General features: G+C 32.4%; 2 protein-coding genes across 2 annotated transcripts; one reads left to right on the forward strand and one right to left on the reverse strand.

Moving 5' to 3' along the window:
• Positions 1-1,944: 1,944 nt before the first annotated feature.
• On the forward strand, positions 1,945-199,082 carry LOC129988983 (dynein axonemal heavy chain 7-like). The gene is made up of 70 exons (XM_056097281.1): positions 1,945-1,959; positions 7,378-7,567; positions 10,771-10,825; positions 13,160-13,240; positions 15,880-15,970; positions 18,104-18,247; positions 21,101-21,279; positions 22,964-23,099; positions 23,880-24,005; positions 25,699-25,905; positions 27,376-27,497; positions 28,793-29,003; positions 29,894-30,079; positions 31,964-32,164; positions 32,540-32,734; positions 36,464-36,585; positions 37,865-38,093; positions 40,044-40,097; positions 44,069-44,345; positions 45,067-45,208; positions 48,425-48,620; positions 49,539-49,631; positions 52,362-52,508; positions 53,380-53,625; positions 55,727-55,846; positions 63,516-63,625; positions 66,445-66,628; positions 69,490-69,630; positions 72,157-72,240; positions 72,656-72,841; positions 122,795-123,121; positions 127,543-127,688; positions 128,373-128,511; positions 131,064-131,230; positions 132,187-132,379; positions 132,548-132,753; positions 134,575-134,649; positions 137,256-137,340; positions 139,747-139,925; positions 143,741-143,933; positions 144,892-145,053; positions 145,561-145,752; positions 148,449-148,582; positions 149,140-149,383; positions 150,486-150,662; positions 152,303-152,431; positions 152,711-152,800; positions 154,962-155,102; positions 156,047-156,288; positions 161,908-162,055; positions 162,130-162,275; positions 164,470-164,681; positions 165,020-165,212; positions 166,374-166,569; positions 167,437-167,609; positions 168,702-168,842; positions 169,434-169,592; positions 170,215-170,359; positions 171,749-171,973; positions 173,480-173,659; positions 175,410-175,550; positions 178,057-178,358; positions 180,950-181,019; positions 181,779-181,964; positions 183,799-183,902; positions 185,409-185,613; positions 187,761-187,898; positions 191,333-191,424; positions 193,423-193,527; positions 198,778-199,082. Exons 1-70 carry the CDS (start codon positions 1,945-1,947, stop codon positions 198,929-198,931), a joined length of 11,106 nt encoding a protein of 3,701 aa, XP_055953256.1. The 3' UTR covers positions 198,932-199,082.
• Positions 199,083-199,673: 591 nt separating this feature from the next.
• LOC129989207 (transcription initiation factor TFIID subunit 12-like) lies at positions 199,674-210,610 on the reverse strand. The gene is made up of 7 exons (XM_056097585.1): positions 210,425-210,610; positions 209,957-210,040; positions 203,956-204,111; positions 202,705-202,782; positions 202,512-202,626; positions 200,370-200,458; positions 199,674-199,781 (listed from the first exon to the last, which is right to left on the reverse strand). Exons 2-7 carry the CDS (start codon positions 210,032-210,034, stop codon positions 199,746-199,748), a joined length of 552 nt encoding a protein of 183 aa, XP_055953560.1. The 5' UTR covers positions 210,035-210,040; positions 210,425-210,610; the 3' UTR covers positions 199,674-199,745.
• Positions 210,611-213,976: the final 3,366 nt, after the last annotated feature.

Here is a 213,976-nt window from a genome sequence, read left to right on the forward strand (position 1 = left end):
CATATCTAGTGGGGGAGCAAGGAGCTAAAATTTCTAAACCTGCATGGAGTGCTAAAGAATATAATGTGTTACCACGTGCATTATTATTTAGACAACCCCAACTGATATGATGGGCGTGAAAATCGCGACAAATAACTTGATTCGAACTGATTTGTAGCAAGTTTTCAATGTCAAAAGTAAAGAGAGCATTATCAGAACTGGTGGGGATGTAGATAGAAGTAAAATGATTGGATCATTTTTAATGTCTAGGGCAACCACCGTGGCTTCAACATAGTATAGCGTAGGAGGAGGAATCTCATGATGGGGTATACCATTTTTAATCGGAACTACAGTACCACCACGAGTATTATCAATCCTGTAACTATAGTATGAGTGGTAATTAGCCAGAAAAATCATTCTTTAAGGTCTAAGGTGAGTTTCTTGAATAAAAATTATATCGGGGTTATACTTATTTACAAAGGATCGAAAATCATTAATTTTGTTTGAAATGCCATTTGCTTTGCATTCCAGAAATTAATATGCAGGCTGTTACATTTGAATGTTATTTTTCAGAGGGATTGGCAAGACTAGCAAAAATTTCTGACATAATGAAAACTTTGTCAACTGATGTTTTAGAATTTTTAAGTTTTCTAATTTGTTTTAATAGGTTAGGAAATTCATTTAAAAGCTTTTTAATTTCCTTCATGCCCTCAATAAGTTCCTTAAAATCATAAAATTCATGAAATTGAGGGTAGAAGAATCATCCTTATCAACTTTTTGCGTTTTTCGTGGCGCCATCTGCCGTGCTTCAGCTGGTTTAAAAAGATCATCGAAAGTTGTATTTTCACGGATACTGGCCTGGTTATTATTGAAGGTAGCTCTGCGTTGATTAGTAATGTTAATGCGATTTTGTTGGGGTGGGGTGGGGGGTATTCGTCTTGGGGAACGCCTCGCATCCTCTGTATGAGGCAATATGTCCACTTTTGCCACAGTTGATATATTTTGGGATTTCCATACCTTCCTTAATTTCGCAAGCGTTGGCATCACCGCATATAAGGCCAACGTGGCTTGGTGTTGCAGCAGTCTGCACTATGGTGAAAATAATTAAATTTAAAACACTGCCTTGTCATGTTGCGAGCATGATATGGCTCAATGGAAACGCGAAGATAATTGATACCATTGTCGTTGTAAATATTTGTTTCATCATTGCGTTCTAGTTCAACTAGAATAAACGGCAGCGCCCTTTTGTGTAAGTTGAACTACTTTGAAGACTGGGAAACCAAGTTCGTTTTTAATGTATGCAAATATTTCTTCTGCTTCATGATCAATACGGAGACCTTTGATGACAACCTTGACTTGGCGTTTGTTCTTTGGTTTTATGATATAGTAATCATAGCCCTGAGATGTTGCATAAGATTGGATTTTTTTTGTGTTGTTCGACAGAATTCGGGAAAATTTTAATGAATCCATTATTAAATTTATTTTCTGTAGGGCCACAGACTTTTTGAATATTAGCAAACATAGTTTGATATTTGTTACCGTACCTAAGCATTATGGGTGGGACTTTAGTAGGCGAAGCTTCGGTTTCGCGCTCTTTTATATTTTTGATCGGTGAAAATCTATTTTTAGTGGTAATTTCTTGGTTGGAATTTTGAGGAGAGTTATTTCTAGATGTTTTACGCTTACTGGGGGATTGAAATTGTTCATTCACTTGCGCTTTAAGGAAGGTTGGGGGATTTAGTTCTAAATTACATTTTGCATCCTGACAGACAAAATGAGAAAGATTACCTTGAGCTTCCTCCAGTCTTGATATGGCGTCGGCTCGTTTGTCATCTATGTCCAGTAAAGTAGGGTGATCTTGGGGCAGGTTTGGGTTCTTTATCCAATTTTTCATCGCCTTGTTTAATCCGTCAACTTCCATTTGAATGCCAAAAATGGCCATTTCTTTGAAACTTCTCTGTGCACATGTCTGGCGGGCAGGTGCATACTGAGTATTTAGATCATTTTCCTTCCTCTAGTCTTGATACGGCGTCGGGTCGTTTGGCATCCATTCTAGCATTTTGGAGATGGAAGTTTTAGCTCTTAACAGTATTAAAAATCTGTTAATTTTGAAAGTGGTGCAAGTCCATCTTAGATTGAAATTATCTTTGACCGAATATATTGCGATAAAATTTAGCGCCGGTTGCTGTATAGGGAAACAAATGTGGCCGTTTGATATCATGTCTGAAATCTAAGGAGTTTCTATCTATCTATCTTTGACAATGAAAATCGGTGGTTGTACAGTATTTCATAAATAATAAAAAAATATATTGTAATTTTGTGTTTCGATAATAATATGTTTACTTCCAACACCAATTGTTTAGTCCAGTGACAATGAAATAAATATCATTGATCACAAATTTTTGTTGTCAGGACATTCAATTTTACCGACAGATCGTAATTTTTGTGCGACAGAACTGGTAATCTGAAAAAAACAGTTCCTTGTATATTCCCCAGGATTTCTATAAAGTAATTCGAAATTGTCGAAAACACAATAAATGTTTAATACATGAAATGAAATGCGGGTATTTATTTTCAACCCAACCTCTTGAGAAAGTGGTTTTAAAAAGGAATAAAAATACCGCTTGAGAAACCGTGAATTGTTTAAACTATATACTGGATCAGATTTACAAGGGATGCATCATACAAAATGTTCTACAAAACGTCGATAGAACGAGATGCTGTATTTATCTTTTATGTTAAAAAAAAAAAAAAAAGAGATCTATTACATCTGAAAAATGCAAGGACATGATGGATTTATTACCATATATACCTCCTGTTCATTATGAACATTTTAAAATGTTAAATCCTGAATAAAATTCAATTTAATTATACCTACTTATAATGTGAAAATGTATAATTTCTTAATAAAACCGAATTGTTTTTTGTTATGTTACATTTTTTACAAGAATAGTCTGTGTTTTGTATCACTTTTTATCAAATGAATAAATAATTTTAAATTTTTGAATAGTATTTTGTTTTTATTATTAAAAAAAGGCTGATGCAACTGAAATATTTCCCAATTAAAAGGACGTTTACAATAATTCATTAATTTTGAAAGTGAGGCAAGTTCATTTAGTTATAATAAAACTCTTATTTTTTTAGTCAGCACTGTAAACACTATTGGATTATAAACTTACATTATCTGGTACCACAAAATACAAAAAATATATCTATTAATACTTACTAATATTTTAAAATTTAGTAAAATGTAAACCTTTAAATATCTCACATTAAAAAAAAATGGACTTGTCCCATTTTCAAAATAAACGGCTCATATATTGTTAGAATTTTATTCTAATAATAAAATTTTTCTTTGAATTTTTTCAGTTATATGCATATGTGAATTTCTTTAATTAGTAGTTCGGATTTGTAATTGTTCTTTTCACTTTGTTTCGACGCAAAGTTTTAAAGTATGTTTGTTTAAATGAGAGCTCTTACTTGAAAATATTATTTTTAGAATCATATTAAAGAAGAAATATTTTAGAGAAATATTATTCGATATTCTTTTCTCCTACATGCACTTTAAATATATCTGGTTATTTAAGCATCGAATGCGGTTAAAAATTCTTAAACTTACTTTTATTTACCAAATGGAATAAATTAATACTTTTTGTATATTTCTGTGTAGGTTGTGTTATGCGTATAAAAATGTAATTTCATAAATGGTTTTTCACTTACTTCCTGCGATGTAAACATTTTGAAATTTGGTACACTTGTGTGTGTTCTCGATGGCAATATATACTAGTTTGGTAGTTTCATATTGGTACTTATAGTATACTAACCGTATGCTAACGATTAATCATAAAAGATTGCATACTAGTAGATTTTTCTGTAATTAAATTTTAAACTTTGTTCCCCAATAATACATCTTTATCTTCAGAACTAAATTATCAGGTGATTGATTAATTTCAAACAATTTTTTCTTCAAAAAGGGGGCATCACCCAATGGTGGATTTAAGAAAAGCTGATTTCAAGATTTCGTAATAATTACAACATTGGATTATAAATTAAAGGATGAAAAATAGGAACTAATTGAAACAAAGAACTGTCTTATATCACGTTTATGAAAGTTTGTTTTAACGTTTTTATTAAATTTATCTATGATCGATTTAAGCTATATTTTTTAAGCAGCGATTTACTGCTATTTTTTCAAATGCTCCATACTGTTTTGATACAGATTTGGATATTCAACCATGTAATTTCAAATCCCTTGATTTAGATTCCAACAAGTGCAAGATCTAAAAAAAGCTGTAAAGGAAAGAACTACTGATTATGAATTCAAAGGTGTGGAAAGGAAGCCTGAGGTACTCCCTTTTTATGTATTCACTCTGAAGGGAATTTCTTGACTAAAAGCGCGAATATTTTCATAGTTTAGAAAAAGGAAAAGTTTTTCTTGGACTCTAGTTTTTTGCCTGCAAAGTACAGTAAATTAAAAAAAAAAAGTTGGACAGCGGGCTTACACGATTTCATCGTTTAATAATTTTGCACAACATTATATTTTTTAAAATGAAACAAATTCAGAAAGAAGACAATTTCAAAAATAAATCAAACATGTGATTAGATTTCAATAACATATAAATATGAATTATAAATGTAAAGAACATTATGATGATATCACTTTCGATATAAAAAAACCCTTGGATATATATACAAGATCACAAAAATAAATTTTAAATTTAAAATATCCGACTAGGTTGAAAATATGAATTTGAATGAAAATTCTCCTTTTTATTTATTTATTTTTGCAGCTTCAAAAAATAAGTACAATTCTGTTTCCAGTGATACCATTATTTTGACTTAAAATTTACATCCAAATATGCTTTTTTAAAAAGCTACATATATCCTTAAATAATTTCACTCACATTTATCATTTTATCCTTATATTAATAAAAAAACATCATATAAACATTGAAATATTTGTTTTTTGGAAAAAGGTCTCTGAGCTTTGTCGGATACCTTAAGACTAAAAATTTACTAATTCGTGTGATGCCCTTTGACTGCTATAACAATTTTTACTTTTTATACATTGAAAGGACGAACTTTTCAGTTAAATCTGTTGGTACACAGTCTCATATATTCTGAAGAGCACCTTTAGTTCATTTTTATTTTTTATTTCCTTCTTTTAATTTTTTTGTCCATAAATGCCTACAGATACTCTACAGGATTTAAATCAGGATTTTGTGGAGGATGGGCAGTACTTTCTGTACGTTTTATAATAACCATTCTTTCATGATGCGAACGTTAGGCTTAGGATCGTTATCTTGAACCAAAGAATAGTTTCTATTAAAATTCAATTTTGCAGTCGTATCTGGCAAATTTTGTTTAAGAATATTCAGATATACATTCCGTCCATCGTACCTTCGATAAAAACAAAATTTGCACCTCCACTAACTCCCATTTCATCCTATACCATAACGCTACCACTATTATGTTTTTATATTTGCTGGTTTTAGGGCCATGCGTTCCCTTTTCCATAGAAAGCGGTGGCCATCGGATCCAGGCAAATAAAATTTTGACTCGTCAATAAAAATAACAGATTTCCAAAAGTCTTCGGATTTTTCAATATATTGTTTAGCATATTCAATATGTTTTTTTTCCTTCACATTTCTGGTAGACAAATATTCTCTTTCATAAATCTCAGTACCCTTCTTCTATTTCACTCAGTATCCGTCACTTCCATTAGGTCTTTGTAAAAATCCATACCTTTTATACGTGTTAATCATGTAATGCACTGTTGAATAAGGCCTTTTTTTTTCAATTCCTGTGATATCTCTCAAACTTTTCTTTTCACAGTTTCACAATTAAAATTTTCATATAGAAGTTTGCTTTTTCTCAGTTTTCAAAAATTTAAACCAAACAAAATAAACTAAAACAATGCCATCGCAAATTTTTGAAATTGCCAAAATTGCCATGAAATTGCCATCGCAAAAATTTGTAAAAAAAATACTCTGTGTGTCTTTAAACTTTGCATAAAAATTTGGATATAGCAAGGTACACTGTAGATAATACAAATAAATGTCCAAGTTTTTTTTTTCAGTGAAAACCTCAAAATTTCTTCTTTGCATTATTTTAAAATTAAATACAATATTTTATTGAATTACATTAAATTAGAAGAAATTTCCCTTTAAAAAAATATTTGTTTTTGAAAGCATAACTTGCTTAAAAATATTGAGAAACAAAAGATTCTTTTTGCTGTCCAATTGTTTTTTCAATTCATTGTACATCAAAGGACATTACTGTAATTGTCACCAAGTTCATCCTTTCTATTTCCATGATTATGATGGATCTACGAAGAGAACTCCATGAAGAATTTCCATGCTTCAGATCGGTCGGGGAAAAAAAATCATTTGTGAAATTGTATCCATCTATCTGTCTTTCTAGAAGGTAATTCAAATAGGGGGGAAAAACTAGAAAGAACAAAATTTGGCAAATGAACTTTACAATAAAATTGATGATTTCTATCAAATTTTATACGGAATCAGTCGTCTTCGTACACGTGAATAGGATTATTAAAAAAAAAGCAACGATTAAGATAGATGAAATATGGCTTATAATTTTATCTCTGTAACTGTAAAAGCGTATAAAATTTTGAAACAAATTCTCAAAAGTCTGTCGGTCTGTCTGTTTATTCGAAGGTATATAGACACGATAACTTAAAATGTTAAATAATAAAATTTAGTATGAAAATTTTGATATTAAAATCATAAAATACTGTGATTTTGTATGTTCGCTCTATCTGAAGAAAGAGGGATCTGCTTTCCTCGCAGCATTTAAACAAGAGTCGCCATATGATTTATATACAGGAGAGAACACTTCCTCTGCCGCCATGACAATCTGCAATAACCTAATGCGTGAATGAACTACATATATTTGGAAAATACATTTCAATAATATTATTTTTTGGAAGAGGCTTGTTTTTTAACGGAAGCATTTATCTCAAGTATAATATAATATTTTTAATGAACTTTGAAACATTTCCTGGTATATTATTTTTTTTATGCAATTTTGCTAATATTGACTTGTTGCAGGTTTATAATCTATTTTCACTTGCTTCCTTGCACACTAGAAATTCGAACTTTTATACGCCTCTGTGATCTCGATGAGAATATTCTATTTTAAAATTTTAAGTGCGAATTACCAGTCAATCAAAACATTTAGTTTAAATTTAATTTCATACGATTGAAAACAGTTGGTGGAAAGAAACTGATTTCATTATTTCATAATATTTATGATATGTATATATCGATCTACGACTAAAAATGGGAATACAGAATTAAAAAAATAATCTACTTTTAGTTCCCTAGTAAATATTTGTTTTTTAAAAAATGTTAATGTCAAATTCATTGCTTTTTCCAGTATTATTATCAACAATTGGAAGAAATGTTGCATTCTGCTGCAGTTGATCCATTACCAGAAAGGATTATCAACAAAATTATAATGATTCTGAAGAAGAGCAACACACTATTCGACGAAAAGGATCCCTTATTTTTGAAAGAACTTCAAGAATTGAAAGAGAGTTACGAGGAAGTTATGAGAACTACTAGAAGTAAGTTTTCATGTTTTTATGCACAATTAGGGGAGAGATAAATTGGATAGGCTTAAGAAAATGAAAATCGCCTAGAGTGAGGACTTTTCTGTCTAACAGTGTCCTAACTATGTTAAACACTTTCCGGCGCGGTGTTCACAGAAGGGGACACCGCGCTAAGAACAAAACTTTCCAGTATGAAATCCGAAAAATTATTGAAAAAATAGTATATCGTTTTTTTAGATGTATAGATGGCATCCTGGTGGATAATGGTTGCCTTTATGACATTAGTTTGTATTTAAAATACCAATATGAGATCTTTAATTTTTCATTTCTTAAAAGATTACAGTTCTAATTAAATCAGTCAATTATATTTTTCTAGTAGCCTTGAAATTTTAATTCATAATTTTATATTAAATACAAGTTCAATTCTTGACATATGAAAGGAACATTCTGGAGGTGTCTTCATATGGCCGCTTAGCAACAACTCTAATTTCTAAGCCTGAAAAGAACTTCGTGCAGAAGATGAGTAGTATCTTTTTATGTGTGATGCAAATACATACAGACACCTGCTGTGAGTAATTTCTTTCGAAATGATGAGACTTTTATATTCTTATTTGATATTTTACGTTTTTATAATTTAAATATAATATTTATTTTTTCATATTAATTGTTAGTTTTAGTTTTTATTTAATGCTAGAATTAAATTGAGATAATCTTTATTTTTCTTCATTTATATATCTTAATTTATATATTTTTATATCTTATCTCAAAACTATAATAAAATTGTATTTTTGATTAAATGAAGCAAATTTCTTACGATATCTATAAAAATGTTTATGAACCTAAGATATTCATAATGCGTATTGAAAGAAACATGTTTAATAAACTTATTTTAGGAAACGTGACTAAGAAAATAATCTCTTAGGGTAAAGAAACTCTCTACAAAATTTACCAATTTCCACATATCAAAGAATTAATAAATACTAAAATAAATTACCGATCAATTCTTTTTTTTAGTTCATTGCACATTCAAAAATAGCAGCAAATAGAAGAAAATAAAGTTCATGCAGATATGTTTGTTTTAAATTTAAATATTTAATAAGTTAATTATTTTATATAATATCCAAAAATCGACTCTAGAGTGCAAATATAAATTAATAAAAATGTGAAATATTCTGATTCTAAATTCTCATGACATTAAGTTAAAAAAAAAAAATTCAAAATATACATGAGTTAAGTAGGAACTTAGCAAAATTTATATTATTTAACTGCAAGAAAACAGATGAGTGAAGTAGGAGAGCAGGAACATTTATGATCGCATCTTACTATGGGTCCATCACTGGTTAGCTCATACGGACATAGGGTGGGTGATGTAGTCCTTTAGACAGTATTTTCCTCTTTTGAGTGGCACCATTTATCAGAACGGCCTCTTACTGGCTCACAGTATTTGGGTGATTTAGTGCTTCATCCAGGCGGCTCTTTTCTTTCATCAATGGGTTAGAAAGACATCATCACTATGGCTTAGGGAGCCAAGATCTCTACTGTCTTTTCACTGATTAGAGTACCGCAAGCAACACACGCACTGTCTTAGGGGGCACCACCCTTCTCAATCTCACCAGAAGTTATCATATCGAAGGAAATCCAGTTCAATGCACACCACGAGGGGGATGTTCTTGACATTTCTGCTTTCTTCAACACGATGTCACGATGTTTCGTGCTGAGGAATCACTGATGAGGATTCTAGAGTGGGGGTGGGGTCACATTGGGTGTTCGACGTGGGATGGCCAGACCTTCATCAGTAAAATCAGGAAACCAGGTATTAGTCCGCCTTTTCGATTTCCGTAACCTATCTCAATTATCAATTTCGTTTCCCCTCACCCTCTCCTCCTCTTTTTGTCTTGAGATTTCTTTTGTATATTCGCGCACTTGTTCTAGTACATACATGAAATATTGGAAATAAAATTGTTGACGTCAATTATGGTTGATGCCATTTTCAACGTCATCCCCACTTATTGAAGCAAATCAACTAAAGACACCAAGTTCAGTCTCCTTAACGGCACGACCTCATTTAGATACCCGAGGCTGAATAGTCTGGAATTCAAATTTAGGAGATTTCACAGACGATTCAATCAGTTCAACTTTCTGGAGTAAACTTGTCCATAGAGCTAAAGTAGAAACATGCGTTGGATAGGACGAATTAGAGTTCAAGACTGAGATTTTAATTTTACTGTTTTCATCAGTCCGCCCTTTCCTGGAATTAGTTTCATTATTAGAGCGAAAGTTAATGAAAACGCTTCTTTACATCTGCAGCGGCCAAACAGGCGATAAATGACTGTTTGTTTCGCCAACTGGCGATAAGCATCAATCATACCTTTGGAGATGAACTTTGCTCTCCAACGGATACGAGTGATTCACTTCCTGCCTCGTGCTGGTCGATGGAATTACGGCCAATGTATCATGATCTATATATATTTGTTAATTTAATTTGTAATTAAAATTTATTTTTGTTATTTATATGGCTGGCAGTTTTCATTAAGTAAAAATGTTTTAATACTTTAATTTAAAGGAAATTTGGCAATGCGTGTTAAACTACGCACCAAACATCTTCCCCATTAGGACGATATATTCTTCGCGAATATTTGATGGCTGAGAATTTTGTTTCTGTCGTTGAAATAGCTGATCCAGGGTTAGCTACTTCTTTCAAGTTGCAACCGAAGCAATTACTCAAATTTATTCATTTAATTTAAATGCATTTTGGAAATAATAAAGTTGTACTCTGAGCTGTCCTGCTTCCTATTGTCATAGATAGATACAAGAAAAAATTAAACCATGCAGGAGATATCTAATTATAATTAGACAATTGTTATTCCTGGGACTAAAGGCGAATAATATATATATTTTTTAAAAAAATTCTATCTTACCCTTTTATAATAACTTATAAGTTTTCCTAATAGTAACTATATCATCATATTTTAAATTATTTAACTTATTGAAAAAGATTTGTGTACTTCTTCTCAATTTTAATGTTGAAAGTTCTTTGAAAAAAAAAAACTATCTCCACATTACACTAATAATGTTTTTTCCATTCAAAATGAGAGGAGTTCTGATTTTGAATAAATAAATGTTGAAGATTTATATTAATATGTGATTCTCCTCATTATTACTTGCTTATCAATATAAAAATGTGACAACATTCCCAATTTATGAAATTTACTTTTCAGGAGATTTTGTTCTGGGAACGAAAAAAGATAATGGAGAATCTTCTACGAAATTTAGGTTTGTATTTTTAATTCCAAATAAATTAATCTATCTTTAATTGAAAATCTAAAATTTATGCAATTTCGTAAACTATGCACAATAATATATGATATTTTTGTATATGTGCCACTATTTAAAATATTGGAGAAAGAAAGAAAACTGCGAGATATTAAAAGAAAGAGTGAATGAGATTGATAATGCATGAGGCACGTTCAAATGAAAATGCGATATCTAAAAAATATTTTAACTCAAGTGGCATGCGCCTACTCATTGATCATTCTTCCTTCACTTTGATAGCTCTAATGTAAGAACTCTTGCGTTTCCTCGCCGCCTGTTTTGGCTGAGTATTATACTGCATTATTTTCGTAATTTGGGAGCCACCACCCACTTAGCCATAGTAAGCATCCCCTTTTCATTTCAGCAAGGTCGGATCAAGCTTTTCTAGACCCTCCAAACTTTTAAAGTTAAATACATTTTACTGATTTTAATTTAAACTTCATATAAATAGTTTCAAATAGCAAATTTTAGCAAATTGAAATAGCAAAAATACTTGGTTGTAGATCACCTTCTAAAACACAGATTTCAGGATATCGCTCATAAAAAATGTACAAATGAAATTTAAAAGTAAATTTAAAGAAAAGTGTAAAATAAAATGGCAAAACTTTTCTTAAAATAATCTAAATGATATTTAATAATAGAAACGAACATGCTTTTAAATTAGCTCTATTATCACAAAATGTCTATGAATATTGTTACCGTATCTTCATGGTACTGGCCGGCATTCAGAATAGCGAGCAGCACCGTAGAGATATCTTTCGCTAAGGAATAAAGCGCCACCTTGTTTTAGAATTATGAAATAATATGACGTACCATTTGTAAATAATAATTAATAATGAATGTTACTCAAATACTGTTCCAAAATTTATTTAAACAATACTTGATTTAAATTTAAATAAATTTTGATTGCATGTTTCTCATAATTATAATAAAAGCACACAATTAAATAACTTTCAAGATATCGTAAAAAATGAAAGGTCCCCTGCAGGTGTATGGCCCTTGATTTCGTGCTTTGGCTATTTAATAATCCTACTTTCCATTTCAGTTCTAACTATAGAATACAGAAATTGTAAATGTTTAATTTCACTAGGTTATTTTTTAAATAAAATGCAGTTTTTAGCTTAATAATACTTATCTTTTATCCAATTTTGTGATTCATCGCAACATTTCAATTTTTCAGATTTGTTTATCATGTTGATGGAGAATTGAAAGAAAGGATAGCTTCCTCCAGAAAATATTTATTTCATAACTTGTATACTATCCATCCATTAATACAAGAAGCCAACAATGTGTGCCTTTTCCATATAAAAGAAGTCATTATTTCTCGTGAAACATTTAAGTAAGGAAAAGTTACTTATTTGATTTTGGGCAAAATGTACTTCATTTTTATTTTGGGAAAAAGCATTATAATACGATTTTTATTATAGTGTAAACTGTTAGCATCTTAAATTATTGAAAAAAAAAACCCGAAAATATTTTTAATTTCGATAACTGATTTTTATTTAATTTTCTGTGATTCCAACAAAAAATTTTTAATATATCAATTCAATTTTTCCTTTGAAGATTTCTGACTAAAAGTTACGGCTATTATTTTTTCCGCCCTTTAATTTCATACCAAAATAAGCTAGATACACTTTTTTTGCAGAATCTGAAATAATGCTTCTTTGCTATATATATATATATATATATATATAGCAAAGAATATATATATATATAGCAAAATATATATATATAGCAAAAGAATATATATATATATATATATATATATATATATATATATTGTATCATAAGAGTTTTTTTTCTTTATAGTTACCACAAAGGTTTTGATTGTTATTATTATTATCATTCACTGTAGATAGTAGAAACAATCCAATAATTTAGAACATCATCTGGAAATTATTTCTTTCAATCATATCACCAATTTAAAAAAACAAAAACAAGCAAAAAAACACTTCCATTATTTGTCGTTTAGGGAAATCAAATGAATTATAAGTGCTTTTAGCTTTCTGTTTGTGAAGTCAAAGAGAAATTAGCCCTTTAGAAGCATAATTTGCCATTATAATTTAAAGACATACTAAAAATAAATTTATTCTTGTTGTTTTGATTTGTGGACTTTTATATTTTGCGATGTTTTTCCAAAGTCATTTACCATTTCAGTGAGAGAGAAATTAAACTACAAAACACCGGCTGTTTTAAAGTTTTACTTTTAAATTATTTTTCTTTATTCTTTAGATTTGACTCCCTCCTCTTTATCATTTCTTTTTACTTTTCAGTGATATTTGTATTTTTATGCAGGGTATCAGAACCACGAAGCATTAAGACATATTGCAAAGAAATTATTTCAAAATGTCTGTCTTATGAGGATGAAATGATGAGGTAAGATTCTGAATTGTGATTTGTAGTTCATCTGAATTTAAAAATTGTAAATTAGAAAAAAGTATGGTTTTATTAGGAATTAATGTAAAATTAATGCTTCTCTTTCCCCCTTCTTTTCTTTTTTGATATTGTTACGGCAATGTTAACTTGGCAGCATTATTGGCGACAGGATTTCGTGCTAAATTTTTATTTGTGAAACATAAGAATCATGATACTTGGCAGTGTTTGGATTTTTATGTTTGGTTTTGGAGGTACGAAGAATTGTCAGAAAATTCGAATTCTCAACACATCCAGAGGTAAAAAAATAGATAACTATTCTGTGTTCAGTTCCACAGTTGATCAAACTATTCAATGTAGTGAAGTTTATTGAGATCTGTCCCAATTGCGACTGAGTTATATAAACATACTTCTTCGCACATTTAAATTTTCTGATGTGAGTTTTTATTGTATACTAAATTGTTTTAATAAAGTTACCTGCAACAGCATTTGCGTCCTTCCTTCCCCGAATGAAAGACAGTACACAATGTAACACATGGTGTCAGACGTGGGACTGGATTTTTCTGTGAATACCTGTGACCAGAATTACGGAGTTTAAGTTTGAGAAAAAAAAGTTTTAATCGCAGAAATGAAAGTGTTGGACAAGAATCCCTAAAGAAGAAATGGAATCCAGGATAGAATACCAGGAATTCTTCTTTAAAAAAATTGAAACCCTTGATGGAGGGAAAAAAAAAACCCGGATGCGAACAATTGACGATTGAGATGAAAGCCTGGGAAGATGCATTTAAAACGGAACACCATAAAACAAGACATTTTTTTCCCAGGATATTCAGTAATAATTTTAAATTGAACAAGTAGAATCTAACACCGAAATAAAAAAGTAAAATACGCAACTCAAAAACCCAATTTAAGGCAAGTGCGGGGTATGCTAAAACAAATTTTTACAGTTGAAAAGAAAATTAAAAAATTGGAAGGCTATTCAAATATTTCTTCCTTGAATCTAGAAAACGAAAATTTTTGTCTTCATGTCAAATTACTAACTTACGATGATCAAACACAATGGAGTTTGCAAAAAAGTCAATTCGAGCGTCGTCTGTGATTAAATAAATGGGACAAGGGCCAGCCACCTGGTCGCATTTCTCTGTGGGCCAGCAGCAGAAGTTTAAATATCTACCACCGTATATCGTATTATAATTTTCTTACGATTGAATGAACCTTTGGATGCAGATTTGAAGACGGTTTGGTACTTGAGCAACTGAAAGAGTAGCATTAAAACATGGGATTTTACTTGCAACCAGTGTTATGCATTCAACTTTTTGCGAGCTGCTCTGACGGTGTTTCTGAAAGCATGGTCGAATAAAATTTTACAGATGAAATTCATGACGAGGATCCAAAATTAGTATGATTATTAACTTGAAATGCGAACCAGTTTCTAGACCAACTGAAAATAATTTCAGACTAATTCTGAAAGACAGAAAGTATGAAAACAAGCTACCGGTGGAAATTGATAATGTGAAAAAAGATAGTGAGACTTGAAAATTTCCATATAATAATTGCTAGATAAGAAACCAGAAATGACATATCTAAAGAGGCTATCCAACGAGTAACTTAGCTCAATAAGAAAATAAATCATGCTTTTGAAAAGTGGAATCGCGGCCATGCATATGTTCTGTGAAGGAAGTATTCTCCTGATATCTACAACAATGCGTAGAGAAAATGTCCATTAAAACCATAAGCTCCAATACGACAACTGCCACTTCTTAGTTTGAGAAATCTGGAACGCAGATACAGATACTAAACAAATTTTGGAAAAAAAAATATACTTGACCATGCTGGCAGGTCTTATGCTTAAACGGTATTCAACGTTATGGGAGATCTTTCATTTTAGAGGGGTTTTTTTAAAAATACGTTCTATCTCCTTAAAATTAAGTGAGATTCTGATGTTCTTCTCGCAATAATTTTTGCAAACTTTATGGCACAAAAATGATTATTAAATCATCTTTAAATCCTAAAAATTTTCTTTTTAATAATGCCAATCTTTTTGCCTGAACGATTTTTTTTCCTATTATTAATAAATTAAAAAAAATCTTTTCAACATAGTTTATACAATACAGTAAATAAAAATAGCTTCAGACAATATATTTTATTTTGACTTGTAATTCAAAACGTTTTCATTGTATTATCAAACATTTAACAATGGGATTTTGTTCCTTAGCTGAAAGCTGAGGAAGAAGTATTCTGCTTAATATCTGTGCAGTTTACAAGACGAATAATAAGTGAATTTGTAATACCCCGAGTGAGATGAATCGGACAATTGCGTTTTTAATAGCTCTAAGATGTCATGCTCATGGTATCCATTGGGAAATTTCATGCACACCATGAACAAAACTATTAAAATAGCATGATTTTAGTGTCTGACAATCATGGGCACGAATTTACCTTTAAGTGATTTAAATGAAAATAAATATAATCCATATTCCTGACGAATCAGCTGATCGTCAAAGGTAGCTAATTTGTAATAAAGTATGATAAATTATAAACCAAACTGTAGAAAATGTTAAAATAAAAATAAATTCTGTTTTCTAATACACTGAGATATACTTTTATCAAATTTACTTCATTGATTCTCGTTTTCCTCATAGCTTCTGGTGGCCTGAAATTAGCTTGATATTCTCCGAGAAGAAGAATCTTGCAGATTTCAGAGGCAGGCAACGCTGGTCAATTTTGAATTGTGTAAATACTTTAATCTCAATTAAAGTATGTATCCTCTTTTTATTTATTTTTAATGGATTAAGTTTTATTTTGATGGAATTCAACAATCATACTGATTTTATTAAAATAATGATTTAAATGAAAACTTAAATAAAATTTTATGAATAAATAACTTAATTAGTGTTCCATCCATTATAATTAACCTGCTAATCAAAATTTGTGTACATTTATTAAATTAGAAGTCGCCTTTTACAACTACCTGATTAGTTCATCGTATAAGCAGCAATTAAAATTTTCCAAATATCATATTAAAAATTTTTTTATTTCGAAATGCATGGAAACAGAGGAAGCACACTAAGTGATCAAATATACTTCTGGCTAGTTGAGATTGCTGAAGGGAATTGAAGAAAATTTCTACTCCAATAAGTCGCATATTTTATGTCAACGAAAGCGGAATGTGCAAAAGAGCTACACATTAGAATGGACCAAAAATATCAGTTTTTCTTTCCCCATATCTCGGACAAATTGAGAAGTGTATCGAGGAACAAGATTAATAAAATTGATCTATGTCTTCCTATCCTGCAACAATTTTAAAAATCATTAGAAAAATGACGAAAATCGACTATTTTTTATTTATTTTTAAAATTTTAATTTTTAAAAGTCTGTTTAACTGCTAAGTACTCATCTTTTTAAGATTAATAAAATTTATTTTTAAGACGAGCAGTGCGATTGTGCATTTTCTACTTGTAAGTTAAAAATCATAAGGCGTCTACTACTCCAGCATAAGGACGAGCCCAATATGTTGTTGCTGTACCTGAGAGTTTCATGAGGCAACAGATACAGGTTTGCCTAAAGATACTCCCCCCCCCACTTACACAGAATACTATCTCGGTATCTTCCGTCCTGCATACAAATATGGAAGATATCTAGTGTTTGTTTCTCTCCATTTGCAAATAATTCACGAATCAATTTCCAAAGCAAAATAGTACTTTTCAGTGGGTAGAACAGTTTCCCACGGATTTTCACTTTATCCTGAGGCTGATTTTCAGCTCCTCCTGTGTGTGTGTGTGTGGGGGGGGGGGTCAGAGGGATTCGCGATACCGTTTCTTAGCGTACAGTCTTTCTTCACGCATCCTTCAATGGTATCGTGGGTCAGGCTATCCTTTCTGAAGAAAAAAAATACGCACACACATATACACACAGAAAAGCACGAATTTAAGGTGAGACAGAGTTACAACCGTATTACTACACAAACTAAGTCTCAAGCCCCAATAATTTGATTAAGTAGTTACACTTGGCTACTTTGATTAAGTAGTTACACTATTACCATTTCGACAAATGAACTAATAGTTAGAGACTGGTGCTACCATCAACTGGTCAGATAGATATTATTTAGCCTCCCTAAAGTATTTAAATGGCCAACATCAAATCCGGCTGTAGTTCTATATCATAGTTTTCTGACAAATATCGCTTCAAATTCAGCTTTAGTCTATTTGGAAATCATTTAATGTACGCTCTTCAACAAGTGGCAGTTCCTTTTTTTTTTTTTTTTTTTTTTTTTAATATTTGGTTTTAAGATGTATCATATTTATGTATGGCACCTTCGCAGCTTTATGTACAACTTCCTTAAATATTTCTAAATTTTGAGAATTCATATCTACTTTTAAGTTAGTTAAGTGGTTTTTCAACTTAAAGCCCAAATTTTGGAAACTAGTGCAGTTTAAATTTTGTGACTAACTCGGATCAGAGACAAATTCTTAAAAAACGATACATAGAAAAACTTTGTAATAGTAAAGCCACAAGAAACCAAATGAGAAAAAAGTGACAGAATCAGAATGAAAACAATAAATATATTGCGATTTTGCCTAAAAATAAAAATATGTCACTCTTTCCTGATTTGAATATTAATATTTCCGATTTCATCTGTCTTGTGTTATCAAAATTGCTTATTTAAAATTCTATCTTATGTATAATAAAAATAAAACCATTTTAGAATAAATAAAGTCCGGGCCTTGTTTTTTTTCTCCTTATTTTATATTTTATCGAAAAGTACTTTTTCAATTTAGTCGGGTGATTCATATTGTGGCATCTTCATTATAAAAGATATTATCGAAGATGCATATCTATTAAACTGATTTTTATTTTATTTTTCAGGTGCACAATATAATTCTGCAGACATTATATTTCATACTGGATGCTTTCAAGTTGAAGTCCGAGCATTTAAAATCCGCACCGTTCTCTGTTCGTCTTAAAGTGCAGCCGACCGGTTCTCATGCAGTTATCCTTTGCGCCCCATCCGTAGAAGAATTTCAAGATGCATTTTTGAAAATATTTGATCAAGTAAAAATGCATTTTTTAAATTAGCGATACTCTTGACCTTGGCGAGCTTAATTTAAATGATTTTAAATTGCTGTTATTGTTTGTTTTCAGATCAATCAAGTTCTGTCAAATATACCAACAATGCAGTGTTGGATAGAAGAAGACAGTAGCGAATCAAAATTGAAAGTTGCTGTTACCGAATTTTGGATGAATACTCTTAAACATGAACTTAAGGATTATATTCAGAAATATTACGAGGAAATAACAAATCTCTGTGATACTTACAGTAAATTTTATTCTTTTTGTGCTGTTATTTATAAATTTTGCAAGATCATTAATTATTACAAAATGTGTCAACATGTATGAAGTATGTACGACTGTATGAAATATGTAATACATTCTGTCTGGTGATGAATGACGCATGAAAACCGCGGGTTCGCAGCTCATCTGATTAAAAATTTTATTCATCGAAGCACGACGAAGTGTGCATTTTGCATGGTTGGAAGCAAAATTTGATTTGGAACTGTAATTCGGGTTAAAAGCCCATATATCAAATTTCATTTATTTAATTCAATACGATGTTGAGCTATTTCGTTCATATGCCCGCAAATATACAAGCGGGAAATCGGTCTACTCTCTGAGGATTTGAACAGATCAGCAGTTCTGACTATAAAATTATTTGCCAAAATTTATTCCTTTACTTATTATGCCTTTGAATAGTTGCATTCACAAGGAATCGGACAGAAAAACATATTCAAATTTCTCCTGGATGCAATTTGTCCAAAATTTGATAGAAATTTAGAGAGCCGACATAAATATCGTATGTCGAATGAATCCGTCTATTGTTTGCTAATGGATTTCCAAAGCCTACCGCGTTTTTGCGCATGCGTTAGGATGGGTTTAATTCGTCAAAATAGGGAGGAGAGGAAAGATGAAAGGAGAAGATGTTTACATAACACGGATTACTCGCGGACTGAATTAAAATAAATTAATATATTCAGAAGCGACACGATAGTCGCATACAAGTGAAAAAAAAAAATGTACGAAAAAGTATTTAATAGGGCGGAAATCAAGGTCAAAGAATGACGAAGAATTCCAGATATGCGCTCATCCTTCCTCACTGCACCCCTTAGTGAGGTACAATCATCGGAAAGTGGTCGTCTCAGGATACTGAAACGAATAGTAGTTCCATGCGTTTTTGAGTTATTGTTTTCACAAACAGAGGAGGTAAAAGATAGGCAGACAAAATTACAAAATATGTTATTCTGTTTCGTGAGGTCAAAAATTCATCTGACATTAGGTCAGATTTATTTTTGGCGATTGCTATGTTTGCTCTCTGTATTCTTCGTACACATGAAAATAAAATTCATAACGAGGTATCAATTTTAACAAAGTCGCCATTCAGATTGAGATACATCTTGCAGCGTTTTATCGAGTTTGAGATTATTTCTTTTGAAATAAAGTTTGCTTCCATGGAAAAAACATGCGACATCATCATTTGGTGCTATGTCATTGCCGAAGTGACCAACTCCCCAATCTTGTAATTATAAAAAATAATTATAAATTACTCTTTGTTTTCGAAAGATGAGAATGCTGTTAAAATGAAATGAAATCCAAACGAATCATAGTTAGTAAAGTCTACAAGAAAAAAAGCTGCAATTTTGTAACATTTCACGAAAATTATTTTGACTTCTACTTAATATGTACAAAAATACTATAGTTAGTTTTAAAATAATCAGAGAATTTTCATTCATTAATCACCTAAAATCATTCATAAAAAATCTCATCATTCATAAAATTTTGGAAAATTATTTAAAAGAAAACCACACTAGCCAGAGTAAAAATGCTGAATTCTTTTCGATATATTCATTTTAAGAAATTTTTTTACAATATAAATTTATATAGATTTTTTTCCTACAAATTACAAATTATTTAAATGTTTTCAATTATGATTAAATGATACATATATTTTTCCAGTTCAAAGATTTGAATATATTTTATCTGAGAAAACTTTCTGTGAAATTCAGGATTTTCTTCGACAGGAACAAGACTTTTTCGATGTCTGCGAAGTAAGATTAAAATTTGAATCGGCTTCTACGTCTGCTTTTTGTTAATGCTTCAAATCTTATCTCTAATTTTGACACGCTTTTATTTAAATTTATTTTATTATGTTTTTACAAGATAGTATTCGAAAATTCACCTGGTTATCTCATGTAAAAGAGACTTTAGCACATTTATGCCTTCTCGATAACAATATATTATCTTGATATTTTTTGAATTTGAATATCAGTAAAATAATTCATTTCAATGAAATTTTCATTCTACATGAATGGTGTCACTTGAATTATATAAAAGTAGACTCCATTATATTTATGCGTTATGAATTTTATAAGACCTTTAAATGTAGGAGTAAATGAAAATAAAAAAAATATTTTCAAAATCGCTATTTTATTAATGTGTTGAAAAGTAGAAAATAATATATTTACTAAAACTCAGAATTTCGAAACAAAAACTATAAAAGCACGTATTTTAATGAAAGCATGATAAGGATATTTAACATATATTAAAAATTATATGTTAGTATATGTTAACGGATATATAACATATATATATTTAACATATATATAACATAATTAAGGATATTTAACATATATATCACCTATATTAAAAATTAATTATATTTGAATATTGTTACAGTTTCTCGAATTAGAATATTTATTGATGTGTTAAGTTCTCATGCCTAGATTTTTTCTTGGGGGGGGGTATTAAATTGCCCGCTTGTGTATTTAGTATTTTTAAAATTCATTTTATTAAATTGACTCTTTTCCACAGAAATTGAAGTTTTATTTGGAGAGGAAAGCTGAAGTGAACAATCTCAGCAATCAGAAAGAACTGCCTTTAATATGCATTGACTTGAGTTTCCTCAAAACGCAGCTGATTGCGCTCCACGACAATTTAATTGATCAGCTACGAGCTGCTGCTTGTGGAATGCTGAGGTCTCTAAAGGAAGGGTAGGTCATGACAGATTTTGCCTAATAATTTCAAAGTATAAATGTCTTTATATGAATAACTCAAATAGCATTTCCCCCCTTTCGATAAAAAAAAAATCCCTTTCCAGTTGCGAAGGGCTAACCATTGGGAATGCCAAAAATTCTACCATCCAACTTAATTTCTAAAAGCCCCCTCTTGGATGTGATTTCAAAAACACATCAGGCTACATTCGTGACACTGCAACTCTTAATTCGGATCAAATTTTGGATCAAGGTGGACATCGGGAGAAAGTAAAGCGGATGATCAGAATCAAATTGATTTTATGACCGTTGTTCACGCCTCGGTAGCGTACATTGGAGAATTAAAATGCCCAACATTTAAAACAAATCTGCACTGTTGATAATGTATCAAATTTCATTTACTTGAACCAAAATTCACAGATCAATAACGAATGTTAAAGAAATAAGTGAATCCATTGCTGTTCGGAATGGAAAGAAAAGCTAAGTTAGAATGACGCTTCGAAATGATCACTTGAAATTATTTCCTTATTTAGAAGTGATTTTTGGAGTGAGCAATTATTCTCACTTATCAAAGGAAATATTTCTCTAGACTGCCGTTGACAAGGAATCCCTCTAAATAGGGAAGATGACGCTTCATTTCTTCCTATATGCGGTTTTGCGTTCACATATATAAGCAGACTTACCACAGACTAATTTCGTTATTAATCTGGCAGATATCTGAACATTTCTTGAAAAGGACGCGGATCAAATTTCAAGTCTGGTGAACATTGCGTTTTCCAGTTGTTGTCTTTCAAAAGTTATAGATAGACTTCTGCATTCAGAATGTTCCATTTAAAATGCATCTATAGTAAATATCGCCTGAAAGTTTTCCCAAGCATTTTTATGACTTTTATAAACATCTGGCAATAGTCAGGGAATTATCTCCTTTTATCGTCTGAAAATAAATTTATTTTTAATGAGATAGGAATTTTCTCACTGTTGATTTTCCGAAATAACAAATTTAATTGTGTAGAGAATATTCTTTAAAGTTTCACCCCACTAAGCAATTTTTGGACAAAGATATTTGAAATGTTGTCAAAAGCTTTCTAAGTTAATTGCTGATAAGAAAACAAGAACGTTAGAGTGGAATAGAAGGTTTTAAGAAAATAGAGATCACTTCGTGTGATCCTCAAATGTCGGTCAGATTAGAGAATTAGCTCTTAGTGATAATTCGTTTAATAATTAGAGGCATTATGGAACAATTTCCAATATTGGAAAATCGAAAGCAGCAAAAAGAGGAATAACTAGAGACTTTGTACTACGATAATGCGTCTTTTCACAGTGACATTATCATTCGTGAATTTTCGACAAAGATTCATTAAACGCGGCTCCACAAACTCCCTATCAACCTTATGTGACATTATGCTAGTTTTTATTTCCCTGGTCACCACTTGGAGTCAATGACAAAAACGTTATCAGAAGTCCATTATGAAGGCGGTACAATAAATTTTTACAAATAAATTGATAACTTTTATTTCATCTCAGGTACTTTCTAATCCCAGAAATGATTCCAAAAATCTGTTTTTCGGGCTCGAAGAAGTTTGAACTGTGAAGATGCATAAAAATCTCGAAATCGCTTTGCAAACTTTGTGTACCAAAATATCTATATTTAAGTTATTTTTTAATCCAAATCTTTTACTTGCAGGCTATGTTCTGAGTTCAAGGCGCTGAAAAAAACGCTCTTAACTAATCCGGCATCTGCTAAAGAAATGGTCGTTTTAATTGATCTTTATGATAGACTTCTTGCAAACGAGTTTAAAGATTTATTGGATAAAGTCAAAGTAGGATTCTCTTCCATTATTCCATTTCTTATTGCTGTTATTTATTTTTGAAAACCAACTTGAAACAAAAATGCTTTGAATTTATTTTAACGTGTTAATATTTATCGGTTGCTTTTCGATCTGTAGATGTAAGGTGAAAAAAATTTCAAAACCCTACGTAGGGAATCTTGAGCTATCAAATTTGGCATGTAATTACCTACTGCGCAGTGAGTGCTGGACAAGAAACTTTTTTTTAAAAAAAATTAGATTTTTAGTTAATAATTAATATTTGACACAATAGCAATTTCAGAAATAAAATAACAAACCTAATTTCATTAATTAAAATCATTGCATTTATGAATTATTGTGTTTACATGCATGCGAATGTACAGATAGACAGATTGCCAATCCTTTGACAGATTTTGTTCAAAATTTAAAAAAGTATATATTTTAGTTGCTAAACCTTTATGCCAAAATTTTTCCATCTTATTCTTTGTGGATTTTTAATTATGGAATTCACTTGTAATCGAACAGCAAGACAGATGGATTTTTCTGATTGGATTTTGTTCATAGTTTGGGAGAAATCTACAAATTTGGTGTAAAGATCTCATGCCAAATTTCACCCGTCCACCTCAAAGCGAATTTTGAGTTATCGTATTAATAGATGGACAGAGATCTCAAAAGTAGTAAAAAGGTTAAAATGCTTTCTCTTTGTTTACGAGGAAGTAAAAGATAGACGAATCAAGCCTCAAACATTATCGTGCTTCGGATTTATATTCATTTTATTTATTTTTCTTTTAGGATGCCCTATCCAAGACAATTGTTTTAATGAACCTCACAACTTTAGGACCTGAAGAGCTGAAACTTAACTCGGAACTCCTTTTATGGCCTAAAAGAATGAAGCCCGTTTTCAAGCAGTGTTCTAAAGTGAGTATTTCTCTACACGTGCTTTTGCTAAATGAGTTTGGATAACAACAGTTTCATTATAAAATTTTTCGCAAAATGCTTCTCTTCAAATTGTTTAGGTTTTCTTTTCTATTTTAATTATGCATCTGTACTAAAAACAGTAATTGGGAAAAAATGTTGTAAGTTATTATGCACATACTTCAAGTTGCACATATATTTATGAGTGTGTATTTGCCACAACCTCCTTTCCGAAAGAGTCGGGGAATTTTATGAATTAACGAAAAAGCAATCCATAATTCAAAGAATTACTCCTTTAGTGATGTTAACCTAAACAAATAATTAATAATTTATGACCTTTGGAATGTAAGTTTAGCCACAATGTAAGTTGAGAAATCTTGCAGATTATGTTTCGAGAGATGCATTTTTAGAATTGTATCCACATTGATTATTGTATACACTAAAAAAGCGCATTCTAAATATATTTGCATATTAGAAGTGCATGCAACGTATATTTTTCTCCCTATAAATGCTTCGGATGAATGATTGTAGAGTTCACGTCTTGATTTTTGCAATAGTTTTAGCCTAGTAGTAGGAAATTTTAATTATAATTCTAAAACCAGGGGTTATTATAATGAAGAGGAATGTCTGATTGGATTTACTATCGCAAATGACCTTAATACGCGCTATAAAGAAATGCATTCCAAATCTTGTTCGGACTACAAATTAAGCATTCCTCTGCATACTACTAAAATTTTTATGATTATGTAATAACTTTTCCCGTTCATGTTAGTCTTACAGTTGTGCGAGAAATTTGGCGAGATTCTTAACAGATTCTCAACCAATGGCCTCCAATATTCGTAGTGAACTTGCAGACTATTTAACAAAACATTTAATAACAAAAAGACAGTTTTAAAAATGTAATAATTAGGGTCCTACTCCCTTAAGAACCTAGATCTGTAGATTCTTCTGGAAAATTCCATATCATGTCACTGGCTCTCACTCGAGTAATCAAGTGATAGAGAAGTTTAAAATTTCAACATTGCACATAAAAGGAGTAGCAATAAATTTCCTTATTTCAGAATTGTTTAAGATAATTTTGTACAAAAAATTTAACATCAATCGAAAAAAATTGCCCAGAAATGAAACTGATATTGTTGGGAAGATAAGATTTTGAATTTTAAGTTGGTGTAAAAATGTAATTTCTGGGATGAGTTTCTCCAAAATTTTTATAGAAATTCCGATCTCTTATTAAGGATGTTTTGCTCTCCTTAACTGCATCTCCTTATTCGTTCCTTGTTCTTTTTTCCCCGCAGAAAAGGACACCTCACTTTTCTTTATTCCTATTGGATGTGGTTTATAAATCTGTGCTTGTGCACATAATTTTTTTTATTACTTGTGTTTAGATATTTACATATAATTGTTCATAAGCTTCCGTCATTATTTCATTTATTTATTTGAGCGGTTATTTACTCATTGTTTCCTTATTATCTATGTTCTTTTCATGTTTTTCTGCAAATATATTTTGTAATTTAAAAACCAAACTTCCTCTCAAAATGGGTGAAATATGTGTCAACAAAATGTTTTCTTGAAACCGACGCGTGGCAAACTTTACATCCTTTGGGTGAGAATGGGAAATACAAACAGAAAAAAGAGCGTCTTAACTTATGATGAGGCCTCTTTAAGAATCTGGTTCTCACCATCCTTTCTTTGTTAGCTGATAGAAGACGCCAAAGTCCGTTTCGAGGAAAAATTGGCTGCCGTGATCCGCAAAGTACGCGTCGACTTGCTGAACCTGCTGGAGCACGCTGGCGACCTCGAAGCCCTGGGAGACATCTCCATGATCCAGGAGTATCGGAAGGAGGCCCTGCAGCTGAAGAAGAGGGTGAAAGCTGCCGAAACCGCCATAGCTTGGATAAACGAAGTAAAGCCTCGCTTTTTATTTTCTCCTATTGCAAAAAGAAAATATTGTACATTTTGATATTTGTTAAACATTCGAATTTTTTTCTGCCTTTTTAATTCAAAAGTTTTTCCTTAATGGAGTCAATTTTAGACCAATTTTTTTTTCTTGATTTGAATATTTGGATAAATCGAATTAATTAAATCCACTATACTAAAATTTATACATTATTTCTATTATCAACATTTCTTTTTCTCAATTCAGTGTCGGTTCGTAAATGTAAAAACGTGAGTAAAATATTTTATAGATTTCTGATATAGTACCCTCAATTTCAGTTAAAACCCATTGTTTTATTAAAGTTTAAGTTTAATAAAACAATAGGTTAACAAAATACTGTAGACATTGTGTAGCTAATTCACAGAACTTTTTTTTTCATTCCATTTCATGAAATAAATAATAAAACCAAAGTACTTACAACGAATAACTAAATCATTGTAGGGAGGAGAAATGTTGAATGTGTGATTGTTTCATATGTATTTAGTGATTTCAGTGCAATAAGTGAGTGTAGTTTCATTTGTGGGCATAACAGGTAAATTATTTGATAGTTCCAAAGAGCGGTTATTACGTAACCAATATCAAAAAGTCATAAATATCAGTGATCAATACTTTTCAAAGAGGGGTGTGATTCAAATCCTTGATACGATCTTACTGGTGATATTTCGATTACAGGCTTTGGATCACGATAGAAAGTAACAATCGATACTATATCGCTGAAATTTACCGGAGCGGTGACTTCACTGGAAAGTAACAATCGATACGATCTGTCCAATAGAAGCTCTCGCACGAAAGAGAAAAGCAGAAATCTGTGAATGGCTTGAAAAGTGAACGGACCGGTTATTCTTGAAATTATCGTATCATTGAATTGCATATCACTGAAATTTATCGGAGCGATGACTTTACAGGAAAGTGTGAAGTTGCCGCTCCACTTCATGAGAGTTATTTGACTTTCAGATATTCGCATTTGATGATGCACTATTCCATACAAATCCTTTTTAATTGCTTGTGACTTGACTTTGCATATATTCCGTTTACTGCTGGCGCCTGTTTAGCGCTGGCTGGTAGAATATAGAACTAAAGTAAACAATTTAAAGAAATGACATATATATATATATATATATATTTAATTCAAATTTTTGATTAAAATTGTTTACTCCAATAAAGAAATTAAATAAATAGTTTTGAAAAAAAATCAAATTTAAGAAGTAAGCTGAAACAGATAAATTAATTCAATCACACGTTACTTAAATTAGTAAATTAAGTATTAATTACAATTAATAAAGTTTATATTTAATATTAAGTAATAATTTTTAATTAATAATATGATTGAAATAACAGATATTTGGAACGCATATTTAAAAATAAAAATAGCGAAATTATTTGTTATTCAAAAAATCGTGGATTATGCATCTCTACTAAATATGTTTGCTTGTTTAGGAAGAAGCACTGGCAAAGCAGGCGCCGAGTGCATTCCCCGAGGTCGAGGCTATATTAAGCGCTATAGGACCATTCATACAACTCTATCAGCTGTTCATTGATTGGGATGAAGCTGAGAAAGAGTATGCATATTTTCATCTTTCTCATTCTTTCTTCAAAAATTTTATAAAAACAGTTTTTAAAACTATATGTTTGTTTTTATATTAAATATAAATTTAATTATTTTATATAAAATTTATGCTAACATTCTTTTGATGTCTTTAATTTGAAATTCTTTAGTATAAATATTATTAAATCGTGTAATTAATTTTTTTCTCCAAAATTATGACTAGATGTAATCTAGATGACTAGGTATGAAATCAAGATATAATTAAATTGGACTATTAACTGATACTGTATCTGAATATATCAGAATAGTAAGTACATTACATCTAGACTACATAAGTGCACAATAGCTTAAAACTGTAGTCCACACGGAAGGTAGTGAAAATACCCTTTTTATAAACATGAAACAATCAGTCAAATTTAATAAAACTAAAATATCTCATTATTATTAAACTGAGTTGCTTCAATAGACAGTTTGAACGTGTCATAATCTCTTCAGCCGATATCCCGATAGACCAAAATCCCTGTTGACAAGATTTGATAAGCTGAAAATTCAGTAATTAAGGTTAGTTATAAGTACTTAAGTAATAGTATATAATTAAATATCACTTTGATAGAAATTACATGTTATTAATTATTTGTTTTAAAACGAGGTTAGATTGCTAAAACAAAAAATTGAGATGATACTGAAAAAATAGAAAATAATTATTCTAATTCGATTTTGTGTAATTATTGTAGATTGCATTAGAAAAGAAAAGAAAAGAAAAAACGGAACGCTTTAACCCTCTGTACACACTTAAAGGGCTCGTTTACATTTACATTTTGTGAGTGAAATAGAGATAAATCTCATCATCGAGTATCAGAATAATTTTCTGGATTTCGTGATTAAAACTATTAATTAGTTATATATTATCTGAATATGAAATTTAATTTATCAAGAAACTAATCACCATTAAGCTCAATTATAGGCATGTGAGCACAATTGGCAAATCAAGTTCAGATTTATTGCGTCAGTTATAAGCGGAAAAATGACTTCATAATTTGCACTCTGTCCGTCAACACTTTCCGGCCACAGAAACCGTGTTTCTGAGCTCCAATTTTGCTTATACGGATACAAGGCACAAAAGAATTTGTTTTGTCGCTAACAAATTTCTCCTGACATGCGCAACCAACTACGGAAGAAATTTCAAATTTGTAGAACATGGAATAACGCTGATAAAATCCCGTTTTCTTTAATTTCATAATTTTTGAAAATGAATGCTTTCGATATTTCTTTTTAGCTTGTTAAATTAATCGTTGTGTTTTCATTTAGGTGGATGGATGGTGCATTTTATGAATTAGATGCTGCCACTATTGAAACTAAAGTTTCAGAATATAAAATCGAGGCCTTCAAGATAAAAAAGGACCTGCAAAGGATACTGAAAGAAAAACTGAAAGAATCGAAAAGAAATACAGTCAAAGAAGAAACTCTCCCACCTTTTGAAATCGTTGATAACATAATCAAGAGAATCACGAAGTTTGCCGTATGTCACTTCCAGTTGAATCTTTCCTGCATTCGCAATAAGTACGAGCGTGAAATATCTTCCTGTCCAACAGTTATGCTTCATGAACTAAAGTAAAAATATCGGAACCAAATGAACAACGTGTTCATTTGGTTGATGTCTACATCTTAATAATACACGCCCTCATGTTTCTATCATTTTTGCCACAACAGTTGGACTAATAAAATATTGAATGTTTGTTGCACATCCCTTCCAGTTCTAATGTAGAGTCTTGCAATTAATTATTGTACACTCGTTTGAATTCAAAACTAGAGAGAAAAACTAATAACTAAATCAGTGATTGTTTTGAATAATGTAGAGATAGAAGAAGATTAAAAAAAAAAAAAAAAGGATCTAACATGGGCTCTAGAAATGTCAAACAAATTGGATCAAGTCCAACGGACTACTTCAAACACACCATATCAAGAAAGTTAATGCTTAATGCATTTTTTATAAATGAATATGCCTCCTTCTAATCAAAAACATTATTTGAAAATCAGCGCATTCAGCGAGTCCTTGCTAGAACTCAATATTTATATTTAAAATTAATTTATACAACATAATTTTATTCTTAGAGCGAAAGTGGCTATTTTTTGAATAATTTAAGTTAATAATTTAATAATTAAGTTAGGTTAATAATTTAAGTTAAGTTTGTTACTAATAAAATTCTAATTACTACCGATAAATTATTATCTTAAAATGAGGGTGAGATTCTAAATTCAGCCAATGATTTTAAATAAAAATGGCCAGATGGATGAAATTTGACGCATCGTCTTGTTAAGCACCACATTCCTATGGGGTCTGTGAATGGTGAAAGTTTTGAAATAGATCCTAAATGCTTTTCTATTAATCGATTTTTCTTCCAATTCCAGCGTTTCGTTCCTGCTATGGTCGTTCTGTGCAATCCTGGAATGAAACTGCGCCACTGGAAAATGGTCTCCGAAATAGTTGGGAAGAAGGTGATTCCAGACACATCTACAACTTTCAAGGATCTCATTGAGATGAAAATCCACCAATTCACTGATGAAATTGCTCCCATCAGCTCCAAAGCAACCAGGGTAATTTTGATTCAGATTCATATTGCCGAAGATGGGACTTCTTAATTTATTTCACACACTTCCCGACGTTCTAGTTTGAAACACTTTTGCGTTTTCTTGGATAATTTACTGTACTAACATTTTCAGAACTTAATTTTTAGTTGACTAATTTTGGTAAGATCTGATTCGATATTAGTGGTGCAAAATAGTAGATGATTTGGAATAAACTAATTTCGAAATTCTTTAATATTTGGAATTGTGAAGTATAAACTAAAGATATAAAATAATTAAAGTAAAACGTTTTATGGATCACTAAAAAAGTGTGTTTTAAAAAGCTGTATTAATTAAATTACTTAAAAATTAATTGTTTATTATTCAATATTAAACAATATTGTGAATATTGATAACTAAATTTGGTAAGCTCTGATTCCGTATCAGTGGTGCAAAATAGTAGATGATTTGGAGTAAACTGATTTTGAAATTCTGCATTGTACCGTATTTTAGAATATTAAATAATATTATACAATATTGCGAATATTGTTTTATATCATAAAATATTGTACAATAGATGTGTGCTACTAGGGGTACGAAAATGGCATGGTCAGTCGCCTTTTTTCTTTTTCATAATCCCGCACTGAAAGAGAAGGAAAATCTGCGAGGAATCGACATTTAAAATATTAGATGTATGCAGATAATATTTCAGCATGTGGTAACGCATCACGTTGATAATTGTTATAATTTGTGTTAATGAATGGCTTGTTTCTCAAAAATATTTAGCAGTAGAGTTAGAGCTGTTGATAGTCTATTTACTTTTGCTTTAACGAGTAAACTAAGTTGATATGCCAAAATTAGAATTTCTAAATAAGAATTAATCTATACTGGTTTCCAAAAATTTACAGCAAATTGAAGTCTGCTGATAAAAATAATGCAAGTTAATTGTACGAAACTTCGCGATAATATTTATTAAACCACAATTAATTTAGAAGCATATAAAAATATATATAGTGTTTTCATTTTTTACATCAATATGAACATAAGATGCCCGAAATTCTGACATACAAGTAAAAAACAAAGGAATTTTTCAATGGTGAATATGATTACTCTGAACAACAATACTGCCCGACAGCAATATTTATTTTTAATGAGTTGCACGGATAGCAAAGCTCATTGATTTAAACAACTCTAATCACATGAAGTGTTTGTGGATGGGATTTTTATATCATCAAGATGCGTCTCGAGAACGTTATGGTTATTCCATTTGGGCTATAATTTATCAGTTGAGAAATTAGGGGCCAAAACTAGAAGTGCAATGACTGCATTATCTACTTGGAAGATAAAAATGACTCTTGAAAAAAGGATAAAAGCGAAAAAAAAAAAAACAACCCGAAGAAGTCTAACATATGCTTAATGACATTAACCCTTAGAGTGGCTAATTATTGCGATATGTAATAACTTTGTAAGGTATTAAATACAAGCTAAGCAAAATAAGTGTCAATTAGGAACTAAATATATTTTATTAATTGCGCACTTCACTGACTGTTGCCAGATAGACTTACTTAAATACACAAAAGCAGATAAATGTGTGACTGGGATCATAGATCATTATAAGCATTATTTCACGAACATGGCATTCATCAAAATTTATCTCTAGCTTCTTAGAGGTGTTTGAAAAAAAAAAAAAAAAAAAGAATCTCCCTTCTCTTTTATCATTCTCCAGTTAAGAGAGGTTTCCTATCATCAAGTGACTATCCCTTTCATTTCATTTCAAAAATCTCGGACGAAGAAACAAGAGCAAGGTCTAAAAAAATATTTATCACAAGTAGATTTAATTTTATAATTAAAAAAAATTCTGTGTTACCTGTTCTGCTCTGAGGAAATGCTAATGATATGAACTCACTCTAAAAGGAACTGGGTCTCGAGAGGGCCCTGAAGAAGATGAAGGAGGAATGGCAGGAGATTCAGTTTGTAACTCTCCCGCACCGCGACAGCAACACGCATGTCCTCTGCTCTCTTGACGACATCCAGACCTTGCTGGACGATAATATAGTGAAGACACAGGCCATGAGAGGATCGCCTTTCGCCAAACCATTTGAGGGGGAAATTAAAGTAAGATAACATGTTTTTGCAAAATTTCTTTTGTTATACAATAATTCGAAGTGATTGCAAAGTTTTTCCTGCATCTATTTTAACGATGCATATTTTAAGAGGTTTGAATACAAGGCACAGTTGTATAAAATGCGCCTCTTTTATCATATGACATACATCTTAATAAAGCAGTACAACTTATTTATATTTCCAAGAAAATTACCTTTTAACCGACAGTTCAAACACACATTTTAAACTGATTCTAAAAATCATCCACCCTTCTTTTTACATTCTGCCCCCATGTGAAAAGGAGGGTACCGACCGTGTGCAGAGTGACTGAGATTCGAAATCGGTGACTTCCGGATTATTACTAACAAACAAAATCTCTCTTTCTAGGAGTGGGAGGAAATCTTGAAACTGACCCAGGACACCATCGACGAGTGGCTGAAGGTGCAGATGCAGTGGCTCTACTTGGAGCCCATTTTCTCTTCGGCCGACATTCTGCAACAAATGCCGCGAGAGGGCGCTCTCTTTCAGGCAGTTGACGCCACCTGGAGGAAGATCATGAAGAAGACCAATGAGAAGCCGAACGTACGCATCTTTCTGTCATATTTTTGCTTGTATTGTCTTCTACACTGCAACGAGTTTCATAAATAGTTTCTTCAAAGTTATGTAGAATCACATCAGAGATAATATGAAGCATCAAAGCAAGATAACAAGCATTCAAAGCCTGTATTTAATTCTGGGAAAGATTTTCAAAGTTAAATTTTTCTTTAAATTAAAATTATTTTAAATGAAAAATATTTAATACGTTAGGAGAAAAATCCAATTAATAAAACCTATTTTTCTTTGTCACAGAATTTTGCCGATATAAATTAATACAGTTCAGTAATAACATAATAACCATATAATTAAATAATATAATCAAATAACATGATAACAATATAATTCAATGGTAATACAAAAACAATATCATTAAATTAAAAAAATCAATTTTTTTTCTTCTTTAAAGAAAATGTCTCCGAAGCAATTCAGTTAGGGCCTAAAGCTGATTCGAGTGCCAAAACTTAATATGGGTTTCTGTAAAAAAGTTTCCACCGTCAATTTAGAGCAGAAATTAAGCACACCAATAAAGTTCTATATTCCTCACACGTATTGGGATTTTTATTTTCGCGTATACGAATCAGTAAGGTAATTAAAATGAGGCAAAGGTAAACACCCTCGGCTCCTTAGGAATCACAAAATTTCGAAGAAAATTCTGCTTTCAGTTAACTCATCTTCCTCATATTTTTTATAATTATAATGGATCTAAACAAGTGCAAAATAATAAATAAACTAAAACTATATTTCTTAAAAATATATATATATATATAAATAATTTTATATTGCAAAAATGATTCATGGCTGCATCTGTGAAAGAGAGAATTCATTGCAACGATTTATTTATTATAGATTGTAGTCTCTATGAGGTAAGGGTTACTTGATCAGCTTCGGAACAGGGAAAAAATATATCGATTTGTGATATATTCATAGTGTGAGCAGAGAATGTCTCACACAATGCGTACAGATATTATTTTAATAATCGTCTCGCTATGTGTCATGATAGGATATTGACTTCGTCTTTTTTCAAAGAGTAGAGTAAAACAAGGAAGGACCTTGAGTTTGATAAAAGTAGTCCATATAATTCAAAATCTGGACAGCAATGCCTTGGCAAGGCATACGCCACCCGTTTAGTAAATTTCTTGATCACTATAAAAATTAGTTTCATGATAAGCATTCTCTTTGAAAAGCAAAATGTTAAATCTTTCCGATAATATATAATCATATTTAAAGAAATTTACTGTTCAGAGAATAAACACTTGCCGAATTCTAAGTATTTTAATATATATATATATATATATATATATATATATATATATATATATATATATATATATGAAGGAAATTGTCCCCAATTTTTATTCGGTATTAAGATTTTTTTTTTTTTTTTTGTCGAAGACGTAATAAACAAACTTGCAGTGAACCGATTAGAAATGCAGAAAGATGGAAATAGAAATCGAGAAAAAGTATTTTGAAATTATATAGACTCAGAAAGGAAATTAGCGAGAAACGTTTTGTTTCTGTGGGAAAATAATAGCCTATGCATCTCAAAAGTTATTGTCACAATGATTAGGCAATTACTTATGGAACGTTGTTTAATAAGAAATCTTTATACATACATGCAAAATTTTGAAAGGAGGGTGGTTCCTTAATAATCAATTTTTTTCCAAACTTTGTCTCTGTGACTTATTGATGGTCATTGTGAAAACTAGTTTCATTGGAAATTGCAATCTTTTAAATATAAATGGTGTATCTGCATAATTTTTCGAATAAGTAGTAATGTTGTTGTGACTTATGGCACTTTACAAGCCTGCTGACAGTTATCTGTCATCGATTTAAGCCGAGTGAGCGTCTCTTGTTTTTATCAGTAGTGTCAATTAGGGCCAAGAATATGACTTAGCTACTTCATGCTTCGCATTCCCTTGCACAACCCCGTTTTACAGTAGGGGGCACATTCACACACCTCACAGATAGAACACAGAAGAAGAACAACCATGCCCAGGATTTGAGCCCGGGACGCTCTGATCACGGGGAAGATGAGCTACCCCTATGCCAGTACGCCGGCTACGTGGTATATGAACAATTGAGCCTATGTTGTGACCCGTCAACACCCCAACGTGCAAAATGGAGCTCTCAGTCTTTCTGACCGTAAATTGAGAATCATTGCAAAGCCTACCATTCACGCACAAAATTCTTACAATGTAGCCTAGCTCGCAGGTGGAAAGTTCAAGGAGTTGAAGTGAATGATGGCAACACACATTTCCCAATCGGCCTACTTCCGATTCAAAACTCAAAGCTCCACAATTAGGAATATCTAAATATTGATTTTAATTTTTTTTTATATTTTACCACTAACGTAGCAATTTCATTATCAGCTCCCCCCCCCAATTCAAATTGGCAGATTCTTGCTTGGTTTATTCTTCGCGTTTTTTCTTCATCTGATATCACCGAACGTCCCGAAATTTCCGTTACTCGAAAAAGGTAAGAAAACCGGAAAGTCATTCATTAGAATCTCCACAAACATTGAGTCTAAAAGTAGAATTTTCAATAATATTTGCTGTTAATTTAAATTAAATTTTCAATTTTCCTCTTTTTGTCATCATTTCACCATCAAATGGGTTATAATGGTTATTACTACTTAATGATTATTACTACGACGTAATAATAATTCAAACAATACTGGCAAAACAAGCCTCAAATGTCTTGTATCTGATGACTCGCTATCTACCAATCTTCACAAAGCAATGTTTGCAAATGCAATCAGATGCAATGTTTACAGAAAAAAATATATAATAGAAAGAAAAGAAAGTAGATTTTTTTTCAATAGCTTTTATGTTACTGCAGAATATTTTTCACACGTTGTGTGAAATTTCTTAGCGGATTATTCAGTGTGAATTTTTCAGATTCCAAAAAAAGTCCATTGCACTGACGCAAATTCCAAGCTGTAAGAAGGATAATATATTTTTTGTGCATTCAACGGTATCAATTAAAACATCGCAGAGTTTAAAAATGGATGCACTTTTAAAAAAATTCAACATTGTCTACTTATAATGTTAAATCTTAAATATAAATACAAATTCAAAAAGTATATGAAAAGAATCCATAAACTATAAGAATAAAAACCATTTCATCATGAAAAAATAAGCCATACCTTCATCATTAACAAGGTAGAAGCAGCGAGAGGGATTTCCCCGAAAATTTCTGGAACGTTCTCCCCATCTCAAGTGCTCAGGTGCTCGATTTTTATCTAGCATCTCGAGTACTCGGATTTTTATTTTCAGAGTTCCTCACATGAGAGCTTTGTGCTTCATAGTATGGCAAAGGCAATCAGTCAATATATGCATATCAGAAAACCGAATAAATATTCTGAATGTTTTTTCCTCTAGCAGATGGAAACCAAAATTTGATATTGAACAACAAATGTAAATCACAGGAACATTTACAAAATTTCATTTATTTAAGTTTTATTCGGTTTTGAGTACAAACATATGTGAGTTCAGAGCGACACACGATAAACATTTTAATGAATTTGTTTTAAAATTTAATAAAAATGTGCACTTTAGAACTATGTACTAAATTTCATTTAACGACGGGGAATAATTTCCGCTGATTTATTTTTTTCGTTGTAATCAAAGTAATCATTTTAAATTACCTACATTGAGGGGTTGCTACAGTAAAACTTGTGAATTGCGTAGGTTTTTAAATTTTTTTCTTTTGCAGGTTTTGGAAAACACCTCCACACGAGAAGTGTACAATGATTTAGTGAATTGCAACGACATGCTCGACAAAATAAACAAAGGCTTGAATTCATACCTGGAAAAGAAAAGATTATATTTTCCGAGGTAACCTATTGCTTCTTAGGGAAAGAAATAGATTCCTTTAAAGACATTTTTAAAACAAAATGAATCTCTCTCGTCCATATTTAAAATAGTTAGAAAGAAAAAAAGACCTTCAAACCCAGCTACTGATTCAATTTCGTCTATTTTTAATTCTTATGAAAGCTCTGGGCTCCCAAATACATTTTTCGCCATCGTTTTCTGGAGAAAAACTGCTCAAAGTGCATTCTCCAAGGGGAGAGTCTTCCAACTGCAAGCTCTATGCCGATTTCATTAATTCTTATTTCTTATAAGTACTCATTATATCTAGAAACGTCATTGCTAGGTACCTACTCCCACTATCCTCAATTTTCTATCCAGTCATTAAATAGAACTTTGAAAAATCCACCAGTCTCAACAACATCGCCAATTAGCTTCATCACTTAGCAAGCATGGCTAAAAATTGGAATGATAAATGTTTATTATGCACATAAAATTTAAAATAATAACTTTGTTGTAGTAAAATGCAGCTCATCAAAATTGGTTGGTATGAATAAATAATGTGATTATTTAATTAAAATTTCAACTAAATTATTTAAATTCAAATTACACAATTAAAAACTAACTTGCAAATAATTGAGTCCACTAATCAAACATTCAAATCCTCACAACAAAAAGTAGTGACAAAGATTTAGATAGAGTCTTTGACCTATACAATGAAACCACTTACTTCTCCATCTAGTAGCTAAATTCGAAATAATTATAAAACGGTAAAAGATACAGAAATAAAATGAATTAGAAGGTTGTGATCATTAATTTAATATGATAAAACTATCTACTCCTATTAATGCTAAGGTGTCTGGTGGTCCATCTGTGTGTATACATGATAACTCTAAAACGCCAAAAACCGGACTAGCGAAATTTGATATGTGGTCAGTACACCAAAACTACAACTTTCTAATAAATTTTGAGTCGTATCTTTTTCGTCTGTATGCTTATGAACACTAAAACTCAACGAGTTATTTGGTCGAAATGTGTCGTACGACTTAATCACTCGATTCTAAATGTGTGAGGGAATGGATGCACTAGATCCGTGTAAAAGCGTCTCAAAAATAAAGCAATCTTGAAACATAATATTCAGTACTTTACCAGAAATGTAGATTTGCATTAGTTTTTTTCCTTTCTTTTAAGTTGGCGAATGATCATAGATACAAACTGCATCGTACGAAAATTAATATCAAGTGCATTATATTATGATGCAACATTTGCACAATATCACAAATTTCAACATTGCGTATTCGTTTAGATTTTTCTTCCTGTCCAATGACGAGATGCTGGAGATCTTGTCCGAGACCAAAGATCCCTTAAGGGTCCAACCTCATCTCAAGAAGTGTTTCGAGGGGATCGCAGCGCTCGATTTCGATGACGACCTGAGGATAAGGGGAATGCTGAGCAGCGAAGAGGAGAAAGTGTTCTTCTCGAAGATCATTTCCACGAAGGACGCCAGAGGTCAAGTCGAGAAGTGGCTGTTACAGGTTTGTCAAGTCCTATTTAAAATGTTTAAAAAAAAAAAAAAAAAAAAAATTGATCTTTGTAATTCTTTGTCTCTTTCCCTTTAAAATTATAATGCTTTAAGATCGTTTCAACGATGGATCATGCAGAGATTTCTTTCAGAAAGATAAGACATCTGTAAATTGCAATATGAATGATGAAAAAAATGTTCAAAAAGCTCTACCTAAAGCCTCTATACTTCACAAGTGATTACTTCTTATTTTATTACAACCTGAATTAAAAAAGGATTTATCGAACCTTAAAAAGTCAATCGAAAATTTTAATTTTCTCTCAATAACTTGAAGACATATTATTGCACAAAACCATTTTTACACCACTTTAATTTTTTTAAAGTAGCCTTTTAATGATATATATTCTATCTTAATACCATTTTAAGAATTTTTTTTATAAATTTTGAAAGTGTTTTTAATTTTATTTTTACAGCAATACGCTTCAATGTTTTTGAAGTTGAGATTTACAAACGCACGTTGCTGCGATATTAAACATATTCTTTCTGTGTGTAGTATCGCTGTTCTTAATTAAAATTAAATTTTGAAAAACCAGGGTATTCGCCTACATTGTAGCCTTTATAGGCTGTTAAATTATCAGCGTTTTTTTAAAGGTTAACCTTATTTTTTGATAAGAATGCAAAGTGTGAATTCAATTAAACCAGTGAACTAAAAATGCTTGTGCATGCAAATAATAATAATAATAAAAAGATGTAAATTACTGTTAAAAGAAAGGACAAAAATCCTACTTCTGAATTAATGTACACGTGATAGAATGTTTTGAATCATGAGTTTGAGTTTTTTTCACAAATCAAAAATTTTATTATAGATTATGTTTCAAATTAAATTTAAAAATAAAGAAAAAGTTGCACTGGAAAGGGTTTAATATCATTCGAAAGATAATTTTTTGAGTTTCAATGGCAATACAAAAATAATTTCTGTGGCATAACAATTTAGGAAGATATGAACATCAATTGCAATAGTAACAAATTGTAGAAATGACCTATTTGGCGATTGTTAAGTTTACTTCTATAATCTTTGTTTTCATTTATATCTTCTTTCTCTAAATGAATGAAAATTTTGGTGATACTTCAAGTCCCGAACATTTCTAAAAATAATTTGAAGTCCCATAAAATAGTTAAGAGAAGCGTTAAATTAAATGTATCTTCTTATAATCTGAATCGTTCGTACGGTGGTTTGTTTGCATTTTACTTTTACGATTCGATAACATATAATAAGAATGATTTCCGTTGCGCGTACATTAGCGTTATATATATATATAGAGAGAGAGAGAGAAAGAGAGAGGGAGAGGGAGGGGTGATTTAAAGACTAACATATGAACTTGAAACAGGCTCCTGCTACTATATTTTAAATTAAATATTAGAATTTTTTTTTTCACTAAGGACTAGATATGATTGGCACATCCAAGGCATGCTCAAGCCTAAAATCACTGAGACATCGAAAAAATCCTCTACATGAAGTACATTCTTTCATTTCCATTGTACTATTTTTTTTAATTGCAAATGTCGATATTGCTATCATTGTTTACCGACAAGATCATTTTGTTTCGAAGAATTAATGTCAGTGAATTACTTCATCTGCATTTCTACTGACTATTTATGAAATATAGTCATATCTCATAAAGTTGTATCCATAAAACCACTCTGCTACTTTATTTGGATCCGTCAAATAATTGACACGGAATTTTTCTGAGTCGCATGGAATTATGAAAGTGTAGAAAAATTGCCTTAAAATTATATAAATTCGAAACGAAAGATCTTATGGAAGGATTTTAAATTTTGTTGATGTTAAAAAAAACAAACAGGCTATAGTACCTTTTTGAAAAACATATTTTGATTCAGAAATATAGAATGCCAATATGACAAAAGCACAGAAATTTTATCTAAATAGTGACGATTTTTTCAGGTTCAAGACGTAATGCTGATATCTGTTAGAAACGTCATTCTTGATGCTCATAAGGTAATTACAAAATTTTGGAAATTATTATGAAATTTTATTCATCGTATAACTTTGTTGTATCTAAAAGCATTTTGATCAATCAAATTCATTTTTAATAATAGCAGTAAGTATGAATATATATATAAGAAATGATATTTAAAATCTAATTTAAATCTTAATTAATTTCTTACTTTTTATCGTAATTTAACCCATATTAACTTCATTCTAATTGGTTATCTTATTTCCTGATCCAATTCCCACTTTTTATTTAATTAATTCTACACGCGCTCTATAAAACTACGACTATAACCACGAGCTATTACTACCGTTCTCCAAAGCATTTTGAATGGCCAATTAGTCCTCTGGGAGAATGGCGGCCCAAACCATGATTTTTGATGGGTTCAGAGATAAAGGTAATGTTACATGCAGATTTTCTGTTCCCAAAATGCCCCAGACCCTTTATCTGCTTACCCCGCTATTTCCGCGGGTTGACAATCAGTTTTCTTTTCTATTGCATCCCTCGTTTTTCTCAGTTTAGAGTGTTCATTTTTAAGATTACAGATTTTTATTGCATCATATTATTATCGTGTGATATATAGTATCAGTTCACTTTAAAAATACTTGAGCTTATTTGCAAAGATCGCATCTAAATAGTGACTAAAAATTTCTGTAGTCAGAGGATTAACGAAGTCATCGAATCTTCGTTGGAGAATCAAATGTTTTTAACATCGATTCTGCAGGCGTTTACAAATTCATCGCGTTTACGAATGTCTCTCGTGTATTAACGTCATCAGCACTCAGAGACTGTCGAGTCTGTCTTGTAAGGAAACAAGTGAAGACTGAGACGCATGATTCGATGCGTAGTCATTCGTCGTCCAGTCTGACACGCAACACGACGAAGGGAAACTTGTGGTCGCTGGTGGATGAACTGCTGAACGACTGCAGCATTCGTCTCTGAAACTGCTGTGCTTGGGGGGCCGGAATTTTCAAAAGAGCTCGTATTGACGTTTTCAGTACGCTGAAATTTTTTGAACAGTACTGTTTACAAGATTGTTTCAGATAGTGAATTGCCTCTGTAAACCGAGCTTCGTTGAAACAAAACAGTGGTCTAGGTGATGGAACTCTAAAACAATAAAAATCCGGTGTTCTAGGGAATAAATCATTTTCGAACCATACGTAGGATGTAAAAATAATACCGATCATAATGGATGGAATGTGTACCGAATAGCAGCGCCATCTACACTGACCTTTTTTGAAAAGTGTCCGTATTGTGTTGTTTACAAAACCGTTTCTGACAGTGAATTTCCTTTGAAAACTGAGCATAGTTACAACAAAACTGTGTTCAAGGTGATGAAACTCCAAAACAATAAAAGTACGCTGTCCAGCGAATAAACAATTTTCGAATTATACGCTATGCATGGAATGCGTACCAAATACAGCGCCATCTGTGCTTAAATTTTTCGAAAAGTGCTTGTATTATGTTGTTTACAAGATAGTTTCTTACAGTGAATTTCCTTTGAAAACTGAGCCTAGTTGGAACAAAACTGTAGTCCAGGTGATGAACCTCCAATAAAAATACGCTGTCCAGCGAATAAACTTTTTCCGGTTTGGTTTGGTTATATTTAACGTCCCGTTTTGAAGCAACACTAGGGCTATTTTGGAGTGGACCTCGTAATTTTGAACCGCGGTCAGATGGCGAGGACGACACCAAACCTTTTCCGGAGCATACACTATGGACGGAATACGTAACGAATAGCAGCGCCATCTAAGCTGAAATTTTTTGATCAGTGCCTGTATTGTGCTGTTTGCAAGACTGTTTCTGACTATGAATTTCCTTTAAAAGACTAAGCCTCGCTGCCACAGAACTGTGGTCCAGGTGATGAAACTACAAAACAATAAAAATGCGGTGTTTTAGGGAATAAACCATTTTGGAAGCAGACGCTAGGATGTAGAAGTACCGATCTTAAAGGACGGAATGCGTACTGAATAGCAGTGTCATCTATTGCGGAACTTTTTAACTAATTTTGAAAATTGTTGGGAATAAATTCCCTGGTTTTTTAAGAAGAATGTAGCAAACCGTGCATTTCTATCTCCTTCCGTTTTTAAAATTGATTTTTCAAATCGTCAGACATTTTTACGACACCCAGTATACATATATATTTCGTAGTGGGAGTATGATTTTCAAACACTCGTTGAATGTAATCTGATGATGATTAGGTGAGGGCCAAAAGTAGCGTTACATTGGTAAAAAGCTTATAATTAAAATTTTTTAAAAAAGGGAATTTAAACAGCTATTAAAAAATAGCTATTCATAAAAAATCTTTCATGTGCATGAGTACTAGATGCAAAAGAAACTAAAGAAGTCAAATAAAATAAAAAAATAAGGTCGGAATAAAAAATAAACGAACAGGCATAAAAAGAAAAAAAAAAGAGAATATCTAAATGGCTCGAATTGAAGAGCCTACGTAATATTCGACAGTAACAGTATCATTGAAATATGATTAGTAAATAATATATCATTACATATATAAAAAAATTCCAAAGTTTAAAAAATTGTAATATCAATTAGAGCATTTGGCAAAACTAAGTTTCAATAAACAATTCGTCTATCACATAGTCGGCATAATAATGCAAGTTCTCATAATCATATCATTGTTGTACTTTGTTGGTCCGACAAAGTACTGAATGTGTACTACATTTTCCCTGCACTCTGGATCTAGCTCTGTGGAAAAAAAATTTGTGCCTTCTTTTGCAATTGAAAATGCAAGTCAGAGATTTGGCTTCTCATCATTCAGTGTTTATCACTTTGTCGAATACAGAAGCAGTTTTGAAGACGTTTAAGAAATGAGTTTCAACATATGCCTGTAGAAACGGTAGGTATGTTGGATTAAGAGCATGTTCTTTAAAAAAACCCAATCAAATTGAACTTTCTGAATCAAAAAAGTTTCTCAATCTTTTTTTGTATTGCCTTCGCAAATTATATTATACTTTTTGTTCTCTAAAACGGGGTTGAAATATATTATTAAAATTACAATATTCTTACAATTTCGATGTTCGTAATTGTTTTGGGCCATTAAATTTCAAATTAATCTCGGCAAAAAAAAAAAAAAAAAAAAAAGGACGATTTTTATTCTACTGTTTCAGGGTGGTGATATTATGAACTGTGGTAAATTGATAAATGTAGTTAAGTGTACATATAATATAAAATTAAAGAAGTAAAATTAAAATTATAAAACTGACTGAACTAAAAGGAATATCAAAATAAAGAAGTGATTTGATTATCATAATGTTCATGTTTATTGATTTTTTTATTGTAAAGATTTGTGAAATTAAGTGTGTTTTATTGATTTTGAATGGATATTGTTAGAAAATATGGAATGAAAAGCTAGCACATTTAAAAAGTTAGGGGCATTGTAAAATATTTAGGGACAAATTGCAATCAGAACCAATGTAGGATGGGCAATACAATCGTAATTGAAATAATTTAGAGGGCATTTGTTAGGGCGGAAATTCAGTAATTAAATAGGAGGAGATAGGAGTTTCGTAAATGCGGCGCTAGTAGCTGCTGATTTTAAGGGATGAGTGGATCACAATGCATTGATTTTAAAATCTCGGCGTCGAGGCAGGAAGATTCAAGAATTGAAACCCACTTCCGGCAACAATCTGTCTTGAAAACGGGCTTGATGCTGAAGCGGTATGGGATGTGCTAGGATAGAACCTGGGATCTTGCGGTTAGCAGTCCAGTAACTTAACCTTTTACCAAAACGATCGTTCGGGTAGAAGAGTTATATGCTATTCACCACAGTGCTGTTTAAATCGGACTTGCAGGGGCAAATGGTGTGTTATGGAATTGTTTGTAATAACAGTTCCTGGGAAAGTACTATCCTCGGCGACTCTGCTGACAATGAAATTTTTCAAACTGAAACCTTTAAATTATTCATCTTTTTTCAGTAGCCATTTCAATTCAGTCCGTTTTGTTTCTCTAATTTCAGTCCTATGCCATCATTGCTAGAATAAACTGGATCGTCCAGTGGCCTGGCCAAGTAGTTCTCTGTGTGTCTCAAATTTACTGGACAGCAGAAGTTCACGAGGCCATCGCTAGGGGCGTTTCAGCCATTAAGCGATATTACGAGAAGCTGAACAAGCAACTGGCTGAAATCGTGGACCTGGTGCGCGGAAAGCTGAGCAAGCAGGCTCGCGTGACCTTAGGTGCGCTCGTCGTCATCGACGTTCACGCCCGGGATGTGGTGCAGGAATTAATCAACAACGGTAAGGTTGAGTTATTTCCCCATCCACTTTTAAGGAAAGGACAAATATAGTAGCGATGAAAAAATTGGCAGTTCTCACAAACCCAGTTAAATAGGGATTTTTTTGATGTGCGCTAAATAACATTCATGTTTTACATTTCTTGTTTAGAAAAGAAATGTATAAAATTATCTATTCTTTGTATAAATGAGGCTGAAAATTTAATAAAGTAGTATTTCCCATTCACTTCATCCGATAGTGTGATTTCTGAAGTATGGAAAACGTAACTTACTATTATTCTGTATTATTACCTGTAGTTTTGGATGAAAACATTTTTCATTAAAAAAAATTGACCTTCATTAAAATCTCCTGTGCGCTCCAGTATTTGTGAGTACATTACAAATGCTTATATTATAACGAGAGTTACTCAAATGTTTGCTACTGTCGGTTCTGTGGTACAAATGCCACAAAATAAGCATAGAGTCTTTTCTTGTTCACAAAAATTTGCTGTGTTATAACTATTTGTTTGCTAAAACTTTTAATATATAAATTTTGCTTAATATATAAATTTTTTATAAATTTATATGCTATAACTTTTACATTACAAATTATTAAATTTGTAATATAAATTTTATGTTTAATATATGAAATTTTTATAAATTTGTTGTGCTATAACTTTCTGAATTTCCGTAGCTAGTTTTCATGGTTTGACCGAATAAGCACTTTTTTTTTCTCCAATTTGCAGACATTGAGAGTGAATACGATTTTCAGTGGCTGGCCCAGCTGCGGTATTACATTGAGATGCTTGAAGAGGAGGAACAGGTTCGGGTGCGGATCACTAATGCTGATGTCAAATATGCGTACGAATACCTTGGAAACACACCGAGGTATTGAGCGTCTCCTTCGTCCATTTCCAACACCTTATTGACTCCTTTTGTTGTATTCACTCTCCTCAGGATCCAACTCATCCAAATAAAAATCAATTATTCGATTCGAAATCGGGTGGAATATTTTGCACAGATTTGCATCTAATTCTGGCGATTCTTCCTGCCACGTATGTAGTTCTAGTGCAGGTTAAATGTAATGTCCTCCAGCTGTTGCGGCGTTTAAGATGTGAGAAACATCTAAGTGCCGACTGATGAGTCTTCTAAGCAGGGCTCAAAACCTCAAATATTTCTTGTGTTGTTTCAAAACGGAATTTTATCAAATCTAAGGACACTAAATCAACATATAACACCAAATATGGTGAAAATGAATGGAATCAAAATACCGTGTAACACTTCTTGTGAAGATACAAATTATTGATAGTGTTTAGAGTACTTTAAGTAACCACCAAACAGACAATGCGCTTCTCGATTTTAATTTAGTTTTAAGAACAGTATATTATTTATTATGCAAATAAAAGTAAATGACTTTTTTTATTTTATTTTCTCATCCACGAAGTATAGAGTAAGTATTGTAAACGTCGAAAAATTAGAACTCCAAATTTTGATGAGTCTCCAGATTTTAGAATTTCCTGAATTCGAAATTGTTTTCTTGAATTTGGAAAATGTTTGTCCATTTGCCTGTGACAAAGATAATTCATAAACGTTTCGAAATAGATGATTGAAATTTGCTATACCTTCTTTATATCAAATTTGTAGATTTCTATCCAATTTTGAACAAACTCCGTTGAGAAAAATCTATTTGTCCAACTGTCCAAATATACGTTAACACGTTTGCTGTAAAGTAAAGAGAGATAGATAGATTGAATTTGGTTCAAGGATTTAACATCAGTAGTGTAGATACCTATCAAACTTTGAACAAGGACTTTAACAAAGGGGCGGTCTGTACTTTCAGAAAAATGTAAAAACCATAACTGAAAAACGCAATCTTTCAAATTTGATATGGATTTTGAGACTACAAGTCAAGTTCTGTACCAAAGTTTTGCTTAACTCTGGTGGGGAAAACGCTTTTAAGACATAAATTCGATTTTTGGATATTATTAACCAGGTCAGGTATTAATCGTCAAAAAATTTGCCAGTGATCCCCCGATAGATTTAGTACTAAATAAAAAAAAAATGCTAAAAAGGACGCTATCAGTTCCTAGACTTTATAGACATTTGTTTTGCTTTCCCCCTTAAATAATTTACTCATATTTAACATGACTACTGCCTTCCGATACTAATCTATATGTAAAATATTCTTTGAAGAAACATTCATAGACCTTTTTTTTTTTAACAATTCGTATTCTTCATAATTAAAAAAAAAATAGCTCAATTTTGCTTTTTATAGTCAAGATTTCTTTGTTAAAGTCATGACGAGCTCAGTGCAACGTACCGTGGGAAGGAAGAAAGAGAAAATACGGTGAGAGAGTATTCTCACCGAGACTTGAATCTGTATGGTTTTTGAAAGGAATTCGCAGTGTTTTGGTGCTATGGGGAAAATGCAGGACGTGCAGCGTAACTCAGAAATAAAAGTTACAATGAGTTCGAGTGATTAGGAAATTATTTTTAGAACGTAGGTTAATTTCAGATTATATGCATTCTATAAATAGAAAAGACTAACTCACGTGGTATAGAAATCGCTCTTATTGCTACTAGTTACAGTGAAATATAAATAAATCACTACATGAATGTTTTAGATTGCTTCATTGTTTTACGCCTGCGCTTGATTTAGATTCGAATGGGAGACGCAAAATGCTATTAGTTATGTTATGTTATGGAGATTTCATTAAATCAGAGGAAGAATATTCTTTGAAACAGAAATTCAATTTCAAACAGGAAATTTAACAGTCTTTAAATTAGGATGAACCGTTGTCAGATAAATAAACGCTATAACATAACTATTCCATATTAATGGTTTGAAAAGTCAATAATCTGAGTGAACTAGCTAGTTACCAAAAGCTAGTAACTTTATATTTCCTCTCAAATTAAAACTTGGAAATCTATAAAATGTAATTGAAATCTACTTGAAATCGATAAAATCTATCTTTAATTGAAATCGAAAACGAAATAGGTTTAATCCCAACGATTTTCTTTCCCATATTTTTTTGTTGTTGACAAAGTTCACACTTCAGAAAAAAACTTTGTGATTCTGAGTTATGTTTTTATACCGCCAATTCATTTCTCTTATCTTAAGGTCTCTACCACCATTCGCTATAGATATATGCGTTTCATATAAAGTATGGAAAAACATATCATTTGAATAATAAATATGTCATGAGATTTTGCATGTGTTTCTGATACACTTCTAAACCTGAATTTCCCGAACACCATAATGCTGAAATAACTAATAATCATGTAATAATATTTTCTGTTCTGTGCTGTTTTCACTTTTGCTATCAAATTTAATTAATATAGTACATCAAGTATTTTAAGAAAGAATTAAGTCAAAATTTAATCTTCTTAAATTTGCCATTTAGTAACATCATATTTCTCCCTTGGCCAAATATATATTGCCAAGTTTTGAAACGGTAACTCCAAGCGCACAATCGCCAATTGTTGTTACTAAGGATGATATTTATATGACTTTTTAATAATAACTGATTAATTACTACTCCACAAGAGAATCCTAAAACATCTTAAGTGGTTGAATCAAAGAATTAGAAAAGTGCATGACGTAAAATATTCTTTCTTTCTTATGTACATTTAGAATAAATAAATGCAGGTGGAGCCGCAGTTACATCAGTTTGTTTTGGCTTTTTTAAGCGATTTTTACTTTTTAGTACACTAATATGCGTTTTCTTTTGGCTTTTTTGACGTTGAAGCAATCAAAATGTCCATTTAAGCAAACTACATATTCCATTAACCGACCACTAAAATATCCTTCTTTCATTTCATCTTCCAAAGTGCAATATCCTTCTTTCATTTCATCTTCCAAAGTGCAATGTGCAATGCACGAATTCTTTTTATTTTTCATTTAAATGGCTTATTCTGAAGGAGAAGAAAGCTCAGCCCATTCCCTTTCATAAATAGCTAAAAAGAACCATATTTTTTATATATCAATCTACTATTCACCTGCCATTGCATCTTTTGAGGTGAATTTTCTTATTTCTGAAATAGAAACTTCGGCGCTTCAGGAATCTTACACCCTGGGACTGTGATCTTCTGTATTTCTTCTAGGCTGGTCATCACCCCACTAACAGATCGCTGCTACCGCACACTCATTGGAGCTTTCCACCTTCATTTAAACGGCGCCCCCGAAGGTCCAGCGGGCACTGGCAAAACCGAGACCACCAAAGACTTGGCGAAAGCTCTCGCCGTCCAGTGCGTGGTTTTCAACTGTTCAGATGGTTTGGATTATATTGCTATGGGCAAGGTAATTTTTTCTACTTCTTTATGGATAGAGATTTAGGAAGAAAGAATGATTTGCGCTTAGGAAAGACTGGACTTCCAAATTTCCCATTCTATTTCTGCTATCAGGGGCTGAATGCCCATGAAGTAATAATTTAATTAAAATGTATCAAATTTAATTATTCAAATATTGCCTGTTCTTTCTGTTAGAACATAGGACATACCTTTTAAAAAGCATGAAGATTAATTTATACAATAACTAATTTAGTAATCAAGTAGCTGTTAAATAAGGAACAATAATCGTTTTGATGAAAGCTGTGTTGTAATCTGCAGCAACTGCTATCTTCATTCAGACATACATTTTTTTAAAAAAATATATAAAGAATTTCGAACGTATTGTTTTTACTTTCTTGCTGCATAAAGTGCTCTAAGAGAATATAAAATAGCAAAACATTCTACTTCGAGACATGAGGCATTTCCGCATTTAAGACTTCACTGAAAATGAAAACAAACACATTTTTTTTAGAATTATGTCCGCATGTCTTTGAATTGGGTAACACAAAAATGTAAGAAGCTAAGTGAAAAAAGGCAAATGATTTCCTCTCTAAGATTGTACCCTAAGTTTCAAGACATAAGACCTAATCCGTCAATAGTTAGATAGCCCTCTTATTTTTTTGTGTGCATTTGAATTCGATAACTCAGAACAGCAACGAATTAGATGAATTGAAATTTCGCTGTATTATTTGAAATTCGATAATTAATCGGTGCCTAAAACCATATTCAGTTTTCTTCAATGAAGCGCAAAAGTGTGCAATATTGTATTATCTTCTGCTTGCATTTATTTGATTCAAATTCATTATTGTTAAGTATTTTGATGTGAAATGTAATCTCAGAAACATGGTAAGTACTTAAGAAATAAACCAAGTGATTCACTTTTCTGTAGTTCTTCAAAGGACTTGCTTCTGCAGGTGCGTGGGCTTGTTTCGACGAATTCAATCGTATTGAGCTTGAAGTACTTTCTGTAGTTGCACAGCAGGTAAGAGATCTTTATAAATAAAGTATCTTCAATATGAATGCCAAATATTCGAAACGAAATGAAAAAAATTCCAAATCTAATTAATCAACCGTAAAAGAAGAAAAATCAATTATATAATGTTAAATAAAAATTTATTTTACAGTGCGTGATTAAATTGAAAACAAAATGGGTTGCAAATACAGAAGTAATATCTTTCCAAAAACGATGGACTTCGAAGGCAAATCGTTAACATTAAATCAGTGACTGTCATATTTCATCTATTTGGATAAATATTTTTTTCGAAAGATTTGAATCTCACAATATCATAGTACAACTAAAATAAATCTTCATTTAAGGCATGATGGATTTTAATTAAATTGTATTAATAAGCTTATTTCCATTTCGAATCAGAAGGTAGATAAATACCACGACCTTCGTAAAACAAGGCCTCACAACTTATTTGTGACGTCACACGGGTAGGATGATAGGCTGCCATGAACAGAATCCCGCTTTCTTCCTTGATGTTTAGGTATATTTTAAATTCACTTAAAAATAATTATTAATATTAAGACATTTACCTTGCATAAAATTCAAAATTATTTATTTTTTTCCCTGTGTGAATAAAAGAAACGGCATGGTAGAAAATCTTAAGGTCCTCTATAGCTTATTGACCATTTAATAACATTCAAACTTCATTTAATAACATTTTAATCACAATATAAATTTATTAGATATATACATTGGGGTGTTATTGTTAGTTTTTCTTGTTTTAATGGAGATTTTTTTTTATTTTATTAAAAATCGTTTTTTTTCCCAGAAAATATTTTTTAAAGCTTAAAATTAAATTAATCTAATACTTTTTAAAGCTTTTGATGATTATTTTTATTGTAGTGACAGGTAATACATGTATTTTATAAATTAACATAAAATTGTTTACTTCTCAAATTACTTATGAACTTTCAAATAAAATATTAATGTATTTAATATAAAATTTAAATTTTACACCAACTAATTCTGTTGATAAAAAAGAATTACTTCCACAGCTTGTTTTTTCACATTAAGAATTGTTTTCATTTAATATATTAGTAATTCATACAATTTAATAAATTAGCTTTTATTATATCTGATTTTACATATCAATGCATTTATAATTAATTTCAATTCAATCTGTAGAAACAATAAAAGAAAACACAAATAAAAAAATCACACACTATTTGAATCATAACATTTTATTTACAGATACAAAAACAAAATACATTTTGTTTTCCAACTTTATTATAAATATCACAGAGACAAATGAAAATAATTATAATATTAAATAAAGTTAAAATACAAACTTACAAATTACTTCTAATTTGGAAGAAATTAATGAACAATGACATACCTTAGGAGCTTGAGAAGTGCCTAGACAAATAAAAATTATTTTGTTTGCTTTTTGAATTATACTCCATGCATTTGATTTAAAGTTTTTAAATTTTAAAATTAAATCGGAAAAGTGATGATTTTTTCTATCTTCTCTCTTTTTGCTCTGTCCAGGAGACTACTATTTAAAGCTGCTTTTAAATTTTCCCATTTTTTTATGTGTTGCAATTCATATTGTTTTTACAACTATATCTAACTTTCTTACATAATATTTTGGAATAAAATATAAGTTTAATCTGCTACAATCTATAGTCATGATATATATAATTAAAAATTAAGTTTTATTATTCATTAGATGATTTTAAACATTTTTTATAAGAGCATAATAACAATAAATCATTTAAGTACTTTGTAAGATTTTGGTGGTGATTATTAAAAATTTCTAAAAAAATTGCCTTTTACACTCTAGTGGTACTTGAATAAGTTCTCCTGTACTGGTATTAAACGCTTCCCTAACTATTAAAAACTGATTTTCTTGAAAATGTTTAGCACAGACCTAAATATTAGCAACAAATATTAGGCCTAAATCAGATTTTAAAAAATATGTATGAAGTATAATTTAAAAGATACAGAAACAAAACATTTTAAATATTAGGAACAAATAAACAAAAGATACTATGAGAAGTAACAATAAAACAAAGAAGTATTTTATTTAGCTCAAGCAAACAATACCAAAGTAATTGGAAGCATAAGTAACTAAATTTAGAGCAAACAAAAATGACAGAAGATAAATGGAAGTTATACATAATTTTAAATGTTTCGCATTTCAAAAGAATTAATTAACTAAAAATTGTACAAAAAAAATCAAACTTACCTCACTATATTTAGTTGGTACGAAATCGTCCCGCTTTATTGCAGAGATTCATGCTCTTCTAGTGTTTTCATTGCTTGGAAACGAAAATTCAGAAACATTGGAGCCATTTTTTGTGTAATTACTTTTACAATTGGGAACACAGCACGCATCTAGGCATAACGACTACCGTCTTCTACAGAATTCACCCAACCTCATGACGTCACGGGCTGAAAGCGCTGGGAGTTGTGAGGCCTTGTATTACGAAGGTCGTGTAAATACACGGACTTTTCATTTGGAAGAAAAGCCAAAAATTTGAGTGTGCAGAATCATACGCATTCAAATTGGCATAGCACTAAAGCACACCGTCGTTAGATTGATTAAAAGAATCAGGAGTACAAGTATCTTTATATAAAAATCATTCAAGAAACTGTATCAGATACTACGTTCTTTGATGAATTGACAGCTAGAATTGAAATAAATACATTATTCTTCTATTCAAGCAAGGAAAAAAAATTAAGTTTTCTGTTTGTCGTTAGATTCTGTCGATCATTCGAGCTGTTCGGGGAAACGTGGAAACGTTCAATTTTGAAGGAACCGAACTGACTTTGAATCCCAACTGCTACGTCTGTATCACGATGAACCCTGGCTATGCCGGACGCTCGGAGCTGCCGGATAATCTGAAGGTACTTTTACGTGCTTTTTTTAATACGATTTGTTTCGTGCTTATAAAAACAGAATTTCACTACCGATTTTCCTATCACTTCCTGATAAGATAAGATTTCAAAATTTTTAGAATTGGATATTTCCGTTTAAAGACTATTAACTCATTGCGCACGGCGCTCTGAACACTCCCAGGGCCCGCACATTTTTGAACGCTCCAGAAGCATGCTTCGCAAGCAATAGGATGCCCGCATGCACATTTTTAATTTGCATTTGTTTTATATTTACATAAAGTATTCTTAAATATTACTATATATTTTATACATGCATTTATTATAAAAGATTTTTTTACATTTTAACTATCATTTATTTCACAGACTTGAATACTGATTTAGAGCGTGATATTTGGTAAAGCATGTTCCCTTGTGAAATGGTGTTTGGCATGATTTGCAGCAGTATCTTGTTTTAAGACATTAAGAACCGTTCACGAATCTTCTCGTGTTTCGTGTCCCGCATGTTATTGCTTCATAAATAAGAAAGTTATGATGATCTTAGAACGTGTAAGTTTGTCCAAAAACTTGCTCTCCCAGGCGTATGTCTTACAGATTTCTTTGCGGTCTTTAATGTGTTAAATATTTGGTTGGTTATGCATACATTAAGGCGAAAAAACATGAAAACGAGACATCTCGTGACTCAGCCACAACGTTCGCTAACCTAAAAACGAGAAATCTCGTGAACTGTAAGCATTATGTTAAAATATTATTAGTTAACTGATTTATTTATTAGATTTCTATTCTGTGTTCCACTTAGTAATGACTTTAAGAAGAATCATGGCATTTCTCTAAATAAAAATTTTGCTTTCAAAGCATATGAGTGAATGCTTATCTTTTCCAGGTTCTGTTTCGTACCGTTGCAATGATGGTCCCCGACTATGCTATGATTGGAGAAATTTCTCTCTATTCTTTTGGCTATCTGGACGCGAGGAACTTGGCCGTTAAAATCGTGACGACGTACCGCCTCTGTTCTGAGCAGCTGTCCTCTCAAAATCATTACGATTACGGGATGCGCGCTGTCAAGGCGGTTTTGGCAGCTTCGGGCAATTTAAAACTGAAATTTCCAGAAGCGCAAGAAGATATTCTCGTGAGTATGCTTATTTTAATTCTTAAGAACTTACCTTGTTTTGAAATTGGTCAGAATTCTTGAGAAATCAATTAGTGGTCGAATGGCGTTGGATGAAATAACAACTGTGTCATCACACGCAGTGCCTTCCAAATTTATTCAGCGCACAGTAAACTGATAATGTTTCGGCAGAAGGGGCTATTGAAACTGACATTCAAAGGAAAAATGCGTGTGAGATGTAATACAATTTCCTGACAATGCAGTTGTATGTGAATTCAGCTAACATAACCCGACCAGATCATTAATATTCAGTAAAATCCAACGAGAAGTTGCACATTCTCAGTATCTACTACACTCAGTGCCATTATGGATTCCTCTAAAACCTTTTCCAAATTAGATTATTTATTTTGAAGAATCCTTAGCACTCAAAGGCACATCCTTAGCACATCCTTTTCACTCAAAGGCGTATCGCTACTAACTACTATTTGTTAGATTATTAAATTTCATAAGAAATGGACACATTTTATTGCATAACCCTTAAGCATATAAGCGATTTTATGAGACAAATTTTTAAAATAAAATGTTAGATGTCTCTAGATCTAGTCTGTCTAGTGTTTCAGCTGAACACTCATTTTTCTATCATTCTGTAATCACTCAATGCTCTGTTCTAAAGTGGAATGCTTCTTTCTCAATAATCTGCCACTGGATGTTACTGCACCTGCACTAAACTGAGACAAGACAATGTTCTGACAATTACGTCATTTCGATCTCAGCTTTCTTTTTATGGGATACTGGTCTTCAATGACTTTACTGCTGCAATGAATGTACTGCTGTAAGTAATTGTTCCCAATATTAAATTGATCAGCAATATTCATTCCTAACCGTATTACCCTGATACGGTTAAGAAGCCTGAAGCAACGTGCATTGCAAAAAGAGAGCAATCATTTAAAACAAAAGTCGACATACGCCCTTTTAGTTTCCTAAACTGTTGAGCTGCAACTTAGAATAGCTCAATTAACAGCTGCTGCAATCTGAAGCTGTACATTGTAGCGATCTTGATTTTTTTTTTAAAAAAAAAAAGGATGATCAACGGAGCAAGTCATTGGCAAAAAAGTGGGAATGAAATAGCAACTGTGCCTGACGATAGAACATTTCACGCGGATATCATTTTATAACCGAGATCAAGCAAACTGCGTCGTGTCAGATACTGTACAAAAGCGAATAATGTTTGGAACAAGCAGAATTTAAATCTTCTTCTTAGAGTAACTGTTGGTCCGAAAAATAAATAGCATGGAAACGATGTAAGATTGCCATTTCTTAAAAAAAAATACAGCTCGAATTGCTAGCTACATTTTATCCATTGCATTCCTGTACAACATACCAGAACTATTCCAAAACTTCAGCTGTGCCCATGAATACAATGAATTCCCAAATTCTGAAATAAAAATATATGTACCGGGGTACTATAACTGAAGCCGAGAACAATGGCGAGTTTTTTTTCTGTGCAGAATGAACACTAAAGTAGAGTGTTTCAGATTTATTCCGAAAGTACGTAGTAAAGGAAAACAAAAGGCCATTATCAGGGGGCATATGTTTTTCGACATGAAAATTAATGAAATCGGACAAGTGACAGGATGGTTTTTTTTTCTTTTTTAATTGATTTTAAACAAGCGGCTTGAAGCGACCAGCTAGTTCGTCGGCAATATTTGCTATATTTGATTTTAGATGAATCGTTTAGATAACTTGATTCCACCAAATTTCCTTATATTAAAGGTGTGTTATTTTAATTGTCTTTCTTAAATTTCTACTTACTGTGTACACGAACCTTTCTAATGGAGACAAGTAACATAAAATCACAGCGCTGTCCAGTATCCTTCATTTGTTTTCTGAATATTGTAACCAATTTGCTTTTTGCCATTGCATAGATATTAAACAGAATCTTTCTTCTTTGGCTTTCAACAATGAAGGAAAATCATGTAATAAAATATTTGATGTTAAAATTGTTTTTGAAAAATTTATTGATATTTATCCTTTATAATTATAATATTCATTGATGCAGAATTTTTTATAATATTATTTGGCTGGTATTTTAATAAATTGCCCCTTATCTGTGTTTTTTCAGCTTTTACGCTCCATATTGGACGTCAATTTACCAAAATTTTTATCTCACGACATTCCGCTGTTCGAAGGCATCATCTCCGATCTTTTTCCAGGAGTTGTGATACCGAAGCCTGATTATGAGGTACAACAATATGACAATTGAATGTACAATTGAACCTCTAGATATCAAAAACGAAAATTCTTAGAAAAAAAAATTCGATTTATAATGGAAATATAAATTTTCCAGCATTTTTTCTTGTTGAAAATAATTTAAATGAAAAATGACAAAAATGACTTAAGATAATTAAATTTTTAATTTTAGAAAATGTACAAATACGTAATTAGCATATTTTCTTACAAGTGTCAAAAATGTATGTAGGTATATAAATAACAAAGGTTTTCATTTTTCTTATCATAAAAATCATATCTTTGTAAGCATATTTTTCTGAACTAGTTTCATAATAATACTCATAGAGGTAAAAATTTCTTTGTAAACGTTAGGAATAAGACCTTAGGAATAAACCTTATCGCAGCGATTCTCAACCTATGGGGCGCGCAAGTACACTAGAAGGGGGGCGCGAGAATATCCAAGAGAAAATATTATTTAAAAGAGAAAAAGAGAAATTATTATGACTGAAAGGAAAGCACACATACACATAGAAAAAAAAAATACATTTCGACATATTTAATAACTTATTGAAGTAAAACAACTTACTTAATCAAAACATACTAAATTAAAAACAAATTTAATAATTATTAGTGACTTCCTTGGACCTGTCTTGCAGAGCAAAGTTTTTCGAAGGAAGGTTTAATATTAGAAATAGCCAGTCTCAGTACTCGAATATGTCGACCAAGTACCTCAATTTCATCACAAATAAACTATCGCGAAAATTCTCGGCCTCTAGTCTGTTTTCTTCTTTTAGGAAATGGCGATTTCTTCTCTTAATTCATAAACACGTTGCAAAAATTTCCCAGGTGATGACCATCTTGCCTCGCAATAAAATAGTAACGCTGAATGTATTGAACCTATGTTTTCACAAAGTGCGGAAAAGATTCTCGATTTCAGGGGTCTCATTTTTATATAATTTACTACGGTTACAACTGTAGTTAACACAATATTCAAACCAGGACTCATTTCTTTCGAAGACAAAGTTTCTCTGTGGATCATGCAATGTGTGCACTGAGGCGAATTTTGTTTTAAAAGTGCTTGTATATCTTGGAATCTTTCGGACATTGAACGAGCACCATCGGTGCATATTCCGACGCAATTTTTCCATTCTATGTTTGCCTCGTTCATAAAATCATTTAAAATAACAAATAATGCGAGTGCTGATGTTTTGAGTTCTATTGGTTTGCAGAAAAGTAGTTCTACTACTGACCACATATTCGAACATGGCAATTAAATGAACCTCTTTATTACTTACTTTATTACCTCGTTGCTTCGTCAAGCTGTATTGAAAACAATTTGTCACGCAAATTGTTATGATTGTTATTGCTTGTTATATGATTTTAATTTTAATTCGAAGAATTCTCTGGGTTTGTTGACGTACTCACTCTGAAGCGTTTCCGAATGTCGTTTAAGTTTATTAGGTTTCATGCTGTCTGTGGCCAACAATTTTGAGCAAATGATACACAGGGGTCTTTCTTCTTCATTTACTTCAGTACTGGTAAACCCAAAATTTAAGTATTCTTGAGAATATTTCCTTGATTTTATTTTCGGAACCACGCTCGTCTGTGTACTTGTTGATTCTTGACTATAGTCTAATGCTTGCTTACTTCCGCTTAAAAATTTATTCATGAGTCTGCTTAAATCTGCTGCCGTGAATATTTTATATGGTGAATTGCAATTAACACGAAAACATATATAACATACAAATTCACAATTGATTCGATAGCGATAAAAGGATCGACTCGAATGAGACTGGCTGGAATTGAAACTTGCGTATCGAATATTTTCCTTCTTCTTATGAGAAAACATTTACACCGCACATGCTCGAGACGGCCTCGGTTGTGTGAATTCCCTTGCACAAACATTCCTATTTTTTTCATTTTCGTTTTGTCATGCTTCTGTTTTATTTCTTTTATTATTCTAAAAAATGTATTCCCCGTTTCTAAATTTAGCTCACCCCGTCTAGGTTAACTTTCATTGATGAATTTTTCTACTTTCATATTCTTTTAACGTTATCTATGGCTTTCAGTTCAAATATAATATTTAAATTTTCTCTGCTTTCATTCGCTTCATCTGTTCACTGTCCGCTTGTCCAAAATGCAGGATGTGGTTTCTCGCCAACGTTGGCTATCTTTTACTCTTGTTTTGGCAGTTAGTTAAAAATAATTTTAAAACAGAATCCAAAATACTCAATAATTGTTGTATACTCATTGTAATACTCATTATTGTTGTATACATTTTATTGTAAGGGGGGGGGGCGATGAAAGTTATGATTGAAAACGGGGCCACGAATACTGAAAGGTTGAGAAACGCTGCCTTATCGGAATAGTTTGAAATGCTTACCTGCCGAATGGATTCGTTGTACTAATCATCACCTTTAGGTTTGTTTTAAAACAGTACATGCTGGTGAATCGGGTAATCTGCCTCGATTAAGTTCCTATCCATGTGTGAAAACCATCCGAACGCCATCACTGTTTTTTGTTCTAATAAAACAAATGGTTTTCATTTTTTAAAAAAAATTAGCGTTGAACTCTTTATTGTATATTTTTTGCTTCAGAAATTTCTTCTACACAAGCAGTTTTAATAACAGTCTTTTTTTATTGTCATCAGTAAAACATCCCTTTCCCGGTTGCAGATATTCAGTTTCTTTATCCTTAATAAACAACTCAGTCATCGGCATCTTTAATAAATTGCCCCATGGGTTGGGGCTTAATCTCAGGTAGATGAAAAGACTTGTCGTAAACCTTGCTTTCAATAATTGTCATGATCATCAATGCCAATGATGTTGGGGGTTCTTTGGAAGCGCCTAGGCTCGGCGGCCTTTCATCTTCCGCTCGGCTGAAATGGTGATAAGTGACGGTGAATGGTGATGAGAAAATTATGCCGAGCATTATAATTAGGGTAGAAGAATCATTTTTGCTGGATTAGCGATTTGCTGGAATAATTAACCTAGAGTAAATTTTGTTAGTCCAGATAAGTTTAATTGGCCATTGACGATATTCAGTTATCAAGTTGAGGCGTAGGGAGACAAGCAATTAGATAAGCAGGGTTCTTGGCCTTCTTCGGTTCCTGTTGCACCTTGGATCATAGGTGGGGATTTCTTGAATTGCTGTGTTCGAGCTTGTGTCGAGTTTTTAGTAGTAGTTTTGGGAGAGATTTTTGTGAAATTCTTCTATTTTTGGTAGACGTAGATCCTTCAGAATATTATTATTCCTAATATACCAAGGCATATTAACCGTGATCAACTTCGAAGAAAGCCCAATGAAGTCACTTAAATAGTATTAGCAGGAAATGACTTGGGAGGTGCTTCTTGATGAAGCTCAGGTTTCTATTGGCTGTCAGGATGCGATAGGAGGTGCAACAAGGATTGGGAAAACGCTGCCGGGCAATTAATAAAAGATATGAAAAAATTAAAGTAGAATTAAATAAAACAGAAAAACAAAAAGGAGGGGGGGGGGTTAAAGCAGAATATTACGGTGTCTTTCAATACGTAAATTAGGAGTGTATTTAGGAATAGCAAGTACTGCTTCTTTACCGTGATAATCATGATTTTTTAAAAAAAATTGTGGCAAGTTTTTTAATAAATTTCTTAAGTGGTGGGTAGTCAAGAGCTTCGTACATGTTTTTGTTAGGCATGTACCAGGGGTAATTACAGAATCTTCTAATAAGATTATTTTGTTGGATTTCAATAATTCTGAAGTTAGATTTGGCAGCGTATCCCCAACTGGACATGCATACGTTAGAACTGGACGCAGATAGGCGGTTTAAATAAGTATTTTGTTGTCCCTATTCATTTTAGAGTTTCGAGAAATTAGGGGATAAAATTTACGATTTAGTTCACGAAACTTCTTTTTAACATAAATAAAGTGGGGTTTCCAAGTAAGTTTATTATCTAATATAACACCTAAATATTTACATTCCTTAGACCATGGGATAATTTGATTTTTAATTTTAACTGGGCGGAAATCCTTGTAAACCTGATTTTTGGTGAACATGATTGCTTCAGTTTTATTCGGATTAATTTCTATTTTCCATTTAGTGAATCAGTCTTCAAGGGTTTTAAGATGTCTTGTAAGAGCTATTGAGATGAAATTTGGATTTTTATTTCTGGCTCGTATTGCAGAGCCGTCGGCATGCATGCAAAGCATAGTATTAAATTGTTTTGGAATGTCATTAATGTAGATTGAAAAAAGGATAGGACCAATTTTGGAGCCTTGGGCAACACCTGCTTTAATATGTTTTAAGTCTGAAAGATTATTATTGACGCGAAAACAAAATAATCTGTTGTTTAAATAAGAGAAAATAATTTTGATAATATAATGAGGGATATTATAAGTAATAAGCTTGTAAATAATCTTGCCAAACTCTGTCAAAGGCTTTCTGAATATCTAGGAAAACAGCGGCAGACTTTTGATTATTAGCGAAACCCTCTGCTACATATTCAACTACCCTGACAAGTTGATGAGTCGTCGAGAGGTTATTCCTAAACCCAAATTGTTCAGGACAAAGGATGTTATTGTCTTCTAAAAATTTGTTTAGCCTGTTTAAAATGATGTGTCCAGCAATTTTACTAATGGAGGGAAGTAGCGAAATGGGTCTATAACTGGCCGGTTCTGTGGGATCTTTGCCCGGTTTGAGAATGGGTGCAACAACAGCTGTTTTCCATTTTGTAGGAAAGTGACCAATGGCCATGATTTTAAAAATGATAAGTTGAAGCATAGAAATTAAATTTTGGGGGAGATTACGAAGAACTTTGTTATTAATACCATCTAAGCCAGGGGTTTTATTGATTTTAAGATTCTTAATGCTGTCAGAAATTTCAGTGATAGATGGTGGAGTCACATCATGAAAGTAATTAGGAAGAGTATTCTGAAAGCCTTTGTGTTATTTACAAGCGTCTCTGTATCATCATGCTTAAGAGTATTTAATTGAAACTGGGTCTCAAGGCTGTTAGCCAAGCAGTTTGCTTTATCAACGTCAGAATTTACAATACTAGCGGGCCTTTAAGGGCGGAAAGTTTTTGCGTTTTCTTTTTAAAGGATGAGACAAAATTCCAGAAGGTGCCATCATACGTGTTAGCATTAAGCAGTTTATTAATAAATTAATTTTCCACAGTTTTTTCGTTAAGAATTTCGATAGTTTTATTGAGTTTATTCATAATTCTCTTGAAGACTGGGTTTCTAGTGTTTTGAAAGACCTTTCTGGTATAATTTCTTTCTTTTCGGAGAAACCGAATTTTTGGGTCAATATAATTTTGATTAAATTTCAGTCGTTTCGAGGCAGCAACTTTGGCATCAATAATTATTTTTTCAAAATATTCAACAATTTCGTCAAGTTGCTCAGGAGTTTGTAGATCCAAATTTTGATCGAAGCTAGCAGTAGACAGTATTTGTTTAAAATTGTTCCAATTAGTGGAAACTTTTCTATTGCTGTCTGGCAGTGTATATTTAAGAAAAAAGCTAAGAAGAAATGGATTATGATCTGAGCTGAGTTCAGGGATAGATACTATTTCATATGGGAAAAGAAAGTCTTTAACAATTGCAAGATCTATTGTACTGGCAGAATAAACCCCATGTCTAGTGGGGGAGCAAGGAGCTAAAATTTCTATATCTGCATGGAGTGCTAAAGAATATAATGTGTTACCACGTGCATTATTATTTAGACAACCCCAACTGATATGCTGGGCGTGAAAATCGCCACAAAAACTAGATTCGAACTGATTTGTAGCAAGTTTTCAATGTCAAAAGTAAAGAGAGCATTATCAGTACTAGGGGGCATGTAGATAGAAGTAAGAGTAATTGCATAATTTTTAACGTCTAGGGCAACCACCGTGGCTTCAACATAGTAGAGTGTAGGAGGAGGGATCTCATGATGGGCTATACTATTTTTAATCAGAACTGCAGTACCACCACCATTATTATCAATCCTGTAACTATAGTATGAGTGGTAATTAGCCAGAAAAATCTCTCTTTGCGGTAGATATATAAATATTTCTGATATACAGAGTTCGATTGGATACCTTTAAAAAATTGAATTGTAATTATTTCCATATACAGGTTCAATATGAAATTCAAGTTATAAATTTTAGTTCCTATTGTTTTACAGCAAAGTCTTTAAAGATTAATTTTTTATACAGCTATTTATAAAATGTTGCTTTTCATACTAGTGAGACCTCATTTTCACAACCTTACATAATGAAATTACAAAAAATTGAATGTTTCTAGCCATTTGTAAATTTGAAGTGAAGAAAGAATCATTTTTCTCAAATCAAATTGTCTTTTCCCTTGTCTAGATATTTTCGTACAGGCTTTTGGTAAATCTGACTTGCTTTCTCTTGATATGTCAGAATCCTAAAATTTTCAACATTTTGATGAAAATAAGATGGTCTTCGAAACTTAAACCTGTTTAAGGAATTGTTCTAATTAAATTTTGTTTTCGTATGAGTGTCGCCAACAATTCGTGACTTTCAGGAAAAGAGAACTAACTCATTTGGTGATTTCGTAATTTATCGCCTTTGATGACCAACAGGCATCGAGGTGCAATTTAATGAACATCATTCTGTCAGGTTTACGAACATTAAAGCAGAGTTATCTTGTCTTACATTTCCTTTGTTCATTGTGTATACGAACTTTTCTAAAGGAGGTCAATCCTATGACATCATACAGGTATTAAAAATTTAAATGTACGGTTCATGTATTATTTAAATTTCATGGCAGCGCAACTTCACCTTTTTGTAAACTACACGGATATTTAAAAGAATCTTTCTTCATTAGCTTTTAAAGATGAAAAAAATTACGCGATTAAATAATTTTTGAAACAGTTTGAATTTTAAGCCAACATTATAATCTATTGTTGAAAATTGGACAAGAGAAATATTTTTTAAATTTAGGAAAAATTTGCAAGAATATTAAATTAGTACCATTGAAAAGATGATTTTTGGAATTAAGTCATTTTTGGGCATGATGTTAAAATGTCAGAACTCTCCTTGATGTTTAATTAATTAAAACTTTAACTAAAGTTTAAAAAAAAAGCTTCGAGGTGCATGTTTCCAATTCTCCAAAGCATGTATGTTCCAAATTTGGTAGCTGCAAGTCTGGACTGTAGAGCACAAACACACACAGGCACACATTCATCTTTTATTATTGGTAGAAATAATTAATTATAAAATGTCTGAAAGCCTAGAAAATTATAAAAATTAAAATTATATAAATTGTTAATAGAATGCTTTTAGTGATGTTGTGATTTTTATTAAAATGCAAAATAATAGTACAATATTTTTTTTTTTTTTTTTTTTTGTGAAAAATATTGACGTTAGAAGAAAATCGCAAAAAATATTGTCTGTGTTGTTGGAAACACTACTTAAAAAATGGATTCAAATTTATTCATTAAACAATTCAAATATTAAAAAAAATTCTAGATTTTCGAAAATATTTCTTATTAGTTTTATACTCTTTTATGATTTTAGTTTCACACTCTTTTTTTAATAAAAGAATTTTCTGTTATTTTGCTAATTAATAAAAGAATACTAAAAAAGCTTTTTTAATTTCTGTGCTTATTATTCTTAAAGCTTATTACACAATTGAAATTACATTCCTTACATTACATGAAATAGCTAATGTATGTCTTAATATGTTTTTGTCAGGTGTTTTTGGATGCTACCAGAGAAATCTGTGAGGGCAGAAATCTTCAGACTCCTGATGTCTTTGTGAACAAAGTCATTCAAACTTATGAGATGATGGTTGTGCGCCATGGGTATGCATTATTTTTCTTTATGCTTTTATTTGAAGAAAATTTGGTGTATCAAGTTTAAAATATTTTGGATAGAATTTCAATTTCAGTATTACTTTCCAGATCATATTTTAAATCTGTGTTCTAATAGAAAGGTCTTACTTGTCAACATCGCTTGGATTTTTTTGCAAAGAATGAATTTAACTCCAGCTGAAATGCAGTCTCAACTTTTCCTAACTGACTCCTGTACGAACTTATAAATCAGTTTAATGCTAAAATGCTCGCGCATGTGCTGAACATTAAAAATACACAAAAAGAAATGATTTCCATTTTTCAGCAATTATTTTAGATCTAAAGTATCTGATTATTTTCGGAGTTTGTCCCAGTTTTAAATAATTATATTTTAATCACTTGATAAATTATGTAAAAAGTCTTTATTTTTTTTAAAATATTTATTTTTTAAATATTTTTGCGAAGTTAAATTTTTTTCGCTTTTTTTCAACTTTGACTTTTTTATATACTCTGGAACAATAACAAACTATCAGAAATGTCTATACTTTAGTAATCGTTACAGCATTGACTAAAAGTTTGTGAGTGTTTCAAAATATTTGCAATATGTTGGAGTTTTATTTTGGAATTATATTTTTGAAAGGAATTTTAGGCTTCCTTTATGTCTTATAACTGTATTACACAGCTTTTACATAAAATATAACATTACATTGATTACATTTCATACAAAAACATTCTGAACATTACACATTCTTAGATTTAGTTTTTTTTAAAAAAAAACTTGCAAATTTTAGATTTTTTTTTCCTTTATGTGCATGATTTTAAACAGGTATTTTTTTTGTCTGATTAGTGACATAATGTGATGAATGTGTGAATGCATTTAATGTTTTCCTGTGGTTAATAAAGATTTTAGTGGTTTTCATATCTAAATATAGCAAGTAACTAATTGCTCACCCAAAGACAGTCGGAATTATTTGTATGAAAAGATAACATGACTAACGGCCGGCCTCGTGCGTAGAAGAAACTCTCAAACTTCCGTTTCTTTGTCTGAATGAAAAAAAATCGTGAAGCTTAGCACATTGAGCATTACTGAATTCCCATGTTACAACTTTTAGCCCCTGAAATTGAAAACAGTAATCAGAAAGTGTAACGAGGAAAACGCTTTTTTATTTTTTGGATCGAGAGACATGCAGAACATCGTGTCAATTAGATAAATGATTAATTTTCTTGCTGTCATAAAGGTTTGAAATAAATAAATTTTAATTTTATCTATTTCGATTTTAAAAACGATGCACAAGAATCGAAAATTATGATATGATCTTATTTCTATCAATTGTAAACTTACTTTGTTCCTATTACAGATACTTTTATTAAGTGTTTTTATTTACCTAGCATTTGATAAAAGAAGTTTAATTTAGGGATGACGAATATTTTACGAGCGGTTATTACGTAACCAATATCAAAAAGTCACAAATACCAGTGATCAATACTTTTCAAAGAGGGGTGAGTGTGATTCAATTCCTTGATACGATCTTACTGGTGATATTTCGATTACAAGTCTTGGATCACGATAGAAAGTAACAATCGATACGATCTGTTCAATGAAGGCTATCGAACAAAACAGAAAAGTAGAAATCTGTGAATGGGTGGAAAAGTGAACGGACCGATTATTCTTGGAATTATCGTATCATTGAATTGCATATCACTGAAATTTTTAGGAGCGGTGACTTCACTGGAAAGTGTGAAGTCGCTACTCCACTTCATGGGAGTGACCTTGACTTCCCGATATTCGCATTTGACGATGCACGATTCCATAAAGATAATTTTTAATTGCTTGTGACTGGACTTTGATTGTATAAATTCTGTTTACTGCTGGCTCCATCTATTGGTAGAATGTAGAATTAAAGTAAAAATTTTAAAGAAATGACATATGTATTTAATTCAAATTTTTCAGAAAATGGTTTACTCCAATAAAGAAATTAAATAAATAGTTTTGAAAAAAAATCAAATTTAAGAAGTAAGCTGAAATAGATAAATTAATTCAATCACACGTTACTTAAATTAGTAAATAAAGTATTACAATTAATAAATTTTGCATTTAATACTAAGTAATAATTTCTAATTAATAATATGATTGAAATAACAGATATTTGGAACAAATATTTAAAAATAACAGTTGCAAAATTATTTGTTATTTAAAAAATCGTGGACTATGCATCTCTAGTTTAATTCAAAACAAATATCTTGTTTCAAAATAAATATGTAATGTTTTCGTCGCTCCGTAATATGATGATGAAATTACCATTATTTAGTACACTTCAGTAATATAAGATTTACTTGTATATTTTCTGAATCCAATTATCAATAAATGGATACATTTAACTATTTTTGTGTCACCCAGTGGGGAATTTGATCAAATAATTGATTTTGAATTTCCATAATTTTTATTATAATTAGCAGCGAATTAATACTAAGGACTAATTATTAATGAATGAAAAACTGGTTATTTTTCCAAAAAGTACAAAGTAATTTTTTTATCAAAAACATAGAGATCAAAAGAGAATATTCAAATTGTGAGAATTTGATATCAATATTTTACGTAAAATAAATCACCCCATTATTAAATTAAATTACAACTTTAATGTTATAAAACTGAAAATCCCAAACGCTGTTTCAAAATTAAATTACATCATTACAATAATACAATTCCATTTCCAAATTATTTGAAGTGTTTATATCAGCGTCTCACGCTTTTACAATTTTGCTTCAAAATTTCTACTTTTGATAAGAGAAATTATTTTCTTCTTTTCATTATTCAAAAAAATGTGTTCCAGTTTCATGCTCGTCGGGCCGCCCAATTCAGGGAAAACGAGTGTGCTTCATGTCTTGGCAGACACTCTTAGCTTGCTGAAGCAGAAAGGATTTCTGGAGGAAGAAGCGGTCACCCACCGCACGGTCAATCCGAAAGCGATCACCATGGGCCAGCTGTTTGGGGAATTCGATCCAGTAACACACGAGGTAAATCATTATTCTTTCCTTTTAATTGCGTGTGATGAGAGATGCGATTTCATGTACAAATTAGCGTGTGCACGTGGTAGGTGATAATTCGTTAACGAAAGAATGTGCTATTTGCACAGAAAGGATAAGATTTTTTTCTCCCAAAAATATAATTTATATCTTCCAATTTAGACAACCACATGCTGGTGCAGCGATGCGTCACAATTATCGGCTAACCAGCAGTACCGGCACAACATTGCCAGTGGCATAGCATTCAAGAGGAAAAATGAGATTTAAACTTAAGTCTTATTCACTCTGTCTCTGTAATTCAGTTGCAGTCCGATTTAAAGAGAGACGGTTGCTTCGCTCAACAGAAGACTTACCTAACTGTGAATATTCTCTCTCTCTCTCTCTCTCTTTTTTTTTTCGCTAACCAGAAGTTTCTTTTTTCTGCATTTTCATTATCGCGCAACAAACGAAGCGTTTTGGCATTTAATATGCTCCGGCCAAGATTCGATTTCCTTTTTTTGGGGCATACTCAGTTTTGAATCGCTGTTTAAAATCAGACGTAAACAAAGAAATGCATCGCATATGCAGTTTGAGGTTTTTGCACATACGCGGATAAGTGCAAAGGACAGATACTGTTGTTTTACGCATGCGTGAATCGTAGGGGAACAATTCAAATCGCAATTATAAAATTTCTTTTTTAATCTTGATATAACTTCAGCATACTAAAACCTTCCCCAATAAATGCCCTACAAAATGGCACAAATATCTCTAATATCAGTTAAGTATTTCTCGAGTTTTTCTCTTTCAAACATACAGGCGCTTTCAGAAGACTTCATTTTATGCTATGAATAAATAAACATCCAATGCTTCATTCAGGAATTCCACATTGTTTGGCATTTCTGTAGTTCGTGCCCAAATAATTTTTGCCATTACATCTTTATTTCAAAATTTTGAAGAAAAAAGGCTCAGTTCGGGGGTTTATCATTTGCACAATGATTTTATAATGATGATCGCTTAATACATAAAAACAATCGATTCAGGAAACACATCTAAGAAAAAGAAGTTTTAACACATTTTTAGAGTGATTACTTAAACTGCATTTCATGATCTGAGGAATCTCTGCGGCATAAAAACGAAGAACCTCTAAATTCTAAAAACTATCTGTAACTTTCCCAGAGATTCTACGTGATTTGGACATCCCCCACCCCCGTCCACATTAAAACGGGATAAGCGAATATCTTAGTCCAAACAGAGTTTGCAATAAACATTTCTTTTTCTTTCGTTGCGATTCTAAGATGAGTGAAAAAGATATTAATGTTATATTTAAGGAGTATTTCAAATGTCTACCCAAAATTATCACTGAAGTCTAGGTAATTGCCCTCAAAGAGTGTATGACTTACTATATGTAGAAACTGTTGGGTTGTTGATGGATTTTGTGCAACAAGAAATCGGTGGTGGGCCTCTTTGGGATTTCTTTTAGAGACAATAATATAGCAATATTAAGGGGAGATATTGGGATTATTTGCGGACTTCTTATCGAAATCTAGTTAACAGGTTCTTGGCCACATCTGGCCTGAATTCAACAATATTATCCACTTCGAGAGCTTGCCTCTCGGTTTGTTTTTAAATTTGTTTTGATAATTTTGGGAGTTAATTGTTTCATCCTGTGCCAATTAATCGATGGGGAGAAAAAGAAATTGAGTTTCGCCTTTCTTAGCTTCGTGGCAAAGCAAAGTGATCTCTCTTTTGGCAAGGAGCTACCAGTACGACATGTTTTGGTTTTTGGAACTTTAATACATGCATTCATTAAATACAATCATTCTAACGCATATTTTTTAGAACATTCCTTGTTATTTTATTATTTTATTGACTATTTTCAAAAAAAAAAATACTCTTAATATATATATATATATATATATATATATATATATATATATATATATATATATATATATATATATATATATATATATATATATATATATATATATATATATATATATATATATATATATATATATAATGTATTTCAGTGTATATAATTTCTGCTTTATACATAAATACGATTTTCATAAGAATGATATAATTTTAATTTTATAAATAATAGAATCATAATTTTATTTATTATTATCTAAATTTATTTATAAATTCAATTTATTTATTATCTACTAAAAAAGGAGGATCCAATCAAGGTTTCTGCTTTCCCGTGGCAGCATTTGATTGGTAATGAAATTCAAAGTTTCATAAATCGATCAGTTTTTCTCGGAGAAGGTTTTGTTTAAAGTATTAAATGCGTCAAAAATAGTTTTTTAGTATAACTAACGGGACCACAAGACAGCAGAGAAACTTGGCTTTCGTAACTTTCTTCAGTTATGTATTTATTAGCTGATACAACATGAACTTTAATTCTTCTTGTTATGTAAAGAATCGTATTTTATGTTATAATGTTACTATTTTCCTACTGAAACTATATGTCTGTCTCTAAATATTCTTGCTATTGGTCAATGAAAAAAGTGCACATCTTGTGCATAAAAAAAGCAGTGATATCTATTTAAAAGTATTTAAACAGATAATACTGGTTAAAATTAGCTCTTTAATGTTTAATTATCATTCTCTTACCGTAGCCATTTCATTAGAGAGAATCTGAAACGCCAGCAGATACGTGGCGTAAATCTGATTGACCCCCATCCTCTAGCAAGGAATGAATTATTCTGTTTTTCTTCAATTTGCTTCTCTGCTCCAAGATTCAAGATTTTTTTTTTTGAATAAAAGAGAAGTAGTAGGAACTAAAAAGACAACGCTTCTATTTCCTTTGATTATACCGCATATATCATTTTCGAATACAATGAAAAGCTGTTTCTCGTCAATTTCAGTGGACTGACGGAATTGTGGCTATCATCTTTCGAGAGTTCGCCTTCTCCAGGAACCCCAACAGAAAGTGGGTGGTTTTCGATGGACCAGTCGACACCCTCTGGATCGAAAGTATGAATACTGTTCTGGATGACAACAAGAAAGTAAGTACACAAAAATGATTTTTCCTAAAGTAGGATTCCAAAGAGATGGAAATCCACGCACCCAGGTTAGTTTAGTTAAATACAATTTTTTCACTTAATAATTTATGCTGCCGATTAGTAATTTCAATCAGAAAATCGTAAACATTCGTCATGACTGAAATAAAAATGCAAGAAATTAAAAAGATTGAAATAATGTTTTAGAAAATTGGTTTCATTCAAAAAACACTTTGATATATTGAAATATGAGAAAATATTTCATTACAAGGCAATGACCGAAATGAATTTCATGATTTAGCAATTAAAGCCACTGCTAATATATAGTATTTGGCTAAAAGGATATTTAATTAAGTCAAAGTTTGAATTTCCATATTGATTTGATGGGATTTCAAGCCCATCTGGAATTTGTCCCGGTCCCTTCTTGGGAAAATTACGGAAATTTAATATGTTCCCTCTCTACTTAATCGATTAGATTAGATTAGATAAGTTCTTATTTAACTGACGCCTGTAAGCGGGAAAAGGGATAGTCAACCCCTCATCAAGTAGTCACTGTCTGGCTTCCACGAACGAAGCAAATTACACATTATCATCTGCTATAATGAATTTTGTTGGCTATGAAGCTGGTCCCGCCATATCTGATGACAATTTTTATGATCTCAAATAAGTGGTAACAACCTAATTGAAATTTGTCTCTGCAAGTTATAATCGATGTCACACGGCACCCGAGATAGTGCTGTGCTGGTATGAAATTGAGAATGGTGGTAATGGTGTTTCGGTATAGTAAAATCAATTCGAGTGTCAAGATTAGGGTAGAGTTAGCTTTCCTATTTCGAAAAAGAGAATGAAAATCTCATACAAAATTATATCGATTTAGCAGTAAAAGGCATCCCGCACACATAACTATTAAGAATATGTTTATTTTCGCGTTTTCCAAAACTGACGTCACGAATACACTACGGTAAACGCCGGGTTTGCCGTGCAGCGCGAGCGTGTCTGAAAAATTGGTTGCTGAGACAAAATAGGGCCCATTCTTATCCACAGTGAATTATTGTAGAGAATTGATAAAATATTGAAAAACGTATGAATTGTTGAAAATAAAATTTCTGAAGTATTAATTTGTTGCTATTTTGTATATCAGTATTTTTCACTTAAAAGCATTATGTAATGGTTCTTTTAATTTGCGTGTGCTTTTGTATTTTATTACGATTACAAAATCATTTAGATATAACTTCATGACCCTGTTTCCATTAAATTGCCCGGCCGTGTTATTTTAATGATTATTTGATATATGCTCTGTTGTGTGCAATCATAAAAAATGGGTCACCTCTGAAATTCTGTTATTGACTGTCGCATCTTCACAAAATTGGAGTCAATGGAAGTGGCTGAAAGGGACAGGTTTGTTGAGATAGACAAATAGATAAACCGAGTTAATTAACTAATATTTAGAAATTTTTCCATGATGTAAAACGAGATTTTTTAATAATTTGTGTTCGTGTATCAAATTTCTTTCCGGAATTCGTCGTAGTTCTTGAGATAAATATAATTAATTTTGTGTTGGATACTCCGCCCCAAAGAGCCAACCAACCGCGGACTGTGTATTCAGTGAATATCAATTAGCTAATTGCAAAAAAAAAAAAAAAAAAAAAAGACTTTTCTTGCTTTTTTATTTCAGTCATTTCGGTAAGAATAAGCAGCACATTTTGGATTTATCCTTAATATGAGTATGATTTTTCAATATATATATTTTTTGTTTATTTTTAAAAAATTGAAGCATTCTATTACTTTTAAAATCATTCATTATTCGGTTTTTTAGTTGATCCCGAATTAAGAAATTATCATATCTCTTAATTTTTATAGCGAATAAAATAAGTTGTTTAACTTAAAAAAAAATCGCTGATTGGTGAGATGCGAATACCACAGAGACATTTTAAGCCAATGAAATTTTTATTTTTTATTAAAAGGGGAGGATTTTATTTTCAGACGAAAGTGATTGGTAATAGGATAGAATATTTATTAAGTTTCAGAGGGGTATTTTGTAATAATAAAAATATTACCCGCCTGATTTTTATATGGAATGAAACAATACTTTAATTATTTCCTGTTTTAAGCAGATGTTAAATATGTAAGGATTTATCTATTAATAAATAATAATAAAATTTTATATTAAGAGAACACCTAACAGAAACTTGACCTACAGTTTTAACGTCAAAATTATAGATCCATATCAGATTTTAAACCTAATCTTTTAGAAAATTCCATTTACATTCTGAATGCTATAGCTGAAAAGCTATATAAATAAAATGTGTTGGCATGATTCTTTCTTATCGGCCAGATGAAAAAATGTTCGAGTCCATACTCGATTCTGTTTACAATACTCCAAAACTCAACATGAAACGCGACATATCCACATATGTAAAAATGTTATGTTGTATGTAGAACTCCAAGGCAGAAAATTCTGCCTGTTTTCAATTACGAACCTCCTCTCCTTTCTTTGCATCCAGTGTTAAATGACTTCTTTTCTCTCTGCAGCTCTGTCTGATGAGCGGCGAAATCATCCAGATGTCCAACTCCATGAGTCTCATCTTCGAGGTGATGGACCTCTCGCAAGCGTCGGTAAGTTGGGGTTGATAATAAGATCTGTCTGTTTCATTCAGAAGATGGGGCCTCCCCTGTCGGCACAAAATGGCCAACTACATTGCTGCTATATCTTCTTGTGTGGCATGATTGCTATATCTTCTTGTGTGGCATAGGGTCCGTAATGCTGCTTTCATTTTACACGTTTTTAGCCAACTTGAATGGCAATAATGTATTCAGTTTTGTGGAGGCTTGAAATTTTGTACCTTTACTTGTTCTGTTATTCCTAGAATTTAATTTTCATTTAATTTAATATTGATTCCATACACCCAATGCTATCCCTGATGATAAGTTAAAAATTTTTTTGGCCTGCTATGTATTTGCAATAATGAATGCAAATAAAAGACTAAGAAATAGGAGATAATTGTAACAAGAATGTTTTCATCTTCACTAGCCTGCCACCGTGAGTCGCTGCGGCATGATCTACATGGAGGCAACGGCTCTGGGTTGGGAGCCAAAGGTGCAGTCATGGCTGAAGCTACTCCCCGAGCAGTGGGCCGGTGAAAATCAGACGTGCATCTACGCCCTCTGCCAATGGATCATCCCCTCCGCCACCACATTCGTGAGGAAGAATTGCAAAGTACGGACTCCCTTTTTAAAATCGAAATGCCATTTCATTGACGTTTGACACATTCCACATTTCACTCACAATTTTCATTGCAATAAAAAAAAGTAAAGACAGCAGGAGTTTTCTGGACAAAAATTCCTTCTTATTCTAATAAAGGTATTATACCTTCCTCCGCTGCATAAAATGCATAGCAATGGCTTGGGAAATGTCATAAAGGCCACGAGTGCTCAAATTTTTAGCTTTAGAGTTATCCGCACACCAAGGTTTCGTGCTTCGTAATAGAGCAAAGAAAGAATATGCATCTTGGAAACCTTTCTTATCGACCGATAGAAATCAAAATCTCTCATATATCAGCAATTTTAGTCTAAAAATCACTCTGAAAAATTTATTCAACATTGCATTTTTGAATTACGACGTTTGTGCGTGAATGCGAAAGTAAAGACCGATATTCAATCAATCCGTTGGCAAATTTATTTCTTAATTTAATTAACATCTATACTTTAATTTTAAAAATGAAAAACCAAACTTCACTTCCCATTTCGGTGCAAATAAATTCTGAAATGTTACGCGAGGTCAAAGATTTCAAAATACTACTTTATCTACTAAAATCTAAGAGTTTAAAGATTCCCTTTGAAGCAATTATTGGCATAGATCCGACTTGCATTTGGAAAAAGTGTCATTTTCTTGAATCATAACAATGATGATGATATTTTTAGTGAACATTGCCCAAATTCTTGAGAATCTATCTTCACCACTTGATTTGTCACATATTTTAATATCTGAAGAGCATCAAGAAGTCCAGAATCTTATAATTTGTCAAATAATCTTAAGGACTCTGAATTGGAAAAAGACTATATTGTTACATGGAAGCATTTTTATTAGTCAACGTTCACGTCACCTTTCTTTTTCTAAGCAAAAGAAAAGAAAAACGGTTGAAAATTTGAATTTAACCCATCCAGAGCCGACTGTCTAGCTTAAGAATGTTCTTAAAATGGCCTCAGTCAAAATAAATAACTTGGCAGTATTGTAAAAGGTAGAAAATGTGACGCCCCGCATTGGGAAAAAGTTCCCCATTAATTCCGACTTTAAAATAGTTAAAATGCGCAGAAATCCTTTTTATCAGTATGTATTTAAAATTATTCTCAAATTAGAAGTGCTTATCTGTTAAGTATTTTGTAAATAAAGCGAACGAATAAAACTAAAAGATTGACATAATGAATTCCACTTTGGCTAGAACCGGTCTTCAAGGTCAAATATTTGGCGCGCTTTTCTTTTACGTCTCCGCCAACTCAGCTTCATTCAGTTCGCAACCATTATCATCTTTCGTATTTTTTTATTCACGCTTTTTTACTAGCTGATATTTTTGATACTATTAATCACATTAGTAGTTATTAGTTTTGGTTGTTGAATATTTATTCGATTCGTCATTTCTATTCACTTCTAAAATGTCTAAAAAAGGGAAAGTGTTATCACCGACTACGCTGTGCACACCTTCAAGACGAGTGAAATCAACAAAACGTGCAGCATGCAGAAACATAATGTTTATTCTCGACTTCGAGAAAACCCTCAAGATTCTATCAATCAAATCGTCGATAAAGTTTCGCATCTTACAGGTGTTTCACAATGAACAGTTTTCCTTTTGAAAAAAAGAAATAAAGGATCCAGTCCTTTAAGTACTCCTGGAAAGAAGCGCCCAGGCTGAGTAGGCAAACATTCAGGTCTTGTAAAATTTTCTTTATCCTGTATTTAACGAAAAACCCATGCATTTTTTCGTAGAAATGAGATCCCAACATTAGATAAAGTTTTAAAAGATGTGAACGACGATACAGATATCTTTTCGAAAAACATTAGCTGAACTACGCTTTACAGAATATTGAAAGATTTAGTGTTTTCTTTTGAGAAACGATATGAAATAACTTTAATGATTTATTAAAATAATGTATCACTAATATTGAAAAAAATAAGGAAACAATTAATTCTCCTATAAAGTAATAATAGAATAAAGTAAATATATATTTACTATTTGGCGAAAAATTTGCGAGATAAAGTTTCGCCAGCGATCTGCATTTCTATTAACTTTGTTCTTTAAAGTAACCCAGTTCCACTGACAACGACTGCAATTCGGCATGCCTAGAATATACACTACTGCCAGGTTAGGGTGAAACAGAGTATATATATAGATAAGAAATTGGCAGAACGTTCGTAAACCGGCCTGGTATGTTTTTGCTTTCCCCTGACCATTCACAACAAGGGGTAAACTTTCCCGCGTCTCGACCATCACCACCCCCTAAACACCGGGGATTATGAATAGTACTCACTGATCGATCAAGTAATAAATCTGTCGACACAGGGCAATTGCCATGTGGTTTTTCGACTAAGAAGTTGGTTTTCGCTCTGAGAACTAAGGACTTGACTTTTAATTTGCAATGTTTACAGAAAAAAGAATTTGTTTAAAAATAAATTTAAAAAAAATTACTCAATAGGATTTTATAAATTTTTATTAGTAATAGAAAAATTTGTTTAATAAATTATTTAAAAGGAATTATCATTCATCAAATTACATTACAAATATAATACATTCTTAATACTGACATTCGGTGAATTTTAATTAAGTTTTTTTCTAATTTTTAGTTGTAAGCATTTTACTCGCATATTATATATATAACGGATGAATATATAGTTCTCTGATTAAAATAAATTATTAATATTTATTATTAATAATTTAAAAATACTACATTCATTTCGGAAATAAATCTGTTATTGAAAATTATAAATAAATATTTGTATTATTTTTTTGTTTGTTTTTAGGTTTTTCTTTTTCATTCCATTTTTTTTAAGCTCTGAATTCATTCGTATTCTTAGCATTGTGCTTTTAGACCAGATTGACACCGTATTTAAAATTTTACTGGACAGTCGTAATGAGACTCTTAGACCCTTCAGAAGCTCTCAGGTCACGAGGCTAGGTGGCTGGATAGGTAGAGCGTATCGATCAGTTTTGCAGGTCTTCAGATCGAGGCTCAAAGCCTACAAATATTTTTATATATACATATATTTTAATTTATTTTAGCCAGTTTTCTCCATCATTCCTGGAGATAAATTGAATAATTCCAAATCGTATACGTCAAAAATAGAATTTAATATCAAAATATTTCTATATTTATTCGAAATTTTACGAGTGAAGTTCACGCACATGCGCAGAATTCATTCGTTTTCTTAGCATTGGGTTTTTAGACAAGATTGACACCGTTTTTAAAGTTTTACTGGAAAGTCGTAATGAGATTCTTAGACACTTCAGAAAATCTCAGGTTTTGAGGCTAGGTGGCAGGATCGGCAGAGTGTTCCGATTAGTTTTGTAGGTGTCCAGTTTGAGGATCGAATCCGACAAATATTTTTATATATATATATATTTTAATTTATTTTAGCCAGTTTTCTCCATCATTCCTAGAGATAAATTGAATAATTCCAAATCATATAAGTCAAAAATAGAATTTAATATCAAAATATTTCTATATTTATTCGAAATTTTACGTGTCAAGTTCAAGCACATGTGCAGAATTCATTCGTATTCTTAGCATTTCGCTTTTGGACCAGATTGACCCCGTATTTAAAATTTTATTTGACAGTCGTAATGAGACTCTTAGACACTTCAGAAGCTCTCGGGTTACGAGGCTTGGTGGCTGGATCGGCTGAGTGTTCCGCTTGGTTTTGCAGGTCTTCAGTTCGAGGCTCAAAGCCGACAAATAATTTTATTTATTTTTCTTTTTTTTTAAATTTATTTTAGCCATTTTTCTCCATCATTCCTAGAGATAAATTGAATTATTCCAAATCATATACGTCAAAAATAGAATTTAAAATCAAAATATTTCTATATTTATTCGAAATTTTACGTGTCAAGTTCAAGCACATGTGCAGAATTCATTCGTATTCTTAGCATTTCGCTTTTGGACCAGATTGACCCCGTATTTAAAATTTTATTTGACAGTCGTAATGAGACTCTTAGACACTTCAGAAGCTCTCGGGTTACGAGACTTGGTGGCTTGATCGGTAGAGCGTAGTGCTTAGTTTTGCAGGTTTTCAGTTCGAGGTTCGAAGCCGACATATATATATATATATATATATATATATATATATATATATATATATATATATATACAAAAGTATTAGAATCAAGTTAATAGGAAAAACAAAAATTAAACCAAAAAAATATTAAAAAAGAATCCGGATTCTTTTTTAATATTTTTATATATATATATATATATATATATATATATATATATATATATATATATATATATATATATATATATATATATATATATATATATATATATATATATATATATTAGCCAGTTTTCTCCATCATTACTAGAGATAAATTGAATAATCCCAAATCATATACGTCAAAAATAGAATTTAATATCAAAATGTTTTCTATATTTATTCGAAATTTTACGAGTCAAGTTCAAGCACATGCGCAGAATTCATTCGTATTCTTAGCATTGTGCTTTTAGACCAGATTGACACCTTATTTAAAATTTTACTGCACAGTCGTAATGAGACTCTTAGACCCTTCAGAAGCTACCGGGTAATGAGGCTTGGTGGCTGGAGTGGTAGAGTGTAGCGCTTAGTTTTGCAGGTCTTCAGTTCGAAGCTCGAAGCCGACAATTAATTTTATATATTCTTCTTTCTTTTTTAAATTTATTTTAGCCATTTTTCTCCATTATTCCTAGAGATAAATTGAATAATTCCAAACCATATACGTCAAAAATAGAATTTAATATCAAAATATTTCTATATTTATTCGAAATTTTACGTGTCAAGTTCAAGCACATGTGCAGAATTCATTCGTATTCTTAGCATTTCGCTTTTGGACCAGATTGACCCCGTATTTAAAATTTTATTTGACAGTCGTAATGAGACTCTTAGACCCTTCAGAAAATATCGGGTTATGAGGCTTGGTGGCTGGAGTGGTAGTGTAGCGCTTAGTTTTGCAGGTCTTCAGTTCGAAGCTCGAAGCCGACAATTAATTTTATATATTCTTCTTTCTTTTTTAAATTTATTTTAGCCATTTTTCTCCATTATTCCTAGAGATAAATTGAATCATTCCAAACCATATATGTCAAAAATAGAATTTAATATCAAAATATTTCTATATTGATTCTAAATTTTAGGAGTCAAGTTCACGCACATGCGCAGAATTCCTTCGTATTCTTAGCGTTGTGCTTTTAGACCAGATTGACACAGTATTTAAAATTTTAATGGTGAGTCGTAATGAGACTCTTAGACACTTCAGAAGCTGCAGGGTTACGAGGCTTGGTGGCTGGATCGGTAGAGTGTAGCGCTTAGTTTTGCAGGTCTTCAGTTCGAGGCTCGAAGCCGGCAAATATTTTTATATATACATATATTTTAATTTATATAAGCCATTTTTCTCCATCATTACTAGAGATAAATTGAATAATTCCAAATCATATACGTCAAAAATAGAATTTAATATCAAAATATTTCTATTTTGATTCGAAATTTTAGGAGGCAAGTTCACTCACATGCGCAAAATTCATTCGTATTCTTAGCATTGTGCTTTTAGACCAGATTGGCACCGTATTTAAAATTTTATTGGACAGTCGTAATGAGTTTCTTAGACCCTTCAGAAGCTCTCAGGTTACGAGGCTTGGTGGCTGGATCGGCAGAGTGTTCCGCTTAGTTTTGCAGTTCTTCAGTTCAAAGCCGACAAATATTTTTATATATACATAAATTTTAATTTATTTTAGCCAGTTTTCTCCATCATTCCTAGAGATAAATTGAATAATTCCAAATCATATAAGTCAAAAATAGAATTTAATATCAAAATATTTCTATATTTATTCGAAATTTTACGTGTCAAGTTCAAGCACATGTGCAGAATTCATTCGTATTCTTAGCATTTCGCTTTTGGACCAGATTGACCCCGTATTTAAAATTTTATTTGACAGTCGTAATGAGACTCTTAGACACTTCAGAAGCTCTCGGGTTACGAGGCTTGGTGGCTGGATCGGCTGAGTGTTCCGCTTGGTTTTGCAGGTCTTCAGTTCGAGGCTCAAAGCCGACAAATAATTTTATTTATTTTTCTTTTTTTTAAAATTTATTTTAGCCATTTTTCTCCATCATTCCTAGAGATAAATTGAATTATTCCAAATCATATACGTCAAAAATAGAATTTAAAATCAAAATATTTCTATATTTATTCGAAATTTTACGTGTCAAGTTCAAGCACATGTGCAGAATTCATTCGTATTCTTAGCATTTCGCTTTTGGACCAGATTGACCCCGTATTTAAAATTTTATTTGACAGTCGTAATGAGACTCTTAGACACTTCAGAAGCTCTCGGGTTACGAGACTTGGTGGCTTGATCGGTAGAGCGTAGTGCTTAGTTTTGCAGGTTTTCAGTTCGAGGTTCGAAGCCGACAAATATATATATATATATATATATATATATATATATATATATATATATATATATACAAAAGTATTAGAATCAAGTTAATAGGAAAAACAAAAATTAAACCAAAAAAATATTAAAAAAGAATCCGGATTCTTTTTTAATATTTTTATATATATATATATATATATATATATATATATATATATATATATATATATATATATATATATATATATATATATATATATATATATATATATATATATATATATATATATATATATATATATATATATATATATATATATATATATATATATATATATTAGCCAGTTTTCTCCATCATTACTAGAGATAAATTGAATAATCCCAAATCATATACGTCAAAAATAGAATTTAATATCAAAATGTTTTCTATATTTATTCGAAATTTTACGAGTCAAGTTCAAGCACATGCGCAGAATTCATTCGTATTCTTAGCATTGTGCTTTTAGACCAGATTGACACCTTATTTAAAATTTTACTGCACAGTCGTAATGAGACTCTTAGACCCTTCAGAAGCTACCGGGTAATGAGGCTTGGTGGCTGGAGTGGTAGAGTGTAGCGCTTAGTTTTGCAGGTCTTCAGTTCGAAGCTCGAAGCCGACAATTAATTTTATATATTCTTCTTTCTTTTTTAAATTTATTTTAGCCATTTTTCTCCATTATTCCTAGAGATAAATTGAATAATTCCAAACCATATACGTCAAAAATAGAATTTAATATCAAAATATTTCTATATTTATTCGAAATTTTACGTGTCAAGTTCAAGCACATGTGCAGAATTCATTCGTATTCTTAGCATTTCGCTTTTGGACCAGATTGACCCCGTATTTAAAATTTTATTTGACAGTCGTAATGAGACTCTTAGACCCTTCAGAAAATATCGGGTTATGAGGCTTGGTGGCTGGAGTGGTAGTGTAGCGCTTAGTTTTGCAGGTCTTCAGTTCGAAGCTCGAAGCCGACAATTAATTTTATATATTCTTCTTTCTTTTTTAAATTTATTTTAGCCATTTTTCTCCATTATTCCTAGAGATAAATTGAATCATTCCAAACCATATATGTCAAAAATAGAATTTAATATCAAAATATTTCTATATTGATTCTAAATTTTAGGAGTCAAGTTCACGCACATGCGCAGAATTCCTTCGTATTCTTAGCGTTGTGCTTTTAGACCAGATTGACACAGTATTTAAAATTTTAATGGTGAGTCGTAATGAGACTCTTAGACACTTCAGAAGCTGCAGGGTTACGAGGCTTGGTGGCTGGATCGGTAGAGTGTAGCGCTTAGTTTTGCAGGTCTTCAGTTCGAGGCTCGAAGCCGGCAAATATTTTTATATATACATATATTTTAATTTATATAAGCCATTTTTCTCCATCATTACTAGAGATAAATTGAATAATTCCAAATCATATACGTCAAAAATAGAATTTAATATCAAAATATTTCTATTTTGATTCGAAATTTTAGGAGGCAAGTTCACTCACATGCGCAAAATTCATTCGTATTCTTAGCATTGTGCTTTTAGACCAGATTGGCACCGTATTTAAAATTTTATTGGACAGTCGTAATGAGTTTCTTAGACCCTTCAGAAGCTCTCAGGTTACGAGGCTTGGTGGCTGGATCGGCAGAGTGTTCCGCTTAGTTTTGCAGTTCTTCAGTTCAAAGCCGACAAATATTTTTATATATACATAAATTTTAATTTATTTTAGCCATTTTTCTCCATTATTCCTAGAGATAAATTGAATAATTCCAAATGATATACGTCAAAAATAGAATTTAATATCAAAATATTTTTATATTTAATCAAAATTTTACGAATCAAGTTCACGCACATGCGCAGAATTCATTCGTATTGTTAGCATTGTGCTTTTAGACCAGATTGACACCGTATTTAAAATTTTATTGGACAGTCGTAATGAGACTCTTAGACCCTTCAGAAGCTCGCAGGTTACGAGGCTTGGTGGCTGGATCGGCAGAGTGTAGTGCATATTTTCGCAGGTCTTCAGTTCGAGGCTCGAAGCCGATAAATATTTATATATAGGTATATATATTTTAATTTATTTTAGCCCTTTTTCTCCATCATTCCTAGAGATAAATTGAATAATTCAAAATCATATACGTCAGAAATAGAATTTAATATCAAAATATTTCTGTATTTATTCGAAATTTTAGGTGTCAAGTTCACGCACATGCGCAGAATTCATTCGTATTGTTAGCATTGTGCTTTTAGACCAGATTGACACCGTATTTAAAATTTTATTGGACAGTCGTAATGAGACTCTTAGACACTTCAGAAGCTCTCGGGTTACGAGGCTTGGTGGCTGTATCGGTAGAGTGTAGCGCTTTGTTTTGCAGGTCTTCAGTGCGAGGCTCGAAGCCGACAAATATTTATATATATGTATATATATTTTAATTTATTTTAGCCATTTATCTCCATCATTCCTAGAGATAAATTGAATAATTCCAAATCATATACGTCAAAAATAGAATTTAATATCAAAATGTTTTCTATATTTATTCGAAATTTTACGAGTCAAATTCACGCACATGCGCAGAATTCATTCGTATTCTTAGCATTGTGCTTTTAGACCAGATTGACACCGTATTTAAAATTTTATTGCACAGTCGTAATGAGATTCTTAGACCCTTCAGAAGCTATCGGGTTATGAGGCTTGGTGGCTGGAGTGGTAGAGCGTAGCGCTTAGTTTTGCAGGTCTTCAGTTAGGGGTCGAAGCCGACAATTAATTTTATATATTCTTCTTTTTTTAAAAATTTATTTTTGCTAGTTTTCTCCATCATTCCTAGAGATGAATTTAATAATTCAAAATCACCTACGTAAAAAATAGAATTTAATATCAAAATATTTCTGTATTTATTCGAACTTTTAGGAGTCAAGTTCACGCACATGCGCAGAATTCATTCGTATTGTTAGCATTGTGCTTTTAGACCAGATTGACACCGTATTTAAAATTTTATTGGACAGTCGTAATGAGACTCTTAGACCCTTCAAAAGCTCTCAGGTTACGAGGCTTGGTAGCTGGATCGGCAGAGTGTTCCGTTTAGTTTTGCAGGTCTTCAGTTCGAAGTCGACAAATATTTTTATATATACATATATTTTAATTGATTTTAGCCATTTTTCTCCATTATTCCTAGAGATAAATTGAATAATTCCAAATGATATACGTCAAAAATAGAATTTAATATCAAAATATTTTTATATTTAATCGAAATTTTACGAGTCAAGTTTACGCACATGCGCAGAATTCATTCGTATTCTTAGCATTTTGCTTTCAGACAAGATTGACACCGTATTTAAAATTTTATTGGACATTCGTAATTAGACTCTTAGACCTTTCAAAAGCTCTCGGGTTACGAAACATGGTGGCTGAATCGGCAGAGTGTAGCGCTGAGTTTTGCAGGTCTTCAGATCGAGGCTCGAAGCCGACAAATAATTTTATTTATTTCTCTTTTTTTTAAAATTTATTTTAGCCAGTTTTCTAAATCCTTCCTAGAGATAAATTGAATAATTCCAAATCATCTACGTAAAAAATAGAATTTAATATCAAAATAATTCTGTATTTATTCGAACTTTTAGGAGTCAAGTTCACGCACATGCGCAGAATTCATTCGTATTGTTAGCATTGTGCTTTTAGACCAGATTGACACCGTATTTAAAATTTTATTGGACAGTCGTAATGAGACTCTTAGACCCTTCAAAAGCTCTCAGGTTACGAGGCTTGGTAGCTGGATCGGCAGAGTGTTCCGTTTAGTTTTGCAGGTCTTCAGTTCGAAGTCGACAAATATTTTTATATATACATATATTTTAATTGATTTTAGCCATTTTTCTCCATTATTCCTAGAGATAAATTGAATAATTCCAAATGATATACGTCAAAAATAGAATTTAATATCAAAATATTTTTATATTTAATCGAAATTTTACGAGTCAAGTTTACGCACATGCGCAGAATTCATTCGTATTCTTAGCATTTTGCTTTCAGACAAGATTGACACCGTATTTAAAATTTTATTGGACATTCGTAATTAGACTCTTAGACCTTTCAAAAGCTCTCGGGTTACGAAACATGGTGGCTGAATCGGCAGAGTGTAGCGCTGAGTTTTGCAGGTCTTCAGATCGAGGCTCGAAGCCGACAAATAATTTTATTTATTTCTCTTTTTTTTAAAATTTATTTTAGCCAGTTTTCTAAATCCTTCCTAGAGATAAATTGAATAATTCCAAATCATCTACGTAAAAAATAGAATTTAATATCAAAATAATTCTGTATTTATTCGAACTTTTAGCAGTCAAGTTCATGCACATGCGCAGAATTCCTTCGTATTCTTAGCATTGTGCTTTTAGACCAGATTGACACCGTATTTTAAATTTTAATGGTCAGTCGTAATGAGACTCTTAGACACTTCAGAACCTGCCGGGTTACGAGGCTAGGTGGCTGGATCGGTATAGTGTAGCGCTTAGTTTTGCAGGTCTTCAGTTCGAGGCTCGAAGCCGGCAAATATTTTTATATATACATATATTTTAATTTATTTAAGCCATTTTTCTCCATTATTCCTAGAGATAAATTGAATAATTCCAAATGATATACGTCAAAAATAGAATTTAATATCAAAATATTTTTATATTTAATCGAAATTTTACGAGTCAAGTTCACGCACATGCGCAGAATTCATTCGTATTGTTAGCATTGTGCTTTTAGACCAGATTGACACCGTATTTAAAATTTTATTGGACAGTCGTAATGAGATTCTTAGACTCTTCAGAAGCTCTCAGGATACGAGGCTTGGTGGCTGGATCGGCAGAGTGTAGTGCATATTTTTGCAGGTCTTCAGTTCGAGGCTCGATGCCGATAAATATTTATATATAGGTATATATATTTTAATTTATTTTAGCCATTTTTCTCCATTATTCCTAGAGATAAATTGAATAATTCCAAATCATATACGTCAGAAATAGAATTTAATATCAAAATATTTCTGTATTTATTCGAAATTTTAGCAGTCAAGTTCACGCACATGCGCAGAATTCCTTCGTATTCTTAGCATTGTGCTTTTAGACCAGATTGACACCGTATTTAAAATTTTAATGGTCAGTCGTAATGAGACTCTTAGACACTTCAGAAGCTGCCGGGTTATGAGACTTGGTGGCTGGATCGGTATAGTGTAGCGCTTAGTTTTGCAGGTCTTCAGTTCGAGGCTCGAAGCCGGCAAATATTTTTATATATACATATATTTTAATTTATTTAAGCCATTTTTCTCCATCATTACTAGAGATAAATTGAATAATTCCAAATCATATACGTCAAAAATAGAATTTAATATCAAAATATTTTTATATGTAATCGAAATTTTACGAGTCAAGTTCACGCACATGCGCAGAATTCATTCGTATTGTTAGCATTGTGCTTGTAGACCAGATTGACACCGTATTTAAAATTTTATTGGACAGTCGTAATGAGACTCTTAGACCCTTCAGATGCTCGCAGGTTACGAGGCTTGGTAGCTGGATCGGCAGAGTTTAGTGCATATTTTTGCAGGTCTTCAGTTCGAGGCTCGAAGCCGATAATTATTTATATATAGGTATATATATTTTAATTTATTTTAGCCATTTTTCTCCATTATTCCTAGAGATAAATTGAATAATTCCAAATCATATACGTCAGAAATAGAATTTAATATCAAAATATTTCTGTATTTATTCGAAATTTTACGAGTCAAGTTGACGGACATGCGCAGAATTCAGTCGTATTCTCAGCTTTGTGTTTTTAGACCAGATTGACACCTTATTTAAAATTTTATTGCACAGTCGTAATGAGACTCTTAGACCCTTCAAAAGCTCTCGGGTTACGAGACTTGGTGGCTGAATCGGCAGAGTGTAGCGCTGAGTTTTACAGGTATTCAGATCGAGGCTCGAAATCGACAAATAATTTTATATATTTTTCTTTTTTTTAAATTTATTTTATCTAGTTTTCTCCATCATTCCTAGAGATGAAATGAATAATTCCAAATCATCTACGTAAAAAATAGAATTTAATATCAAAATATTTCTGTATTTATTCGAAATTTTACGAGTCAAGTTCACGCACATGCGCAGAATTCATTCGTATTCTTAGCATTGTGCTTTTAGACCAGATTGACCCCGTATTTAAAATTTTATTGGACAGTCGTAATGAGACTCTTAGACACTTCAGAAGCTCTCGGGTTACGAGGCTTGGTGGCTGTATCGGTAGAGTGTAGCGCTTAGTTTTGCAGGTCTTCAGTTCGAGGCTCGAAGCCGATAAATATTTATATATAGGTATATATATTTTAATTTATTTTAGCCATTTTTCTCCATCATTCCTAGAGATAAATTGAATAATTCCAAATCATATACGTCAAAAATATAATTTAATATCAAAATATTTCTATATTGATTCGAAATTTTAGGAGGCAAGTTCACTCACATGCGCAAAATTCATTCGTATTCTTAGCATTGTGATTTTAGACCAGATTGACACCGTATTTAAAATTTTATTGGACAGTCGTAATGAGTTTCTTAGACCCTTCAGAAGCTCTCAGGTTACGAGGCTTGGTGGCTGGATCGGCAGAGTGTTCCGCTTAGTTTTGCAGTTCTTCAGTTCGAAGCCGACAAATATTTTTATATATACATAAATTTTAATTTATTTTAGCCATTTTTCTCCATTATTCCTAGAGATAAATTGAATAATTCCAAATGATATACGTCAAAAATAGAATTTAATATCAAAATATTTTTATATTTAATCGAAATTTTACGAGTCAATTTCACGCACATGCGCAGAATTCATTCGTATTCTTAGCATTTTGCTTTTAGACAAGATTGACACCGTATTTAAAATTTTATTGGACATTCGTAATTAGACTCTTAGACCTTTCAAAAGCTCTCGGGTTACGAAACATGGTGGCTGAATCGGCAGAGTGTAGCGCTGAGTTTTGCAGGTCTTCAGATCGAGGCTCGAAGCCGACAAATAATTTTATTTATTTCTCTTTTTTTTTTTTAATTTATTTTAGCCAGTTTTCTAAATCCTTCCTAGAGATAAATTGAATAATTCCAAATCATCTACGTGAAAAATAGAATTTAATATCAAAATATTTCTGTATTTATTCGAACTTTTAGCAGTCAAGTTCACGCACATGCGCAGAATTCATTCGTATTCTTAGCATTGTGCTTTTAGACCAGATTGACACCGTATTTAAAATTTTATTGCACAGTCGTAATGAGACTCTTAGACCCTTCAGAAGCTATCGGGTTATGAGGCTTGGTGGCTGGATCGGCAGAGTGTTCCGTTCAGTTTTGCAGGTCTTCAGTTCGAAGTCGACAAATATTTTTATATATACATATATTTTAATTGATTTTAGCCATTTTTCTCCATTATTCCTAGAGATAAATTGAATAATTCCAAATGATATACGTCAAAAATAGAATTTAATATCAAAATATTTTTATATTTAATCGAAATTTTACGAGTCAAGTTCACGCACATGCGCAGAATTCATTCGTATTCTTAGCATTTTGCTTTTAGACAAGATTGACACCGTATTTAAAATTTTATTGGACATTCGTAATTAGACTCTTAGACCTTTCAAAAGCTCTCGGGTTACGAAACATGGTGGCTGAATCTGCAGAGTGTAGCGCTGAGTTTTGCAGGTCTTCAGATCGAGGCTCGAAGCCGACAAATAATTTTATTTATTTCTCTTTTTTTTAAAATTTATTTTAGCCAGTTTTCTAAATCCTTCCTAGAGATAAATTGAATAATTCCAAATCATCTACGTAAAAAATAGAATTTAATATCAAAATATTTCTGTATTTATTCGAACTTTTAGCAGTCAAGTTCATGCGCATGCGCAGAATTCCTTCGTATTCTTAGCATTGTGCTTTTAGACCAGATTGACACCGTATTTTAAATTTTAATGGTCAGTCGTAATGAGACTCTTAGACACTTCAGAAGCTGCCGGGTTACGAGGCTAGGTGGCTGGATCGGTATAGTGTAGCGCTTAGTTTTGCAGGTCTTCAGTTCGAGGCTCGAAGCCGGCAAATATTTTTATATATACATACATTTTAATTTATTTAAGCCATTTTTTTCCATCATTCCTAGAGATAAATTGAATAATTCCAAATCATATACGTCAAAAATAGAATTTAATATCAAAATATTCCTATATTGATTCGAAATTTTAGGAGGCAAGTTCACTCACATGCGCAAAATTCATTCGTATTCTTAGCATTGTGCTTTTAGACCAGATTGACACCGTATTTAAAATTTTATTGGACAGTCCTAATGAGTTTCTTAGACCCTTCAGAAGCTCTCAGGTTACGAGACTTGGTGGCTGGATCGGCAGAGTGTTCCGCTTAGTTTTGCAGTTCTTCAGTTCGAAGCCGACAAATATTTTTATATATACATAAATTTTAATTTATTTTAGCCATTTTTCTCCATTATTCCTAGAGATAAATTGAATAATTCCAAATGATATACGTCAAAAATAGAATTTAATATCAAAATATTTTTATATTTAATCGAAATTTTAGGCGGCAAGTTCACTCACATGCGCAAAATTCATTCGTATTCTTAGCATTGTGCTTTTAGACCAGATTGACACCGTATTTAAAATTTTATTGCACAATCGTAATGAGACTCTTAGACCCTTCAGAAGCTATCGGGTTATGAGGCTTGGTGGCTGGAGTGGTAGAGTGTAGCGCTTAGTCTAGGTCTTCAGTTCGGGGTCGAAGCCGACAATTAATTTTATATATTCTTCTTTTTTTTTAAATTTATTTTTGCTAGTTTTCTCCATCATTCCTAGAGATGAATTTAATAATTCAAAATCACCTACGTAAAAAATAGAATTTAATATCAAAATATTTCTGTATTTATTCGAACTTTTAGGAGTCAAGTTCACGCACATGCGCAGAATTCATTCGTATTGTTAGCATTGTGCTTTTAGACCAGATTGACACCGTATTTAAAATTTTATTGGACAGTCGTAATGAGATTCTTAGACTCTTCAGAAGCTCTCAGGATACGAGGCTTGGTGGCTGGATCGGCAGAGTGTAGTGCATATTTTTGCAGGTCTTCAGTTCGAGGCTCGAAGCCGATAAATATTTATATATAGGTATATATATTTTAATTTATTTTAGCCATTTTTCTTCATTATTCCTAGAGATAAATTGAATAATTCCAAATCATATACGTCAGAAATAGAATTTAATATCAAAATATTTCTATATTGATTCGAAATTTTAGGAGGCAAGTTCACTCACATGCGCAAAATTCATTCGTATTCTTAGCATTGTGCTTTTAGACCAGATTGACACCGTATTTAAAATTTTATTGGACAGTCGTAATGAGTTTCTTAGACCCTTCAGAAGCTCTCAGGTTACGAGGCTTGGTGGCTGGATCGGCAGAGTGTTCCGCTTAGTTTTGTAGTTCTTCAGTTCGAAGCCGACAAATATTTTTATATATACATAAATTTTAATTTATTTTAGCCATTTTTCTCCATTATTCCTAGAGATAAATTGAATAATTCCAAATGATATACGTCAAAAATAGAATTTAATATCAAAATATTTTTATATTTAATCGAAATTTTACGAGTCAAGTTCACGCACATGCGCAGAATTCATTCGTATTGTTAGCATTGTGCTTTTAGACCAGATTGACACCGTATTTAAAATTTTATTGGACAGTCGTAATGAGATTCTTAGACTCTTCAGAAGCTCTCAGGATACGAGGCTTGGTGGCTGGATCGGCAGAGTGTAGTGCATATTTTTGCAGGTCTTCAGTTCGAGGCTCGAAGCCGATAAATATTTATATATAGGTATATATATTTTAATTTATTTTAGCCATTTTTCTCCATTATTCCTAGAGATAAATTGAATAATTCCAAATCATATACGTCAGAAATAGAATTTAATATCAAAATATTTCTGTATTTATTCGAAATTTTAGGTGTCAAGTTCACGCACATGCGCAGAATTCATTCGTATTGTTAGCATTGTGGTTTTAGACCAGATTGACACCGTATTTAAAATTTTATTGGACAGTCGTAATGAGACTCTTAGACCCTTCAGAAGCTCTCAGGTTACGAGGCTTGGTAGCAGGATCCGCAGAGTGTTCCGTTTAGTTTTGCAGGTCTTCAGTTCGAAGCCGACAAATATTTTTATATATACATATATTTTAATTGATTTTAGCCATTTTTCTCCATTATTCCTAGAGATAAATTGAATAATTCCAAATGATATACGTCAAAAATAGAATTTAATATCAAAATATTTTTATATTTAATCGAAATTTTACGAGTCAAGTTCACGCACATGCGCAGAATTCATTCGTATTGTTAGCATTGTGGTTTTAGACCAGATTGACACCGTATTTAAAATTTTATTGGACAGTCGTAATGAGATTCTTAGACTCTTCAGAAGCTCTCAGGATACGAGGCTTGGTGGCTGGATCGGCAGAGTGTAGTGCATATTTTTGCAGGTCTTCAGTTCGAGGCTCGAAGCCGATAAATATTTATATATAGGTATATATATTTTAATTTATTTTAGCCATTTTTCTTCATTATTCCTAGAGATAAATTGAATAATTCCAAATCATATACGTCAGAAATAGAATTTAATATCAAAATATTTCTATATTGATTCGAAATTTTAGGAGGCAAGTTCACTCACATGCGCAAAATTCATTCGTATTCTTAGCATTGTGCTTTTAGACCAAATTGACACCGTATTTAAAATTTTATTGGACAGTCGTAATGAGTTTCTTAGACCCTTCAGAAGCTCTCAGGTTACGAGGCTTGGTGGCTGGATCGGCAGAGTGTTCCGCTTAGTTTTGTAGTTCTTCAGTTCGAAGCCGACAAATATTTTTATATATACATAAATTTTAATTTATTTTAGCCATTTTTCTCCATTATTCCTAGAGATAAATTGAATAATTCCAAATCATATACGTCAGAAATAGAATTTAATATCAAAATATTTCTATATTGATTCGAAATTTTAGGAGTCAAGGTCACGCACATGCGCAGAATTCATTCGTATTCTTAGCATTGTGCTTTTAGACAAGATTGACACCTTATTTAAAATTTTATTGGACAGTCGTAAGGAGACTCTTAGACCCTTCAGAAGCTCGCAGGTTACGAGGCGTGGTGGCTGGATCGGCAGATTGTAGTGCATATTTTAGCAGGTCTTCAGTTCGAGGCTCGAAGCCGATAAATATTTATATATAGGTATATATATTTTAATTTATTTTAGCCATTTTTCTCTATCATTCCTAGAGATAAATTGAATAATTCCAAATCCTATATGTCAAAAATAGAATTTAATATCAAAATATTTCTGTATTTATTCGGAATTTTAGGTGTCAAGTTCACGCACATGCGCAGAATTCATTCGTATTGTTAGCATTGTGGTTTTAGACCAGATTGACACCGTATTTAAAATTTTATTGGACAGTCGTAATGAGACTCTTAGACCCTTCAGAAGCTCTCAGGTTACGAGGCTTGGTAGCAGGATCCGCAGAGTGTTCCGTTTAGTTTTGCAGGTCTTCAGTTCGAAGCCGACAAATATTTTTATATATACATATATTTTAATTGATTTTAGCCATTTTTCTCCATTATTCCTAGAGATAAATTGAATAATTCCAAATGATATACGTCAAAAATAGAATTTAATATCAAAATATTTTTATATTTAATCGAAATTTTACGAGTCAAGTTCACGCACATGCGCAGAATTCATTCGTATTGTTAGCATTGTGGTTTTAGACCAGATTGACACCGTATTTAAAATTTTATTGGACAGTCGTAATGAGATTCTTAGACTCTTCAGAAGCTCTCAGGATACGAGGCTTGGTGGCTGGATCGGCAGAGTGTAGTGCATATTTTTGCAGGTCTTCAGTTCGAGGCTCGAAGCCGATAAATATTTATATATAGGTATATATATTTTAATTTATTTTAGCCATTTTTCTTCATTATTCCTAGAGATAAATTGAATAATTCCAAATCATATACGTCAGAAATAGAATTTAATATCAAAATATTTCTATATTGATTCGAAATTTTAGGAGGCAAGTTCACTCACATGCGCAAAATTCATTCGTATTCTTAGCATTGTGCTTTTAGACCAAATTGACACCGTATTTAAAATTTTATTGGACAGTCGTAATGAGTTTCTTAGACCCTTCAGAAGCTCTCAGGTTACGAGGCTTGGTGGCTGGATCGGCAGAGTGTTCCGCTTAGTTTTGTAGTTCTTCAGTTCGAAGCCGACAAATATTTTTATATATACATAAATTTTAATTTATTTTAGCCATTTTTCTCCATTATTCCTAGAGATAAATTGAATAATTCCAAATCATATACGTCAGAAATAGAATTTAATATCAAAATATTTCTATATTGATTCGAAATTTTAGGAGTCAAGGTCACGCACATGCGCAGAATTCATTCGTATTCTTAGCATTGTGCTTTTAGACAAGATTGACACCTTATTTAAAATTTTATTGGACAGTCGTAAGGAGACTCTTAGACCCTTCAGAAGCTCGCAGGTTACGAGGCGTGGTGGCTGGATCGGCAGATTGTAGTGCATATTTTAGCAGGTCTTCAGTTCGAGGCTCGAAGCCGATAAATATTTATATATAGGTATATATATTTTAATTTATTTTAGCCATTTTTCTCTATCATTCCTAGAGATAAATTGAATAATTCCAAATCCTATATGTCAAAAATAGAATTTAATATCAAAATATTTCTGTATTTATTCGGAATTTTAGGTGTCAAGTTCACGCACATGCGCAGAATTCATTCGTATTGTTAGCATTGTGGTTTTAGACCAGATTGACACCGTATTTAAAATTTTATTGGACAGTCGTAATGAGACTCTTAGACCCTTCAGAAGCTCTCAGGTTACGAGGCTTGGTAGCAGGATCCGCAGAGTGTTCCGTTTAGTTTTGCAGGTCTTCAGTTCGAAGCCGACAAATATTTTTATATATACATATATTTTAATTGATTTTAGCCATTTTTCTCCATTATTCCTAGAGATAAATTGAATAATTCCAAATGATATACGTCAAAAATAGAATTTAATATCAAAATATTTTTATATTTAATCGAAATTTTACGAGTCAAGTTCACGCACATGCGCAGAATTCATTCGTATTGTTAGCATTGTGGTTTTAGACCAGATTGACACCGTATTTAAAATTTTATTGGACAGTCGTAATGAGATTCTTAGACTCTTCAGAAGCTCTCAGGATACGAAGCTTGGTGGCTGGATCGGCAGAGTGTAGTGCATATTTTTGCAGGTCTTCAGTTCGAGGCTCGAAGCCGATAAATATTTATATATAGGTATATATATTTTAATTTATTTTAGCCATTTTTCTTCATTATTCCTAGAGATAAATTGAATAATTCCAAATCATATACGTCAGAAATAGAATTTAATATCAAAATATTTCTATATTGATTCGAAATTTTAGGAGGCAAGTTCACTCACATGCGCAAAATTCATTCGTATTCTTAGCATTGTGCTTTTAGACCAGATTGACACCGTATTTAAAATTTTATTGGACAGTCGTAATGAGTTTCTTAGACCCTTCAGAAGCTCTCAGGTTACGAGGCTTGGTGGCTGGATCGGCAGAGTGTTCCGCTTAGTTTTGTAGTTCTTCAGTTCGAAGCCGACAAATATTTTTATATATACATAAATTTTAATTTATTTTAGCCATTTTTCTCCATTATTCCTAGAGATAAATTGAATAATTCCAAATGATATACGTCAAAAATAGAATTTAATATCAAAATATTTCTGTATTTATTCGAAATTTTAGGTGTCAAGTTCACGCACATGCGCAGAATTCATTCGTATTGTTAGTATTGTGCTTTTAGACCATATTGACACAGTATTTAAAATTTTATTTGTCAGTCGTAATGAGACTCTTAGACACTTCAGAAGCTCTCGGGTTACGAGGCTTCGTGGCTGTATCGGTACAGTGTAGCGCTTAGTTTTGCAGGTCTTCAGTTCGAGGCTCGAAGCCGACAAATATTTATATATATGTATATATATTTTAATTTATTTTAGCCATTTATGTCCATCATTCCTAGAGATAAATTGAATAATTATAAATCATATACGTCAAAAATAGAATTTAATATCAAAATGTTTTCGATATTTATTCGAAATTTTACGAGTCAAGTTGACGGACATGCGTAGAATTCATTCGTATTCTCAGCATTGTGTTTTTAGACCAGATTGACACCTTATTTAAAATTTTATTGCACAGTCGTAATGAGACTCTTAGACCCTTCAAAAGCTCTCGGGTTACGAGACTTGGTGGCTGAATCGGCAGAGTGTAGCGCTGAGTTTTACAGGTATTGAGATCGAGGCTCGAAATCGACAAATAATTTTATATATTTTTCTTTTTTTTAAATTTATTTTATCTAGTTTTCTCCATCATTCCTAGAGATGAAATGAATAATTCCAAATCATCTACGTAAAAAATAGAATTTAATATCAAAATATTTCTGTATTTATTCGAAATTTTACGAGTCAAGTTCACGCACATGCGCAGAATTCATTCGTATTCTTAGCATTGTGCTTTTAGACCAGATTGACCCCGTATTTAAAATTTTATTGGACAGTCGTAATGAGACTCTTATACACTTCAGAAGCTCTCGGGTTACGAGGCTTGGTGTCTGTATCGGTAGAGTGTAGCGCTTAGTTTTGCAGGTCTTCAGTTCGATGCTCGAACCCGACAAATATTTTTATATATACATATATTTTAATTTATTTAAGCCATTTTTCTCCATCATTTCTAGAGATAAATTGAATAATTCCAAATCATATACGTAAAAAATAGAATTTAATATCAAAATATTTCTGTATTTATTCGAAATTTTAGGAGTCAAGGTCACGCACATGCGCAGAATTCATTCGTATTCTTAGCATTGTGCTTTTAGACAAGATTGACACCTTATTTAAAATTTTATTGGACAGTCGTAAGGAGACTCTTAGACCCTTCAGAAGCTCGCAGGTTACGAGGCTTGGTGGCTGGATCGGCAGATTGTAGTGCATATTTTAGCAGGTCTTCAGTTCGAGGCTCGAAGCCGATAAATATTTATATATAGGTATATATATTTTAATTTATTTTAGCCATTTTTCTCCATCATTCCTAGAGATAAATTGAATAATTCCAAATCCTATATGTCAAAAATAGAATTTAATATCAAAATATTTCTGTATTTATTCGGAATTTTAGGTGTCAAGTTCACGCACATGCGCAGAATTCATTCGTATTGTTAGCATTGTGGTTTTAGACCAGATTGACACCGTATTTAAAATTTTATTGGACAGTCGTAATGAGACTCTTAGACCCTTCAGAAGCTCTCAGGTTACGAGGCTTGGTAGCAGGATCCGCAGAGTGTTCCGTTTAGTTTTGCAGGTCTTCAGTTCGAAGCCGACAAATATTTTTATATATACATATATTTTAATTGATTTTAGCCATTTTTCTCCATTATTCCTAGAGATAAATTGAATAATTCCAAATGATATACGTCAAAAATAGAATTTAATATCAAAATATTTTTATATTTAATCGAAATTTTACGAGTCAAGTTCACGCACATGCTCAGAATTCATTCGTATTCTTAGCATTTTGCTTTTAGACAAGATTGACACCGTATTTAAAATTTTATTGGACATTCGTAATTAGACTCTTAGACCTTTCAAAAGCTCTCGGGTTACGAAACATGGTGGCTGAATCGGCAGAGTGTAGCGCTGAGTTTTGCAGGTCTTCAGATCGAAGCCGACAAATAATTTTATTTATTTCTCTTTTTTTTTTAAATTTATTTTAGCCAGTTTTCTAAATTCTTCCTAGAGATAAATTGAATAATTCCAAATCATCTACGTAAAAAATAGAATTTAATATCAAAATATTTCTGTATTTATTCGAACTTTTAGCAGTCAAGTTCACGCACATGCGCAGAATTCCTTCGCATTCTTAGCATTGTGCTTTTAGACCAGATTGACACCGTATTTTAAATTTTAATTGTTAGTCGTAATGAGACTCTTAGACACTTCAGAAGCTCTCAGGTTACGAGGCTTGGTGGCTGGATCGGCAGAGTGTAGCGCTTAGTTTTGCAGGTCTTCAGTTCGAAGCCGACAAATATTTTTATATATACATAAATTTTAATTTATTTTAGCCATTTTTCTCCATTATTCCTAGAGATAAATTGAATAATTCCAAATGATATACGTCAAAAATAGAATTTAATATCAAAATATTTTTATATTTAATCGAAATTTTACGAGTCAAGTTCACGCACATGCGCAGAATTCATTCGTATTGTTAGCATTGTGCTTTTAGACCAGATTGACACCGTATTTAAAATTTTATAGGACAGTCGTAATGAGACTCTTAGACTCTTCAGAAGCTCTCAGGATACGAGGCTTGGTGGCTGGATCGGCAGATTGTTCCGCTTTGTTTTGCAGGTCTTCATTTTCGAGGCTCGAAGCCTAAAAAATGTTTTTATATATTTTTCTTCCTTTTTTTAAAATTTATTTTAGCTAGTTTTCTTTATTATTCCTAGAGATGAATTAAATAATTCCAAATCATCTACGTAAAAAATAGATTTTAATATGAAAATATTTCTATATTTATTCGAAATTTGTTATATATATATATATAGGTATATATATTTATATATAGGTATATATATTTTAATTTATTTTAGCCATTTTTCTCCATCATTCCTAGAGATAAATTGAATAATTCCAAATCCTATATGTCAAAAATAGAATTTAATATCAAAATATTTCTGTATTTATTCGGAATTTTAGGTGTCAAGTTCACGCACATGCGCAGAATTCATTCGTATTGTTAGCATTGTGGTTTTAGACCAGATTGACACCGTATTTAAAATTTTATTGGACAGTCGTAATGAGACTCTTAGACCCTTCAGAAGCTCTCAGGTTACGAGGCTTGGTAGCAGGATCCGCAGAGTGTTCCGTTTAGTTTTACAGGTCTTCAGTTCGAAGCCGACAAATATTTTTATATATACATATATTTTAATTGATTTTAGCCATTTTTCTCCATTATTCCTAGAGATAAATTGAATAATTCCAAATGATATACGTCAAAAATAGAATTTAATATCAAAATATTTTTATATTTAATCGAAATTTTACGAGTCAAGTTCACGCACATGCTCAGAATTCATTCGTATTCTTAGCATTTTGCTTTTAGACAAGATTGACACCGTATTTAAAATTTTATTGGACATTCGTAATTAGACTCTTAGACCTTTCAAAAGCTCTCGGGTTACGAAACATGGTGGCTGAATCGGCAGAGTGTAGCGCTGAGTTTTGCAGGTCTTCAGATCGAAGCCGACAAATAATTTTATTTATTTCTCTTTTTTTTTAAATTTATTTTAGCCAGTTTTCTAAATTCTTCCTAGAGATAAATTGAATAATTCCAAATCATCTACGTAAAAAATAGAATTTAATATCAAAATATTTCTGTATTTATTCGAACTTTTAGCAGTCAAGTTCACGCACATGCGCAGAATTCCTTCGCATTCTTAGCATTGTGCTTTTAGACCAGATTGACACCGTATTTAAAATTTTATTGGACAGTCGTAAGGAGACTCTTAGACCCTTCAGAAGCTCGCAGGTTACGAGGCTTGGTGGCTGGATCGGCAGATTGTAGTGCATATTTTAGCAGGTCTTCAGTTCGAGGCTCGAAGCCGATAAATATTTATATATAGGTATATATATTTTAATTTATTTTAGCCATTTTTCTCCATCATTCCTAGAGATAAATTGAATAATTCCAAATCCTATATGTCAAAAATAGAATTTAATATCAAAATATTTCTGTATTTATTCGGAATTTTAGGTGTCAAGTTCACGCACATGCGCAGAATTCATTCGTATTGTTAGCATTGTGGTTTTAGACCAGATTGACACCGTATTTAAAATTTTATAGGACAGTCGTAATGAGACTCTTAGACTCTTCAGAAGCTCTCAGGATACGAGGCTTGGTGGCTGGATCGGCAGATTGTTCCGCTTTGTTTTGCAGGTCTTCATTTTCGAGGCTCGAAGCCTAAAAAATGTTTTTATATATTTTTCTTCCTTTTTTTAAAATTTATTTTAGCTAGTTTTCTTTATTATTCCTAGAGATGAATTAAATAATTCCAAATCATCTACGTAAAAAATAGATTTTAATATGAAAATATTTCTATATTTATTCGAAATTTTACGAGTCAAGTTCACGCACATGCGCAGAATTCATTCGTATAGTTAGCATTGTGCTTTTAGACCAGATTGACACCGTATTTAAAATTTTAATGTACAGTCGTAATGAGACTCTTAGACACTTCAGAAGCTCCCGGGTTACGAGGCTTGGTGGCTGGATCGGTAGAGTGTAGCGTTTAGTTTTGCAGGTCTTCAGTTCGATGCTCGAAGCCGACAAATATTTTTATATATACATATATTTTAATTTATTTAAGCCATTTTTCTCCATCATTTCTGGAGATAAATTGAATAATTCCAAATCATATACGTAAAAAATCAAATTTAATATCAAAATATTTCTGTATTTATTCGAAATTTTAGGAGTCAAGTTCACGCACATGCGCAGAATTCATTCGTATTCTTAGAATTGTGCGTTTAGACCAGATTGACACCGCATTTAAAATTTTATTGGACAGTAGTAATGAGACTCTTAGACCCTTCAGAAGCTCTCAGGTTACGAGGCTTGGTGGCTGGATCGGTATAGTGTAGTGCTTAGTTTTGCAGGTCTTCAGTTCGATGCTCGAAGCCGACAAATATATTTATATATACATATATTTTAATTTCTTTTAGAGATTTTTCTCCATCATTCCTAGAGATGAATTGAATAATTCCAAATCATCTACGTAAAAAATAGAATTTAATATCAAAATATTTCTGTATTTATTCGCACTTTTAGCAGTCAAGTTCACGCATATGCGCAGAATTCATTCCTATTGTTAGCATTGTGCTTTTAGACCATATTGACACCGTATTTAAAATTTTATTGGACATTCGTAATGAGACTCTTAGACACTTCAGAAGCTCTCGGATTACGAGGCTTGGTAGCTGGATCGGTAGAGTGTAGTCCTTAGTTTTGTCGGTCTTCAGTTCGAGGCTCGAAGCCGATAAATATTTATATATAGGTATATATATTTTAATTTATTTTAGCCATTTTTCTCCATCATTCCTAGAGATAAATTGAATAATTCCGAATCATATACGTCAAAAATAGAATTTAATATCAAAATGTTTTCTATATTTATTCGAAATTTTACGAGTCAAGTTCACGCACATGCGCAGAATTCATTCGTATTCTTAGCATTGTGCTTTTAGACCAGATTGACACAGTATTTAAAATTTTATTGCACAGTCGTAATGAGTCTCTTAGACCCTTCAGAAGCTATCGGGTTATGAGGCTTGGTGGCTGGAGTGGTAGAGTGTAGCGCTTAGTTTTGCAGGTCTTCAGTTCGGGGCTCGAAGCCGACAATTAACTTTATGTATTCTTCTTTTTTTTTTAAATTTATTTTTGCTAGTTTTCTCCATCATTCCTAGAGATGAATTTAATAATTCAAAATCATCTACGTAAAAAATAGAATTTAATATCAAAATATTTCTATATTTATTCGAAATTTTACGAGTCAAGTTCACGCACATGCGCAGAATTCATTCGTATTGTTAGCATTGTGCTTTTAGACCAGATTGACACCGCATTTAAAATTTTATTGGACAGTCATAATCAGACTCTTAGACCCTTCAGAAGCTCTCAGGTTACGAGGCTTGGTGGCTGGATCGGTAGAGTGTAGTGCTTAGTTTTGCAGGTCTTCAGTTCGAGGCTCGAAGCCGATAAATATTTATATATAGGTATATATATTTTAATTTATTTTAGCCATTTTTCTCCATCATTCCTAGAGATAAATTGAATAATTCCAAATCATATACGTCAAAAATAGAATTTAATATCAAAATATTTCTGTATTTATTCGGAATTTTAGGTGTCAAGTTCACGCACATGCGCAGAATTCATTCGTATTGTTAGCATTGTGCTTTTAGACCAGATTGACACCGTATTTAAAATTTTATTGGACAGTCGTAATGAGTTTCTTAGACCCTTCAGAAGCTCTCAGGTTACGAGGCTTGGTGGCTGTATCGGTAGAGTGTAGCGCTTAGTTTTGCAGGTCTTCAGTTCGAGGCTCGAAGCCGACAAATATTTAGATATATGTATATATATTTTAATTTATTTTAGCCATTTATGTCCATCATTCCTAGAGATAAATTGAATAATTCCAAATCATATACGTCAAAAATAGAATTTAATATCAAAATTTTTTCTATATTTATTCGAAATTTTACGAGTCAAGTTCAGGCACATGCGCAGAATTCATTCGTATTCTTAGCATTGTGCTTTTAGACCAGATTGACACCGTATTTAAAATTTTATTGGACAGTCGTAATGAGACTCTTAGACTCTTCAGAAGCTCTCAGGATACGAGGCTTGGTGGCTGGATCGGCAGATTGTTCCGCTTTGTTTTGCAGGTCTTCATTTTCGAGGCTCGAAGCCTAAAAATGTTTTTTATATATTTTTCTTCCTTTTTTTAAAATTTATTTTAGCTAGTTTTCTTTATTTTTCCTAGAGATGAATTAAATAATTCCAAATCATCTACGTAAAAAATAGATTTTAATATGAAAATATTTCTATATTTATTCGAAATTTTACGAGTCAAGTTCACGCACATGCGCAGAATTCATTCGTATTCTTAGCATTGGGCTTTTAGACCAGATTGACACCGTATTTAAAATTTTATTGGACAGACATAATCAGACTCTTAGAACCTTCAGAAGCTCTCAGGATATGAGGCTTGGTGGCTGGATCGGCAGAGTGTTCCGCTTAGTTTTGCAGGTCTTCAGTTCGAGTCTCGAAGCCGACAAATAAGTATATATATACATATATTTTAATTTCTTTTAGCCATTTATCTCTATCATTCCTAGAGATAAATTGAATAATTCCAAATCATATACGTCAAAAATAGAATTTAATATCAAAATGTTTTCTATATTTATTCGAAATTTTACGAGTCAAGTTCACGCACATGCGCAGAATTCATTCGTATTCTTAGCATTGTGCTTTTAGACCAGAATGACACAGTATTTAAAATTTTATTGCACAGTCGTAATGAGACTCTTAGACCCTTCAGAAGCTTTCGGGTTATGAGGCTTGGTGGCTGGAGTGGTAGAGTGTAGCGCTTAGTTTTGCAGGTCTTCAGTTCGGGGCTCGAAGCCGACAATTAATTTTATATATTCTTCTTTTTTTAAAAAAAAAAATTTATTTTTGCTAGTTTTCTCCATCATTCCTAGAGATGAATTTAATAATTCAAAATCATCTACGTAAAAAATAGAATTTAATATCAAAATATTTTTATATTTAATCGAAATTTTACGAGTCAAGTTCACGCACATGCGCAGAATTCATTCGTATTGTTAGCATTGTGCTTTTAGACCAGATTGACACCGTATTTAAAATTTTATTGGACAGTCGTAATCAGACTCTTAGACCCTTTAGAAGCTCTCAGGATATGAGGCTTGGTGGCTGGATCGGCAGATTGTTCCGCTTAGTTTTGCAGGTCTTCAGTTCGAGGCTCGAAGCCGACAAATAAATTTATATAGTTTTCTTTTTTTTTTTTAAATTTATTTTTTCTAGTTTTCTCCATCATTCCTAGAGATGAATTGAATAATTCCAAATGATATAAGTCAAAAATAGAATTTAATATCAAAATATTTTCTATATTTATTCGAAATTTTAGGAGTCAAGTTCACGGACATGAGCAGAATTTATTCGTATTCTTAGCATTGTGCTTTTAGACCAGATTGACACCGTATTTAAAATTTTATTGCACAGTCGTAATGAGACTCTTAGACTCTTCAGAAGCTCTCAGGATACGAGGCTTGGTGGCTGGATCGGATGATTGTTCCGCTTTGTTTTGCAGGTCTTCATTTTCGAGGCTCGAAGCCTAAAAATGTTTTTATATATTTTTCTTCCTTTTTTTAAAATTTATTTTAGCTAGTTTTCTTTATTATTCCTAGAGATGAATTAAATAATTCCAAATCATCTACGTAAAAAATAGATTTTAATATGAAAATATTTCTAGATTTATTCGAAATTTTACGAGTCAAGTTCACGCACTTGCGCAGAATTCATTCGTATTCTTAGCATTGGGCTTTTAGACCAGATTGACACCGTATTTAAAATTTTATTGGACAGACATAATCAGACTCTTAGAACCTTCAGAAGCTCTCAGGATATGAGGCTTGGTGGCTGGATCGGCAGAGTGTTCCGCTTAGTTTTGCAGGTCTTCAGTTCGAGTCTCGAAGCCGACAAATAAGTATATATATACATATATTTTAATTTCTTTTAGCCATTTATCTCTATCATTCCTAGAGATAAATTGAATAATTCCAAATCATATACGTCAAAAATAGAATTTAATATCAAAATGTTTTCTATATTTATTCGAAATTTTACGAGTCAAGTTCAAGCACATGCGCAGAATTCATTCGTATTCTTAGCATTGTGCTTTTAGACCAGATTGACACCGTATTTAAAATTTTACTGGACAGTCGTAATGAGATTATTAGACCCTTCAGAAGTTCTCAGGATGTGAGGTTTGGAGGCTGGATCGGTAGAGTGTAGCGCTTTGTTTTGCAGGTCTTCAGTTCGAGGCTCGAAGCCGATAAATATATTTATATATACATATATTTTAATTCCTTTTAGCCATTTTTCTCCATCATTCTTAGAGATAAATTGAATAATTCCAAATTATATACGTCAAAAATAGAATGTAATATCAAAATATTTTCTATATTTATTCGAAATTTTAGGAGCCAAGTTCACGCACATGCGCATAATTCATTCGTATTCTTAGCATTGTGCTTTTAGACCAGATTGACACCTTATTTAAAATTTTATTGGACAGTCGTAATAAGACTCTTAGACCCTTCAGAAGCTCTCAGGCTACGAGGCCTTTTGGCTTTATCGGTAGAGTGTAGCGCTTACTTTTGCAGGTCTTCAGTTCGAGGATCGAAGCCGACAAATATTTTTATATATTTTTCTTCCTTTTTTAAAAATTTATTTTAGCTAGTTTCTCATTATTCCTAGAGTTGAATTGAATAATTCCAAATCATCTACGTAAAAAATAGAATTTAATATCAAAATATTTCTCTATTTATTCGAAATTTTACGAGTCAAGTTCAAGCACATGCGCAGAATTCATTCGTATTCTTAGCATTGTGCTTTTAGACCAGATTGACACCATATTTAAAGTTTTATTGGACAGTCGTAATGAGATTCTTAGACCCTTCAGAAGCTGACAGGATACGAGACATGGTGGCTGGATCGGCAGAGTGTAGCGCTTAGTTTTGCAGGTCTTCAGTTCGAGGCTCGAAGCCGATAAATATATTTATATATACATATATTTTAATTTCTTTTAGCCATTTTTCTCCATCATTCTTAGAGATAAATTGAATAATTCCACATCATATACGTCAAAAATAGAATTTAATATCAAAATATTTTCTATATTTATTCGAAATTTTAGGAGGCAAGTTCAAGCACATGCGCAGAATTTATTCGTATTCTTAGCATTGTGGTTTTAGACCAGATTGACACCATATTTAAAATTTTATTGGGCAGTCGTAATGAGATTCTTAGTCCCTTCAGAAGCTATCAGGATGCGAGGCTTGGAGGCTGGATCGGTAGAGTGTAGCGCTTAGATTTGCAGGTCTTCAGTTCGAGGCTCGATCCATTCAAATCTATTTATATATACATATATTTTAATTTCTTTTAGAAATTTTTCTCCATCATTCCTGGAGATAAATTGAATAATTCCAAATCATATGCGTCAAAATAAGAATTTAATATCAAAATATGTCTATATTTATTCGAAATTTAACGAGTCAAAATCACGCACATGCGCATAATTCATTCGTATTCTTAGCGGTGTGCTTTTAGACCAGATTGACCCCGTATTTAAAATTTTATTGGACAGTCGTAATAAGACTCTTAGACCCTTCAGAAGCTCTCAGGCTACGAGGCCTTTTGGCTTTATCGGTAGAGTGTAGCGCTTACTTTTGCAGGTCTTCAGTTCGAGGATCGAAGCCGACAAATATTTTTATATATTTTTCTTCCTTTTTTAAAAATTTATTTTAGCTAGTTTCTCATTATTCCTAGAGTTGAATTGAATAATTCCAAATCATCTACGTAAAAAATAGAATTTAATATCAAAATATTTCTCTATTTATTCGAAATTTTACGAGTCAAGTTCAAGCACATGCGCAGAATTCATTCGTATTCTTAGCATTGTGCTTTTAGACCAGATTGACACCATATTTAAAGTTTTATTGGACAGTCGTAATGAGATTCTTAGACCCTTCAGAAGCTGACAGGATACGAGACATGGTGGCTGGATCGGCAGAGTGTAGCGCTTAGTTTTGCAGGTCTTCAGTTCGAGGCTCGAAGCCGATAAATATATTTATATATACATATATTTTAATTTCTTTTAGCCATTTTTCTCCATCATTCTTAGAGATAAATTGAATAATTCCACATCATATACGTCAAAAATAGAATTTAATATCAAAATATTTTCTATATTTATTCGAAATTTTAGGAGGCAAGTTCAAGCACATGCGCAGAATTTATTCGTATTCTTAGCATTGTGGTTTTAGACCAGATTGACACCATATTTAAAATTTTATTGGGCAGTCGTAATGAGATTCTTAGTCCCTTCAGAAGCTATCAGGATGCGAGGCTTGGAGGCTGGATCGGTAGAGTGTAGCGCTTAGATTTGCAGGTCTTCAGTTCGAGGCTCGATCCATTCAAATCTATTTATATATACATATATTTTAATTTCTTTTAGAAATTTTTCTCCATCATTCCTGGAGATAAATTGAATAATTCCAAATCATATGCGTCAAAATAAGAATTTAATATCAAAATATGTCTATATTTATTTGAAATTTAACGAGTCAAAATCACGCACATGCGCATAATTCATTCGTATTCTTAGCGGTGTGCTTTTAGACCAGATTGACACCGTATTTAAAATTTTATTGGACAGTCGTAATGAGATTCTTAGACCCTTCAGAAGCTGTCAGGATACGAAGCATGGTGGCGGGATAGGCAGATTGTTCCTCTTTGTTTTGTAAGTGTTCAGTTCGAGGCTCGAAGCCGACAAATATTTTTATATATTTTTTTCCTTTTTTAAAATTTATTTTAGCTAGTTTTCTCCATTATTCCTAGAGATGAATTGAATAATTCCAAATCATCTACGTAAAAAATAGAATTTAATATCAAAATATTTCTATATTTATTCGAAATTTTACGAGTCAAGTTCAAGCACATGCGCAGAATTCATTCGTATTCTTAGCATTGTGCTTTTAGACCAGATTGACACCGTATTTAAAATTTTACTGGACAGTCGTAATGAGATTATTAGACCCTTCAGAAGCTCTCAGGATGTGAGGTTTGGAGGCTGGATCGGTAGAGTATAGCGCTTTGTTTTGCAGGTCTTCAGTTCGAGGATCGAAGCCGACAAATATTTTTATATATTTTTCTTCCTTTTTTAAAAATTTATTTTAGCTAGTTTCTCATTATTCCTAGAGTTGAATTGAATAATTCCAAATCATCTACGTAAAAAATAGAATTTAATATCAAAATATTTAAATATTTATTGGAAATTTTACGAGTCAAGTTCACGCTTATGCGCAGAATTCATTCGTATTCTTAGCATTGTGCTTTTAGACCAGATTGACACAGTATTTAAAATTTTACTGGACAGTCGTAATGAGATTCTTAGACCCTTCAGAAGCTCTCAGGATACGAAGCTTGGTGGCTGCCTCAGCAGATTGATCCGCTTTGTTTTGCAGGTCTTCAGTTCTAGGCTCGAAGCCGATAAATATATTTATATATACATATATTTTAATTTCTTTTAGCCATTTTTCTCCATCATTCCTAGAGATAATTTGAATAATTCCTAATCTCATACTTCAAAAATAGAATTTAATGTCAAAATATTTCTATATTTATTCGAAATTTTACTAGTCAAGTTCACGCACTTGCGCAGAATTCATTCGTATACTTAGCATTGTGCTTTTAGACCAGATTGACACCGTATTTAAAATTTTATTGGACAGTCGTAATGAGACTCTTAGACCCTTCAGAAGCTCTCGGTTTACGAGTTTAGGTGGCTGGATCAGTAGAGTGTAGCGCTTAGTTTTGCAGGTCTTCAGTTCAAGGCTCGAAGCCGACAAATATATTTATATATACATATATTTTAATTTCTTTTAGAAATTTTTCTCCATCATTCAAGAGATAAATTGAATAATACCAAATCATATGCGTCAAAAATAGAATTTAATATCAAAATAGGTCTATATTTATTCGAAATTTTACGAGTCAAGTTCACGCACATGCGCAGAATTCATTCGTATTCTTAGCATTGTGCTTTTAGACCAGATTGACACCTTATTTAAAATTTTATTGGACAGTCGTAATAAGACTCTTAGACCCTTCAGAAGCTCTCAGGCTACGAATCCTTTTGGCTGGATCGGTAGAGTGTAGTGCTTAGTTTTGCAGGTCTTCAGTTCGAGGCTCGATCCAGTTAAATCTATTTATATATACATACATTTTAATTTCTTTTAGAAATTTTTTTCCATCATTCCTAGAGATAAATTGAATAATTCCAAATCATATGCGTCAAAAATAGTATTTAATATCAAAATGTTTTCTATATTTATACGAAATTTTAAGAGTCAAGTTCACACACATGCGCATATTTCATTCGTATTCTTAGCATTGTGCTTTTAGACCAGATTGACACCTTATTAAAATTTTTTTGGAAAGTCGTAATAAGACTCTTTGACCCTTCAGAAGCTCTAGAGTTACGAGTATTGGTCGCTGGATCGGTAGAGTGTAGTGCTTAGTTTTGCAGGTCTTCAGTTCGAGGCTCGAAGCCGACAAATATATTTATACATTCATATATTTTAATTGCTTTTAGCCATTTTTCTCCATCATTCCTAGAAATAAATTGAATAATTAAAAATCATATACGTCAAAAATAGAATTTAATATCAAATTGTTTTCTATATTTATTCTATATTTTAGGAGTCAAGTTCACGCACATGCGCAGAATTCATTCGTATTCTTAGCATTGTGCTTTTAGACGAGATTGACACCGTATTTAAAATTTTGCTGGGCAGTCATAATGAGATTCTTAGACCCTTCAGAAGCTCTCACGATACGAGGCTTGGTGGCTGGATCGGCAGATTGTTCCGCTTTGTTTTGCAGGTCTTCAGTTCGAGGCTCGAAGCCGACAAACATTTTTATATATTTTTCTTCCTTTTTTTAAAATTTATATTACCTAGTTTTATCCATCATTCCTAGACATCAATTGAATTATTCCAAATCATCTACGTAAAAAATAGATATTAATATCATAATATTTCTATATTTATTCGAAATTTTACGAGTGAAGTTCACGCACATGCGCATAATTCATTGGTATTCTTAGTATTGTGCTTTTAGACCAGATTGACACCGTATTTAAAATTTTATTGGACAGTCGTAATGAGACTCTTAGACCCTTCAGAAGCTCTCGGGTTAAGAGGCTTGGTGGCTGGATCGGTAGAGTGTAGCGCTTAGTTTTGCAGGTCTTCAGTTCGAGGCTCGAAGCCGTCAAATATATTTATATATACATATATTTTAATTTCTTTTAGCCATTTTTCTCCATCATTCCTAGAGATAAATTGAATAATTCCAAATCATATACGTCAAAAATAGAATTTAATATCAAAATGTTTTCTATATTTATTGTAAATTTTAGGAGTCAAGTTCACGCACATGCCCCCTCAGGGGCCCACCTTCTTTAGGTGGTTACGGATGTCCCAATCCTGAGGTACCCAGGGATCTTTTAATCTTTTTCTCTCCCCTTCCCCCCTTTTCTATACTTCATCCTTCCATCTCTCGACGGTGTGCGAGGGAGCTCTCCATGAGAAGCGGTTGCCGCTCTGTTTGCTTCTTGCTTTTCATGGACAGCCAAAAACCCCACGTGTTTGCCGTGCGTGGCGACCCTTTAGACGGGAGTTACATTTCGGTCCCTGATGTATCAATCGGTCGGTATCCCAGATATTTGATTGGTCTGCTCAAGGGGATCAAGCGAAGGGGTCACTTCTTGGGCTTGGCGTTAAAGGTGGTCACTGTCCCCGGGGGTGACTCTCAGCATATAGGTTCCGGCTAGCACCATGGTAAGCGCCGAGGCTGGGAATGTCTGGAGCCGGTGGCTGCCATCCCTTGTTGGGCCCCCTCAGGGGCCCACCTTATTTAGGTGGGTACGGGTGTCCCAATCCCGAGGTACCCAGGGATCTTTTAATCTTTTTCCCTCCCCTTCCCCACTTTTCTCTCTTCCTACCCCCCCCCTGCCCCTTTTCTATACTTCATCCTTCCATCCCTCGACGGTAAGCGAGGGAGCTCTCCATGAGAAGAGGTTGCCGCTCTGTTTGCTTCTTGCTTCTCATGACAGCCAACAACCCCACGTGTTTGCCGTGCGTGGCGACCCATAAGACGGGTGGTACATTTCGGGTCCTGATGTACCAATCGGCAGGTATTCGAGACATTTGACTGGTTTGCTTAAGGGGGGGGATCAAGCGAAAGTGGTCAACTTCTGGGGCTTGGCGTTAAGGGTGGTCAACGTTCCCGGAAGCGGCCCTTAGCGTATAGGTTCCGGCCAGCACTAGGGTGGATGCTGAGGCTGGAAATACCCAGAGCCGGTAATTGCCTTCCCTTTTAGGGCTGCATGGTGGGCGGTGCCGTTGGAACCCGAACTCTTGTTTATTTTGCATGGGCTCTTCTAATCACACCGTTGTTACTGCTGATTCAAAGTTTTTTTATCATGTCTACTGTTGAAACATTTCACGAAATTTCACCATTTCTTGTTCATAAACTTATTCAGTCACATATTGGAGAAGTGAAAAATGTTAAAAAATTGAAATCTGGAGATTTATTAATAGAAGTATCGAATTCTTCACAAGCAACAACTTTAAGTAAACTTACTACATTAGGAAACTTAAAAGTTAACGTTTCTGTGCACAGAAGTTTAAATTTCTCTCGCGGAGTTATTTCTGAGCGTGGTCTCAAAAACCACACTGAAGCAGAATTAGTTCAGGAATTGTCTGAACAAAAAGTTTGTGCAGCACGCCGTATTTACATCAAACGGGATGGTCAGCTAATTCCTACACAGCATGTTGTCTTAACTTTTTCAACCACTGATCTACCAAAATTCATCAAAGCAGGTTACTTAAGATGCACAGTAAAACCATATATTCCAAATCCAGTCAGATGTTTTAAATGCCAAAAATTTGGCCATTCACAGCACGCTTGCAGAGGGTCGAAAATCTGTGCTAAGTGTTCTGTTTCTGGTCACGACTCTTCTGAGTGTATTTCTGATGATGTAAAATGCATAAGTTGTCGTGGAGATCACCCAGCGTATTCGAGATCTTGTCCTCAATGGATACTCGAAAAAGAAATCCTTTCAACAAAGATACGTCGAAATATTTCCTTTGCTGAAGCCAAAAAATTAGTTACTGACCGCAATCCCAAACCAGAATTATTATACTCTTCTGCTGTAAAGCAATGTTCACACTGTGGCCATATTACAGATTCCACTAAAGCCGAATCTAACATGTCTTCTAGAACGATTTTATCAACAATACCTACTAATTCTTCACAACAGGCAAAAGAACCACCAATTTCTGCAAACACTTCATCCACTATTAATACTTTGTTGAAACAAAAACCCGAAAGTTCAAATCAAATCCAGACCATTAAAGAAACAAACAACCAAAACTCTTCCAATTCTAAGAAACCTGAACATCTAAAGGAAAAGAAAGCAGTCAAAAAATCTCGTTTGGCTGCCTCAAAGAAAAAGAAAGATTTAACAAATCGCCCTATAACTAAAGACGATTTTTTAAAAAAAATGAAAAAGATTATAGATGCACAAAAAGTTGAAACTCTGATAAATATCCATCCATCAGATGATGACCTTTTGACCTCAGCTAGTGAGACAGATGTTTTACTATCTTCTCCGAAAAAGTCCTGAGCTTGGGTTTTTTTCCCTCATCTTATTTATGGCAAACCTGATTTCTTGGAACTGCCGTGGCGTTAAAAATAAGATTTCAGATCTCAAAGATATTATTAACGCATATCAACCTTCCATCATTGCACTTCAAGAAACGTACCTCAACCCAGGTGATACAATTTCACTAAAGCATTATAATATTGTCCACAAAATTGGAATGGGAAATAGAGCCTCGGGAGGAGTAGCCTTGCTGATTTCGAGCTCATTCCCTTCATCTCCATTAACCTTAAATACTCCTTTGCAAGCAATTGCTGTTCAAATCCACACCCAGTCATTATTTACAGTTTGCATCCTTTATCTTCCACCGAACACATCTGTCGATCAGACGAGTCTTAATAACCTCATTTCTCAACTTCCTGAACCATTTATTATCCTAGGTGACATGAACGGTCACAGTCCACTCTGGGGTAATGAAGATGTTAATACCCGGGGCTTACAAATTGAAAAGATTTTAAATGATTTCAATCTCTGTTTATTAAATAACGATCAATGTACTTATTTTCATGAACCGACCAGAACGTTTCACTCTGTTGATCTTGCTATATGCAGTCCACCCCTCATGCCCTATTTTTCCTTACAAGTTGACAAGTACCTACACAATAGCGATCATTTTCCTTTGATTATATCTGATAACAGACGACAAACCCCATCTGCCAGTTACACTTCAAGATATAATTTTAAAGCAGCAAATTGGTTTAAATTTCAATCCATGGCAAACATAAAAAAGGAAATAGTAATTAATAATAGTATAGATACTGCAGTTAAAAATATCACCGATATTTTAATTGCCGCAGCCGATTATTCAATACCTAAAATCTCAAATAATTTCAGAAAACATAGGAAAGTTTGGTGGAATGATGATTGCCGAAAAGCATAAAAGAGACAACGGAAAGCTTGGGACCTTTTTCGACGCAGTCCAACAACTTCAAATTTGGTCAATTATAAGAAAGCTAAAGCTTATTCAAGAAGGATACAACGGCGCAGTAAACGAGAATCATGGGAACAATATATCAGCAGTATACACTCCTCTATATCCAGTAAAAAATTATGGGAAAGAGTGAAAAAAACATGTGGCATATTTAAATCTTCAAATATCAGAATATTGTACAATAATGGACTTCCAGTTACATCTCTACAAGATATCGCTAACTGTATTGCATCTGCATTAGCTTATACCTCAAATAGCAATAATTATTCTACTCTTTTTCCACACCACAAAAGTACAGCAGAAAAGCAAAAACTTAATTTTAACGCTTCTTCATACGCCCCGTATAACACAGATTTCACTTTATTTGAACTAAAACAGTGTCTTTTCCAAATCAATAAAACCTCTCCAGGTCCTGACAACATCAGTTACCTTATGATTAAACATCTTTCTAATACATCTTTGCACAATTTATTATTGCTTTATAACAGAATTTGGAATGAACACTCTTTTCCCCTCCTCATGGCAACATGCTATTATAGTGCCAATCCTAAAACCAGGAAAAGAACCATCAAACCCTTGAAACTACCGACCCATTGCTCTCACTAGCTGCTTTGTGAACTCCTTGAAAAAATGGTTAATAAGCGTCTAATTTATTATTTGGAAACCAATAAAGTTTTTAGTCCCTTTCAAAGCGGGTTTAGACAGGAACGCTCCACAACTGATAATTTGCTTGCTTTGGAGACTGAATAATTTAATTTCTTTTAGCCATTTTTCTCCATCATTCCTAGACATAAATTGAATAATTCCAAATCATATACGTCAAAAATAGAATTTAATATCAAAATGTTTTCTATATTTATACGAAATTTTAGGAGTCAAGTTCACGCACATGCGCAGAATTCATTCGTATTCTTAGCATTGTGCTTTTAGACCAGAGTGACACTGTATTTAAAATTTTATTGGACAGTCGTAATGAGACTCTTAGACACTTCAGAAGCTCTCGGGTTACGAGGCTTGGTGACTGGATCAGTAGAGTGTAGCGCTTAGTTTTGCATCTCTTCAGTTCGAGGCTCGAAGACGACAAATATATTTATATATACATTTATTTTAATTTCTTTTAGCCATTTTTCTCCATCATTCCTAGAGATGAATTGAATAATTCCAAATCATCTACGTAAAAAATGGAATTGAATATCAAAATGTTTGTATATTTATTCGAAATTTTAGGAGTCAAGTTCACGAACATGCGCAGAATTCATTCGCATTATTAGCATTGTGCTTTTAGACCAGATTGACACCGTATTGAAAATTTTATTGGACAGTCGTAATGAGACTCTTAGACCCTTCAGAAGCTCTCGGTTTGCAAGTCTTGGTGGCTGGATCGGCAGATTGTTCCGCTTTATTTTGCAGGTCTTCAGTTCGAGGCTAGAAGCCAACAAATAATTTTAAATATTTTTCTTTTTTTTTCTTTAAATTTATTTTAGCTTGTTTTCTACATTATTCCTAGAGATTAATTGAATAATTCCAAATCATCTACGTAAAAAATAGAATTTAATATCAAAATATTTCTATATTTATTCGAAATTTTAGGAGTCAAGTTCTCGAACATGCGCAGAATTCATTCGTATTATTAGCATTGTTCTTTTAGACCAGATTGACACCATATTTAAAATTTTATTGCACAATCGTAATGAGACTTTTAGACCCTTCAGAAGCCCAAGGGTTACGAGGCCTGGTCGCTGGAGTGGTAGAGTATAGCGCTTTGTTTTGCATCTCTTCAGTTCGAGGCTAGAAGCTGACAAATACTTTTATATATTTTTCTTCCTTTTTTTTAAATTTATTTTAGCTAGTTTTCTCCATTATTCCTAGAGATGAATTGAATAATTCCAAATCATATACGTAAAAAATAGAATTTAATATTAAAATATTTCTATATTTATTCGAAATTTTAGGAGTCAAGTTCGCACACATTCGCAGAATTCATTCGTATTCTTGGCATTGTGCTTTTAAACAAGATTGACACCGTATTTAAAATTTTACTAGACAGTCGTAATGAGATTCTTAGACCCTTCAGAAGCTCTTAGGATACGAGGCTTGGTGGCTGGATCGGCAGAATGTTCAGCTTTGTTTTGCAGGTCTTCAGTTCGAGGCTCTAAGACTACATATATTTTTATATATTTTTCTTCCTTTTTTTTAAATTTATTTTAGCTAGTTTTCTCCATTATTCTTAGAGATGAATTGAATAATTCCAAATAAACTACGAAAAAAAATAGAATTTAATATCAAAATATTTCTATGTTTAATCGAAATTTTTGAGTCTAGTTCACGCACATGCGCAGAATTCATTCGTATTCTTAGCATTGTGCTTTTAGACCAGATTGACACCGTATTTAAAATTTTGTTGGAGAATCGTAATGAGACTCCTAGACCCTTCAGAAGCTCTTGGCTTACGAGGCTTGGTGGCTGGATCGGTAGAGTGTTCCACTTAGTTTTGCAGGTCTTCAGTTCGAGGCTCGAAGCCGACAAATATTTTTATATATACACATATTTTAATTTATTTTAGCCATTTTTCTTCATCATTCCTAGAGATAAATTGAATAAATCAAAACGATAAACGTCAAAAATAGAATTTAATATCAAAATATTTCTATATTTGTTCGAAATTTTAGGAGTCAATTTCACGTACATGCGCAGAATTCATTCGTATTATTAGCATTGTGCTTTTAGACCAGATTGAGACCGTATTTAAAATTTTATTGGTCAGTCGTAATGAGACTCTTAGACCCTTCAGAAGCTCTCGGTTTGCGAGACTTTTTGGCTGTATCGGCAGAGTGTTCCGCTTAGTTTTGCAGGTCTTCAGTTCGAGGCTCGGAGCCGACAAATAATTTTTTTTATTTATTTTTTTTTTTTAAATTTATATTAGCTAGTTTTATCCATCATTCCTAGACATCAATTGAATTATTCCAAATCATCTACGTAAAAAATAGAATTTAATATCAAAATATTTCTAAATTTATTCGAAATTTTAGGTGTCAAGTTCAAGCATATGCGCCGAATTCATTCCTATTCTTAGCATTGTGCTTTTAGACCAGATTGACACCGTATTTAAAATTTTGTTGGAGAATCGTAATGAGACTCCTAGACCCTTCAGAAGCTCTTGGCTTACGAGTTTTGGTGGCTGGATCGGTAGAGTGTTCCGCTTAGTTTTGCAGGTCTTCAGTTCGAGGCTCGAAGCCGACAAATATTTTTATATATACACATATTTTAATTTATTTTAGTCATATTTCTCCATCATTCCTATAGATAAATTGAATAATTCCAAATGACATACGTCAAAAATAGAATTTATTATCAAAATGTTTCTATATTTATTCGAATTTTTGCGAGTCAAGTTCAAGCACATGCGCAGAATTCATTCGTATTCTTAGCATTTTGCTTTTACACCAGATTCACACCTTATTTAAAATTTTATTGGACAGTCGTAATGAGACTCTTAGACCCTTCAGAAGCTCTCGGGTTACGAGGCTTGGTGGCTGGAGCGGTTGAGTGTTCCGCTTAGTTTTGCTGGTCTTCAGTTCGAGGCTAGAAGCCAACAAATAATTTTATATATTTTTCTTTCTTTTTTCTTTAAATTTATTTTAGCTTGTTTTCTCCATCATTCTTAGAGAGGAATTGAATAATTCGAAATAAACTACGAAAAAAATAGAATTTAATATCAAAATATTTCTATATTTATTCAAAATTTTACGAGTCAATTTCACGCATATGCTCAGAATTCATTCGTATTCTTAGCATTGCGCTTTTAGACCAGATTGACACCGTATTTAAAATTTTATTGGACAGTCGTAATGAGACTCTTAGACCCTTCAGAAGCTCTCGGGTTACAAGGCTTTTTGGCTGCAGCGGTAGAAATTTCCGCTTAGTTTTGCAGATCTTCAGTTCGAGGCTCGAAGCCGACAAATATTTTTATATATACTGTTACAAAATTTTTCCTTCTACAACAAATACCGCTAACCAATTGTAATAGTGCAGCACATTTAATTGCTATAGTTCAGCAGTTTGCTTGCTTGTTTTCTCATCTTCTAATTTCTCTTATTTATCGGCGACTCCGATTCCTCTCACACACACAACTGCTGACGATCTACACAATTTCTTCGACGATACACACGACTCCCTCCGATACACACGACACGACCTCTTCAGCTTCAATCAGGGCCTTACCTGGCTGTATCTCGGGTATTAGTGGATGGATCGTGAAAGTTCTCGAACTTTCCAGTAGTATCCATTTAGTGGCCAAACTCGCCAAATTCGTCGCCAAGCTCACAGGTCATTGACGCACATTACAGATCTTACAAAGGGTCTTTCTTACGGTGATACTAGCCGTGATGGGAAGCAAATTACAAGTTTGTAACATTGCTCCCCTCTTCAAAGACTGACGTCCCGGCAGTCTCACTTCAATCCAGCAGCTGGCGTAGGCTTCTGAACGATGATGTTGATGCATTTGGCGACTTCCGCACTTTCGAAGATGACATCTTCGCTAATTTGGCTGCGACTAACGATCCATCCGAACCTTCTCAATGCTTTTTACTCGGACCTCTGCGTCGTTTCAGATTGTACACCCAGACTTGACTCCGCTCCTTAAAATGCAAGGTGTCCCATGGAGCCACTTTTTGTATCATAACAGGACTCTCCGAAACAAATTTTAGCCTGAGTGGTAATTTGGTCACTTTGAATTTCCTCCATCTTGCCATGCGAATATCAGGATGGTCCAAAGGTGGCCTCCGGTGTCTGCCTGATAGCTAGGGATTCGCCTTTGTTGCCAGATCTTCTACGGCAATATTTCCGCTTATTTCCAGTTCATTCTCGACATTCGAGAATTGTCCACAGCTCTCAACGCAGGATCTTCCAAACAGCACATCTGTCCCTGAAGGAAGGGCTCCTCTGCGACGATGCAAGTTTTTCGGATACACAGAAGATCTGTCGGTTTCTTCTCGCATCACACTCTTTTGCAAATCCTCAGCAAGGCCGGATTCTCGAGGGAAGTCGAGGCCGAGACTACAGGGATCAGCGATTCCAACCACGTAGTCTTCTTGCGTATCATAATTCAAGGAGACACTGAGAGGCTTGCTGAGAGGTTGTCCCATCGACCTTCGGGACGAATTCAGTCCAAACAGGGTCTCTTTAACACCTGCATTCATAGGCATCGAGTACGGGTCGCCATTAACAGACCCGTCCAAACAGAGTTCATCTTCTCCATCCCCAAGTGTTTGCACCTTCGATTCCACTTCAGGGGACTCGTTCGGAGAAGCCTGTTTCAGCCCTGCAGATATTTGACAGTCTCCCTGTTCGTGCATCTCCTCATTGAACTTCGGTTCACCCTCCGCATGACTAAGCTCCATTTCGGTGACACCGGTCTCCATTCGATCTTCAGTCTTTTCTTCCACTTGGCTCTCGCTGTTTCCTTCAATTTCTTCTGTGATGTCATGGACGTCTTCGGTTTTGTTACTTTTATCTTCTAAAATTTCTATCTTGAATTCATTCTTCATTTTCTCATATCCGGCTTTCAATTCATCTTGTCCTTTCTTTATCTCTGCCATCATGGCAAGTAACAATGCGAATTTTTCATCCATTTTTCTGGTTCAAGGCATACACAGGAAAGTCCAACTAACCCCACTCTTGACACCAAATGTTACAAATTTTTTTTCTTCTATTACAAATACCGTCAATTAATCGTAATAGCGTAGCACATTTAATCTCTAATAGTTCATTAGTTCAGCAGCTTTCTTGCTGCCTAATCCTCCAAGACCTCTTATTTATCGGCGACTCCGATTCCTCTCACACACACAGCTGCTGACGATCTACACAATTTCTTCGACGATACACACGACTTCCTCCGATACACACGACACGACCTCTTCAGATTCAGATTGCCTGTCTTTTATAGTTCCGGGAGGCGGGGCTGGAATCTTCAGACCAATCAGGGCCTTACCTGGCTGTATCTCGGGTCTTAGTGGATGGATCGTGAAAGTTCTCGAACTTTCCAGTAGTATCCATTTAGTCGCCAAACTCGCCAAATTCGTCACCAAGTCGCCAAATGGTCACCAAGCTCACAGGTCATTGACGCACAGGACAGATCTTACAAAGGGCCGTGATGGGAAGCAAATTATAAGTTTGTAACAATACACATATTATAATTTATTTTAGCCATTTTTCTCCATCATTCCTAGAGATAAATTGAATAATTCCAAACGATAAACGTCAAAAATAGAATTTAATATCAAAATATTTCTATATTTGTTCGAAATTTTACGAGTCAATTTCACGCACATGCGCAGAATTCATTCGTATTATTAGCATCGTGCTTTTAGACCAGATTGAGACCGTATTTAAAATTTTATTGGTCAGTCGTAATGAGACTCTTAGACCCTTCAGAAACTCTCGGTTTGCGAGACTTTTTGGCTGGATCGGCAGAGTGTTCCGCTTAGTTTTGCATGTCTTCAGTTCGAGGCTCGGAGCCGACAAATAATTTTTTTTATTTTTCTTTTTTTTTTAAATTTATATTAGCTAGTTTTATCCATCATTCCTAGACATCAATTGAATTATTCCAAATCATCTACGTAAAAAATAGAATTTAATATCAAAATATTTCTAAATTTATTCGAAATTTTAGGTGTAAAGTTCCCGCACATGCGCAGAATTCATTCGTATTCTTAGCATTGTGCTTTTAGACCAGATTGACACCGTATTTAAAATTTTATTGGACAGTCGTAATGAGACTCTTGGACCCTACAGAAGCTCTCGGGTTACGAGGCTTGGTTTGTGGAGCGGTAGAGTGCAGCGCTTAGTTTTGCAGATCTTCAGTTCGAGGCTCGAAGCCGACAAATATTTTTATATATACATATGTTTTCATTCATTTTAGCCATCTTTCTCCATCATTCCTAGAGATAAATTGAATAATTCCAAATCATCTACGTCAAAAATAGAATTTAATATCAAAATATTTCTAAATTAATTCGAAATTTTACGAGTCAAATTCAAGCACATGCGCAGAATTCATTCGTATTCTTAGCATTGCGCTTTTAGACCAGATTGATACCGTATTTAAAATTTTACTTCACAGTCGTAATGAGACTCTTAAACAATTCAGTAGCTCTCAGGTTACGAGGCTTGGTGGCTGCATCCGCAGAGTGTTCCGGTTAGTTTTGCTGTTCTTCAGTTCGATTCCCGAAGCCAACAAATATTTTTATATATTTTTCTGTTTAAAAAAATTATTTTAGCCAGTTTTCTTTATCATATTAGAGATAAGTTGAATTATTCCAAATCATCTACGTCAAAAATAGAATTTAATGTCAAAATATTTCTATATTTATTCGAAATTTTAGGAGTCAAGTTCACGCACATGCGCAGAATTCATTCGTATTCTTAGCATTGTGCTTTTAAAAAAGAATTACACAGTATTTAAAATTTTATTGGACAGTCGTAATGAGACTCTTAGAACCTTCAGAAGCTCTCGGGTTACGAGGTTTGGTGGCTGGAGCGGTAGAGTGTAGCGCTTAGTTTTGCAGGTCTTCAGTTCGAGGCTCGAAGCCAACAAATATTTTTATATATACATATATTTTCATTAATTTTAGTCATTTATCTCCATCATTCCTAAAGATAAGTTGAATAATTCCAAATCATATACGTCAAAAATAGAATTTAATATCAAAATATTTCTGTATTTATTCGAAATTTTATGAGTCAATTTCACGGACATGCGCAGAATTCATGCGTATTATTAGCATTGTGCTTTTAGACCAGATTGACACCGTATTTAAAATTTTATTGGACAGTCGTAATGAGACTCGTGGACCCTTCAGAAGCTCTCGGGTTACGAGGCCTGGTCGCTGGAGCTGTAGAGTATAGCGCTTAGTTTTGCAGGTATTCAGTTCGAGGCTCGAAGCCCACAAATATTTTTATATATACATATATTTTCATTCATTTTAGCCATTTTTCTCCATCATTCCTAGAGATAAATTGAATAATTCCAAATCATCTACGTCAAAAATAGAATTTAATATCAAAATATTTCTATATTTATTCGAAATTTTACGAGTCAAATTCACGCACATGCACAGAATTCATTCGTATTCTTAGCATTGTGCTTTTAAACCAGATTGACACCGTATTCAACCCATCGAGCGCCGACTGTCTAGCTTAAGAATATTCTTAAAACGGCCTCAGTCAAAATAAAGGTTGAATACAATTTACTAGATAAAAAATTGGCAGAATGTTCGTAAACCGGCCTGGTATGTTTTTTTTTTCTCTTGACCATTCACAACAGGGGGTAAACTTTACCGCGTCTCAACCATCACTACCCCCTAAACACCAAGGATTTTGAATAGTACTGACTGATCAGTCAAGTAATAAATCTGTCGACGCAGGGCAATTGCCATATCATAGAATTAATTAGCAAAGACTGGGTCGTAGAATCATGTTGGTGCGGTAAAGCAGCGAATTATTGGTGTTCTAGTCACAGATGACTCATCGGGGTCTCATTATGTTAAAATCTTCTTAGCATCTGTAACCATTTCTTATCAAAGCAAAAATAATATTCACAAATAGCTTTTAAAAAATGCAAAGCTAATATTTTCGTAAATTATTAATTTTTAAAGCATAATAAAAATTTTAATTAAAATTTTCCCGTGGTAATTATAAGGAAAGTAAATTAATTAATTTGACATTTGTATATTAATTTATCGAATTTAAGTATATTTTACATCAATATATTTCATGATGGAAGTGAAGTTAAACTGTCTTCATTGTTGCTTCTATCATTTTAAAATAATTTTTTTCCATTGTTGATATCAAGATATGATCTAACTAATTGTTTAATGTTGAGTATGTTTCAGTGGTATGCTTTTGTTAAAAATTTTGTTGTATTTTAGATCAAGTTCAAGTGCAGAATCAAGTATTGGTGAAAAATTTTTAGCTCATTTTTGAAAATTGCTATTAGGATTGGCCTTGGAAGGTGCATTAGAAATAAATTTCCTCAAGGAAGCAATTTTTCTATTGGAAACAATATTCAGTAGTATCTGATCAATAGCCGAATTTCAACCAGAATATAAACAAATTTAGTAAGAAAATCCACTTGCCTTGTATTAGTGAACAGAGAAATTGAATTTTTTATTTTACTTTTTAGTCATTAATTATTATTAAAAATATTAAGAAGTACGTCTTTAAATGTTCTATGAAAAAAAAACTTTAATGGATATGAAAATCAAAAATAGTAGAGCACACACTTTGTTTGACATAAAATCTAAAACTGATTAAAGAGCAAAGATTAAAAAAAATTTTTCATATATTATTGCCATAACATCCACGTTAATTTTATAAAAAGAACAGCGCTTTCAGGAGTGATGAATTAATCTTTTACATCCAAGACTCATAAATTTAAAAAATGGTAAAGATTAAAAGAACTACTCAGAACATCTTTCAAGAATTCATTCTTGTCTTGCTGGATGCCTAGCAAGGGAAAATATCCTCCCTTTCAATGCGAGATTCGTATTAAAAGTACTTCTATTGTACAATCTGCCTGGCATATGTTCTATATAACCCATTTTGAGACACTAATTTTTATTGAATAGGCTGTTGTCACCAGATGTAACGCTTCTCTTTATAACGTAACTTGGGCAATTTTAAGCACTAAACCTACCGACATTTTACAGCTTGATTTGATCGTAAAACTTCTATTAACAATGCGGACAAGCCGAAAAACTACTTTCACATAAAGAAACACATGGATATTCTTACCGAATACTAGCAATTGAAAGAAACCGAGATCCATAAATAAAAAAAAGTTCTGAATCCACAGCCTTGTGATACGTTCAAACAGTTAGAATTCGTATCAGCCTTTAATGCATTTATTTAATTTCATTAAATAGCTAATGCTGTTTTAATGCAAAGCAATAACTATAATTGCACAGATACATTTATTAATTCTATTCTTCAAAGTAATATCATACTCATCACCGAATTTTGTTGAATATAAATAAATGTTTTCCTTTTATTAAATATATTTTCTTTCTTTCATATGCTAAACTTTTTTTTAATATTCCTTATTATTACTAAGTAATTTTTTTTTCATATACGCTTTTCGCAGCTCGTCACAAGACACAAATCTTCCTCCCATTTGAGTGTGCTTTGATTTTTTATAGAGATTTTAAATATATATATTAATAATATAATTATATATTTTAAAGATATAATTTCTAAAAAATATTTTTTATATTTATAAGAGAAGCGGGTTTTTTTCCTGCCTGAAGCCCCCCCCCCCAAAAAAAAAGACAAATATGATTTGCAAAAAGCTGTAAAGAACGCTTGTATTTAAATAATGAAATAAAAAATAAAATAAATACTTTAAATAAAAACATTTATAAAAATAATTAAAAACGCTTTTACTAAAAACTCACTCTAAACAGTAAAAAATAAATAATTAGATTCAAAAAATTTTCAAATTTTCCTTTCATTACGTATTAAATGCTTGGCCAAAATCTATATACAAATCTTAAGCAATAGTTAAAATTCCATTTATAAATAAATATTTGTCTCGCTTAGTACTCGGGATGAAAATAAATTTAAAAATTTTATATAAGGATTTTTTTTATATATTTTACTGCATTTTAATAAAAGTATTATTAAAAGTTCAAACATACTTTTTTGCGAACTAATCACAATCATTAACTGTTATACATGATTATGACATGTAAATATGAGGGATTCCCTACCTTTATTAAGTATAATAGTTTTCATTTGGATATTAAATTTGTGGCGAAATAATGAAATATTCAAATCAGGAATGAAGTATACAGCTCATATCTTCAATCGATCCTGCAATCGTGAATTCTTACGAAAAACGTTGTTTCCTCTTCTCGGGAGTTCATTCCCCTAATTAGAGAGACCACCCAAATTCTAACTGTCAACGAAAACCACAAAATGACCTTAACAAGCAGATGACCCACCTCGTTTATTGCATTTAAGGGGGAAAGCATTGGCGACTTTCTACGTTGGAGCCGGGTAAATAGCAGTTTGCGTAAAGCAACTTCCTACGTTCCAGCCGGGTTTAAAGCAGTTTTCGGAAAGCAACTTCCTACGTTCCAGCCGGTTTTCAAGAGACACGTTGGAGCGACTTTCTACGTTCCAGCCGGTTGAAGGGTTAAGAATGATTGAATGATGGAATTGTTAAGCCCATTAGTTCAGATTATACTGCGGCGATTATTTTATATAAAAAGACATTTTTTTGTGATGATGAAGGCTAAATTCTCCTTATCATTCCTAGAACAAATTTTAAGTAAATTCGAAAAATCTAGTTTTTGCTTAAAATGTTTTTTTCTTGTAGATATGGATCAAGTAGATCTTCTTTTGAAGAAAAATATAAGTTTTTGTATGTTTCATTGGGGTTCACATGTTTCAAATAGCCCCAGAGTTTGTCAACGATTTGTTTACATTGTAGTTCCCTTCCGATAACGTCCTGGTTTCCCATATCGTTATAAGACGACACTGAAGGATTACATAAATTATCCTTATTTGTATAGATAGTAGTAGATTATAATCTTGAGTTAAGCTTTGCACTGTGTGGACCACATGAAAACGGTGAAGTTAAACGTATGCATGGGACAATGATTCCTATTTTGATTTAATTATCTGTTAATAAATCCAGGAAATAGTTCATGTTCCACGATTGTAATGTATTCTGAATACTAGGTCCATCCGTAATACCATTTGAAATTCGAATTGACCTCAAAATGGAATGAAGGGATAATCTGCAAATATTTTCTTGAAAAGGAACACAACCAAAACATTATCGATTCAATTCAACTAAACAAATTATCCAATATTTACAAAATTAAGCATATAGCACACGTAGAAAACCCGAATAGAAATACAAGCTGGCATTTTTTTTAGCTGCTGTATTGTGTGCGAATATTTTATACCATTTTTTTTCTATATAGGCGTTTTAATGATGTGTTGAAACAGAAATATTTGACTGATTTCCACTCAATCTAATATATTCAAGGTATTGCCCCGTTAGATTACGTCTTTCTTTTTCTTTTTTAAAACTACTAATACAATGCTCAATTTTTTTTTCCTTTTTGGTAAAATATTAACCTTTTTTATTTATTACTATTTGGATAATTTAAGCTCTTAGATAAATTTATGTGATAACTAATGGTTTTATCATCACAAACACGGTGGAACTGAGTGAAGACGTCCTCGGATCTTTGAAGATTTGTGGGCGTTGACTGAATGATGCGATTTCTGCCTTGTTTCTATTTGCACCAGGAGCTGGTGAGCACGAGCGACAGTCACCTGGTAGATTCATTCTTGCGCTTGGTGGAGATCATCATGAACGAAGCGTGCACGGACGAAGAGGCCTTCTCCAACGCCGACCGGAAGGTGCTCAAGTGCTGGATCATAGGTGCCTTCATGTTCGCCACCGTCTGGTCTGTGGGCGCCGCCTGCGATGAGGCAAGCAGAGAAAAGTTCAGCAATTTCCTCAAGGAACTGACAGTGGGCGAGTGCACCGATCACCCCATTCCGCCTGACGTCGGCATGAAGATCGACTGCACTTTCCCAAAGGAAGGCTCAGTCTACGATTACAAGTTTCTGGTAAGAAAATACACAATACTTGAAAGATATATATATAATATGATAAAACAATAGTTGGTATCTACGATAAAAGGGATGAATTAAACTTTAAAATAGCGAAACTTTGTAATTATCATTCTAATCTAAACTCTAAAATTGTCAAAAATTAAATTTTTTCACAATCCAACAGGATAAAAAGAGTTTGTAATAACAAAATTTCCTATATTGAAGCAACAAATAATCACATAAAAAATTTAACTAACAATGAGTATCCCAGAAACTACTGGAATATTAATATTTTAATAAAAAAAGAGATGATTTGGAATTCATCCTTTGCCTAAAATAAAAATAGACTTTCCGTTGCATATTAACTAACTCAATAGATGGCGCTGAGACCCTCAAATTATTTTTACCTTGAATGACGTTAGCAAAAACAGTTTAGGGTGTGGGAAACAAGAATGGGACCCCTTATGAGAAAAAAAGAAATTGCCTGCTGCTGGTATGTGCTTTCCTTTTTGTTTTCATAATTGATTATGAGAGTTATTATATTGTTATTTTATGTTATTGCATTTTGCTTATAAGTTGTCATATTCTTTTAATTTATTGGGTTTTTTTTCTTTTATGTAAAAATGGTGCATCTCTTAGGCTTAATTTCAGGAGATTTTCGGGTCACTAGGGGTCAATACTGTTGGACAAAAGTCTGGATTCCTCACAGAAAAAAATCCCTTATTTTGAATCCCTGCCTGAGGGTGACCCTTGAGAAAGTCTTCAGGCCGGATTCTTATATTATTTGGTTTAATTTTGATTCTTTTTTTCCTATTAACTTGGTTTTTATTACTAATTGTCTAGATTCAGTAGTAGCAGCTGTTTTTTGTTTTAGTAGTAGCTGCATTTGCGCTCTCTAAATACAATGATGTATTTTCGGCTTTTTTACTGTTTTTAGTTTTTAATTTGATTCCGAAATAATTTTTTAGTTTCGATTCCGAAATAATTTTAATATATATATATATATACTATTACTGAAATCAGTTTTGAATATGTTTAAATGATAGTCCAAGATTGAAATGAAAAAAAAAGGAAATTTATTTTATTAAAAAATAGTATTTTGAAATTTTGTGTACATTCCTATGTAATATTTTTGGTAACAATGACATCGCAAAGATATTCTATCGCGATCTTTAATAACAATTATAATTATTTTCTGCCAGTCTTAAATAAATAAAATTAGGTAGATGTTCCGGCTTGTACTTCCATGAATATGCAAAACAATAGGTAAATAATAATGAAAAAAATGTCGAAGTGGCTGATGATGAATTACAAATAAGCATGAATGTTTTGGCTTATTTAGAGTGGAAATTGAAGTATTCCCATTTTAATCTTCCCATGCAATTTGGAGTAGTCATTGGCCACTGCGGATGAGAAGAAAAAGGCTTGGAAATTTATTGTTTATTCGAAGAAGGCATTCTCCAAGGGAATTCGAGTGATCCTGATCATTGTATACGTTGACAAACTGATTCCCCCCCAAGTCATGCGTGTGTCAGAGGATGGTGGGTGAGATGACTAAACTTAGTTTTGTCCAGTTACTTCTCAGTAATCCATTTATACGATTTCAGAGAGGGGGAAATTTTGCTTTCGCTTACCTTTCCTCCATTAAGAGTGACATTGGCCTTGATTGCGTATAATCTAATATATAAAAATCTCATGTCACGGTGTTTGTGTTCGAACTCCTCCGAAACGGCTCGATCGATTTTCATGAAATTTTTTATGTGTATTTGGTAGGTGATAGAATAGGTCGTAAAGTATATTTCACAACGCTAGGTAATTAGGGTGTTCCTATCCACGTTCACCGTCGGCTGATGAGATCAACGCTTGCTTGAAATCATCGCCACTGTGGCGTAACGTTGAAAAAGTCCAGCTAAAAATAAACACGCGCGTCCAAATGCTACAAGATCCATCTGCTGACACATTCTCGGACCAATTGTTAGATAGCGGCGTTGTAAAAGCTTGCTTTCTATAAAAATTCTGGATGCATAAAATTGCCCACTAATTTCTGCACTATCATTGATTCGCAAAATGCTCTCGTTCACCGCATATTTTCCGATGTACGCACATAATACATAAATCATGCGTGGCTGGCAGAAAGAGCCATTTTGGCAGCAAAAAATGTGGACGTTGAAGATTTAAACTTCAAGATACAGCAGTCGTTATCAGGCGACTTGATATCATACAAATCGATCGATACAGTTTGCGATGTTAACGAAACAAAATCCAATCCAGAAATGTAAATTATCCAACAGAGTTTTTGAACTCACTGGATTTGCCAGGCATGTTACCACATCTTCTACGACTGAAAGTTGGATCTCCGGTTATTTTACTTCGGAATTTAGACCCGACATGGCTGTGCAATGGCACGCGATTGGCCATTAAAAAATTGATGAAAAACGTTACCGAAGCTACCATTTTGAATGGCAAATTCCGAGCCGAAAATGTTTTACTGCCACGAATTCCAATGATTCTCCTATTAGATTCCAATGATTCTCCTATTATTCCAATGATTTCCTATTAGATTGCAATTCGCAATTACAATCAATAAGGCCAATACAATCAAGGCCAACGGCTTAGATTTGGGCATGCCATGCTTTTCACACGGACAATTATACGTGGCATGTTCTAGCGTGGACAAACCATCGAGCTTATTTGTGTTGGCTAAAGACGGACTGACAAAAAATATCGTAGATTCAATTGCTCTTCGAAATGAATGCCGATTTTCTTTATTTCATTTTATACTTTAGGATAAAAAATATATTACCTTTTTCACTTTGCGTTTAACTTTTAAGTAATCAAACAATGTATATGTTCTTTACGTTAATGAAATACATTGTATTGAGAAAATAAGTGGTTGGTGGTTTTTATCGGCGATCATCATTTACAGTGCTCCATTCCTTTTTCTGTCATAGATCCCATCCCCACACACTTCCAATACATTCGTTATTTTTAACTAACAACCAAAATATTCACTAAAAATAATTTATATGGCAGAACAATCAAAGCGAGTATGATTATAAATGTATGATTTAAGTTAAATAATTAAAACTTATTAATTTATAATATGTAATATTTAGTTGCAAGCGGCGTTTCTAGGGATTGGGATATTTTTTCAAGTATTTATATCTCTTTAAATGTAGCGAAATAATTTCTTGTTCTATGTTCTTTGACAGATTTTCTGTTATCTGATCTCTTGACTCACCACATAATTCCTTTTTTTTTTCGTATTTACCCATATGGTACTAGTCTAGCAACACTTCTTATCTCTTCTAATTGCAACAACAAAAGTTGCCTCAAATTATGCCATGTTTTTTTTTTTTTTTTTTTTTTTTTTATTGCCATTAAATGTTCTCTTCTTGTTGGAGTTTGTGAGCCTTACCGGAGGAGAACCGCACTTCCCTAGATCTTTTTTTTTCGCTGGAGATGAGATTGTAATCTTTAATGACTGCATTTGGATACTTTAAAAATTAAATAAACGTCATATATAAAAAAAGAGAAATCATGTTTATGATACAGGATTACTACGAGTGTATATTAATAAATATGCATGCTACAAAATAAAAACTAAAGTGAAAACTCTTTTTCTATGTTAATGTCCAAAGAAAATCTTTTTTACAACTTTATAGTAGCTAAAATGTAGGATTGATTGATATGATGAAGCAATAAAAGAAATCTGGATAACATTAAGAAAACAGAAAGCATTTTTGCAATTACGTTTAAGATTAATTTTCGAAACATTTATTAATGTTAAAGAAAAAAAACTTATTTAGCAATTCAATTAAAATTAATTAGAATGATAACTGTTTGCTCTTTGAAGAAGGTATATAAATCAATTTTGAAGAGAAATTATTTCATTTGTTACTAACGAAAAACTGAGAAAACACGGCAAATACATATGTTATATATATATATATATATATATATATATATATATATATATATATATATATATATATATATATAACAGATGTATTTTCCGTGTTTTCTCAGTTTTTCAGGGGGAAAAAATCTGTATTTCAATTTATTTAATGACTTTCCTCAATCCTGTTCGGATGCCACCTGAAAAGTTTAATGGATAAAAGTCGAAAAAAAAAAAAAAAAGAGTAAAAAATATTTTTTAATAACGGCTATTTTATAGGAAAAATTTATTTCAGACATTATAACTAAATATATTATTAGAACGTTTTTACATAAAATTTATTTGCAATACTTTCGGCAAAAGTCTCAAAAAATTTATTCCTTGTTTGCACTTAAGTGCATTCATATTTCTTGCACAGCGTTTTCTCTTACTGCAATTACTCGCCATGTAAAATATCTGCTGATTTTAATATTTAATACCGCGTTCTATATCTCACGAAAATGTGTTATTGTCCGTTTATTAACTGAATTCTTTTCAGACCCGCGGAAAAGGGCAATGGTACTCGTGGAAAGATTCCATCGTACCTCTGGCTGCAACAAGCATGAACTTCCGAGAAATCATCGTTCCAACTGTCGACACGGTGCGGTATTCCTACCTGATGGATTTGAGCATCCGTCATCGCAGGTCAGTACGATCAGACATTTTAAGTTGAAGTCTATCTCTTCACTTTCTCGCATGCGAAGTGCACAAAGAGAAAGTATTGTAAGTATAAAAAATATCGGATCATTTGGACCCCCTCAAATCTACTTATCAAAAACCAAATTTTACTACTCAGTTCTGTGATAGCGTGGTGACTGGCTGTAATTAAAAAAAAAGCGAAGAATATTCACTGATTCACTTTTCTACGACCTTACCTTCTCCAAAGTAAACCTGGTCCTTCAGTGACTAGAAGCTATTTAAAACATATTTAAGATCTTCACTTTTAAATCTTTTTCGTAGTCCAAGATTCATATGACATAACATTGGCAGCTGTCACTTTCCAGATCTGTGTGCTTTTAATAATTTATCTAGGATACAATGAAGTGCTGTTGCGTCATAGAGTATTAGCTATTTCACCCATTCTATGAGTAAAGATCATTCTTAGTTTAAAAATAAATAAGTAATGGTAAAGAGGTATTTTTTGCCGGAAATTTGTGCTCTATAGGATCACATTAACAAACGGCTGTTAGACCTCCTGTTTGCAAAAAAAATTTCCTTTTCCTTTAATTTCTCTTCAAAAGAAAATGAGCAGCGTTTATCTAAAAAAAAAAGACTATGCATAAGTCGAACTTATGACGAAAATACTATTAAATGATACTTCTCTTCCAGGCCAGTATTGTTGGTCGGGCCCACGGGGACTGGCAAGACAGCCTATGTCCAAGAGAAGATGATGAAGGGTCTGGACAGAGAGATCTACGTGCCTTCCTTTATCGCTTTCTCGACTCAGACGTCAGCCGGACAAGCACAAGTGCTAATTTCTCTTTCTTTTTCACTTTTTAAAATTACTTTTTCTGTAGATCTGGAAGTAGTGGCGTAGTTAAGAGTGGTCCATACTCGTTTTGTAAGAAGATAATAAGCTTAAGTAATATGGGAAAACAGGTACTTAATAGTTATAACAAAAGAGAACAACGTACAAAATTGCGTGCCAATTCAAAAGAGTCATCGCCGATGTTTGAATTAGTATCTAAAAGGAATACAGCAGAAGATGATATGCGAATTCCGGAAACGTCAATTTTGATGTCCGAAAATAAGACGATTTCGAACTTTTTAGTTCAAGAATAATTATTTATAACTGAAATTTTATGGGCATTTAAACTTGTTGCTTTACATTCGTCCTTTAATGCATTCAATGATATGTCGGAAATATTTTCACATATGTTCACTGAAAGTGAAATAGCCAAAAAATGTACTGTAGGTTATACAAAAATGTCGCACATAATTTGCTATGGATTGGCCCCATTTTTTTCAACAATTTCATAATGATAAAAAAATGTTTAACAATAAAAATTTCACGAAAATGCCAAATGGATCTTATTGTGAGCTTATTGTTGTGAAACAGCCAATAGAGTTTTCTCAAGACATTGAATTCAATATTTTGAAGGCATATCTTTGCTCAAAAATAGTGTGAGAATTTTAAAGAAGTTATATAAAGTTCGGACATACCGTTACTTTTACAAATTAGCATGGGTGAACCAAATGTAAATTAAATATTTTTAATGTATGCCAAAGAAGAACTTCCGTGCGAAAATGACAGTAAAATTTTAGATCTAGGTACTCGTGGATTACACATAATCCATTGAGCATTTCAGTATAAACATAAATCTACTGAATGGAAAGTAGGTGTTATTCCAAGAGTAATGTATAGAATATTCGAAGATAATTCAGCTAGAGGTTCTGCTCATTTTCTGGAAGTGAGTTATTGGTTCTTCTGAATTTTCATGGAAGGTTTGTTCTAAAAATATCAGTGTTTTCAAAAGTATTCTAAAGGTTTATGGCAACATAAAGAAATGCATAGATTTTAATAAAAAAAAAATCTTTTCCTATATGAGAAGGTTCATTAGTAATAATATTATAAATGCTTGTCATGATAAATTTCTTCTGGCTAAAATTAGCTTCGCTTATATTACTAATATTCTTCAGCCATTTCTTTACAAAATAAAAAAGCAGACAAATGAGCCAATGATTCCTTTCTTATATGAAAATCTTTTCATTTTTGTTTAGTGAAAAAGATTGTCAAAAAAAAGAATAACCGAAGGAGCAAAAAGCATGAGACTCTTCTTTTGGATAGAGCTTGATGATCCTGAAAATCTAATGCTGAGGAAAAATACCGATATTGGAATAATGAATACAAGTTACTTCAGCAGTAGTGTAGCTACTGAAATTGGAAAAAAAGAGGCTTTATAGCAGAGTGGTGTATATTTGTGAAGAATACTATGAAAAATATTTGAGATCATGCGCAAAATTTTTACTGTTTTAAAAACTGCATCTTGTTTAAATTCACAATTATTGAAGAACCTTTCTTTTTTAACTCGTTAAAACTCTGGAATATTATTATTCCATTATAACTAGCACATATATTTCATTAGTGTAGCACATGCCATTCGTGCATTTTCTGTTATTCTGCATATAGATAGACGGAAAATACTGGAATCTATTTTTTTTTTTTTTTTTTTCAAATTTGACTGGCAATTCTGATAATCGGGACGAATTGATTTTAAATAAATATTGTCGCCAAACCTTGATTAATATCGTCAGTTTAATTATTGTGATGATGCTTTTCAGTTTATAATGGAATTGAGATTTCTACATTATCAGAATTTTGAATAGGTATTGCAATGCAGTCTCTTAAGAAGTCTTAAATTTTATATTTTCCCTGAACTTTAATGTTTTTATCCATTCAGTTTTTGCAATTTTTCTGTTTTATCCTAATTTTTTAAGTAAAAAAAAATTTTTTCTCTTCCCGCATTTCACATTTTAGGAGATAATACAAATGGCAAGATGTAAAAAAGGCAAATAGTAGAGATTAAAAAATAAAGATTTTTTTTAAAGGAAAAAAATATAGAAGTAATGTTAAGAAAGAAAAATAAAATTGAATTATGCCACTCTTGCAATTGTTCAAGAATTAGGCTTGGGAGTTGGCAGCACTGCACGTGAAGGTAACGAGAAAAGCAAACGGGAACCACGTGCTTTTCAAATGCTCTATTGAAAAAGGATTACAAATTCTGAAGCCTCTTCAGCGACGTTCAAGGCAAGGAATAAAGAAACATTAGTTTGCTGTGAAAAAAAAATATTTGATAGAATCTTCCGATGAATTACTGAGATTTTATAAAGTCCTCGAAATAATTCTGTTAAATGTATCATTTTAATTTCACATTTACTATTTTTGGACGATATAGCTCATATTTTTGTACCAATTAACTATTTTCTTCTAATTAATTATTAATCATTTGCACGCAATCGTTGGATATCATTGCTGTGTATTGGTCGGGAGTTTCACTCCATTAAAATTTTTCTGCTTAGGACATCATCATGTCAAAGCTTGAGAAGCGCAGGAAGGGTATCTTCGGTCCCCCTTTCGGGAAACGGTGCGTCATCTTCATCGACGACTTGAACATGCCGGCCGTCGAGGTGTACGGCGCGCAGCCGCCCATAGAGCTGCTCAGACAGTTTTTCGATCACGGAATGTGGTGAGTTCACTTTTTTACTTTTCGTGCATCATGAACAAAATGATGAGAAGGTTTGTAAAACTGGCTTTTTTATTCTGAGCATATAAGAATATATATATATATATATATATATATATATATTCTTATCATAGACCTGGTGGTTTAAATAAAGAAATAAAGAGTATGAAAGCTCTAACCGTTGAAAAATATGTGATAAAAATATAGAAAAAGAAAGCCCAAAATATTAATTAAAAATAAAATGCATTATAAATATTATTGAAATCCCAATTAACAGGAATATTTATATCAATGTCTTTCATTTTTTATAGATTTCATTTTAACCCTTTATAGCCTCATTTCAGGGCTCACAAAACCCAAACAAATAAACTTCAATTTTTAATTGTTACAACACAGGCACATGCAATTTTTCCTGCTAACCAGGCGGTATTGACCACTAGTAAGACTGGCTTGCTGAATATTGCAAAAATGTGTTTCATTGTTTGAACAGCCAAATAAGTCCGTAGTTATCTTTTTAATATCTTTGGATACAATGACTCACGCACTGAATTTTTAATTTGTACTTAAGTGCTAGTATTAAGTTATTTAAAATATAAAAATCCTTTCGAAACACTTCAGTATCTGACGTGACTTTAAATTACAGGAATTAAATAGTTATAGATGTCCCATATAGGATATGTCATCTTATTAAGAATTTAACAACTTCGTAAATCAAGTGGTTAAGTTCACTTAATGTTTAAAATTTTGTTATTGGAAATCAGTTATTGTTTATGTTTTTTTATTATTGAAGTTTTGATAATCTAATTTATTTTAGAAACAACTGTTTTTTTGTCATTCTTGACAAACTGAGTCATAAAGTGTTGACTTCCAAATGTTTTAATTGAAAAATAAATTTTTGTATTTTAAAACTCTAATAAAAAGCGTTTTTTAAGGCTGATTTTATTAAATTTTTCTATAAGGTATGAGAAGAAAGAAAAGTCAGAAATTCATTTAGTGGACACCCAGTTCATTGCAGCAATGGGACTTCCTGGAGGAGCTCGCAACAACATCACGCCGAGGCTTCTGCGCCACTTCGGTGTGATCGGCGTCAACGCGTTCACTTCCCTCACCATGAATACGATCTTCTCTGCTGTGATGAGCATTCACTTCAAGGTGAGCAACCTTTTAAAACTCTTCTGTGAAGAGCGTTCACTTGTAGTGCTATAATTTTATCGGTGTCTAAAAAAAAAAAGAACAAAAATATTTTAATTAATACTCCGATAAAAAATTTCAATGAATATTTATTGCGAAGAACAGTTTACGATGTGAATCGTATTTCAGAACAACCATTTCCCTCCCGAAGCCTTGATCACGGCTGAGACCATCGTATCCGCGACATCTGTCATCTACAGTGAAGTGATCGCCCATCTTCTACCAACCCCCGCCAAATCACACTACACCTTCAACTTGAGAGATTTCGCTCGCGTCATCCATGGATGTTGTCTCATCAGAAAGGAGTCGCTGGAAAAGAAAAAAATACTCATCAGGTATGTAACAAAATTTTTCTGCCATGATACATTCGGCTTTCAAACTATTGACTCTCTCTTTTAAATGAAATTTGCAATAGCCGTTTCATACATTGAGAGTAATATTTTGGAAGCATCTCATACTCACCTTAGAGAAGGAAAATATCTGCTCTATTGTTCGAAACTTTTAATATTTAAATCGTCATCGTGGATGTTAAAGTAGTGCACTTTGGATTGTTTAATGAAGAAGGAAAATTCTTTCCACCTGTCGCGTTTCATTCTAACTTCCTGCGCAGATTCCAAATGACTCTTTTTAACTCTCCGATTTTGACTCTCTCTAACACAATCTGACTTTGTTCAAGAGGACCATAAATGAAAATGAAGCCATTTGATCTGCTGAGTTGAAACAGAAGTTGATCCATTATTATCTACCTCAATGGTGACTTCAGAATCACGCGATTCAATAAAACTGCAGGCATAATCACTGAACAGGGAATATTTTATGACATAGTCTGCTATAACATTCAAGTACCTAAAAGCACGTTTCTCGGCCTTCTAAGTTTCTACAGTTTGAAAGCGACTTACCAAATTAATAGTAAAAATTAAACCTGGCCATGTTGCGATGCAAGGAATAATGAGGATCTAATAGCCTTCCTATAAAGAATATTTTTTAATTTTAGCAGTCGATTCAATTGCAACAACAGGATCCACAGGCACATCATAGGGATTGGCATTGTCTAAGTGAAGTCGTTTTAGAATGCGCTTTTAAAAAGATTGAACCATCTCTTTTGCAGCCAATTTCTGTTCGCACAAAATATCCTGTTTCTTCACAAAATATTAGTATCGTCTACAATAAAATGAAGAGCAATTTCTTTGCTGATAAAAATCTTTCCATGTACATGAGTCAACAGCACTTTTCTTGAATCCAAAACCGGTTAGCAAATCAGAGACCGTGTTGTCTCAGCTTAGGGTACTTGCTTTCGTCCATTTTCAGATTTTTCAATTGACTAATTCGAGTAAAAAAAATTGACTTCCTTATAGAGAAAAAGAATTTATACCGATTTCCATAACTTCCTATTTCTTCTGAGTCGCTATAGGCTAGCATGGCTGTCATGTTATCAAATTTTGAGTTAAGTGAAAACCTTCTACTCCAATTAGAATAAAAACCTTTTAATAAAGAGCTGCCTTTGTACCTATCAATATTTCCTCTGGAATAATATTTCGCTTGTTACCGCCTGTGTATAGTTACATTTCTTGCCTTTGGCACAGATACACATGATGTTTCATTTTCTCAAGAGAATGTAATTCTTCATTAATGACCATTTCTCACATATGGCTTCAAGAGAATTCTTCGAACTTTATTTCAAGAAACAAATGAAAGTGCAGAGGAAAAAATACGACTAAATAGCAAGTCAATACATTAATTCCAAAATCATTTCAACCATGGAAAGCGCTGTTACAAAATATACATGAAAAAAATTTATAATGATCAAAAATCAGGGGAGAAAATTTGAAAGATAAATAAATGAATGTCAGTGAAAAAGTAATTTTATAAATTTTCAGATGGTGTAAAAATCATTATTATTTCCGATTTTATTTCGAATCGATCTTATTTTCAAAAATTATCTAATCATCAAAAACGCTAAAATTCTATTAAATTTTTAATTGATTAAAATCATAATTAAGATTTCAATAATTTCCACTAGAATCGCTCCTTTCTAATTTCTTCTTTCTTAAGATGTTTGTGCCAAATTTCATATCTGCCCCCATTCTGCCCTGTATTATTAATCGAAATAGAGATTGCTCTCTTTTTTTATTATTATTCGTGTTGTCTCTTTTCAGATTGTGGGTTCATGAGATCTATCGAGTATTTTATGATCGTTTAACAGACATGGAAGACTGTACCTGGTTATTTGAGTGAGTGTTTTTGATGTACTTCTGACTATTTTTCTCAAAAATATATACCAGGGAGTTTTTTTTAAGACAGAAAGACATTGCCGCAGTCATCCCAAATTTCGATTTGCATATTTTTATGAATCAAACCTCCTTGAATCGGAAATATTCATTTTTGAAATCAGCCATCAAAGATCACGATAACGAAAAGTCTCAGCTATGTAGAACTATATAATCTCATTCTTGGGAAATTTAGTATGAAATGTTTATATCAAAATTACAGAATTTTGGACAAAATGCTTTAAAAAAAAATGTCTCCTTGTAGTGAGTAAAAGCGCATTCATATTTCAGAAAATATCAATGCGCATCAGAACTAGGGTCCATATCCTCGATTGTCTCTCGAGCACTCATCTGTCGTATATAAATGAAATTCGAAGTATAAGCAAATATTTTTGATCCATTCAAGAACACACGATCCAATCATCAATTAAAGCAACAAATATTTTTGTACTATACTTTTAAATATTTTCCTATTAGCGGTCTTCCTGGAGCTTTCTCCCTAAGAAACGATTTTATTCTCTTCCCCATATAAAAATTGTAGATCTAGAGTTCAGATCATGGATGCTCAAATTTTTATTTTCAGAATCCACACATAAACGTTGCATGCTTCATCAGATAGTGAAGGAACCCGAATACTAATTTTGGGCGCCTTATTGTATTTCGTCCATCTCGCTCAAAGCGCGTTTGAGTTGCACCCAATCACACAGAAATAATTTCAGAAATATGTTTTTAAATCTTAGATACGTCAACAACGGGAAAATTCATTAAAATCTCGAGATCGAAATTTTTGACGGTTACAATATTTTCACTTCGTATAAGAGAAATTTAAAATGAAGATTCGTAAACAGTTTCTACGCACTAGAAATCCAAACTGTTAAATAGATTTTCTTCAAATTTTGCTCAGGTCAAAAAAATAGAGCGCCAAAAAGTTTTTCAACCCATTTTTTTAATGCTGAAAAATATACTTTGAAAAATTTATCCTCTATTTTAATACACAAAACTATTCTTTCAATGATTGGAGAAATGAAATCCATCAAGAGATAAACCGGTGGAAACATACTTGTCGAAGTTGCAAATTCAAAACAATCTGAAAACGTATGAAAACTTGAGAAAATAGCAAAAATCGAAGTTACTGTCAGTCCACATCGGACATTAAACCATTCAAGAGGTGTTATTTCACAAAGTGAATTTAACAGAGATACCGAAGAAAATATCCTTGACGCTCTCAAAGCACAGAAGGTCATATCAGTTCGTAGAATCTCAATAAAAAAGAAATAGTCAAAATTTCCAGATAAAACATCTAATACTGACATTTGATACTCCTGTGTTGCCAAAGTCTGTCAAAATTGTTTACATTAATTGTCCTGTTAAACATATTCCAAATCCATTTCGATGTTTTAAATGTCAAAAATTTGATCACACAATAACAGCCTGTAGATCTTCTAATCAAATCTGTGCTTACTTCTCTCTTCCAGACCATGAAAGTAACGCCTGCTCTTCTATCACACCAAAATGTTGCAACTGTTCCGCAGAACATCCAGCTTATTCAAAATCCTGCCCAAGAACAAGAGAAAGAGATACAAACGGTTAAAATTACCCGAAACATTTCATTTCCAGAACGCGAAAAATAGTAAATGACAGAACTCCCCAACCAGGTCTTTCCTATTCAACTGCTTTAAATCCCTCGCAAACAATTTCTGAGCAAAAATTACAAAACAGCCAAACAGGTTCCACTTCTACAGCATTTGCAACGATACATACTCCACTTGAAAGAATTTTACCAAATCTAGCGCCATGGCCAAATCAATGGCCTTTGTGCCAAAAAATCCAAACCAAACCAAATCAACTCATTTTTTATTAATTAAAATACAATTAGAGGAAAGATTATTTCATATTTGCACGTATTCATTGCATTTTATTGAATGAACATGTGATGGATATTTTTAATCCGTTTATTAGATCCCGAATCGCCACTAGCTATGTTTAATTAAATTTTACATCCTTTAATATATATTTTAAGATAGGCTTGAGGTAAGAGATATTTTTATTTTAACTAAAACTAAATTGCAGGTAAGAAGAGGATTTTGTGTGTTGTGTCATTTTATAGTAGGGAACTTTATATTAAATATTAAATATTTCAGAAAAAGTGCGTCTGTAACACGGGCCATTGTATCGAGTATGACATTTATACAAATTAGCTATCAACAGTTAATTTCATTTGATAATTTTAAACTTTAGTATAAGTAATCAAAGTCGCTAAGAAATACTGAAGTATAACCAAAAATAATACAAATAAGTAACCATAAGTAATTAACAAATACAGAAGCATAACCAGCTCTAGAAGCACTGACTGGCACAGAACCATCCTCATCGGCAACAAAATTAGAAAGAGAGAACCTTCTGATATTTGAACTTTTCAGTCAGTGAGCACTTGCCTTCATAACGTTATCTTTAAATAACACACTTGAAATCGATTCGTTACAATTCGTTCGTTTTTCTTTAATAAGGCATTAAGGAAGTTGTTTAATAATCCTTTGATTGATCTTATTGTATTTTTTTTAATATTTCAGACTAATACGAGTTACTACAGAACTGGAATTTAAAGAAAATTTTAACAGTCTTTTCAGACATCTTTGTTCTTCCAAAGAGGGAAAGGTGAGCTTTATAAAATTCATTTTCCAAAGGAGTGCTATTTATCTGTTGTGGTCAAATGAGAGAAAAACCTTCGATACAACTTATCACTACTATAAAAAAGAATGAGTATCCTATGGAGATAAATAAGAAAGACTGTTTGATCTAACATCACCAAATTTGGTACAAAAATAAATTGGAAGGTGGGAATGAGCATCTCACAGAGGGTCTTCGAAATTTCTATTAAATGCATAACTTGTTAAAAGTTTAACCAAATTTTTGCACTTGTTGGCGATAACTTTCAAAAATATTTTTACATAAAAACCAGTTTTTACCAAATTTAAATTAAAAAATTATCAATAATTACAATTTACATGTTAACCGCTAATGATTAAAAAAAATTTTCAAATATTCTTATGCATCATTTGTAGTAATATCTTTTATTACTGCAATAGAATTCAAATCTTTTTGCGCCGTAAATTCCTGAAAACTTCAAAACATCATAGTAAAAAAAAGCAATGCTAAAAAAATGTGGTTTGCAGGAATATGTTCAAAAAGCCTTTGGATTTTTCCCATTAAAAATGAATCAAACGATAACAGATAGATGGCGCTCATACATTAAACTCAGTTGATTTATGTAAATCAGGAAAATAGAGCACAGTCACTCAACGCAGCAAGATATTAAGCAAATGAGGCGCATAACTACGCCTATTGCAACCGAGTATAGGATGTCGTCATCGATTCCATCGACGGTTCGTTGAATGGCGTTCTTCAGATACACCAAAGTGTCGAGAGAGCCCGGTAGAGATGAGATTTTAGGTATCCAAAAGTCCGCTGTATTAAGGTTTGAAAATCGTGAGGGGTACTTAATCTTGCATCCTCAGCCTATCATTCGGTGCTCAATGATTGTGTCGAGGAGGAACGTTTTGATGGAATGAGCAACGAGAAACGAGACACCGTCTTGCATGAAGATGATGGCAGATCACGTACGTTTTTGCTGAAATGCAGGACAATATGTTCTCTGAAAAGCGTAAAATACCATTCCGCAATGACGGAACAGGTTTTCCAATCGGATACAAGATCAAGCTTTACAAAAAAAAAAAAGTCTAGAATGAAGGACGCGGTGAAACCACACCAAGTAGTCATACGCGGAGAATGTCGAGGTTCGGTCGTGTACTCACGAAGGTTTGATCTCGCGCAGATATAACTATTTTTCGTATTGACGTCACCATAAAATGAAAAGTGGGTTTTACCTGCCCAAATGATGTCCATCAAACATTGTGGTTCACGTTCCATTTGTGCAAGCATTCATGTTGCAAAGGCTTGTCTTTGTATCTGAATCTGCTGATAATAATTGGTGAAGTGCCTGTATATTGTACGGATACAGTTTCTGAGATCCCAAGTAAAATCCGTCGAATAGGTGCTTCCGGAGTCCCCTTTACTTTCTCAGCTTCATATGCAATGCTATTCCCTGTTGATGTCTCGGCAGCAAAATTTCACATGGCACTTTGTACTGACGGATCTGCCACTTTGTGGATTATCCTCCAAACTCTCCATTCCCACAAAAAGGCGTAGTAAATTCAGTATCCCATTCAAGGAAATAGGAGCTTATATTCGCTTTGATTTCTTTCACAATGCGGAATTTCCGCAATGCTTTCGCCGCTTTTATAGAAATAATCACTAATATACAAACACTCATGCTCTATCCGGTAACGAAAGCCTGCTGCTGGCATCGAATGGCGGATCCATTTCCAACCTTGTGTTTTAAAGCTACCCCGATTTGAATAAACTGTTTCTTTTTGACGTGTGAGCACCATCTATTAGTCATTTCGCAATCATATTTGTAATGGGGGGAAAATCCAAAGACGTTTTGAACGTATTCTCGCAAAACGTATTTTTTCTTGGTCATTATTTTTTATTGTGATTTTTTGAAGTTTACACAAATTTATGACGCTTTTTTATAATTTGTGAATTTTTAAAATATTTAACAAATTTTATTTCTATTTTGGTATATAATACCTATGCAGCACTTTCAATTTTCTATTAAGTATAATTTACTCAATTTTCAAGATATGAAAATGTGGATTTTTGCAATGATGTTATTGCATAAAAAAATTAAAACTTTCTAATTGATTAAAGTTGTTTGGAGAGATCGCATAAGAATTTAAAAGTGCCATTTTTGGAAAATTAACGGGAAAACTTTTTTTATTAACGTGGGTTTATTTCGTATCTTATTTTGAACTACTTTGTAATTTACATGCCCACTCATCTCTAATAGGTAAAGAATTAAACCGCGTTTCAATCTTTTTTGGAACACCCTGTAGATTGGATACCTGCATGTATCAAAATGAACCATACTGAATGTATATATTGTTTGCATTTTCAAATATATCGATCAATCGGTTAAGTTCTAACTCATCCTGTATGTAGGTATCCGAAGATGACTTAAGAAACCTAATGTTTGGCACATACATGAACTATGAAGAAGCGCCTGCAGACAGGCTGTACGACGAGGTTGAAAGCATAGAGACGTTTGAAACCATCGCAGATAAATGTTTGATGGAATATAATACTTTCAGCAAATCGCCGATCGACATGGTCATCTTTAGGTAAGCAAATTTCACACCTATTTATTGGTGTTCTTTCAGAAAAGAAGATCGCACAGTAAGTTCAACCTTCCACATAAAAAAAAAACTCAATTAATTTTGTGTTTATTTTCTACCATTTCTTTTTATTTTTTAAAGTATCTATGCATCTCGTTCCGCGAAACCTTTATCCGTTAGTAAAATAACTATAATGAAAAGAAATACAATAGACTATTTTAAAGCATAATAATAAAGAAAAATTAAAGAAAAATCAAATTTCTGGCCAGAAATAGGGTGTAGCATGGTAATGTCTGTCTGTATTTTCAATTTTTCTTTTAATTATAGCAACAATAATGGAATGGACAAAAAAATGTAATTAAAATTCATGCAACGCGCATTAATATAAACGCGCAATAACTAAAGAAATGGAAAATAATGTTATCAAAATATATTTTAAAATATTTTGGATATTTATTAAAATTTAAGGAAAACTTTATGAAAAAAATAAACATCCCCAAATATGAAAAGCTTTTTTTTTTGTTTACTTTTTAAATGCTATACATTAGTTGTGCAATAATATGCCCTGAAGTTATCGCTAAGCCTTCAACTTTGCAACGCCTTTTTTAGTGAGCATCTATTAACCGAGAACGAACGGCGTGCCTTGTGGAGCATTTCGAAGGATTCTCGCATGTCGCAACACAAATAGTATTCATCCTATGGGCATATAATTTTCATAGTATTTACCTCTAAATCCCTCATCTTCAAATAAATCGATTTCTCGTCGGATGGTTTTGGATATAGCTGATTTCTGTATTGTACTTTGGTTCGTTGAATTTTTTTAATTTATCGCTAATTCTAATTTTTTGTTCAAGAGACAATTCCTTTTCACTATCGACATTAGTGCCATCGTAATCTTCGATAACTGTACCGAATGCTTCTGAATGTGTATAAGTTTGTGGGTAAAAAATTTTAAGAAAATTTACTATAAACTTGATTAGATTTGAATTGGTTTCTTCTTTCCCATTTTCATTTTTAAAATCATTATAATTATGTAAATACAGTAGGACATTTTCTTTTTCTGTATGCCTTTCTTCAGTGCGATTTTTCAATGTAATATATAATTCTTCAGATAGTGATGTGTGCTGTTCTTTCAGTGACTGCAACATGAAATTTATTGTTGCATTAGCTGTTAATAAATTAGAATCTCTCCGACTTAATGCCTCAACAGCCAGTTTTATTGGAAGTAGAACTGATACAGTTCTGGATATTAAGTCGTATTCACTATCTGAAAAATTAATTTACAGGTTTAAGTTGATTATTTGCTTTTTGGATCGGATTTCTCAGTTTCAAAAATCGTTCCATCATTAGGAGTAAACTGTTCCAACGTGTTTTAGAATCTAATATTAACATATATTCTGTTTTATTTTCAGTTAGTATATATTTTAGTAATATGTCATTTTTTATTGGGGAACGTTTAAATATTTTAACAATTTTTCGAACTTTATAAATTATAGGAAGCAATTCTTGATGGGTTAATATTTTAACCTCATTAGCAATATCTTCTTCAACAATTACATTGTCATTATCTTCATTGTCAATATCACTCTCACTCTCTCTTCAAAATCGGAATCCAAAGTTTCTATATCCACAGTATTTGGATTCTTCGGTTCTTTATTTTTTTGGTATAATACATCTGTTACTCCTAATTGAATTCCACGAGCATAGCACAATTGCTGATTTCCTCCAATCAACTTTCCAACTATTTTCATAACTCTTGCTCCATCAGTCGTTATGGATACAATATCTTCTTTCAGGGATAATCCATGTTTCGGTAATTTAGATTTAAGCATTTATTTAAGCCATTCATTAGCTAATTAATTTCGCGTGTTAAGCAGGCATATTAACAAAAACGCATACTATTTTGCTATGTTGGCGATCCCTGAACATATAGTGGAGAACAATTAAAAAAATTTCTAATAAATACCGAAAAAACGGTATTTAAACTTGTGAATACCGGTATTACAGAATTGTACAAATGGCTCAAAGTACCTGTATTCGGTATCCCGGTATCCCGGTATTGCAATTCCTATATCCAATTCAATTGTAATAGAATAGTAAGTCATTTAGACTTCCTCTAAATAGATTTCTAACAAAATTTGATAGAAAACTGTCAATTTGTTCCTATTCCATATGCCAAATTTCAAACATCTAACTCAAAATGTTTTGGAATTATCGTGTTTACAGATTGACAGACACGTGTAATGCCAAAAATATGTTTTTCGAACTTGGGGAGATCTGAAACGTGGAGATTCTCAAAATCTCTGGTTCAAATTTTTTGATGATTACAATACTTGCTCTATACTCCGTATAAGAGGAAGTGAAATGATTTAAAATCGTGGCAGCAACAATTAGAATAATTTGAGCGGGAAGGATCATTTAGTGGTTGCAGAATGTTGCATGAGAAGGACTGGCAGCTGATGAATGAATTCTGGGATAAGGTACAATATATGGTTTTGCACCTAATATGGTGTGGGAGCACCTTTGGCAGTTAAAACCCCTTGAATCCTCCTTGAAATGGATTTATACAATTTCTGTATGATGGTAAGTGGGATGTCTTACCATTTCTCATGCAAGAACTACTCTAACTCCCGGAAAGACGTAAGAAGTGGATAACGGCACCTCACTCTTTCTTCCAAAACAAATCACAGTTCTGTACGATGTTCAAGTCTTGTGATTGAGGAGGCCACGGAAATTATGTAGTTGACTCATCATGTTCCCGAAATCATGAATGAACAATTTTCGACTACAGTGAGCCGGGGAATCGCCATTTTGGCAATCGTCATTTCAATCTCCGGACGGAAACCATGTGCATTCCGTAGAATGCAGTTGGTTTGCCACTCATTAATAGTCCCATGATGGGGAAAAGGGAGAAACTGGGTTCATCGAAAAACAAGAAATGCTTCCATTGATTTGCAGTCCAGGTTTTATGGTCCTTGCACCACTGTACTCATCGTTTCCAATTTACATCTATTATGAGGAATTTTATAATCGTAGCTCTGCCCCAAATGCAATTTATGCAATTTATGCAATTTCCTTTGAACTATAAGGGTCGACACTGGATTTTGTAGATGTTCATTCAGCTCAGCTGATGGTCACAATTCTCCTTAATGTCTGTCTGTCTCTCACAGTGTGTTTGGTTTTTCTTTCAAAGTTCGTTCTAACAGATGCTGTTTTGCCACTATCGTTGTATGCTGTCATGACCTTCGACACGGTGCCTGTTGCTTCCCTCCTAATAACTGTACCACTGTGGTTACCGAAGCACCAACCAGACGGGTTTTCACTATGTGATGCTCTCTTTGGAACTCTGACAAATCTTTCGTTTTAGCTTCACTCGAAACTAAATTAAGTAGACAATGATGTACAATACACTCGCACACACTCTTGAAACTATACGCAACAATGTTGCACAAAAAAACTGGTAGTTACGTTTTAATTTAATCATATACTAACTATCACATATGGAAGTCACTTTTTCAGCGAGGATTTTCCATTATTTTGGACAACACCTGTATCTCGAAAATGATCATAATCATTAAGTATATAATGTATGTTTAATATTCAATGTAGAGGATGGATAAGTTTAATTCCCGCCCATTTGAAATAAATATCTAGATTTCTTGGACCAGATATATAATTCTGGGAATATTAGGAATATTATATATATATATATATATATATATATATATATATATTTTACTTTGCTGAAATGGTATGTGCAATTTTCCCCTTAATAATTAAAAATTTGCTTTCGTGGTTGATATTTCAAATAATTGTTGCAGGTATGTGTTGGAACATTTGTCAAGACTTTGCCGCATCTTATCGATACCCGGAGGCAATGCCTTGCTGGTAGGTGTGGGAGGGAGCGGCCGGCAATCTGTTACGAAACTTGCTGCCTTCATCACTGGACAGTGGTTGTTTCAACCAGAGATAACGAAAAATTATGGACTCAACGAATGGAGAGAAGATATCAAAGTAAAATAATTTGTAAAATAAAAATAGTTTCTTCCTAACTTTTGCATTATTTTATGATTTATTTCTTTGTCTTTTTTTTTTTTTTTTTTTTTTTTTTTTTTGAGTATTTGCATGCAATGAAATCAGAAAGTTGGTCAAAGCTAAAACACAATCCATCATAGTGCAGTAATGGTAAGCATTAAGAAATTAAATTTTACAGGTAGAAACATTAGGCTCTTTGCAGCCTCACCTACACCATTTATATCCTGAAATCGCCTGTAAGCCACCTGAGCTGAGCATCCTGGTATTCAATTTCTCCAATATGCAAAGATCTAAGATCTCAACTAGAAACTTATTGGATAAATTGAGGATTTCTACATCGAAAGATGTCATGCGACAAAGGATGAAGATGTTTACTTGAGAATTAGAGGTGAAGGGGAGGGATAATTTTCATAGATTTCCTCGAGCATCGATCGACCATTATCAAAGAACAATATTGGTGTTCTTGAACAAGCTGTCGGACACAGTAAATTGCGATGGAAACCAAACTGCATCCTAATAATGCACGATTACAATATACCCATATGAGTATTCAAGCAGACTGGAATGGGCATTTGGTATAGTCATAACCCCCATATAGTCTCGGCTCAGAGTCTTCGGATTTCTGTTATTTTTTAAGGCGTTTGTTAAGGCTTGTTTGCGGAGCAAGCAGCTTCAAGGCGTCAACAACCTCATGGTTTCTTTGGGGAAGAAGTATAATAACAAATCTTAAAAGCTTAAGAACTCGCGACGGGAGAAGAAAAGGGCTGTCGTGCAGCTAAACGGAGGGTTCACATACTAAGTTTAGAGCTCCTAGTTATCTTTTATAGAGTTTACTGTTACTGAAATACACTACACTTTTAACCTACTTTTCTATATAAACATTTAATGATTACTTTCATTAGCTGCATCAAAATTTTCCATTTTCTTGTGCTTGCAGCGCGTTATGAAGTCTGCTGGAGCCGAAGGGAAAGGAACAGTTTTTCTGGTGACGGACACCCAAATCAAGGAAGAGTCTTTTCTAGAAGACATCGATAATTTGCTTAACTCTGGAGAAGTTCCAAATATTTTCGCAGTTGATGAAAAGCAAGAGAAGATAGAAGTGAGTTTTCTGAATTAAGAAATATCCACGAAGATAGTTTGGATATTAAGCTCCAATTAATGATTAATAGCAGTCATGTATAGATATGAGATTATTATCATACACATAAGCACTTGTCATAATGCTGTTCTTCAAAAAAATTTATAACTGTGAAATTAACCAACTCGTAATAGCACAGTGGAGTCTATTTCACAGATATCACACTAATATTATACGTCATTTCTATTGAACAATCCTTTTAAATTGATCATAGAAGAGTTAGTGGCAAAACAGTCATACTTATCAATCTCCAATGAATACCTGCGTGAATCGTCCTAGGGGGGATGCTGTTGTCCCTCCTACATGAGCAAATGGAGCTTGAAATTCCAAATTTTCTTTGTAATATTCTAAAGTTGTTGAAAGAAAAAAAACTCATTTGGAAAATTAACATGAGCCTTTCCTATCTATGATGCACTTAAAATTTAACCTTGATTCTTTTATTTGTATGACCTCTTGTTTTTTTCCTAGTCCGTCCGTCCTTTGGTGGAGAAAGAGGAAGGCGCGGACCTCTCTCCACTCTCCCTCTTCTCTTACTTCGTGAAGCGGTCGAGTGAGAATATGCATATCATTATCGCCATGAGTCCTATCGGCAACGCCTTCCGTGTGAGACTCAGACAATTCCCTTCCCTCATCAACTGCTGTACCATCGATTGGTTTCAGGTATGAATTATTATTGAAAATTTGCACAAAAAATCATTGCTTTCTTAAAAAAATAAAAATTTATGTTCCGAAAATTAGATTTGTTCGGAATAAATGTTACTTGTCTAATCTAGAAATCACCACCAGAACAGCAAATTTTTTGTAGCAGTCGAAGTATGCCTCGTAAAAACAATTAGGGTATTGAAATCCATCTAATGCAGCTGCTAATCTGATGAGGATGCAGTGATGCATTCACTATGAAGATGTTTGAGGCCAAGTTTATCCTATTTTTAAATTTTTAAGCATATTTTATATTTTACATTTCCAAAGATATCTTGAGATGTATTACAATGAAACCTACCTTTAATGATAATCCAGAGACCTTTATAAAATACTATAGATAGTTTGAACATTTAAAATATGTATTTAAAACCTGAATGAATGACACTTTTTATTTCAAAATGAAAATTTTACTGAAAAAGTAAATATTAGAAAATATACATTAAAAAGAGATACAGACATATTCTGAAAGAAAATTGGAGAAAAAATGTTTTTTATCATAAAAAAATCTTTGGATTTCGTTTTCTTGTTTTTTGATGCCAATGATGTTTGCCTGCTTCTATATCTCAGCTTATCCAACCAGAATTCACGTGAATGTCGTACACGTTTGCAACGAAATCTTGAAGAGTGGCAATTTAAAATGAGGGGAAATTTGAGTCCCGTTTGAGAAACAATCAGTTGCCTCTTCTTCATCGCTCTGATAATCTGGAATTATTTCTGCTGAAATATCTTCATCACTTGCCCCTCTTAAAAACTTCAGTCTTGAATGGAAAAGATAGGTGTAATGAACTTTTTAAAGCGTTATAACTGCAGTTGAATTGTCTGCACATTTTTCTCTCCCGTCAATATTCGTGTTTTCATCTCTTTTTCCTGTCAGCAATTTCAGTTCGTGGATTTTGTCACAGAATTCTAACATCCGGAGGTCCATTCACGTGCATTTTTCTTAATGAAAGCGGTATATGTATTTGGCAGTTTCTTCTTCAGATTGAAAACAACATTTTGAGCTAATCTTTGTTCATATCTCTTGACAGATTGATCTAACAGGTGCAGAGTCCGTCTGTTGTTTGTTGGGGTGTAAAAGACATTTATATTTCACATACCTGGAGGAATGTTGAGAGGTGTGCAGCTGTTGAAAATTTCCTCTACCATTTAACCTTCTTACTTTATTTGCAAATTTGGAATATTTCAGGTGGTAATTTTTTTTTAATTTTAAAGTACCTTGTCTTATGTAGTTTCTAATAAATAATGGCTTCACTTTATCGGTTTCTATATTATTTAAATGCATCAGAACTGTCAGCCTCCCTTCTATTTCTTGACATTTTTCCCTTTTAAAGGTCATTGCTTTCTCTAACATCAACTAATAAAACAAACAGTTTCATCTGGATTATACACATTATTAGGAGAATGCATTTTTCTACATTCTTCTTCTTTTTTGGTGCCTATTTCTTGATTTCTTTTACATCTTGTTTCTTCTTAGTGAATGCAGTGGCAGAGGATTTCTAATGATATTTTGCACCTACATAGCAACGAAGTGAATTAAATGCAGCTGTAAAAAGACTCAGTGAGAAGTCTGAAACATTCATATAATGATTTGTTTACAATTAACTGTTGCCATTCAACAATAAGTAATAACAGTGATTTTCATGCCATATACGTTAGAGTGTTTAATGTATAGATGCTGAAAGATTCATCAATTAAATTGGTCTTGTCTTCAAACCTTAAAGCTTTTTTAAATATTTTTGCAGCAATTAGTTTGCAGCTTGTCATCTCTTTAGAAAATCATTCACTTTCTTCAGAAAAAGGACCGAGTTTTCGAAAACTCAGCAACTGAGTTAATAATGTGAAAGTGATAAGGAGGTTTTAAAATATCTTTTGAAATGCCTTTCAAGAAGCGGTCAATTTGATTTGGCTCTAGTATCCAAAGTGTTCCTTAGAATATGCAGCATTCCTCAAGAATTCAACAGTTTCTTCTATTATCTACTGACAAAAACGTGTTTACTGTATGATACTCTGTCACAGAAATTCATGACACGAAGTTATACTTGTTTTGTGCATTTCGTAAAAAAGTATCCATACACTTCTGATTGCTCATAATTTTAAAAGGTGGTAAATTGAAGGAAAATATTTCATTCAACTTAATTAAAAATATTTAATTTAATTTTTAAGTATGTCCTCTTTAAAAATATGCAGACTGCATTGATAAAGGGACGAAATAAACTGTTGAGAGTTAAAAAATAAAATCAAGTTTGTATAAGTTTAAATTTGGAAACAACTCCTTACATACAGAAACATTTCATACACTCACAGAGAGCCTATTTCTACAGGACAGACATTTGCAGTTTTATTGCATGATATCAATAAAATAACGAGCAAAATGTGGACATTATTTTCATGGACTGTGACTTTGTTTTACAGAAAGACAAACCTTTTACTTTATGCCACATTTCAGCTAGCATATACGACCATTTACAAGGCATATAGAGAGCTTCTGTCCTGCGGAAAAATATCACTAGAACTGAATACTACTTTCATTTAGGCACAACTTATAGTAGGATATTTAGTCAGTAAAAAATTCCATATGTTACTAATAAAATTTCCTGTTAGGATCCTCTCAATATATTAAAAATGATTTTTTTTTCTCTTACTTACTTGATTAGACTTGGCCAGAAGATGCCTTAGAGAGAGTGGCAGAGCATTACTTTAAGGACATGGAACTGAAGAAATCAATGAAAAAGAACAGTGTCATTATTTGTAAATACTTCCATGTAAGATCGCAGGAGTTGTCTAACATGTAAGTATATCTTCTGAGAAGTGGGGAGTAGTAATCTAGATAGAACTTTAAGAAGGTTGAGTACCCTATGAATACGATCTATTTTGTATATGTCCGCGAATCATTCGTTGAAGCGCAACAAAGCAATGGCTAAAACTGAAAGCAAACACTAGCTATTTCATCGGCATTGTTAACAATGGTTTCTTCGCAAATAATAGCTAAAAAAAATTCCTGCCAAGTATTGTGTATATGCTTCTAAACTTATATTATTGTTGATAGGAGTGTATCCACAAGGGAATTAGTTTGGCAAAATGCCAAAGGACAATTCAAAGATATTACAATTACATAGGCACTTAAGACATTTTATTTCCTAGACTAAAAAAGTGAGTCCCACTCTGAACATATTCTAAATGATACTGTAATAAAACAATTTATGCCTGTTTAACAGACCGCAGCTGATGCTATATGCATTCTTCACAAAACATGCTCTACCTTCCCTTTAAAGTTGTGTCCACGATTTCTGATTCGCCATGTGCAACTATAAACTTTATCATCACTTCTTATTTTTCCTACATTAGGTTTGCGAGTGAGTTGGGGCGGCAAACCTACATCACTCCCACTTCCTACCTGACCCTGATCTCATCTTTTAAGCAACTGCTGAGCGAGAAGCAGCAGGAGACGCGCGCCGCCATCCAGCGGTACGAAGGGGGCCTCAGCCAACTCGAGTTCTTCTCAGTCACCATCACCGGCATGCAGAAGGACATTGAGGAGTTGCAACCCAAGCTGGTTGTCGCCAAGGAGGAGGCGGAGGCCTTCATCGAGGTAACGGTCTCTCTCATTTTGTTTACTTTTTAGTGCAAGACATAGCAGTGCAATTATCAAAGGATCCAACGACGATATTTTAATGAATTTATATATCTTAGAGTCCCCTGAATAAGACAGGCGTATTTTTAGAATTATATCTGTCTGTTGGTTGTAGACTACTATAGGTTAATTACAAATACAATGAGTTGAAATTTTAAATGGGCTTTTAACATTAAAAGTATATGTTTTTGCCATTTTTGGACGAAATTTGTCAAAAAGAAATAAGATATCTTAGAGTCCCCTGAATAAGACAGGCGTATTTTTGGAATTATATCTGTCTGTTGGTTTTAGACTACTATAGGTTAATTACAAATACAATGAGTTGAAATTTTAAATGGGCTTTTAACATTAAAAGTATATGTTTTTGCCATTTTTGGACGAAATTTGTCAAAAAGAAATAAGATATCTTAGAGTCCCCTGAATAAAACAGGCGTATTTTTGGAATTATATCTGTCTGTTGGTTTTAGACTACTATAGGTTAATTACAAATACAATGAGTTGAAATTTTAAATGGGCTTTTAACATTAAAAGTATATGTTTTTGCCATTTTTGGACGAAATTTGTCAAAAAGAAATAAGTCTGTATGCTCTTCTTCTTGCATGGAATATGATATTAAGGAAACTGCAACACCTGGATCGGTCAAACTTGGCATTTTGGAATCGTCATAGATCTTCGGAAAACTCAGTACGAGATGAACACTCAGTTCCATACTCATTGACTGCAAATATCAATTCTGTTTATCTCTTCTATGACGGAAAATGAATTATTGCGTGGTGGACCTGTTCTAAGGAATTCACGATGTAATGTAACGTTGAGAAACTTCTGAAAAAGTACATAAAACCAGATGCCGATAGTATCAAAGATGTGTTGCAGTTTCGGAACTTTATACAACTTGTCAGCGTTTCATATTTATTTATAAAACGCATGTCACTCCCTTATATCACTACAGTTCTCTCTTTCTTTGATTCCATTTTCTTCTAAGAGACTTCACTGCACTTTTAAAAAAAAATAAAGTATTCTTCCCTGAGCCATTCCAACTCTCTTTTTGGTGTGTTTGCAGAAAATCAAGAAGGAGTCCGCCGACGTGGAGAAGGTGAAGGCGGTGGTGAACAAGGACGAGGAATACGCCAGTGCCCAGGCGAGAGAAGCCTCTGCCCTCAAGGAAGAGTGTGAGGCAGATCTGGCGGAGGCCCTGCCGGCGCTCGAGGAAGCCCTGCGAGCTCTCGATACACTCAAGGTTGCATGCAAATTCAGAGAAAGCTCAATTCATACTTGTGTCTTCTGATTTATTTCAATCTAAAAATGTCGGTTAAATCATTCTTTAAATTAAAAAAAATAATACACTACGTTTCTAATACAGACTAAAAAGTATAAAATAATTTTTTCTAGCTTCATACAGATTTCTAATTCCAGACATATTGTCTGGAAAATTTTTGATTGTGAACTTGAAAATTCCTAATCGCCTTTCAATTGTTTTTTAGTTTTTAGTCCGTTTTAAATAATTGGTATATTAAATTTTTTTATTCAAATTATTATTTTCTGCTTTTTAGTCTTCTGTTATGAAATTACAATTGATTTTAAATTAAAGGCCTGATGAGCTAACGACTTGGCATGTAGGTAATGCAAATTTTTAATCATTTTTATCGAATGTTTTTAATAAATTTTTGACTGTTTGCTAATATAGTAATATAATTTTTGACTATAGCTAATAAGCTAACTAACAGCTATAGCTATTAGCTTAAATGTTAGTCGTGCAATTAGCCAGCGGTCACACAACACATTCAGACTGCTAACGGTATACAATATCTATGCTCTAATTCGTCCGACAATGTAGATCAACCATCTAATTATTCAGCCGTTTCTTCATTATCACTGAGAAAATTGAAGCTGTAGGGAGAGTTGTTGTTGGAGCTCGCATTACACTGAAATCTGTATATAAGTGCATTTTACACAGCAGGAATTAAATAGCAAAAATTGCAAATCAGTGTTTCCTTTTTCTTTGAAAAAAATTGACTTTAAAGAAGAAAAAAACACACACATACACACAAAGTCGTCGAAAAAGGTTTATAAGTACTTTCCTATCAGTCATAATTTACGGATCGAATAAAACTCCCACGCTAAAAGTGTTATTTCGCGATTTCCAATGCTATTATTATTGTCTATGAGTTAAAAATTAAATTTGAAATTAATATTATCTCGATCATTATAACCTGTATTCATTCTTCAATTATTGTTTCTCTCGCGAACTATTCATTGTTTATGCCTTTCGTGAATCAGTTGCCACAAAAAAAGACATGTTCTTTTTTGAATTTAATTGTCTCTGCTTTTTACTAAATTAAAATTAAAGTAGCAATTGAATTTGCATAATAACACTTTTAGAAGAGATTTTTTTTTCTCTCACCGTGAATTCTGAGTGATAGAAAATACATGTAGTCATTTTTCGAACACTGTTTTTTCCCCCATAAAGTCGAATTCTTCAAAAAAATAATACTGCAGATATTTAACCAAAATTTTTACTGGTTATTTTCTTTGTAAATGGAACTTACAAAGAGAACGGCATGAAAAGTATTTTTCTAAAGCAACTTTTAAAATTTGCTCATAGTCAAATTAAGCTATCGTAAGTTTCTATTGTTCATTTTGTAACACTTTTTAATACTTAAAAATATTTTAATTTTAACTTTCGTCTTCACATTAAATACATTTTTATCTAAACCTGAAAAACAGATGTTTCCACTTGCATTCCCTTTTTCCGGTGACAAAACTAGTACAAACATAGAGGCCTGTTTTGGATAACTAATTCAAATATATAAAATAAAATTGCCTTGTAGGTAAAAATTGCGATTCGATTGAATTTAAATGCTCCTAAAATTTTTACAGCCATCCGACATCACTCTCGTCAAATCTATGAAGAATCCACCGAATGCCGTGAAAGTGGTGCTGGCCGCCGTGTGCATCATGCAGAATATAAAACCCGACAGAGTGACGGACCCTGCTACGGGAAGGAAAGTAAGCAAATTACTTTGAAAGACTCTCTAAAGCAGGGCTACACACGAGGCCAACTATTGCTCGCAACAGAAGGTCAAGCCTACTTCAGGAAGATCACGTGACCGCAATGGGCAAATAGTTGTCCCGATGAGACAACCATTCCCCATTGTGCCGTTGGAGTCACATGATGTTCCTGAGGTAGGCGTGACCTTCCATTGCGCGCAGTAGTTGGTCTCGTGTGAACGCTGCTTTAACTAAGAGACTGTTGTAAAATCTCTGACAGGAATCTCTCCGTTTCAGGTGAATGACTACTGGGGGCCATCCAAGAAACTGCTTGGCGACATGGGTTTCCTCCAATCTCTCAGAGATTACGATAGAGACAACATTGATGTGAGTATCCTCTTGCTTCTCAATTCTTCATCCAGGACTAAATGATCGCCATGGCAGGAGTAGCTATCCTGACATGTACTATCAGAATTTGGTGATTAGTTGATTATCTTGGATAAGTGGTTGCTAAAATTTTCAGTAAAGAATTGTACGCAACTTGGTCCTAGTAGGGGCATTTACAAAATATTTTTTAATTTCAAATTTTGATACATGTAATTACACATGTTACATATGCATGTAATATACGCTTGTAGATTTATTATTTTAGAAGTCCTACATGATTTTTCTTCTTGTGCTACTGCATGTCTCTAATTTTCTTTCATTTCATTTCTAATTTTTACTTTAATTTAAACTTTTACTCTTCCAATAACTATCTTATAGAAAATAAATGTATCCATTAAAATTATAAGGAGAGAAACAAGTATCTGTAAACAAGTATTGTTGTGAACAAGTATTGAAACTGTGAAATTTTATGCGAGAAAATTTCATAATTTGCTTAATATATCAGAAGTTTATTCAATACAATGCCTACAAAAAATACAAAATTCAGTGAGCTTTTAATGAAAAAGCAATTTACTATCTAAAAAGGAATATTATATCTTTATTGATTCAATAAAATTACAGGAAAGAGCAACAATATTTTTAAAAATGTTAATTAAAGCATGCCTTAAACAGATTCCTATTCGAATAGGAACAACAAATCGTATCTTAATAAACAATGGGGAAAATATCCACTTTGAAATATTAGCAGCAACAAGGAAAATGATTTGAGTTTCATTGCAGTGGTTAAATATCTTTGTCAAATGTGTGTAAAACATTTTTTAAAAATTAATTTAAATGAGATAGAAAATATTGTGCTTAATTAGATATCGTTCAAAACATAATGTTTTAAATTTTTAAAAAAAATATGTTAAAATCATTTTCTACTGTAATAGTTGCCTAGAAAAAACTCGAAATTTGCTTTTAATTAATTAAAATTTCAAAGAAAAACTATCTCGTTCCTTCATCTTCACCTCGCAAAGTACATTTGCGAAAATTTAGGCCTAACGGTCTGCCAGTAGAGTATCAGTACTCAGAGACAGATACATTCTTCTTTATTATCAGTAGAGATAGAGTTTGAGACGAATAATCCTTTGTTGCCTTAATAATTCGCAAACAATTTTTTGCAAAATATCCACCCATTGAGAAGTTTTCCTGCCACTGAGTTAAGTGGCCGTGATAATCTAGTAGCATCTAAGCTGAATGGCGGAAGGATTGCAAATTCGAAACCTATTTTATAGACGGGTCCGCTGTTTTGAAGGAAGAAAAGATTCCGTCTTTTTCCGGGTTTGCCACTTAGAGAGTTAAGTGGCCGTGATAATGTAGTAGCATCTAAGCTGAATGGCGGAAGGATTGCAAATTCGAAACCTATTTCATAGACGGGTCCGCCGTTTTGAAGGAAGAAAAGATTCCGTCTTTTTCCGGGTTTGCCACTTAGAGGGTTAAGTGGCCGTGATAATCTAGTAGCATCTAAGCTGAATGGCGGAAGGATTGCAAATTCGAAACCTATTTCATAGACGGGTCCGCCGTTTTGAAGGAAGAAAAGATTCCGTCTTTTTCCGGGTTTGCCACTTAGAGGGTTAAGTGGCCGTGATAATCTAGTAGCATCTAAGCTGAATGGCGGAAGGATTGCAAATTCTAAACCTATTTCATACCTTGTCTGCGCGTTTTCGCTGTTAAATATGACATTCAGGGCTTATACCTTCCTACTAGATTGGAACGGAAGTTTGGATAAGGATTTATCCGATGCAATTACAGAAATGGCATCCAACATTAAGATTGGCTTACATTTTTGACTCTTCTTTTCAATATTCTGTATAGAACAGAGTATCAAGTATTTCACTACCTTTCCAATCATTCTTTTTTATTTCACATTCTTTTAAATGTACAACCCAATTTTGCATTTTCTTGACATTTTCCATTCTTTACAAATTTGTTGAATCCTACATCATAATTTAAAGTTAATTTAAAATTTTCGCCACGGAACTTAATGTTTTGATTTTTATGCTACATCATAATTTAAAGTTAATTTAAAATTTTCCTCACAGAACTTAATGTTTTGACTTTTATGTTAATTTTCAACCAAAAAGAGTAGTAATTCCCTTGGTCTTTTTATTTTTGATAGCCAGCAATCATGGAAAAAATTCGCTCAGAGTACATTCCGTTGGCAGAGTTTAATCCAGCCAATGTTGCAAAAGCTTCATCCGCTGCCGAGGGCCTATGCAGATGGGTGCTGGCCATGGAACTCTACGACAGGACGGCGAAAGTAATATTTGTTCTATTCCTTTTTTCATAAATAATCTTTACATATTCTTTAAAGTACAATTCATACCGAAACATGTATGCAATCTGTAATGTGTAAATTAAGCTGCTAAGGTGACCTTTAGGTAATGTTTACTTAGTTTGTTGCGATAGCAATTGAAGCAAGCACACAACTAAAGTTAGGGATTTGTTGGTGGCATCCTGCTTTTGTTCTCGCCAATGTTTGAAAGTAAGGAATAACGACCCAGTATAAAATGTTTGGTGTAACTTGAAAAAAATTCTGAGAGAATTTATGAAATGCTGAGAGCATATGTTTCCAAACAGATCGACTATTTCAAATAAGTCTGTGATGGCTGCAAGGATAGAACGACTATCGACCTTATATGTTCATAAAATTATGTAATGGTTGTGGTTTCTTCCGTACCTTTCAATCGTAGATTCATTAAACGAATGATTAAAGAACAGAACCTCGGTTCACTTCAAGAGGTTATTTAATAATTTTTTAGTAAATAATTTTTTTAATTTGATAAAACAATAACCTAATGTATTATTCTTGCCTTTTTTACACATCTCCATAGGAAAGCAAACAATATTTCAATTAAAATGAATACGAGATTATTAGTGGACTTAAATCATTAGAAAGATTAAATGAATAGAGAGATATAAGAATGACATAAAAGCTTCCAAATGTTGTTTTTCCACCTTTTATCTAAAATTAACTTTTAAAACTACATTATGTTGCCGAAGTAATTATCAATATTTTCTGTCCTTGCTAAAGTGAAGAAGAGTTGGGACTTAGAAAGCAAATAGCTCACAGTAAACTAAATGTTGATGAATTTGGTGCTTTCTCAGAATCCCAGAGAGGATTACTGCCATTACCACAGTTTCACAAAAGCAGTCACAAGAGATGTATATAAATCAAATAATTCCGCGCCTGTTGTGCCACAGGTGGTCGCCCCAAAGAAGGCTAAGTTGGCAGAAGCCGAGCAACAGCTGTCTGTGATCATGGAGTTGCTGCAGACGAAACGGTCCGAGCTGGCCGCCCTGGAGTCGAAGCTGGCCGCTCTGCGCAGGGACTGTGATTTGTCCGTCCAGAAGAAAAAAGATCTGGAAGCCCAAGCCAAGCTTTGTGAAATCAACTTGCAAAGAGCCGAGAAGCTCATCGGGGGGCTCGGTGGAGAGCGGATCAGGTAAGTGAATCGATTCGATACCAGTGCTAGATTCTTCAGCTCTACATTAATTTTCTTATACGAAATATACAAAGAAAGAATACTGTATTAAGCAAAAATTAGATCCCTAGAATCGATTGAGTATCCACATTTCATTCTTCAAAGAGTCAGAATAATAAATTTTAGAATTATGCTTATTTGCGAAGATGATAATTCAAAGACAATGCAAGCTGAAGTTTTGTGATGCGAATTTTCAAATCAGTGACTGCCGGTGGACATAGAGATACTATCTTTGTAACTTGGAACCTTGTCAGTGAATTACATGACAAAGATTAGGAGCTGTTACCTTCGTTACTTAATGAGTAGGACCAGTCTAAGGAGATGCATTGCCAAACTGGAAACAGATTTCAATGGTATCCATACAACTTTTACCCAGGATATAAAATAAATTTAATAAAAAAATATTTTAGATAAATATATATATAAGTATAAAAATATTAGAGTTCTCTTCCCAAAACTTTCTCTCATATTCTCTATTAAATATATTATTCCCCTGCCCCACCAAATCTTTGTGGAGTTTTGGTAAGGTAGAAGACACCTAGCACGCACAAATAACAATATTATTATTAATAATAACAATAATAATAACAATAGTGACAACTGGAAACAAATTTCGATGGTCCCCATTCAACTTTTACCCAGTATATATATATATATATATATATATACTATATATATATATATATATATATATATATATATATATATATATATATATATATATATATATATATATATATATATATATATATATATATATATATATATATATATATATATATATATATATATATATATAATAGCATTTTTACGAAACTGGTTGCTGTAAAATAAATATCACCCAGGTTAAATGAATTTAAAAAAAGGGAAAATTGTCAATTTAATTATCTGAAAATAAACCCATACTTGAATTTGATTTTTGTTTTGAATAGGTTTGAGTACTTTTTTGTGGCACTTTGAAGGGGGCATCTTAAGCGTGGGTGCTCATTAGAAGCAGCCAGTCTAACTGTTTGAATGTCGACCTTGTTTACGAAATTCGAATAGCGTTCTTTGATTTGTGATTTCATATTATAAGGATTTTCGGAAAATGCTAATATGTATGCACTTGTTCCAAACGAGTCACTGATTTGAAACTCTGCATCACAGGTGCTATTATCATTCACATGGAAAGAGATTTTCATCTTATAACTTTAAGCGAGTAATTCTTGTACAGTAGTGGTCAAAATTGTGGACACTTTTGAAAATCTTTGTTTTCTAACTTTATATGCTTATAGAAAATGTTACGTTTCACAAAATGCAAATTCTTTCATATCATTTTAAAAAGAATTTAATGCTGATTTCAATAAAAAAAATCAAATATTTGCAATACAAAAAAAGTTATACTTTCTATAATTCTTTAAAGGGCCATTTTTTTCTAATGATATTATGTTAAAATATTTTTAGGCTTGAAATTAGAGTAAGAAAAGGGATTCATTTAGCTCATTAGATAAATTTAATTTGATTAATTAATTTGGTTAATTAATAGTTAAGTAACAAATCAAAAGACATCATTTTGTGTAAGATAAAGAACTGAAGCTTCTAAGTTTCTGTCTTTCTAAAAACATTTGTCAGAACTTATGCCAGCCTACATAATTTCATACAAAGATTGATAAATTTGGTGGAAAGCATACTTCCCATGGCCCTAGAAAGGGTTAATTTGAAAAACGAATACAGTGATGAAGTGGATTGTAATTTTCAACTTTCCTGACCAATCACTGTTTTTGTATTGGGAACCAATCAAATGTAATAACTGCTAGCAGATTCTGACATCATGTTTAAAATTGAAACAGGTCATTATTGTGCTTTGTTCTGTAGAAGGAAGACTGTTTTTTATGTAATCAAATTACAAGTAAGAAATTTTTTTAAACTTTTAATATTTAGTGAGGATTTTTGCAAATATTTCTAATATTTAATCCAGAAGTAATGTCATCAAATAAAAGAATAGATTGGACATCTAGAAAGATAACTATTGTGTTACAAGAATGTGGTCTTACTTAGGTTGAAATTGCAAAACAGATGGGTGGTTCAGTGACTACATCTGGAGTCCAAAAGTTTTGTTTATGATAACAGGAGAAAAATTCAATAAAAAAAAAGCAGGAAAAGCCCGAGGAAGGTGCACCGCATCTCTTGATGACAGAAGAATAAAAAGATTATGTTTCCAAGATAGAAGAATGTCATTAGAGTCCATCAGAAGTCAATTGAATGATGATTGAGTTTCTGTCATTTCCAGAACAATCAGGAGAAGACAATTATAGGGACTAAGAGGCAGAATTCCTCGAAAAAGTTTTATTTCAATTTACAGCAGCATATAAAAGGATTATAATGGCCAAAGGAGCTCATTAATTGAACAAATGATCAGTGGTCACAAGTTATACGAAGCAATGAATCAAAGATATTGTTATTCGGTAGTAATGTGCGAAAATATGGAAGACGTAGAAGAGCTGAAGAACTACATCCTGACTGCCTTCAAGCAGCTGTGACGAACTCAGTTAGTGTTATGATTTGGTCATGCATGTCAATAGACGGTATTGGTCACCTTCATGTTATCGAAGGAACACTAAATGCAAGAAAATACATTGACACTATTCTAGAGCCAAAACTTATACCTTAGATCAGTGATCTCTTTCCCAACACATCATTTATTTTTCAGCAGGATTCATCTCCTTGTCACACAGTAAAAATATCGAAAAAGTGGTATAGTACAAAGAGTATTGAGTTGTTATCATGGCTAGGAAACAATCCTGACCTGAAAATTATTGAGAACTTATGGCACCATTTGAAAATTCTTGTACATATGAAGCGTTCATCAAAGAGAATTAATTGAGTCTATAATTGTTCCCTGGCCTCATACAGCAACGAAGGAAGAGCTTAAAACTCTCATCATCTCAATGAAAAATCAGTATGAATAAAAGCTGTAATAAAAAAAATAAAGTCGATCGTACAAAGCACTGATAGTTCACTGCAGCCATCAGCATCTAATGTATCTCGATAATTATTGCATCTCAACTTTTCTTTCATTGCAAATATTTGAATTTTGCTTTTTGTATTGAAATCAGCATTAAATTCTCTTTAAAATGATATGTAAGAGTTTGCAATTAGTGAAATGTAACCTTTTCTATAAGCATACAAATTTAGAGAACATAAAAATTTTCAAAAGTGTGCACAGTTTTGGCCATCACTGCATATTTATTCCGTGTATCTCGGAAACGGCTCTAACGATTTGGATCAAATTTGATATTTAGATAAGGTTTTACCTTTTGAGTTTATCTATATAAGTGTCTTTCCTGAAAATGTATCCAAAATTTTACATACACAAACGTTTTTTGATAACTAACTGTTAGAGCCTTTTTCTATCTGCTCTCATACTGACAATATCATATAGCGCCATCCCGTAAAGTTTCGTGGTACTAAGTTGCCATAGGATGATAACCTACTGGTACCTAAAAACTCTGTGGGATGATGCTGATGGATGTGACATGAGGTAAAATCGAAAAAAATATATCCATATGTAATCAGTATATGATACGTATCACCGAAAAAAAACATGATTTTACAAACAAACAAAAACTGCCGAGCGAAGCTCTGTCTCCCAGGTATTTTGATAATTAAAGACAATTGAATAAATTTGAGATAGATTTTCATTGAGTAATTTTACATTAAAATAGGTATGCATACATTCTAATGCATGGCAAATTACAAATATTTTTTTATTCAAAGAAAAATGCTTTAATTTCGTAAATATTTCAAAAGTAACTCCTAATTATGAAATGTTTCTACTTTTAACTTCAAACTTTAACTTAACTTTAGCTCCATCAATCTTCATAATCTTGAGACAAATAATTTCACTATCAGTACAAAATGAGAAGCCTCTTATTGGAATATCTTCCCAATTTTGTGAGTAATGCACTCAGTAATAACGTGATGCATTCAACCAAACTCAAACGGACATGAACATTGGACGTTTAGATTTTGCTCTTTCCTTTGAAAAGGCACAGTGATAGTTGTGGCATTCGCAAAGCTGTAAACAAATGCTCTGAATTGAAGTTCCATATGTTGAAATTGTAAGTCAAAATTTAGTTTTAAAAATCAGTAAAATATATTATTTTTCATAAAAAGAAAATTATCCTGATCGAACGTTCCATCATTATTTTCATTCATGAATCTTGTTCTATTTTTACATAACAATTTTACTAAATACTGTTAAAGATTTTCGTTGGTCCTGTGTCTTTTTTGAAATAATCTCACAATGTAACGCAATCATCCAGTCCCCAATTAAAATCGAAATGAATATGAGAGAGTTCTTACTCTAAACACAATGAAAATACTAGTTTTAAATTCGTAAAATTCAGAATCAGATTTGCTGTTTCATTTCCCTTCCTAAAAAAAAAAAGAAATGTGGCGCTCGCCACGTTTCTGATCCTTAAGAAGCTTGATTTCAGTCGTATGGTGACAAGGAGCATAAAAAGATTTTTTTAAAAATAATAAAGTTAATTTGGAAAGTTCTAATCGATCTGCATGACCTCCGAAAAGAACTAAGGACTGTTTTAATCAGGCAGTGTGCTATGGAGGACTGATGACATTGGGTGCGATTTGTTTTCAATAGGCAGTTATCCCTAGACTTCCTCAGAGATCAACAGAAACTCCTAAGAAACTCTTGCTGACTATTTGCTTCTTGATAAACTTTTTTGAAAATATAAGACGTTTCTCTTCGTGCCTGGAAATCCGTGGCTCAGTGGCTCAACACAATGTCAGTTTCAAATTATTCGGCTTCATTTCCATTAAGAAAGTGTTCTTGATGGACGTCTTACACGCTCATTTTTTTAAAAAGGCAAACATTATTCTTCAGTCGAAAAACTAAAATCGACCATTGAGGATGCTTGACTCAATCCAATCATCCTCAATGGTCGATAAAAGCCAGAAAATTATCAGTGGGAAACGGTGTATTTCAACTAATCCAGTCTTATAAGTAAGCATTAAATTTATATTTATTCGACAGTAAAAATATAAGTTTTTGATGTGTTTAAATTTTTAACAACTGTTTCGCTAAATCTGGGAGATGGAAATAAAATTTTAAACATAATTTCATCAAATATAATTTTATATCTATAGTTTTAATACAAATCACAGGTTTAAAGTGGGCCGAAAATTTCTAGGATTATTTTTGAGTTGTAATTTTTAAATTCGATTCTCAATTTCTATTTTTCAAAAATATCGTAGTAACTATCTGTTGTAGTAACGGATAAGAACATCATAATTCACTATTTTCGCTATTGTGGAAATTTTTTAACCAGTTTTAACTACTGGATGGCATATTACTGCTTCAGATTACTTGTATTTAAATTCTGAAAAACCAGAAATATTACTCAGGTAATTCTACAGTTTAGAATCTCTAGCTTACCGGGAAGTAAATTAGGGATCGAAAAATTACCCCCCCCCCTTTATAAATATTAAATAATTTTATTGAAAATGGCGTAATAAATATTTGATAATGTCTATAAAAGTCATATTAATTTCACTCTGTATATATTTTTAAATTCTTAGGTGGGCCAATGAAGCCAAAAGTCTTCGAACCAAATTTGAAAACCTTCCTGGTGATGTTCTTTTGGCATCAGGTGTCATAGCCTATCTTGGACCATATACTTCTTATTACCGCAGTTTGTGCACTGCAGATTGGGTTGAGTTTTGCATGGTAAGCCTTAAGAACTCTAAAATTTGATTCAAAATAAAAATTAAATTTTTAAACATTTCTTTGTTTTCTTTCAGCATCACAGAATTCCTTGCACCCAGAATTTTTCACTCGGTGAGACCTTAGGGAATCCTGTGAAAATTCAGTTCTGGAACTTGAACGGTTTGCCAAGAGACGCTTTTTCGACGGACAATGGAGTCATCGTCGAATATGGAAAACGATGGTATTCTCTTCCTTTCTTTATTATTGTACACTATCGCTATCGTAAAGCAGGCATCTAGACGTAATATAAATGCCTCGATGAGCCTATGGGAAATACAACGTAGGGCTATATACCAATCGCTTAGTAGGATTAGAATGCTTGGAATAAGGTTTACCATTTCTTTTTCCTTGCGATTCTATGCAATTTTTTTATTCATATGCTTCCTGCCTCACACTCATATGGACAATTTTTCTTGAACCATTCCATGCACTAATCATCTATAAAAAGTAATCAAAATTTTTATTCGAAAGAAATTCTAAAATTCTTTTCGGACATTTTTTTTATAAAATAAATTTTCATAATCTTCATTTTCAATATATAACTTTTATTTTATAAAAATTTGTTTCAATAGCAAAATTTTTCTTTATGATTGAGTCGTTAGAATTATTATTAACTTGTATATATAAAAAAGCAAATGCCTCGATTGACTGACTGACTCATCACAAAATCTCCGAAATCCTATAGACTAGAAGCAAAATGTGGCAAAGGGTTGTTTCTTGGGTGCGTAGAAAACTTAATTTAAAATAATCTAAATTTTAAAGCCTTTCCACAATAATTTGGTGTATATTAATGCATAAAAACTGTTTTTGTGTAATTTTAAAATGTAATAAAACCGATTTTTTAGCAATATCAATTTCATTTCCATAAGGCAAATTCTTTCATTTTAATTAATTTTTGAATTGTTCTAAAAAGCAAAATTAAAACAATGTTTTCTAATGTTGTAATAAAATTCAAAACAATTTTATAATTTCGATAAATCTTTTACGTATTTGCTTTTCCTCTATTAGATTGTGTATTGTTTCCTGTGTACGCTTTCTAGCCCAATATACTCGTATCCAAAGGTTAAGCATAATTTGTGAGATACGAAAAAAGCGTGAGTAAATATTTGCGAAATCGAAATAACTTACACAGAATCATCTGTTGAAAGTGAAACATTTTTGACCTAATCTGTCTCTAGTTGTTCGAATCCGGGCGATCATAAACTGAAATGTATCGAATTTTAAAGGTGCGTCAGCGTGTGATCTGTCAAAACTGTATCAAACGTTTCAAAGCGCGTAAAACTTAACTGACGACCCATAGCAGGTCTATCCTGAGTCCGACAGTTTGCCAAGACCGAGATATGGCACTGTGGATGGCTGTGCCAGATAACTGGGCTTATCTCTACAGAAGTACGAATTTCCGGACTATGGTCTCTATGCCAGACAACCGGAAGGCCTGGAAGATCAACTTCTGGGAATTGTCGTCGTAAAAGAAAGGTACCCGCTCTTCATTCTGTTCCATTTCTGGAGGAAAGTGTGGAATCCTTTAATTTACTAAAAAAGGATGGATTCTTATTTAAACTCCAGTTTGAAATATTAGCTCCTGTTGTTTGAGATAGTGGTGCAATGTGATGTTCGGTGCTTTGATTCGAAGACTGGTTTTCATCATCTAACAGTTTGGCAAAAAAGTGACGCTCGTTCTCACCATGGAAGCTTCACGAGAAACATCATTTTCCGTCAGCCGGAAGCATAAGGGAAATAGGCATCATGCTGGATGGTCGTACGTACCTCCACAGCTGTGACTGCTAACACCTACAGAGAAGTTCTTGGACTTGTGCTCGCCTATTTCGATGTGTTGTCAGCTGGAATTTCACTTTATATTTATGGATAATAACGCATGAAACGGTGGTGATTGTTACGGTGTGAAATATTCAGTACATGTGGTGGCCAGCTCACTCATTTGATACGAATTTCATTGAGAATGTGTAGGATATGTTAAGAGAAGCGATTTGCAACTCTTCCACACCCACCAGGCTCCGTTCCGGAACTGAAAGAGGCTCTTTCGATATCGCAACCACATACTACCCATACCGCAACCACAATGTCATAACATGTATGAGAAATCTTTGTGCAACGAGCGTGGATATTATATGAGACTACGCACCTCGTTAAACTTTTAAACGTCTTATGTATTTTTCAGTAGTTTTTCATTATATATCCGTAATTCCGTAGTTTTACCCAATTTCCGTCTCAACTACGTAAATTTCGTAAGTGTTGGATAGTATGCTTATGTTCTTATTTTATAATTTATTATTTTCTTATATTATGTGAACCGACCTTCCGGCTAATATTTTAGCTGATTAACACTCATTCTGATGAGGTGTTCTGCATTTCAGGCCTTTACTAATAGATCCTCAGGGACAGGCGAGCAAATGGGTGAAAAATATGGAAAAAGAGAACCTCTCTATTGTGAAACTTACTGACCCCGATATCCTAAGAACGTTGGAGAACAGCGTTCAGTTCGGATGGCCAGTGCTGTTGGAGGACGTGGGCGAAGAACTCGATCCCTCTCTGGAGCCTCTTCTTCAACGCAAGACGTTTAAACACGGTGAGAAAGTGAGACGTTGATCAATTTTACTTTGTCAAATGGAAGGCTGTTGGCGTGTTATTATTTTTTTACGCAAAATGATTGGTGCGAATTTTTTTTTAAATAAGGCCAATTATTTTTAATTAAAAGGTTTATATTCAATCAGTTAAAATTACTTTTTAACTGATTGAAGAGTTATTTTTCTCACTAGGCTGTTGGTTATTTCATTCTTAGATGATATTTTAACATCATATTAATATAAAGTAGATTAAAGTTAATTTGATTGAACATGCAATATTTGAATTTATATTTTCTATATTATTTTATTGTTGTTTGTTTCATTTCCCCCAATCTGCCAGGTGGTGTCGACATGGTCCAGTTGGGCGACTCCAGCATAGAATTCAATAAAGACTTCCGGCTGTACATCACTACCAAACTGAGAAACCCTCACTACCTGCCAGAGATTTCGACCAAAGTCTCTCTCATCAATTTCATGATAACACCGGAAGGCCTGGAAGATCAACTTCTGGGAATTGTCGTCGCAAAAGAAAGGTACCCGCTTTTCATTCTGTTCCTTTTCTGGAGGAAAGTGTGGAATCCTTTAATTTACTAAAAATAGATGGAGTAATAGTCAAAATCAGACAAAAGTTTTGAATACTTTTGTTAAAAAAATTGTCGAATCAATTCATACACTTGCGAGAGATATGACCCTGATAGCAGAAATTCTGAATAAAAAGAAAAATTAAGTTCCATCTAGCGTAGTTAAATAAAATACCGTTTTTAACTAAGCTTTATATATTACCAATAAGTAGTTCGAACTGTTAGATCCAAAAAGTATATCAATATTCGATCTGTGATAGTTTTAAAAATTTTAATCCAGATGCTAAAATTTTTGTCAATAGAAATATCAATTATTATAAAAATATAAATCTTCAGAAAGTATCCAAAAGAATTATAAAATTAGATAAGATGTAAAAACCCAATTTCTTTTAAAAATTTAAAAATGTTCTTGTGAGGATGTTCTCCTACCAAGTCACGGATGTTCAAGTACAATGTTCTGAAATGATGCAGCCGGTGGCTATTAAAAACAGGGCAATCGGTTAAAATATGAAAGATGGTAATATCGACTTGACATGATGTGCAAGTTGGACACCGTTCACCTAAAAAAAGGTGTTTATGGGTGTGCCCAATGCGAAGTCGTGTCATTTTGACATCAAGTTCTCTCACTGGGACAATTGGCCATAATGTAATGCGTGATTTAATGGAATGCAACTTATTAGATATTTGGAGGTCCCACGATTCTTGCCATAATGAATGAATATGATGAGAAAGATACTTCTTCGCATCAAGATAGGGAAGATCTTATGAAAACACGTGTGTGTTTGGTCTCTTTGACTTTTTAATTTATTTAAATTGTTCCTGAAAACTACATTTCTTAATTTAGAAGTCACATTGTTTACATGTCAGCTGCACTGGTTGCATTACAGTATTGTGAAGTCGAAGTTACGACGATAATTCAAAATCATTAGGAATTGTCCTTATAGTTAGTAAAAATATGAAATCATGCAACCGACAATTTTTATTTGATCTCAAAAGAAACTCCAATATAATAACATTGGATTTCATCTTTTATGTCCTCACTCGTTTGCAAATTCCCTCTATTAGCTCTGAGGTTAGTCGCTAATGAAAATTTCGGTTGCAATCTTTCGCCAGACCCGATCTGGAGGAGGCCCGACAGCAGCTGATCGTGCAGACGGCGGCCAACAGGAAGTCCCTCCAGGAGCTTGAAGACAAGATCTTGTTCACGCTCGCTCAGTCAGAAGGCAGCAACATCCTTGAAAACGAAGAGGCCACCGAAGTCCTCGACTCATCGAAATTTCTCGTGGATGACATAAAGGCCAAGCAGAAGGTAATCAGAAAATGGAGTCTTTGATGCATTTTAAAATGAAAAAGGAAATCAATTAATTAGTGTAGAAAAGACGTGATTTGCAATATTCTTCTCAAAGTGTAACAATTTTTTCCCAAATTAAGGAAAAAAAATGATTTTTCTAAAAATTATCGCTGTATATTGAAAATACTATAAAAACCCAAGCCATTATAGATAATTTGCCTCATTGTATGGACTACTGCCATAATTTCGTTTGTACGTCTTTTGTAACATCGACTGTAAGCAAAACGGCACTCCAGTTTTTGAGCGGATTATTGAATAGACAAATGCCCAAGGACTCTGATGCTTTAGTGTGGCGATTTACAAAAGCGTTGAAAATTGAAAGAGAATGACGTTTAAGTAACAAAATATTATTCTTAAGATTTATCATTATTGTTTTTTCAAATAACGTCTGCAATTCCATATGGCAATATTTTGTATTACAGCTGTTGATTGAGCTTATAAGTCCACGGGCCTTACAAACTTTGTATTCAACTATTTCATGTATGACGTAAAAGAAAAAATACCTCGAAGCTCGAATGTCATTGATAGAATAAAAGCCGTCGTCCCCAAAAATTGCAACATCAAGCTAATATTCCACCGTTAGGAAGATTTACTTTGCTGATTAAGTCTAAAATCTTGCTGTATGTGACAAATTTAGCTCCAACATTTCTAAGGTACACAGAACTATTACAAATACTGCAATTTTTATAATAATTACTTACATGCTTGTACTGATTGTGAAATACAGTGAATTGAAAGTCAGTGACTGTTTTGTATTCAATATTGTGAATCTGATGCGATACATTATTGATCAGTATATGTGATGAGACTGTCATTTCTCTTTAGATAGCTGACGAAACCACCGCCAACATCAATAAGTCCCGAGAATCCTACAAATGCGTCGCCCAACGTTCTTCGGTGCTGTTTTTCTCAATAACCGATCTTCCGAACGTGGATCCAATGTACCAGTACTCTCTGAATTGGTTCATCAACCTCTTCCTCAGGGCTATTCAGCACAGGCAAGTGGCCAATGCCTGCTTCTTAGAAAACATGACAGCACTTTCTGGAGATTACGCAATATCTCCTGAATGCAGAATCTTTGAAAATCAATACGTTTCCTCTTTCGGTATTTCATATACGAGAACATAAAATGTAGCATATATATAATTTAAAAGTGCATAATTATAATCTCTCAGCCGTTCTAAGAGGAAATACTCACTAAAATATTCATAACAGCAAACACTGCAAATCTTAGTTGTTTTCATTTAAACTTTTATAATTTTATGCTTGTTCTGAAGCTTGTTATCTATATGTTATGTACATAAATTTTCAATAATAATAGAAATTGCAGTGAATATATATGTTAAAGATTTTATGATATATAATACATTAATAATTGCCTAACCCTTTTTTAATACAATCTAAATATTCGAATAAAATTATGTCCAGGCTGTTGTTTTGTACGTCTGTCTGCACCTGCAAAGAAATACCAAATTGATCTATAAATAAATTTGAAAAAAGGAAAAAAATCTTTAAAATTAAAATTTGAAATTTAAATGTTGCTTGCTTTTAATTTCATAAAGTTTTTGCACCATTCGTGTAAATCAATTAGAAGAGCAAAATTAAAATTCTAGAAAAATTTTTTTAAAAAAATCTTAAAGCCTTACTATATTCCAAAATTACTGAGCCCTTAAACAGTGGTCAGATCTTCTCTTCGTGAATCTACCCGCATCAGTCTGAGATAGATTTTGGAATGGACGTTTATCCCCGTCTTTCGAACAGCTCGTGATGAATATCGAATCCGTAGTTCCAGGTTCAAACTTAGAAATAAAAATACTGCCGTATAAATTTAAAATCCGGGCTCCACAGAGAATGCGCACATATCAACAACAGAACAACGGAGGAAACATAAGAGCATGCAACATGTACGTTAAATCCGACCAAAACATTTCATAATATCAAAATATAATTTAGAATTACATTACACCACTTATAAAATATGTGTGTGTATGTGTTCTTTTATTTTTTTTTTTTTTCTTTATCTCCATCTGTACACTATATACTTTAACAACACAGTTTTCTCATTAAAGATATGCTCTTTTTGTTTTCAGCGAAAAATCTGAAGATTTATCTCAAAGACTTCAAAATTTGAATGAATATTTCATATATAGCTTGTATTGCAACATTTGCCGGTCGCTGTTTGAGAAGGACAAGCTGCTCTTTTCTTTCATTCTTTGCTGCAATTTGCTCATGTGAGTAAAGCGATACCTCTTTCGAGTTTTGATAGCGCAAACTTGTTTTTTCATCTTTAGCATCATTATATTTTTAAACTCGAGAAAAAATTAAATGTCATTGGGGAATATTTCAAAATAAATTCCCCAATTGCACATAATTATTAAATAAAAAAAATGCATGAAATAAGAGAGAAACTCAAAACTTGTATAGCATAACTTAAAAGTGCTCTTAGTTCACAAAGATAGCATCTAATCGGTAGTAAATATCAAGCCATGCAAAAAAAATATATAATTAGATATTAGAAAGCAGTTACACTTTTCGGGCAAGTATGGCTTTGCTCCCTAATGGAGAAACATTTGTGCATAATTAGCAAAACAGGAGTACGACTTTTAAAATAATACGGTATATTTTGTTATAATTTGATGCTTTGAATTATGACAGAAGTAATGGGAGCTTCGAGTAATGCTTAAGAGATTTAATTTAAACTAAGCGCAACTATGGTTACCAGTAAACAGAAAGCTGCTAAAGACAATTAATGTTAAGCATATTTTAATTATTATTGCTGAACTTAAATTCTTTTCATTTTTCTGTTTGTTTCATGAGCCCAGGTTTGAGAAGAAGCTGGAGAAGAGCGAGTTTAAGTTCTTCTTGACTGGCGGCGTGGGACTCGAGAATCCTTTCCCGAACCCTGCTCCCACCTGGCTGCCGGACAAAAGCTGGGATGAAGTGTGCAGGCTCGCTGATTTCCCCGCTCTCTCGTCCCTCAGGTGATATCTCTCGCCCCTCAGGTCTTCGTAAAGCTGCAATTCTGACATAGAGACTGATGAATACATGTAACGCATGGCATCTCTGAAGTGGAATGTAATTGTATATGTCGTATTGTCAAGTATCGACTCGAGGAGGAAAAAAATTATCGTTTACACTGTAGGAGAATGGCCTTCTTCCACTTGTGATGTTTCTTCATCACGGTACAAGGGCCATGGCGTTTCTTCTGCAGTTTTCTGGAAAAGTAACCTTTTTTAGACACAGTTAAACTACCTAGTATTCAGCCGAAAATTTTCATAAAATTCCGTATTATCTTATAAGAGATGCCAATTTTGGAATGTTGATGACTGATGAGGAAAACAGGACTTTTAACGTATTGTTATATTAGAATATATTTTCTTTAAACTACTTGTAATATTAAATGCAACAAAATGTTCACACATTATTTTTAGTACCAGAAAAGCAGTAGTTTCTTACAGAACACAAAATGGTGATCTGTAAAAATGAAGTTTGCAGCGTTACTCGAAACTATGTGTCAGCCAATGCGTAGGAATTGCATCTTTATACGTACAGAAAAGTTCCTTGAAATTTTTAAGTTTAACTATAAGCTTTGTATCTTCTCAGGGAAGAGTTTACTTCAAGCCCCGAAAGTTGGAAGCCTATGTATGAATCGAAAGAGCCCCAGAATCTGTCACTTCCAGGCAAGTGGACTGAATCGACGACGCCTTTTCAGGAGCTTCTAATCCTGCGCTGCTTGAGAGCGGATAAGGTAAGATTGCCGTGCGATGCATAAATATATACATTAAGCTAAAAGCTCACCTAAAGTGCTGTGTATTTCATATACTAAGAATTTCATAAATTCCAGATTAATAACTAGCTAACAAATAAAAATATAAAGCTATTATTTGCCCAGAAAGGATGGAAAAAAAATTTCACTCGAAATCATAACATATTGGTGGCATATTTATGACTTATACAACTAGATAGTTTTGAGGCCATTGGAGTCATTTAGTAAGATCGGCGTATTCTCCACGATCCAAAATCTGAATTGTCAAAGGGTAAAAAAAATCACACTTTTCTCAGCCTTAAATGCCATTTATAATGATGGGACATGTTGGAATGGAGATGAAAGGACAGAAGTTTTTCTTAATGCGTCAAAAAAGTGTGTTTATTCATCAGGAAACCTCTTGAATGAAGTACGATACAGTGAATATTTGTCAGTCTGTTGCTACCTCTGTAAAATTTATTATTCTATTACTCCATTAACTGCAGAAACATCTAGCAAAATAAAATAAACACAGTATTACAACTAAATTCTAGTTTTATTTCCATTTTTTCTAAACTAATTGCATTCGATTGCAAATTATTCATTTTAAAACCTCCAGTTCGAGTTATTATGTTAATGATATTTCTCTATTTCACATGCGAGCAAGTAAAAACACAGTACATTTTAATTAATCTTTTTGTTGAGAGAGGCTTATTCCTTTTTTTTTTTTTTTGAGCTGCTATGGCCTTATTGACCTATTCATCTGAAGGGCTTAGAAGGAACCGGCGGATGATCCTTCTGGTCCTAGTGTAAGTTCTCAGCTTCAGGATTCAGAATTCTCTGTTATTGAAGAAAATTGCAGTAGCGGGTGAAACTCGTGTTCCATCTAGTCAGAGAGGGGTATGAGGAAGAATTTCTTAAGATTACATTTCGCCTATATAAGATCAGAAGTAAATGGAAGATATGAGAGGAGTGATTCAAAATATAAATGATATACTAATTTGCCTTCACGATGGATCATTTTGTTCGTTTCAAAATAATAATGACTGTTTCTAAAGGGTCGTAATTTCATATGTAGACAGAGACAGGTGCATTAACTCTAAACTGTTTCAGTTTTCGTCTCAGAATTATTAATTTCATGCTAATAGCTAAAAATTTGCATTACTCACATTTACTGGGTAATAATTATATTTTCTTTTTCAAAAAGAGGCTGATGCTCCAAATCGACATTTTTAAAGGGCCGTGTGGAAACAAAGCATTTATACCTCATTTGGGAATAAAAGTGAGGAAGGGTCTTCATTTAGACTTGTTAAACCACAAATGGCGAAAAACAAATTAGGATCCCTTATCATGGATTATGCTATTGCTCGAATACAGTATTTTTTCTTGCAGATAGTGGTCTTGGTCACGAAGTTCGTGGCCGACCAACTCGGGGTAGAGTTTGTGCGCCCTCCGCCCTTCGACCTACCTCAGAGCTATGGAGACTCCAGTGCCACGGTGCCATTACTCTTTGTGCTATCACCTGGGGCTGATCCCATGGCCGCACTGCTCAAGTTTGCCGAGGACCAGGGATTTGGAGGGGATAAATTTGGTGCCATATCCTTAGGACAAGGACAGGTGATTATTCTAATATATTTTATGAATGCTGCTGCATTTCCTCTTATGTTGCGTAAACATATAGGGAATTTTTTCCCCGGATTTGATTGGCAGCCGTGGCAAAAATCGCAGTACGTGAATTTGCGGTTCATTTGCTTCATTTTGAACCACAATTTAATAAAAATTTCTAAAATTGTATAAATAATTTGATTGGATAAGTGGTCACTTTACACATAAGACAAAGTGGATCCCAAGATATGTATACGAAAAAGAAAGGCGAAGAAACTTCTCAAGAAACTTTCTTTTCTGTTTTTCTGAGTCAAATAAACAAATAGCAATTAATGTAATTTTATGGCAATAAAACCGAAATAATTTTTAACAAATTATTTCTATATACTCAGTCAGATTTTGATTTATTTCAATAACTTTATCAAGATAGAATAAGGTCCCTTTTGGATGGGTCTTTAAACTAGAAGTGATTTGTAACTGGCCTTTTTTTTTTTTTTTTTTTTTTTGTCGCTATAAGTTACTATCACACAATTAATGCACCAATTATCATAAGTAAACTTGCTTGTTTTTAAGAGAAAAAAACACATAAGTGAGACAGTAAAATTCATGTAACTTGACAACCAGGATCCCATTTTATATATATATATATATATAATATGGGAGAAGGTGCTTCAAGGACAGTGCCATTCGAAACACTGCTTATGATTGTGTAGCACCAATCAAGAACTCGGTTTCCTGTACTGCAATTCTTCAGCAATGATGGCATGGACAAAACCTACCTCGCTGATGTCCTTTATTGTCCGCCATCTGTTTGCACGGATTATATTGCCAACTTCGTTTACCAAAGTTTTTCCGTGATGACGAGGTGACTTTGACCTAATGGCGGATTGTAATTCAGTGATTCCCGTCTCTCGGTGAAACATTTCTGCCAGTCCGGCACTCGAGTCAGTGACAATTAGTGTTCTTCCTTTGTCGATGCTCTTCTCGAACACCTCCTGTCATTAAAAAGTCATATAACATCATATTACTCTCCTTTAGTCGCAAATATGAAACTGGCGCGGATAAAATGACTACCGATACTATTCGTCAATGACTAGCGTCTATCATGTTGTTCATCGGAATTACTTAGACGAAGTTCCTTGCTTACTAAGCTATCTAAGCTAGACTTAGGCTATACCTAGTATCGTCGCACTCACTAAAAATACTCCAAATTATAATTCCGTTTACATTTTTATTTGATCTTGTATTAATAAATGTACAATTATTTGATATTTTATTCTTCTGACTTCAATTGATTTCCATATAATCTTTACTTCTTCATTTTGCTATCAAAAGAAACTGTTTTTTTAAATTTTGCTCATATCCATAAATTATTACTACTTCCATGAAAATAGTAATATTTTATCCATAAAATAGTCCATAACTATGATGGCTACAAAATGAAACTATTCATTTTGATTCAATTGCACAAACTTAAAACAGCATTCTAAATATATTGGTGAATTGACATTTTTATAGGGCCCCATCGCTGAAGCCATGATAAAGAAAGCCCAAAAGAATGGCTCCTGGGTGGCTTTGCAAAACTGTCACTTAGCTGTGTCATGGATGCCGCAACTGGAAAGAATATGCTCTGAACTGGCCGACAGCACAACACATCCGGACTTTCGTCTTTGGCTCACAAGTTATCCGTCGCCAAAGGTTTGGATCGCCAAAAATGACTCTTTCAATGAAACTTCTGTTTAACGTATCGAATGCGTTCCTTTCTCTTAAAAATGTCAAATCAATTTCACTTTCAGCACTGAGGGTTTCATAAACTCTAAATTCACAAAACAGGATTAAAAAATAATAAATATAAAAAGTGTCATTTGCTCAGTAAAGAAATGAAGGTAGCATATTTTCCAATTTAAACCATTAAATGATTCTGAAGTTGCAAGAGATAATTTAAAAAACAATTTGAATCTGATTTGATTGACCATCTCACTGGTGATGTGAACCATCCTCTACACATGCTGTCTCTGTTAATGCAAATGTAAACCTTAGCAGTCATGGTACTCGTTTTCTGGTTTGCATGTTAAAAGCGTTTAATGCGCAAGCAAATCAAGATTTATCTGCACCCATAAAATACGCTACCCTACCTTAAAAACGAATTTTTCTTCGCCAGTTCACTTGTTCTTTGCTGGATGGTTTTCATGCCATTAGATATGCCGCAAAATTGAAAACCTGCGTTTAATTATTGAGTGAACTGAAAGTCTCTACGCTAAGTCTGCAGACCAAAACTTTGTCTAAGGGAGAAAAGTACTGCTGAGTGATGTTCGTATTACATCGCTACTGCCATAAAAAAGAGACTGAAGCGCGTGCGTATAAAGCCGAATAGAGTCACGATTTATTCAACAAATCAGTGTATATAAATAAAGACACAAAATATATTTGATTGTTCCAAGAACCAGAAGTGAAGCTTGAATGAAAACAAGGCATATCGAAAAAGCAGTTTAACCTCGAAGATAGAAAATATTAGCTGTTAAAGCAGCGGGAGTGATTTCCCCAAAGCTTTCTCGCATACTCTCTAATAAAAGTCCCAGTAAACACCTTGCATGGCATTGGCGTTCAACAGTTAGGAAATATCAGCCTTTGGCGCGGATTTGGCTGTTTTACTGAATGTATCGGGGCATCCTTGGCGAATCTTTTTGACAGTTAATCCCTGACATGAAGTTAATGGTATCCGAAAATTGAGTTTGAGCTTTAGATACGTTTTTACAAACGATTGAAACAAAAATTTGACACAAAACTACACTTGTAGATACAAAATCCCATATATTTAATCATTAGATTTTTGAATTATCGCGTTCACATATTTCTGAGGATACAGATCCACAGACAGTCAACTCTTTTTTTTTGGGGGGGGGGGGGATTTGGTTCAAAATTTGATTCGTGTTTGCATTATAGATGTTAAATCTGTGTACCGAATTTTTTTTATCTAGCTCTCTTTATTTAATAGTTATGTATTAAATTATATTCGAACAGCCGAACAGACTTCCTCTGAGCAGAATTTGCTAAAAATTTGATATACATCTACAAATTTGGTGTGAAGACCAGCTAAAGCTGCTACCTATATAAGAAAGTAAAAATGTGTCTTTATGTAAAAAATGTGCCTTATGCCTTCAGAGCGAACACTAGGAGGTTGAAGCAATACATAGAGTTGGCACTATACATGTACACTACATATAGTACATTAATATGACACTATACATGGGGTTGATGTGCACTGTAGTGCATTCCCAGATCAAACCCGATATTCTGTGTAATAATGTTATTTCTCAAATTTAAATCTATGAAAAAAATAATTCATAAAAAAAAGTAAGTGGTACGCATCCATTCGCCACTGCTGTATTTTTCAGTACCTTCTTGTGAGAAAGTCTTATTGATCATGAATGGCTTCTTTGTCTTTCAGTTCCCCGTGTCTGTGCTCCAAAATGGCGTAAAAATGACGAATGAACCGCCCACTGGCCTGAAGCAAAATTTGCTTCAATCATTTTTGAGTACGCCTATCAGTGACCAGGAATTCTTCAATGGTTGTGGGCAAAAAAACAAGGTAAGTATTCGTATGGTAACGGCATTTAAAAAGTAAATAGAGAGTATTTATACATTGCTATAACGCTTTTCATATAGAATTTTAGAAAGGCAATAAATGGAATAAAAAATTTTAGAAAATAGCTTATTATCTGAAAGGAGAAATATCATCTGCTACTTTTAAATGTATTCTTTCAAAGTTTAACGTAAATGTAAACAGCTGTGTATTGAATTGAGGAATATGTTTCTGCACTTTCCAAAAAAAAAAATTCTTTGATTCAAAAACGTTAAGAAATCAGAGTATTGAAATTTCTGAATGCAAAATAAATCATTTTATTAATAGGAAAGGGAAAAACCGTAAATCATCACTTCTGCGAGGAGAAAAAACTCCAAACGATTACCCGAAAAAAATACATTGGATTAGTAATAACACAGACTATATGCAGTGATTTTTAAAAAAATTTAATTGGATATTTTATTAAACATAATTTTTATGACTGAACCTATTAAATAAACAGAGTTAGTGCTCTGCCGAAATGGATAGTGAGAAATTATGTGCAGTGCTTCGTTTAGCCCGTTAATGGAGGAACAAATATTTCGTAAATTTTGATTGAATATAAATTAATTGACTTCGTAATAAAGATTTTACTTATTTATTTTGTCTGTGTATCAGGATATAAAATATAGCTTAAATTTTTAATAACTGCAATTTTAGTATATAAATCAATTAAATGTCCAAACTATATGGTGGAAGAAGTTGTAAAAAAATCTTAGAGCAAGTTGTAACGCGTTTCCCTCGTATCGTGTAATTAGACTTTTTGCTTTATTTGATACTATGCCAATTACATTATTCTTAATAAAGTAATTTATGAGCAGTTGTAGATCGAAAGGAAGAAAAATAAGGTATAATTTACAATGAGATGACAGAGTGAAAAGGAAACACACGTATATGTACATATAAAGTTCACCATCCAATCGTTAAAACTCATCAAGCTTGCAATTAAGCTGCCATTACTGAGAAAATAATCCTTTGAATTTCAAGATTGCATTTTAAAAATTTTGTTTTATAAGACTTTAAGCAATTTGGAGAGAAAAATACCAAAATTTGATTTAATTTTTAAATTTATTTGAATTCTTATTAAAAATTTTTTAAGTAGTTCTAAGGTATTCATTTTTACTTTCCAGTGTGTATCTAGATCTAACTCAGAGAAACATTTAACGCCTCCTTTTCTATAATGATTAATCAGGCCAGGTATTAAAATATTGTTGCCCCCATAGAAGGCTATCGTTCCCATTGAGCAATAGTACTGCCCTTATTGAGAACCTACCGGGTGTTTCAAATATGACCGGTATATTTCAAAAATCAATAAAAAACTAAACGAACAGCGATAAAAATACACCGTTTGTTGCAATATGCTTGGGAGAACAGTAAATTTTCAGGCAGACAAACTTGCGAAATTAGTTACAATTTTCAACAACAGATGGCGCTGCACTCTGGGAAAAATCTAAACTACGATATTTTTCAAATATTCAACATGGCGTAGTCTCAGAATGAAATGAGCAGAAACCCATGTAAACGTCTCAGGCGGGATGGCTTCACATGCAGAACAGACCTATTGCTTTAGTTGTTCAATTGTTTCTGGATTGTGGCGGTTCACCTGATCTTTCAAGTGTCCCCACAGAAAGAAGTCGCAGGGGTTCATGCCTAGTGATTTCAAAATTTTTCAAACAGATCCTTTATTGTATCACTTTTCGGCTCTGTGGTTACATTAAACTTTCGTTGAAAACTTCGTCTTTTTGCAACAACACTGTGTTCTACGCGGTGGAATTCCAACACCAGAAAAATCCTTTGTTCTAAGGAATAAACCATTTTTTCACAACAAACTTGCAATCTGTGAACAGCACACGCTTAAAGCAGAAAGACGACTTACAGAATGGCAAACTCAGACTGCGTTGTCTTCTATATCTTTCAAATCGCCTGCAGCGCCATCTGCTGTTGTAAATTGTAACTAATTTCGCAAGTTTGTCTGCCTGAAAATTTACTGTTGTCCCAAGCATATTGCAACAAACGGTATATTTCTATCGCTGCCCGTTTAGTTTTTATTGATTTTTGAAATATACCGGTCATTTTTGAAACACACGATATGATCTAACAGTATGTCCTACAGAGAGACAACACACACATATCCATCTTTATTACAGAGTGGCCGGCCTGTAGCCCCACCTCTGATTTGATCATCCCCCTTTTGGGACTTCCAACGACTGGTTTTCAGTCAATGTTTTTTACATGTGCAAATAGAGGGGCAGTTACTAACTAAATGTTTTCTGTCATTGAACATCCCATTCGTCGTCATGAGCACAGTACTCACACTGTATCAAAGAGATTAGCTTTCTCGTGAGCAACCTCTGAATTGTTCCCTCGAAGCCACTCTTCTATGGAAGTCGCAAAAAGATGCTCTCTGAATCGACCTTATCATGCATTTCTGTATAAAGCAAAACAAATACTCCTTGTGCTATCCTCCTTTTAGGTGTTCCAGAGACTGGTATTCAGCCTGTGCTTCTTTCATGCTCTAATTCAGGAGCGCAAGAAATTCGGTCCCATCGGCTGGAACATCCCGTATGGTTTCAACGAATCTGATCTGCGCATCTCCCTGCAGCAGCTGCAGATGTTCGTGAACGAGTACCGGGAGGTGCCCTTCGAGGCCATCACCTACATGACTGGCGAGTGCAACTACGGGGGTAGGGTCACCGACGACTGGGACAGGAGGTGTCTGCTAACGTTGTTGGCCGATTTCTGCAACCCCGATATCATTGAAGAGGATGAATACAGGTAAGCTCCCCACTGGGTTCTCTATTAGGAATTCGCTTTGAATATTTCCAGTACTGAATCAGCTGACTCACAGCAGTATAAAACGAGTTAGTGAGAGGAAAAATTTTAAAAGAGCATGTTTTGAGTCATATCTTATATTTTTAAATGAGCAATTCTTATATATATATTTATTTCGTGTATCTCGGAAACGGCTCAAAGGATTTGGATCAAATTTTATATTTATATAAGGTTTTGCTTTTCGTCTATATAAGTGCCTTTCTTGAAAAAAATTTACACACACACGCACACACACAATTTTTTTTATAACTAACTATTAGAGTCTTTTTCTATTTACTCTCATGCTGACAGTGTCATATAGCGCCATCTCGTAAAATTTTGATATTACCATAGGATGATAACCTATCAGCACCTCAAAATTTTGTGAGATGGCGCTATATGACATTATCCGAGTACGAATACATTCGGCTCAATTCAGCAATCGGCTCAATCCAATAGCAATATCCAATCCATTAGTTATATCCAACAACGCAATTGTTATGTTAACCAATTCGAATAATATGTTAAACTAAGTGCATTCAATTTTTTTTTTTTTAATTTTTAACGATACTGGTTTATATGTAGATAAGACTAAAAAATATTCATATGGAAACAGTATGCGATTCGTATCAAAATATATTCTCCAAAAAACACGATTTTACAAGAAAAAAAAACTGTTGAGGTGAGCTCGGTCTCCCTGGTACTTGTTGAATACATGAATTCTTACATAATATTACATGAATAATATACATGAATTCTTGGGCGGAAGAGGTTTCAGAATAACATGGAGCACCCATCTTAGGCGGAAAATATACAAGTGATATACATATACACTATAACAAGAATAAATAAATTATATGAGTGAGATATCCGCAAAAGATCATATTCTTCAATATCATTCGATGCAAATATTCATTAAGATAATCTAGAATATGGAATCACTGAGTTTAGAGGTCTGACAAATTTAAAAATGCACGTTTATTAAAAAATAAATTTTTGAATCATTTATTAATATATACATAGGATTGTTTGCAGATTCTTCACGGAATAAAAGTATTACGTCTAATAGATTTTCCTACTTCGGATGTACTGTATTAATAAGGATTTTTAAATTCCGGAATATAAAGCGTCCCACATGAAAGTAGAACTGGGGTTCTTGCAGCGTTATTCAACGGGATAGAGATTTCAGGTTTCTGTGATTGATTCAAATGAAAGTTCATTTAAATCAAATTTGATTTTATATCCATTAAGCTTTTGCGGGTGAATATCTTCAGGCAGAGTGAATCAGAGCTCGTGGACGAAACTTTGAGAACTACAAGAAACATTTTTACATGGTTGAAATTGATCCTGTCAAGTAAAAACACACGAAGTGAGACATGAACTGTATTCTTAAAGCAAATGTTAACAAGTATTTCTTTAATTTCTAATTTTTTTTAATAGCATCTAAAAATTGCATCCCTAAATAGTGTGAACGCGTGCATTTTCAGTATATTTCTCTAAAACGTGCAGCCTCAGCAAATATCTCATCTTCGAGGTGCTTCATCAAAACTCCATGCCAAACAAACCCATCCATGACTCTAATGGTTGCACATGAGATGGGCTCGGGATTGAGTAATTATTGAAAGCACAGTGCTATTTCTGACACTTGTATGTAAAGGAGTATTTACACGTACATTCTTCAATGACAAAACCACAAGGAGGAGGAAGTGAGCAGCTTCTATTGGTCAAAAAGACTGAAGCATCATGGACAATGTCGAAGGATAGAAGTCTGTCTTTGCTCCTTTGTCTGTAGGCCATAGCTGAGCATAATGGAACGGCCTTCACGTCTTGGGTGACCCTACCAGAAGATTATTCTTCCGATGTACTTCGCCCGTTCAGCCCAGGAACACCCCCTCGCCGGCTAAAAGAACACTTTGAAACGATCTGAAGGATTTGAGGGGGACGTACATTCTTATGCGGTGTTCCTGTAAGACCTGTCCGTCTGCAGACAGAGCACATCCCCCCCCCCTGACCCTCTCTTGCGGTTGCGGTGTCTTGATATCTGTCCAGTTTACCGACAATGTCGTACATCGAAGCATTCCGGAAAACCGCAAGAAGGGGGGGGGGTGTCCTGTCTGAAGATTCATGGTTCATTGGAACATTGCTTTAAAATGTCTATTGTAGGATACTGAGTAAATCAAAACTCATGAGTAAAATTTGGATGGAAAACATTACAACAGACGTACATTCTTAAAATGTTTATTGTAATATTTTCCATCCAAATTTTTCTCATGAGTTTTGATTTACTCCGTATGTAGCAAGCACCAAGATGTAAACATTGCAAGCTGTATAAACAGTTACTAAAAGAAATAATGTGAAAGTTATTCTGCGATAATTAATGATGTAAACTGTATTTAAAATACAAAATAAATAATGACTGTAAATATTGGAAGCTATTTACGTTATAGATTTCAAAATAACATAGAAATTCACTCTTACGTAATAAGTTATTTTGTTTATAAATTATGATAAAAGATAATCATCAATCGAATAATCTGCGGAATTTTGACATCCAGATTATCTCCTGATGGAAAGTACACTGTGCCAGATACAGACTCCTACGAAGAATTCTTGGATTTTATAGAAGTAAGTCTTTGTTATCCGCACATTTGCTTTTCACACATTTTCATTTAATTTGTTTCATGCTTGTAAAGACAAATTTAGCAATTAGTTTTTCATTACCTTCCCCATATACTACATTTTTTACATTTGGTAGAAAATGCACTATTTTTCTATTCTAAGAACTTGATTATCAGATAACAGATTTTTTTCATTAGATTTGGATTCCATCACCTCCTGGCAATGTGCTCGTTGTTAAATGGATTACAAGACTATAATTTTAAATTTAAAATGATTCGCAAAACCAAAGAACTTGCGCCTCCATCTTATCTACTTGTCCGTCTTCGCCAATTTTAATTTCATACAAAAACTTTGGCCCCCTAGATATGTCAACAGTTATCATCTTCTCTCATCCGAATTTTCGACAGATATCCAAAAATAAAATATTCGCAAAGCTTTCCCCTCTAACAATTGGACCAATTTCGCCAATTAATCTCACCACTATGTATCCATAATTAACCACCCAGAATACTCTAACGTTTACTGTGTAGGTTTTTATTTAAAATAATTGTTTTCTTAAAAGTGATAAAATGCCGTTTATCAAAGTTAGTTGACTTTACTAAATTAATATTATCAGCATAATTTATGGAAGCCGAGCTCCAAAGTCTGCTAATAATCTATTACTTGTAAACGGACCGAAATGTTGAGAATTAATTAAATAAAATAAATAATTTTGTCTCTCTAATGAGAGCGTGTTTTAAAAACTTCTTTCTTCTATATTTGCAGAGCCTGCCTTCCACCCAACAGCCCGAGGTCTTCGGCATGCACGAGAACGTGGACATCACTCGAGAGCTGCAGGAGAGTCGGAGGCTGGTGGATAGCATCTTGCTCACGGAAGGCACGGGCAGCTCGGCAGATGGCGGAACAACCGATCAGCAGCTCAGTGAAGTGGCTGCCGACATACTGGCAAAGGTTTCGAAAACTTTCTCTCTTTCCTCGTGATAAACTTTCCCTCCGATTTCTATAAACACTGAAGATAATTCTCCTCTTTCAAAAGTTACTACTCAGAGCGACTCGTATGACGCGTAAGAGGAGTCTTAGTCGATTGTCATCAGAGGGTTCGTGGAAGGAAATGAGATCGGCTTTTCCTTTCTTTCGGGAGAGCCATTCTAATGAGCAAAGCAAGCGCCTGCTGCTTTCCATCCATTTCACTTAATAAAAGAATGAAATTTTCTCATGAGATTACTATATTTGGGTGACAGAAGTCTTTTGCTTATGCGGGCATTTCAGTGATGGCGGATGGATGCATTCTACGGTCCAAGGCAGTGCGCAGTATGATGTCCCGGCTTTTTAATAAATCGATGAATATAATCTCGTATTTCAACACAATTTAAACCTGACACCATTTTTATGATTTATTTTAGGATAATTTTTATTTTAGTAATTTAATGAAGTGCATATGTTTATACGTATTTATTATAACACATACATGGCATTGACCTTTAAGCAAGATGCAGAGAAATGAAATTTCGCAAACAAAAGCAGAAAAATATTGCTGTGGAATCGTTACTTCATGCAGAGTCACCTCGACTTTTTTTCCGACTAACAGATCTCAAGTCAGATTATACGTTTCAACGCTCATTTCAAACTTCCTTTAATAATTGTGAATAAAATGCAAAAGTTATGTGCAGTCGTAATTGTGGTCAAAAGTATTATAGCCTGAAAAATTTCTAATATTTACTCCATTGGTGCGTATACTGCAAAACAAAAGGTGTAAATATTAAGAAACAAATTAAATTCTGCATACATCCACGTATAAAAAATTATTTCTGTGATTTATCCATTACCATTAAGCAAAGGTCTATTAAGTTTCATTGCATTCACTTTTATAAGTACCTAATGTGTGCTAAAAAATTCCTTTAATATAGATGCCATGTAACTTTCATCAAACTTTCTATAATATCTATATTAACAATAAAGGTGCGCGTGTGTGTGTAGGACCAGACCGTTTGGCTACGTTGCATGTTATCCTTTTTCCAGATAAACATTTAGAGAATCAATTTCTCCAAACTGAGGCATCCTACCTTTAACTGCATTTACCGACATGGGTCCTCTTCTTAAATTTTTTATTTTTCATCCACTGTAAGTACAGAGAGCTTCTGAAGTTCGTATCCTGATAAAAGAATTCTGCGAAATTTCTTCGTCAGTGGCATGCTCGCTACGGCGAATGATTTCTTTGAAACATACGTATTGCTTTTATAACGAAATTAAGTAAGCTACCCATTAACATATGATTTTTAGTACACCGCTATCAACTAGCGAAATTTCAAGCTATTTTTTTTCAACGGAAAACTGATCTCATGATCTATGTAACAAATAAATAAAGTTTCATTCGAATCCGTTTCCTAGTAACAGAATTACGAGTCTCTGAATAACTTTATTTTAATTTTAATCTCCTTGTGTAACGATCCTAGCAGAAAAATTGTGATAAAAGAAAATACTTTAAATATGGCGGACAACTAACAACATCTCATTTCTGAATGTAGTCTGTTTTCTGAATTCTGTGTGCACATTGCTCGCAAGATTGTATTTACATAGAGGAGTAGATAACACTTCCGCTAATTTGTTTCTTAATTCGAATTTTTGGGTAGATTGGCTTTTTCACAGTCCCTTCCCTTTGTACTGATGAATCCAAATCTTTGATAATGAATCATGCTTCATTTTGCGCAGTTTTGTTTGTACCATGCTTACTCATATTCAGCTTTGAATTAAATGACGTAATTCAATTGCTACTTGCTTCTTCCAGCTGCCGGCGAATTTCGATATGGAAGAAGCGAATGCGAGGTATCCCGTGCGATACGATGAGAGTATGAATACAGTTTTAGTTCAAGAAATGGAACGGTTTAACAGGTTTGTTTGTTTATGTCTAGGATTTAAAAAAAAACTACTTTAAATTTAGATTTACAGCAATTTAAACAAATCATTCGGGAATGATCCACTGGAAACGTTCTAGTATACTTCCTAGTAAATATGTAATCCCCCTCCGCATAAAATTCTGACCCTGAGCAAAGACTTATCTAGCGGATTAATATAATAAAGAAAATTGAGTATGCATTCTGGACACCTTTTTTATTGACCTAATGAAATCAAAATTAGAACATAACTACAGGATGATGATAATTAAAATTGCACTTTTAAAAGCCTGATAAAAAAGCTGATTCAAATAACCTGATATTTTATCTGAGTATCCATGAAGCAATGAGAATTTGTTTAGAGAGAGAAAAAAAAATAGTTCAAAGATTAACAAATAGATGATGCTGTACTCGTCTTAGTATTCTAATTAAAAGACGTAACGTGTTTTGGGAACTTTTGCCGAAAGATTATACATCACGACCAGCTATTGTCATAGCGGATAGGGAAAAAAATCATTTAATAGTCCCTAGGTCATAAATTGTAGAAAAAGCAAAAACTGATGAAACCATCAAAGAAAGGAAATGTTGAGAAATGTTCAATAGGCCGTCCACCATTTTCTCCTACGAACTGAAAGCGCAAAACAGAATGTTCTATAAGACACCAGAATGTATTTGTGATGGTATTGTGAATGTGCTTCGTAACAAGTGTTTGAAGTTCACCTAAGTTGGTAAGCGAAATTCTATACACAACATTTTTTTCGATAACTCCACTGTTAGAAATTGCAAGTGTTCATATTATTCGTAAATGCAAATTCAACAGCTGCTTCATTGGTGTTGCAATGTGCGGAGGTGCGCCATCTTGTATAAAAAAAAAATTGTGCTATCCTCATATCTGCGCTGTTGCAGAGCTGCAATGAGCCGGTTTAACCGAAGTGATTCATAGTGCGTCCTATTAATTGCACAAGTTGTAAGGCCGAAGTACTAATACTCCCGAAAAAGAAAGGCCAGTGATAAATGCTGCATAAACATGCACCACACAGTGACGTTTTAAGAAAGAAGTGGTTGCATTTAGAACGAATTATCTCTTAGCCATTATGCTGAAATTTTGAATATTGACAGAACCTTGGAGATGGAAATGGGCTTTACTTTGTTTACAAAAAACTTCCTAGCCATGTATGGTCTGTCTAAATAAGTTTATTTTGAGCAGTAAATGATGTGTCTATCCATCTTAACTACTTTTTAAAAGCATTAACAGTTTCAAAAAATTTTGACTTTTATCTTCTGTGGAGTTAGTTATTTAAGTATAGCGCTTCTTGGTTCTTCAAATTTTATGAAAAATTATTTTTAAGATTTCGTAATATTAATAATAAAGAATTTAAAATTACAGACTTAGAAATAGAAAATTAAAATGACAAAATGTATTTTTTAATGTAGCAACAAAAAAGTGCTTCAATTTTTTTTTTTTTTTTTTTTTATATAAATGATTTGTTGTGATTATCGGCAGGTTGCTTCACATCATCCGCAGCAGTTTGCAGCAACTTCAGGCCGTCATTAAAGGCTTAGTGGTTATGTCGGCCGATTTAGAAGCCATGACCGGAAGCCTGCTGATTGGCCGTCTGCCTGCCATGTGGGCGGCTGTTTCGTACCCCTCCCTAAAGCCTCTAGGCAGCTACATCAATGACTTCATCCACAGACTCAATTTTTTGAAGGTATTGAAGATTTCTGTATTTGCCATTTGCTGTAAATTTATCATGTTCAACACCATATTCATCGTGTTCTGCTGAGGTACATAAAGTAACTATAAAAGAATTAACTGACTCACCTTCGTGTCAATCTATTTTAATTATCTAATGACTGATTTCGTGTCAGTCAGTTTGTAAGAATTAATTCTCTTTTAGAAAATTTGAAATCGAACACCAAGAATACTAAATGCATTTTTCACACATCCTCAATGTTTTGGACAAACGATAATTAAATATTTGCTCCTATTTAACCATAAGTCTGCCTGGAAAAGGCTTCATTAAATACTAGCCGCCTTTGGCGACCAGCCGGTTCGCCAATATTAATGTTCGTTAAAATTTTAATAATTAAATATTTTATGCAATTTCTACTTTAATAGATTCTTCATCAAAATATTTTAAAACTTCAAATTTTGATTATCATATAATTCATTCATAATATTATAAAGGCCTTCAGTCATAACGTAATATGTATCTCTCTCATTTTCTATTAGCACCCGTAGAATTTATGCTTTAAATTAAAGTGGAAAGAATTTATCTTCAATTAATATAATAATATTTTTTACTGAAACAAAGCATTTTTTTATAATCTGATTACTGAAAATAGAGTCACTCAGCGTTTAAACTTTATGGGCACTAAAGAATATCTTTTTAAATTTATGTAATATCTCAAGAGTTGGTCAACAAAATTTTCTTAGATTCATTATGAGCAGATCGATTAATTAACAATGTTTAAATTTAAATGCATCAAACACTAAGAAAATAAAACGAATCGTTTAAAATAAACGGTTGAAAACAGGTTTTAAAAAAACTACTTAAAAAACGATGTACTTAAAACTATAAGCATATACAAAAAATATATAACTAACATAAATACAATTTACTTACAAAAGCATGCAACTAACCCAAAAATAATTTAAATCATCCATTAATAACGTTGTCATGGCAACAATCAGAACAGAATGCGCATGCGTGAATTTTCTTCGCCGGTTACGTAACGCAAATACGTGATTTTTTTCTACGCCAGTTGGGGTAACGCTATGCGGATTAGAAATTTTTAATTTCCTTTATTCTGTTTTATTTTAATTCAAAAGTACTTCAGAATGAATCTGAAAGATTGATTCATTAACAATGTTTAATTTTAAATGCATCAAACATTAAGAAAATAAACAGAACCGATTGAAATAATCCGCCGAAAAATTTTAACCCTAGCCTCATTACTGTTGGGAGAAAAAAAAACTGAAGCCTTTCTCGTTTGGCGCTGGGGATAATGGAAGATTTTTTTTGGCGGAAAAGTTGGCGGTGGGGAAAATGGAAGATTTTTTTGGCGGGAAAGTTAGTTTTTAATTAATAATTAAAATTCTAATTAAAAATTCGAAAAAAGAAACCCCAGGTGCACATTCCCAACCTCCAAGGTATACATGTACCAAATTTGGTAGCTGTATGTCAAACGGTCTGGCCTGTAGAGCGCCAACACACACACACACACACACACACACACACACACACACATTGAGCTTTATTATAAGTATAGATAATAAAAGGAGAAATATATCATCAGATAAAATTAAAAAGAGATTTTAGTTTGTATACATGGCAGGTAATTAGCTTTTTGACTGTTAATTAATTTTTTTGGTGATGATTTCAATTTGCACTTCATCCACATCATTTGTGCCCATATCCATGAAAAGGAATTGCAAGCGGGCGTCGACTCAAACCATCAACGCAATACCGAAGTCGCCTTTTCAATTGTAGAGAAAGGAAGCAGAGTTTGGAGGGGGGGGTAGATTTTGAGATGTTTACGATCAACAGCCCTTATGTTATGCATGGGTTATTGCCACATGCTTTCGCAATCTTAACTCACAGATAATCAAAGCAGCCATTTCCAACTCCATGCTTTCCTTTTTCTTCTTTTTTTTTCCGTTTTTATCATCAATACCACAAATTCTGTTTCAGTATAATAAAATAAAGTAGTGGCATCCGTTGTAATAGATCGATGCCCTGATTTTATAGAAAGCTATGCCCTATGAAACGTAGTTTAATATTGGAGTACAAGCTTCTGTTACTCTCATTATGTTTTGCCTAGTTAATAAGGGAAAAAATCTCTGCTTTTCCAGAAATGGTTCGAAACTGGTAAGCCACCTGTTTTCTGGTTGTCTGGATTCTATTTCACTCAAGCTTTCCTGACTGGGGCGATGCAAAACTTCGCTCGCAAGTACAAAATACCAATCGACCAGCTTGCATTCGAATACGAGGTGAGCGTGAAATTATATTTCTATCAAAATCAATTGTGATGTTTTGGCACGGAGGAGTAAGATCATTTATATGACGTTCTGTGTTTTTTTAAATAGGCGATCTTTTGCAGAGAATATTACCTTGATATGAATGTGTAGAAAATCCCCAAAATCTCACTTAATAAATTAAAATTTTTAAAAAAATCGCTCGAGATTTGTCATAAATGAATCATAATCATAATCTGTTATAACTTAAAAATTAATTTCAGTATATGGGTCAGACTAGTTACAACAGCTCAACTCAACATGGATAAATTTAATTTAAATTTGTTGTACTAATGTCCATTGCAAATATGTTTTTAAATTTCTATAAATATCCAATTAAAATTTATATTATATAAAATCCACCGTATTGATTGAACAGTGACCTATAAGCATTGATTTTGAACGAATACTATAAAAGTCAGATTCTTAAACTTTTTTTATTACACTGCGCAGTCGGCAACCCAATACAATGAAAAAAGGAGAAAGGGAATAAAGATAACAAATTTTAAGTTTTTTTAGAAAGACGACAAGCTTTCAAAGAATCACGCCTTAAAAATTAAAAATATATACGCATAAATGTCATTGAAGTAAGCCGGAAGTATATTGCAAAAAGAACAAAAGAGAAGATATTTATATATAATGTCTGGGTATATGTGTATTTGCAAGCAGCATTCAGAAACCTCAAGAATTTTCAAGAACCGATATAATTAAATATCACAGCAGAAGCATTCGAAAAGTTCAGTGCTTTCTATTTAGATGCAGAGGCAAAAAAAGGCAGCCTTTGAAAATCATTTTGTTCCACAGGCAAAATATATTGATCGGCAAAACTTTTTTCATGGAGTGCTAAAACAAGAACCTTTTGTATCATCTTACACGGCATACAAGAAATTGAATTCCGCATGCAAATTCCGATCTTTAAAGGAAAATCTTCTGCGCGATCGCATAATCAGCGGCATCGACAATAAAAGAGCAAACCTCGAAGGGAATCGAATTGAACCCTGAATAAGCGTATCGAAATGTGTAAACAACATGTGAAAAAAAAAATTTAAAATGTCAAGTATAAAGACGAAAGCAGCCATCAGGTAAAATGAGTTGAAACCTTTAAAAAGATAGGTACAAGCGAAACTGGTCGGGGAGATGGAAAATTGTGTTGTGGAAAGTGTGATAAGTACTATTTTAAAAGTATCATCTGTCTTGCTTTTAATAAATTTTGTTCAAAATATAAGGAATGAAACCATTTCGCGGAAACGGTTTTTTCAATATATCGAAAATCGGCATAGCCCTAATTATGATTTTATCTTGTAGATACAGATGGCGTTTTTCGAACGAGAAATTGATGTTAATGTGAATTTAATGGAAGAATGCCCTTCCCATGACAATGGACAAAAAGAGAATCGGCAAGATGAACTGCACATTTTAGTTAACCTAATAAAGAAAGTTTAATCGCATGAAAAGTCAGAATTTCCTTAATATTTAATTCCTATTTTAATTTTGAAGATGAATTTTCAATAGCTAATGCTCTAATTTTCAAAAATTCCAGAATTATTGTCACAAAAAATTTCAGATAAAATATGTTTCAACAAATCCATTAAATTATTTAGAAGTTAATAAATGTAAAGGTAGAGCGACAAAAATCTTATTCTTTGCCGGTATGGCGAAAGAAATTGAGAAAATGGTATCGGATTGTTTTACATGCTTCAAAAATTCGCCGCAGCAAAGTACCTTATGATCAGTGGGAAGTATTGGGAAGGGTCTCTTTCTTTTCTGGCTCGAGATTTTTTACTTGTTATTGATTGTTTTAGTAAATATATTCAAACTGAAAAGTTAGAGGAAATGACCAACATGGAAGCTTTTAAATTGTTGCAAAATGTTAACTTCCGAATGACTTAAGATTTTATATTCTGAAAATGGTAGACAGTATTATAATTACAGATTTATAAGATTAGCAAAGACTTGGAAATTTGAAAGCAGATCACCAAGTCCTTAATCTGATGGGATGACAGAAAAACATCTACAAACAGCAAAGTTGATGATGTAAGACGTTGATTTTGATGGAAAGGAACCTTATTCAGCCTTGTTAGAATACAGAAACATTCCTGTGTTTAATAACTTATCATGTCCAACGGAATTGTTATTTGGAAGAAGAGCGTGAGGTTTTCTAACCATTTACGAAGATTTTTTTCATAACGAAAATTACAAGAATAATGAAGTTGGAATGAAGTCTTTGAAAAGACAAGAATTCCAAAAAGAACATTCGGCAAAACTTTCTCCAAAGCATTCACCAAAATGAATTATTGAAGACACTTCAAGAAGTTAGAATATTTATCAATCATAAACGGAAGGTACCAATACTTCCATGGGGACTCTTGGCAGAGCTGACAGAATGCATTCTCGTAAACTATTGAATGGATAAATTACATTGAAAGAAACCGAAGAGAAACGAATTTAAAAATAAGAAACAGTGCTCTTTCCAAGAGTCCAGTAAATGAATCGACACGCGATAAACTGAAACCAATTCTGCAAGCGAAAGTCCTTTTCCTACAGTAATGCAGAAAGCATTTCAGCGATCGTTTCCTCTGTAACCGTCTTAAAAATCTTTCATGCTTAAAAAATTATAGGGTGCATGAAACTATTAATATGCACTTTAATTACATATTTATGGACTTGGACAAAAAAAAACATTTAAAAATTTACTAATTCCAAACATCCTTGCTAAGAAGTATTTTTTTATTAACTTGTCTAAAATATTTAATCATTTTAAGAAACATAAAGGTGCCATAAGAGAATTGTAGTCGTAATAGAAATCTACTTAAAGTAGCAATCGATTATTTAAAAAAAAAAAATTGTAGTAAATAGGAATAAGTTGTAGGAATAAGCAGAGAATAGAGTAAATGCTTCGAATAATGATGTGTATTTTAAAATTTGGCTCTTTGCCTTACTGTAATAGATATCATTAATTACAAGATGCACTTTTTCCCACCAAAAAATATTTTCGAATTTGATAATTCTGGGCCAAACGGCAGGCCGAAAGTCATGACATGTAGTCATGCCATAACGTTGCAGATCAGCCGCCCAAATTCCGTTTCCTTTACTGTATTGTGAAGCACAAATACACGAGGAGACAGTATTCCCGTTCGTTTACGACTGTCAACTTATTCAAAACGTTATATGGCTTCGTAAAAATTGGGAAGTTTCTATTATTATTATTTACTGCAATGGATACTCACAGTGCTATAATAAATTTTCATACTTTCTTTGCTTTGAATACTCTACAGTTTAGCCATTAAAAAGTGAATAGATGCAATATAATAATAAAAGAAAACAGATATATCATTGAACTTGCAGAATTCCCAATTCCTGCTTTTGTTTTTTGTTTTGTTTCCAATTTAAAACTTTAAAACCTTATCCAGGTTCTGAAAATAGACGATTCGGACACTGCACCTGAAGATGGCGTTTACATAAATGGTTTGTTTTTAGATGGGGCGAAATGGAACAGAGAACAGTAAGTACTCCATTTAATTCATTGAAAGTTCTAAATGAAGAATTGTGTTAGATGGAAAAAATGTTACGCACAAAATGAAATGAACAAGTAACGCCATCTGATAGAAAATTTGAGAAAGGATTTTTTTTAATTCCACGATATCGAATTATGATATATATTAAAGGTTAAAAAGGAGGAAAAAATGAAAATTAATTTTTACAGCAACATTTTGTTAGTTTTTTTAAAAAAATAGAAATTGAACGATGAATGTTATAAAAATGAAAATACTGATCGAATATACAGTAAATGTGATTATAATTTTAATAAGTCGGGATATTTCTAAAACCGCATCACAATTTCACGATTTTGTTTTGATATGCATATTTTTAGTTGATAAGTTTCCTGATCTTTACAGGTTGTGTAGTGAAAAATTGCCAGAAAAATTAAATACTTTTATGCACTTTTTAAGCACCTTAGGCGGGAAAAAAAAATTTAAGTACCTTTGTACATGTACGCGGACGTAAACCTGCGTATTTTCTAAGTTTGGTTATTGTCTGTTTCATAATAATGCATAATTTTTATGAAAAAAAATTTAAAAAATTAATTTTAAATGTGTATTTTTTAAATTTTAATATTCATTTCTCTATTTACATAATATTTGCACAACGTCTTCTATAGAAAAAAGAAGAAAAAAATGTCTTTTCGACATTATATCAGTTAAGTTTCAAAAAACAAAAAAAGGATCATAAAAAGGAAAAACTATCAATATAAAAATTTAAGTCGACTTTTAAAAGATGAACAATCAAGATCTTTGATACTTTTAAATACTTCTTAAAATAGCAAACTACCAGCTTGTTTAGATGGGTCTGCGCTGATGTAGAAGCACGGCATGACCAAACAGTTCGTGACAGCAAATAAGATTCGAGGCACGTGGGATAGAAAGTACGAATTTCCTCCTCTAACTCGCTGCATTTAGAATGCAGTTATATAAAGCTAAGAAATGATCATTCCAGAATAGTTAACATCATAAGATTGCCAAAACTGCTACGACATTGATGATAGAAAAATGTCATGTTCTAAATAAGATTTGAAATCTTTTTTTTCTTCTTTTTTAACAGAAAAGAATGGTTCCATTCAGAAATAGACAGACTGTAAAAAGAATCTCTTATTACTTCTAAGTTTTGAAGTTCAGTAAAGTTTTTTTCCCCTTTTTTTTTTTCAAATTCAAATGTTTAAGGTATGTGACTACATTCGGGATTATTTTTTTAATGCTCAAATATAGTTATATTTTGAAAATTTGCAGGGAAAAGATTGAAAAAAAAAAACTACCAATGAAACCTATTTATATCAGTCAAGTGACGAAATTTGCTTAAAAATTGGAAAAAAAAAATTCTTTGGGTGAGGAGGGGGAGAGTTAAAAAGAGGTATAAAGCAAAAATCGTCTAGTTTAGAAGTCTATAAAATAATTTGCTTAACTTTTTCAGATAGCTTAAGAAATATATTATCTAGTTCCTGAACTAAGAAATAAGCTGTATTTTTATCCATTCTTCAAATATTGGGTTTCGATTGATAAATAACACGAAATTTTTAAATTTTTTTTCACATTGTAAAGCAATAAAACAACTATAAAGCATTTCTTAATGAATTGATTACTTATTCTCTAATTCAGGAACTACAGAATATATTGTGAAATTATTATATCAAATTTCAGCAAAAATTATACATTAGATTTTAATTTGAGGTTTTCCTTAAGAAAATTCTATTAAAGATTAGAATCTGAGAAAATAGCTTCTAGAGATATAAAATAGCATTAAAAAGTATGTAAATGTAAGCATAAAATTGTAACTTTCCAAAAAATGGACTTGAAAAAAAATTCTAATGGTTTTATAAAGAAAATTACTTAAAACATTAAAAATATTAAATTTTAAAAAAATCAAAATTTCTCAAAATTGCATTACCAAAAATTAAAAAAATCTGCATTAGACAAAAATTTGGTTAAATCTGCACTCTCACTCATAGGAATCTGCTGGACGAACAGGATTCCAAAGTGCTTACTTGTCCAATGCCGGTCATCTGGCTATTGCCCTGCATGAAAGTTTCTATAGAGGAGCATGGCCGCTACAAGTGAGTAACAATTTGAATAATGTGTGCAAAATTCTTAAAAGTAAATCAATAATCGCTAACAGTATTTTAAATAAAATTTCGAAATATTCTCCTCCTTTCATTCATACACTGCATAACCCACGATTTTTTTGAATAAAAAAGAATTTTGCTATTAATTTTAAATGTATCTTCTAAATAACTTATTTCAGATACATTTTTTTTTTTAATTTTTGAAAGGCCTTAATAATATTATCAAACATTTTCAAAGAAATTAAAATAAAAAATTGTGATTTCTTTTTGTTTATACTTTTGATTCTATAACAGACCTCCTTTTGGTGATTATAGAATTATCACAGCTTATAATCACAGTATACGTAACCACAAATGTAGAAATCAAGTTACCGGTTAATTCTCCAGTTGTGTCTTTCACTCCTCTCTTTTTGGCGAGTACTGGTGTCCAAGTCCTTCTCTTATATTGGATGATGTTGGGAGCAGAAATCACTTACCCGAATGTGATCAAAAACCTATACTGATATCAAAAGAGAATTTGAAAGCATGTAAAGTAATATGTAGAATATTGCGAGCCCCCACAGAATATTAAACACCAGAAGTTGTGGAATGATTGGTAATCGCTAGGGGGGATTAAGTTTTGCATAGGCAGAAAGTGAGATTATAGTAGATTGTTGTCAGGGGGGATAGACTATATCAGAAGATTCTGGATCAATAGAATGCTTACCAGATTATTAGGTTAAAGGAAAGTAGGCGGACAAGTACTTTATCTGAAAGACGCCAAGTTAGTAATTGTTCTGGTACTTGATGCACAGATAATTTGAGAAGTTAATATTAACTTAGTGATTGATGAAACATAGAACGAGATTTTTAGACTGCAGTTGCATAAAGGAATCTGGTGTGTTGCCTTCATGTTGATTGTCTATTGCAAAAAGCTCCAAGAAACATTAATAAGACTACTAAGGGACAGAACGTCTTTTTGAGGTGCGCAGACTCTGAAGTCTCCCAAACGATTATAAGTTAGTACAAAGCGGCACTTGATACGCAGATAGAGGAAATAGATCGTACGATATAATTTGAAACAGAATGTTAGTGATACTAGTGCCAGGTATTTGTTAGAGAATTAATAATAAGGTAAAAACAGCATCTGGGGTGTTGAATTTGGAAAATAATGGGCCGGATGATCCACCCATAGAAAAGGACATAAAGGCCCATGAGGATGGGTAATGTCTAATTTTTTCATGCATGTGGAAAATGAATTTAAAATCTGATTCCGGTAGAAGCTCCGAGAAATTGTTTTAGATTTAAATCGAAATTTAATTGTATATATGTAAATGGTTATTAGTTATTTAGTTCATAAGATATAATAAACTTGTATTGCCAAGAAAAGTGTCATCATTTGTCGACATCAGTGCTGAAAGTTGTGGGTGGTGAGGTAATAATCCTGTGTTTGACAGGTTTGAAGAAATTAGTTTGAGAATTTAGCTTGGTGGGGAGAATAAGTTGGATAACTAAGGAGAATAAGACAACCATTGGTTAGAGTGCTTTGGAACATCTGCAAAGTAAACGTTGAATAAATTAAGTAGGACGTTGATCTCGGTTTCCTGGGATGCCAGGTGAAGGGGAGATTGTGATCGGCTTCGCCTGATGCTTGAGCCTAGGGAACCAATTGGCGCGAGCAAAAAGTGGCTGGAAGAAGGATGATGACAACGGGCACACGATTGTTTCTACGTAGTGTACCTATGAAGAAGTGGGGGGGGGGGAAAGAGAGAGATTCGACTTCTCCAAAGAGATTGTTATAGTCCGAGAAATTGGCTACCGGCGTAACTGGATGGTGCATGAACACAGCAGTCATTCACAACAACCCTTGTTTATACGATTATTTTCTGTGGTAATGGGGAAGCTGACTGCAACCAAATGTATATTTTGCTGAAAATAACATCAATTATAGTGGCATGCAATTTCAAACAGCGATTCTGCAATCCAGAGAGGAAAATGAATGTTTAGTCCCTTCACTCTTCAATTTATTTACAGAATTTTCTCTTCTTTGTCAAGCTTTATCGCTTCCTTCCTGCATGCTGAATGTATTTTCTTTCTCCCGTGGTTAATTTAAACAAAACGGGGGGGGAGTCCCCTCACTCTCTCGTTCAAATTGTGAGCAGAGAGGAGCGTCTGTTATCTCTTTATGGCTTCAGGGTGAAGCTATATTATATGGCCATTGGTTCAGCCTCTCAATACTTCTTGGAATCAGCAAAGGCTCTATTTAGAAATGGATGTTTTGTTTTCATGTTTAACCTTTTATCAATCGAATTTGTGATTCAAAAATAATAATCAAAGAAATCATCGATAAATTTTATCAGCGATTGAATCAACCTATCTATAGTATAGTCTTCTGTGTTATCTTTCTTTACTCTCTTTACTTTATTGTATTGTGACTGGAGACAATAAATACATTTGTTTAATCCAAAAAAGTTTATTAAGACAAGGATGGCAAGATGATGGGGCACAGCACAAACACATAGAACAATTAATAAGAATTACTATTAATTATAACATATTATTGCGACCAGAACTATGGTTATTCACAGACAGATAACCTACAGTATTATGCACATTTCAATAAAGGATCAATAAAGGACATCTCGCTCTGCCACTCAAAACGTGCACATCTCTGAAAACTCAGACTAGTAACTCATCCTCCTTGTTTTGTTTTAGTTCACTCAGGTGTCTTTCGGCCACCCTCTAGCGACTGGTTCTAACATATGTATTTGAGACTTTCGATATTACTGTTAGGAACAGAAGTAAATGGCCCAAGGATATTTGCAGATTTAATTTATTTGAATCCAGAAAGGCCATAAATCATATAGGCAGACAGCATGATATAAGGTTCTAGTTATGAAGAAACTTCTACAGGATAGTGTATTAAAATTTTTCTTACCCTGACATGGAATTTCAATAAATGATACAATGATCTAGTTGCATTATCAGGAATGAAGAAAGGATATTTTCAAAATGACATTTATTAGACGAAACATTTTAGGACACTTTTAGAACATATTTAAACTTCTAATATTGTTACATTACAACAGAGGGGATGTTCGTCGTACAGCCTCTACAATGCTTCTTAAATTATCCTAAACACTATTATTCAGTTTTTTACACACACATAACACATATATACTCTGCTAACACTTGGTAGATTTACATATCAATAGCGATTATTGTATATACAAAGCCATGCAATTTTTTATTAAATTGCTGTGAATGTAGATTTCATTTGAAATGACGAGTTCAAAGCAACAACACAAAACCTTTAGTAGGAATTAGAAGACAATATGATTTAGAAAGAAAAAAATGCAAATTATTTCATAAATGCAGAATTTCCTAGCAGGCATTGTGTAAAGAATAATAGTTCATCAAATATTCTATAACTATTTTTCAAATAAATCAATCTACTTTCTGTAGCTGGAATGGGTTTAGGGAATCCTTTTCGGGGACCATACACTAGTTTCAGACTGGATTTTCTTTAGTGTTTCAAATCATCTTCTTTTCAAAGAAAATTTTAGCTTTGAGAGCAAAAGAAACTCTACATCCTATAAACAGAAAGTATTTTACGATATCTTTATTATGTTTACCTCTAGTCTGAATGTCTTGCAATAAACTGAATACATCCATATCATAGGAGCATTTTTCGTTAATGTGTCTGGTGGGTTACAACAAATTTTGATCAACATTTGAATGGACCTGTATCCTCTATCTAGCCCTGACACCATTCATGTTTTTTCATCAATTAAGAAATACTGTCCGCTGCCATTAGATGCTTCTGCAGTAAAAATCATTTGAAATGAGTTTATATTAATGCAAAAATTTTCAAAAGAATAAATCATCATTCATAAAGGATAAATTGAATGAATGAATCAATGCATGCATTTCCTCAATGTAAAGATTACATTCATGTGAAAGAGATGGATCAACTTTGATGGAAGGTTATTCTGATTAGAAATGTCTGTACCACTCACACCAATAGCTGAAACAATCTTCTCCATAAGGAAATTGTATCAAAAAAATATTTTGTCAGTTTTAGACAATATTTTACACTTTTCTAAATACCAATGAGTGACAAACGTAGTAAATACTGGTTGATTCTTCCATTCATGAAACTGTCAGAAAAGGCCATAGTGTTCATGAAAAAATAGCAAAAAGTCAATATTGCATCATGCTCTTGTAAATAGGGTTAGTAGCCTAATGTTTACATTTCAAAGTTCATTGTCATTTTTGGCAGACTTTATAAAAAGTAAGCGCGTTTCTAAAAATTAGAATGCAGTTAATTGTTTTCAGGATCATTTCAGGAGATATTAGGATAAAATGTAACATTCTAGATTTATATTTTCTGTGTAAGATATCCAATAAATATTCGACTATAACAAAAGGGCATAGCTCATTTACATAATCAAAGTCTGCGAGTATTTTCTCCTGCAGTTGTGTTACGATTATTTCTTAATCCTCAGGACGTATCACAGCCCTGATGACACAAAAAACATTAATGTATCTTTAAGATGTTGAGATACACATTATGATGATGGTACACATTATTGAAAATATCGAATAATATTGTGGAAAATTATATCATGCTTTATATTTATATGGCGAAGGGACAAGAAATAATAAACAGATAAATGAATACAAACATCAAACCTAATGAAAGTACTTAGTTTTCCCTCATATAACAACACAACTTTTTGCTTTTCATAGTGCAGTTGGGCATGCATTTCTGACATTTTCCTTTTGATCGACTGTGTTGAAAATTCGATAAATTCATTATTTAAATGGCAAGACAACATATCACATTTCTTTTTTCTACACCATTTTTGGATTCTTGTGGTTCATATACAAATGAATAGGCAAATGTTCAGCCTTTTGACATATTTGCATCAAATTTTGATAATAAATCTATGTGCCATATCTCATTCAAGCAGCTCAATGCATTTCTAAGTAATTGTTTTCATTTTTCCATGGGACGGAATCTTATTGATGAATTCCATCTAAAATTTTCTAAGGAGTTACAATTTCGATAAAATGGCAGAAAAACAAAGAAATGACAGAAACGAAATTTTTAAAAAAAGTGCTTTTACTGATCTAGGAACTTTTAAATATGTAGACTCAAGATTGATTTGTTTTCTTCGAAAATTGCAGTATAATCATAGAATAAAGTGGTGCAATATGTAAAAGTATTCACATTCTTAATTTCTACTTCCCTTGCAGGTCCCCCCTATACAAGACAAGTGAAAGGCGGGGCACTCTCTCCACGACAGGACATTCCACCAATTATGTGCTGCACTTTCTTCTCCCCACAGACAGACCACCACAGCATTGGATCAAAAGAGGAACTGCCCTGTTATGCCAGCTAGATGACTAAAGACTCTTTATTATTTCTTTGATTCAGGGTCTTGTATCTAACTTCACATTTGTTGATACTGTTTATTGGTATAATTTTATTAATTTGTCATTTCTTTGGTGACAGCAATTCACATAATAAACTGTTTATAAAAATATATTTGTGTGGATGTGCTAACACAGTAACTTGTTTCTTCTTATGATTAATTTTCAACTAATATTTTTCATTTTTGAAATTTCTAGTCTGTGTGAAAAGGACCTTAAGTGCCTGTTATTGTTTCTTGTTCACAATTCATTGAATTTGCTTTGAAATGTGTGTTGTATATGTCCTAATAATAATAAATCAGCCTTATCTCAGTGAATACTGACTGAAGTTTTATCAAATGAAGATGATACATTAAAAAAAGAATTTGATAGTGAAAACTATGTAACAATGTCTATAAATGTGAAAATGCCTATTGAATCAGTTTTAGTGAAGAATTATAATGTTTATATTAAAAGAATTTTTCAGAAAAATATAGAAGATATGTGCAACTAAATGGGAAATTAAAGCTTTTATAGAGCAGCTTAATACTTATGCGATTAAATAAATTGCAAATCATAAAACTATTCTCTGATATGGGATATTAAATTGCTTTCTCTAGTCAGATTAATTACAAATTAATACTTGCAATTTATTTTGCATCTTAGCCTTTTATAAGTACTATAAATTGAGAGAAACTACACCTACTTTTGTCTACTAGATTAAGTACTAGAAAAAATAATAAAACAGTATCACAGTATTTTATTTACAAAAGACATATGTTCATATATACAAGTAAAAACAAAAGCTCTCACTATTTCTTCAATGTTTTCCGTATTAATGCCATCCTCTGCAACAAGAAACGAAAAAAATTAAAATGGAAATAAATATAAAAAGAACATTGTTATTAATGTTATAAAATAAAAATACATATTTCTTTGCAAGCTAGAGACAAAATCAAACTATTAGGCATTGGGAATCATTTATACTATAAAAAATGCATTGTTACAGCTTATGCACTTGCAACTTCATAATGAATCAACAAGGCATTTCTGAATAAATGAAATTAATTTTTAATTATTTTAAATAATTTAATATAAAAAAGTAAGTTACAGATATCAAGAAAATCCTATCCTATTTATTCTAATTATAATAACATAGCAAAACAATTTATTATTAGGATTTCCATCTTTAATTTAAAATTTAACTAGAAAATAAAAGTCCTCATCTACATACATTTCATGTAACCTTTTACTATAGTTTTTAAAAATGTATGTAATTGCAACTAACAATTCATGAAATGTTCTTAATGCAAATTAAGTGCAAAAAATTTCAGAACTGTAATACTTCAGAGAATAAATGAAAACTGATTGCAAAATTCCATCTTGATAAGCAAAATCAATGCAAGTTATATAAAAGTGTGTAAAAAAAGACTTACTTGCTTATGAGCTTCTGTTTGAAAAGATTTTTTGTAGGGCCTAAGCTCTTCTGTACCAAATCCTGGGATCCACATATTCCAGTCTTTTTCTAAATGAAAATTTGCATGGTATATCACATCTAGTTTTCTAATAATTGAAAGTATGACTACTATACTAGTATGAAAAGACTAATATGACTTATACAAATTTACTCATTTATTATTATCTCTGAGTAATCATGAACAAATTAAATAATAACATTTTGTCTTCCTGATAGAATCATTGCTTCCAGTCTCCTTTTCCTATTACTCAACTTACTATTCCTAGAGCAGTAGAACAGGTTTTAATACTAATTCTTATATATCTACAAAATAGCAAAACTTGTGTATTTTATACAGAGCAAAACACACAAAGTTAATCAGAATAACCTCCAGAGGTTATTTGGAATTGAATATATCTATATTATTAATTAATTAGTAAAAAATGAATATGCAAGGACATAGTGATAACCATAATTACAAATGTCCCTTATAAATAATGAGAGTAAGAAAATTTATGAATACAACAGAGAGAGATGGTAAAAATTTAAAGTTCTGTTAGCATACAAAACATTACTATACTCTGTTTCACCCTAACTTGGCAGTATTGTAAAAGGCAGAAAATGTGATGCTCCGTGTTGGGAAAGAGTTCCCCTTCAATTCCGACTTTAAAATAATTAAAATGTACAGAAATTTATCAAAAAATATCATAATTGCAGAAATCCTTTTTTTATCAGTATGTATTTAAAATTATTCTCAAGTTAGAAGTGCTTACCTGTTAAGTATTTTGTAAATAAAGCGAATGAATGAAACTAAAAGATTGACATAATGAATTCCACTTTGGCTAGAACCGGTCTTCAAGGTCAAATATTTGGCGCGCTTTTCTTTTAAATCTCCGCCAACTCAGCTTCCTTCAGTTCGCAATCGTTATAATCTTTCATACTTTTTTATTCCCGCTTTTTTACCAGCTGATATTTTTGATACTATTAATCACATTAGTAGTTATTAATTTTGATTGTTGAATATTTATTCGATTCGTTATTTCTATTCACTTCTAAAATGCCTGAAAAAGAAAAAGTGTTATCACCGACTACACTGTGCACACGTTCAAGACAAGTGAAACCAATGAAAAGTGCAGCATACAGAAACATATTAAAGGTTTATTCTCGACTCCGAGAAAACCCTTAAGATTCTATCAATCAAATCGTGAATAAAGTTTTGCATCTTACAGGTGTTTCACAATGAACCAGTTTTCCTTTTGAAAAAAAGAAATAAGGGCATTCAGTCCTTTAAGTACCCCAGGAAAGAAGCGACCAGGCTCAGTAGGTAAACATTCAGGTCTTGTAAAATATGATGATTTTACATTATCCTGTATTTGACGAAAAATCCATGCATGTTTTTCGTAGAAATGAGATCCCAACATTAGACAAAGTTTTACAAGATGTGAACGATGGTACAGATATCTTTTCTAAAAACCGAAGCCGAACTACGTTTTACAGAATATTGAAAGATTTAGGGTTTAATTTTGAGAAACGATGAAACGAAATGAAATAACTTTAATGATTTATTAAAATAATGTATCAATAATATTGAAAAAATAATGAAAATAAGGAAAAAAATTAGTTATCCGATAAAATGATAATATAAGAAAGTAAATAAATATTTACTATTTGGCGAAAAATTTGCGAGATGAAGTTTCACCAGCGATCTGCATTTCTAGTAACTTTGTACTTTAAAGTAACCCAGTTCCCCTGACAACGACTGTGATTCGGCATGCCTAGAATATACACTACTGCCAAGTTAGGGTGAAACAGAGAATAGCCCTTTATGATTATCTAAGGATTGCATCACTGTTGTAGGCCACAATGGCAAAAGACAGAATCTTCAGCATATCTTATAAAATGAAGACACAAAAAACTATGCCAGAAAACTCTGATGGCCACATGTAGAGCTATACCATTTGCAAATTTTATAAATGACTCTAGATACATCTTATTGACCACTAATGATAAAAGAAGAGGCTAAATGCACTTGCCAGGTAAATTGTATTGTTTTCAAATCTGCCACTGTACATAATCTTTCTGAATTAACACTATACATTTATAAGGTTTTAAAAAAGTTTACCTAATGCCAACTGAGCATCTTTTACTTCCAGCACAGAAGATTTTCGATGCTTAGCTAAACTGCACGATGTTTCAACAACATCTTCTATAAATTCTTCTGCTAACTGCAACAACAGCTGTGAAAATATTGTTTTTTCATGTAAATGGTAACTCATATAAGATAAATAAATAAATAAATTGCATTAAAATCTCACCTCATCAGTTTCTTCATCTGTCTGAACATTTGGGTCAACTTCCCGCATCAAATCTTGTAAGCGTTGCTTAGTTAGAACCTAAAAGAGAACTTACTTTGTTTCTATCTGTTTATATAATATACAAAGCAAAACATCATGAAGAAATCAATTCCAACAAATACTATATTGTTGTAATTTTTAACAGTTTCAATAATACATACAGTTCCCTTTATGTATTATTTCTTTTATAATCACGATTGTGAAGTTGAAACAGAAAATACCACACATAAGCAATTGCTCAAAGATTCTCTTTTGAAGAAATTTCCTGAATGCTATTGCCATGCTTCCTGATTTTGGTTACATTAATTTCTTTTATTTTAAATCTATACGTATAACAAGAAACACATAAAAACAGAAACTAAAAGAGGATGAAAAAAAGATAAGAAAATCATAGAATATTGCTTGTCAAAAGGATGTATTGCTTGATATATATATATATAGTTACAAACCTGTAATGTCGCTTCCCAGCACTTAGTTCAATCACTGGAAAAACCATTTTACGATGCTGAATTAGTGATCAAATGCTGAATTAGTGATCTCATGAGTTGACGACAAAATAGATAATACTGGAAACTTCCAGAATTTTAGTGACTGAGCCGATAGGAAACGAGATATGCCTGATTGTTTCAGAACCTTCTCTGCTCGTCTCCAGGAATTATAAAAGGCCGTCAGTCTCAAGCCGAAGTCGGTCGTGAATTGAGACGTGGAAAGAGACGGCGAATAGTTGGATCCATCCAGCGAAGTGCAACCGTTGTGAGGAGCTCAAATGTTTGTTGAATAAGCTGTGTGCCAAGTCCTGGTGTTTATTGTAAAAGCAGCATCGAGTTTTGTGAGGAGTAGCCAATCGTGGAGTAGTGTGTCGGCAATTGATCGACTAAAGCGAGGAGACAGTGGAGAATTGCAGACGTTTGGAGAAACCATAGAGTGAAGCTATGCAGATTTCCTCCTCCTGCTGAATTCTGTCTGTCCGCTTTTTGTGCTGAGGTCGTTTTTACTACCAACTACTACTTCTGGGCTACTGTTTGTTGTAGTATGCTGTTGTGTATGTCTTGGCTGTACATTTGTTGTCTACGTACTCCTATATATATATTCCCTACCACCAAGATGTAGAATTTTAATTAAGAACACTTTGATCGTCTTTTTTATTTGGCTGCCTAGAAGCAGATAAGAAAATATTATTCATTTAATCAAAAAGAATAAAGAAGTTTATACCTGGTGAATTTGAGTGCTATCTGGAGGGAGCATGCTGACACTCAATCCAGTGCTGGCAGAATTTTGACTGGTAACTGCCACAGGGGCAGAATTACTAGTAGTAATCACTGAAGCATTTGCAGATACAGTTTCCATCCCAGATGCTTGATTATTTATCTACAATTCAAATAAATTCAATATAAAATAACAGTATTTAAAGTAACTTGTAAACTACATTCCTTTTAATAAAATTGTAATTCTGTTATTTAAATAAACAAAAAAAATTAATATTTTATAAAACATAAATGAATAAAAGCATTCTTAGAGAATATAATACCAAATTTTCAGTTCTTATAAAAGTCTGCTACCTCAAACATATTATGAAGAGTGAAAAGCAAAACATCTCAAGTCATGGTAAAGTCTGAAAGCAGGAGTGCCCCATCCCCAGCTTAAATATGTGATGAAGTTTTTGTTTTAATTAATTTATTTTATTTCATTATAAAATCAGAATGTATTTAGAACACCTTCCTTTGCCCAAATGAACCAAAAATTTAGTATAAATATTCAAAATCACAAAACTGCCCAAGAAATTTTAATTATCTAAATCATTGCATTTTAGAATTAGTGTATTTATTACATGTAAAAAGATAGTCAACCTGCTGATGAATTGAATCTAAACTCTGATAATTTACAAGTCTGGAGATAAAAATAAGTACTAAATCCATTCATCTAGATCTTTCCATTTTTACAGTTATATTTATATACATATAGACAAAAAGATTTCTTTTTGACAGATATCTACAAATTTGGTGATATAAACATGTACGAAATTTCTGGGGAAAAAAATTATCTGTATTTTTGCTGTACATATATGATATATAACAGGAAATGTGCGAACACCACTCATGTGAATGGAATAACAATACTAGTTTTACAATACTACAATGGAATAACAATACTAGTTTTACAATACTACAATAGAATAACAATACTAGTTTTACAATACTACAATGGAATAACAATACTAGTTTTAAGTATTGTTAAAATACTAGATAGTTAGATAACAATCCATAGTTTTAATGAGAGGAAAAAGCAAGGTTCTTCAATAAATGTGGAATTAAACAAAATGCAGTTTTTAAAAAAGTAAAATTTTTGGACATGTATTCAATATTTTTATAGTATTCTGCAGAAATATAAAACATTCATATAAAACAAACTTCTTTTTTTTTTTTTCAGTAGCTCCACTAGTAATCAAGCAAATTGTAATCATTATTTCAATATGGGTATTGTTTCAGCCTTAAGTTTTCAGGATCATCAAGCTCCATCAAAAATAAGTGTCTAATGTTTTTGTTTCTCCGATTATGTTTCTTTTGACAATGTTTTTCATTAACTATTTAATAAAAATGAAAAGATTTTTATATAAGATAGAATCAGATGTCTAAATTTTAAACGAAATGGCTGAAGAATACTGGCAATATAAACTAAACATTTTTTTTCTTTCTTGTCGGAACATTTTATCCTGACAAACATTTACACTCTTATATGAACACTATTATATAATTTACACTTATTATATGAATTTCTCTATGTTTTCAAAAAACTTTTAAAGTACTTTCACAAGCTCTGATATTTTTTTACCCAGTGGAAAGAACAAAACTTCTATGAAAATTCAAAACCAGGAAATATGCATGCCTAGCTCGACTATCTAAATATTTTATAAATTTTTCTAATAATAATGTCTACTTTCTATTCAGTAAATTTATGTTCCTACTGAAATGCTTAATGGATAGGTATAATTCAGTGTAGTTCATACGTGTCTAGATCTAAAAAAATTTCAGTCATTTTCACATATATGTTCTTCTTTAACATTAAAAAAAATTAATTTGCATTTGGTCCATCCATATTAAATTGTAAAAGTAACTGAATGTCCAAACTTCATATAACTTTTTTAAAATTCTTAAATGTAAAGCATGGTATGCCTTAAAAATATTGAATTCCAATAGCTTGCTGAGAATCCATTGGTTGGTTCACACCAATATCATACAAAGATCCATTTGGTATTTGTGAAAGCACATTAAAATTTTTTTATTGTGTAAAGATTTCTTCAGAGATTGTTAAAAAATAGAGTTAATCCATAACAAATAATCTGAAGCATTTTTGTAAGATCTGAAGTAAATTTTTTTAGCTATTTCACAATTAGTGAATACATTTCCAATAAATCAATGAATGTATAAAAAATGAATGTGATGTAACAAGATGTAATGTCCATTAAAGTTCAGCTTTAAATCATTACACTTAAACAAAAAAGTTTGTAATCAACTTATTTTCAAACATCAAATTTGATATTTTTGCCCAATGCCTATCCTTTTAGATACTAAGCCAGGACTTTTTGGCATAGGCACACAATATTATATCTTTTCTACTTTTAGCATGATTAATAAGGGCCTGTTTTCCCATATTATTAAATGTATTATCTTCTTACAAGAAAGCAGTACACAGCAAATGAATTTTACAGAACTTCTTTAACCCTTTCAGCAAAATCAGGATTGATTTTTTTAAATCAGGCCTATTTGTATTAAATATAGAGTTTGAAAAAAAAAATGGATTGCTTAATATGGATTAAATATGGATTGCTGAAAAAAAAATTTTATACCCTATTCTGAATAAGCTCACATTTTCTCAAACAATAAACAAACCATTCAATAAATTTGCGTATGAGTGAGGAAACGCAGCTGCAATGCTTCCACAAATTGAACATTGTTATTCCTGTCAGAGAAATTTATTCTATTCTCTCACGCAGTTAAAGAAATCTCAAGCATTTGCATTAGATGCAATCCAGGAATCTAATAGTAAGAGAATGTCTCTGAAATTGAAAATATCTACACACACACACACAAAAAAAGGAACAAATTGAAATTGAGCAAGTTTCTGCAACATAGTTGTTTCAGTTTTGGTGCTGTGGCTAGGATAATTTATTCTTGCAATAATCAGAAATTGATATTTTTTAAATAAAAAAAAGGAACTTAAAATCCACTGTATTTTCCTAGTTGTTATAGCAATTTTCAAATTTCCCGGCATTTTCCCTGTTTTTTTTAGATGATTTTTAAATTTCTTGTATTTTCATGGCAATCCCTCTTATCCTTTTTATAGAGAGAATAATAGACTAATTCTAGAAAAGCGTTTTTTGAACTCATGGAGGTTTAGAATGTGGAAATTCATCAGGATCTCAACATGAAAATTTTTTTAACATAATTCTCCTTGTAAACATGGAAACAAAAACTAGAGATTTGTGTGCTTATCTATTATTGAGCTTATCAAGCATTGATATAATTAACTATGCATATTTTTTACAAGCAAAGTATCCTAAAAAAAGTTGAAATTGGCTGTAAAATTTAGCAGGTTTTTATCTGGGACCTAACTAATAAAATTAAAATAAGATTTGGTAATTTTTTAATCAAGAAAATAGAACTTAAACATATTCATAACCAAACATAATTTTTATACAACTTATTTTTGGCAATTACTATTTTGTTCATTTACCATAATGATGCTAATAATTCAATAGTGCAATCAAATTTAAAATATGCAATTGCTTAAAAAAATTTGAATACTTTTGCATTTCCTCCATAATAACTGTTACTATTCATAAATTTTGGTATGAAATTTCACATTACAGTCAGTATTACTGTTGTCAAATATGTTGGAATAAGGAAAATTGTAGCACTTTGCACATATTCCGACTCTCATCAATAGACAAATGTCAATACCATCATTTTATTACACTTAAGTTATTTTCAATTTAAAACTCCAAATAAAATTAATTAAAATTGCATACACAATTGATGAAAGATTATAAAATTAAATGTTCAAGTCAATAAAATAATATATAATTAAATGATTGAAAAATGTCCTGCAACATATTAAAAGGAAACTGCCAAATACAACCATTGTTAAAATAAAGAATAATTGTAAATAAATTTAATAAAAAACAATTATTTAAAATAGGTAATATTTGAGATTAATTTATTTCAGTTGAGATTTCAAATTCTGCAAGTTAGTGAATAAATCATCTCACTACACTTCAAATATCTTAAAATACTGGAATACCCTAATTTCCCTTACAAAGATTTTAAAAAAATCCCATCTCCCCTCAATACCATAATGATAACCCATGTTTTTAAGGAGTCGATATAAAAAAAGGATCCCATTTAACTGATGACTACTAAGCAAATGCATATTTAGAAATCTTTTGATAGTTCTCCAAAAATCTTCCTGTCCTTAAATCAAATGAGTAAACTATGCATCTTGGATATTCAATCAATCACATTTAATAAAAAGGGTAGAATTTTGCAGCAAAGTACAAGCATCTTAAGTTCCTGCCATTGTTTTGTTGAATGGGTTGATACCCATTTCGTTTTCAGTATAGAAGGAGAAATTTAAAGTTCATAGGACTTTAAATACAGTAAAAGACAACATTTCTTAGAAAAATTTTCTCCACGTATTCTTTCTTAATTATTAAAACAAATCAAAATAAATTGCAACTTAAAATAAAGATATAACAGAATTTCTTAAAAGCATAAAATAACTAATATTTTTTTAATAGTTTAAAAATGCATGCTATCATAAAACTTTTAAAGATGAATAGAAATTTTTTTTTAAAAGTTTTCATATGGAGTAATGAAGAAACAGAATCATCCGAATTTAAAATGCTGAAAGTACTTTTATTAAATTCTTTGTGCATTTCCTATCAGTCATCCAAAAGAAAACCAGAAGGATACAAAAGAATTTTACAAATTTGATAATATTGAAAGAATGTATGACATATTCATGACTTTGTAGAATAATATTAATATTTTAAATTCTGTTGCTGATGTGCAGATTAATTTATAACAGGATTGATCAACATAAGAATTTATAGTTTGCTGAGGGATACAAATTTTACAAGAAAGATTTTATTTTCAGGTTTTATTTCTATTTGGAGAATGAATGAATTTATAGTGAAAAAATAATCAAAACAATCTATGACTCATTCAGAGATGCAACTCCTGTAATTGAGAAGCTATTATTCACAATTAAAATTCTGAAAACCAGATAAATATAAAATACTAAAGATAAAGAAAATATGAATTTATGACACAATTTATTATTAGCAATTTCTTTGAGCTAATGTACCCCCAAGGATAACATTAATATTAGCAAGGGAAATACTAATCTTATGTTCGTATTAGTTCAAAAGAAAGCAAAAACCATAAAAAGAAGGGGGGGGGGTTAATATTTAGCAAAATAACATTTTTTATAGTTTGTCCATGTAAATTACCTGTGTTAATAAAACTTGGACTTATACAAAAGAACACTAAAAGTAATATTAATCTTTTTAAACACAATAAAAATATAGATAACAGAATATCAAATATACTCAAATAGCAATTAACACTAGGTTTGTATAAATTATCTTTTCATTACTTCATTTAACATTCTTTCTGCAATAAAACATGAAAATCAATATTTTTTCAACATCAAATTTCTAATTCTTCTTCTTATTATTATCAATAAATATAATTAGTTGTATTACATATTAAAACTTCACTATCCTTACTTCATCACTATCAACTGCTAATAGATATTATAAGTATCCCTCATTTACATATTCACCCCCTTTTTTTCTTTACCTCTTACCAGGAAATTAAAATTTTTGCTTTTATTTTTATTTATCATTTTTCATAATAACCAAGTATTTCTGAAATGTTATGTAATAAAATTGCTTTTTTAGCTCAGTGCAAGAGTTTAGAAACATTGAGTTCAAATATCCAGTTTAACTTTCTCTATCATTGATCAATTTGTTTTATGCTGTGATTTGCAGCTACTCTATAATTAAATTATAATTTCCTCACTGTAGTTAAAATGGAAAAAAAAAATAATGTATAAAATGAAGAACAGATACAGATTTTTCACCAATCTTTTTTGTCTAACAGTAAAAATGTCACCATATATTAACTTAAGAACAGTATACGTTACTACTTACACCAGCAATAATAGTTTGCTGCATTCCAGTAGTTGATACAGAAGGTATAGGGGATGAATTTACAGTTACACAAGACATTATTATCTGAAAAATCCAAAAAGTTAGTTTTACAAATACAGAAAACTATCTTTTAATTATTACTTATAAAATGAAATGCAAAAGACAAAGAAGTAAGGTATGATATATGAAGCCAAAAAGGAAAGTTAAAATAACAAATTATTTATTAATTTCAGTAGCACAAATATAAAAACAATGTAGGGTACAGATAATTTTTATATTAAAAATCAATAAAATCATAACAAATACTAATGGCCAAACAAAAAATAAATAATAATAAAAATTGGGTTGTGTATACATTCTTTCCAGTTAAATATCGAAAGTTTAAAGGAAAATGACAGAATAGGGCAATAAATCTTCAAATAATTATTAGAACAGTGAATATCTCATTAATTTAATGCCTTACATTACCTTTAGAGCAACGATCTGCTTATACTTTAACAATATTTAAAAATTATACGATATATAATTCTACTTATCATTTTTCCACATAATATTATTATGTGAAATGTATTGTTTTAATCAACATTATTTATAACATAACTGGACAACTCGCACAGTTTGATGAGAGACTCGTTAACCGGAGGACGCTTGAACCCCCCATTTGAAGTTGAAAGGGGGGAGCAGTGGGGGGAAGCAGCACTGGAGGACGGATTTCATTCCGCTAGTGATGGAAATGGGGGAATCGATGTATGGTTGCTTTCGGAAAAGCTTTTTTCGCCAAAATTTGAAAATTTATTTACCCGCCAAGAATGAAGCGCATTTTTGGAATGTATAGGGTGGAGTGTGGACGAATGTCGGTTGGATCTATGATGAAGGCAGACCTTATTTATGCACGATCTTTTTTAATAAAAGAATAATACCGTGTTATATTATATTTATTTTTGCTCATAATTAAGTTTTATGAATCTAATTTTTGACTAGAAATTAATGTTGACTGTGGCTGGGAACTTGGGAAAGCTGAATTTTCTACAGGCGCCTTTTATTTATAATTAATTAAATGGCAAGAAACTAATATGTTAACTCATAATTAAATTCTATCTTCTATTGGTTTGTTAAATGAAATTTAAAGATTTCACAAAGTAATGGAATGAACTTACAAGTTTCATTTAAATTCTTAATGGAAGCTAAAAATGATGCTTTATTCGGAATACAAATTCGATGTAGTTTTCATTTTATTTCTTGCAATTTGGCTGTATTCATTGGAAAGTATTTTAGTTTTTTATACTATTAATTTTAATGCCCATATTTTGTTTGTTTGTTGTTGTACAAAGCTAAATGTTTTTTTTTAAAAATTAGCTAAAAAAATTTTAAATGATGCTTTTAAAAAATTATATATATTTTTTTACCTAATTCAGTAATAAATTAGTGTTATAGAACATTTAAAACATTTTTTATAACTGCAGGCATGCTTTGATTTTGTTATTTGTTAGTATTTATAGTAGCAATAAAGCATTTATATTTTGTGGTCTAAAAATTGCAATAATAAAAATCTGTAATCTCTTTCTTGCAGTTTTGTCCATTCTTTTTTTTAATGTTGATAATGTGCATGATGAACTCTTTAAAATTTGTTTTCAAATTGAATAATTCATACTTGTAAAGATATATATATATTATTTTAGTTAAGTTTTTGATAAAATATGGCTTATTCTCCTTTACGAAAGTATGATAACCAAAAATCCTCAAAGGAATCATCAAAATATTCAATATTTTCTATTTAATAAAAACTAATTTTTGTTTTGTTAAAATAAGATTTATATTGAATTAAAAATTATATGCATAAGCTGATTAATATTACATGATTTTAAAAAGTACTTTTTCAATACATATATTTCTTATTCTAATTTATTAATTTTTTTCATAAATGCTTAATACATTTATTTATGCATACAGCAATTTAATTCTTCTTTTAATGTTAAAAATCAGAATTTTGATTGAAAGTAGCCAAACTAAATTTGAAAAGGTAATAGAATCAATTATTTCTAATTATACGATTGGTGTAATAATATTTTAAAAGAAAATTTGTATTAAAAATTCTAATATCTTGGATAAATTTGTTCTAAATGTTGAATTTTCTACTTTTATAATAATGCACAGAAGTTAAAACTTTTAAAGAAAATTTGGAATGTAATTTTTAATTTCAAAAAATAAAAATTATTTTTTAATTTAATATAAAAATATTAGTGTATTCTAAATTAGTCAATAGAATTTTCAATTAAATTGTAAAATATCATTTGTTAATTTTTGCATAATATTTAAGTCATATTTTATTCAACACTTATATTTTCTCAAGAAATTTTTCTTTTTCTTAGTTTTTTGAAGCTTAATTTCTTCTCATTTTGATTTTCAATAATAATTCATGAAATAAAAATGATTTGCTTCACAAGCATTCATTATTGTAATATACAAATGTATATTAGTTAACCAAACCATTAACAAAATAAACATTTACTCCACCTTAAAAAATGCTATACTAATATTGTTTTAACTTATTCAAATGAGTGGATAAATACCAAGTAATGAATAGTTCTGAGATATTGTGTAAAAAAAAATTATAAAGGATGATAAAAATCCTTAAAACCTTTAAAACTTATATAGTTTATATACCTACTTTATCTTTTAGAATTAAGGTTTTGACTAAATTATTAAAAAAGACAATTTCTATGAGGATATAGAAAGAAAAAAAAATGTTTTAGGAAAATAAAATGGGAAAATAATTTTTTTTGTTTTAAAGTAATGAATAATTACGATGGAATAATGAATTTTAACACTGTTTATGTTAAATTGAAAAAAATTATTTACAATTTAGAATCAATAATAAAAATAATCATAATCTCTGAATCAAATTATCTGCAAATTCATTTGTTCAATAGGAATTTAATAATTTGGAGAATATGACTTTAGTCGGAGACTTTAAATCAACTTCCATTGTCCCCATTACTAAAACATAAAGAAAGGCTAATTTCCAAAAATAATTTAGTATTGATTCAATTCACCTTCAGTAAAAATTTTAAATTACTGACACAAGTAGGTTAAAACTGTCTGAGTGGTTTAACTTACATATATCAATTGGATCAATAAAAGAAAATAGATGGCAATCAACTGAAGACAAATTTTATTCATTACAGAAAAAAGGATGGACAGAGAATGAATAATATCAGAAGGATCACAAAATATGTTCTGATCAGTGTTTTGATGAAGGAGTTTGTATGAAACCAGTATTTTAAAAATCAAAGTAGTTTTGTACATTTTAAATGCAACTGAAAGAACTTCCTGGGCCATTGTATTCACAAAAGAAGAAAAAAGAAATCTTTTAGCATATGAAAGAGCAGTTGAACTTGGATATGTATCATATAATTGGGGACTTCTAAAGAGATAAAGAGAACTTGACAGGAAAAAAAATAAACTTAATGAACAAAGAGAAAGCACAATCATTTACAATTGGAATATATGATATAATATATTCTCAAGATATTGTATCAAAGCTGATAATCAGTGCAACTCCTCTCAAAATTCAAATTCTACCTCTAAAACATGATTCTTATTAATGCTTAAACCACAGCCTGAAAATTGGAAGGAAAAAAACTGTAAACAGTATCTTTCACTTTTGTTTCCAATATCATTTAAAAAAAAAAAAAAATCTTTCTTTTTTATTTAGTTAAAATTACTTTTTAAAAAATCGTCTACCTCATTATTATTCATTGTAACTAAAAAGAATTTAAATTAAGTATGTTAAATGTATGATGTGTTATTCTTTGTTTTTTTATTAATTTTTTAAAAATTTTATGAAATAAAAAAAAATGATATGCTTCCCTCCCTTTCTCTCTTTTATCTTTATACTTTTTCTGCCTCTTTATAACATTAGCATATAAGAGCATACAGTTTTTTTATATGAATACAATTAATTGAAAAATAAATAACCATTGTGGATATTTATCCTTAAAATTAGATACCTGAATGCCA

Source organism: Argiope bruennichi, chromosome 10 (assembly GCF_947563725.1).
Source record: "Argiope bruennichi chromosome 10, qqArgBrue1.1, whole genome shotgun sequence".
Lineage (NCBI taxonomy): Eukaryota > Metazoa > Arthropoda > Arachnida > Araneae > Araneidae > Argiope > Argiope bruennichi.

Coding starts and splice junctions, on each gene's coding strand:
- LOC129989207 (XM_056097585.1), bottom strand. CDS start 210,034: ATGTCTTGTGTAACTGTAAATTCATCCCCTATACCTTCTGTATCAACT. Junction 204,112..209,956: donor AGCAAACTATTATTGCTGGT/GTAAGTAGTAAC, acceptor TTTGAATTGTAG/ATAAATAATCAAGCATCTGG. Junction 202,783..203,955: donor ATAGCACTCAAATTCACCAG/GTATAAACTTCT, acceptor GTTCTCTTTTAG/GTTCTAACTAAGCAACGCTT.
- LOC129988983 (XM_056097281.1), top strand. Junction 7,568..10,770: donor AGTTATGAGAACTACTAGAA/GTAAGTTTTCAT, acceptor TTTACTTTTCAG/GAGATTTTGTTCTGGGAACG. Junction 23,100..23,879: donor ATTTATTGGATAAAGTCAAA/GTAGGATTCTCT, acceptor TTTTTCTTTTAG/GATGCCCTATCCAAGACAAT.